Raw genomic sequence first — 288,358 nt, 5'->3', positions numbered from 1 at the left:
TGATTGGGTCAGCAAGTTTTAGTGTTTTGGCTTATTAAGATTTGGTCTGTATTTGAAACAGGGTTAGACCTTCTGATAATTTGCTGGCAGAAATAATATTTTTTAATCTAATAGGTAGGGATTTTTCTTATCTTATAAACTGTTCGGACTATACATCGGTGGATCGCCAATTGGTGAAGAAAGATGCAATGTTCCACACATTATGCAAGAGGTTTTGACACAGAATTTCGTCCTTATTAATTTCTACGATAGTACTAAATTTACATTTGGCAGAGGTTGGAAGTGGTCACCCAAAACCATTAAAATGATTCCGTGCAATTTCGCACTGTGGAGTTTCACACATACCGATAAACAGACCGTGTGAAATTGCACCGTGAGAAACTGCACGTCACCATTAAAATGTAGGTCATGTAATTACGACTCCCATTTATTTACGACTGTACCTGTGGGCAACGTGAACGCCTTTGGACGGGGGCATCGTCCCGGTTGCCCCAGCCTTGATACGCTCCTGGACCGAGGATGCATATGCAAGACCAAAACCAAGACTAAATGTGTAAGAATACCAAGACTGCGAAGACTCCAGAAAAAAATTGACCCACCTGACCCACCTGCGATATAAATAGGTGAAAAATATAGAAAAGCTTTATATTTCAAATTCATAATGTTGTATTTCGTTTTCAGCAAGGTGGAGCAGAAGGATTCAAGTACTTCCCTAGAAACATGAAGTGCTCATCGTAATCTTTTAAAATGAACGAAGTAAGAAAAAGAAGATTGCTTTCTTACTGCTTTCCCCATATACAATATAATGTGGATGAATATTAAAAATTACAAAGAATTGTTAATAATAATAATAATAATAATAATAATAATAATAATAATAATAATAATAATAATAATAATAATAATAATAATAATATAAAGGAGACTAGTTAGAGTACTGTATGCTCCTTGAGACTCCATTGAGAATCAAACTTGGAGCTTCATGCACCAAGCACACATATATATTATCCACGTATTCGCAAAAGGCTTACGTAAAAAAGGAAAGAATGAATAGATATAAAAATTATTTGGACATAATTCTTCAAGGTTTGACGCAATTCAATTATGTATGTAGTATATATAATTTTCACCAGTATCTTATTCATAGGTTAGTTTACCGTATATAACCATCGCAATTGTAAAGTTATTGCTTTTACAGTTTATTAAGACAGTAATTGTTTTACACTAAAATAAATTTAGGGGATTAAAGCCGATAACTACTTACACAAAATTAGCGCTGTCAAAAATTGAGATTCACAAAATCCGGATTTAGAATTAAAACAAACCAATTTTACGGTCATAAAAGAAATAAATACATATCAGGCAAATCCTGGATTGGATCGTCAATTATAACAACACCACTTTAGGGCATTGAAAAAAAAAATCAATTCAAACATGCGCAACAAATTTATCAAAAGATTTCAGATTCTTGTTTAGTGGCTAATCGAAATGAAAGAAGACTCAATGTCGTTAACTTAAATTGAATGAAAAGAAAAAAAAATAAGATCAGACTTGCATATGCTTAACTCTATGAGCAGTATTCGAAATTATAAAATCAAATTTATCGTGATTGTTTATTTGTGCCAATCAGTCAACAGTTACATTGTAACAAGTATCAGGAGAAACAGAATAACGTTTGTTAAATATTTGCCTACATCGCAGTATGTTCAAACCACTTACGATATTACATTGACTCAATATAATCATTGTATCAATTCTCAAATTTCAATATCTTTCATGATACATATTCAGTTTGTGATCACTCAAGAACTAACGGTCCATACGCTCTAGTTACTCATTTAACAAAATGACATTATTATTACTAAGATTATTACTAAGTAGACGTTCATTATTTATAACCCTGTCATTAATTTAAATGAGGCGACAACATAAGCCCTACATGACTGCTACTACATTCTCATTATACTTTAAGACAAGTAAGTAGCATATATCAACAGTACATAATACATCTACAAAAAAAAATCTACTATTAATGAGATGAGATATTTACAAATGAAAAAAAATGTTCTACTTCTACTTCTCTATGACAGGGTTTACATATCTTATGAGAGATTAGAACGTCATTATCAACATCATTATCAATTTTAACTTCACAATATAATGTCATTAATTCTTAAGAGCAATGGACACATGATAAATTTCAAATTGTGTTTAAGAACGACAAATTGAATAACCGTAATTAAGTATATGTTTATAAATAAAGTCGAACATCAGTCAGCTATATTAACTTCCGATGAGGCAAATATGTACTAAATTTCATAACGCGTTAATGGCACCTTTAAACTAAATATGTGCCCAAAACAGAGTCTTGCACGAAAGCATATTCGAATAATAAAAAAAAACTACAACTTGAGGTTAGCTGAAATCTGCACAGACCGAGTATGCACTCGCATATCATGAGACAACATCAATGGAAAGCGGCACATTTACTAAAATTTCCTAACTTACCAAAAACCCTTTGACATTTAAAATACAAGTTACATAGACGAAATCACGTTCAGAATGTAATTCCCTAACCTACGCAATTGAAATACATATTTTCCAAAATATATCACGGGACAACACAAAAGGACATTATTTAACAGTAAGCGCACGAGTTCAATTTACCTAACCTAAGCAAGCAATTGAAATATGTATTTCCAACATATATCGCGAGACAACACAAAAGTACATTATTTAACAGTAAGCACACAAGTTCAATTTACCTAACCGAAGCAAGCAATTGAAATATATATTTTCCAAAATATATCATGAGACAAAACAAAAGGGCATTATTTAACAGTAAGCACACAATCAGATTTCCTAACCTAACAATCAAGGTAGATGTATATTATGGGACACGTTCAATTTAAATCTTACCTAACCTAAGCAACCTAAACACATTATTTAATGGAGCACACGTTCAAAATGACATTTTAGAGTGAAAATCTTACTTAATCTAACAATTAAAAGAAATATCTCACAGGGAAAATATTAGAGACACATTAATATCAAGCGGTGCGCTCAAAGTAAAGTTCACCAACAATTTTTCAATTATACGTATCAAACATATCAAATTTAGCGAGTTGATCACATATGCTTATAACATCTTGTTATGAGTGGAAAAACGTGATGAGCTGTCTAAACGCGTAACACCCTTCGTTTTGATTACACATATTTATTTCGAAGCACTCCATTTGGTAAATTCGTGATTCTGTTTATAATCGAAACAAGAAGAAAACAAAATAAAATGGATGGATATTACCAAGTTAGTGGAGGCTCCTACAAAATAGTCCTCTCGGTCCTTGTCACTTGGATCTCTGGCTTCACAGGATAGACTAGATTGTCAAACCTGTTTATTTACACGTCGAAACTGATCTCCTCGGGTATTAGTCCCACGTCCTATTAAATATGGGACATTGGTTCTATTAGCCGACGAAATGAACTTCAACCACTATACTTCCTGCCCATTACTTTATATCACTCGTAATGGCGGAAGTAATACTCGATGGCTTTTAGCCAAAACTTGTTTTGATGAATTTTTACTTCGGTCAGACTCCTCAGTGTTTCCTTTCTTCCAAAATAAGTCAGGTTATTCCAATTAACAATTTATACTAGGTTAACTTCCAAAATTCTACACTTTTGATTACGAAATTTCTAAGTTTTGAGGAGCCGACCTAAGCCATCGTCTTTATACAATGTAAAAACGGCGTTTCACTGCGTCATCATACTCGCGTCACCAGACCTTAATAATAGCGGCTTTAATATTGCATAGTCGACTACGAACAAAAACAAATTTATATTCCTTCTGTTACTATACAAAACTCTAGATAAATAAGCAGTCGTTTTACCTATTAAATAACATCTCCTGAGTATTGGAAGTAATCATGTAATGAAGTTTTTAAAACTCACCTAGTTAGTTCTTGCAATCGTTGACGTTGCCATCGCAACGATTTTCTCCAATTTGGTTGCGGCATCGCCATTTTGACGATGTTAGGTTCACGTATAGCGATTCAAATGCCCTCTTTCGGTCGTAACCGAAATGATCGCTATGTTCTTAACAAGAGAACGACGTAAAGCAACAGAGCAAAATAGCATGAGAAGTTAAATTTTCTTACAATCGTAGTTCTGAATTGATATTTCTATGAGGTAAAGTAAATTGAGGTAGAGTAAAAGTGTAAATTAAATTTCACTATATTAAGCTATAACATGAGTGGAATTATTACAGTAACGCGAAACAATTATAGAAAGAAACAGTTCGAAATTTTCAGGGTAAATTATTGGTGTGTTTGCGTATCTCATATAAAATTAATCACATTTGTGCCATTTATTTTATTGGCAACGGAAATAAATTAACATTAGAACAAATCTTTAAAAGCACTAGGGTGCAGTATTACAATACAAGAACCAACTTTAACGCAACATAACAACCGGTAAACATTACAATACGGGAGCCAATCTAAACATAATGTAAACAGCCTTTAAACGGTCGGTTACAGAATTTCAACTGAAACCGAAATCCGGATTTCCGATAATGAAATGTCAGAAACCGAAATTAGAATTTCGGATAGTGAAATGTCAAGAACCGAAAACGGACTTCAGATAATGAAATGTCAAGAACCGAAAACGGACTTCGGATAATGAAATGACGAAAGCCGAAATCAGGATTTCGTATAATGAAATACTAAAATCTGGATATCTGCATATTGGGTGCCATTAGACAAAATCTTATGAAAAAAGAATTCCAAATTGAATTACATGAAGACGAAGAAAACATCGTCTATTTGAGTTTAAAGTAACTGGTATCTTAATCTATCTCAAATTAATTGGCACAAGTATCATCTCCATTATAAATAACATTCAAAGAACTAAAAAAAAAAAAAGAGAGAGAGAGAGAGAGAGAAATTGTACTAATTAGTAAAAGTATTTGTCAGAAATATCACATTAGTGAAGATGACCCCGACAAAAGAAGCAGGAAAATCACTTTTCAAAGAGTTTAATAGCCCATATTTCGGAAACTATAATAGCCCAAACGCTAAAAGTTGCTGACCCAAACAGCCCAAATGAAGTACTATCCAGCCCAATAAAAATCTCATCTGGCCCAATCACTTGGGGGCTAATGTGAAGTTGGCCCCCCAAACATTGTGAAGCTCTAATTCTGTTTCAAATACAGCTCAAATCTTGAAACTTCCTAAACTGCTAGTCTACACAAAGTACTGTCAATTCCAATAAACATGTTTGTCAGAAATATTATATTAATGAAGTTGGTCCCTACAAAAAAGCAAGAAAATCACTTTTCAAAAAGTTTAATAGGCCATATTTCGGAAACTATAATAGCCCAAACGCTAAAAGTTACTGACCCAATCAGCCCAAACGAAGTACTACCGAGCCCAATAAAAATCTCGTCTGGCCCAAATACTTGAGGGGCTAACGTGAAGTGGGCCCCTCCAACTTTGTGAGGCTGTAGCTTTGTTTCCAAAGTAGCCCAAACGCGAAAAGTTGCTAGCCCAAACAGCCCAAATGAAGTACTTTCTGGCCCAATAAAAATCTTGTGTAGCCCAAACTTTTGGGGGGCCAACTTCACACAGGCCTAGCGTATGGGGTCAGTCTTGCTAATATAATATTTGAAAGGATTTTATAGGATGTTGACAGAAGAGAAATGCCTCGATAATTAATACAGTCAGTTTTGTCGCCTTTCTTGTGAATTGTTGGACAAACACCGTGTGCGTGGGTTTTCTCGAGGTTCTCCCGTTTCCTCCCACTTTCTTCATTTCATTCATTAATCATCATCACCGTCTCCTTTAGCCTAACCGGCATAATCGTGGGACGTAAAACTGAAAGATTTCATTTCATTTCATTTCTTGTGAATTGGAACAATGATTGATTCTTTGCATTCTTGTGCAATTCTTCCTTGTTCCAGATAAGGAGAATGAGTTTGTGTATCTTGTTCCACAATATTTCGCCTCCAGCTAAAATTAACTCAGCCGGAATTTCATCTACACCCGGAGATTTGTTTTTCTTTAATTTCTTTATAGCGGTTTCTACTTCTATTCGGTTGGGTTCTGGAATATACCGTTCTGCGGTATGTATCTCCTTTTCTCCACGCACACTAGTTTTTGGTTGCGTGTTAAGCAAATCGTCAAAGAAATCTTTCCATCTATTTAAGATGCTATCCGTGTCAGTGAGAACTGTACTGTCAGATTTCTTTAATATATAAGCACGAGGTTGATAGCCTTTCTTAAATTCGTTGATTCCCTTATACATGTCCCGGATGTTTTTATTTTTACTATTATCTTCAAGTTCCTTAATTTTAGCTTTCAGAAAATCGCGTTTCTTTGTTCTAAAAGTTTTGGAAGTTTCCCGCCTGATATCTGCGAAATTTTGTGTAGTTATTTCATTCGGATTTTGTAGCCAGCATAATTTTGCCTGTTTTCTCTTCTCTGCTAGTTTTATGCATTCCTTGTATAGCAACCTAGTATCGCTTCGCTAAACAAATTTTCTAGGAGATTTGTAATTATTGATCAGTTACTTCTGTTCATTAAAAGCTGAGGGGAGTTAACGGAATAATTCCAAAAATAAGACTTGACGTGCAGATGTAACTAAGTAATATTTCTTACGTATAGAAATCACATTTCTTTGTGTTATGTATATGAGTACACATGAAGGAAACTAAACGAGGATGATAACAAGCAATAGCGTACGAAGGGATTTATTTCGGGGGGAGGTCCAAACTCAATATGAGGGTATTTTATATTAAAATTGCTAAAATTGCCACTAAAATTATGCTAAATTTACACAAAAATTGAAATTTCGGGGCGTACGGACCCCCTCCCTGCGTACGTCCCTGATAACAAGTTGTTGATACAAATTTCATCCTCCTTTGTTTGATTTAGTACAATAACTGAATAGTTGGAATCGTTTTATATGAGATCTCGGTACATTTATAAACCACAACATGTAGGTTTACTACCTATCATACAACATATTTCCATATTCTGATTTATTAGAAAGAAATACATAAGATTCCACATATACATACATGCATACACACACACTCTCTCTCTCATTTAAAAAATCGTGTTTCACTGTTGGTCTCTGTTCGTTTTTCAACTGTTACATTTCTTTCTTTATAGCCATGATGTCATATTCTCTCCGCTTCCGCTTCTCAACAAAACTGGGGTAGAATATGTAATATCGCCACACCAGTATAACATCCGCTCCTGTATTAAGATATCGGGATTTTTTTGACCAAATATGATTGAACCATAGTTTATTATATTACAGTAGTTTCTTTTTCTTCTGGGTGTTGAATTCCCTTCTCAAGTTTCAGCCCAAAGTTAAAAATTCGAGAATTTTTTAAGTTCGATTTTTTGTTTGTTTGTAGCTTCCTTCGTTGTAGAGAGATCTTAAGATTTCTCAGGTAGGTACACTCATGTCCTGTGGCTTCAAGTGTTCACTGTACCTTACCAATACACCAAATATTTTTAGGTGACTTGGACCTATGTGGCAACAGTGGTGCTAGCTACAAAAAATGTTGAAATTCTGTTAGGGAATTCTTACCCTTACGTTTTTCTCAATAGTTTCTCTCCCGTTGGCAACACTGCAATGTAACTTACACCGAATAATAGCCACTTCCCTCTTCTTAAAAAAAAAAAAAAAAAAAAAGACCTTAACTATATCAATCAGGAAAAGAGTTCTTGAACAATAAGTCACTTTAACTGAAAATGTAGGAAAACGCCAAAAATGGCCAGGGTCAGAAAGAGTTAAAAAGCCCGCTCCAGTTGAAATGCTTATACAGACACAGATAATCACAGGAACCAATTGTATAAGCAAGTGCTGCAATAAATTTTCAATTATAGACTTACTCAGCTTCACTGCATGTCTGCTCACTACGGATGCATCCCCAGCGTGTACGTTAACATATTGCCACGAGAGAATATATAACTCAGATTCTGAGCACAGTTTCAAAAGTTCGCTTCCCTAAATTGTAAAAGGCAGTGATGTCCAGCAATAATAGTCCATTTATGTTCTATTTTGTGCACTTGTTCTATTTATTAGATGTTATACAAACAGATAGTTAATCATAAATGGTGTAATTCTTTCCCTGACGAACTTTTTTCTCAATATGAATCTAAATCAGGGTGACCAGATTCTGACAAGCGAAAAGTAGGACACAAATATAATAGTATATGATAAGTTACTGTGCCGGCAATAGGCATGTCCTTATTTCATTTAACGTTAACCTGAAGTTAATCATTCATTTCTGTTAAAAAGAAAAGTACTGAACAAATGGTATTGAGGGAATTCAATGCAACTCCAAATGAATTGATGAATGACAAAGTGGTTTATTTTTATGAATGTACAGTGAAACTTATTGTTGGACTAATTTTTTTAAATGATTTTCTGATATTGGTATTATTTTAAGGAATGAGAGAAAATTTAGACCGGCACGAGAGAACTTATAACTTGGTTAACATCACAAGTTGAAAAAGAAACCTTTCCTACTTTACTATCTCAACAAGCCGTTCTTAATAAAAACAATGTATTGCAAAACAATGGTTTGTTGGTTCTTCCCTAATCTTTTGAGGGGTGTTACAAATGCAGCGGTTCATCATTCAGGAAAACAGTGCCTGTGATTCAAAATGCTGTGAATAAGAAATGAAACATTAAGATATTGCACATAAATTAACTCAGGGCATTTTTTTTAAAAAAAGGACATTTCTTGATTTTCTAGGCGTCTTTGCAACACGCAGGACAGCTCTTTGAAAAACCGTACTATACTGCGAAAATCAGTACGTCTTGTCACCCTAATCCAGTGGCGTAGCACACTTTTGCGCCCCCCCCCCCCGCAAAGTATAGAGAAGGGGCCCCACTTGTAAAGCCGACACAAGTAAGGTGGAAGTTCTACTTCTTTAAAACTTTATTCATTGCAAGACATCGGGGCCCCCCCGCACTGCGGGGGTTGCGGGGGCAGCTGCTACGCCACTGCCCTAATCTAAATATTGGTCACACCCAGTGGCGTATTTAAGGGGGGCTTCCGGGCTTAAGCCCCCCCCCCGAAATCTTACTTACTATAGTAAATAAATGGAATATCTTGCAGAATTTTCACATTTCTAGGCAAAGCCCCCCTCCCCGAAAGCTAGCAAAGCCCTTTCCGAAATTTAATCGTAAATACGCCACTGGTCACACCACTAACGGTTGTAAGTTTTTATTATAAAAAAAACTGCATTTAGTACGGGTCGGGTCTAGTTTCGTACATGGCAAATAACAAAAACAAGTGAAATTTGGCGTTATACTAAGCATAGTTTGATTGGGAAAGCGAGCATCCTCAGTGGGGATAGTTCAGTTGATTTCTTTGGGGGGAACAAAGTTTGATCGGTGGAAAATCCCCCTCATCCCCCTGGTAACTCGTATCCTGACAGTACGAAAATATCAAATTACCGTATTTGTACGGTCAAGTCTGTTGTCTTTCTCTACTCTCTTGCTACTCGTTCATTTCTTTCACAAATAAGTGCGAACATACTGTACTACATTCCGCTAAACGCGTTTAGTTTCCGATTGCTCACATAGCAACACTATAAAAGAAGTCCAAGGGAAGACCAATTGCAACAATTGGCTGTATTACAGCGAAATTTATTTTTAGTGACTTCTCGTGTCCTAACATTTTCATTTAAGTCCATAACTGTTGCTTTTATGAGCGCCTCTATTACAGTTTTTCTCATTTCTATATTCTATTTTTTTTTTAAAAAAAAAACACTTTTTGTATTATTGGGATATTTTTTGCAGTAGCGTAGCGTAGTATTCTGAAATGGGGATGCCAAAGTTAGTCACTTGTGCGATACAATACTACTAAAATCAGCAATACATAGCTATACCGATGGGAAATATAGGTTGTAAAAAATTTAGGGGGGAGGCTCCCTAATTGGTGGCCTAGTGCGGCATACAGAAGCAAATGCGTGGATTACGTCATGTACGGAGCTATGAATTGTCTGCTGGAGGAGTAGTGGGGGGCACACCTTTTGGTCAGACTCGGAGGTCTTAGTATGTGGCCATTTTATAGGTGGTATTTTTATTTTTTTGTCAAAAAGTTGGGGAGAGGGGAAATGCCACCCATAACTCTGCCCATGGCCGAAGGCTAGGTTAATTCAACATAAAGTAAAATCGTCGCAAACAAGATGAAAATGCATTGGGCTGCGATTGTCAAATTACAAAGAAGCAATATTTAATCTTGTCCCTAGGATTAAGTGAATCCCTTTGTCAACTCATTATAACGGAATAAATGGAATAAAAATTAGGGAAGAAACGAGTAGACATCGAGAAAAATCATATACATCATGTAGTTCACAGTGAGAACGCCCTGAGGATTTTTTCTAAGGGGAAAAGACCGACAAAAGAGCCGCAGTCGCGAATACACACATACTTTGATGCACACATGCGCATAATACATAATACAAATTAACAAATACTTACGCTCATATATCTTTAATGATAACACTAAATAAACTGTAGTAAAATAATATAAATATATTGATTATTATATAGCATTTGAAAACAAATTGGGGGTTTAGACGCATCAAAGTTTGCAAAATTTACAGGTAATACTCAACATTCTGCACAGAAATGATGTGTTTTAAGGAACAAATCTGAAGCTGGAAGAATTAAATACTGAGAAATAGATCATTATTATATGTTTAAAAGTGTATGGTTGATCATTAGAAGTGTTTTACACAAGGGTGTAGCCAGCAGGTTTGTGTAGGGGGCCCGTCGTTTTTGAGGGGGGCCAGCTACAATGTACAAAGAAAAAAATGTGTTGCTGCTAGTGTTTTTGAGGCCTGAAAGAAAGGAAAATTTTGATTTCCTTCTGGAAAACTAAAAACACTATTTTAGCTTCTTCTTCTTCTTCATCTTATTATTATTATTATTATTATTATTATTATTATTATTATTATTATTATTATTATTATTATTATTATTATTATTATTATTATTATCCATAAATTATATTCAAGATAGTTTTTATTATGCTTAATCAAGAACTACTGTCCGGGACCAAACGCTATACTTTTGTGCATAACTATAAAGGTAACCAAGAAAGTTCTGTCCCTTTCCGTGGAGGTCTGTCTTCAATTGGACCTCACACCGTGAGTTGAATGCGAGTGGAGATAAGGCGAACGTCAGTTGTTGCTGTAGGTATTTTCAACACACTACCTGGTTGTGGCAATTCAGACACACCGTGAACTTGCGTAAAGACAGAGGGAACATGGGACATCCACAGAGCGTCATAAGAGCATGTATGCTGAACGAGTTCAAATGGAGATCAAACGCCGCTGTAGCGGGACAGAACATATACCAGGCCTTTGGTGAGGGTGTCGTGACGACGCGGACATTGCAGCGATGGTTTAACAAGTTTAAGGACGATGACGAAACACCCGAAAACACCACGTGCCAGAATACCAACACATGTACAAAGAGGAACTGGGACTACAATTCAGTGTGTGGAGAAACCATTCGGCAGCACATCCATCAACTTTTGAAGCACTACAAGTTGGGTCGATGGGTCTCACATATTTTGACTCCGGGCCAGAAAGCAACGCGGCAGTCGCCTGTGTTTATTTACTGTTTCGGAGCCATTTCTGGACAGGGCGTTGACATGTGATAAAAAGTGTGTCCTATATAGTGTTGTAAATAGAAAAAAAACGGTTCGTATTTTTTCAGAAATGTACGTTTTTTTTTTAGAAAAAAAACATTGCCTCTCGTTTTTTTTCTAAATTTCGTTTTTTTTTTTCAAATAGTCATTTGTAATGCATCTTACGTCTATTTAAGTATAAAATATTTTTATGTAGGTGTAATCACCGTAAAATGCAACATAAATTAAACGCTAGATACTGATACGCTACAAATATTTTACAATTTACATGAATACCATACCTTTTAACAATTCGGGTTTCAGCAGTTTTCATCAATATCAACTAAGAAATAAAAGTAGAAATGAAATTATGTTTTTTCGTAAAAGCAGGCCTTTAATAAGTACGAAAATAATGTTACGAACAGTATAAAATTCCAATAACTTGTCTAAAGGTAAAAACTAATACTAATTTGCCTAATAGTATTTTTCTAAATGTCATATATAAATAATTTGTCGATTAGATATATATGATATGCAGAGCCGGCTCTACCATATATGCAGTGGCGTATTTACGATTTTGTTTCGGGGGGGCTTTGCTAACTTTCGGGGGGGGCTTTGCCTGAAAATGTGAAAATTCTGCAAGATATTTCATATTCATTACTATAGTAAGTAAGATTTCGGGGGGCTTAAGTCCGGAAGCTCCCCCTAAATACGCCACTGTATATATGCAAAGCGTGCATTTGCGTGGAACGGTAAGCTTGGATGGTCCGACAAAATCTGTCATAAGTATATTATTTAACTTAATATATTTCATGTTGAAAACAGACTTCATGATAATGGTAGTTACATTTACTAAGCTCACCTTCAATTTGAATACTACATTCATAAATTATGTTTAGGTTGCATTAGTTTAAGGCCACATGGACAATGCTAAAGCAAATGGTCGAATAAATCCAAGCACAAATTGCTTGGTTGTTGTCAAATGCAAGAATTCAATTCTCGAATAGTAGTGAATATCTGTTCCATTTAGTAAGTTATCACAGTTTTGATATGAAAGTAGTCTTGTTTTTGTCAGAAGCAAGTTCCTTATCATTGAAGATAGAAACAAGTTTTTTTTTAAAAAAAAAAATGTTAGAAGATATAGAAGAAAAATCAAGAAATAAAGATAAAAGAGCTAGTTGCACTGGAATTGCAAACTGATACATTGAGATTGAAGCTCGATAGTGAATTCTATAAAAAGGGTTACCATCTTTCCTTTGCAGGTGTGTTTGCTTTATCTTTCACTATCATAATAGATTAACATTTAAAGAAAAAAACAGACACAACGGAATTGCGTTTTTAGTAAGTATTTAAGCCTTTCTGAGTGCGACTGCACTTACCCTCACTTTTGTTGTTCATGCTGGAGTAGCATACTTAAAATCATGACTTCTAAGATTTGTTCTTTCTGGAGAAAGGGGGATGCGGCAAATTATGCCATTGCACGAGGCGACAAATTGACTAGGACCTGAATATAGGATGACTCAATTTGAAATAATGCAGGGTGTTTCAAAATTAATATTAGGGTTTTGAAACTTTGTAGTATCTATTACAATTAACTTACAATTATAAATATTATATCAAATGAAAGAGCAACTCAAACAGTTTTGTACGCACGCATATACATGCATTGTTTATTCTGTCTGAGCAAGTAGCAAAGATGGAGACTAAGAGCAGAAAGCTTTTTGTGTTTTAATAAAGACTGAACCTGTACAGTGCAACCGTCTGTGTGAAGAATATTAAGGAGACACTTGCAACTACGTCTTTATTGTTTGCAGTTGCTACAGGTCTAAAGCCTACAGACTACGGTTTACGTGCCAATTTCGCAAGTGAAATATTGCTGCATAACAATGAAGATTTTCTGGATCGTGTCGTCTTCAGTGATAAATCGACTTTTCACCTAAGAGCTAATGTGAACACTCATAATGTTTGCATCTGGCCGTCAGCAAATCCTCAGGAGAAGGTACAATTGAAACGAAACTCCCCTAAATTGAGTGTGTTTTGTGCCATATGGCGGAAAGTTTATGGGCCTTTCTCGCCTATCGACTAGACGTGTGCCGTGTGACGAATGAATCTCACATTGAACACTTGTAGCAAAGACTGTTTGAGGTGCTCTTTTACTTGATGCATTGCTTATAATTGTACGTAAAATGTAATAAGTACTACGAAGACTTAAATCCCCAAAATTTATTTTGAAACACCCTACATTTCTCACCAACAGTGTTGGAACTAAGATATAAAAAGGAGAGAAAATTTTCCTTATAAAGTTATTGTTTACAACGATATTATTATTAGTCGAGACTATAACTACAACAACAACACGAGTTAGTAGTCAAAAAATGTAATCAAATGTATACTCCGTGGCCCAGGTGGCCAAAGTGGCACACACAGGTGTGTCACTTGTTTAATCCGCAGCAGTGTGGACACTAATTAAGATATCGGGATATTATTCTTGCAAAATGTGGTTGGACTATAGTTTATCATATTAATTTCTTTTTCTTCTGGTGTCGAATTTCCTTCTCAAATTTCACCCCAGTCAAAAATTCGAGAATTTTTTAATTTCGAATTTCCTTTAATTTTTTTCCCTGTAGCTTCCTTCGTTGTAGAAAGACATCCTTAAGAATTGCCAGGTAAATACCTCGGATGGATACCTAACTGTTGACCTCAATTGGACGGGCCTGCGCGCAATGTTGCCAATTAGGAAAATTAAAATTCTCCTATATTTGGGAAAAACACTACAAAATTTTGTTTATAAATCCGTACCTATACGTCCGAGTGCAAGTCAACTTACGCCAATCGAACATTTGTCCTTACTTAACAAACGAAAGTACAAATAGTTACAATGGGGTAATTAGGGGGCGCACGTAAAATTCGTATTTAGGTTCTAGCCGTTGATTTTTCTAGTTTTTCCCTACTTTTCTGTTTACCGTAATATATTTTTGGTAATTAGAAGCTTTGTTCCTTAAATATCGCCATGATACTTGTAGGATATATTAGTGGTGTACCAATGTTTAATTTAAGATAGTTTGCGTCTGTCTGGTAGCAGTGTTGCCAGCTACAGAATATTTTAATTCCAGATCTTAGGGGGAAATTTTGGAAAAATTATATGTTTTGTCTCTATTATTTCCCTCTTGTTAGCTATATCGGAACAAACGTACCAGTATCTGGAAGTCTTGTCTTTGCTCTACACAACGCACTATAGAAAGTTTCAATAGGATAATTAGGAGAAGTACAATTGAGGTTTACAGTGGACCTTGTTCTCTAATTGGAAAGATACTTGTGATTTTTTTAAAGGTAGAATGAGATATTTTTAATTGGCATGCTTACTTTATTAGATATTGTCACAATACTTGTAGGATATATTAGAGGGATACCAAAGCTTATTTTAAGATAGTTTGTGTGTGTCTGATAGTAGTGTTGCTAGTTACAAAAAAACTTTAATTCTAGATTTTAGGGGCAAATTTTGAAAAAAAATCCCTTTTTTATTTCTATTATTTCCTTCTTGTTGGCTACATTCGAACAAGTGTACCAGTGTCTAACAGCCTCATCCTTATCCTACACAGCACACCATAAAAAGTTTCACTAGAATAATTAGGGGAAGTACAGTTGAGGTTTATAATAAACCATGTTCTGGAAATGGTAAGAAAATGGTGAATTTCTGGGGTAGAATGAGATTTTTTTTTAAATTTCATGCTTACTTTGTTATATATCGCCATGATACTTGTAGGATATATTCTTGGAGTACTACGGTTTATTTTCAGATAGTTTTCGTCTGTCTGATGGCAGCGTTTCCAGCCAAAACAATTAATTCCCGCTATTAGGTGAAAAATTCGGAAAATTTCCCTCTTCCCCTCTAATATATTAACCTCTTACTGCCTACATTGAAACAAAAGTACCACTACCTGAAAGCATCATCTTTGCCCTACAGAACGCACCATAAAAAGTTTCAATAGGATAATTAGAGAAGCTGTACCCCAGCATATTTGATTTTTGCTTCTGAGGCGTAAAAAGTGTCAAATTTTCATGTGTATGACATAATTTTTTCTTCCCCTCTTTGAATAGAAGCAAGCGACCTCAAGATTTCACTGTACCTTGTCAACACACCAAAAAGAATTTGTTTGGGTGACTTGAATCCATATAGCAGCAGTGGTGCTAGATACAAAAAAAAATTGAAATTCGTTTAGGGAATTTTTTGTAAATTTTCACCCCTACATTTCCTTCAATAATTTCCCACCCGTTGGCAACACTGCAATGCAACTTACACCAAAAAATAGCCACATGCATTTTCTTAAAAACAAGGCCTTAACCATATCAATTGAGTGAATAGTTTTTGAGCAATAAGTCACTAACTGGAAATGCAGGAAAACGCCAGAAATGATCTGGGTCCAAAAGGAATCATCACACAATTTTGCTCGTATAGGTTCAAAGAAACAAACGATTTGTAAGTTACGAAGGCTTCGACTCAAGTTCTGTTGATTATTTCAATAATCTGCAACATAAATCAATAAATAATAGTTGCCAGAAAAAAAACAGACTTTTGAAAAAAAACATGAAAAAGAACGATGTTTTTTATTGAAAAAAATTCACAGAAAAAAAACCGTTTTTTACAACACTAGTCCTATATGAAGCTCCACGGCGCCGACATCATTGGTTAGCATTCCATGAACCGATTTCAAAACAGCCGAAACCAGCACTGTACCGGAAGAAGGTCCTTCTGTGTGTTTGGTGCATCGTGCATCGGGAACTTCTACCAGCTGGTCAGAGTATCAATGCATCTGTGTAGAGTCAGCACTTGAGCTGTGCTCAACAAAAACTCAAAACTCTGGAGCCATCACTTCTATTGCAAATGGGTCCTCTTTTACGGGACAACGCTAAGTCCCACGTGGCTAGGATGACTCAGGACACCATTTTCCGCCTTGGATGGGAAACAATATTGCAACCACTATATTCCCCGAATATTGCACCGTCCGATTATCACCTGTTCCATTCTTTGGAAAATCACCTTAGAGGACACCAGTTCAAATCCCTAGTAAAAGTCCAAAAAGCACCTGATACTTTCTTAGTTTCACAGCCCACCAAGTTCTACCGCGATGGATTCCATTGCCTTCCAGAACATTTTCAGAAGGTCGTCGATGCTGATGGGGATTATTTTTTATCTTCCAGGTTAGGTGACATATCGATGTTCGAAGGTGGTGGGTGAAAAAGCAACAAAACTTTTCTTGATTAAAATTTAATTATATTAAAATTTAAGACCTTTTATACAGAACCTATCTACACAACAGGGGTGCCCACAAGGGGGGGGGCTATGACGCAAACTGCGTCATTCAAATATATGGGGGGGTTAAAATCTATATAAATATGTTTGATGAGGGGGGTAAAATTAATCGAAAAGAAGATTTTCTTCATGGAAGAACACCTACGGATAGACAATTGGGGGGAGGGGGGTGCGTCATAGGATTCCATGTCAGAAGGGCCCGGACAAAAGGGCGAGGACAGAAAGGCCCAAGTCAAAACGGCCCCGCGTTAAAAAGGCCCCGGTCAAAAGGGCCCTGCGTCAAAAGGGCCCCGGTCAAAACGGCCCCGCGTCAAAAGGGCCCGGGTCAAAAGGGCCCCGCGTCAAAATGGCCCCGCGTCAAAAGGGCCCTGCGACAAAAGGGCCCGGGTCAAAAGGGCACCACAACAAAAAGGTCTGAGTCTAAAGGGCCCCGCCTCAAAACGGCCCCGCGAGAAAAGGGCCCGAGTCAAAAGTGCCTCATGTCAAAAGGGTCCCGCGAAAAAGGGCTTGAGTGGAAAGAGCCTGGGTAGAAATAGTCCCACGGCCAGAAAGCCTGAAATCAAAACAGAAGTGGAAATCAAAGATGCACGAGTGCCACCTTAGTAAGTAGAAGTGATTGTCTAATAGAAGGAAGAATATCAGTGGTTATTAGAGACAAAAAGGAAACTTGAATTGTGATCTTAATTTTGTTTGGTTGCTGTTTGTCCTGCAACAATCCCTATCGCTTAAGTCATTTCTCGATAAAAGTTTGCTTTCAACCGCGTCTCTCTGAGTTTGTAGACGTGGAAGACCCGGGTTCGATTCCTGGCTGAATCTCATGTGGTTCGAATTCCACCTTAATCACTAGGTCTACATCTCATACAGCCTCGCTGCTGAAAGGGATGCTAAAGTGAAAATCATATCATATCATATCTCTAAGTTTGTATTCTCGAGACTTAGCCCAATCAGACTATCTATTAATGACTGTTCCCTTAGTTCTAAAATTCAATTTCTGCCCCTGAATCAAAGTAGAAAAATACGTATTATATGAATAATATTATCTTGAAAACGTTTCTTTAATTTTGGTGTAAGAACATACATGTGGATCTCCATATATGGTTAGTCAAAAGTATTGGGACAGAACAATAATAACGACACGCGTGGACGGGGGGAAATCAAATGTTGCAATTGGTGTTATTGCAAAAACTGCATTGGCTTGGAGTGTGGTCACCGTGGAAGCCATTTTGAATTACACTATATTGCGGATCGTACATTTTTTAATGGAAAAGGCTATGATCTTACACTTCAGTTTAGGCTTTATATTTCCACAAATGTGAAGGTGAACTCATTTTTGACACATTACCATTTGTTTATGAGACAGGGTGTTGGACATATGTATCTAACAGAAAAAGGTATCATGACAGGGCAGTAACAAAGAGACAAATGGACAAAGGAAAAGTAAATGTTACAGGTTGGTATTGGTGTTAAAACTGCGTTAAATGATCATGGCACCCAACTTGAATTCCGCATATTATATACCATAAAATATTTTCAAATAGACAGGGGTACTTGTGTCACATAAATTTAGGCTAGAATCTTGCTACAAACGATAATCTGAATTAGGGATGCGCACGAGACAAGATTTGAGGCTGTCTCGTTTCAAAAATGTATTGTAAATGTGATGTCTCGACTAGAAAAATGTGCATTTTTCTATTGGAAGAGCTGTCTCGACTCGGATATTCTAAGGAAAATTCTGTCTCGACTTGTCTCGTGCGCATCCCTTACTGAGTCGACTTTTGACCGATCTCTATTCATTTACGCGATAGTGTGTGCTAAGTTTGACATTTGTTTCTAGTAGAAGAAAGTATTTAGACAGGTAACTAATAAATAGTACTTCATTGTGTTCTTAACGTTTCTGTTCTTTTGCTTACGTTTGTAAAATATTGAGAAGTTACCACATATTTTAATAGTAAGTATATTTGTGATTAATTGTTACTTTACGACTATAAAGCAATAGAATGCTTTTAATGTGCAGTTTCGAATATTTGGTAGAGCTCAACAACGTCGTTCAAATAGTAGTGGGCAGGGTGGAAAAAAATCATGATTTTTTTAATAAAAATCATTTTTGTTGATTTTTTTGATTTAAATCGATTTTTTTGATTTAAATCAAATCTTTCTCCTGGTATAATACAAGTCGCGAATTGAAGATAAAGCATTAGGAATTAGTATTAAATGCTAATTATGCCATTTAAGTGAAAGTATTGGGGTTGAATTTTGAATTATCCCCAATCGTAACCTATATCAATCCCAAACAATGTTTCTTAACCCTTTTAAATTATGGCTCTTTTTAAAGGTAAATTATAGACTTTCAGTCAAGCAGCTACATCACCATCCCTATTTATCCTAGGATCATGGTACATGCATCACTCTTTTTAGAATAGAACAGCTTTTGAAACGGTAACATTCACATTTCCTTATCATGTCCCCCGATTTTGAGAGTAATCGGCATTTTTTAAACTTTTTTTTTTAATTTGGTCCCCTCTGGATACCCCTGTGTTACAGCACGGATCTCAAAATCAACTGGGAAATGCTAAGGGGTGTACTAAATGTGTGTACAAAATTTCAAGCTTCTCTTTTGAGTAGTAAAAGTGAGGAAACTATTTAACAATGAGCTAAGAACATTTCCACAATGCCCCAGATGACCCGGATTTAATATAAAAATTTCCTCAGACATCCCTATTTATTCTAAGATCATGATTTGTACATTATTCTCTTCAGAATAAAACAAATTTTTAAACAGTACCCTTCAAATGTCTCCATCATGTTTTTGGGGCGGGTAAGTCACGAAAAAAGAAATTTTCTGTTATTTTTTTTAAATTTTTACCTCTGTGGATCCCTTTCCCTGTTTTAAGGCAGAGATCTGAAACAAATCTGAAAAATACTGAGGGGTGCACTGAGTAAATGTGCAAAATTTCAATCTTGTAGGTGCAAAAGTAAGCCCGTGAAAAATAATATTCCCCAAATACCCCAGATTCCCGTATAAAACAGGATCTCAGGTTACAGTTTCCTGAGACATCCCTATTTATCCTAGGAGCATAGTACGTACATCATTTTCTTCAGAATAGAACAGCCTTTCAAACGGTACCATTCATATGCCTTCATCTGAGACGGGAAAATCACGAAAAAAGCTATTTTTTGTTAAAAATATCCTTTTTAAACATTTTTGCCCCTCTGGATCCCGCTGTTTCCACGCAGAGATCTGAAAACATCTGAAAATTATTAAGGGGTGCACTGAACGAGTGTGCAAAATTTCAGTCTTCTGAATGCAAAATGTAACCCGCCAAATAATAATAATAATAATAATACCCATAACAAAAGATATCTTTTTAAATTTATGGCCCACACTATGCCTCAACGCAGAAAGGCTTGGCAGGGGTGGCAAAAACCATGTTTTTTATTTTTAAAAAAATCAGTTTTTTTTGTTTAAACCTGGTTTTTTGGCTTATACCAGTTTTTTTTTTATTAAATAATTTACTCGTATTTATATCACATATGAACAGAAATAAGTTTGTTTCACTTTGGTGTTATTATGCAACAACCGGGTTGTGCTGGAACGGATCACATAAGCTTAAAGCGGAGTCCAAACCGTTTCTCGTCTCTTACATCCGAAACAAATTGTCCTCCATTTGAATTTGAAAACTGGACTAATTGGCCACAAATGCGATACGTCTGCCGACTCACTCACGAAGAACTCCTGATACGTTGTACTGATCTTTACATACTTTTAATATAATTGTCTAACTGTGAAGAGTCATTTGAGAAGGACAAAAAGATAAACAGTTGCACAAGTGGAACCATTATACAGAATTACATATGGACAGTTTCAAAATACTGCAGAGTACAGAACTAATTAAGTCCAAATTAGTTCACTACGACTTTGATTAGTCCAAGTTAAAGAAATACGACGACTTCACTTGCATATCAGTAAGAACAGTGAATAAAGATATGAATTATTTGAGTCCAGTTTGGCTCTGACCAATTTATACATAAATAGATACCAAAGATATTTCTGATTTCAGTAAATGCCTCTCGGGGGGTTTGTATGAACCCCCTTCCCCAAAGTACGATATTTTGATGTATATTATCAATAGTAAACATTACTAAAACGATACAATATTTAGAATTTTCCTTTGATTGCAATTGCATAACAATAATAACAAACTATTAAAAAAATCACAAAAGAAACATTCATAACCTTACAAAAAAGTTGCTTTTGTAGTATAGAGCTAATTTCTTTGAGTAATGAATGGGGAATTTAAAATTGAATATAATAGGAATAATATGCGGGAGTGACACTCGATAACCCACTAATGTGTGTGTTGAAGATTTTACGAAAACTTACACTTTTACAAACATTTTTCGTTTTTTGCATGGTTTAAACTAGCCAACCCTGCGTGAAAGCATATGTAACGTGTTCTAAAATGCCTCCAGCCTTACAGAAAACGAAGTAAAATGCCTTATTGGTACTTTTAAAATTGAATAATGAAGATTCTACCATATCACCTAAAAATAGGTTATATAATTTAAAAGGTCAAGCATTAAGGAAAAAGTACAGCAACGTTTATCAAAAAGACACTTTTTTTTCCACAAAAGTTACTGATATTTGGCAGGGGCCTATTTTTAAAAACTTAGAACCAGCTTGCGGCATGAAATACATAAATTTCGCCTAAAGTTATAAAATTAACAAAAGAAAGGGGGGATAGGACCCCTCTAAATACGCCCTATTATCTGAGGACAAACAGACACGCACAGAAAAGAATTTTCGTCTTAAATGTCAATGGTGATTTCCCCGTTGGAATAGTTAACGATTTTAAAACCCAAACCCAATGTTACGAAAAGAAGAAAGAAGGATTGCTCCGTTACCTGTTCAAAACGGGATTTTCCCTAATCACCCTCTGCATGACACTTGTTTTCATACTATACTGTACATTTGAGTCTCATTGTATTATGATTATTAACTTCCATAATCAAAATAACAGAACAGAAACGGGATTTTACTTATTTTCATTTTAAATTAATTTATTTAGGAATTCGATTTAAATCAACGATTTTTATTTAAAAAATCAAGTGATTTAAATCTTGATTTAAATCGTGATTTAAATCAGACTGATTTAAATCAATCCACCCTGGTAGTGGGTGATAACAATGTTTCTTCTGGTCAGTGTATTGTACCATGTAGAGTAAATACGGGAAGGATATAATGGTAGAATTGCTAGAAAGAAACCATGTATTACCCAAATTAAGAAATATAAGATACTTAAATTTTCTAGAGCTTTTGAAAATAAACCCAAAAACTGGTGGGAATGTTTTTATCGACGAATTTAAGTTAAACCTGCATGAATATGATGGTAGAATAATAGCGTTTCAAGAACTTCCAGCCTGCTTTAAAATACAGAAGAAATATATCTTAACGTTCTTAGAAGGACTTCTAATTTTATCAAGATATTGATCCCAAACAAAGTATATGTTGTAAAGAAAAGATTGCTTTAAAACTGCCCAAAAGTTCGCTAAACCCCACCACACAGTACCGGCTTTAATCCCATTGAGAATCTTTGGAACGAATTGCAACGTAAGGTCAATATATACGAGTTACGGTGAAAGAATGTTTGAGAAAAGCATTACGTACAGATTGGAACAATATTTCCCCACACTACACCAGGAAAATTGTAACAACGATGCCGAAATGCTTAAAGAAAGTTATAGATCATTGTGTGTTTGCTATTAAATACTAACTGTATTAACTTGGAGGGATAAAATAATTTTAGAGGACATTTTATAGTAGTTTTTTAATAATATCTGAATATTTATGTGATCAACAGTGTCCACATCCCCATTCAATGTAGTTTTTGCAACAACACACACTTGCAACATTTGCTTTTCCTCCGCCACATTATTATTTTATTGTCCTGATACTTTTGTCTACTACACACTAATGTCAAACAGCACACTTTCCTCGTAAAAGAATGAGAATTGGTAAAAAATGAATCATATTCTCGTTTGTAGGAAAATTCAATCCTAAATTGAAGTGCTAAACATACTCCTTTCCATTCAAAAATATTGTGATATCCAATATGGCGAATCTAGGATGGCTGTCATTATGTTCACGCCCTCACTCAGTGTAGTTTTTGCATCAACCTGCAACCTTTTACTTTTCTACGTCTACGTGTCTCTTTGCCTGTCCAGATACTTTGGTCTACTAGATACAAATGTCAAACGTAGCACCCTATCTCGCAAACGAATGAAGATATATTTTAGAAAATGAGTTCTTCTTCTCATCTGTGGGAACATTCTGGCCTAAATTTATGTGTCAAACCCACCTCTTTCCATTCAAAAGATATTGTGTGATATCAAATATCGCAGAATCCACCATCTGCAATATTTACTTTACCTCCGTCCACGCGTATCGTTATTACTGGTCTGTCGTAACATTTTTACTAACTCTATATTTTTCCACATGTATGTTCTTTCAACACAAATAAACAGGTATGTCCACGTAATATTTTTCATCTAATAAGTATTTTTATACTTCTGAAGTTTTGCAGGCTATATCTCACAAGTAAACCTTACGTTTGGGTGAATCGAGTTGCTGACTGAGACACATATGAGAAAGTAGTACTAAATGTGGTCAGTATTTCAGTGAAGTTGTAGGTGCGAAGCTCCAGGGGTTTAGGAGATACAGCTACCAGAACATCACATGGAAGTACAGAATAGTCTTCATACAGTTGGAGGTAAAAGCTCTGTAAGACCTCTTGTAATGACAAAAGGTGAATAACAAATATATGGGTACATATTAGGACTAGGGGGAAGTCATATAGTAAGGGTATACTTGACGGCGGCCATCTTGAAATCCGCCATTTTGAATTAAGGTTAAGTTTTCAAAATAGAAATAGGGTCATGTGATACATGATTTAAGGCTCAAATTTAATCAGAAGAACAATGGTGACGTTAATTTTGATTTACGCGCAATTGGTAAAAAGTTACAGGGAAATTAAATATTGTTGCAGCATATGTATTAGTCCTTTACCCCACCTTGTAAATTTTTTGTTAATGTTAATAATTAAATAAAAAGCAGGTGGATAAATATTAGGTCTATTGTAAGAGTTGCCTTGATGGCGGCCATGTTCAAATCCGCCATTTTGAATCAGACAAAAGTTTTAAACAAAACGCATAACAGTGACACCTTATTAATAGCAAATTTTACCAACGGTACAACCATTTTTGCTTTATCATTAACCAGCACAAAATTAAATGGGAATAGAGTAATGCAATAGATGACTTCGGGCTAGAATGCTGGTTATATTTCTAATGATAAAGCAAAAATGGTTGTACCGTTGGTAAAATTTGCTATTAATAAGGTGTCACTGTTATGCGTTTTGTTTAAAACTTTTGTCTGATTCAAAATGGCGGATTTGAACATGGCCGCCATCAAGGCAACTCTTACAATAGACCTAATATTTATCCATCTGCTTTTTATTTAATTATTATCATTAACACAAAATTTACAAGGTGGGGTAAAGGACTAATACATATGCTGCAACAATATTTAATTTCCCTGTAACTTTTTACCAATTGCGCGTAAATCAAAATTAACGTCACCATTGTTCTTCTGATTAAATTTGAGCCTTAAATCATGTATCACATGACCCTATTTCTATTTTGAAAACTTAACCTTAATTCAAAATGGCGGATTTCAAGATGGCCGCAGTCAAGTGTACCCTTACTATATGACTTCCCCCTAGTCCTAATATGTTCCCATATATTTGTTATTCACCTTTTGTCTTTACAAGAGGTCTTACAGGGCTTTTACCTCCAATTGTATGAAGACTATTCTGTACTTCCATGTGATGTTCTGGTAGCTGTATCTCCTAAACCCCTGGAGCTTCGCACCTACAACTTCACTGAAATACTGACCACATTTAGTACTACTTTCTCATATGTATCTCAGTCAGCAACTCGATTCACCCAAACGTAAGGTTTACTTGTCAGATTTCTTGACGTGGGGCCTTTTTGTTAGGGGGCCCTTTTGACCGGTTCCCTTCTGACCAGGGTCCTTTTGCCCTTTTGACTAAGGCCTTTCTGTCCTCTCCCTTTTGTTCGGGCCCTTCTGACGTGACACCGGTTATAGGATAGGAAGAGATCATATACAGAGGCACAACAGTTATTTAATGCTACATTTTCCGACCATAACCCAATTTCGAAGTTAACTGCCTAAGAGACCATTGAATGTTTTGCAGAAAGGTACCGCATGCGATCAGGAAGGCCGAAACAATGTAGCAATTTGGCAGTTTCTTTTAATTTACAATCTTCTGTGGAAATTCCGCATTCATTGATAACCAGAGTTGCTAACAGTAGTAGGGGTCGACGTATATTGCGCCGAGTCAGCAAAAATTTTTGTGACGTCATAGGTCAAAGGTCAATGACCTTAGCCCGGGGTCAATGACCGAGGGGTACCTAGGACCACCCCCTCTAAATTTTGGTAGGGGTACCATGGCCCACCCCTAAATTTTGGCAGGGGTACATAGGACCACCCCCCTTAAATTTTGGAAATTGCAAAATCTAAAAATTTGGTGTGGTAGCCTAGGACCATAGTATGTACCTCTATCCGTATTGGGGGTCTATGTCGTTCCCTTTCATGGGTAAAAAATTGCCAAAAATTGAATTTTCGGAGGTTTTTGACCTAATTTATTCCCTTTGATGAGGTATTATTACCCTATATAGTTATATGGGCGTATACAGGGGTCCATTACCTTTCATAAGACATGGGTATATTAATGCACCCCTTCAAAAATTTGGGAGGGGTACCATGGCCCACCCCTTAAATTTTGGAAATTGACCAATTTCAACATTGGGTATTATAGTACAGGACCCTAATATGTATTAGGTTAAATTTGGGTGGTCCACCTCGTTCCCTTTTAGGGGTACAAAATTGCCAAAAATATAAACGTAAGCAATACGTAGTACCACGTGCTTGGTTTTTGGTCGATTTTATCCCCTTTGATGACGTGTTATTATCCTATATAGTTATATGGTCATGTATAGGGGTCCATTACCTTTCACAAGATATGGGTATATTTGTGCACTCCTTTAAAAATTTGGGAGGGGTACTTTGGCCCACCCCTTAAATTTTGGAAATTGCCCAATTTAAACATTTGGTATTATAGTACCGGACCCTAACATGTATTATGATAAATTTGGGTGGTCCACCTCGTTCCCTTTTAGGGGTACAAAATTGTCAAAATATAAACGTAAGCAATACGTTGTACCACGTGTTTCGTCTTTTGGCCCAATTTATCCTCTTGGATGAGGTGTTATTACCTTATATGGTTATATGGTTATGTATAGGAGTCTATTCCCTATCATAAGACATAGGTACATTTGTGCACTCCTTTAAAAATTAGGGAGGGGTACTTTGGCCCACCCCTTAAATTTTAGAAATTGCTCATTTTATATATTTGGTATTATAGTACTGGACCCTAACATGTATTATGATAAATTTGGGTGGTCCACCTCGTTCCCTTTTAGGGGTACAAAATTGCCAAAAATATAAATGTAAGCAATACGTTATACCACGTGTTTGGTTTTTGGTCGATTTTATTCCATTTGATGAGGTGTTATTACCTTATATGTTTACATGAGCGTATACAGGAGTCTATTACCTTTCATAGGACATGGGTATATTGATGCACCCCAGGAGGGGTACCTTGGCCCAACCCTTTAATTTTGGAAATTGCTTAATTTCAACATGTGGTGTCATAGTACTGGATCCTAATATGTATCATGATAAATTTGGGTGGTCCACCTCGTTCCCTTTTAGGGGTACAAAATTGCCAAAATATAAACGTAAGCAATACGTTATACCACGTGTTTGATTTTGACCTAATTTATCTCCTTGATCAGGTCCTATTACATCATATAGTTATATGGTCACGTATGGGGATTCATTTCCTATCATAAGACATAGGTACATTTGTGCACCCCTTTAATTTTGGAAATTGCTCAATTAAACATTTGGTATTATAGTATAGGACCCTAATATAAATTACTATAAATTTTGGTGGTTCACCTCGTTCCCTTTTAGGTGTACGAAATTGCCAAATTTTAGTACAACCACGTGTTTGGTTTTGGCTCAATTTATCCCCTTGGATGAGGTCCTATTACCTTATATGGTTATATGGTCATGTATATATTGGTCCATTTCCTATTATAAGACATGGGTACATTGATGCACCCTTTAAATTTTTGGAAGGGGTACCATGGCCAACCCCCTTAAATTTTGGAAATTTTCCAATTTGAGCATTTGGTATCATAGTACATGCCTCAACATGTATCATGATAAATTTGGGTGGTCCATCTTGTTCCCTTTCATGGGTAAAAATTGCCAAAATATAAACATAAGCAATATGTTGTACCATGTGTTTGGTTTTTGGCCCGATTTCTTCCCTTTGATGAGGTTCTATTACCTTATATGGTTATATGGTAATGTATATGGGTTCATTTCCTATCATAAGACATGGGTACATTGACGCACCCTTTAAAAATTTGGGAGGGGTATCTTGGCTCATCCACTCGGTTTTAGAAATTGTTTAATATAAACATTTGGTATTATAGTACAGGACTCCAATATGTACCACTATAAAATTGGATGGTCCACATCGTTACCTTTTCATAGGTAAAGAACTACCAAAAAATCAAATTTTGGAGGTTATTGACCCCTATTTAGCATGTTATATGGGTATGTACAGAGGTTTATTACCTTTATATGTTTATGTTCCCTTTTAAATTTGGGAATTATCAAATAACAAAATTCGGTAAACGTTTTCTAGGACCCATTGGTGTTCCTCTTATGGCCAAATATTCAAAATTTAAAGGTTATTGACCGGCTTTATTATTGAATAAGTACAGGATTTATTACTTTTTCATAAGACACATGCGTATTTGTGTACCAATCTTAAATTTTGGGAGGGGTACATTTCTTATTGTCATATCAATAATTGGTAATTGGATAGTATCTCATTCATTGGGTAAATCATTATGATCACGTGATCAGTTATTAACCTATGATGGGATTAGGAGTCCAGGACATTGGTACATTGAAACTTTGTAGGATAATTTGAGAATGTGTCATTGGTTTTGATTATTCCCGCCAAATATAAACGTAAGCAAGACGTTGTACCACGTGATTGTCCTTGATGAGGTAGTGTACAGGGATTCATTTCCTTTGTTGTGGTACTTCTTAAGTTTGAGTACACACTTAAACAGTTGGTTCTACTCAGGTAAACAATTGACGGACATTATTGACCTTATTGAACATATAATGATATGATTAACTCTAAGACTTAGGTATATCAAGAGAAGTATTCTTTCAATTTGGGAATGGTGATAAACAGAATTTTAACATAAGGTGCGAAATTTGAAACAATACATTGAACTTTAGTCACAGCTCATAGTCTAAGATCATTGGTGGTGATTGATTTGAAATCTGATAGCTAACCTTATTGAATCTTATGAATCATAGACGAAAGGCAATACATGCTACAACAGTTTGAAATTTAATCATAAGGTGATGTAATCTGACACTAGCAAAGTTATTGTTAATGCAATTTGATTTGATGATCACTATCTTTCCTGCAATCTGATTGGTTGATCACTATCTTTCGTGCAATCTGATTGGTTGATGATTTTCAAATCTTTGCTCTATTCAGTTTTAAGTTTTGTTTAACATTTAAAAATCTTGGTTTCGTTCAACATTTTGCACTCACTGAAACCGTTTATTTGTTAATCGAATAGTTAAAAACCGGATAAAGTTTGACGGTTAACCGTGAAACGTAAAATTTTTTTAGTTTGAAATTTTTTTGTTTGAAACTTTTTGTTTCGAAATTTTGTTTGAATTTTTTTTGACAACTTTTGTTTCAAAATTTTTTTGTTTAAAAATTTTTCGTTTCAAAATTTTGTTTAAAATTTTTGTTTGAAATTTTTCGTTTCCAAATTTTTTTTGTTTGAAATTTTGTTTGAAATTTTTTTTCGTTTCAAAATTTTGTATGAATTTTTTCGTTTGAAATTTTTTTCGTTTCAAAATTTTGTTTCAAAGATTTTTGTTTGAAATGTTTGTTTCAAAATTTTGGTTTGACATTTTTAAAAGTTTGTGCACTCATTGGTAAAGAACCGAAACTGTTTAGAACTAAAACCTCTGGCAACATTGTGGTGCAATAGTACACGTCAGAGCATGATAACGCAACGTCATCAGTTTTGCATCATCGTTCGAGTTAGTATTCATGATAACATCATCATGGCTACTTGTCTGCAGTTTCTAAACACACGTGATGTGGTGAAATCATTTACCAAGATTACTGATTTACAACAGAATGTACCTTATAGAATCTTAGCTAGCGAAAAAATCCCTACAAAGTTTGGATTAAGAATCGTAGTGAAGCTTGAAAATGATAAGAATATAATTTTACCAGCAAGATATTTACCCATGGAAGCATCAAAACAAGAAGAACTGCTGCGTTTCTTAAATACTGGATCTGTATCTTTATGTTACAAAGGATTCTTGGGCCGAAGTCATCAACTTGAATTTAGTACATAGCCGGATTCGTCAGCAAAATCATGAATTCAAACGTCAGCACATCAGGCATAGTTGTATGAATGTGGTTGGTCGGCAACTGTGTTGAAACCATGAATTCAAACGTCAGCACATTCCTTTCCAATGACGTCAGTAATAACTATAAACCAGCAAATACAGTGTCATCCCACGAAATCATTTGAGCAAGTGCGTTTCAGGAGGAAAGATGTGTACTTCTAACGATAAAGAGTTCATCTTCGCAAGCTATTATCCAATAAATATATTTCAAACAAAGCATGTGATGATTGGTATCAGTGCTAGAACATTTGAACCTGTGATTCGATTGGGCAAAGCAGAACAATTTGGTGTACAACTGACCTGTGAAGAATGGCACGAATCGACCAAATGAATGATTATTTTCATGATGAGCTAAATGTGACCATAGTCAAATCATTAGGCTCAAATCATGAAGTGGTGCTCGAAGAGAAGATGGTGTTGTTACGTAAAAAGGGTACATTTCATGCCCCTCGCAACATGGTGTATCTAACGGAAACAGAATGGAACAAATTTATCAGCGTACTCCAGTGTGTGAAACATGCAGTGGAAGTGTGCAACAAAACAAGTATATTCCTGAAAAAGTACTATTTTGAAAAATGTGTTATGCATATTGTACAACATGTATCTAGATATTGTGATGGTTGTCAACATCGTTCGTGGGTGCATACCTGTATTGATAAACAGTTTATTTGTGATCAAATGGACATTGAGTTTCCACCAATTGATATTGCATTAGACCTTAAAAGACTTCAACTGGAATTAAAATTATATGCTAAAGACAAACTAGTACAAGAAGTTCAAAATACATTGTATCGACAATATCCAGAACCACTATCTGGTATGGATGTATGTGGAGTGTAATAAAATGATCCATTTCAATGATTTGTGTTTTTTCATTTCAAGTACAACCCCATGCTCTGACGTGTACTATTGCACCACAATGTTGCCAGAGGTTTTAGTTCTAAACAGTTTCGGTTCTTTACCAATGAGTGCACAAACTTTTAAAAATGTCAAACCAAAATTTTGAAACAAACATTTCAAACAAAAATCTTTGAAACAAAATTTTGAAACGAAAAAAATTTCAAACGAAAAAATTCAAACAAAATTTTGAAACGAAAAAAAATTTCAAACAAAATTTCAAACAAAAAAATTTGGAAACGAAAAATTTCAAACAAAAATTTTAAACAAAATATTGAAACGAAAAATTTTTAAACAAAAAAATTTTGAAACAAAAGTTGTCAAAAAAAATTCAAACAAAATTTCGAAACAAAAAGTTTCAAACAAAAAAATTTCAAACTAAAAAAATTTTACGTTTCACGGTTAACCGTCAATACTTCTCTTGATATACCTAAGTCTTAGAGTTAATCATATCATTATATGTTCAATAAGGTCAATAATGTCCGTCAATTGTTTACCTGAGTAGAACCAACTGTTTAAGTGTGTACTCAAACTTAAGAAGTACCACAACAAAGGAAATGAATCCCTGTACACTACCTCATCAAGGACAATCACGTGGTACAACGTCTTGCTTACGTTTATATTTGGCGGGAATAATCAAAACCAATGACACATTCTCAAATTATCCTACAAAGTTTCAATGTACCAATGTCCTGGACTCCTAATCCCATCATAGGTTAATAACTGATCACGTGATCATAATGATTTACCCAATGAATGAGATACTATCCAATTACCAATTATTGATATGACAATAAGAAATGTACCCCTCCCAAAATTTAAGATTGGTACACAAATACGCATGTGTCTTATGAAAAAGTAATAAATCCTGTACTTATTCAATAATAAAGCCGGTCAATAACCTTTAAATTTTGAATATTTGGCCATAAGAGGAACACCAATGGGTCCTAGAAAACGTTTACCGAATTTTGTTATTTGATAATTCCCAAATTTAAAAGGGAACATAAACATATAAAGGTAATAAACCTCTGTACATACCCATATAACATGCTAAATAGGGGTCAATAACCTCCAAAATTTGATTTTTTGGTAGTTCTTTACCTATGAAAAGGTAACGATGTGGACCATCCAATTTTATAGTGGTACATATTGGAGTCCTGTACTATAATACCAAATGTTTATATTAAACAATTTCTAAAACCGAGTGGATGAGCCAAGATACCCCTCCCAAATTTTTAAAGGGTGCGTCAATGTACCCATGTCTTATGATAGGAAATGAACCCATATACATTACCATATAAACATATAAGGTAATAGAACCTCATCAAAGGGAAGAAATCGGGCCAAAAACCAAACACATGGTACAACATATTGCTTATGTTTATATTTTGGCAATTTTTACCCATGAAAGGGAACAAGATGGACCACCCAAATTTATCATGATACATGTTGAGGCATGTACTATGATACCAAATGCTCAAATTGGAAAATTTCCAAAATTTAAGGGGGTTGGCCATGGTACCCCTTCCAAAAATTTAAAGGGTGCATCAATGTACCCATGTCTTATAATAGGAAATGGACCAATATATACATGACCATATAACCATATAAGGTAATAGGACCTCATCCAAGGGGATAAATTGAGCCAAAACCAAACACGTGGTTGTACTAAAATTTGGCAATTTCGTACACCTAAAAGGGAACGAGGTGAACCACCAAAATTTATAGTAATTTATATTAGGGTCCTATACTATAATACCAAATGTTTAATTGAGCAATTTCCAAAATTAAAGGGGTGCACAAATGTACCTATGTCTTATGATAGGAAATGAATCCCCATACGTGACCATATAACTATATGATGTAATAGGACCTGATCAAGGAGATAAATTAGGTCAAAATCAAACACGTGGTATAACGTATTGCTTACGTTTATATTTTGGCAATTTTGTACCCCTAAAAGGGAACGAGGTGGACCACCCAAATTTATCATGATACATATTAGGATCCAGTACTATGACACCACATGTTGAAATTAAGCAATTTCCAAAATTAAAGGGTTGGGCCAAGGTACCCCTCCTGGGGTGCATCAATATACCCATGTCCTATGAAAGGTAATAGACTCCTGTATACGCTCATGTAAACATATAAGGTAATAACACCTCATCAAATGGAATAAAATCGACCAAAAACCAAACACGTGGTATAACGTATTGCTTACATTTATATTTTTGGCAATTTTGTACCCCTAAAAGGGAACGAGGTGGACCACCCAAATTTATCATAATACATGTTAGGGTCCAGTACTATAATACCAAATATATAAAATGAGCAATTTCTAAAATTTAAGGGGTGGGCCAAAGTACCCCTCCCTAATTTTTAAAGGAGTGCACAAATGTACCTATGTCTTATGATAGGGAATAGACTCCTATACATAACCATATAACCATATAAGGTAATAACACCTCATCCAAGAGGATAAATTGGGCCAAAAGACGAAACACGTGGTACAACGTATTGCTTACGTTTATATTTTGACAATTTTGTACCCCTAAAAGGGAACGAGGTGGACCACCCAAATTTATCATAATACATGTTAGGGTCCGGTACTATAATACCAAATGTTTAAATTGGGCAATTTCCAAAATTTAAGGGGTGGGCCAAAGTACCCCTCCCAAATTTTTAAAGGAGTGCACAAATATACCCATATCTTGTGAAAGGTAATGGACCCCTATACATGACCATATAACTATATAGGATAATAACACGTCATCAAAGGGGATAAAATCGACCAAAAACCAAGCACGTGGTACTACGTATTGCTTACGTTTATATTTTTGGCAATTTTGTACCCCTAAAAGGGAACGAGGTGGACCACCCAAATTTAACCTAATACATATTAGGGTCCTGTACTATAATACCCAATGTTGAAATTGGTCAATTTCCAAAATTTAAGGGGTGGGCCATGGTACCCCTCCCAAATTTTTGAAGGGGTGCATTAATATACCCATGTCTTATGAAAGGTAATGGACCCCTGTATACGCCCATATAACTATATAGGGTAATAATACCTCATCAAAGGGAATAAATTAGGTCAAAAACCTCCGAAAATTCAATTTTTGGCAATTTTTTACCCATGAAAGGGAACGACATAGACCCCCAATACGGATAGAGGTACATACTATGGTCCTAGGCTACCACACCAAATTTTTAGATTTTGCAATTTCCAAAATTTAAGGGGGGTGGTCCTATGTACCCCTGCCAAAATTTAGGGGTGGGCCATGGTACCCCTACCAAAATTTAGAGGGGGTGGTCCTAGGTACCCCTCGGTCATTGACCCCGGGCTAAGGTCATTGACCTTTGACCTATGACGTCACAAAAATTTTTGCTGACTCGGCGCAATATACGTCGACCCCTACTACTCTAACAAGCTAGGTGTTTCCCAGAGTTCAGCGCAATGAATTTTTGTACAATATGCTCTTTATGTAAAGTCATTCTGAAGTATGATTAGTACCATACTAAAGAGTTCGATTAATATATGTTAATTGCAGTAGTCAAACCTTTAGTATGACGCTAATCATACGTCAAAACGACTCTGCATAAGGCGGTATAAGTTGAAACCCTAGGAGAATGCGTTTAGTGCATGAAATAACGGAAGACGACTTTGATCACCGCATTGAGTTTTGCGAAGTAATGATATGAAATACCGATGACAGCAATATTGTCGTAAATGACATGGTATTCTCTGGTAACTTTCAGACTGTCAGTTTAACGTCCCACATTATGCCCTTTAGGATGACGATGATTAAAGCAAGTGAATGATGATTAAAGAACGGGTGAAATCAAAAGGAAACGAGGGTACCCCGGGAAAACTCACGTATACAATATTGTCCACCACAACCTTACTTGGCCGGGAATCGAACCAGTAGTCCTACACACCAGAGCTAAGCGTTCTACTACTGAACCACCGTGCCCCTCCCTCCGGTATTCTTTGATGAAGTGATATTTACCTTATATGGTCTGGTGAACCGAAAAAAATATCACTATTGGAGCGATCAAAACCCACATTAATGGGATGTTATTTCCAAAAACAGAAGTGCAGAAGCCACTGACAGAAATAAACTACATTCTTAATTAGAAATATTACGAATGATATAAGAGATATGTTAAATTAAAAGTAGGAATGCAAAATATTTTTTGAATACGAACTGTGGTTTAATTAGGAATACAGCTGGTAAATAATAATATTGGACTACAAAGGTATTCAGTAGTCTTGCTAGAGGAAATATAAATATATTGATATTATTATTATTATTATCGAATTGAAAATTCAGTGGTGTATCTGAAATCAGGTAAAAGATCAGAAAAAGTACGTGTAGCCAACAAGCGGTAAGAAATGTGTGAAGTATTAAGGGCTTGCATTGAGGGTGCCAGGTAAACATGATTGGGAGCCACTGATATACGATATTGCATTGAGGACGACCCCTTCTGTACACGTCGTTCTTTGTGTAGGCCTTACTGACATGGAATCAAATAAAAAATAATGAAACAAGAAGTATATTATAAACAAAAAATCCTTACTAAAAACTATTATATATATTTTCTCCACTAAATCTCATCAAATTATATATATATAGATATATATAATATTAACAACTTGACTTCGGTGAACATTACATTATTCTTATTATATATTAACAGTGCTAACCTAACACGAAGCCTTATAATAAGGATTTAAAAACAGCTGAAAGACAAATGACAAACATTACAAACAAATAGCATTTGTTTGTATTTTCTGTTGCATCTGATCAGATTTTATACGTATATAATTATTTTACATTACAGTATATTTTTTGAACAACTTGACTTTGATTAACATTACACTATGATCATTATATTTTAGAAGTACCAATCTTGCATAAAGCCTTATAATAAGATAAAAAGAGTGAAAAACAAAAGGCAAACATTACTAACAAAAAGTATTTTTGAGATAAACATATTACATTTTTTATTATATTTGAAAAGTACTTACTTAACATGAATCCTTAGAAAGAAAAATCTTCATATCTTGTCGATTAAATTGGGTCTAAAAGGGCCAGTGTCACTTTTTGGCAAACAAAATTAGATGTTCGTCAAATTTTAACGCCTATAAATGGATATTTTCTTTTGCAAGAAAAGCAAATGTTAATATAAATAGTATATATACTCCAAACTACTTCGTGTTGACATTAGCCCTTTTAGTCCCAAGTCGCATATATATAAAGTATGTGTACTTACATTGAAAAATTCTGGCTACTTTAATCTGTTTTGAAATTCTTACAACTTATATTGGACATAAGTTTATTATCATTTCTGCTTAACTTTCCAAATGCCAAATACGATTGACATTTGTCTCAAACTGCTTGCGTGGATTGCAAATTAAAATTGTGAACCAAGCCACGAAGATAGTTCTCTAAAGGTCTTTGAGCATACTCCTGTACAATAGTACGTACTCGACTTGTAGTTACTCTGTATTTTTTTCTGCCGGTGGTCAATACTTGTCTAGCAACTTCTATTAATTTGATCAACAGAGTGCTTCATTAACCGTGTATATTCGACGATAACCGTTTACGATAAGATAAAATTCGTTGCGCCATATAATTTTATGATAAAATTACGCGCATCTCTTTACTTTATTTCATAGTTCTACCATATTCACTTTTTAATATTCGGCGACAGTTGCCATCGAAATTCATACAGTTATACGCAATAATAATAATAATAATAATAATAATAATAATAATAATAATAATAATAATAATAATAATAACAGAATTACAATATCAATTACATAAACAATACCTTCGAATAAAGAAAAATAACTGTCACGCTGGGATTCGAACCCGAGTCACTGAAATGGCAGTTCTCTGCTTTCACACTTGATACAAAGATAAGAAAATAAACTAGTAACTATGTTACATAAACATAGCACACACTATTTTTACACGTGTTGATGCAATTCAAAGAATGCGAAAATAATGTCTGCCGGCTTTTCTTCTTTAGAAATTAGAAGTCACGGTGAGGAAGAATTGCAGTAATATAAATCGGGACCAGTTAAAAACAATGAGGTAGCCTCATCCTGAAGAACGCTTCGCGATATTTTCCTCATTGACGAAGGTCTATATCACTTGTTTTTGAGTTAAAGAAGGAAACCTCGAGTAAGTCATTGTGACACTCATAAGGAATATCTCCTTATACGAGTATTAGTACGAGTATTTTGTGTATAGTCTTACATGCAATGCTTTTAACTAGCTAATAGTTTAGGCGGAAGATGAAGTGACGAGATGGGTAAGTTTTTAGCGCATTGAACTTATATTCGGCGGACCCGCGTTCAAATCCTGGTCAGGTTCTAACTTTTTCAAATGTTTCAATTTCAATTTCAATACATACTAAGTGTGACAACCAAGATTTTCTCTCCTCCAGAAAGAAAAGAATGTTGAAATGAGGAGAATTGGAGAAGGTCTCTCAATGAAGACAATCATTTACTAACTTATTTCCAGCAGTTGTTCTAGATTTGATATTTTCGTCTACTTTCAAGCATTTTCTGATTTCTGTGTGATCAGTGTTTTTATTTCTTTGAATATACAGTATATAGTGAAATAATACATTACAAACACAACAATATTGAGATTAACATATGATGTTCATTGGACAACACGCTCTAAACCAGAGAGGTTCATCTCAGAATGGAGAAATGTTTCGTGCGTCATCTACTCACAATTTTACTTGCATAAAGACTGGATTCAGTGCTACCAACTGTTGTCAGTGCCGAGAAAAGTTACTTGTAAATTGGGTTGCATCTGCCCAGGCGTTCTCACAACTGCAAATTACTTGGACCCCAAGTTATGGAATTAGAGCACTTAGGGTGGAGAGACTTTTGTTGTTGGGTGTACATAGATTTTCCTAACACGAGTAACACTATCTGCTATTGATCTAAATATTCCAAGTAATTTTTCCTCTTTCTCTTTCTTTCCTTCTTTCCTTTTATTTCTTACTCCCGAATTTTGCGCCACCTTACTTCGGCAGCCAGGGTCGTTGCCCCGCTCACCCGTACCATGACACGGCACTAATCAATACCTACCTGCAACACTTTTCTCTTCACATGAATCGTAACTGGGCTGCCGTAATAACTTTGACTAACACTGTATACAGATCCACATGTACGTTCTTTCAACACAAAGCAGGTGGTGTCCACTGAATACTTTTAATCTAATAAGCATTTTCATATTTCTCATGCCTTTCACGCTATATCTCAGGATTTTTTGACGTGAGGCCCTTTGATCGCGGGGTCCTTTTGACTCGGGGCCCCTTTTGGCTCTGGTCCTCTTTGCTTCGCACCCTTTTGCCGGGGACCCTTTTGACCCGGCATCTTTGGACGCAGGGACCTTTTGACTCGGGCCCTTATGACCGGGGCCCTTTTGACGTGGGGCTCTTTTGACTCGGGCCCTTTTGACGCGGGGCCCTTTTGACGTGGAGCCCTTTTGACTCGGGCTCTTATGACCGGGGCCCTTTTGACGCGGGGCCCTTTTGACCCGGGCCCTTTTGACACGGGGCCCTTTTGACGTGGGGCCCTTTTGACTCGGGCCCTTATGACCGGGCCCTTTTGACGCGGGGCCGTTTTGACTCGGGCCTTTTTGTCCTCGCCCTTTTGTCCGGGCCCTTCTGACGTGACACCGCGTCATAGACATAAGGGGGAGCACCACTGCTACACAAGATTGATTTTCTTTGAAATTTCACCTAATTTCTTTACGGTTTCCTGACAAAAATATTTATTTATTATTCGTGACTTAAAGAAATCAATTATTTTATTACACTGAGGAGAAATAAAAGAGAGAGCGAATGAAATCCAAATTGAATAAGGCATTGTTTCTCACCAAATTGTCGATCCTCTATGTCTTTTAAAACACTTGTTTAAGCATATAAAAATATACTGTACTTACAAATCAGTTTAGTATCTTTGTTTTATGGCTGTATTTGTAGTACCTTGTTAAAACTTTTGTTTTCAAACTGCCAAATATAAATCACAGTAAATTGTGTAATCTGCTGTCACAAAAAAGTATTCTATTTTTCGATCGTTATAAGGAAGATATACTATACTATTTTTCGATCGGTATGGAAAAACAATATTTCTCCATACTATTTTATCATAAATTATTAATTGTCAATAAACTTTGTTACTTTTAAATGAACGAAGTGAGATAATTTTTCTATGATGTTATAAAAGCTGATCGTTTGGAGGGCCAGGAAACCATTTGGGGGCCTGACCCCAATGGGCCCTCCCTTGGGTTTTACAACAGTTGCAGTTAATGACTGCATATGAAAGATGACTCTTTTAGATACTACAGTAGAACCCTCTAATCTGTCACCTTTGGGACTGGGGGTATGGTCGGAAAGCAAAAAAGTCCGTATTATCAGAAAATACATTAAAATACGGAATTACAGTAAAATAAACAATCTCTGAACTCAAAAACGATTGTGTTGTTCTCTACAGTAAAAGAAACGAACTATAAGCGCTAAAAATTGCACAACACAGTACCGAAAACACACGCAACGAAAGAAATGATACATGAGATGACAAAACACTAAAGCAGATATGCAGTAATAGCAAGTAAACAAGAATGCAGCGACGACAGTAAATTACAATTAGCATCGTGAGTCACCGACGAGTCGGGACAAGTTCGACTCGAGCACAGACGGATAAAGAGAAGTGACGGACCAGTCGAGGGCGGACGAGAGGGGTCCTACTGTATTTTCCGACGGCGGAGTAATCCCTGCAGAGTACGCAAAGGCTGCATTTAGTGTTTACAAATGTAAAGATACTAGTGCGAAACTATAGGAACACGTATCACTGTCAAAACGCAGGTGTTTCATTATCTTTGCTTACGCCCATACTAGGGTGACCAAATCGTAAACTACAAAAAACGGGACACCTTTTATTTTTGGATAGGTTGCTCCCCTAAATATATTTTTTTAGCCTCTTCGTTCTCTCTCTCTCTCTCTCTTTGTATCTCTCGCAAAAAAGGGCAAATTTGTACTTTTTCATTTTAAACCCTATTGAAAAGTTGGGAGATTAATTAGATAATAAGTAACTATCAGCAGCTAAAAAAAAAAAGAAAAAAAAGAAAGAAAGAAATATTTGAAAACATTACTAAAAATATATATGAGCGCTCAAATCTATTACCGACAGGATTTATAATTACTCTCAGCATCGCATTCCAACTCCTTTTATTTGTTTTGTCTTACTTTTAGACATTATTTCATTTACAACTAGTTTTCTTTTTACTTTCACTTTTATAGTTCTCAATTTCTGTTCACCTTTCTTACATGGAAGAATGTTACATCTTAGTCAAATCACGGAAACACTGTACTGTACTCAGTGGCGGCGGTTGGACGTTAAAAGTGGGGGGGCAAGACATGATCTGAACAATTGTATATCAATATTAGATTTCCTGGTTGTTTCTAACACTGTTTGATGAAAGGTTGTATAACTAATAGGATAGGGTTATGGCACTATATATCGAACACTTAAGGACATTCCTACGAATATTTAATCATTATTTTCTATCAGTGAGGAACAGGGCCCTGTTTCAGCGATAAAACTGTAAAGGTGTTATTTATTGGTTGAAAACAGCCCATTATGACAATTATAATTAGCAGTTTTGAAATTTGAAGAACATTTAAGTAGCAAAGTTGTATTACTTCTTGTATCAAACGGATTGTGCTATATATCGATCAATGAGGTTTTAATTATCGAACAGGGTGTTTTATGTATTGAACAGCGGGGTTTAAATCTCGAACAGAATAGTTTATTTTTAAACAAGTTCACTTTAAGGATAATATAGATATGGTTTCATTGTAAACACATTGCAATAATTCTAAAATATAAACTAAGATAGCAGACGCAAAGAGAAATGCATATTAAAATGTTCTAAGCTACAAAATGTGTTTTCATATCGTCACTCTTCGGGACAGAGAGAGAATCTTACATTAATCTATTTGTTGCCTTTCTTCTTGTTCTTCTTCAGTTTTTCCCTGTGTTCCTCGGAAGATATTGCATACATTTTCTTCAGTCTAAATTGATGGGGTTTCTCCGTGGCTTCAGAAGTTTGAGAAACCCTTTGAAAAATCATCACTACTACTTGAGGAAGGCAAGCATAATAATTCCGAAGCAATCTCATCTTGATGCAATAATTTTGACTGGTGAATTTTTACTTCAGTTTTCGAAATTACGGCACTAGAAGATTCTTCTTGGGTGAAGGCGCGTACACATTTAAACGTTCATTATTCCATGTGAATTCATGATCATCACATTCTTGCTCTTCATTTTCTTCTTCTGAGCTTGATTTATTTGTTGTTTAGTTTTTATCAGCCAATTTAGTTTCATGTGTCACACTGAACCTGGTTTTAACACTTTTCTAATAAGCATCCAAATCTGAATCACCATCACTCTGTTCCTCTTCGTCTCGTCTTAGTTTGACACGGAACATATTAAGAACATAAGAAGGCATTAATTCTTCCAGATCATCAAGCACGAACTTCAGTTTCTGATGAGAAGATGAAGGGTTGATCTAGGGAACAGTTGTTGAGAAGATGAAGGGTATTCTAGTCAATCTCTTGCTGTGGTTTTTCCACTGGGGTCTTCAGAATATCGGCAACACACTTGCTATAGTTCACAGCAGCAGGACTCAATGGATAAAGACCACACTTACGAAATGCGATTTTCACAATTTCTGGTTTGACGGCATCATCCCAAACTTTCTTCAATTGGGGTGCAAAATTTACCTTATTTATCGATACTCCGAGAGTCTTGATTTTCTCGTCCTGAAGAGCGTTCTTCAATGCTCGTTTCAAAGGTAAAAATACGCCTACGTCTGCTGGTTGCAGAAGATGAGTGGCATTCGGGAAAAGACAATACAGTATTCGATGATCGTGACAATATCCATTGACTTGAAGTGATAGATGATTCCTGTACCCATCAAGAAACAGAATAACAGGAAGTGTGATTTTCTCAATCTCTAGCCACGGACTAAACCGTTGGAGGTAAGTCAAAATTGTCGTAACCTTCATTCAGCCAGTTTCTGTTTTCTCGTAGATCCATAGCTCAGAGTAGTAGGCCCCGACGTATATCTAGTCGAGTCAGCAAAAATTTTTGTGACGTCATAGGTCAAAGGTCAATGACCTTGGCCCGGGGTCAATGACCTAGGGGTACCTAGGACAACCCCCTCTAAATTTTGGCAGGGGTACCATGGCCCACCCCCTAAATTTTGGCAGGGGTACATAGGACCACCCCCCTTAAATTTAGGAAATTGCCAAATCTAAAAATTTGGTATGGTAGTCTAGGACCACAGTATGTACCCCTATCAGTATTGGGTGTCTATGTCGTTCCCTTTTATGAGTAAAAAATTGCCAAAAATTCAAATTTCGGGGTTTTTGGCCTAATTTATCCCCTTTGATGAGGTGTTATTACCTTATATAGTTATATGGGCGTATACAGGGGTCCATTACCTTTCATAAGACATGGGTATATTAATGCACCCCTTGAAAAATTTGGGAGGGGTACCTTGGCCCACCCCTTAAATTTTAGAAATTGCCCAATTTAAACATTTGGTATTATAGTATAGGACCCTAATATGTATTATGATAAATTTGGATGGTCCACCTCGTTCCCTTTTAGGGGTATCAAATTGCCAAAATATAAACGTAAGAAATACGTAGTACCACGTGTTTGGTTTTGACCTAAGTTATCCCCTTGGATGAGGTCCTATTACCTTATATGTTTATATGAGCGTATACAGGAGTCTATTACCTTTCATAAGACATGGGTATATTGGTGCACCCTTTTAAAAATTTGGAAGGGGTACCTTGGCCCACCCCTTTATTTTTAGAAATTGCCCAATTTAAACATTTGGTATAATAGTATAGAACCCTAGTATGTATCACTATAAATTTGGGTGGTCCACCTTGTTCCCTTTCATGGGTACAAAATTACCAAATTTTAGTACAACCACGTGTTTGGTCTTTTCACCTAATTTATTGCGTTTGATGAGGTGTTATTATCCTATATGATTATATGGGCGTATACAGGGGTTCATTCCCTTTCATAACATATGGGTATATTGATGCACCCCTTTAAAAATTTGGGAGGGGTACCTTGGCCCACCCCTTAAATTTTAGAAATTGCCCAATTTAAACATTTGGTATTATAGTATAGGCCCCTAATATGTATTATGATAAATTTGGATGGTCCACCTCGTTCCCTTTTAGGGGTATCAAATTGCCAAAATATAAACGTAAGAAATACGTAGTACCACGTGTTTGGTTTTGACCTAAGTTATCCCCTTGGATGAGGTCCTATTACCTTATATGTTTATATGAGCGTATACAGGAGTCTATTACCTTTCATAAGACATGGGTATATTGGTGCACCCCTTTAAAAATTTGGAAGGGGTACCTTGGCCCACCCCTTTATTTTTAGAAATTGCCCAATTTAAACATTTGGTATAATAGTATAGAACCCTAGTATGTATCACTATAAATTTGGGTGGTCCACCTTGTTCCCTTTCATGGGTACTAAAATTACCAAATTTTAGTACAACCACGTGTTTGGTCTTTTCACCTAATTTATCGCGTTTGATGAGGTGTTATTATCCTATATGATTATATGGGCGTATACAGGGGTTCATTCCCTTTCATAACATATGGGTATATTGATGCACCCCTTTAAAAATTTGGGAGGGGTACCTTGGCCCACCCCTTAAATTTTGGAAATTGCCCAATTTAAACATTTGGTATAATAGTATATGACCCTAATATATATTACTATAACCTCGTTCCCTTTTAGGGATACAAAATTGCCAAATTTTAGTACAACCACGTGTTTGGTCATTTGGACCAATTTATGCTCTTGGATGAGGTCCTACTACCTTATATGGTTATATGGTTATGTTTGGGTGTCTATTCCCTATCATAAGAAATAGGTACATTTGTGCACCCCTTTAAATTTTTGGGAAGGGTACCTTGGCCCACCCCTTAAATTTTGGAAATTTTCCAATTTGAGCATTCGGTATCATAGTACATGCCTCAACATGTATCATGATAAATTTGGGTGGTCCACCTCGTTCCCTTTTAGGGGTACAAAATTGCCAAAAATATAAACGTAAGCAATACGTTGTACCACGTGTTTGGTTTTTGGCCCAATTTCTCCCCTTTGATGAGGCTCTATTACCTTATATGGTTATATGGTCATGTATATGGGTTCATTTCCTATCATAAGACATGGGTACATTGACGCACCCTTTAAAAATTTGGGAGTATCATAGTACAGGACTTCAATATGCACCACTATAAATTTGGATGGTCCACATCGTTCCCTTTCATGGGTAAAGAACTACCAAAAAATCAAATTTCGGAGGTTATTGACACCTATTTAGCACGTTATATGGGTATGTACAGAGGTTTATTACCTTTATATGTTTATGTTCCCTTTTAAATTTGGGAATTATCAAATAACAAAATTCGGTAAACGTTTTCTAGGACCCATTGGTGTTCCTCTTATGACCAAATATTCAAAATTTAAAGGTTATTGACCGGCTTTATTATTGAATAAGTACAGGATTTATTACTTTTTCATAAGACACAGGTGTATTTGTGTACCAATCTTAAATTTTGGGAGGAGGTACATTTCTTATTGTCATATCAATAATTGGTAATTGGATAGTATCTCATTCATTGGGTAAATCATTGTCAAATATGAGTATGATCACGTGATCAGTTATTAACCTATGATGGGATTAGGAGTCCAGAACATTGGTACATTGAAACTTTGTAGGATAATTTGAGAATGCGTCATTGGTTTTGATTATTCCCGCCAAATATAAACGTAAGCAAGACGTTGTACCACGTGATTGTCCTTGATGAGGTAGTGTACAGGGATTCATTTCCTTTGTTGTGGTACTTCTTAAGTTTGAGTACACACACACTTCTAGAAAACAGTTGGTTCTACTCAGGTAAACAATTGACGGACATTATTGACCTTATTGAACATATAATGATATGATTAACTCTAAGACTTAGGTATATCAAGAGAAGTATTCTTTAAATTTGGGAATGGTGATAAACAGAATTTTTAACATAGGTGCGAAATTTGAAACAATACATTGAACTTTAGTCACAGCTCATAGTCTAAGATCATTGGTGGTGATTGATTTGAAATCTGATAGCTAACCTTATTGAATCTTATGACTCATAGACGAAAGGCAATACATGCTACAACAGTTTGAAATTTAATCATAAGGTGATGTAATCTGACACTAGCAAAGTTATTGTTAATGCAATTTGATTGGATGATCACTATCTTTCCTGCAATCTGATTGGTTGATCACTATCTTTCGTGCAATCTGATAGGTTGATGAGTTTTAAATCTTTTTCTGCATTCAGTTTTGTTTTAACATTTAAAAAGTTTTTGAATTTTTTTTGTTTGAAACTTTGGTTTGAAATTTTTCGTTTTAAAAATTTTTTGTTTGAAAATTTTCAAAATTTTGTTTGGGATTTTTTCGTTTGAAATTTTTGTTTGAAAATTTTTTTCGTTTGAAATTTTTTGTTTGAAAATTTTTGTTCGAAAATTTTGTTTAAAATTTTTTTGTTTGACATTTTTCGTTTCCAAATTTTTTGTTTGAAATTTTTTGTTTCAAAATTTTGTTTGAAAATTTTTTCGCTTCAAAATTTTTTCGTTTGAAATTTTTAAAAATTTTTTCGTTTCAAAATTTTGTTTCAAAGATTTTTTGTTCTAAATTTTTGTTTCAAAGTTTGGTTTGACATTTTTAAAAGTTTGTGCACTCATTAGTAAAGAACCGGAACTGTTTAGAACTAAAACCTCTGGCAACATTGTGGTGCAATAGTACACGTCAGAACATGATAATGCAACGTCATCAGTTTTTCATCATATATAAGTATCGTTCGAGTTAGTATTCATGATAACGTCATCATGGCTACTTGTCTGCAGTTTCTAAACACACGTGATGTGATGAAATCATTTACCAAGATTACTGATTTACAACAGAATGTACCTTATAGAATCTTAGCTAGCCAAATGATCCCTACAAAGTTTGGATTAAGAATCGTAGTGAAACTTGAAAATGATAAGAATATAATTTTACCAGCAAGATATTTACCCATGGAAGCATCAAAACAAGAAGAACTGCTGCGTTTCTTAAATACTGGATCTGTATCTTTATGTTACAAAGGATTCTTGGGTCGAAGTCATCAACTTGAATTTAGTACACAGCCGGTTTCGTCAGCAATTGTGATGAAATCATGAATTCAAACGTCAGCACATTAGACATAGTTGTATGAATTTGGTTGGTCAGCATGACGTCAGCAACTGTGATGAAACTATAAATTCAAACGTCAGCACATTCCTTTCCAATGACGTCAGCAATAACTATAAATCAACCAATACACTGTCATCCCATGAAATCATTTGAGCAAGTGCTTTTCAGGAGGAAAGATGTGTACTTCTAACGATAAAGAGTTCATCTTCGCAAGCTATTATCCAATAAATATATTTCAAACAAAACATGTGATGATTGGTATCAGTGCTAGAACATTTGAACCAGTAATTCGATTGGGCAAAGCAGAACAATTTGGTGTACAACTGACCTGTGAAGAATGGCAAATATTATGTTCACGAATCGACCAAATGAACGATTATTTTCATGATGAGCTAAATGTGACCATAGTCAAATCATTAGGCTCAAATCATGAAGTGGTGCTGCGTACAGTCCTTGAAGAAAAGATGGTGCTGTTACGTAAAAAGAGTACATTTCATGTCCCTCGCAATATGGTGTATCTAACACAAACGGAATGGAACAAATTTATCAGCGTATTTCAGTGTGTTAAACATGCAGTGGAAGTGTGCAACAAAACAAGTATATTCCTGAAAAAGTACTATTTTGAAAAATGTGTTATGCATATTGTACAACATGTATCTAGATATTGTGATGGTTGTCAACATCGTTCGTGGGTGCATACCTGTATTGATAAACAGTTTATTTGTGATCAAATGGACATTGAGTTTCCACCAATTGATATCTCAATAGACCTTAAAAGACTTCAATTGGAATTAAAATTATATGCTAAAGACAAACTAGTGCAAGAAGTTCAAAATACATTGTATCGACAATATCCAGAACCACTATCTGGTATGGATGTATGTGGAGTGTAATAAAATGATCCATTTCAATGAATTGTGTTTTTTCATTTCAAGTACAACCCCAGGTTCTGACGTGTACTATTGAACCACAATGTTGCCAGAGGTTTTAGCTCTAAACAGTTCCGGTTCTTTACTAATGAGTGCACAAACTTTTAAAAATGTCAAACCAAACTTTGTAACAAAAATTTAGAACAAAAAATCTTTGAAACAAAATTTTGAAACGAAAAAATTTTTAAAAATTTCAAACGAAAAAATTTTGAAGCAAAAAAATTTTCAAACAAAATTTTGAAACAAAAAATTTCAAACAAAAAATTTGGAAACGAAAAATGTCAAACAAAAAATTTTTAAACAAAATTTTCGAACAAAAATTTTCAAACAAAAAATTTCAAACGAAAAAATTTTCAAACAAAAATTTCAAACGAAAAAATCCCAAACAAAATTTTGAAAATTTTCAAACAAAAAATTTTTAAAACGAAAAATTTCAAACCAAAGTTTCAAACAAAAAAAATTCAAAAACTTTTTAAATGTTAAAACAAAACTGAATGCAGAAAAAGATTTAAAACTCATCAACCTATCAGATTGCACGAAAGATAGTGATCAACCAATCAGATTGCAGGAAAGATAGTGATCATCCAATCAAATTGCATTAACAATAACTTTGCTAGTGTCAGATTACATCACCTTATGATTAAATTTCAAACTGTTGTAGCATGTATTGCCTTTCGTCTATGAGTCATAAGATTCAATAAGGTTAGCTATCAGATTTCAAATCAATCACCACCAATGATCTTAGACTATGAGCTGTGACTAAAGTTCAATGTATTGTTTCAAATTTCGCACCTTATGTTAAAAATTCTGTTTATCACCATTCCCAAATTTAAAGAATACTTCTCTTGATATACCTAAGTCTTAGAGTTAATCATATCATTATATGTTCAATAAGGTCAATAATGTCCGTCAATTGTTTACCTGAGTAGAACCAACTGTTTTCTAGAAGTGTGTGTGTACTCAAACTTAAGAAGTACCACAACAAAGGAAATGAATCCCTGTACACTACCTCATCAAGGACAATCACGTGGTACAACGTCTTGCTTACGTTTATATTTGGCGGGAATAATCAAAACCAATGACGCATTCTCAAATTATCCTACAAAGTTTCAATGTACCAATGTTCTGGACTCCTAATCCCATCATAGGTTAATAACTGATCACGTGATCATACTCATATTTGACAATGATTTACCCAATGAATGAGATACTATCCAATTACCAATTATTGATATGACAATAAGAAATGTACCTCCTCCCAAAATTTAAGATTGGTACACAAATACACCTGTGTCTTATGAAAAAGTAATAAATCCTGTACTTATTCAATAATAAAGCCGGTCAATAACCTTTAAATTTTGAATATTTGGTCATAAGAGGAACACCAATGGGTCCTAGAAAACGTTTACCGAATTTTGTTATTTGATAATTCCCAAATTTAAAAGGGAACATAAACATATAAAGGTAATAAACCTCTGTACATACCCATATAACGTGCTAAATAGGTGTCAATAACCTCCGAAATTTGATTTTTTGGTAGTTCTTTACCCATGAAAGGGAACGATGTGGACCATCCAAATTTATAGTGGTACATATTGAAGTCCTGTACTATGATACTCCCAAATTTTTAAAGGGTGCGTCAATGTACCCATGTCTTATGATAGGAAATGAACCCATATACATGACCATATAACCATATAAGGTAATAGAGCCTCATCAAAGGGGAGAAATTGGGCCAAAAACCAAACACGTGGTACAACGTATTGCTTACGTTTATATTTTTGGCAATTTTGTACCCCTAAAAGGGAACGAGGTGGACCACCCAAATTTATCATGATACATGTTGAGGCATGTACTATGATACCGAATGCTCAAATTGGAAAATTTCCAAAATTTAAGGGGTGGGCCAAGGTACCCTTCCCAAAAATTTAAAGGGGTGCACAAATGTACCTATTTCTTATGATAGGGAATAGACACCCAAACATAACCATATAACCATATAAGGTAGTAGGACCTCATCCAAGAGCATAAATTGGTCCAAATGACCAAACACGTGGTTGTACTAAAATTTGGCAATTTTGTATCCCTAAAAGGGAACGAGGTTATAGTAATATATATTAGGGTCATATACTATTATACCAAATGTTTAAATTGGGCAATTTCCAAAATTTAAGGGGTGGGCCAAGGTACCCCTCCCAAATTTTTAAAGGGGTGCATCAATATACCCATATGTTATGAAAGGGAATGAACCCCTGTATACGCCCATATAATCATATAGGATAATAACATCTCATCAAACGCGATAAATTAGGTGAAAAGACCAAACACGTGGTTGTACTAAAATTTGGTAATTTTAGTACCCATGAAAGGGAACAAGGTGGACCACCCAAATTTATAGTGATACATACTAGGGTTCTATACTATTATACCAAATGTTTAAATTGGGCAATTTCTAAAAATAAAGGGGTGGGCCAAGGTACCCCTTCCAAATTTTTAAAGGGTTGCACCAATATACCCATGTCTTATGAAAGGTAATAGACTCCTGTATACGCTCATATAAACATATAAGGTAATAGGACCTCATCCAAGGGGATAACTTAGGTCAAAACCAAACACGTGGTACTACGTATTTCTTACGTTTATATTTTGGCAATTTGATACCCCTAAAAGGGAACGAGGTGGACCATCCAAATTTATCATAATACATATTAGGGGCCTATACTATAATACCAAATGTTTAAATTGGGCAATTTCTAAAATTTAAGGGGTGGGCCAAGGTACCCCTCCCAAATTTTTAAAGGGGTGCATCAATATACCCATATGTTATGAAAGGGAATGAACCCCTGTATACGCCCATATAATCATATAGGATAATAACACCTCATCAAACGCGATAAATTAGGTGAAAAGACCAAACACGTGGTTGTACTAAAATTTGGTAATTTTGTACCCATGAAAGGGAACAAGGTGGACCACCCAAATTTATAGTGATACATACTAGGGTTCTATACTATTATACCAAATGTTTAAATTGGGCAATTTCTAAAAATAAAGGGGTGGGCCAAGGTACCCCTTCCAAATTTTTAAAAGGGTGCACCAATATACCCATGTCTTATGAAAGGTAATAGACTCCTGTATACGCTCATATAAACATATAAGGTAATAGGACCTCATCCAAGGGGATAACTTAGGTCAAAACCAAACACGTGGTACTACGTATTTCTTACGTTTATATTTTGGCAATTTGATACCCCTAAAAGGGAACGAGGTGGACCATCCAAATTTATCATAATACATATTAGGGTCCTATACTATAATACCAAATGTTTAAATTGGGCAATTTCTAAAATTTAAGGGGTGGGCCAAGGTACCCCTCCCAAATTTTTCAAGGGGTGCATTAATATACCCATGTCTTATGAAAGGTAATGGACCCCTGTATACGCCCATATAACTATATAAGGTAATAACACCTCATCAAAGGGGATAAATTAGGCCAAAAACCCCGAAATTTGAATTTTTGGCAATTTTTTACTCATAAAAGGGAACGACATAGACACCCAATACTGATAGGGGTACATACTGTGGTCCTAGGCTACCATACCAAATTTTTAGATTTGGCAATTTCCAAAATTTAAGGGGGTGGTCCTATGTACCCCTGCCAAAATTTAGGGGGTGGGCCATGGTACCCCTGCCAAAATTTAGAGGGGGTTGTCCTAGGTACCCCTAGGTCATTGACCCCGGGCCAAGGTCATTGACCTTTGACCTATGACGTCACAAAAATTTTTGCTGACTCGACTAGATATACGTCGGGGCCTACTACTCTCAGGTACATTATTCTTCATAATTTGCTTTAGTCGTATATTGCTGTAGATGATCATGGTCAGCACAGAAATTTCCAAGTACTGTTATGCCCTCTTTTTCTTTAGATGTTGCTGCAGTTCTCCTCTCACACTGAGATACTTTCCTGAAGCCATGTGGAACAGAAAGTTTGTTTCGTCTGCGTTGAGGATCCTTCTTGGGTCTTCCATAATTGCACTTAATCTCTCAGATTCAAGGTAGCTCGAAAGTTCAGCAAAACAGCCGCGTATTCTCTCTTCCGAAACCGCAGCCATGTCCTTGCTAATAGTTTCAGCCTTCTTCTGAGACAGGCAAGGATGTCCCATTGGACCTGAACCAAAATTTCTCTGGTCTTCCATGCTTCAATGATGTGCTTCTTCCTAAAGACTGTACAATTTCCTGAACAGTATCCAGTAAATTACTTTTCTTAAACGAAAATCCTCTCTTTGCCATGTTCATTACCCATTCAGAAATTCCCTCTTCTTGTGGGCTCAGGATCGGCTACCAGCCAAGAGCAATCTCAGTCTTCTGACGCCCAGATAATGTATGATTTAAAGTTGTTAATAGGAACCTGGAAGGTTCTCGATGCCTGCCTTTGGGACATCATACCGGACCTTACCTGATGAACAGCTTGTCAAGGCAGATAACGAATACTGGAATGGTTTCATTTTATGACAGGTTTGATTCTCATTTTGGGGACACCTTCCTTGTTGGGTTTCTTAATTTTGCCCATTGTCAAATCCTGAGCAGTAGTTAAGGATACTCAACAAAAATGTAAACAATTATTTATGATTAACTTCAACTGTGTTTACTAGTCTATACATTGAGAAGAAGAACCTGGGTCAAAAGTGTGAAATAAATGTGATCAGCACGACGTAAGACCTCGATTAGATAGTCTCTCTATGACGAAACATTACTATAAATGGTAAATCTAAATATTTTTTATAACGGTTTGAACCCAAGATCTATCAGATACAAGATGGGTGGCTTACAATTCAGTGTAAAACTCGGTATTCAGTACAAAAGAAATCAACAACTTGATTAAATTAATATTTAAATCACCAATAGCCTTTCCAATTACAATAATGTTCGATACAAAAGAACACTTTTCCTTAATGGAACCTCTTTTATCGAACGGCATTTCGATATTACGAAATGGGTCTCGAATATCGAATACTATTTTCTTTTCCCTTCATATAAGATGATAGCTGAAAAGTAACATTATAACAAGTAAATATACATATATTGATATTAACACATCGTATTATTAAAAGGATACCTTATAATGACACAATCACACATGGGAAAAAGGATTACTACTGCGGTGCTGCATCTTACAAAAAATATAGTGATTTCTTCAATCTCATACCAAAACCACAGACTAGGAAACTTTCCCGCGTTCGCTAATATAAAAACGTATCGACCTATTGATTTTAATAAGGCGAGGTTTGGAAGGGTGTGTTTACAAATTTCAGATAGTACGCAACGTTTTTGGTATTCTTATTTCGTAACGAAATGACCAAGGTGTTCGATATTTAGGGGGTGTTCGATATTTACTGCCATTACCCTACTATCGTTTTCACTTAAAATACCGTATATCGTATTTCTATTTTATTAAGTAAATTCATAAGTGCGATACAGGTAGGTACTAGTCATTTATACTTTTAAACAACGAAAGTGTAAGAAGAGATTTGAGTTCTTGTTCATGAACATCTTAAAATTCTGTCTGGAAAATTGTGTGATTAGATTATTTAATAAATTTGCAAAACAAATAAATAGAAGGGACAATATTAATCATAGTAATGAATAATGACGCTTGTTTTGCAGAAGTTACATTGAAACTGGTAATTAATGAACAACTTATACTTTTAATTCCACAAATGCCATTAAATGAATGTTTTTTCTCTTAGAAAATGAAATACAGTAAGTACTGCAAGCATATGCTATGACATTTAAAGAAATATGCAATTCCAATGTTAATTGCTTTGAACTGCAATTAAAACGCAATTCCTGTAGCGTTCTTAACTCCAGGAAAGACAAATAACGAATACGTACTCACGCAACGGTAAATATCATACGGCACCATTTTTTTTCTATGAAACAGTAATACATACAAAACCTTTACCAGGGTGTCCACATTCTGGAAAATAAGTGAAAGTCAGGGAAAGGTCAGGGAAGTAAAAATGTATCAGGTGAAGTCAGGGAAATGGCAGATTGGTCAGGGAAAGTCAGGGAAAAATCGATTTAGGTCCATTGTTCAATTACTGAATTTATGAAATAGGGTTGATTTCTTTACTGTTACTGGATGCAAAATGTAGTGTTCTCAATGATGTTATTGAGGGAGACAGAGTTCTCTGATATAGTTGTTGAAACTAATTTTTTGCGAGAAACACATCTAACTGCATCCTGACATATTTGCTCAAAAGGGTAGACGCTGTTCTAGAAGAATTGTATGGTGCCAAGAGGATATCTGGACAAGTGGCTGAGCACGCGAAGAATTTAATGAACACTCGATTGAATTCATAGCCAATGACAGAGATGGTATTGGACTTGATGAGTTTTTTACTTAGTCTTAGGAAATGGGAAGAACTTCGTTGACTTATGGTAAGTTATGAAATTGTGTTTTATCTTCTTTCACGGAAACGCATTTTTTGAAAGTGGTTTCACAATAAAAAAAATTCTCATTGTTGACAACTTACAAGAAGAATCTCTAGTGGCTCAACGGATCATATCTGATTCTGTGATGAGAATGGGTGGACCATCAGGATTAATAATTACAAGAGGTATGATAAATTCTGAAAGAAGTTCAATGAGACAATATCAGGTGTATTTGGAAAAGAAAAGAGAAATAAATGCTGGAGACGAGAAGAGGAGAGAGAAACGGAAGATTCAGCAACAACTAAAGGAGCTGGAGGAAGAAGAAAAGAAAATTAAACTGCGGAGACAACAAGAAAGATATTCAGATCAATGAGAAAAAAAAAACTATGCGAGAAAGGATGAAAACAAATTTCTAAATAGGTTGCATTTAACAACTGCACCAGCAAAAGTAATGTGTGTGTGTTACATAATGTGTGTGTGTGTGTTTTTTTTAAAAAAATAATCAGTAAAATCATGTATGAACTGTTTATTACTATAGGCAATATTATAATGCTGTGTAATTAATATTATAATGTGTAATTTTTTTCATATCTTAAGTACTCTGTATACTGGACACTCTCGTTTGTAACTTTACATTTTGTGTAATATGTAGGTCTAATCAATATTGGCCTAATACACACGTTTGTAAATTTACATTTCTTTGGAAAGAAAATTGAAAAAAGAAAGAAACAGAAGCGGAAGAGAACAAGGCCAACTGTGGGGAGTGTGGAGACTGGAGTTTCTTTCTTTTTTCTATATTTTTTCGTCATGGAAAGTCAGGGAAAAGTCAGAGATCTTTTCTCCAAATTGTGTGGACACCCTGTTTACATTTCCAAATGAAACAATATAAATTAGGTCGTCACTTCAAAAAAGTGGGGGGGCAACTGCCCCCTCTTGCCCCCCCTAATCGCCGCCCATGACTGTACTGATGACAGCAGTGGGCAATCTCCCACCGCCCGAAACAGAGAGTAAAAACATGTTACATTTGTTCTCCATAAGATTTTCAGCCCCTTGCACTGCCGTCTGCGGAGTGGGGAGGCCTAGGAGGGAAAACAGTGCAGCCACCACATCCAATATTGCAAACGTCGTAATGACCTTGCTCAGTAATTAGACATATTCCAATATAATCACATAGCTTAGAAAATAATATAAATTAGGAAAATTTAAAGGTTTTTTGTTCCCAATGTACGTAAATACGGGACATTTTGGCGTCCCGGGAGAAGTTTTCGGGACACTGGGAATGGTAGTGAAAAAACGGGACAATCCCGTTTTTACGGGACGGTTGGTCACCCTAGCCCATACTCATCTTTGCTCGGACTCACAAGTTTCGCCATGCCATAACTCCGTTAGATAGCATTGTTTTAGTGCCAACCTGGCAGAAGTGTGGTTTGTGTTTATTACACTGCAGTTTTATACCATATGTCCAGACACTGTATTCATACTCAAATCATGAAAGAATTTTAATTTTTAAAAAAATATTTATGATTGCCCCATTGAACTTGATCTATGTTAAATGGGGTATTTTAATATTGCCCAGCGTAAGTCTTTTGGAAGACAATAAGAAGAAAATTAATAAAAGAATTATAATTTTCCAAATATTATTTTGATTAGTGTGTCTAAACTTAAACTGCAAATTAGTATGTATTGACGTGTATATGCAAGAACTAAACAACTTTGAAAATCCAGGGCAAATGCTTATTTTCCTCTCACTGCCAGCGGCCATGCTCAGTATAGATTGAGCAACTTCAGATTGACCAATGTCTCTTGCACAAGTAATCAGAGCTATTTCTATATTATTGTCGAGCTCATTCTGCAAGAGTCTTTGCTAAATTAGTAGAGCGCTGTGCAATGTAAAACATGTAAAATGCAATTATTGCAAAATTTGCAATACATTCGAACTAACTGCTACGGAATGACGTTAAATATCTCTATACGTGTTAAAGACAACGCCATCATAGAAAAAAAATCTGAAACCTGGCAGACTTGAGTGGAGGCAAAAAGAACACGTGAGCAGCGATTTGCGGGCAAATGCAATGGCTGAAACTACAGTAGTTTTCACAATACTTTATATTTTGATATCAATATGTTGTATCTTTCCTCCCAGTGAATTTGTATCTTCTGGGTTCACTGTACAATGTATATTTGCGAACTGGCTAGGAAGTGAGGATCTGTTTTTCATTGAACATCACCTTCGGAGGACTGTTATTGCTTTATTATCTCATTCTCTGTTGCCATTTGGTAAGTGACGTTTCTAAATGTAGGAAACGAAATATCCTCAGGCTATAATACGATTGACATTGGTACTACATTATCTTAGTTTTTAGGTTTATAATTTCGTGGCACCATTTAATGAGAATGACATTGTTCCAAAGAAACGATTTTGTTTGATATGTTATCAATATTTACTTTGAAATATACTGTATTTGTAAAATAGGATATAATGAAAATACAGTTGTGATGTATTTAAATAAGGTAATTAATATTGTGTGTGTTTAGGATAAGGTTTGTATATGACTCTCATTAAACGTAAATCGCGTTCCATTGAATTACTGTGTGGTTTCAAGGTACTGTCATTAAATATTAAGATGAACATCCTTGTTGCAGAGAAATATATTGGGAAGGTTCTTGAACACGGGTCCCCCTTCCCATTTAGCTGTAATAGAGAACGAAAACAGCGTGCCCTGCGGGGCTGTAACCCGCCTTCACTCGCTAACGCTCGCTCGGCAATACTATTTGAATTAAATATTAAACTTGGCCACGGGAAGGAACCAACCTAGGTACTAACCTATATGGGGGACCTGTGATCTAGAACCTTTCCAATTATATTTAAGTGCCAGTGATTCCTTTTCCTCCCTTTCTTAGCAGCATACGTGATATCCTATTTTAGGTGACAAAACATGAATTCACTAATTACATAGTTCTTTTATCCAGATCTGCAGTTTTGTGTATGTGTGTGAGAGAGACAAGCTTTATTATTGGGTGAAGATTCACTTTAGGAGGGCTTAACAATTATAGATCTAAATGCAGCATGCAGACACATACGGTACGACTTAGTGGTAAAAACACAGGCCAACTTGTACTAGGTTGACATTAAAGAGGGCATTTATTCCAAAGTTGGTCGTCCGCCTGGTTGTCGAGAAAAAGCATGGTAACAGCTGCGGAAATTTATAGATCATTAATTTTTATGACCATTTTAGAAGGATAATATATAGTATGATAGAGTAGAGTAGTTTAAGGTTGGGATAAGCAGGATAGGGTAGGATCAGGTTAGCATAGGGTTAGGAAAGAAATAATGCTAAATAGAAGTTTCTGTACACTACAGCCATGTTCAGAATATAAATGCCCGTTACTTTCCCGGAATCCAACCATGCGGTAACTTTGCGCGAAGAAGTCCGCTTACCAAATAGTTCTATGTTTATATATATATATATACCACAACTTCCCTCTCCTTGCATATTATTAACGAACGAGCAAAATGTCCATTTCTTCCCGGTGCACTTCCAAAATTTTGCTAGAAACGGATGACTAAAGTTAGAATTTAACCCGTAAAAAGCGCGAATTGTATCTAACCGAATCATCGCAGGTAGAAAGCTGCGTCCTTAAGGAGTAGGCGCGTTAGCAACGGTGAGTATGCGTACAAACGAGATAGTGAAAACGTACTGTGTTCTTCATGTTACTAAACGGCTTACGTTAGGTTAGGAGTTTAGGTTCGATACCCCTGGACGTACTCTGCGGCTCGTAGCCCGATAATTTTATTGTTACGGGTAATGACTTAAGACTTCGTTGATATAGGAGTGGAAAGCGCACACTTTGGATCCCGATTCTTCACATTATTTGGGATGTTTGAGCTAAGATCCACATATATGTATTTCGATTACTTATATATTTTGATTTTTATATAATGATTACTTATACTTCTAAAATTGGATAGCATCTGAGATTATTTCAATAATGCGTATAAGTTTTGTTTTTGAAAAATAGATGTCACCTTACAGTTACAGGCGTTTTTACAGGATAATTTTAGTGTTTGTTTATTTATTCATTGTCTTTATGTGATCGACCGCATGATCCTCTGTGTAGACTGACAAAGATGGATAATTTTGCAGTTTAAATTTGTTACTTCAAATTATACCAACGAATTCCCTTCTCATTAAGCTGTACGCTCACACAAACCACACACACACACACACACATACATACATCAGATATTCACAAAAGTTCTTCCCGTTTTTACGGTTATAACACACCATTTTCTTTGGTTATGTCTTAACATCAAAATAAATAAATATATCCTGGTTGAACGAAGCCAATTATAACAAACCATTTTATTTTACAATTATTTAAACTTAATGTTAGGTTATGTTAGCTCTTGCCAATTATAACAGCCCAAATATTATGGTATTTGGAGAAAGGAAAAAAAAATTCAATTCAAACATGCGCAACAAATTTTATCAAAAGATTTCAGATTCTTGTTGAGTGGCTAATCGGAATGAAAGACGACTCGACGTCATTAAACTTAAATTAAATGAAAAAAAAAATATATATATATATATATCAAACTCACATATTCTTAACTCTATGAGCAGTATTCGAAATTATAGAATTGAAATTTTGTCGTGATTGTTTATTTGTGCCATCAGTTACAGTTACATTGTAACAATTATCAGGAGTAACAGAATAATGTTTGTCAAATATTTGCCTTCATCGCAGTATGTTCAAATCACTTACGAGGTTATGTTATTACATTAACTTAATATAAACATTGTATCAATTCTCAAGTTTTAATATCTTTACGATACATATTCAGTTCGTGATCACTCAAGAACTAATGGTCCATACGCTCTAGTTACTCATTTAACAAAAATGACATTATTATTACTAAGATTATTATTAAGTAGACGTTCATTGTTTATAACCCTGTCATTAATTTAAATGAGGCGACAACATAAGCCCTACATGACTGCTACTACATTCTCATTGTACTTTAGGACAAGTAAGTAGCATATATCAACCGTACATAATGCAACTACAAGATAAAAAAAAAAAAAATCTACTATTAATGAGATGATATATTTACAAATGAAAAAAAAATGCTCTACTTCTACTTCTCTACGCCAGGGTTTACATATCTTATGAGAGATTAGAACGTCATTATCAACATTATTATCACTTTTAACTTCACAATATAATGTCATTAATTTTCAAGAGCAATGGACACATGATAAATTTCAGATTGTGTTTAAGAAGGACAAATTGAATAAATGTAAGTAAGTATATGTGTATTAATAAAGTTGAACATCAGCCAGCTATGTTGACTTCCGATGAGGCAAATATGTAAGAAATTCCATAATGCGTTAATGGCACCCTTAAACTAAATATGTGCCCAAGACAGAGTCTTGCACGGAAGCATATTCGAACAAGATTTTTTTTTTAAATAAAAAAAAAAACTACAACTGGAGGTTAGCTGAAATCTGCGCAGATCAAGTATGCACTTGCATATCATGAGACAACAGCAATGAACACGGTACATTTACTATCCTAATTTACCGAAACCCTTTCACATTTAAGATCCAAGTTATATATATGCGAAATCACGTTCAGAATATAATTTCTCTACCTACATAAAGCCCTATCCTACGCAATTGAAATACATGTTTTAAAAAAAAAAATCGCGAAACAAAATAACATGACACTATTTAACCGTAAACGCACAAGTTCAATTTACCTAACCTAAACAAGCAATCAAAGTATACATTTCCCAAAATATATCACGAGACAAAATAACATGACATTATTTAATAGTAAGCACACAATCTGATTTCCTAACCTAACAATCAAGATAGCTGTATATTGTGGGACACGTTCAATTTAAATCTTACCTAACCTAAGCAACCTAAACACATGATTTAATGAGGCACACGTTCAAAGAGACATTTCAGAGTGAAAATATTACTTAATCTAGCACTAAGAAAGAAATGTATCAATTCTGACATGGCACAATATTAGAGGCACATTAATATCAAGCGGTGCGCTCAAAGTAAAATTCACCAACAATTTTCAATGTTGATCACACATGCTTATAATATCTTTTTATTGAGTGGAAACGAGATGAGCTGTCTAAACGCGTAACGCCTTTTTCTTTAACTACACATATTTATTTCGAAGCACTCCATTTGGTGAATTAGTGAGTCTGTTTATGATCGGAACAAGAAGAAAATAAAATAAAATGGATAGAGATTACCAAATTAGCGGAGGTTCCTACAAATAGTCCTCTCGGTCCTTGTTCCCTGGATCCCTGGCTTCACAGGACAGGATAGGTTAGCAAACCTATTTATTTACACGTTGCAATCAATCTCCTAGGGTATTAGTTCCACGTCCTATTAAATATGGGACGTGGTCCCATTAGCCGACGAAATGAACTCCAACAACTATACTTCCTGCCCCATTACTTCATATCACTCGTAATGGCGGAAGTAATACTCGATGGCTTTTGGCCAAAACTTGTTTCAATGAATTTTTACTTCGGTCAGACTCCTCAGTGTTTCTTTTCTTCCAAAATAACTTAGGTTAAGACCAATTAGCAATTTATACTAGGTTAACTTCCAAAATTCTACACTTTTGGTTACGAAATTTCTAAATTTTGAGGAGCCGACTTAAGCCATCGTTCTTCTTACACTGTAAAACGGCGTTTCACTGCGTCATCATCCTCGCGTCACCAGACCTTAATAATAGCGGTTTTAATATTGCATAGTCGACTACGAACAAAAACAAATTTATATTCCTTCTGTTATTATACAAAACCCTAGATAAATAAGCAATCGTTTTACCTATTAAATAACATCTCCCAAGTATTGGAAGTAATCATGTAATGAAGTTTTAAATCTCACCTAGTTAGTTCTTGCAATCGTTCCCGTTGCTGTAGCAACGATTTCCTACAATTTGGTTGCAACATCGCCATTTTGACGATGTTAGGTTCACGTATAGCGATTCAAACGCCCTCTCGCGATCGTAACCGAAATGATCGCTATGTTCTTAACAAAAGAACGACGAAAAACAACAAAATAGCATGAGAAGTTAAATTTTCTTCAGCCAAAACTCATTTTGGATTGATATTTCTATAGATAAGGTAAATTAAAATAGAGTAAAAGTGTAAATTAAATTTTCACTATATTAAGCTATAACATGAGTGGAATTATTACAGTAACGCGAAACAATTGTAGAAAGAAACATTCGAAATTTTCGTGGTAAATTATTGGTGTGTTTGCGTATCTCATATGTGTTTTGCATATCGCATATAAAACTAATAATATTTTGTACCATTTATTTCATTGGCAACGAAACAAATTAACATCAAAACGAATCTTTTGAAGCACTAGGGTGCAGTATTACAATACACGAACCAACTTTAACGCTGCCTAAACAACCGGTAAACATTACAATCCGGGAGCCAACTCAAATAGAATGTAAACAACCGTTAATCGGGCTGTTACACGGTTAATGAAAAAGAACAAATCAGTAATTTCGTGCAAGTGAATTTTATTCAGAAAAGGCATTCTGCAAGTTTAATTACATGTTCCTAACTTTCAGGCTTGTGAAAACCCAGAACTTTTATTAAAAAAGGCCCATTTAGTTTTATTTCGTAAAATGATTTTATTAAATTTTCTAGAAATATTTAAAGCCATATTCCTACTTAAAATACCATTTATGCATTCATGTATTGTTCGATTTCCTTGTGGCGCAGCAGTCGCTCACCTCTGGCGCGGGTTCCTGGTTCGATACTAGCTGCGCTAAGTGGGCTTTGTAGTAGACAAACACTGTGTGCTTGGGTTTTCTTATGGTTCTTCCATTCACCCGGCAGGAGCTTCGGATTCCACGTTAATCACTAGATCTACGTCTCATATAGCCTCGCTGCTGAAAGGGATGTTAAGCTCATAATCAACTAAACCCCCTTTTTTCACATTCGTCATATCACCGTTATCATCCGTCTCATCGTCACCGTCTCCTTTAGCCTCGGTGCATATTTATCAGACATTTCACTTAATAATAATAATAATAAGTCATGCAAGGAAATCCGTAAAGCTCGAACTTCATACGTTTAGTGGGATACATTTTGCATCATTGACACTTGTTTATGTACCAGTTTCTAGGAAGAACGAAGTAGACAATTTTGTAGAGTAATAAAGCAGTGGGTACTTTTATAAAATATAGAATAGGAATAAAATCACTTATTATACTCTCAGGATTCAAATCCCTGAGCCAGCCGTCCTATCTGAACGTTCTTTTGGTTTCTCTCAAAACGCCAGTCAAATACTGGGATAGTACCTCAAGTTCAGAAGCCAGAAATAAAAAGCTTTATTAAATGGATTTTTTAAAATTATTTTTGGAAGAACAAATGTTTGATATGTATTTTTAAAAATTCTGATTTAGAGTTCTCAGTTTGCTTTCTTCTTCCAATAGATTTTACGATTAAAGATCTTCCTAGGTACGATAACTTTACTATACATCATATGAATACTCTTAAGATACGCGAGAAGGATTGCAGAGTTTCACGATTTGATTACCGTTAGTGTTGAATCAATAAAGGTAGTATAGGGCGACACACACTTAAAAAAGGAAATTACAGTATATTTTGTAATTTCCTTTTTTAAGTGCAGCGTTTTCGATTTGCAATTAACTGACACGTGGAGAAACACATTTTATCCTTTGTACTAACACTAGAGTATGTACTTCGAAAACAAAGGGACTGTAGTCCTACTGTTTTTATTTATTTATTTATTTATTTTTTAAATTAAAGACTAGGTGAAGTGCCCGCACTTTGCACGGGGGGAATTAGGTTCATGTAAAATATTTCCTCTCTTCCTTAGGATACGCATATCGATGAAAGTATAATAATGAAAATTCCATAAGATATTCTGTTTTTGGCATAAATTTTGAACTCTTTCTCCCTTAAAATCACAGTTTGAGGTAGGTACAAACTATATAGAAAATCCCATTTCAAACTGCTTAAGCGTTTCCCCGTAATGCGATCACAAACCAATGGCTGTGTCATTTTAAATGTGAAGGAGGAAACTATAGAGAAAACTGTCCTTCTTTCCTTAAAACAGAAATTTTCAAAAAACGGAGAGAGGTGTTTTCGCTTTAGATTTAATGAGAAATTTATGTAACGAGTTCCATCTTCTTATCTTGATGGGCTCCTGATATATTGTATTTTTGGCTCAAATTTTGAACCCCCTTCTACTTCTATTAGGATGAATCCTTTAACTAAAGTAACAGTAAAAACTCAGTTCAATGTAGATAATTTTGTTTCAAAATTCATTTCAAAGTTTTCAAACACATGATGTGATCACAAACAACAATCAGCATCGCTTTCAATGTGAAGAAAAGAATTATAGGAAAAAAAGCTTCTCCTTAGAACCAAAATTTCTGAAAGCGTTGAAACACTAGTCCTTTTGTTTTTAATTAGGAATTTATATACGTTTTAACCCCCTCCACCCCCCCACCCCCCCAGAGTGCAAATTCATTTCAAATTATTCAACCGTTTACTCGTGATGCGATCACAAACAACAAGTAACATCGCTTTCAATGTGGAGAATGAAATTATAGAAAGTGTTCTCTTGCCCCCCTTAAAACGGTAATTTTCAAGAATCTTGGGACACGGATCCTCTTATTTTTAATGAGAAGTTTATATACCAACTAGACTGGATCTTCGTCTTTCTAACTTGACAGGATCGTGAGATACTAATTTTTTTTTCTTAGATTTATTGCACACCATCTACACGAAAGAAGAAAATGAAACTATCAAAGTTATTCACAATTAAACAGTGTAGAGGCTTACATTTTTATTTTCCACTCTGTATATTACTAGAGGGTACGGTGGCACAGTGATAGAGCGTTCACCTCTGGTGCGTAAGGTCCCGGTTCGATCCCAGCTCGCGGCAAGTGTGCTTTGTGGTAGACAAACACGGGTTCTCCCGTTTCCTCCCACTTGATTCATTCCTCATCACCGTCTCCGTTAATCTAGCCAGCATAACCGTGGAACGTAAAACTCCCAAGATTTGATTTCTGTATATTACTACTGCTTCCACCTAGCGAGCCAGCAAGATGAACTCAAAGTACTATTACAGAAAATATTTTTCTCTTGGTAGAAGTAGTCTTATTTTTTCCCGCCAGATGAGAGCAGCAATTTAATTTTTGTCACTTTAGTTTAGTTGAGCAGCTAACATACTTTTGTAATTTTCATAACTGCCTCGGACGAAGCATTTGTGAATCATTCGCGGAGCTCCAAGGACTCCGCAGAGCACACTTTGGAAAAAGGCTAGTTTAGAGCATAAAGCAGTGAATATTTTCTGAAAATTCCTCTGTTAAATGATATCAGGGTCGATAGATCCCGGGTTCTAGATCGCCACTGGATATACGAATCTTGCGTCTTGTTTAGCCTTGTTTTTAGATATTAGTATTGGCAAATTTTGGTTGCCAGTAGTTTTGAATCTATGTGCTTGGGTGGATTAAAAACAAATCATAGTAAATTTGATATGAAGTTCAAACGAATAACGAATGTTTGAACTTAAAGCTCAAATATATATATATTTAAATTCTAGTAACACATTTAATTACTTTGACTGTAAAGCCAAAACATGTAGGCTTGTGTATCAAATTTGTATTTTTATTATTATTGCTGCTGGTATTCTGAACTGGCTTCTAGATCAGAAGAAACATTTGGGAGCACTAAATGTTGTTATTATACTGTATTAAAGGAACTTCTTTCTTTAAAGAAAAAAAAAAGGTAGAAACCTGTGAAAGTATACAGTATTTAGTCTTTTACTTGTCTTATCTAGATATTTCGATGTGATTAAATATCTTAGAGAAATACGAGAGTCAAATAACGTTGGCAGTACTAAATTGTTTTAAAATACTACACAGTGAATACATACAATAACATTTAAAGTTGGTTTCCTTAAGGAGTCATTTCTTCAACTTGCTGCTAATAATTTTGATAATTTTACTGTCTTTATAATTGGAGCATTTGGAAGGGTAGATTGGGTGATTTATTTTAAATGTGGATTAAAATAAATAAGGGAATAGTCTGAAATGAGAAAATGAGACAATGAATCTTTATATTTTTTCTAAAATGCTCACTTTATAATAATCTTTATTTTACGTTTGATGTTAAATGTTGCTTTTATTTCCGAGTGGAATTGTTGGGACATATTGCTGTGTAATGAGAAGCTTATTCAATTCATTGTTCACGATTGTTGCTTTAAGCCATGATGACGTTTTGATAACGAGTTTCTCACACAGCTGAGCTGAGAGGGGCTACTAGAAACTCATTTGTATACGACGCGAGTGAAAAATTAAAACATTTGAGGGTTTCGAGAATGCGTTTATACTAAAAATTGCCCTGAGTTTGAGACAATTTGGTCTACGCAGAATTAGAGCGGAAAAGAACTGGCACGCATTCAGCAGCCAACTACCAAATGAAAATGGAAATGAAATCTTTGAGTTTTACGTCCCACGATTATGCCGGTTAGGCTAAAGGAGACGGTGATGATGAGTAATGAATGAAATGGTTTAATGAAGAAAGTGGAAGGAAACGGGAGAGCCCCGAGGAAACCCACGCACACGGTGTTTGTCCACCACAAAGTCAGCCAACTACCAAGTGTGCCTTACTTTAAAATCAATTACACTAGTTAACAAAGGTTTTGTTACATAAAAGGAAATACCTGTTCTTAAAGGAACTTTTTGCGCTGAATTCGAATATGCACTCGGTTTTTCTCCATCACGTACGATTTTCCCGTAACAGAGGGATTTTCGGGAAAATCCCTCAAAAATTTCCCTTTTCGTTTATTTTACACCCCAAGATCTTGTCCCCTTGCATATACTGACATAGAAATTATACCTAAGTATACTTTGATTCATATTTAACAAACCGTCCAAGTTTCGTAATAATCGCTTTGTTCTTTCTAGAGAAATAAATATGTTTGTATGTATACTGTGTGTACTGTTTATTGCACCTTATAGTAATGCTTTCAGATCTCTTAAGTTGAGGCAAAACGTTTTGCTTTATTACCACAAACACATATATAAAATATAATTTACAAGTGTGACAATTTACAATAAACAATAATACAAATATACCAAAAGGCCTTGAAAAGACAATCAAAACTATCACAATATATGAAACTTCCATTGGGTTACAAAAACATACACTACTTCCTTCTTTTGTAAGAAATGTTGCATTCTCTAACAAGACCCCAACAATAGTCCCCCATCATTGAAGGATCCCATCGTCCCTGGTACCTTTTCTCCATTGCCATTATATCTTGGTGGTATTTTTGTATCATGTCCTGTACGATTTCTGTGTAACTCTCAGCTTTGTTATTGCCCAGAAAGTTGCGCACAACACACTTAAATGCTGTCCAGGCAGCTAGCTCAGCACTGTTTAACTTGCTGTCAAAGCTATCATCAAGCATTAATTTCCTAATTTGGGGACCAATAAACACTCCCGCTGAAATCTTAGCGTCACTCAGGTTAGGGAACTTATCTCGCAAATACTTGAAACCTTCACCAGATGTGTCCATGGCTTTGACAAAGTTTTTCATAAGTCCTAACTTGATATGAAGTGGCGGTAGTAATATCTTATTAGGATCTACCAAAGGAGCGTATTTGACGTTGCATTCTCCAGGTACGTAATTCACTCTAGGTTCCCATTCCTTCACTTCATAATGTTTGTCATCAGCTCGGCTATCCCATAAACATAAAAAACATTGGTACTTCGTGTAACCGCACTGCAGTCCTAATAAAATACCAACTACCTTGAGATCACAACATATTTGCCAACAATGGTCCTTGTAATTTATAAGATTTAGCAAAGTTGACATGGTGTCATAGGATTCCTTAATCTTCACTGAGTGCGCAAGTGGTATAGAAGGTTTTTTATTTCCATTATGTAAAAGGACAGCTTTAAGGCTGACCTTTGACGCGTCGATAAATAACCTCCATTCTTCTGGAACGTAAGGAATTCCTAGCTCCGCTATCAACCCATTTATATCCGTACATACGCACACATTATCTTGCATTAAGAAATAGCTTGAAAATTGAACATGCCTTTTCCTGTACACTGATATGTTCGTTTCTGTATCCAATAAGTTCCACTGCTGGAGCCTTGATCCCAGAAGTTCCGCCTCTTGTTTTGTCAGGTGCAAATCACGGACTGGGTCATTAAGTTCACATTGCCGGATGAAATGTGCCTCGCGAACACAGTCAGGGATGAACGTTGGATCCTTGGATGTACATGTTGATGTCGTTGGTTCATCAAGGTCATGATCATCATCAGAGTCTTTTGGCCATATCTCTTCTCAGTTGGTAGGGGGCTCGGGAAGTGGAAGTTCATCCCCGTGCGAAATAGGTCTAATTGCGGATTTAACGTTGGGATAACTTATTGTGTATTTGCTTTTTTTAGAATGTCCCTTAACTACTGTGAGACAAAAATAACAATCATCCAGATGGTTGGTGGGTTCTCTCCACACCATTGGTACAGCAAATTTCATGAACCTCCGTTTCCCTTTGGCCCATGCAAGTAAAGTGACGTAGCACGACGCACAAATTATGTTGGGTGCCCAAGTTATGTCCTGATCTCCCACACGACATCCGAAATATATATAATATGCTAGTTTCACCGATGGCGTAATGGATCTACACTGTCCTTTAACTACAAACTGGCCACACACATAACAAAAACTATTTGGTGAGTTAACACACGAACGCCGTCCTCTTGACGCCATTGTACTGGTCACAAACTAAACTTCTGGTCTTAGTTGGGTATAATGCCGCTAAGATCAAACATGAAAGCACTCTTAGCAGCAAAGACAACTTTGAAAGTGAAGTAGTGTTAAACCACACGTCAATATAAAAATGTACAAAACTCCCTCACCAGGTGTCAAGAACACAAGAAAGAAAGAAATGCGCGGGGGGAGGGGGGAAACAATACTGTAGTGGAAAATTCAGACTGCATTAGTTCATTGTTGTCAACAATGAGTCTGTATTCCATTCTTTCTTTCTTTTGCATTCTGTTACATTTGATAACAAATATTAATAACCATTTCATGAACAAAACGAAAAAACTTGGAGAATTGTATATTTATGTATTAAGATATACATATATTGTACGATTAAAAAAAAATATACGTTGGAAGTACATTCTATTTTTATACACGTTTCTAATTTACAGAGAGCAATACAAGTGTGTTGTTGACTATTGTAAATATTAATTTTTATGTCTGTGTTTGTAGTAATAAAGCAAATCGTTTTTACCCCAACTCAGGAGATCTGAAAGCATTACTATCAGGTGCAATAAACAGTGCACACAGTATACATACAAATATATTTATTTCTCTAGAAAGAACAAAGCGATTTTTACGAAACTTTTAGGGTTTATTAAATATAAATCAAGGTATACTTAGGTATAATTTCTATGTTATTATATGTAAGGGGACAGGAGCTAGGGGAATAAAATATCTGAAAAAGGGAAATTTTTGAGGGAATTTCCCGAAAATCCCTCTGTTACGGGAAAACTGTACGTAATGGAGAGAAACCGAGTGCATATTCGAATTCAGCGCAAAAAGTTCCTTTTAGATCAGGTGATCTTTCTCATGTAACAAACAAAAAGTTTAAATTTGTTAGCTAGTGTTATTTTTGTTTTCTTATTTTTTAAAATACTGTTCTGATCTTTTAGTAATGTAAGTATTAACTTAGTGTATAGTAAATATATTTATGTTAATGACAAGTCGTTTAAATCGTGATTTATACACACAACTTTCCCATGTATACGATACATGCATGTATAGAGTTTCCATGTTTTCGTAATTCATAGCATTTCTATGTTCTGTGTACTCTTTCGCTGAAATATTGGTGGTATATTCTCGATTAGCGTTGTAGCTGTATTCTTTGTGACGAGATAGAAGGAAAATTACGATATTTCTTTAATCATTTCGCATAGAAAGTTAAAACACTCTCTTTGTGGTGGTAGCTTGTATAAATGCATATGAGCTTACGAAACAGGTCTATCATGACAAATGTGTTGAAAGATTCCAAGGTCGATTCCCGGACTTGGAAATAATAATCGGCCATCAAGAAATCTATATAATTTTACCTGACAGCAAAAGATAAGAATATCCCATTGAAATTATTCTTTAAGCGTACGCATCTATTGCATTCTAGCATTTCTAAAATAGTTTAGCTTAGTTTCAATATTTCCTTTTTATTGTTTATTTGCTGCACTTTTATTGTAGGATATCTCGTTGGATTGTCCTATTTCGGGAACATAGACTTCCAGAATGTAGTTCTCAGTGGTTCCTTAGTATGGAAGATGTACTGCCTTGTAGCTGTGGTAGTTCCTGTAGCAGTAGCCTTTACTGTTTGGTCGTGGTCAAGAGACAGATGGAAGAACCATCCACTTGCCAAAACCCTCTCTATCTATGCTTCTGGCAATACAACATGGAGAAATGTGGCATCGGATATTGATACAGAATTTAGAAGGTAATTCACTTTTTGTTTTATTTTTTTTTATTTATATAATGTGTTGGTAGGTTATTAAATATATTACATAAATACAATATATTAAATTAACGCATAATTTGTTTACATGGTAATACTTACTTTAGGACAAAGGAAATTTAATAAATAAGAAACAAGAAGCTTCTAAAATAGTAGACAATTCATCACGAGATATGTGCAGTGTTGAAAACATTAAACAAGTTTTGTGTAGATTTCTTTAAGTACAACAATATCTAGTTTTATATTATATTAATGCCAAAAATATATTAGTATCGTTTCTCGTAAACCAAGTACGTTGAAATTCGACTCTCCTTTTATGAACTCCATCTCGTTGACTACAATAGAAATTATTCTGAATAATTATGAAACACCTTATAGAAGAAAAATCTTCTTTAATTCTTTACCGGTGGGTAACGTAGGCAAAATGGCTGAAACGTTCCCATGTTAAACGGTGATACTGATACGTTGAATAAGGAATGATTTAGAGTTTATCTCCCGATATAAGTGGTATACGATGACCTATTTCATTGATAATAGCTCCTTCTTGACCCCAAGTACCACTTGACTCTATGACAATTGAAACAAACCAATATTTATCAAGGAGATCAATATATTTATTATTTTTGTCGGTCTCCTTACGAGCAGTTACGAGACCTGCGCGTGATGATGAGTGTGGAAGATTGAAGGGAGCATATGTAGTGAAACGTACTTTTAAAATCCCAGTTTTCTTTGTCGTGTGATTATCCTTAAGATTAGCGTGCCTGAATTTATTCACAGACTAAAAGACAAAATTATTGTTTAGTCTTCTTTTGATAAAGAAAATCTCACATTTACAAATAAGAACTAACAAAATCTTTTACAGATATGTTTTATAGTAATGGTAACTTGTATCAGTTAAGAGAGAGAGAGAGTAGGAAGACGTGAGGCAATTCTAATACCAGTCAGGGATTATACATTTTATGTATTTCAGTTTTATAGTTCAACTCGGTATGATATTTAGCATAACACATATACAAGGCAAGCATAGTTGCTTTTGAAAAAAAAAAAAAAAAAAAACTAGTTTCAGTAGCTGTTATAAGTAGAGCCCGAAATTAATGACAAAAAGCCGAAAATGGCTAGCAAAACTGCGAAATAAAAACACAAAGATAGCAGGTAAAATGACAAAATAAAACAAATAAACAAGGGCTTTTGGGAAAAGATAGGTACTAAAATATTTAAAAACTATAAGAGCCTATAATTAGTGTATTAGTCGAATAAAACATGTGAGTCCTATGAAATAAGATGTTTTATTTTGCAGTTAATATTTAAAATTTTAAAGTTTCTCTTAAGGAAGATAACGTTCCTTCTCTCTAGATTTTTAAATTGAGCGTAAATGGACTCTACAATATTTTGTGCAGTCGGTGAATTGATTTTGTTCTGCAGAAGGTGGGCAGCTAAAATCTGTTATTTTCAAAATGATCTCTGGCGATGGTTTCATTATCATAAGTAGCAGTAATACGGTTACTAGCGCGCTTAAATTTCACAAGTTTGTTAATCATCTTGATGCAGACACAAGAATCTGTTAGTAGCCTCATAGATCGTGAGCAAAGTTATGAACTGATCATAAATGGGTCTTAAAATTTTAAATATGAAAGTTTACACTTATTGATTGTATTCTTAATGATACAAGTTGGTGTGCGAAATGTTAAGTAGTACCTTGCGAATAAAAATTGAAAGTTGGATTTAGTGAATCAGCTCTATACCTCCATTACCCGTGGGAACAGTTAAAAATATAGTCCCTTTTCTAAAAGTAATATTCATCCATATTTGTAGACTAGTCAGAAGTTCCCTACGTGGCAACAAATCCCTCACATTTTCCAGACTGGCAAAATTCCTAAGTCAAGTGAGTGGATTGCGTAGACAAGAATCGATTCAGAGCTGTTTCAGGTAATAGCTACATTTCCACTGTTTATGATTAGATATCACCTCACAGAAGCATCCGAAAAGGAGACCAGGCAAGAGGCCAAGGAAAAATCAGTTCCCTTTCTTACAAGTAAAGGGTCCAAATGGATGAATCGAGTTGCGGCATGAGACATAGTGCACCTGATAGAGGATGTGAAAATATGTGTATGTGCAAAGTTATAGCGGCTGAGCGCCATAAGAAACGGAGGGGTCAAATTTGGTGGGAGAAGGGTTATGCTATGTTACGGAACTGTATATCAAATAAACTGTTGAATCGTAAAAATAGTGAAAGATAGACAAAGCAAACAGTGATAGTTTCACATATTGACAAAAGAAGAATAGGCAGAGTAGATCATGAATCTCCGCCGCCATCTTGAAATCTGCCATTTTGAAATTTGTGATCTTTTTGAAATGGAAAGATTGTCATGTGATATATAAATTAAGGTCAGCATGTTCTCAAAAATTCAATTATGAACTTTAGTGATCGTTATATGCACTTATTTGGAAGATTTAGGATCATGTGTATAGTTATTTACGAAAATCTAGGAGACTAATGTAACTAGACTGTTAGTCTAAGAGACTAAGACTGTTAGTCTTCTTGCCCTGTAGATATGTTCAACTGACATGTGTTTTCGTGATAATCCAAACTTTCAACATACGAGTATTAGTCTCCTAGATTTTCGTAAATTATTATACACATGATCGTAAAGCTTCCAAATAAGTGCATATAACGATCACTAAAGTTCATAATTGACTTTTTGAAAACATGCTGGCTCTAATTGATGTATAACATGACTCTTTCTATTTCAAAAAATATCACAATTTCAAAATGGCGGCGGAGGTTTGTGATTTGTTCTGCCCATTCTTCTTTTGCCAATATGTGAAACTATCACCGTTTGCTTTGTCTATCTTTCACTATTTTCACGATTGAACTGTATATTTGATGTATTTCAATAACATAGCATAGCCCTTCACCCACCAACTTTGGCCCCCCTCCCCTCCGTTTCTTATGGCGCTCAGCCGCTATAACTTTACACATACACATATTTTCACATCCTCTATCAGGTGCACTATGTCTCATGCCGCAACTCGATTCATCCATTTAGACCCTTTACTTGTCAGTGCTCACTAGGTTTTATGGAATTTGTTTCCTGCCACGCCTGGATGGCATGTCTTGCGTTGATCAAGATAGGGTTCGTGTTAATTAGAATGCTGTCTAATTTCCTGCCTTAATGATTATGCTTACCCTGCCTTAGTTGTTCTGTTTTCAGCCAGTTACCTGTTATTATTCTTTGAGCAATTGATGCTTACATTGAGTCCACAAAGATAGTCTGAAGTCATCTCTATAACGTTTTTAAGGTCACTTTTAATTCACATCGTTATGTAAAAGACTATAGATTAACTTATTAAAACTTATAGATGGTGTGTGTACTCAGAAGTTGCGTATGAGTCCATTCATCCATTTTCTTTTAATACGACTTTATAATTCAAATGCACAAGTAAATCCAAAATTATTTTCACTACTTACATATTACAAATGAATATTCTATTGTTAACGTCTACCGTTTTTTCGTTTCAGAATTGATAAAATTAGCATCCAGACCAGTTCTGTGGTTAAAGTGATTGCAACCGATAATTGGATTATTAAAGTGATGCCATACAAAATGCATGTAATACATCAAAGTGATGTATCATTAATTCTGATCAGTAGTGATCATCACAATATTTCTTCGCAAAGTCCAGGTGGAGCACAATTCCTTAATATAGAAGTAAAAAGTGTTAGACCGAATATTAGCTCTTTTTATATAAGGTTAGTATGTTTTTCTTTTGTTTATATATATATATAATCAAATCTGGATAAGTGGAATCACAAGGGAATGCCTATTTAATCCTACTTACAAAGGTATCGAATTTCTTACTTAGCAGGTCGAAAAAACCGATGTCTCGCTTGTAGAGGTAATGTTGAAGGACAAATAAGTGCATATATAACATACAGTACTTTATAATTTTTATTTCGTAAAATTTGACATTGGAAAAAAAAAAAAACAGTACAACAATGTAACAAACATTTTTATTCTAAAAGTTTCTCATCGTCTGCATTTTTATCAACATTTATCATATTTTCAGTGTCATATACTTGATTGAATATACTTCCATTACCACTGGTGATCTCTCAAAACATTTATATTGCTTCTGTAATCTTCTCTGCTTGACAGTTGGTCACTATTTCTTCAGTACTTTCAGTTCCTTGGTTTTGCTCAAATTTTTCCAATAAATTTGTTTGGTAGCTATCAGTAATGTCATGTTCGTTTTGTTCTTGTGAAACCAGTAAGACGTTACCAATACCTACGTTATCTTTGAATTTAGGCAATGGGACGTTATTGTTGCCCATGACTCGCCTAAGTCTAGCTTGTGTTTTCACATCCATGGGTTTCTTCTTCTTGTAGGGCATTAATTTCTTCATTTGAAACACATTTAAAGCCAGATTTTTTAAACAGTAAGAAGCACTCTCTCTCTCTCTCTCTCTCTCTCTCTCTCTCTCTCTCTCTCTCTCTCTTCATCTGCGTTAGAAATATTTTCTGAAGAATAATCATTTAATATGGTCGGAAGATCTTCCATCCACTAATTACATATGATATTGTCAACTGTATTGCTTTTGCCACAAATCTTTTTGAGAGCTAAATCATTTCGCTTCGTAAAACCGTCGAACTAGCAATTATTCCCAGCAAATCCTTGAATGTTTAGTATTTCTGCAAATCCACCGCTTTGTATTTAATCCAACACTTGGCGCGTTATTAGTCAAACCACGAGACATTATTCAAGTTCAAAAAATTAAATCTTAGTTATTAAGCTACAACTATTCCATTTACAAAAGTTGTTGGATGCAAAAATGACGGGAGCGCGAAATTTTTTACAGTAACAGAGCTTTCTCACTTATGCAGGTCTCACTTACCCAGGTTTGACTGTTGTCGAAATAAACACTAACGTCACTTCGATTACATCTCAAGACTATTACCATTTATTTGGGCAAATAATTTCTGGAAACATTAGTTCTGTTCAGTGGCGTAGCACACTTTTGCGGCCCCCCCCCGCAAAGTATAGAGAAGGGGCCCCACTTGTAAAGCCGACACAAGTAAGGTGGAAGTTCTACTTCTTTAAAACTTTATTCCTCGCAAGACTTCGGGGCCCCTATGCATCGGGGCCCCCCCGCACTGCGGGGGTTGCGGGGGCAGCTGCTACGCCACTGGTTCTGTTAGTGCAAAGACAAATAATTGATTCTGTTAGCAGCAAGAAAAATAATAACAGTGCATCTTTACAAATTGAAGGAATATTTTAAAATAGGAGGCTTTAATTAATAATAAGAAGCAATTCTTGTCTCCCAAGATCCGACGGAAGAAGGTGAGTTCTCACAGTTTATATGGAGAAACAGAATTGTATTTTGAAGTAGAGAAATGAGTAAAATTCACGTAATCTTATAATGTTCTGTATATCAAATTCATTATGTCATACATAACTTCATATCTAATTGGTAAGGAATTATAAACATGGAAATTTTTCTCTCTCTCAGCAAATTTTAGTGTTTAAAACATTATTATTTTAATCTTGGTAACTATACGCTTCAAATATTGTTTCAGTGCTTATCAAAGTTAGTATTATAAGTTAGTGTGTGGTGACAGTACAATGCGAGAAGCAACGAAAACTGTGACAGTATTTTGCCTACTTTGCTGCAAACAGAAAATATATCAGGGCAAAATAGTCCAGAGATAAAAATTTTCCCATATTCGAATCTCCGGAAAGAGTATTATGAAGAACTATTGGACGAGAGCATAACATGGCTGGGTCTGGTGGCATAGTCCCGTAATTCATCTTCGGAAGCGAAATAGTATTGTAGGGAACTGCATATACTGTGAGGTTTCCTGTTGCATAATCGTCCGTTCTTCCATTAGCTGCACTTTGTGGTGGACAAACACCGTGTGCGTGGGTTTTCTCGGGGTTCTCCCGTTTCCTCCCACTTTATTCATTCCACCATTTCATTCATTACTCATCATCACCGTCTCCTTTAGCCTAACCGGCATAACCGTGGGACGTAAAACTCAAAGATTTCATTTCATTTCATTTCCATTAGCTGCACTAGATACAATCGCGGCCATGAATCTGTGTCCACGTTGCTAGTACGTCCTATCTTTCATAACTTAATATTGCACAAAAGAGAAAAGAAAAACATAACATAGAACGCTAATAAATACATGAAAACCACAACAGTTCGGTCAAAATTGAGACAAGTTTGTAAAAGGCGACTGCACCCAGAAATACGTGATTTACCTTCGTACATGATATTTTTGTTTTTTCACAACTAAATATATCCAATATTTTAATCCTTACGAGATCTTTTTTTTGGGATCAATTCACTCCGCTTTATTGGAAACTGAGCAACGCATATTTTTGGTTGAGTTCGTATTGTCCTGGCAAGAAGAAGCCGAGTTGAACAGAACTCAGAAGCTCACGGCGTGCAAAGTTGTGGGACACAGCCGTCTGTTGTCGAACCGGACTTACTTCTGACCAAGTCTGGCTAGAAATATAGCAATCTGCTGTTCCTAGGCGATGGGGTACTTGCTTACCGAGTTTCATTCAGATCCTGCTAGTAGTTAGTGGAAAAATGAAATACCACATACAAGCCAAGCCGAACAATGCGTGTCCCTGGCCGAACTCGGACACAAAATATAGCAACTTTTATTTCCATGACCGTGGGATATTTGTCCCATCAAATTTGGTTAGATCTGGCCAGCAGTTACAGAAAAATAAAGTACTATATTCAGGCCGAGCCTTCTCTGTCCGAGCTTGGCTGTCAAATACAGCAAACTTTAATTTTTAGAGGATGGACTTTTGTCCTCGAATATTGATCAGATTCCTCTAGTAGTTACTGAGAAATAAAGTATGACACACAAAGCGAACCGAGCCGAGGCCAACCACTAAATACAGCAAATTTTATTCCCTTGGTTATGGGCAATTTGCCCACCAAATTTGTTTCAGATCCGACCGTTGTTACCGAGAAGTACTGCTACATATCAGGCGAGCCGAGCCGAGCCGAACCAAGCCTGTCCCTGTCGGAGTCCTCCACCAAATATAGTCATCTTTATTCCTTAGACGATGGGCTACTCGCTCACCGAATTTTGTTCAGATTCAGCCAGTAGTTATCGAGAAATAAAGTACCACATATAAAGCAAGTTGATCTGAGTTGATCCTTCCCCTAACGGAGCCTGGCCACCAAATACAGCATTTTTTTTTATTCATTTAGCCACAGTCTATTTGTCCATCAAATTTGGTTCAGATCTGGCCAGTAGTTACCGAGAAACGAGGTACCAATATAAGGGAAGCCGAACCTGTTCCTGGCCGAGTCCGTTCACCAAAAATATAGATCTCTATTCCTTGGACGATGGGCTATTTCCGCATCGAATTTCGTTTAGATCCAGGTACTAGTTACCGAGAAATAAAGTACACATACAAAGCGTGTCGAACCCAAACTGTCCTTGGCCAAAACCAGCGACCAAATAAAGCATGTTTTATTCATTTGGTCATGGGTTACTTGTCCACCAAATTTGTTTGAGATCCGGCCAGCAGTTGCCAAGAAATAAAGCACCACATACATACACTTGGAGTGAAACTATAAGCTTCCGTATGCTTACGCAGGAAATTAAACATTAGAGTCCCACAGTATTCTGAAATAACATTAAGTCCTTATATCACGCTTTTACTAATCAATCCTTAGCTTGAATTATTTTATCACTTATAAGTGTTCTTCTAAAGGACATTTTGAGTTACATTTTCCAGTTTCAAAATATAGAAATCAATACAGTTTTGCATATTAGTATCATGAATTAAGAAAACAAATGTATCATTTTTGTTGTTGACAGATCTAGAAACTACCTAGAGAATAAACGAATATAAAATGGTGTTACAGTAAATTCTTGCTAAGCACCAGATAAAACCGGACAAATAAACAAAAATCACCAATAATCGAAAATATTTATTGATTTACCCCAAAAATGGTTTAGTATAAGAAAGTTATTAACATCTACATTATTTATACTATAACAATGTTTCGATTGTTGCTGTTTATGGTTCAACAATTATTATTGTATCATTTGAACATACTATGATTTCTTCTTGAATAATCCGTAACCTAGTTACATACCAAACTCATTAAAAGGATGTTCTACATGGTGGACTATCCAGGAAGAATTAATGAGACGTAAATCATCGGAAACAAATTTACACAAAAATCCCAAGTATCGATTCGTTTCCGATGATTTACATTTCATTAATTCCTGTAGAATTCTAACATACAGAAGATCCTTGTAATGAATCTAGTCCGTAATTAAATTATGGGTTATTGATGAAGACATCAGAGTATGTTAAAATGATTTAATAATAATTCGTTAAACCGTATCTAAAGGTAAGAAATTATGTTTATTTATTTATTTAATACTAGCTGAAATAGCGCACGAGAAGAATTGAAAATAAAGAAATGGGTAGAATACATAACGACGATCAATTCCTTCGACATTTCTCCTATCGATTCTTGGGCCAGCTGGAATCCTCGTACATCGCATGGGAAGAATAAGGGTAATGAAAATAATTCAAAGATTTAAAAAGTATGCAACCTGAAACAAAAGAAAAAAAGCTGATTTATCATCAAGTAGAATAGTTTACTGTACATATACGTACTTTATTTATAAATTTTGATCCCCAATCCCGTCTGAAGACGAAAATTAAAAAAAAAAAAAAAAAAAAAGAAAGGCTTCGTATGCGATTAGCTCTGGTGAAAATCTCTTTGTGTGGAACTTTTGATGACTCTAGGTGGCTGATTTCTGTGTGAAAATCTAATAACAGACATACCTATATTCTTTCCTATATTAGTATAGCTGTATCGTGTGGCACCCGTAAGTAAACACATTGCATTGTTTATGTGCACAAAGTAAAGCCACATTGCCACGTTAAATGAATCTTGTAGCTGTCATATATATATATATATATATATATATATATATATATATATAAACCTTTCAACCCGATCTTTCTATTTACTCTTTACATGTTACAACTTCTTGAAGGCAAGAAAGGTTTCTCCACACATGCAGCACTGGACTCTAGTGGACAAACAGTGAACCTCCTCATTAAAAACGTGTATTTTGACGCACTTCCCCTCCCTGTCCAAAAGATTCCGTTGTTTCGGAAGCGGCGAAACTGGTTTTTCTTTTATGTCAGCGGGAGGGCGATAGCAGGGAGCAAGCAAGATGTCCCAGAAAGTGGCGCATCGGTTCACTCCTTGCAAGATGGAAAAAATGTTTTATGACCCTTTCAAGACTATGCGTACACGGTGAAATATGGTAGGGTTTCAAGATTTTTTTTATGACAGCTACAAGTTCTAACGTGACAATGCGGCTTAAGTGATACTAATATGATACAGGGGCCGCGGTGGCTTAGTGGTAGAGCGTTCGCGTCTTGTGCATGAGTGTCCCGAGTTCAAACCCTGTTCCCGTCAAGTGAACTTTGCTCCCGTTAAGTGAACTTTGTGGTGGACAAATACCGTGTGTGTGGGTTTTCTCGGGTTCTCCCGTTTCCTCCCACTTTCTTTATTCCACCATTTCATTCATTTCTCATCATCACTGTTGTCTTTAGCCTAGCCGGCATAACTGTGGGGTGTAAAACTCAAAGATTTCATTTCATTTCACTAATATGACAGAGTTACTATAATGTTAGTGTCTTCGTAATTAGTGTTATCTAGTAATTAATATGTATTCCTTATCCACAGGTTAAATTCTCTGGACTTCAAAGACCTACAAGAGAAAGTCCATAGGCCTATTGTTAATTTACAAAACATCCCTATTCACAGAAGCCTTAGTGATAGATTCTTAGAAGCATTCAGAGCACAAGTCCAAGAAAATCCTCGATACGAAATAAATGAGGTAAGAAATTGTATTCTTTATGTCTTTTGTGGCATAGAACACTCCTAACATTCATGTTAATTATTTAGATTGATGATACGATAGAATTTTAACTACCTACACCTACAGAGGATTGGAATTAAAACAGTCGGTTGTTTCCTTTATTGTTTCTGAAAACAGCCCTCTTAGAACAAGTGTTATTGCAGTGAAATGAATAGAAAGTACTAACCTTCGATCGTGTTGAAAATTTGAGTGTTAGATTATTCTCATCCTGTCTGGAATCTTTTTCAATAACACATCGGTTAGTTACGTTGATTTCTTTGAAAAATGATCTTAGACTGAAATAATCGTAGATATGAAGGAACTGAACCACCAGAAAAAAAAAAAAAAATGAGTATATATCAAGTTCTTTCCCCAAAGGATTTAATAATCACTTATTGCTTCCTGCATTTACCATTATTTTTCACTTAAGAATTTTGTTCATGAAAACTGAAATTTAATTATGAGTGTCACTCTATTATGTTTAAAAATACTTCATTATGTTTGAAGAAACGTGATCATTTTTCTCAATGCAGAAAGTAATAAATGATTATTAAATCATTTGAAGAAAAATATTAATATATATTGGCAGTGTAGTAGCGGTAGAAGGTACATTAATAAAGGGACCGGAGAAGTCCTGAAACCGTTCGTTGTAATTCTCATGCAAAGTAGGATTATACGAAGGCCGTTCAGAAAGTAAAACGATTGCGCATCGCCGACCACCTACCATTGCGATCGCATGCGCAGCAGTTAGCTCCTTCCTTCACCTCAGCGGTCACGCTACTTGTTTTTGCAGCGATTCAAAATGGCGGCGCCAATCGAAAATCCCGCCAAATGTGACGTACGGAGTATCATTCATTTTCTGAACGCGCAAAAAGTTGAGCCTATTGAAATTTATAAGTAAATAAAGAATGTTTATGGCGATAGTTCAATGAATAAGTCATTAGTGAGGAAGTGCTGCATTGTGTTTAATCAAGGAAGGACCATCATGCATGATGAAGATCAGAGTGAGAGAGAGAGGCCATCACTTTTTACGCAAGAACTGAAGGAAAAACTCGAAGAAAAATATCAGGAAAACCGACGTTTCACTTTGAGCACGTTAGACTGAATCTTTTTCACAAATGTCCATGATGAGGAACTCAAGCAAGCAGTGACAGCCTGGACGGCAAATGAGTATAACATCGGTTCTGAAAAACTGGTCCCACGTTATAACAAGTGCCTTGACAACTATGGTGATTACATAGAAAAGTAGAGTAAGATCATGTGGCTTTGTAAATCAAGTTTTGTGCTGATATCTTTTGTTTTTGTTTTATCATGCCAAAACGTTCTTTATTTTCTAGACAACCCTCATACATTAATATAATATATGCATCCAATAGCTTCCATAAGGCACCGATTCTCAAACTTTCTTCCATCGGGAAACTGTTTTCATAAGAGAAATAAATGAAACGATTTACTTGTTTTTATTCCAGTTCTCTGTAAAGATACAATAAAAGTCAGAGTAAAAACTGCAACTGGGCTTGGGATCTAACTTATAAAGAATGCATCCCAATTGTAAAATGGGTTTTCCATATTCTGAAAACCGATTGAGATAGCCTCTCCGAAGGTGTCATTTATTCCAAAGTTGTAGGTGCTGATTGGTATAAATAATGAAGTTACGGCCCGGTAAAGATTTGGGAAAAGTGAACGCAGACAGCGATAAAATTTTAAGATAAATTCAAATATCTTTAAATGTATTTAAACAATCTTTAAGAAATTTTAGTAACATTATACACACTATAGAGGCTATCGAAAGACAGTACCACTAGTTGTCAAATTGGTATCCACCTTTTTATTTTCAAACGACACTACCTCATGTTTATTATGCATATATGATGATTAAATAATGGTGAATAAAAATATATGTCCAATACGTAGCAGTGTTGCAACAAGAGTTATTTGATGATGATACGGATTTTTTTTTAATATTGTATTCTTTTATTGGTTGACCGTATTGCTCGGGTGTCTGGTAATTGCCTCAAAAGTCATTATTTTGTTAACACTCTTAACAGGCACATTAACAATTCGGTTCCGCCATGATTATTACATTAGTATTGACTAGAGTGTACTTAGTAGATTTTTATTTGTTATTGCATTTGTTTATGTTATATTTATTCATAACATGTTACGCCCTGCCGGGGCCTTTGTGGTTCAGAATTGGGGTCCCTTCTCCGATCCCAACTTCCACCAAGTGGCCTTCGTAGTAAATATACAGATGGTGATCAGAAAAATGGAAACACCTGAACGAAATTGTAACTTACCAGATTAATATGGTGTCGGGCCACCTTTCGCCTTCAGAGCAGCCTTGATGCGACGTGGGATGGAGGCATAGAGGTCGTGAATGGTAGCAAGTGGAATTTTACACCATTCCTCGTGCAGGGCATCGGCCAGTTCTGTGAGAGAGGATGGAGGTGGAAATCGTCGCCGGAGTTGTGTTTCCAAGACGGACCACAGATGTTCAATTATGTTGAGATCTGGGGATTGGGCGGGCCAGGGGAGGTGTTGAACTTCATCCCGATGTTCCTCAAACCACGCTGCAACAACGCCAGCTGTGTGAATGGGTGCATTATCATCCTGGAAGATGGCGTGATTGTCCGGGAACAACATCCGGACCATAGGATGCAAGTGGTCTCCTAAAATTGCGACATAATCGTTGGCAGTGATTCGTCCGCTAAATGTGACCACAGGACCCAATGAAAACCATGATATGGCGTCCCACAGCATCACCGAGCCGCCGCCATGTTTCACAGTTGGGCGGAGACACTGCAGATCATAAGCTTCTTTGGGCGTTCTCCACACATAAACACGATCCGTGGTTGGGAATAGGGTGAAGGATGACTCATCCGACCATATCACACGTTTCCAGTCCTCAACGGTCCAATTTGCATGGTCGCGGCACCATTTGCGGCGTGCGAAAGCGTTATGGTCCCTGATGAGCGGTTTGGCCCGTGCAACATGACCCCGTAAGTTCATGTCATGTAATTCGCGGCGGACTGTGATTGTCGAAACAGGGTGGGGGAGGTGCTGATTGAGTTCCTCCGTCACTTGCTCCGCAGTGGCACGACAGTACTCCGCGTCCAGTGTCTGCGTGACAATGCGCTTTAATACCCGGCGTGACCTGTCACTCATGATTTTCTTCCGCCCACTGTTCCGCTTCCCCGATGTCGTTTTCCCGTGTGTTGTGTAGGCCGTCATCACCTTCGACACTGTCCCACGCGTCACACCTAATACAGTAGCCACTGCCGTCACACTCACTCCACATAACCGCGCACTAACAATTTGCCCTCTTTGAAAATCTGAGAGGTCTTCCATTTTACACTACCTCCGTCTGCTTCAGTCACTGGACACTGCTATTCCACTGCGCCTGACGTAGTATGGAGACCGATCTTATACACCACCACCAGCGGTCCGGTGCTACGGGCGCCACGACACCACTGCCAACCCATACATCTGACGTGTTGCCAACTACAGGTGTTTCCATTTTTCTGATCACCATCTGTACTTTGCGCGTTGGTTTTTCTCGCGAGTCGTCCTCTTTCACCTTTTCACCATTTCATTCATTATCATTATCACAGTCTCCTTTAGCCTCGTAGCAAAAATGTGGAACGTTAAACTAAAAGAAAAAAGTTATTCCGTGTCCCCTCGCAACTCCGAAAGATGTAAATGCCCATGTTATGAGATAAAATATATAAAACTTCGCAGGTAATTTGAAAGACATTGGGATTTTTCCCCGGTAAATTTTGTTCTTTCCTAATTGTATGCATTCATAATTGTCAGTGAAACGTTTTAAACATACTGTTCTTTTTCTAGGACACGGAGCCGTGCATAGGATGCATGCAAGCTACATCAAATGTAAAATTACAAAAATTATGTGAAGATAATACACTTGAAGAGACATGTGTAATGTGTTATTGTAGACCAATGTGGTGCATCGATTGCATGGGAAAATGGTAATAACATTTCAAATATTTAACATTTTTTTTTTTTTTTTTTTTTTTTTTTGTAATAATAATTTTCTACAAAGCTTACTTTTGATACATTTGACAAAAAGGCAGTTGGACGGAAGAAAGGGAACTGATTTGATTTTTTTAAATGATGAAAGCCTTTGCGTCAATTAGTTTATGAGGAATTTTCAACAAAATACGCAACTTTTAAAATAAAAGTTAAAGATATTATTTTCTTTGGTTAAGATGAACAACTATACCTATAAATTACCATAATCATAATTATTCTGTCATCACTTGGTGTAAGGCAGAGTGTCTTTGCTTTAACACAAGACTACCGCAGATAATATTTATTTATTTATTTATTTATTGAACAAATTCACAGATACAGCGTAACTTTGCCATTTTACACAGGGAAATGTTAACAAAGGAAGAAGAAAAAACAAGACAATGACAACAACAACATAAAACAGTGCCAAAAAAGAGTGTGAAAGTAATATTGTTCCGTCAAAACTCGTTTAACTGCTCTTTCAAACACCGGGTAGCTTGAATAAATGTCCACATCAGTTGTTACTTGATTATAACAGTTTGGTATTCTGTAAAAAAGAGACCTCTGTATAATTGCCAACCTAGGACGGGCAAGATGGAATAGGTGGGTATTCCGGGTGATGCGGGAAGGGACACGTAAGGATAGTTCCTAAAGTAATATTTCCGATCTTAAGTTTCCATTAAGTATTTTATGAAGATATTTCAGGTCAGAGATAATTCTGCGTACTTCAGGAGTCTGAATATTAAGATGTCGCAGGAGTTCCTTCTTAGATAATATTCAAAGTGCAGGAACACGAAAACGGACTATACCAATAAAGAAATTGAGAATAGAGTCAAGTCTGGAGAGATGTATAGGTGCTGCCATGGCCCATGTGGGAGAGCAATATTCGACGCTATTCAAGTTTTATAAAAAGTTGGTAATGACGAAACAGTGCGTAGTTAAGTGAATCGATAAAGAAGTCCCAACTTGCGCATTGAATTCTTAAGTATTAAGGAGATGTGGTCAGAGAATGTGAGTTTTGAATTAAAGATGACACCAAGGTCATTATGACTAGAAGAATGTCTGATAGGGGAATCATTGACATGATATGTGGAGGGAACAGGAGACTTTTTCAAAGTAATAGTAATACTGTCACATTTCGCACTGTTGAGTTTCAAGTGCCACATTTCATACCAGCATATAAGGTAATTTATGTTTTCCTGTAGAGCAATTGCGTTATGGAGACACGATATTTCTCTGTATAACTTACAATCGTCAGGAAAAAGCAGAAGGCCACTAGGTTGAGCTAGTAAGTGCGTGTAGAGATCATCCATATACAGGACAGACAGCAGGGGCCCAAGTACACTCCCCTGTGATCACGGGTTGGGGGTTAGAAGTCGCCGCTGAAAGAACAACTCTCTGTTTACATTCCTTCAAGTAGCTGATGATTAAAGAGAGAAATTTGCCCTGTACATTAAATCTATTGGAGAGCTTATGAAGAAGATGAATGTGACTGGCAGAATCAAAGGCCTTCGAGAGACCAAAGTAGATAACATCTAACTGAGTATTGTTATTCATACATTTGACTGCACAGGAAAGAAGAGTACTTAAGTTTGTGAGACTTGAGCTTTTCGGTAGAAAGCCGTGCTGAGAACTGTGGATGTAAGATGGGGTGAATTTAAGTAGCCTGCCTTTGGTTATTTTTTCGCAGATAATTGATATTACAGAAAGAAGAGATATTGGTCTATAGGAGGATACATGATATGTAAGTCCTGATTTATATATTGGGGTTACGTGAGATAGTTTCCAACTGTTTTGATAATACCCTTCCTTGAAGCATCTATTGAGTAAGATAGATAGAGGAACCGTAATAACTAAAGCAGTTTCGTTGGGAAAGAGAGGACCAATGTTATCGGGTCCAAGTGATCTATGTGGAGATAACGATTGCAAGAGAGCCAAAACTTCGCCCGAGGTGGTAGAGAGGTTGGATAAGGTATACGAACAGATGGGGCGGAGAGGGGGAAGATGGGTTGTAGAGGGAAGGGAAGTAAATGTTTTGCAGAAGTAATTATTAAAGAGGTCGGGTCTTTGATCATCACTCGCTTCATTATTTTCATCTTGAACTATTGCCGGTATGCCCGAAGATTTTGATCTAGATTTAATTACAGACCAGAAGAGTTTAAGGTTGCTAAGAGTAAAATCACCAATTGAGTCCATGTACGTATTCAAAATACTTACGCCGCTGTACCTTCTCAGCAAGGCTTCTAATTTTAGCAAAGTTTTTGTATGTTGAGTCACTCGAATATGATTTCCATAGTGTCCAGGCAAGCTTTTTGTTTTTAAGAAGACCACGTATTCATTGTCGTACCAGACCGGAAACCTGCTCGATTTTGTTGCTTTCACCGGCACAAAATCCTTTATGGCTGAGTAAGAAGACTATGTAGTTCATTGTCGTACTAAACCGGAAACTGTTCGATTTTGATGCTTTCATCGGCACAAAGTCCTTTATGGCTGAGTGGACAACAGATGTATATGAGTCTACAGCGTCGTCAACTGTTCCTACCTCTAACAAACACCAAGGAAACAATTCAGTAGCCCGGCAGGTGTCACCCCAGGGACTTTCTTCCAAAGAAGTTGTGATCTACTTTTGAGGGGCTGGTTTGTAGTAGTGGAGGGGAGGAAATCGAAAGAAACATCCAAGGAATCGTGTTCTGAGGGGAAAATAATTCTGCATGGGACAACACAATGAGGTTCTAAGTTAGAGAGAATATAGTCAAGATTGCTTTTTTGCGGGTATTATGCATATTATGTTGACCTAGACCAAGCCCATGAATAAAATTTTCCAGGAAATAATTGTCGTTTCCATATTATAAGCGATGCCATGCTTGCTGTCCTGCCACGTGATGGAAAGGTTGAAATCACCCAATAGGATGACGTCACCGTGTGACAGCGCATGTAACAGTGAATCATGGCAAGCTTCTAAGATGTTTAGGGGGTTGTTCTTGTGCGTCCTATAGAAGCACCCAATAAACATAGAGCGACGCTGTGGAATAAAAACTTCCACCCAAATAAGTTCACATTCCCGTTCAAGATCCAGTCTTCTCTTGCTCTTCCACTTATTATTTATACAAATCATCACTCCACCTCCACGAGTTATGCGGTCTTTACGATAAATGGTGAAATTATTAGAAAGGTTAATTCACTGTCATTCAGTGATTCATTCAGCCACGATTCGGTCACTGCGAAACAATCCAGATCCCTTATCTCACCTAGGTTCAATGAGCACTCAGGTAATTTGTTTTTAATACTACGAACATTTTGGTAATATATGTCAAAAGCACTGGTATAATCTGGACGGGGTAAGCCAGGGTTTACGTCCATATCGCCACAAAGGAGGAGAAAACAAAAGAGAATAGGTACTGTTTTTTCTTGCTTTTGACTCATACCTTGGCACAAAATCACTGGTAGTTCCTCTGCCACTATTAGCAGTACATAAAAGAGCACATGGTGGTCCTCTTGGTATGAAGGCAGCAGTAATAAAATGGAAGGATCTTCCACTACACTTCAGGCATTCCATGTTTCATTGGCATTGACAATATTGTCTATCAACCATGTTCTTACCATATCACAATATTGCGAGCGGTGATGATATTTAGTGAGAAACAAGCATAAAGGCTAATTCTCACCGCAAAAAATAGCAGAGGTTTCTTCTACATGTAAGAACGTTTTCGGAAGAACCTTCTTTCATCATCAGCTTCCTTAAAATTCAAAAAATATTTAAAAAAACATGAAGGAGAATGTAGAAAGCCCCCCCGCCCCCCAATGATTAAAAGGATTAAGAAATGTAAAAAAAAAAAATCTAAAAAATTAAACACATGGAAATAGGCACTCACTGCTGTTCACTGTTTTCTTTTCTTGCTTTCCAGATGGCGAAAGTATGTAGTAAAAGTATCACTCTAAATCATATTTATTTTTTCCCTATCTAAATTACTTATGGGTTTCTCTTTATGGGTGTAATGTGATTCTTGGATTTTTCATTCCTTATTGTGTTCTTACCATTCCCTTCAAATTTTCTATCACGTACTTGATACAATTTGTTCTCAAACGGCGTCCTTAAACAATTTGAAATCGTACGCAGAAGAAATCAAAGAAAACTTTGGAGTTTGCTTATTATAACCTTAAATATAAGTGATGTTATTGCATCAATGTGTTTATGCAAGCGACATAGTGATTTCAAGGGTCCTTCTGCTTCATTCATCGGTCTCTTTATGAATACAAAGTCCACGAAACGTATGAACTCATCTAATTGTCCATATGAAAAACTACATTATAACACAAGTCAGGACAATGCCTTCGGAGTGGGAGACTAGAGGTTCATTGATTCGGATCCCACGTTAAGTTTTAGGCCAACGTCTCATATAGCCTCGGTGCTAATGGGACGCTAAATAAACATTACGATAAATGAAGTACACCAACTGTTAAGAAAGCACCTAACAGAATACAACCAATTCCAATCTTATCACTACTTACACTCCTATGACCACTTGCCCAATATCACACCTTCGAGCGTGCGCATGAAGAGAATTAAAAGGTACGTTTAACGTTAAAACAAATTAAATTTTTGAAAAACTATTAATAACTCATTTCCATTACTTATCAAGGTTGTATCGTTCAAATGTAACGTAGGCTTCTATTTCTCATACAATAACATTCAAACATGTTCCTTTCAATTTGTGATGTGGGTTTTCCTTAATACAATGTTTGAAGATCCCTATTTCAGTCCTGTGTCTTGTCATCCGTCCGCAAACTTTACTGTACAGGAGTTTACGAATTTGAAACAAAACTGTCAAGAAGACAGTCCTTGGCCCTCCAGAGTAGGTTGAGATCTGTTAGCCATTCGTGAAAAATGGCAAAGTCTGTCTCATTTTTAGAGCTAACATTAACAAACGTACCACCAAACTTTATGATCATAATAATAATTTAAATTACTTGTAAACTACAAAAGGCAAGAGCAGGAGCCACGCCTTACCTATAAAATAACCAAATCCAAAGGGAACTTCAGAAGTAAAAAGCACGCACTGATACGAGGCAGTATTTAACTCTTATTCATTTATATATATATATATATATATATATATATATATATATATATATATATATATATACACAGATGATGGTCAGAAAAATGGATACACCTGAACGAAATTGCAACTTACCAGATTAGTATGGTGTCGGGCCACCTTTCGCCTTCAGAACAGCCTTGATGCGACGTGGGATGGAGGCATAGAGGTCGTGAATGGTAGCAAGTGGAATTTTACACCATTTCTCGTGCAGGGCATCGGCCAGTTCTGTGAGAGAGGATGGAGGTGGAAATCGTCGCCGGAGTCGTGTTTCCAAGACGGACCACAGATGTTCAATTTTTTGAGATCTGGGGATTGGGCGGGCCAAGGGAGGTGTTGAACTTCATCCCGATGTTCCTTAAACCATGCCAGCTGTGTGAATGGGTGCATTATCATCCTGGAAGATGGCGTCATTGTCCGGGAACAACATCCGGACCATAGGATGCAAGTGGTCTCCTAAAATTGCGACATAATCGTTGGCAGTGATTCGTCCGCTAAGTGTGACCACAGGACCCAATGAAAACCATGATATGGCGTCCCACAGCATCACCGAGCCGCCGCCATGTTTCACAGTTGGGCGGAGACACTGCAGATCATAAGCTTCTTTGGGCGTTCTCCACACACAAACACGGCCCGTGGTTGGGAATAGGGTGAAGGATGACTCATCCGACCATATCACACGTTTCCAGTCCTCAACGATCCAAGTTGCATGGTCGCGGCACCATTTGCGGCGTGCGAAAGCGTTATGGTCCCTGATGAGCGGTTTGGCTCGTGCAACACGACCCCGTAAGTTCATGCCATGTAATTCGCGGCGGACTGTAATTGTCGAAACAGGGTGGGGGAGGTGCTGATTGAGTTCCTCCGTCACTTGCTCCGCAGTGGCACGACGGTTCTGCGTGACAATGCGCTTTAATACCCGGCGTGACCTGTCACTCATGATTTTCTTCTGCCCACTGTTCCGCTTCCCCGATGTGGTTTTCCCGTGTGTTGTGTAGGCCGTCATCACCTTCGACACTGTTCCACGCGACACACCTAACACAGTAGCCACTGCCGTCACACTCACTCCACATAACCGCGCACCAACAATTTGCCCTCTTTAAAAATCTGAGAGGTCTCCCATTTTACACTACCTCCGTCTGCTGCAGCCACTGGACACTGCTGTTCCACTGCGCCTGACGTAGTATGGGGACCGACCTAACACACCACCAGCAGCGGTCCGGCGCTGCGGGCGCCACGACACCAGTGCCAACCCATACATCTGACGTGTTGCCAGCTACAGGTGTTTCCATTTTTCTGATCACCATCTGTATATATATTAAAGATAACAAAAAAAAAGTGGGGAAGAGAGAGATACTAAGTTTCACCTCGCGAATTGTCAGTAAAACTGAGAATCATATATGTACAAATAAGGATCCTCTATGATACAAACCAATATGTACATTTATGATTTTTTTATTAGTTTTGGAGTGTAGCAAATGTTTTAGGTTGGTACAAATGAAATGTCCGTCCCATCTACGTCATTTTCAAAGGCCAAAAAATTAAAAAAAAAAAACGATTAAACAAAACAGTGTTGTCTACAGCCACATACTTTTCCACACGTTGCACTACGTGGTCGTCAGTAAAGGTTTTACCTCCCAAGAAGTTATCGAGATGCCGTAAGATGTAGTAGTCAGTGGGCGAATACAGTGGTTGAGGAAGGGTTTTATACTGCAATTCATGGAGAGCCTACACCGTTCTTTGTACGACATGTAGCCAAGCATTGTTGTCCAACATGAGGACATCATATGTGTTTTGACCATTCTGGATACTTATGAATTTCGTGGAGTTCAGGCTGTAACGATCTGCATTGATGCTTTCTCCTTGGCTGAGAAAAATGTGGTGGATCATTCCCATCATAAACCACTATACCAGCAACAATACCTTCTGTGGATGGAGAGATGGTTTAGGGAATTGCCCTGGACGTTAATCACGATCCAGCCATTATCCTGACTGTGTACGATTGTCATAGCAAATCCATTTTTCATCAGAAATGACAATTCAGCAAAATGACATTGCAGTAAAATTTTCCGGTTACTCCATACATCCAGAAAACGGCACACCTCCAGACAGCGATTTTTGTCTGGCGGTACCAACTCATGTAGCACTCATGAGTGTAACTTCCGTACTTTACCAGTTGCACGGAGCCACCGAACAACAGTTATGGTGTATGATTTTCGAGAATCTGTTTCCATAGTGTTCCGGAGGAGCTCATTGGAACATGATATTGGTCGGTGCCCACGTGGCTCATTTTGCAATGCTGTTGTTACCGAAACAAGATTTGACAAACCAACGGCGAGTGATGAGTTCGTGCGCCATTCCTAACCCAAACGGACTGTCTTTTTGCTTGCTGTGTATGGTCCAAAATTATTGTCGCATGTCTATAAATCTGTTGTTGTAGGAATATAATTTGATGACCAATTCCTCCGGTATTTCTTATAATGTTAGTATGTGTATAATCGGCAAAGACATGTATGTGGCAAATTTTATGTCAAAAGAGCAGTAAATAAGAACAATAAAATGAAAATAAAACTTTCTTGTCCATTTAGCAACATTTTGTTTTACTCATTCTAATTTTCGTATTTATAATTCTTTCCCTTATGAAATTTACCACAAATATACATTTCCCGACTATAGACATAGTATCAGTATTAAAAGTATCCTGCAAAATCATTATCAAATTATATTCTTACAAGAAGACAGTTATAGATATGCGACAATCATTTTGGACATGAGTGTACATAGAATGTCCCAGTTTGATTTCGTAAAGAAAATTCCCTCGCAGTTACGTGTTATCTACGATCCTTTTCCACTACCTACTACTTTCTGTGTGTCTATTCTAACCTGTCTGGTGGATGTATACAGTTTGAGACGTTAAACGAATGATCGTAGTCCACCCATGTGCGTGTGGCTGGGATGAGTTTTCCAGCTAATGTCACAAAGGACATGTTATTTACACCAACCTAATAAATAACTAAACATACGTTCGAACAGTTACTTTTTTTAATCACTATTTATTTTAGTACTCTTAGTTCATAACACACTGATACGAACTTATTTTCTTTCTTTATGTAGGTTTGCATCAAGACAAAACCAGAATCATCCAGAAACATGGCTTGGCTCGAAATGTCCGTGTCCAACATGTCGTAGTCGCTTCTGTATGTTAGATGTATGTTTGATTGAACGAAGATGAAAAATAGTGGCAATCAATAGGGAAAACGAGACTAAACAACGCATGATCATTTTGACTTTCGGTTTAAGTAGAGTGGTGCATAATAGTTACTCAAATGCAAAAGCAAACAACTTAACAAGCAAAAGAACATGTTTGTTTAACGAAGGCAGTGACCATATTTAGAAATTATAGTATCATTTTTTTTTTTTTTTTTTTTAATTTTTATATGTGTAAGTTCAAGAATAGATATAGATGTGAGTTCTTTTATATAGTTAGTTAAAGCTACCGATTTAATATATGTGTACGGTTATTTTTTTTTTATTTTATTTTTTTGTATCATTCACCTTCGCTGTTTATATTGAATCTAAGTAGTAATATTTGGTTTGAGTTGTCTTTATAAAAAGGAAATGAATTTTGCTTCTCTTTCTGAAGTGTTTTTGGTAATATGACTGTACATTCGTGGTCCGAAGCTGTTCTCTGCTTATGTTTGTGTATACGTGGCGAACACGTATCTTTGTAGTTCTGAAGCTATGAGACATGAAGCTACAGCTAACGTGGTCTATGTTCAATCATTAGTAAATATTATATGCACGTCCTGTATGTTGTTTGGTCAGTAGCTTACGAATGGATTGGAATACAGTTTTCAGTACGTAGAGAGAGTACGTTCTTTCTACATCAAAGAAAATCGAATTAACATTTTTTTTAATGAACGTTCTTTTGAGTTTAATTTACTATGATTATGCACCGATGCTAAGGGGACAGTGCCGATGATGATAAATGAAATGGTAGGAATGAACAGAGAAAACTTTCCTATACACAGAGGGAGGGGGGGGGGGGCGGTGACTCAGTGGTAGAGCGCTCATTTCTGGCATGTCGGGTTCCTGGTTCGATCTCGGGCCAAGTAAACAACATCGTGTGCGTGGGTTTCCTCGGGATATTCCCATTTCCTCCCACTCCACATTCCATTATCATTCACTTACTTGAATCATCCGTCTTCTTTAGCATAAGGAACGTAATTCGTGGGGCGTTAAACTGAAAGATTATCCTTTTTCTCCTCTCACACAATGTTTGTCCACACAATATCAATTTGGCGCAAACTAGGATCGAATCAGGGACCCTACGTGCCAGATGAGCAATCTACGATTGAGACAACACGCACTCCACAAATGGTATATATATATATATATAATATATCCATTTTTGATGAGGGTGTATATTCACCCGGTATAAAAGTTATGTCTCTCGCAGTAGTTTATACATAAATGTACAGAAAAAGATTAGATTAACTACAGGATAGATTCTATAAGCAAAAATTGGTGCAAAACTTTTCTTTGAGTGTGAACATTTGTCAGATAAAATCCCATAATCCTTGTTGGTAGTTGCTCATTTTTATTTGTTTAAATTTTAACCTCTCTGTCCAGTGCCAAAGTTGCATGAGACGTGGACCTATAGGTGAATTAGAACTGCATTTTTCCATGGAACAAATCCGAGTTTAGCTACGAAGGAGTTCTAGCCAGTTTCGTATGTCACCAGAAACTACATAAACCGATCAACACTTGCGGTCATAGAGATTTGACCATTAACATGTTTGTAATTTTGTAAAGAAGAAGGAGAATGGTAGTTGACTACGAAATAATGACAATATAATAACGTTACAGTTTTTACTTTACAATGAACCTGGGTTATGTCGGAGTACGAAACTTTTAAGATCAATCTTTTGTATTCTCTGTTTATAGAAATTATTTCGGCTGAATTTGAGTCTGTATCTCGAAACCATGGTCTGACAAAGCTACCGCTCAGTAAAATTTTAAGTCTTTTAACAGTGGTAAATTGGAAACGTACTTTGCATTTCAGTTCCTGCACTCTTTAAAAATAAAAACTATTTAATACTTGGTGAACAAACCTGTAGAGTTGAGCCTAAATATTGAGAAATATTTTCTATAAATAGTAATTACTTGTAGAATTGACTTTATTATTTGGTACCTTCAGTGTGCTCAGTCAAGATATGTATAAAGGTATTCTGTGTTTAGACTTTTGTTAAAATGGAAATAAAATATTTCCCTTTATTCCTCGTGGGAATATTATTCTTCAGTCATCATGAGTAATTTATGTTCCGTCAATTACGATGATAAAACAGTAATTTCTCCGTGGTACTTATTATCTCCAAATTACTAAATTCGTTTGTTAGAAGTCATTTGTTTTCAACGTTAATAGAGCTACGACTCTTGCTTATTTGTAGACAAAATTTTACTTATAAAGGTAACAAGTGCTGCAATGTGTTGAAAATAAATTAATGTATGATAATTTGATGAACAAAATAATTTTCAATAACGGAAATAACGTAAAACAGTGACTATACTGGTACAGTTAAAATTGTGACCTGATAATCTAATATTTGGTATTCCATCCGAATTCAGGAAGTCTACTAAAATTCCAAAATGAAATTTCGTGGCCTTTTCTTTACCAAACCATAACATTTCGTATTATTCTCAAGAGCGAATTAGGCCGAATTTTCATGCATGCGATAGAAGTATGCTTTGCTAGCGTCTAAAGCCGACCATAGACATTTTTAGTACTGAATTTTGACGTTTTATAGAACAAAATTTTCCAGTCTGTACTTCTATATGTACAGATTAAAAAAAAAAAAAAAAAAAAAAATGGTGACCCAGAAGTTAAATTTCGTGACCTTTTCTTGACTTTCATGACTATTTTCTGATCTCGTGACTTTTTCTGGATAGTGACCGATAGACACCCTGAAATTATAATTTTGACTGTGAATGTACACAAAGTACAATTATAATTATTTTACAATTAAATCTCGTTCCTGACTACATGGTCAGCGTCTTTGGTGAAGAAAGGTTGTGTTTTGTTCCTAGTGCAAGCGTCATTGTAATTTAGATTTCACATAAGGTGTGGGTCCATGTTCAGGTAGCTTTGGTGCAGAAAAGGAACGCGGAACTTCAAAACATTTTTATTATTATGCTATTTTCTGTCCATAAGGAAGTACAGAATTAAAAATAATGATGGAGACGGGAAAATATACTAGTAATTATGTTAGGTCTGTTTTGCAAAGCGTAAGAATAACTCATAACTTCCAAAAAAAGAACTAAATCATATCCATGAATGCAAAATATTTATCTGCATAATAATGTGTTCTCATTTGAATCTTGACGAAAGTATTTATGTCTTATGTAAAACGAAATATGAATTTGAAGGTATTTTATTGAGTAACAATTACCGTGTTTGTCCATTATGCATCCCATTTTGTGTATTCAATGTACAGTGTGTCCCAATAAAATGTATACACTCTTTTAATGATTGTAATACTGGTAATTATTATGATACGGGAAAGTTTCAAAATTCAGATGTAATGTGAACAAATGTAGACACCAGCTATTTATCAAAAGTGTTCAAATTGTTAGCCATTGTGGTCCAGACACAGCTAATAACGCTGACGGATGGAATCCAAAACGTTCCTAATCATTGCAGTTAGTATTTGGGCACATTCGTTTTCAATGGTTGCTTTCATCTCATTGATTGTAGCTGGTTCTATACTATAAACGTTGTACTTGACATTTCCCCACAAGAAAGAAAAAAAAAAAGTCCATAGGGGTCAAATCCGGTGAGCGTGGAAGGTACTTAATACTGCCTTATCGTCCAATCCATCTCTGTTCAGTATATGTTCGTCAAGGTAGGCTCTTATGTCGCGATGATAGTGGGAAGGTGCTAGAAATGCTATTTTTAACAGTTCTGAGCTGTTAAAAAGTGTAACATTTAAATGTAAAATAAAAAATATTAAACAGTGTACACATTTTATACGGACACACTGTATTTTCAGTATATTATAAAGTTATTATTATTATTATTATTATTATATTATTATTATTATTATTATTATTATTATTATTATTATTATTATTATTATTATTATTATTATTATTCGAGCTAGAAAAATAAGCGAAGCTTACAATGTTTAACTACATGTAGAATCGAACGCGTGTGAGAATGGTTAAAGCACATGTGCATTCAGAGAAAAGCATTCATACTATGAAACGGTAAATAAAGCAATGTATCCAAAGCACATTTAAACTGTGTACGAAGCCGTAGTGCTGTTATCTATCTATCTAAGTCTGGATTACTTATTGATATTGGAATATTTACAATCTCTATTTTGGCGTATAAGGTGGATTCTCTCCTATTTCTGGAATTATTCTCAAAGAAAGAAAGAAAAAAATCTTACACGCCGGCAAACACGGTACATACTTCTAGAAGGTAAATCTCATTAGTATTAAATAGCTTTTATAAACTTGACAGTTATAATAAATGCTTCAAATCATGCATAAACAATTGTAACAAATAAATATAAATGGTTATTGTTCAGATAATTTACTTTAATACTATTGTTCCTGAAGAATAATAGTGTGTCAACATTATATTTTTAAAAGCTTGAATGTTAATCTACGATACTTGTTATTAATTATGTAATTAAGACATAAGTTTATGAGATATGTACTTGTATTTTTTATTGGATTATAAATGTTAGTTTAAGAGTAAATAATATGGAATCTTATCAGATCAGTATAAAAGGTAGCCAGTTTCGCGTACTAATTTGTCTAACTGGATACATCAAACACGTACGCTGTTCTTAATTAATATAAAATAAAATACTCAACGTTGCCGCTAATAATTGTATTATGTTAAAGTTCACTACAGTATCCTGAATGCATAAAATTTTCAAAGAGCACCTGGGACATTAACATTTTTATATGTTGTACTTGCATGAATATTAATTTATAATTCTATTTTATGAAAAATTCAGTCTTATCGAATTAATACTAGGATTTATTTTATCGTTGATAAAGATGATTAAAGTTATACATCGAATAATTTTGCATACAGTGGCGACGATTTGCAGACCTTGCGGTGTGAAGTGGCGCCGCGGAACCATTTTTTTTGATTTTAGAAAAGTAGTTTTGAAGCCTCTAGTGTGCTTTGCTCGGGAACATTTTGTATATCATGGATGCTGTTATTTCCCTGTTTTTTAGTCACATTATATAGAAATGTAAACAAAACCATAACGTTAATTGTAAATAGTAATAGAGTCATTCCATATGAAATCACCAAATTTGAAACTGAAATGTGGCTCATATGTTTTAAATTTTCTTCAGATTTTGTACATGTATTGTGCTATCCTTTCATAGCACACTTGTAAAATTTTACAACTCTATCTCAAAGGGGACTGCTGTAAGGGCCATTCGAAATTTGGGGGCTTTGCGCAAAAATCACCTAAGTCCGCCTTCGACTTAAAGTACTGAAACCGCAAGATCTCTGGAGATTTTGAAGCTATTTAAAAATGGTTTTCACTAAAACAATCTTAGAATTTGTAGTATTTAAAACATTTTGTAATGAACTTCTGAAGTCGGGTTAAGCATATGAATTTCATCATCAAAGAGAAACAAAGAAGAAAAAAATAATCTCAAAATTTGGCAGTTATTTCTGAAAAAAGGCCCACCTAACATCAACCACAAATTTTCAAAATAAGTAGTTCTGGTGTTTCTTTGTTCAAGAAAAAGAAATATGACACAACGTGAGTTGGCGGATTTATGCACTTTTTGCACAAACCCCCCAAATTTTCAATGACTGTTTCCATTTTCCATGTTAAAAATGTTTATAATTGTCAAGACTGAGGTGACTAAATAAATGAATTGTGCCAAAAATCTGAAACTCCAAGTACCATTGCTGAAAGGACTCGGATTCTGTCATTAGTTCCAAAATCATGGACGACTATGAAAACTGTTGAAACATTTCAAACAACCGAGTATCTCGTTCGTAAAGCCCAGAAGATCAGAAAGGAGCATGGTATTTTAGTCAAACCTGGTTCTAAAAACGGACATATTCCTGCAATTTAGTCACAGAATGTTCTAAATGCTACAAATTCTAAGATTCTTTTAGTGAAAACGATTTTCAAATAGCTTTAATATCTCCAGAGTTCCAGCGGTTTTAGTATTTTAAGTTGAAGGCAGACTTACGTTTTTTTTTTTTTTTTTTCCACAAAACCCCTAAATTACGAATGGCTGCTACAGCAGCCCCCTTTGAGGTAGAGCTGTAAACTTTGAAAGTTGTGGTATGTTTGGATACAATAACATTTGTACAAAATTTGAAAAAAAATCAAATACACATGAGCCACCTTGATTTGTTGATTTCAGATGGAATGGTCCAATAGTATATTTGAGAAACGTGGCAATATGCCAGATACCGCATTATGTCAAATTAATAACTAAATACAACTACAAGAACATCAAGGATACAGATTTAAAAAAAAAAAAATACTTTTCTACAATTTCATACCAGACATTGAGATTTCTTATTACATTACTTACACTATCATGTCGTATTTTCCCCGTAATTTCTTAATAACCTATTTCAAGACTTATTACTATTGTTGACGTATATCATTCTTTGTCTTGTTCTGAATCTGAGAACCATTCTAGATATATGCTGGACAATTTATAGATTTTTATGTTTGGCCATTTAACAGACGGCTATTTTACTGGTGTGTCTATGGAGGTAGTAAGTCAAGGTTTAAAATTATTGCCCATTATTCATACGTGAAAGCAGTAACATCATATCTAGTTTAATGAATTTTCTTTGAGTCTGCTTTATCTTACGTAAGTATACTTCGGCTATAGAATTCCAAACTACAGATGTGTACTCTAATTTAGTGTCCTAACTAAAACCTTGTACAACAAATTACATGCGTCAGTATTCTTAAAATTCCTGTATTGTGTTAAAAGGAAACCTAAAAGCTTCGTAGCATCTTTAAATGTTAATTTTACATTTTCGTCAAATACTAATTCTAAATCTCATATATTAACTTTTTCTAGGTTTACACCATTGATATTATATCTAGTCACCATATAATTAGTTTTCCTCGTGTATGACATTGTTTCTGTTTTATATATGTTATCAGCTCTTGACTACTGCATCTAAGGAGCTTTGAAGATCATCTACGTCATAATTCTAACATCTTTGTACAATTTTAAATCGTCAACATACATGAAAATACCGAAATTATCTGTTAATTCAGGCAAATCGTTCATAAATATTGAGAATAATAAAGGTTTCATGGAAGATTGTTGTGGTATTCCTCTTTGAGTTATACCAATATTAGAAAACGTCATATCTGTTTTTACTTCAAATGTTCTCCTGTTAAAAAATTCTCAAACTATTTATGCAGCCTTCTAGTAGGTAGCTTCTATCTCGTAGAATAGAATGTTGGCACAGTCAGAAAGTTTTTTGTTAAATCTATAACATAACTGTGATCCTGATGACAGCCTTTGATATTTCTTGAGCTGGTTGGTGACTAGATTTATTTTTAAGAAAAGCATGTTTGGACTCATGTAAGTGACACTTTATGTTAAATTGGAAATAATCTTGAATAATACTTTCGAATATTTTACTAAATACATTAATAAATTAAGGTAATAGGTCTGCCTGTTGCAATGAAATCTTACGTAATATGACAAGTATTGGTACTAAACCATCTTTATAGCTTTTTATTATATAACTTGCGATATTTTCAGGTTCCATAGCACTATGTGGAACTAATGCTTTCATTACATCTCGCTCTGTTATTTGCAATGTATCTATTAACTTGTGTCCTCGCGTAGCGTAGTCAGTAACATACAAGAGAATTTTCTTCGGACCTTCCAAAAGTACCTTCATACAAGAAAATTTATTTGTCGTAAACTGGAATAGCCAGAATCATAAGTAAAACAACTCTAAAATCTACTTTATTATTAATTTATGATAAATAATGAAAATATTTCTGCTTCTCTTATGTCCGATGCTGTGCGAATTCTCGTGTTTGATTCCCGAGGGAGGTACACAAAATATTTGCAGCGATCTGTTATGAGCGGCGTGGAAATGGCGACATGTTGTCCAGGAAGTTAGGAATAATAGTGTTGAGAGGTGATGCACGGTCTGAGTAATTCATAGTACTATGTTCTCTTTCACTTGAATTTTTAACTTGGTTTACTTAATATAATTTATTTGGACCATGAAAAGTTGCTTCTTTTGATGAATATGCATTCTGGGAACTGAAACTATACTGTACACACAATCAAAACCATTTTTTTTTTCCATTGCATGTAAAGACCAACAATGAAAGAATAGGTTAATTCTCTTATTCCTTCATCATAACGGTCGACATTTCATTGTCGTCATCTGATCTAATACCCGTTCAGTTTTAGTGCTAGTAAAAAAGTTCGTGCACGCGCCTTTGGCGTGGGGGACCCGGGTTTGATTCCCGGCAGAAGCTCATGGGGTTCGGATTCCACGTTAATCAGTAGATTCACGTCTCATATAGCCTTGCTGCTGAACGGAACGTTAAACTCAAAATCAACTTTTAAAAAAAAAGTTTAGTTTGTAATTATGATGTACCTAGGTTTCTGTGAAACATAAATTTTAATCTGACTTGCTGAAACCTCAGTTATTATTGAAACTAGATACTTGATCCTGTCAGACTCGCAAATACATGGTTTTCTTCATGTTTTAAACGGTTATACTGTACTATATATATCTTTAACTTCTTTCTAAGGTAAAGGTAGAAAAAAAAATCCCAACGTTCTATTATTTCTTGCATATCTGTAATAATACAGTTTTGTAATTAATCAATATTAACTGAAGGAATACTTACATAAAATACCATGAAATATTTACGTTAACGCTTCCATTTCTTATGTAGTACAACAAATTAATATAATGGCCCATAATTAAGAGCTTACTTTTTTTAAGTATTCGTATCTATGTCAAATATTAAATGTATAACATAGTCTATTCCAAGACTGTGTGTTCTGTTTTGTGATAACAATAATAATTCTTTCTGAAGTGTAACAAAAACCCATACACTTAAATGCAGTTTTGTGTGTATCAGCTATTTCCCTACATTAGAAATTTACTTGTTACTTGACGTTACCCTGACTGTCTTTCGCATGTGTATAAACTATAGTTTTTTTTTTTTTTTTTTTTTTTTCGTGACTTGCATGTATGCTTTCTGTGCGCGTGATCATGTATTTTATACCCGGTGGGGGTTTTTGCTTCGAATACAACGTGAGTGAAGTGATTCGATTCCCACTTTAAGCAGTTGGTACTAAATACTATCCCACTTTAAGCAGTTGGTACTAAATACTATCTTATCGCTCCGTTGCTGAAAAGGGACGTTGAATTATTAGTTAATCTATGAACTAGAAACAGTTGTAAGAATTAAATAACTACGTATAGAAATAAGTCTTTCCGTTTAAATATAGAGAAAGTTGTATTCTAATTGCGCAATCTACTTAGCAATGAACCCGTATTAGAAAAGCGACTATGTGTACACAAACTCAATGCACTAGATTTATTGCTTCACCTTAGTATTCTTCAAAGGTAGGCCAGGGTTTATCTGTTTATACATAAAGTTTATGGAATTATCTAATTATTAACGTGTTTTTCTTCTTAAATCTTTTCTATTTAAGCAAGTGCAGCGTTATAAGTTTCTTGATTCTGCATTTAACTTTCGTATGAAAAGCCATCAATTACTAATGATGTAGATTAGGAAGTAGTTCTTGTTTCTTGATTTAAATTTCGTTTCCGTGGTTGCGAGATGTAATAATTCTAGATCTTAAACTGGAAGTTTCATTTGACATGATGGAAAGTCTGACAGTGGCGTAACTAAAGGCTTGGTGGCCTCCCTGCAGACAGCGTGGAGCGGGGCCCCTTCTCTACGTCCTACTTTACGAATCGGGGTCCCCCTGATGGCTTGATGTCCTCACGCAATGTGGGGTCTGCGAGGCCCTTATTTACTCCCTCTGAAGTCTGAAGTTTAACTGAGTTTCAAGTTGGAAATGCTACTTTGCGAGTCATATTCACTAGATACACAATCCATTATTTCGTGCAAATTAAAAATGTTTTTCGAGAAAATGAAGCAGAACAACATATTTTGTCTTCGACCGATATAGTGAGAATAATGTGATTTAAAAAATTTCGTCTTTTCTCCACATGTTGCTCTGTAACTGTATGTAAACACGAAAATCGCAAATAGGAATATTGAGAAAAAAATCATGAAAACTGTTATCTTACAATGTGGATGCTATAAGTATATACCAAATCTGTAGTTGTTACACATAAGTAAAAATTTCGTCGAATAAAATAATTTATGTCCATTGTTGATTGGAAAAAGAAAATTATTTTGAATATATATTGGGCTATATTGCTGATTATTAGCTTAGCTAATGATAAAACTAAACTTATTACGATATTTGTTTCTTACATATCCTTTCACAACAATCAGTATCAAATAGCTAAACATGTTGGTAATCTGCTATGTAGTAAACTAAAGTTACAGTATTAATGCTAATAAATTATCAGTGACAAGGAATGCTTTCGCATGTACTTGTATTATATGTACTATGCATTTTCTTTTGCATTTTATAACATTTTGTTATAATATTCTGACAATTCAGGAAATGTATTCGTACTTTGGTGCACCAATGAGTATGAAGAGTGTATATGTAATTCGACAAAGAAATTGTTTTTAGAATTGTTATTGAAAATATTAAAAAATTTTAATCAGGATAATTCGTTTTCTGAAATTTATTTAATTTGATTCCCTTAAAGTTCAAATTTAACATAACAAATGTGTTGTAAAACAAAACAAATTCTGGAACGACAGTTTGAGTACGATTATTTGTATCATACACAGATTTTCATTCTCTCCACTGGAAACAGCTATCCAAATTGATCTTGGAAGTTATTAATGCTATTTGAAATATTGACAGGTGGTCACAGAATGACCATAAAGTTTACACGGCTGAAGACACGTTTAAGAATGCCCATTAAGAATTCACGTACCAGATCCAAAGTTTACACAAGAAGAATACAGTAGTAATTATCCCAACATGGTGCAGTTTTAGTCACTCATGTAACATCCCACAAAAATCTTAAACAACCATTTTATTCTTCGAAATAATTACCATTGGCTTCAATGATATGTTCCCAATGAAGATACAGGCTTATAAATGCTGAAGTCCAAAAATTGTGATACAGGCTTTGTGGCATCGTTGCGTTTTCGGAACTGCTGTTCCCGCAGGTGGTTATCTATGGCCAAATACAGGTAATAGTCCAATGGGGCGACGGCCGGGTAATAGGAAGAGTGAGGCAGAACTTCCCAGCCCAGTGTTTTGATCGCCTCTTCGGTCACCTTTGCTGTATGAGGTTTGGCAAGATCGTGGAGGAGAATTCTTCTGTTGACCAGTGCTGACTACTTCAGGAGCAGTGCAGCTGAAACTCTTTGCAATTGTGACGAGTAGATCTCGGCTGTTAAGATTCTTGCGCTTTCTAGATATTCATAGTGGACTATGCCACCGCTGGTCCACTAATCACACAGCATTACCTTCGTTTTGGTGAATGTCCGGTTTAGCGGCCAATGAGACAGAACTAGAAATAGATTAATGATGCTTTCTCTTCCAGTTATCATACGAGGGGCATACCGAAAGTCGTGTCCATTTTTTTCCACAACTGTAATCTTTATTTGTAAGGGAAACCAAATATATAATCTCAATCTACAGACCTTTCTTTCACTTTTCCACATTGCCTCCGGTTTTTTGCACACATTTTTCCTATCGTTCTGAAAGTTTGAAAATACCCTCGCGATAGAATTCCGTTCCAGCTGCTCGTAGACACTGACACACTGCCGAATATCCTCCAGTGTCTCGCAGCGATGGCCTCGCATCTGCTCCTTCACAAAACCGAAAAGATGTCAGGGCTGCAGGGAGAATGTGGAAGTGTTTCCCACCCGAATCTCCTGATCTGCTCCTTAGTGGCACGTGCAGTATGCGAACGCGCATTATCCTGTTGAAGGATGATCTTTCCAGGACGTTTATCACGAGAGCTTCAAAAGTGTATGAATGTAGCGGGCAGAATTTATGGTTTGACCAGGCTCAAGAAAGAAAATCAACCAGAATGCAACCCTGTGCATTCCAGAAGACGCTCTCCATAACGTTCCTTACGGATTGCACTGTTTTCGCTTTCTTCTTCGGTGGCGAATTTAAGTGGTGCCACTCTATACTCTGTCGTTTTGTTCCAGGTTCATAACGAGAGGCTTTCCAATGCTCCTTTATTTCCTATTTTTCCTATATATTTACATCTCTTCCTATAAACTCCTGCGAAACCTATTGTTACTTCCACTTATGAAAATAACAAGGAAATAAGGTGTGGACGGTTGAAGGGCCTTTTGTCTCCACTGTAGGGTGGTTGAATGGAGACTTTTCTCTGTTTCTTTCTTTCCTATGTATTGTCTAAAGATAATCACACAAGATAATACACAGTTAGCGCAAAAAGTATTTATACACCTACAAAATGGAACAGGAAATAAATTTAAAAAAAAAAAATACAGAAAATGCAAGACAAGCAGTATAAAGAGAAACGGAAGATGGCAAATAAGCATATTCAGGCACTGAAGAAAATTAAGGTGTAACTGTTGGATATATGTCCTTAGATGCACTAAGTTCTGTGTGCAATTGTGTATTTAGATACTTAACAAACCAACTCATTGTATCACGTGTTTTGTAATTTTTTAAAAATGAATTTTGTATTGAGTTTTACTTTTGACTTTTACAACTCCTTTATACACTTTCACTATGGTCGTTGCTTAGTACTAGTGAGCTACGTACAAAAATTCTAATAAACTCGTATAAAATTTTGCAACGAGATAATTACCCATTTAGTTATATTTAAAGTAGAACGTATGTTCATATAACAATTGGTGTAATTTCCATGTGATTTTTTTTTCTTTTTCGTTTCTAGTTATTGGATAATTGAAATGTTCCTTTTTCACAACTTCACAAAACCTCCTATATTTTTTCGTCGTGATTTCTTATACTTTTTTTCCATTAGCATTGGAAAGGCTGTAATGATGGAACCAGTTTTCATCTCCAATCACAATACTCGTCAAAAAGTCATCTGTGAAGAAGGGTTTGGGCAATGGTTCGTCTTTGACGTTTGTGGTCCTCAGTTAATAAATGTGGGACCCAACGGGCACACAAACCTTACGATGACCTAAGCTGTACATTTGTTGCACCGCACTATGTTCAACACCAAGTTTTGCAGCGATTTCATTCACAGTGATATGTCTATGTCCCCTAATCAGCTCATCAACCCTTACCTTGTTGCGTTCCGTGGGGTCAGTTCAAGGGCGCCCCCTGCGAGGCTCATCTTCGATTCTCGTGTTTCATTCTTAAAATGTTTCACCCGTCCCCTAGCACTGCAGGTACACATCTCCATAGGCACCTTGCAGTCTGCGGTGAATTTCAGAAGCAGATTGATCCTCTTTAACAAGTAATTCAATCACAGCACACTGTCGAAACGAAACATCGCTGGCCGCCATTTTGGAAATCCTGCCTGTGGTCACGTGCTAGCAACAAACAGCGTCAACGTCTGGGAAGAAAGGTCTGTAGATTTGAGATGATATACTTGGTTTCACTTGCAACTAAAGATTACGGTTTCAAAACATGTTGCTCACAACTTTCGTATACTCCTTGTATATAATCCATTTTTCGTCACATGTCAAGATTTGGTCCAGAAAAGAGGCTTTATTATGGCGCGACAGCAACGACAAGCAATTGTCAACCGTTGGAGTTTGTTCCCTTAGAGAAGACATGAGAAACCACTTGCTTAGCTTCCATTTCGTCTCAAGGTCATAAAAATGTGACCGAAATGGTTTCGTCTCATACTCCAAGCCTGTGTGCAAGCTCCTAGAAGGTTTGATGAGGATTCTGCTTGATTTCCTACTCCAGCTGGACTTTGTCGAGGGTAGATGGACTACCAACACGAGGCTCTCGTCTTCGGAAGAAAAACGCCTGTACCAGTCCGCTCCCTCATTGACACTTCTCCAAATGCAAAGCATATTTTTCTAGCAGCCCAGAGAGGTTTGTTTCCTAATCTGTACTCATAAAAGAAAATAGGCCTCAAAACCTCCCTTTCCAACATATTCTTTCGAATACTGCGCTTCCTACAAAACCGATAGCGAAACAACTCTCTACTGAATAAGGTTTGAAAAGAATATTAATTCAGCCGGTTAGGCTAAAGGAAATGGTGGTGATGAAAAATGAATGTACGGGTACATTGGATAAAGTGGAAGGAAACGGGAAAAACCCACGAACACGGTGTTTGTCCACCACAAATCCTACTTGGAGCGAGCTGGGATCGAACCAGGGATCCCAATCAAATGAACGCTTTACAACAGAGGCACTGACTCCCCATATGATGTAATCGGAATCAATTTGAATACACTAACGCAACGAAAGTAACTGTATTCAAAAGCCCCACGAACTTTCTTGGTTACCTGATAGATCCTGTTTTCCACCGGCGGCGTATATCTGCACAGTACAGAAGCTGTATTTCTATAAGTGAAGTGTTAGTAATATGAAACCATGACAAGTGCTATTGAAACTCGTACCACTAGTTTTTACTACCCTCCCTTACCACCATTACTGCAGCAACACCTTTGTCCTGCCTGATTCGGTTAGATGGCATTCGTGGTGGTTGGTAACCACCTAGCACAAGTTGATTTGTGTTTTTGCACCAGTTTTTATGCCATACATCTGGACACCGTATGTATATGCAAATCCTAAAGAATCGGGGTTAACTCCTGCAGATGGTAGCCCTAAAATACAAAATTTTGGGAGAAATAACGAGGATCACACGAAATGTCATCATGAAAGTGAGAGGAAAGGTAATGGTAATCAATGTAGGTTGAGTAATCAGCGAGAAAACCGAAGTTAAAATCTGCACTGTATGAGTTCGCGGAATAAAGCGATATGAGAACAAGCAGTAGAAAATAATATGACAGTGTTTCAAACCCATTGCCATTAACTAAGGTAAAATATGCATGCTGTTGTACTGGAGGAAAAACACAAATGTAGAACGGAAACTAGTAAGAGGTGATTTGCATCTGAGATAAATGTAGTGAAATGGGGCAAAATGTTGGTTGATATCCCATGGTATGGGATCATAAATGTTGAAAGTACACATAAGAGGTTTTCAATTTGATTTTGCAATAGGATTGTAGAAGTAATAAAACACACCCTGCAAAATCATTATCAAATTATATCCTTACAAGAAGACAGTTATAGATATGCGACAATCATTTTGGACATGAGTGTACAATAAGGCAGAAGTAGGAAATGAAAAGTACGCTCTGTATCATAAAATATTTAATAAGAAAGTCACGATGAAAGGAAGTGCTATGTAAAGGTAGTGTGCAAACTGATATGGAAATGTCGCAAAGCTTTGCAATACAAAATCCATTTGTTTTATGCCGTATGAAGTGTTTTCCCACAATCCTCATTTATGCATAAACCCACCTAAAAAGCACGAATCCTATCTAACTGTGTCAAGGCAGGAGCGCAGCAGGGGACCCGAACGGCAGCGAGGAAGTGCGTCCGTAAGGAGCAGGCGCGTCAGCGATGATGGGTATAGCGTAAGCGAAAATTGTGGAAAACCATTGCTTTCACGATACAAAGATGTGTGATTGGTCCTTTCATTTACACTTTCACTTACAAACATGCAAAGAAAATTTACCTGTTACTAATCTCCACATTAGTATATCATTACTAATTTATTCTGTAAATTTTCGAAATTGTCTATCCGTCACTATTTTCCTCATGGGCAAATACATCACAGCAGGTACGACTTTCATTTTCACGTACATACGCATCTCACAAGTAAGAACATACCATATTTTGTTATTTACATGCTATTCTATTAAAATACTACTACAAATGTCGTCTGTAAATTTTAAAATCTGTGGATCCGTATAATCAAACAGCACCGCGGACTGCACTCCCAAATGCCCCATAAGTTTACTTACATAATACTTGGTAATTTGGGTAGTGTATAGTTTACAACAGTTAACATTCCGATGGTACTAATTTTGCGCAGAGTACTACGTGGATGCATATGGATGTAGGAAAGAGCAATGGATGAAAATAATATTTGTAATAAACAGTGAATAGGGAAGGCCTGAAGTGAAACAGGGGTAATTCTGGTAACGTATAATAAAGTAAATACAGAGAAATAGTATTAAAACGTTGAAAACAGGTTTATATGGGTATTACCCGGGGCCACCATCTGCGGCAGTTTAGACAAAAATTACTTCTGGTGGTACTTTTTTTTTTTTTTTTTTTTTTTGCTAAACGGGGTAATGTCATGTTACCAAGCCCAAACCTTAGAAGAACAATAAGAAGAAAATCAGTGAAAAATTTATAATTTTTAAATCATTATTTCGAGTGCTGTGTTAAAAGCACACCTGCACGGAAATAATTTTAGTGGGGAAAGGATATTACCATATCACATTTACTTACATTTGAATAACACAAATGTTATTTGTTTAAAAAACAACCGCTATATTTCTAGTATTTTACAATTAATCCATAAATTCTTCAACAGAGAGATCTAGTTTAGACTTTTTAGCCTTATGTTCACTGTCAGGTACCATCCATTCATCATGTTCCTCGATGTCATTCTTATGCGTAGCAAACAGAACACACTTCCCACACTTACGCCCTTCAGCCCTAATTAGTAAAGATCTACAGACACTTGTAATTGCGTGTTTCGACTGTTCTGAATTTAATCCTAATAATAAACCTAAGTTCATAATATCGTAAGGGCTTCTAATATGATCTGGATTATCAGCGCCGCTACTAATGAAAACATTCTTCGATTTCCCAATAGCATGGTATACATGAGAAAGTGTAATTACATTTTTTCGCATTGACGAATCCTTAATTGCTGGGGCATACATTACTTCAAAATATATACCTCTTTCGACTGCCAAATTGTACATTTTCCTATTGAATCTAATAGGATCCCTATTTTCTGGTTGAAAAGATATAATATCGATATTCTGGGATGTACAAATGTGATTAAACATTGCTTGAGTTGTTGGTACCATTGCCAAAATGTCATATTTCTTCAAATTCTCTGACTGACTGAGCTTATGTGCTTGAGCTGGGTCTGAGATAATCACTGTTAGCCTGTTGAACACACGAAAGTTTTTGTCAAATATTAAATCACTCGGTTTTTCTATAGGAGGAGGAATTATGTCTGTTATTTCACGTACTTCACCCTTCTTTTTCTTCTTTCTTGGTTCAAAAACTACCTCATCCAAAATCGTATTTACTGCAGCTGCCTTGTAGCCAAATTCACACAACTTGTTCAACGTCTGTTTAAGTTCTTGTAGCTTTTGACGTCCATTCACTACAATGTTTAAATCACAATATCCATGAACTGATAATGTCTTCATACTTTCAAGAAAACAATGCTAACTAGTTCAAAAACAAAAACTAACACTCCAGCGTTAGTCAACGAAATTAACATAACGCACGATACCACACTTCAGGTACACATCGCATCGCTGACTCATTTGTTTTTCGTTTGTAAATATTTATTAAGCTATCACAGAGAAAACAACAATAGCTTATTTTCTCTGTGCTTCTATTTAAAATGTTCGTTTTGGGAAAAATACTGTTAATATAAATTTTAGATGCATAGAAAATGAAAATAGTAGTTAAATATGAAATTACAAATAATGTTGTACTTTTTAAATGCATAGAAAAAACTGATGTCGACAATAACAAATAACAAATGAAAATCTCATCGTTTCGTGCGTGCTGTGCATGTGTTTAAGTGATGAGAAGTAAATACAGTTTTTTGAATAATAAGGTAGTATATATTAGTTCATTGACAATTTCACGTAATATTAAGTTAATCGTAATTTTGCTGCTATCCTATTTTTGATGGCACAATTTTGTTAAAAAAAAAAAGGAAGAAATGTGAATTTTGATTTCGAAAGAGGAACAGGGTGTACGGTGGCTTAATGGTAGTGCTTCTGGTATGTGGGGTCCTGGTTCAATCACCGGATCTGTAAACGTACATGTCCAGTATAGACACTACCCGAAATAATTGCTGAAAAATCTTTCACTGTTATTTCTATTTTGGGTGCAGTTTTACTATACGGATCCTTAGATTGTACACAGGTCCAAAAAAATTTAAGGAAGTATTTAATTTGCCCATTTTCTGTCTAGGACAGAACCCCTGCGGGGCTTCTAAGCCGTTTCTGCTCCTACTGCTACCCCTACTTCTATCCCTATTTCTACTACTACTTTTACTATGGAACAACTGCACGCTATTTTGTCCTCCAAAACACTTGCACGTTGCCACAATAGAGCATACCTCACTAGATGAAATAGAAGTGGGCCATCAGAAATAATTGATGAAAAATCACAGTTTTTCACAATTTGCGTATAAATACAGCGTCCGAACATATGCCATAAAATTAGAACGCAGAAAATACAAACCAACCTGTGCTATGTGGTCACTAAAAAGGACCTAACCGGTAAAGTTCTAAGACTCTGCCTCACACATGTAGGTATAGGTGGGTTAGCAGCCAGATTGGTTCGTTTGATTATTGAATCTTAATACTTAATTCACATAGTAATGCCGAGCGAGCCATAGTGAGAGAGGCCAGGTTGATTACTTTCTTTATTACGAGAGTGGCACCGTGGCTTAGTGGTAGAATGCTTACCTCTGGTGCGTAGGTTTCCTGGTTCTATCTCCAGCCAAGTAAGTTTGTGGTGGACAACATCGTACCACACCAGAAGTGAGTACTGTACTCATGCCTCCTCCGCAGTAGGTCAGTGGTAGAGCGTTCACCTCTGGTGCATGGGCTCCTTGGTTCGATCCCAGCTCGTACCAAATGAGCTTTGTGATATTCAAACACCGTGTGTTTGGGTTCTCTCGGGGTTCTCCCGTTTCCTCCAACTTTATTCATTCCACGATTTCATTCATTTCTCAACATTACCGTCTCCTTTAACCTAGCCGGCATAATTGTGGGACGTAAAACTTAAATATTTCATTTTATTTTTTTTTTTTTTGACTGAAAAAGAAGGGATGTTCCTCCGTGTTTTCCCACTTTCTTCGACCATTTTCTTGTATTATCATCACTACCGTCTCCCTTAGCCTCGGAGCACAATCGTTGAACGTTAAACTTAAAAAAAAATAGTGAGTACAATATCTCAAGATAGGTATATACACACACACACACATATATATATGTATATTTGGCGCGAGCTGAAATTGAACCAGGCACCTTATGCAGACGCATCAAAAGTAACAGCTGTAGCAGCAATCCACCGCGGCTCTATGTAGAAATATATTTCTTCTTTAACTTCAACTACACATCTAATAGAAGGATGTCCTGTCCGTTCAGCGTTCGAAATAGTAGGTGGTTAGTATGGAATAATTGTAGTAACACTTGGAGCAGTAAGCAGTTTAAGTTTATGAAAATAACTAATTCTTGACTGATAGAACATATGCAAATAGATGAATACTATAGTTATATTGATAATTAATTACCATAATTGCTCACGTAATTTGCGGAGTTTTAAAATCTGTTTTGGTCCCTGAAAGAATTGGGTGCGTAAATATGCAGGTTCTCATATATATATATATATATATATATATATATATATATATATATATATATATATATTGTAACCGACCAGTTATAAACCTTTTATTTGTGTTATACTTTGGTTTCAGATTTAATTCTTAAAGATGAACAAAACAAGGAAAAGATTCCTTTACATAAATTCAGATCAAAAATATATGTAATTTGTGTGCGAATTCGTTTTATGTGCTGAAGACAGTAGTTTGACTTACATAATGAACTTCCTCATTATATAAATCTTGCGTTGACAGATTTCTTCGTCTGAACCAAATTCCGATTTGTACATGAACCCGAATTTCTGGGTCATGGCGTGGTTCTTCGTCACTTTGGGTAACAACCTCAGCAAAAGAAATAGTATAATCTCACGATATTTCCGGGATAGGGAAGTGTGACCCGACATTATATCGTTGACAGTCTCGATGTAACTTGGATATTGGAAACACATTTTGTCTTCAGACTCCAAACATCATAGTCTTCATCAGATAAGGTTTGGAAGAGTTACTGTTTTGTCAATCAAAAAAAAAAAAAAAAAATTAAGAACTTGTGCTGAGATTGGACCTCGAGTGACAGTCGTGGGACGATATCTTTAACAAGAAACTCAGGTATGTGCTTAAGAACTCTGTCAACTGCCAAGAATGTCTCAACGCATAAACCGATTCACAACACCACATAACTAATCTGAAATATTAAATCAATCTTTTATTCACGCCTAGAATTTCCTAGTTTAATTAATATGTATATCTTTTCTATCAGGAGTATAGGAGTGAGTTGGTTATGTTTAAGATACTAAACCTCTCGCAATGTACCCCAATTAGGATAAACCTTAAGCATAACCAAAATATATATATAATATCTCTTAATCAATAATTCTATGATGCTTTCTGTTATCACAATAAAATGTATCCCATTTGTATACTTGTTTCCGCGCGTGAATTACTAAAGTACATTTTGCAATTCAATCAGTGCATACTCCCAGTACCCTTTCTGTCATCCTAATTTACTGCTGATATGCTACACCGGTCAAATTTGAAAATTGCCCATAGATAAACCAATAGACAGGTGCCATATTTAAGGAAGGAAATTTCATACTATACTGAAAAAACTGCGTGGAATACAGGGAGAGAAAATAAAGTTCCAAATTATCCTTTAGAAAATAGAATCCCCAAAATACATGAGTAAATATGGTAAGTGAAATAGCTTTATACTATACCCAAAATGTACTAGAAGAAGAAAGTTCTGCGGTATTCTGTCTCTTCTAGGAACAAGAATGTTAATATTGTTAAATATATATCTCTATTTATCTTTATTTGCAGGTCACAAAATGGCTAAAATAAAGAATAGAAATAAGAAAGGATTATCAGATGCTGTAAATAAGAAGACTCCTGGCGGGAAAAAATTAAACCCTTTCGAAGTCCATTTTAATCGCCAAAAACATGATATTTTAGGAAGAAAATCGAAGCATGATAAAGGTTTGCCAGGCACAGCAAGAGCGAAAGCAATTAAGAAGGTTAGATTAATGAATTTCTTATTTGATCAATTATATAAATTATATCATTTAATAATCAGAATAATTAGCTGCGTTCAGCCATAAATTTCAATTTCGAGCAGGGTTCGAGTCAACGGGAAGAGCCTCGTCAAGAAATTTCTCCGGCTTATCGAAAAAGAATTTCTTCCTTGGCAGGGAATATTTCCCTCATTTTATATAACTCTCTTACATATGTTACCTCACTGTGAAAAAGAAAGGTAGAAAGCTCTGTAAAAGTCCCCCTAAGAGAGCCCTCCTCTCGTTTAAAAAAAAAAAAAAAAAAAAAAAAAAAAGATTCGAGCCCTGGTTTTGAGTAATTATAAAATCACAATATTTGTAGACGGGATTCTTCACACTATGAGACGGATAACATAAAAGTAGACTTAGTGCTCATCTATCCCTGTTGTTTCCAGTCATTCACTTGTTTTTGCTGGCATTAAGCTCTAGTATTCTTATAACTTTAAAGTGTATTTCTTTTTCTTTATTTGATTATAGTAATATTTCCAACTACTGCACTTTTCTATTTGACCTCGCATGACGTTAAATTGCAATTGCTTCTACTGGATCAGATCGCACTAATTTGCGTCAGTTTATTTTTACAGAGAAAGGCAACACTTCTACAAGAGTACCGGATTCTCAACAAGTCAAATAAGTTTCTAGACAGGAGAATTGGTGAGAAGGACACCGCAATGACAGCAGAAGACAAAGTTATGGCTAGGTTTACTGCTGAACGGATGAAAGCTCATGCTAAGGTAAAGTTGTGTGGTGTTGTATTTTATTAATGCATGTGGTTTCTTTGTTATTCTAATATATATGTAATTTCCTTAAAATAATGAAAAAAATAAATAATTGTTGGTAACCACAGTATTTCTGACTCTCACAGTATAATCGATATTAATTAAAGACTCAGTAATTTATCTTGGGAGAAAAGGGGAAATCCAGACTATAACGAGTGTACAGTCCAAAAAAAAAAAAAAAAAAAAAGAGCATGTAAGATTATTGTAAAACTACGCCTAACAGCGCAGGGAATCAACATAACGTCTAAGTGGCACGAATCACGCCAGCAGAAACCTCGGCGTCCTGCTCTACACATTTATTTTGGAGCAAAAGACTTGGTCGTTTCACGATAAACTTACCTGCTCATGTTCCAGGTTTTTTTGCTGCAGACTGTACAACGACTCGTTTACTCCGAGAGGCACGGTGACTCAGTGGTAGAGCGCTTACTTCTGGTGCATGGGGTTCCCGTACAAGTGAGTTTGTGTTGGACAACGTATCCGTGGGTTTTCTTGGGGTACTCCCGTTTCCTCCCACTTCCTTATTCCACCAATTTTTTCATCACCATTCATTTGCTTTAATCATCGTCTCCCATAGCATAAAGGGGATAATCGTAGGACGTTAAACTTAAAGATTTAATTTCGTTTCGTTTACTCCGATTTTGCTAATCACGGAATATCGAGAAAGTCAGCTCATTGTCACTCTATTTTTGTGAGTGCTACTTTTTTTTTTTTTTAATCTTATGGCAGATATGCATGAAATAAACTCCTTCGTGGCTGTGCAGTTAGTATACGCGCCTTCGACGCGGGAGGCCTGAGTTCGATTCCAGACGGAAGCTAATGTTCGGATCCAATGTTAAGCTATAGGTCCATGTCTTATATAACCTTACTGCTGAAAGGGACGTTCAACCCAATTTAAATTATGCACGAGATATATGTGTTAATACGAAATCTCTTACAAACTGTTAACCTTTTATTTTCCCAATAAGAATGAATTCTTTTCAGATTATCTGATAATCATTAACTTTTTTCACATTCATATCCCAAAAGAGGTTTGAAAAACGCTAATATATATGAAAAGGAAACATTCGCAGTAACGTAGTTGGTAAGGCATCTGGCTGCCAACTAGATTTGATCCCCGGTGAGAGAGGGATTTTTGTCTGTTCTACCGTCGTTCTAATGCTGCTCTAAAGATCATTCAGCCTTTAAATTGGATACCTGGGTCAATCGGCAGAAATAAATGAGCAAAACGTTATTATAGTGACTACGTCACCTCCGTAAGTGCCGAAGTAAAAAAAATGTAGAGCCTCTGCCTTCAGACAGCCCGTGGGCCTTCATATAGCCTGTCCTGAAAGAGAGATGACATTTGTATTATGTTTTGTCAAAAGGGAAATTTACCAAATTAACTTACGGTATAACTTTTTGGAAGGCGTCAGATGCATTTTAGGTTATTATTATTATTATTATTATTATTATTATTATTATTATTATTATTATTATTATTATTATTATTATAAAAATGAGATTTATATTTGAAACGTTAACAACACTGTGAATTTTTGGAAAAGTTCCGCGAAGACCTACATTTAAGTATACATCCCAGCATTTACTTGCTTGCACTGATGGCCTACGTGAATTCAAACCTGAGGTCGAGCTTCGTCGCAGCTAAGCGTTTAGCGTGGATTTTATCAAAAGGCTTTATATAAAAATAAATCTTGAGGTGTTTAGCTCCTTGAGTTAACATCTCTTGACACAATTTGCATGTGTGACGTTGAGTTTTTAGAATTTGGTGTTACACAATTTCGTTTATGGAGACTAGAAATCATTACACTTCTGTATAAAGAAGGAATATTTGTTACACAAATGTGTGATTTTAACGTTTAACGAACTATTTACTCACATGATACATAAAAATAATATATTAAAAATTTTAGGACAAATTTTCAAACTAACACATGATTTTTTTAAAAAAATAATAATAAAATTATGAATTGCTTTATGACAGTACTAAATTCTATAGAAATATAGTTATAATAAAGATAATAATAATTTTTCTTTCCAGAAATCAATCTTTAATTTAGCTGATGATGAAATTTTAACCCACCGTGGTCAGACCCTAAGCGAAATTGAGAAATTTGATGATCCTCGAAGCGATGATGATGATGATGATAGGGATAAGCTCGATGGTAAGTTTCTTTTGATCGTATTGTGTTATGTTTAAGACATAAGCATCCAAATTCAAAACAAGTGAGAATATATCATTATTGTTTAAAAGATTTTCCAGGTATACGCTTAGTATACACGTTAACCGACAGGATCTATTTCCTTATCCATTTGTATTTAGTTGTGTTTGTTCTTTTATAAGTAATTTCTTTAAGCGCATGCTTTTAAAAATTAATGTAAACACTTCATTTCTCTAATAGGCATTTTACATGTAAAAAAAATGAACTGATAGACAGGAACTCGTGTCTTGTTTGCCGAGGGTTACTTAACCATTACCAACTACCAGCGATACTTTAAGAAATTTTACTTTGGCGTTTTCTTTTTTTTTCCTTAAATCTCTACTGACCAGCTGTTTGTTGGCAGTTTATAGAAGTAACTCGGTATAGTGTGTACATTAAGTGATTGAAGCGAAGCTCCTATTTTTTCAATTTATGTTCCGTTCAGCGTTTACAACTGGAGAAACAAACGTTGATGATGTTCAAATTTTATACAGTATTAGTGGACTAATATTCCAGTTCTCGTTTATATGTGTTTTTCAAATGAACGTAAGTACCAATAGAAAACGTTTCATTTCGCCTTCCGTCTTCCTCTCCATATCCGATGAAGCTTTTTAGCAAAGGAGTTTTTAGTGTACATTTCTTTAAATGTGTGTGTGACCATGTTCATACTATTTTGTGAAAGTAATTCATTTTCTGTTGGGGTTTCTTTGTTCCAATCAGGGATACGGGATACGAGCGATACGATACGCTCCAAATCTCGAACATCCCCAGAATTTTTGAGGGGTAAGCACACACACAACAAGAAAGAGGAAAAACAAGATTTCATTTTGCTCGGTTTTTATATGTAAATTTTCTAATTGTTCCGATATGATGCAGCACTGAGTAAAAGGATTACGTAAAAACTTACTTCAGGGTTCCCACCATCCTGGAAAACCTGAGGAACATCGAAAAGTCAGGGAGTTCAGCTTATTCCTAAAAAGTCCGAGGAAAGTCACATAATTTTATTAAAAACTGAAAATTTTAAGTAAGGACTCTATATGTTTTCAGTATATTTCCTATTATTCAGTAGATCCAGTTGCTTCAAGTGGATAACCTATATGTAAGGAACTCAAGGTTTCCGCCATTTTATCAGTATATAGCTTTCACTATTAATGAATTTGAAGCAACTCCATAATATAATGTGTTCTTCAGCTTAAGTTTTTACTCTTTTACGGATGAAGACGGAGGTTGTCCGTTCCAGCAGTTTAGTCTACTGAAAAATAAGACACTAGATAACATTTTAACATTTCAGTTGAGCATCTAATAATCTCTTTAGTATGTTCTCTTCAGTTGTAATAATCTTTTGAATTATTCTTCAGTATGTTCTTTGTGTCCTTACTGTATTTGCTGTTGACCGTTTTTCTTTCCTTTGTTTCAGCGGGATTTGTGGAAGATGCTCATTTCGGTGGTTTTATGAGGAAGAAAGAGGACGGCGACGGTCCATCAAAAAGTAGAAAAGATATGATAGCAGAGCTGATCGCAGAATCTAAGAAAAGAAAAGCAGAGAAGCAACGGGATCAAGAAAAGACTTTGGAATTGACTGAAAAACTCGATACAGAGTGGAAAGACTTATTGCCTATCGTGGCTGCGTCGAAGAAAACGCCTCAGGAAGAAACTGTCAAAGAAAAAGCTGACTCGTATGATATTGTAATGAGACAGCTAAAATTTGAAGCCAGAGGGAAGGTAAATAAATTTTGCTACAATTTTTAATGGGCGTACTCCTAGTAGCCTTTATGCTTAAAACTATTGTCCGTACTGTATACAAGAATTTACATACGCAAATAATAAGTAAATGAATAAGATTAGAGCATGTAATTTGAAAGTATCTAGCTGGCGATCTAATGAAAACAACAGAATTTCAGTTAGTACAGACATTTCAGCACGATTCACGTATAGATAAATCTTATGTTCAATGACAAACTATTTCATAATGGTGTCTACATGATATTTTTGTTTATATTTAAATTATTTGTTTATATTATAACGTATACATTTCTGATTATTTACTTAGTTTTGTAATATCTTAATTGACATTAATAGGTGTAATAATTTTATTCTGTCAATGACAATCGAGTAAAATACAAATTTTTAACATGTTCAATTTGCGTTTGTAAATACAATACTGCTTTTATTATTTTCCATTCTAATTTTCTGTTGTTTTCAGCCGACCGACAGGCTGAAGACGGAAGAAGAACTAGCCAAAGAAGAAAAAGAACGATTAGAACAGTTGGAAGAAGAAAGACGAAAGAGAATGAAAGGTTTCATTGACGATGCTCCAAGCGAAATGAAACACAGAAGTGCTGATGATCTTGATGATGGGTAAGCAGCAATAAACACCTCACTGCGATTTTGTTTTAATTCGCGGAAAATTGTTAACACTCACTAGTGCTTTCTTCAGAGAGTTATAAAAAATAAGGAAAAATGCTTCTTATATAAAGAATTTTTAGGGCTCATATTGGGATACACTTATTTGTGGAATGGGTGGAAAGGAAGGGTAAAGAGACGCAAGAAGTGCTTTACCTGAACTTATGTCTTTAATCTATTTTTATAAAAATGAAAGTAACTATTTTGTAACTTAATAACTCTTGAACCACCCGACCAATATCGGATCAAATTTTCAACATGGATGAGGTTCGGACCTAAGATGGTTTTTATAATTTCAATTTTACGATGCAATTTAAGGAAGAGGGAGGGGGCAATATATAAAAATGATCGAAAGTCGCCAATACTAGTGTCTCATCCATAGTTTTCGAGGTCGCTGAGATGAACAGTGACACTTCAGATGCCGTTAAAACCCAATCCCCATTAATACTCCTAAAGAAGGAGGAGACTTGTAAAAAAAAAAATTGAAAATGACTAGAGATGCAAGGGCTCGGAAAAAAACCGGCTTTTTTGGAAAAAAACTCGGTTTTTTCTGCTTTGCTTTTTTGCTTCGGAAATTTTGGGCTTTTTTCAAAATACTGCTTTAAATTGATAAAACAGACTTTGTATCGCTTCTCTATAACACAAAAAATCATTTAATTAGTGGTTGATGCTGATAATAATATAAAACATCGAAAATAAACTATGAATTTTGAAAAAATATTTCAAACAATTTTTCTTCAACATATTTACATTATGAATTCCACAGGATTAACCAATGTATATAATAAGAATTTTTTAACCTCCTATATACAAAAGTAAGCAGAGTTGGCAAGAACCGTGGTTGTTTTTGAAAATGCCAAAAACCCGTTTTTTTGGGGGATGTTTAAACCAGGCTTTTTTGGTTTAAACCAGGCTTTTTTGACTTAGATTTTTTGCTTTATGTATTTATATTACATATTCACAGAAATAGCCTAAGTTTTTTCGCCTTTATATTATGCAACAGCGGGGTTATGCCGGAGGAACTCCCATAAGCTTAAAGAAGTGCGGTCAGTAAATTTCTTAAGTTGAGAATCTCCCGCCCTAGCCATTGGGAAAATCCCGTCATTACTTGAAATGTAAGACAATAACGGGAAAATCCTGTTATTGCTTTGCATGTAAAATTTAAAGGTCAACGTACCATGATCAGTACGCTAAAACTGAGGTATTAAATTACAAATTTAGTACCGGTACGTAGATATCATTGAAAGTCCAATCCAAGCTAATGTTGGAAGCTACGTAGGCAATCGGTAAATTTTGCCAATTTCTATCAATATATTTAAGCAATATTGGCTTCTTTATAAAACAACACGCATTTAGGCATGTAGAAATATACAATTTGGTTTGTTTCGTATATTTAGGCTTAACATTCTTACGAAATACCGAGGTTATCAAGGAGAAGACTTTCGCTTAAACTGACATCCGAACCGCTACTTGGGTTACGCATGAAAGAAGGATTGTGGTTCGACCGAGAATTGAACATGGGACACCTTGATTAAAAGGTGAAAGGGAAATAAAACTATTGCAGGTAGTTTGATATCTGCAAACGTCACCATGAAGTTCACACGATTCGCATTTTTCATTCTTTTTATTTTTGTGGTTTAAACCAGTTATTAAAAAAAAAAGTTGGTGTAAACCAGCCAACCCTAAAAGTAAACACTTCTTTTTAAAGAATACACAAATAACTAGCAAAATAGTATGTAGTATTTTTACTTCAAAATATTCCATATAATTCTTTTTGAAACAAAATAAAATTAAAATGAAACATAAGAGAAATACTTAGATTTATATGATACACTTAAAGGCTGCACATCTAGAGCTTTTGGTTCTGTATATTCTTGAAATTCTACAGTTAAGTTTTATAGAACCACCATCACAGTTTACCCAATCCTCAAGTTTTCTGAATTTTTAACAAGAGGGATTCAACATATCATTACGGAATCCCCCCCCCCCCAAAAAAAAAGACTACGGAATATATTTAAGTTAAGCTAAATACAACTGCACAACAAACATGACTGAGTGATTAGCTTTTGCGCTTCTATCGGGAAGTCCGGGATTCAACCAGCATTCGACCATTCTGACAAAGCTTTTCTTCATTCCATCTGTGAATGTAGAAATAGTGCGTGTACTGTGAGTTGGGCGACTTCCTTTTTTATTGTTTTTAAATCGTTATTATTACTAATTACCAGCAGTGACGGTTTTGCGAAGGTTAGGGGGGCGGTCTTTCGGACTGAAGCCCGTTCCCCAAAGTTACGGAATGTCTGCAACAAACGAAATATCTATTATTTATGCCTTTACTCATAAACTTTAAGCTCCCGTCAAATAAAAATTACGAATGTTTAAAAAAACTAAACATTAGTAAGAAATCCTTCCCAAAATACTTTTCTAAATCCGCCACTGATTCTCAATATAAAATGATTTTTAAAGTTGTATCCGGAAGATTATTGCTAAACATAAACGAAACGAAATATTAGTTATGCCTGTACTCATAAACTTCAAGCACTTCCCAAATAAAATTAGGACTTTTTAGGAAACGAAACAATCAGAAAAAACCCTCCTAAAGTACTTTTCTAAATCCGCTACTGATTATTTGTATAAATTGGTATTCAAGGTTGTGTCCGGAAAATTATTGCTAAATCACTTCACAGCTACAGTATAAGAGAAATGTGGAAGTACGGTTTGACGGATATATTGAAAAACGTACGCTTTGACGGATAAATAGAAAAACGGGCAAGTTTAACTTTTGCGCTAGAAGCTAGAGTACTAAAAGCTCTTAGAAATGAAACACGGATGACAAACTAGAGAAGAAAAAAGATGTCGATAACTCAAAAGTTAAAATAAAGTTAAATAGCCTCTAAAATTACCCTCAAATACTACATTCTTCATGTTAGCTTTAATTCGTAAAACATGTGCTCCATCCATCTTGATGGTGAATTTCAGAGCGAAATATCACATTCAGGTCATGGAATTTTTATCTAACTATAGAATATACTATAAGAAAGCTATTTAGATAGAAAAATCATGAAGTTGAAAAAAGCCAAAATTTCCAAAATTCTCGTTTTTTTCCCAAAAAAGCCGGCTTTTTATGTGAAAAAAACCATCGATTCAAAAAAGCCGGCTTTTTTGCATCTCTAAAAATGACTGATATTAGTGTCGAATTCATAGTTTTTGGGATTCTTAAGTTGATTGATGTCAGTTTTGGTGTCTTTTATGTCCAAATGAAACTATTCTCCCCGTGCGAAGAACGGGCATTCTACTAGTAATAATAAATTAATAATTGTGTCTGTCTTCTGTTATCGGCTTTCCAGATAGAAAATAGCCACCTAAAGCCACCAAATTTGGCACATAAATAGATCTACATCAACTCTAATCGCCTACGAAGTCGTTTTCGAAAAATGAAATGAAATCTTTGAGTTTTATGTCCCACGGTTAGGCTAAACGAGACGGTGAAGATGAGAAATGAATGAAATGGTGGAATGAAGAAAGTGGGAGGAAATAAGAGAACCCCGAGAAAACTCACGAGCACGGTGTTTATCGACCACAAAGTCCATACGGCGCGAGCTAGAATCGAACCAGGGACCCCAAGCACCGGAGGTGAACGCTCTACCATTGAGCCACCGAAGCCGTTTTCGAATTTTTAGATCTGAAGGAATCTGAAAAGCCGAACGTTGTTATTTCTATGAACGCCTCCTCTATCTGCAACCCACATTGCATCTGCATTATGCGTGATTGCATAACACCGAGAATAAATACCTGCCCAATGAAATAGTTGTGGAGAAATTCTTTAAGTAGAAATTGAATATTTATTAAATATGAATTATTTGTGGAGAAATTAAGAAATTATTTATTTTTCCTCTCTCATTATCCAGATTTTGTATTAAGACTGGGAGAAATGGATGCTTACAGCTGGTTTAAAAATAAAATCAATTAATTAGATATCTTAAAAAGTCCCCTAAGTAAGCACGACTTCTTCGTCTATTTCACACCCGACTGTAGAAATATCTCTTTGGTGTGTGGGTGTTCGACGAATTCAAATTAAACAATAGGAAAGTAATAATATTAATAATTTGAAGAACTTATAAAAATCCTTTCCACGCTAGGGACATTACATTAGTAGTAATGCATTTTTCCTTTTCCTTAAATTGTATGTGTGCATGTGGGAGTTCTCTTCGTGTACACGAACATCATAAGTCTTTCATTATTTCCACAACCCAACAGCAGGCGTATGTATACGTATAATCGGATGTAAGTGCAAGTTTAGACTAGCCCAAGAGGCAGGGTGATAAGTGGGTTATTTAATATGGAAGTCGTCATTCCGTCAGTGCTCAGCAACGTCAGAAACTAGAATGGTTACTCTATGAGTTCGAACTCGGGCAAAGCGCTGGGGCAGCAACCCAAAACATTTGTCATGCGAAAGGGGAAGGTGCAGTGAATCACAGTACAGCAACTCGTTGATTCCAGAAATTTTCTGCAGATTGTAAAAGTATTGGAGAGCAACCAAGGTCCGGCCGCCCCAGTGTAACAGATTCTGAGATCATACGACACGCTATTGAGAAAAAACCATCCACCAGCACATGACGATTATCATACCAGCTCAGCGTGTTCCAGTACACTATAGTGCGTCACCTTCACGAACTGGGGAAAACAACCAGGAGCTGCTGCATTATCCAACATGAGTTGACCCCAGCTCAGGCCCAGAGGAGCCGACAACCGCTGCAAAATGCGCGTGAACTGCGTTTCCTAAAATGAATTCTTACGTGCGACGAAAAGTAATGTTTCTCCAAAATTCGAATGTGCAAAAACAGTGGTTGAGCAAGGACCACTTTCTGAACCGGTCGTCAAACAGGACCGTTTTGAGCATGCTCTGTGTGTGATGGAAGTACGAGTGGGTAAGTCTCTTCGAGTTCGCGAGACTACACTTGGCACAAAAACAGAAAAAAAAGCAGAACGTGATGAATTCTAACTGATGCCACACTTGGTGTATAGTTCTGATCTTGTTCCTTCGGATTACTACCTGTTTCTGTCCGTAGCATACTTCCTGAAATCACGATGCTTCACCAACCAGCAGCAGTAGAAACAGCAGCGTCTGTTTTTTGTCTCTCAAGAGCAATGCGTTGGTGGTATCGAGTTGGAATCGAGGAAAGTGACTATAGACAGTCGAATATGAGCAGGCTATACTTGAATGTTAACCTGCTTTCGTTATACTATAATAAATACAGATATGTTGTAAATGAAATATTTGAGTTTTACGTCCCACGGTTATGCCGGTTAGGCTAAAGAAGAAGGTGATGATGAATAATGAATGAAATGGTGGAATGAAGAAAGTGGGAAAAAACGGGAGAACCCCGAGAAAACCCACGCACAGCGGTGTTTGTCCACCACATAGTTCACTTTGCGGGGGCTGGGATTGAACCCGGAACCTAAGCACCAGAGGTGAACGCTCTACCACTGAGCCACCGCGGCCCCCTACAGATATGTTGTGTACCAGAATATTTCCAGATTTATGATTCACGTAACTATGGAGTAATATATACTCGTGTATTCCAGTTGAATGTTGGGAATTACATCTATTTTTTAACCGACTTCCATTTGAAACTATAATTTTGTATTAGGCATTAATTTGTTTGACTAGGTAGAGACTTTAAAAGGTTTATAAGTAATAGGGATAACACTTAGTCAATCTTATGTATGTAGATATAATATGAAGTAAGTGTTTGAGTTGAGTTGAGTTGATTTTATTGTTTAACGTCCCGTTCAGCAGCGAGGCTATATGAGACGTGGACCTACTGATTAACGTGGCATCCGAACCACATGAGCTCCCGCCGGGAATCGAAGATGTAAGTGTTTGAGTAAGAAGAGTTATTCAGTCTTTGTCTTATAACAAAGTAAATTATCTTATTGTACTCGGAGCAAAATGCGAATTGACATTTAAAGGGCTACCCTGCTCCAACATTGCTACTATTACCCTAAGGCATCCGCTATAGCTATCCTCTCTAAGATAGAGTAGTAATAGAGGACCCCTAATCGATATACTAACGATGTGACAAGATGTTAATTTCGTTGGTTGGATTGGAATTTAGGGTCCCTTTTAGCAGCAAGGTTGTATGAAACGTTGGACTACAGTTTAACGTGGAATCCGAACCACGACCCCGAATCTTCCTCGCTGAAAGCGCATATGCTAACCACGAAGTCACGAAAGAACTCCGATGTTGCAAGAGGGTAACACGTACACCTCTGGATGTTAAATCGTTTCTTATTTGCTCCGAGTATAGAATAGGTGAATTATTGTTCGCTTTTAGCGCTTCTTTTATTATTTTTGTTCCTTTTGCTCTTTTTTCTTATTATTTTTTGTTTTTAGCGCTTTTTTGATGCTGGTTATTATATTTCTTTTTTTTTTTTTTTTTAAAAAACTTTTATATTTAAAATAATTGTGCTACCGAGGTTGTTTCCGATCTATGATGAAATTACATACCTTGTGCCACACCACCAAACGGAAAGAGAAGGAAGCTGCTAGTAGTGTGGGCATCTTGGACAACTGTGCGTGACAGGTGTGGTAAGTGCATATCGGGACAAATGCTACCGAAAATAAGTGCTTATTGGGAGGACTACACAACTGCCCTTTCCGACGTGAACTACAGTTATAATGCCATTATCGAAAAAATGAAATCTTTGAGTTTTACGTCCCACGGTTATGCCGGTTAGGCTAAAGGAGACGGTGATGATGAGTAATGAATAAAATGGTGGAATGAAGAAAGTGGGAGGAAACGGGAGAACCCCGAGAAAACCCACGCACACGATGTTTGTCCACCACAAAGTTCACTTGGCGGGGGCTGGGATCGAACCCGGGACCCCAAGCACCAAAGGTAAACGCTCTACCACTGAGCCACCGCGGCCCCTAATGCCATTATCGAACCGTGCAAGGAGCGTGAATTCATTGTGTTCAAAAATGGCATATCACGGATGTTGAAAGGGGCAGGTAAGTCGAGGCGTGGATGATTCCTGTGGGGCAGAAACAAGCCAACCCCCGACCTGTCACTAGCCGCGCACGAGCTAGAATTCGGGAGGTCGAGGCTCTGGTCATCACTTGGAAGAATCCACCCACACAGAGGAGTATCGTGAACCGGCTACAGACATTACTGAAGACAGAGCATACCATCATTTACCGCGATTTGAGGTTGATAAAGCGACGGAAGGAACGTGTTCATAAGCTCTTGCCAAAACACATCCAGGAACGTTGCACCAACTGTCGAAGGCTGTGAGCGGTACCTGGCCGGTGAAAAGTAGAAGTTTGTTGTAATACTGGACGAGGCATATTATGTTTATCTGGATGACTGTCACTAGCCAGGTTTTTTGTAATTGATCGATCGACAGGTACGAGGGACTTTCAAAGATAGTTCACTGGAAACAAGGAAAGTTTTGTCACAGGTTTCATGATCATTGCTGGATACTCGTACCAGTCCAAGATGACCATACATCGTGTAGCCAAAAATACGAAGGTGAATTGGGAATATTATCAAGCTAACGTCCTAACATCCGTTTACCGCCATTCATTTCCCGTCTCTACGGGAGAGACAAGAATCGTGTTTGGGTGCATCAAGTCAAGGTGTCAAGTCAAGGTGTCAAGTCACACATTTCATTCAACCCGCCTCTCCCCCAACAAATGACAGCAGAAACTGTAATTCGTGCCATTCCATTCATAGACACTCTAGTGAAGTCCCCTGATGCGTCACCGATGGACTTTTGTGCCTTCGGCCTCCTGAAACAAACCTTGTCTCACGGGAGACCCCGCACCGTTGAAGGGCTGTCAGGAGGAGCGATTGCAACTTGGCATGACTGCACCATGTGCTAGTTTCCTACAGTGGAAACTTTGCTGCCGGGCAAGTACCCAGATCGAAGGGTACCAAATAGAATACTCTCGATGGTGGTGACATGGTTTCTCTTAAGGTAAATACAGTTTGACATCGCAACCATATATCGGAAACAATCTCTGTATTTCTTAGAGAAATACAGGCAAGACCCAATTCAGTTCTATTTCTTTGTTACGAACTGTGCTACGAAAATATTTTTCGATTATTGGTGCCAAAAATTCCGAAGAAAGCGTAAGAAACAAATTACTTGCAAGAAAACGGGGAAAAAAAGAGATAACAGAATAAAGGACACGTCTTAAGTAGACTTTACGCTTTCTCCTAACTCTTCATCAGATAGGAAAGGAGAAAAAAGTAAGAAGCTATAACAATCTTAATAATAAATTGCAAACATTTTAATCTGTCACGTTGATCCTAATAAAATTGCAGTAATATATGTCGGCACCTGTGCTATCGGATGTTTAACTGTGTATGTAATTTACTGATTTGAAACTACCAATATTATAGAAAAGAGTGAGATTTGTAAAACACGCGCAACGTTACCATGATTATTTCATTTTTCACTTTTTTAGTTTATCATTCTACGATTATGCTTCGAAGCTAAGGGAGAGGAAGACGATGATAATGAACGAAACGTGGAGTAAAGAAAGTGCAAGGAAACAGGAGACTCCGAGAAAACCCACACATACAGTGTTTGTCCACAACAAAACTCACTTCGTTAGAACTGGAATCAAACCAGAGACCTCATGCACTACTTAGCCACAACGGTCCCTGTCACGTGATTGTGCAGTTAAGTAGGAAGTGGAGAGAATTTTAGTTAAAGAGTATAAAACTCTCACTCTTGTTTTTTGATAAAGGCGTAGGGCGTCAAATGCAAGGTGAATTGAAAATTTTATATCTACAAAAAGTTATCAAAGTGGTGTAGTGCAACATATAGTCTTTCTGAGTTAGTAACACTAAAAAATCGTGCATTGCGACTGCCTTGTGATAGTGAGTAGTATGCGAGGCAGTGTAGCCGGTTCCACGTGGGCAATAAGCCAAACATTGGTGGTGCAAAATTGGAGACCTCTTCGATTTTCGAATATTGCTAATTGTGCGTACGCGGTTAGTTGGAACAAGTTCTGTAAGGTCCAGTGAAGGATAATTATTAACAAAAGAAATCTTTAACGTGGATGTTTTTCATGTTCTGAGTCAGATCAAGAGTGGTGAAAGCTCGGAAACTCTGTAGTTACAATTTTCACTTCTAGTACCAAATCTCCTGGGTTTGATTCTGTAGATTTTCATTTTCATATCGGTAGTAGTATGTAGTATTAAAAATAAATGAATAAATTAATTTTTCTTTGATAATATGTACAGTGTATATATATATATATATATATATATATATATATATATATATATATATATATATATATATATATATATATATATATATATATATATATATATGTGTGTGTGTGTGTGTGTGTGTGTGTGTGTGTGTGTGTGTGTGTGTGTTATGAAACACATTCTCTGTAAACTATGAACTTATATATTTGCAGGCTTGACATTGATAGCGAATTTGAGGCAGAAGAAAAAGAAGGTGATGAAAGTCTGAAGAAAGATGACGTGGAAGGTTCGTTTATTTTCAATTATTTTCCAATTTCTTTACGTCATTAAGTGCAATATATAAAGAAAAGGAAAAATTACCTGAAATGTAAAGTATCGATCATCATACTGACAACAAAATTAATGTAATTGGCCCATTAATTTAGTGAGTTAAGTATCTATCTTGGGATGCTACTTTAGAAAGCTGAAAGGTTACTCTCTTCAGTTAAATATAGTAAATAGGATATTAGGTAAATAGGATTACCCTTGAATTATTTTGATTGTGTATCTTGCTTTCGATTTGTAAGGATATCGCGAATATTCAGATATATTATTGTCCCGGGTTTCGGCACTAAAAATATCACGAATTAACAGAGGCCATAAATACAGTCAAGCCTAGATAAGTGGGACCTGCGTAACTAAGATCTTCTATTACTGGGAATCTTGTACTTCAACATTACTTCTATAAGCAAGATATCGACTATTTCAAACTTGATAAGTAAGATACCTCAGTAAGTGGGATTAAGCTGTCGCTCCCTTGCAACTCCGCTTACCCAGGTTTGACATATAACAAATTAACATGTGCTAAAATTTTCTTGGTTGAGGTACTGTAATTCTGTTAGAAAGTAACAACATAAATATGATATAACCTAGAGAATAGAGAATAATAACATAATAATAGAGAATAATAACATAATTACGAAATACTTCTATTGTAGGTGATATCACTATCGGTGTTGTGGTGCCTTAGAATATGTTTTATCAATAATACAAAAATTTACCAACCACGAAAACACACTATATAAGATATGCATAAGTAGATAAGGTATGCGATCCCCGGCCAAGTGCACAACATCGTGTTCATGGGTTTTTTCGGGGTAGTCCCGTTACCTTCCACTTTCTCATTCCACCAATTCTTCCATCGTCATTCACGTGGCTTAATCATCGTCTCCCTTAGCCTAAAAGGGCATAAATGTGGAACGTTAAACTGAAATACTTAATTTTCATTTGTAAAGTTTTTTTTTTTCTTTCTTTCTTCAGAATACAGTAATTGAGTGTTTGTTTGTGTTACGTATAATATGAAAAGAAAGATAGAACGTACTGTGATCTCTCCCCCCTTTCCCCAAGAAACGTTTTTCTTCCAAGTTCTTGTATCTCTATTTATATATTGTATTATACGTCAGCATATAGATTATGCTCTAATAACGAAATAGAAATTTTTGTTTTAGTTAAATGCTAATAATGGCTACAAACAAACCATGTTGTTACAAGAGGTGAAGAAATTCCTAACCAAAACACGAATACTAAGCTGGAAGTACTTCAATGTTCTTTAAATTGCGATTAAAATCAACGTATTATTTACCAAACTTACTTTACATGTCAGGACGATAAGAATTTAAGAGAAAATAGGAGTAATAGGGAAAGAATAGAAAAAATATCTTCACAATATTGCTTCTGCGCCAAAATATCAAGCTTTTTGACGGTAGTAGTTATCTAAAGAAAGAAGAAGAAGAAAGAATGAAAGAACGTACCTTTGTTGTTTTTTCGTGATTTCTCAGCTATCTCTACTTCATTACTCAGTTCTTTGTCGTCATGATAATGTTCTTAAGATAATGAACATTCGGTGAAATAACACGTTATGTTAAAATTATATGGCCACATGAAAGGATGATTCAAATTAACAAAAGATTGGGTACTTACCAATGAATCCTCCCTTGGGAAACCTAAAATATTTTCCATACGTTTCGAAACAAGCTGGTTCCGTCTTCAGTGGAAGGTAATAAGGATAAAAACAGATAGGAGATAAAAGATGTAAAACAAGGGATACATACCACTAAATAAATGTAATTTAAAAAATGGGTTCTGAAATATCACGAGCAGAACACAGTGCAGTGGAAAAGATTTAGGCTTCTCAAGGGAGAATTCATTGATAAGTACCCAATCTTTTGTTAACACGTTATGTTATTCACAAATATTGCAGTTTCCCAGGTTTTAGTTTATTATTATTACAACCTTATAAATCACATATATATTTTGCTTATTATTTGAATGGTTTCGGTTTCTATCTTTATATTTCATAGTTTTTTTTTTCTTTTTAACGTTTTCTATTATATTTTCAGGTAATTCGTCTGAAAGTGAAGTGGAGGATGAAGCTGCGGAAACAGCTGAAGAGGAGGAGGATGAAAATGAGGATCAAGATGAAGAGGTTGAAGATGAAGATGAGGGTGACAGTGAATCAGAAGATGATTTTTCTGATCTTGAAAGCGATGAAGAAAGTGATGTCGACACAGGTAACATAATGTAGAAGCTTAGCATAGAGACTTATTTATAATTGCGTATAATTTTGAAAAATCATCCAGATATAAGCAAGAAATCTTGTATTTATTATCTACCATCTCAGTTGTCATCTGATAGTCCAGGAACAGAAGACTGTTGAAAATCAGTTATTTGCATATGGTAATAACGCTTGAGAAGTTACATTTTAGATTTTGATTAGATATTCATTGTGCTACATCACAAACGCATAAGGTATTTTAAAATTTAGATAAAGAAAAAATTAACAGTGAGATTCTCTTTAATTGCAACAGGGCTGTAAAGATCTGCTTGGTCGATTCTGAATGTTGTCTTCACGGATTTAAAGTAAGTTGCCTCATGGAAAGAGTTTATCACAAACAAACAGTTCGAGTGAAATAGATCAAATTTAACAGAGATATGAGAGGGTTTAAGGAGCTATAAGAGGGTATAAGTTTTATTCTACTGAAGCGTAGTAAACATGCAAATATCTAATGAAGTTCAAAGACTGAAAGCATGGAAGACCGGATCAAGAATTCAACTGAACCAAGTTTCCAGCTTACCATTCTGTTCCTTTAACCAATATGCTACCCAGCTCACTCTCTGATCAGCCATAGTATTTCACATGCTTCCAGCTTACCATACTGTTCCTTTAACCAATATGCTACCCAGCTCACTCTCTGATCAGCCATAGTATTTCACATGCTTGAATTCGGTGCTTTGACACCACATTGATTATATCACACCTTCGTGTTGTGCTTGGGTAACTCATCCATTTATCATAAAATATGTTAATTTGGTGTGAGCGAAATGTCCGCTTTGATACTGAACACAAGGGAAAAAAAAAGGATACTGAACACATTTTTCGCCGATGGTTTAACTTATTTTGTTCCAGTGACATAGCATTGCAAAATGAGACATGCAGACACTGACCAGCATCATGTCCGGATGAGCTTCTCAAGAAGACCGTGAAAGCAGACCCTCGGGAAGTGTTAATTCCATACCAGACGAGTTAGACGTACACCATACCACTGTCAATTCAGCGGCCAACGTCTCCGTGAAATCAGTATGGTCAGAAAGTGGGACTCATGGATGCCATATGAGTAGACATGCTAAGGTGTACAGTTCTCTGAAAGGAATAACCGGGCAGTGAGGGAAATTATTGGATTCTGATCAACGTTCAAGACGATTATCTGAAAACCATCTCTACCGAGAGAAGATGTTTTGTTGCTAATATGGTAGTCTTTGAATGGAATGATGAAAGGTAAAAGGTGAAATCATCAATGCAGATCATTTTAATGCTGAACTCAAAGTTGTCCGCAAGCATCCAGCAGTGGTCGTCATGTTGCACGACAACATTCGCCCACATGTTGCGGAAAGAACGATACAGGCTCTCAACGAATTGCAGTATGAAACCCTTCCCCATTCAGAGGGACCGCGGTGGCTCAGTGGTAGAGCGCTCATCTCTGGTGCATGGGGTCCTTGGTTCGACCACAGCCAAGTGAGCTTTGTGGTGGACAAACCATGTGGGTGGGTTTTCTCTGGGTTCTCCCACTTTCTTCGTTCCACTATTTCATTCATTTCTTATCATCACTGTCTCCTTTAGCCTAGCCGGCACAAACGTGGGACGTAAAACTGGAAGATTTCACTTCATTTCCTTCCTCACCCAATGTGTTCCTCCGATCTCTCTTCCACTTACTACTATCTCTTCTTGCATCTCAATTAGTTCTATATAATAATAATAATAATAATAATAATAATAATAATAATAATAATAATAATAATAATAATAATAATAATAATAATAATAATAATAAATTTTATTGTTGAATCAGCTAGTAAGACTATTCATGGCTTTGGATTGATTATTTTAACAAAAGAGACACTGACCAAAGCTTAAAACCCACTTTATTTTAAATTATAATTTGTAACTGTTTCGGATATCTAGCATATCCTTCTTCAGACACTATTGAAAATCTTCCATACTGTCTGAAGAAGGATATGCCAGATATCCGAAACAGTTACAAATTATAATTTAAAATAAAGTGGATTTTAAGCTTTGGTCAGTGTCTCTTTTGTTAAAATGAATCAGCTACATAGCCATAGACAACGTTTAATTATAAGTTACTACAATAATGTACAGCAATAGTGATTGTTCATTATCTACAATAAGTGCTAAAGTACTAAAGTTCACCACAATAACATAACTTAAATATTATTACCTTACAAAAATTAAATAAAATAGTGTTTTAACTAACCAAGAATATAATCTATTTTTGGAGCTACCCATAGGTAGTTCTTGGGAGGAAAGACCTTCCTTGATGATTGAGTGGAGCAACATGCGGCTCAGGACTTCGCATCGCAGACTCCAGACTTCTTTCGCCACGGAATCCAATCATTGGTTTAGCGATGACAAGAATGTGTGGCTTCAGATGGTAACTGTTTTGATAAATGATGCATCTAGGATGGACATTTCATTCACGTCCATGTAATATTGAATATAAGCACTTGGGGAATTCTGTAATATATGAACACTGGACTGTAAGCAAAATAGGAATTTGTTTGTTACTCATGTGGTCTGTGTTGTTGAGCACCGAAGCCAAGGGAGTGAAATTGTGTGGCTGATTTGTGAGCAGACTGGGTAGCGTAATAATTAACGCTTCGGCACGGTAAGCTGAAAACCTGGGTTTCTGTTCTGATACCAGTTGTGCATATTCACGCTCTTTAATTGTTATCGTAATTGCGTTGAATTTCTAATAATGATAATAATAACGTGAATTGAGAGATGTTAATGTGAAAAAAAAAGTTTCCTTTAGATCATTTTATATATGCAAATAACCAATCTATACCTTCTATATCAAATCACTCAAAATCAAAATGTTTCGTTCTGAAAGTTTCATGTTCAAAGCGGATTACCTGCTGAAATTGTAACATTTTGACGGTATATAGCATACAATTACTTTTAGCTTCAAATTTTACTTTCGTAGTAAGATTTATTTATATTTATTTATTTATTTATTTTTTTCGCTTGCAGTTGATGAAGATCACACAACAAAAGATACGAAGAAATCAAACAACGTGCAAACAAAGGAAGAACCGTCATCAACGAAGTCAGAGAAGGAAGTAATTGTGCAGAATTTGTTAGAAAGAAAGCGAATAATGGAAGAAGCAAGAAAGGAATTACCCTATACGTTTAACAGTAAGTATGACATTTATCTGTGAATACCATAAACTATTTACTTTCTACTGGGCGTGTAGTAACCAAATATTTTCCGTATACTTTCTAATTGATAAACTTTACGAGGATATGACGAAACTTGATATGTACATTTTTATAGTACAAATTACAACCTTTTGAATGAAATTTAAAAAACGTTCAGTGCACTGGTGAAAACGATATATATATATATATATATATATATATATATATATATATATATATATATATATATATATATATATATATATTTATATTCCTCCAAAAATAGAACTTTTAATTAACCCATGATCAAGTGTTTCCAGCATATAGTTCTCAGTGTTACCAACTACCGAAGCTAAAAAGATTCAGAAAACGGCCTAAAAATGGCATATCATGTTTTGTCATTCTCATATAGATATACCGTAATTCACAAGGTTGTAATTTGTTAATCTGTAAAAGTGTACATATCTTGCCTGTAAAAATGTGCATATAGGAATAGCATGTTAGAAAATAATAAAATGTAATGCTCATAAGATTTCTTAGTTTTAAGCATGTTCAAAACTCAATTTTTGCTTTTATTTTTATTTTTATTTATTCTTTTTAATTTTATTTATTTATTTTTTTTATTTGCAAATTATTTCCGAATGAATGTGACAAAATAAACTAAACTCCCAGGCGTTTCATCTCACAAACGGCTTATGCAAGTCTGATAACGCACGACTAACTGGGTTATGCGTGATCTACGTACCGCCTCTCAATACTATTATTTCTGGCTTTCTAGACCAGTGATTTTCAACTTTTTTTCCCTTGGGGCACACCTAATTACGTTTCAAACTTTCGCAATATTCCTCCATATGATTTTTAACTAGATGCGAAAAAAATAGAACGGAAAACACGCAAAAGTACATACAATACTTTTTTTTTTTTTTTTTTTTAAGTTTATGGAACGACTATAAGATACAAATCTCACAAGCAAATTACGTAAGACTCTTGAATAGAAACATATTAACATACAAGAAACTTATGACTCTTAAGCAGGAATATGAGAAAGTAATATTACCTTAGAAAACATTAGAAGACATTAAAAATCTCACCACACACCTGACATGTATTCACACCAATGTGAGCGACACGGCTGTTGAGAAACGCTGCTCTAGACCAATATTTACTACTTTTTAATTAAAATAAGTCCAATTGCCTCACGAGGCTATTCTAACACCGATTTTTCTTTTGTACTAACTGGGAATCGAATCTGGGACACCACATGCGTGAGGCGTGCGCGTTAACCAACTGGGGTCACAAGTCAAGAATGAAATGAAATAAAATGTCTAGCTTTACATCCCACGGTAAAGGAGACAATCATCCTTGTAGGCTAAAGGAGAGGGATGATCAATGATAGTGAATGATGTAAAAGAGTTGGAATGATGAAGTAAGAGGAAATGAGAGAACTCATGGGCACCAGGTTATCCACCACAGATTCACATGACCTGAGTTCGAACCCAGGACTCTACGCATCAGAGATAAACCTCCTCATCACAAATCAGCCTTAATACCTGTACAGTGTATAAAATAAATAAGGTAGTATGTCCTTAAAATTCTGGTAAAAGGTAAATACAGTTAAAATACTACTTTTTCTTTTGATACAGTTATATATATATCTTGTAAACATCCTTATAGTGATCTTTATTATGAACCAATTTTTAGAACATTCATTTTATTTTGTGCAATGGACTTAAAGAAGTGCATTTAGTTTTCATTTGTGCGTTTTCTTTCATTTTACGTTTATTCACGTTTAATCCTCATCCGTGGGAACTGGAGCGATAATATACTCTCATAGACTTTGCGTATACGTCATGATAATGCTCCAGCCAACTAGAGCGCATGTGCAGATACAATAAATAAAAATTTGTATGAAATGAGGATTTCCAAATGCGTGGGCGAGGCTTCGTGGTAGAAGCGGAAAGACCGACACACTATTGTGAAAGATAGCTGCTTCCTAATAACACCTGCATAGAAGAACTTCTACTCAATAAATTAGTGATTTCTTTTCTGTTATTTTTTTAAACCATCATACCATGTCAGTATATAAACTGTAGTGTTGCAAAAATACATAAACTTATACTATATGTGTATTTGATTCAGGATTTTTCTCGATGCTTGTTATGTGGATAATCTGCCTATTATACGTTTCTTTATACTGTGTTCTTTATTGTGAACTTACATTGCTGAAGTCATTGCTTTTAATATTATTCCTAATATTGTGGTTTATTGCGGTTGTTTATGGTGAGGTTGTAACAAAGACTTCGTTTTGTTTGAATCACACCACAATTTGCAAGGAAACAGCATTTGTATGCGTATAGCTTTGTGCATTCAGGTTGCCATTAGTGAAGCTGTTAATGCACAGCTGCTAAACGGATTCCAAGTTCGATTCCCGAGCTTGGTTATCACATTAGTTTCTTTCCACCCGCAGTAATCATAATATATTTTCTTTATTTCCAGTTCCAGAAACTTACGAAGAACTGCAGTCTCTTCTTGAACGCCATAGTCCCGATTATCAGAGCGTAATATTAGAGCGAATGATTAAATGCAATCACCCTAGCCTTAGTGTTCAGAATAAGATGAAACTGCAGAATCTGTTTGCATATTTACTTCAATATCTCCATGACCTGGCTTCTTCTGATGTCTACAGAAAAGGAGCACCCAATTGTTTTGTTGTATTAGATAGAATAGCTCCATATTTATATGATCTAGCACATGTGTCAGCAGAAAATGCCAAGAAATGTTTTGTAGAAGTCTTGAAAGAGAAGCAAGATGATTTTAAGAAGAGGGCAAAGAAGATATACCCAGGATTAGATACGGTAAGTCATTTTTTCACTTAGATTTCTTTATTCAGTGTGGTCACTCCTCTTAAACGTAGGGTAAAATTACCTTTCATCACAGTAACTAATAAATAAAGAAATTTAAGAGATTTATATTATATTAAAATGACAAAGTGAATTTGAATATATATATATGAAGGATTACTTAACTCAATGATGAACTAAAAGATGCATATCGAATATTAATGAAGTTTATACCCACTGAGGCACCCGAATGCAAAAACTGTAATCTTGACGTCTTATATGTTTCAGCGATGGCTTGTCGCCTTCATCTGTAGATATTCTTTAAGAAATTTTACGTTTCTTGGAAAATCACATTATCGGTGTCAAGAAGTAATTACCCGGTTACTCTGTTTTTAGTCCATTAAGATATTTAAAGGAAACAAAATGCAATGTAGGGAGTGAATATAATTCTGTATAATTAGGATTAAGACTCAGAGAATAACCTTTTAACTTTTTGTTTGTTTGTTTATTTTTAACTAAACACATTCATTAAATCTAGGTAAGGGTTTGATGGAATGAACTTATATCTGGCAATCATTTCACACAAATTGAAGATTTAATATACACATGACACTGCTAATAGTTGTAGGTTCCAGTCATTTGTTTTTCCTGTTTTAACATTACCTTGATTTTTTTCCTTTTACATGCTGCCCATGAAGTGAACAGTGCAATACACAGAAGTTAGTTTTAAAGTGAGAATCTAAATTAAAGGAAATCCTAATCAAACAAATATGCGTCTTTCAAGTGTATTAAAGTTCGACTGAGTCTGGAATCGAGCCCTGGTCTCCTTCTTACCGTCCAAGTGCGCCAATCACTACGGTATCCAGTCCATGCCCTGAACACTGACACTATTTACTCTTGAGATCTGATCATTGGATCACATGAACTCATGTTATGCTTGGATATCCCAGTCTCTATAGCAGTGGTTCTCAACCGTTTTTGGTCAGTACCCAACCTCCTTTGTTAAGCATACTCGCTGCACACTAACGTACAATTTGGCATCACTTCCGCAGATTGCCTCGCATGCGATCTTAATTTTTTTGTTTTTACTACTCTCCTTCTTGTGAATATTTCTGAAAAAGTATTTTTAGATCTTTGGAATTTTTATATATATATATATATTACATTGAATTCTATTATTATTTATTTTTCACCTTCATTGCCTAACTGCCTCAAAAACTCCACGACAAACACACCAAATCTCGTGGCACACCGGTTGAGAACCACTGCTCTATAGTAATCAATATCTATAGCGGTTAAACTCGTTAATATAAGAAAACAGAGAAGACAACTGATTTTGAACTGATCATTAATTTTGCCTCAACAGGAAGGATTTAAATAATTTGAAAATAAGAGTCCTACTTGTATTCTTTATAAAAGAAAAGTATTAAGACTCACTTTCGTTTGGTTCCAATCCTTCTATTCCAAACAAAATTCGAAACTAAAGAAAAAGCATTGTATCCCCACTTTTAAAGGGTGTGATGTAACAAAAATAACTGAAAAAGCTTTCAATCCAGAGAGCTCCTCGGCGATTATTAGCGCTGTTAAACGAAGTAGTAGCTGAGAAGCTTATGTTAAGGTTACAGATAACCTCTATAAGCAAGCGTGCGATTTCACAGAGATATTAAAAGTAGAGAAAGAGGTATGACAGGGTGGTCCTTTCCCTTAAGGTTTTTACGAACGTACTGAATATATATATTTCAGCTCTCCTGGCTGGTCTAGTGGCTAGCGCTGCGCCTTTGGTGCTGGGATTTCGGGTTCGATTCCCAGTGAGAGAGCATTGAAACTTGAACGCATTACGGTGGTCTGAGTTCCGCCTTAAATTGCAATTCCACGTCTTATATAGCCTCGGTGCTGAAAAGTGGCTGTAAACTCCAACCAACAACCAATTGAATATGTGTTTCAGTCTTTCAACCGGAAAAACAAAGGGATAAAATGTAAACATCTGATCAATCTACCTTCGCTGATGACATCAATCTCTTTGGAAAAGCATCACGGAACTTCAACATATTTTAACTGGTTATAAAGCAGGGAAGGTTAATTTGAAGAATAAGAAAGTCGCGTTGAAAATAAATATGGAAAAGACAAAGCGACGTTCAATAACTTCGTAAGAAAATCAAGGATTGGAAGTGAAAATACGGAATCAAACCAAGTTAATACTTACGTCTGTCTGAGACAGATAACGTCGATAAATGACAACATTAAAAAAAGGAATAAGCTAGGCTGAGTGTATTAGAAAGAAACAGCTTCAAAAGCTGTGTCTAAAGCTTGAAGTTTCCAATGAGTGCATTGTGCCTGTTTTTGACACATGAATCGGAAATATGGACACCAATGAGACATTCACAGATTACTCAATGAAGCATGAAGAAATATATGCAAGGAGTCACTCTTGAAGATTGTAAACAAATCACATGGATCAGAAATATGATAGAAGCGACGGAGATAATAAACTGGATACCAAGAGACAAGAAGCGGCTTAGGAACGTCCTTAATATATGTAAATGTGACAAAATCGAGAAACACTGCAGACAAACGTGGAAAAGAAGATGCGTGCCTAAGGTAGGTGATTGTAAAGAAGATTGGAAGAGACCTTTATCTATCAAAGGACTAACAGTGATTGTGTATTCGAGCCAGATATAGAGACAGAGAGTCATTTGAAAAAGAAGAAAAAAGAAAGTGGATCATGAGGTTGACCTCCATAGGTGTTGTGGACATATATGCCACTACCGCGTGAGTTAACCTGTAAAGAGGTATGATGGAAGTTGAGTGGTGTGTTGTTTTTCAAGATAACAGAAGTTACTATGTGTAAACAGCAAAACCGACACGCTACTATGAAAAGTACGGTTTAGACATGGATCTGCGGTCTAAAATAGCCTGCACAAATACGATTTCTAACATCTTTGTCGTTTGTCCCAGAAACAAAGAAAATCACTTATCAGCTGCAAGAACTACTTCAGTGAATCTTACTCCTTTTCGGGCGATTATAAATTGCGTGCCATGAAATTTATGGGCATGGCAAAATGGAATATTGAAACTAGGATCAAAGAACATAACTTGCAGAAATCAATGTTAGTCTTATATTGTACTTTACAAGTCAAAAATAACATAGACGTTAAAGAATAATTCTTTATTTTATTGAAATATACGAATCTAAATTAAATAAATATAGAGGGTGGTTTGGACTAAAATAGTATTCTTTTTAATTAATTATTTTATTGGAACACAAATATATAAATAATGGCACGAACCAAGTATCTTGAACTGATTAGCTATACAGCTCTCCTGTGCTTCACTTGTATCCGTAGAGTAGGTTGGTGACCTCCACGGAGCTTAATCTTCATTAGCACAAAGAGACGCCACATCTTTTGTACCTCCTCTTCTTGCCTTCGTTTGGATTACGAGACAAAATATCAGGTTCTGTTATTGACTTTTTTTGGATATCGATATAAGTTGGAATAAGTTTGATTTGAACATGACTTCCATACATACTTATCTATTTGGTAAAGGGGAATTTTAACACTGGATAATAACAGTCCAGAATAGATTGTCTGGACACATGATAGAAGACAGTAGAGATTTTCTGCGACAGAACTTCCGGATTCGTTAAACCATAGAGGGAGTTATTGATATAGGATGTTCTTTCAGAAATTAATACAGAATTCCATTTTTTAAATGTATTTTTTCTTTTATCTTTTTTTTCAGTTAATATATTTGAAGTTAATTCCGCTTCTTTTCCCAACTTCTGATTTTCGACATCCTGTGAGTACATCTGCTTTGGTTTTCATGACCCAAATGCTCAGCCGTTGCAAAGTAAGGTCCGCGTCGGATGTTGCCTGTGGATTGTTTGTATGCTCGTTAATGTTAGAGGTACGTATCAGGTCGTTATAAAAAAAAAAAAATTCACGCGTAATAGTGGTGTCATGCAGTAATAATGATAGTGATAGATTTCTTTAAAATTGGCGTCTCAACGTCACGTATACAGCTACTCTTACGTAGTATATCTCTCCTACTTTCTTTTACATGGTACACTCACTACAAGCAGCTAATCGAGACTTGACTGCACTTTAGTGTTGACAATCCAGTGCTATATATTTTATTGTATATTTAATGTCTCTAAATAACTAACCTTTGTTTTCCAATAATATGATGATTGGAATACGAAGGTTAATACAGTGTTAAGTTAATTACTTTATAAAAGAAGATATATATATACAATATACCATTACATCGTAAACATCAAAATAGGTATCTTCACTACTCTCGCACAAGTTTTATTTATTTATTTATTTTTGTAATTGACTTAATGACAAACAATGTGAGAATTTTTAAAAGTAGGTCAGTAGGTATTTGCAAAATTAAATTAAATAATATTTATCTTCAAGAGTTTCTATATGGCGCAGAAATTCAAATGAAATTTATTAGTCTTACATCTACGGTTATGCTGTGTAGGTTAAAAGAGACGGTGATGATGAAGATTACTAGTAAAGTAGCCTGAACCTCCACGCCTAAATGATTACGTTGAAAACAAAACGAAAAAGGAAAATGGATACCTTGATGTATAGTAATTCCGTCTATTATTGAGTCCTCAAGATACATTCTAAAATGCAATTATAAAATATGTTTTGGTAAATGTAACTGCTTTAATGCAAATTTTCCCTGCATAGCTTTTTGTAGGTGTGAAGGATATAAACATTAAAAGTAGTTTTTTCGAAGAAGATTGTAACTTCCATAAATTCCATGTTTTCTTGTGAATTATTTAATATCGATATGATCGGAATTTGTAACTTTCAAACACGAGAATGTTGTAAAAGAAGCATGGAAGCTATTTTTTAAAATAGATAACAAAGGTGTAATACTATTTTTAATAATGTATTTGAGATCAGCAACTTCAAGAATTTATATTTTGACACCCACCTGTGTGAAATTGTAACGCTTTTTAAAACAGTTCTTATTGCCAGCCATATTGGAAATAAATGGCTAACACATACCAGAAACGGTGTGAATATTCACAGATTCCCTTCTCTCATGCATTTATTATTCCCGATTTAGATTAAACGATAGAATACAACTGCATGAGGAGCGAAAGGTGCATCCTTTTCAATGGAAATCTTAATTTTTAAGAACCATTTTTCAAAACCGCCCTCAAACTTTCAAGAACACCAATTTTGATTGGCTCCATCCCGAAAACTGTTTGTTACATATAAGTTAGTATTTAGGTAGAGTTTCGAACTTGTATCAAAAAATACATATTTTGTCGGATCCAACAGACTAATAATTCTTTATTGTAATAGGTGGATTGAATAAACTCTGACGACAGCATAGGGTAATGCAGAAAATGATGCGATAATTTTATTAGTGTTAGCAACCTTGTTTACAACCTTAGTTTCGGCAAGAAAACCACAATGTGATTAGTGATGTGTCACCTGAATCTGAAGAGTAGGGTAGGTAAGGAGAGAGAAATGTTTAATACAGATGATGATGTTGAGACGCAGTTTTAAAATAAATGAGTAAATGTAAAGGCGTAATCACTTATCGTGAAATTTATATTACTTTGGGTATATTTTTTATCATGTTATCGCTGTACTTAATCAAACAAGAAAAAAGTTAATGGTTCAAAATTATCAGTTTTGTTTTCAAAGTTTATATGAAAAAATACTAGCTATTTATCGCCATTATTAATCAGTTTTGGAGAAGAAATAGTGGTCTCTATCGTTTAACTACTAATCAGTCCTGGATTAGCAATAGATTCATTTGAAAGATATTAATCATTTCTATTAATGGTCTCCGGCACAGCACAGTTTTACAGTCTTAATTACATGATTGTTATTTATACTAAATGATCAAATATCGGTTTTAGTATGACCTTCAGAATTACCTGTTCAACCAAGCTGACTTATCACCTTATCTTCTCAGCAGATTTATCGTAGGATCGATTGTTAACGACGCGTATTATACGGGATATTTGCATGCATTGTTAAGCTAGAAAAAACACAAAACCGATCAAACTCTAGCAGTATATCAAGTTCTCAGCTTCGAGGCTATATGAAACATGACATGGGACTCAAAGAATATTAGAGGCCGCGATGGCTCAGTGGTAGAGCGTTTACCTCTGGTGCATGGAGTCCTTGGTTCGATCCCAGCTCGCGCCAAGTGAGCTTTGTGGTGAATAGACACGTGTGCGTGGGTTTTCTCGGGGCTCTCCCGTTTCCTTCCACTTTCTTTATTCCACCATTTCATTCATTTCTCATCAACACCGTCTCCTTTAACCTAACCGACATAACTGGGACGTAAAACTTTAAAGATTTCAAAGTATATTAAGAATTATCAAATTTGTCTTGTGTTAATTTGTGATGGAATGTGATGGTATTGATGTCAACTATTACTATTTCTGCAAGTGATACTGCTTCTCGTGGATTTGCTGGAACGAAGATAAAACGTTAGAATCTCAGTAGAAAACATTGTTCAGAAGTGCCGAATAATCTTCTGCCGTGTTAGCAAATCTATAGCCGTTCCTTTCTGCGGTGTAGTTGTTACACTTACTAGAATAGAACCAAAAAGTGGAACATTTGAAGATTTCCAAATGAGTGTATTTTTGTTTTAAAGTAATTCTTCTTGTACTGTAATGAATTAGTACTATTCGCTTATATTACTGTCTTCTATCTTTTTCTTGTAGTACACAACACTGTCTAAAAGATTTTCGCCTGAAGCTATTAATTTCCTTCGAGGTATAATATATTTATCAGTTCCGAAGAATGTAATGAAAATTATTCCTGTTATACCTCCTTTTCGATCTATAGGCGAAGAAACGGAATTACTAGTTGTCAAAAATAGTAAACACCGGAGGTAAGTTGCTTTAAGATTAAATTCGTATTAATAGCTAACTAACTAATTCTATGGCCAATGAAAACCGGAGGTTCAATGCCGCTTTCTCAAAAGCTCTCCATTGACTTCTATCCTTAGCCAACTGGATCCAGTGTCTACTTTGTATTCCTATTTCTGTGAGATCCATCTTAATATTGTCCTTCCATCTGCGTCTAAGTCTTCCTAATGGTCGTTTTCCGATTGGATATCTAGTTAAAACTTTGAAAGTGTTTCTGCTTTTTTTTTCATTCTGGTTACATGACCTGCCCATCTGTGCCTCCTGGATTTGATGACCCTAACAATGTTTGGTAAACCATATAAATTATGTAGTAACTCGTTAAAGTTTCCACCATTGCCCATTCCCGTTTCTCTTAGGTCCGAATACCAGTATTCGACTCAGGATATTGTTCTCAAATACTTTCAATCTACGTTCTTCCCTCAGAGTAAGCACCATGTTTCGCAACCATACAGCATAACGGGCATGATTATTGTTTTATATATTTTAAGCTTCAAATTCCTCTACAAAATTCGCAACGACAAAAGATTGTGAACTGAATAATAACACGAATTCCCTGATTTTAGTGCACATTTAATTTCTTCTTGAATATGGTTTTCGTCTGTTAATATTGATCCTAGATATTTGAAAGTATCCACTTTATCAAAAGAATTATTTAATATTTTAACACATCCATAATTTGCAGTATTTTGATCGATCGTATTAATAATACTCGTCTTATTTTAAACTCCGTGGATCTCTGGGAAGAGGAATGGCACAAGCAGGATACTTGTTACTCGGGAAAAACTTGAAAAGAGATTGGAATGTAACCATAATGACTGAATTTTTTAAAGTTACTTTAAAAGGAAAATAACATTACTTTCATTGCTTACTGTATAAATATTAAAAGAAAGAAAAAATTAAGTACTAAACAATGTTCGTTTTCTTAAAAGAAAATAAAAGCCATAAAACATTCGATAAGCAATGGAGACCTTTTGTGAACGCGGCATTGAACTTCCAGATTCCATAGACCACAGAGTTAAACACTCAATGCATGTAATAGACATAGAATGCACGGGATATATTTTAAAAATACCTTGCTAGCAAGAGTAATTACCAGAACATCATGAAAACGTAGTTCTAATTTTGTTTGTATTGAAGTCCCTTAACACACAAACACTATGAATTGAAAACACTTTCATAAAAAAAAACTAAATCCCTATGGCTGATATTTACACTGAATGAGTACTAAACATAAACGGTATAAAATTGGAATTATTGTCTCCATAAATACGAAATGAAGAAATCACATGAATATGTATCAATTATGATCAAATTGTATTGAAGGGTATATCATATATTAAAATATAATGCGTACCTTTTTTGCGAGCACTTTTAAAGAAGAGCAACGGGAGCTGAGCAATATACATGGGTAGTACTAATTCCGTCCTATTCTTATATTTGGCTCTGCAGTGGCGGATTTACGATTTTGTTTCGGGGGGAGGGGGGGGCTTAAGCGCCCTCCTAAATATGCCACTGTGGGTGTGTATGATTAAAAGTGTTATTCCTGAAACAATAACGATATCCTTGTACAAATTAAGAATAGTACCATGCAGTACGACAATCGAATTTGCAAAGCATACTATTGTAACGAAAGCAATCGGTTAAATATAAACAAACGAATACCGACGTGTTTGTTACTGTGTCTTGTAAGTGTAGCCTATTGTGCCGTGATTTGGTATTTCGGTATTTCGTTACACCAAATGTATTGTGCCGTGATTTGGTAAAAGAAATATTAAATTTCATTTTGCAGTACGAATAAAAGACGAAACCAGAAAAATAATAATTCAAATAGCTAAATAAATTAATGCAGTATTATTTTTTTCCTCAAAATTAAGCCCGAAAACACTGGTGCACGGTAAAATATCATACTTCAATTATCTGTGTACACAAGTCATTCAGATCATGAATTAAATGATTTAACATACGTGCATAAAAACTTGGGTTCCTTGAAAAGCTGAGTTTCACTAATGCATTTTTATTTAATCTACATGATCGCAGAAGATTTGATCCATAATTTAGTCCACTTCGAGTTGTGCTTAAGTCGATCATCTTGATTGAAGTTATCCCGGAAAAAAATAGTCTTGCTGCTCACGAAACACTTGTTTATTTAATTCTTACGTCTAAGGTTTGTTGCTAATGTACTAATCACTCAACCTTCGAGTCGGATCATGGATCTCTAGATTGAGAAGAGAAGAGAGTTTATTGAAAGAATAAATAAATCATGTAAATCAGGATTTATGGGGAGTAAACACTATATCCAAAAGTAATTCTGGTATTATCCTTATTTTGGCGAATTTAACCTACCTTAAAACATCGTAATGATTTATTATCATTATTAATATTTTTTTAAAAATTGTAACTTCTTTTCCTACCCCGTTCCAGACCCACGAATAGATTCAAAAGCTTGATAGTAACTGAATTTAAAAACACTGCTATTATTTACGATGAATGGTAAATAAGGCTCTGACTGATACCTTAAAGTTATTGCTGTGGTGTATTATCCGCAATGTGAGATGAGACATGCCTTATAAATGCAAATAAAGTTTATATGTTATTATTTTAAAGAATTTTAACTGAATTACTTATTTATTTATTTATTTTAGCAGAAAGCAAGCTGAATTGAAGTTTATGAAATTGAGTGACTTATTAATCAAGGATATAACTGATGATTTTAAAGTTCGTGCGTTAAGAACTGCTGTTAAGCTTAGTAGTGAATATGTGTCACATCTGAAAGAACTAGACTCTGCGTACGTAATATTGAAACCAATTCAGGACATGCTTGTGCAAGTGCCAAAGGAAAGGTACCAAGAAGACTTTGTGCTAGAAATAGACGACGTAGTGAAAAGTATTGCAGCTGTCAAGGAAAGGAAACTGGAGTACTTGATGGCAGAGCGGAAAAGGCCAAAGGCATTGAGATTGTATGAACCAAAAATTGAGGAAGTGTAAGTATTGTGTAAAGTAATTAGAGTCGTCTATTTTCTAAGCTCTCTACTATTGGTAGTTTTTCTTTCTTGTTAACATTCGCTGTAATTTTATGAAATTTAAAATACCATTGAATATTTTGGACTACTATTTTTATAAGAAATTGAAAGAGACCGTGTCCTTATCTAGTTCTTTTCATCTTTCATTTTTTTTAATCAGCATATTTCTCTTCACAGCATTAAGTAGATTTTCGAGGTGTGATTCTAAAGCGTAGTCAGGCCTGTATACCTATAATGACTATTGATTTGTTCGTTAATTTATTGTTTAGATACAGTCTGAATCATATTTACACTGAAATATGTAACAATAATTGAGGAATAAAGTCAAGGAGAGAAATTCAGTTCAAAAGGCATGTTAAGGTGGTGTAAATATGTCAACAAGAACGAATTGGTTGCATAGCTCTGGGAGTCTATAGTTTATAAATCTTAGTTTACACGAGAACAATTAAAACAGCTTATTACAGTCTGTTTTTAAACAGAGCGGACAAAGTAGTGAAACTCTTGACTCTGCTGTGGTAACTACTGATTTTCGTAGTTACGCAAATCAAAAGCATTGGACATTGCACTTAGCAATTCTTTAAAAGTATGAACCAGTGACATCACATTGTTTTTTTTTCGAGAAACAATTTTCGTTTTTAGTCATAAGAATATAGTAAGTTGCATATGAAGGGTAAGGGGAAAAAAACAAGGGATGTCCATGTATGTGTTTTCTCGGATGCTTTGCCCTATCTGTTGGTTACTCTTGGTACTATTTGATTGTATATGCCACGCTTGCGTAGATGTAGAAATATCCATGTAAAATGGGCAAAAGGTTTAACTAACCCTATTCTTCTTACACGCTTTTCAATATTAAAACGCCGTTTTCTCGAAAATGCAGTTTTGTGACATTCCTTCTTTTTTTCCCTTACTCTTCATATGTAAAATGCGTCGAAAATAATGAATAACGTTTATTGTGGAAATCGACAGAAAAATTTTCCGCGAGAAAAGGTCTTTTTAATTTATTTATTATTTTTAATTATAGAAATTAGAATATTCAGTGCCAGTCCTCGTATGATACAGTGGACAATATATATATATATATATATATATATATATATATATATATATATATATAAAAGTCTGTGGCTTGGGTCTAAAAGGGCCAATGTCACTTTTTGGCAGAAATGAGATGTTCGTCAAATTTTAACGCCTATAAATTCATATTTTCTTGTGCAAGAAAACCAAATGTTAATATGAATGGTATGTATTTCAAACTATTTCGTGTTGACATTTGATCTTCTTGCAGAAGAAAACATCCATTTATAGACGTTAAAATTGAAGAGTATCTAATTTTTGCCAAAAAGGCCCTTTTAGACCCAAGCCACAGATACGTGTATATATATATAAATGTTTAATCGTACTTACATTCGACTGTTGAAGTTTGTTACTTTATTGATGATAGAGGAGAGTCATTTAAGATATGCATTCTTGATCATAACTTTATCCTTATCATTTAACGTATAATTCATGTGCTTCAGCGTACTTTCTTGTAGCCAGTAAGCTCTGAATAACTGTTATCAATAGCTTATGTTTATATAATTTTCTGCTACTTGAAAATATTTTTAACTTAAGACAAGTAAAAAATTACTAACAAAGATCTGTATCAGAGGAAATCAGCATTTCAGTATGAATTTACATAATTATTATCACTTGCCACGATGTTTCTATTCACTTGGTGTTATAACTTATGAACTTACATAATATTTAGCACTTACTACTATACATTATGTAGTATAACTTGCAAGAGGGAATACACTTTTGAATAAGTACTATATTTTTTTTCAGGATTGATGGCAAGAAATACCGTGTGGTGTCGAAGAAGCGCCAAGAGAAAGAGAAGCTTCTTCATAAGTATAAACGAGAAATGAAAGGTGCAATTAGAGAGATCAGACGAGACAGTGCTTTCTTAGCTAAACACCAGATCAAGGAACAAATCCAGAAGTACGTTTCGTATATTTTATTATTACTAATTGATATATTGCCAAGCTATGCTATCTCATATTCATGTGTAATCTCTATCTTCTCTCTGTCAATTTATTAACAATTAAACAGGCGTAAATTAGTATTTACAATTTTGACACGAAGTACCTATGGTATTATGATATTTAGTGTAATTTAGTGATATTTAGTATGAATAATAAGCTTCACAGTGTACAGATATGTTCAAGAAGCTTTGCCTCCTTGATGTTACTTAAAAAAATGTAGCATCTTACTTCACTTGTTCGTTTAAAATGTTATTTTTACTGAAATCGCTATATTGTTTCAGTTTATGAGGTTTCTCATAAAACTTTTAATCTCGATTGAGTCTAGTTCCAGGCAGGTCCAAAGGTACAAGGTAATTCGCATGAAATGTCGGAAATGAAATCTTTTAGCTTAACGTCCCACGATTATTCCCTTTAGGCTAAGGGAGACGGATGATTAAGGCAAGTGAATGATGATGGGAGAATCGGTGGAATGAGAGTGTGGTAGAAAAAGGAGTACCCCGAAAAATCCCACCGACATGATATTACACATCACAAACTTACTTTGCCGGGGATCTAACCAGGGACCCAACACAAGGGCGCCGATCCTGGGGGGACGAGCCCCCCCCCCCCAAAGCTCATGTGGGTCCCCTCATTGTATTTGTAAATGTATAATATTTGGCATAATTTGAATGCAGTTTGTCTTAAAAATCGTCATATGTGCTTTCTGCATCTGAATGGGCCCCCCAAATTTGCATAGAAATCGGTGCCCTTGACCCCACGCACTAAAGGTAAGCCACCGTGCCCCCGCACGAATTGTCGGATTTCGCGATGACGTAAATATGATATTTCCAAACGCTGCCTGTTTGTGCCATTGTATCGGAAAGTGACGGATCGGTTTATACTTTGGACGTGAGCAAGATATCCTACCGTGTGATTATATAGGCATGATATGTATATACATCACCCTTGTAATTTTTTCTTTACGAATTTAAACTTAGCGCAGCAGAGATAGCCAGAAACGTCAACAGAACATTTCAACCTGCTACAATTAATGAACGAACCATACGTCGATGGTTCCCTGCGGTTTATCTTATTTCATACAGAGAAGTTCAAGCGGTCCGACGATACGAAAATTGAAAAGTGAACCGTGTAGGCACGTATCAGCAGCTATGAACACCGATGAGTTGCAGACATTCGTGAAGTCTAACGTTCGTCATGGTAAAGAACAGAGCAATGACATTGGGTGCATATTATTCTAGTTTCCCAGCACTTGAAGTAAATTAAGAAAAATGAAATGAAATGAAATCTTTTGAGTTTTACGTCCAACGGTTATGCCGGTTAGGCTAAAGGAGACAATGATGATGCGTAATGAATGAAATGGTGGAATTAAGAAAGTGGGAGGAAATGGGAGAACCCCGAGGAAACCCACGCACACAGTGTTTATCCATCACAAAGTTCACTTGGCGGGGGCTGGGATCGAACCCGGGACCCCAAGCACCATGGAGTAAATTAAGAAATAAAGATACTAGATAATTGGGTTCCCTATGAAATCACGTGGAAGTGTATTTTCTTCTCCTCCGCCGGAACTGAAACGTCGTGGTTTTACACAAAGTAGTGTCGTGTGAGGAAAAAGGGTTAACCGTCGGTATTGTACACATTGAGCAGATGTTGATGCGGTACCAAAATATATGCGGAAACCGACTCTTCATTGAAGAAAGATGATGATGTGCTACTATTATCTATTATTGTTCTTGAAAACTGGTGAAACACTAATTGCTGGAAAGTACTGCATCTCCAGCTGGATGAAATATATCAAAAATTAGCATTGCTTCATGATAACACGATTATCTACGTAATAAGAAAAAGAGTGCACAAACTATGAGACTCATACATGTCCACGTACTCATCACTTACTACTGACCAACGGCCTGTTTTTGACACTTCTTTGTAGTAGGAACGAAATATCTTCTTCTTTTAGGTTAGAATGTCTCTATTTAGGAGCTTGTTCAGTTTAGAATGTCGAACTTCCTTGAATATGGCATTAAAGCACTAGTATCTCATTAGGATAAGGTAATAACATCTAGTGGTGCCTACATTTGATTAATAAAAGCACCCTTCTACCAAATTACTGTTTCACATTTCATTGCCAAATCCGACATTTCGTGTGCAATAGTCTGTAATATAGTTGAACAAAATATTTCCGAAATGAAGAATAGAAAATAAATCACCCACCAGAAAATAGTAACACTAATACACAGAATTAAAGAAATAAGAAAAAACTAGAAGCGTTTTGCATTGACTGCTTTATCAGATTGGAGGCTATCTGGCGAAAGTGCTTACAGTTTATTTTCTTTTGTGCTCTGTTATTGAGTTATTATTTTCTGGTTTAATGTGTATATATAGACAGTAATGCTAGTAGAAGTTATATTTCGAGTAGCTTTCGTTCGGTCGAAAATGCATTTCATTCTGTTTTGTAAAAGTAAACGTGATGTTAAATTTATACGGTTCTTTATGTTGGATTGTAATCCAGTTATTTCTAAGAAAATACTATTGAAAAAGAAGAGTTGGCCTGCCAGGACCCTGACATTATCCTAATCTTCTGTGAAATTCAGGATTTCCTGTAGTAACTTTACCATGTGCAATATGAGAAGGATTAGATTAACTGATTTTAAAAACTGGTGTTAGGAATTTTCGACACAGACAGAATGTTTCCATGTTATTTTAATTTAAGGAAATTGGTATGAAGTAATGAAATATTTTTAGCTGTTCATTGTTTATATACTGATTGGAATCTGTGTGCAGTTTAGGTAGCTCTCGAAGTTAATTACTAGAGTCTTGCGTTATCTCATCTGTGCGTGAAGTGTCTTGTCTGAAAATTTCTGTTAATAAATTATTTAATACATAACGAAGTACTTTTTGAATGCCCTGGTTATTATTATTTTGTTTTCGCGTGAAATAATAAAATGTTTATTATTTTTAGGGATATGGAGAGAAAGAAGAAGGTGAAAGATCTGTTAGGATCATTGGCTTCACAAGAAGGAGAGTTTAAGAAAATTAAGAGGAAAAAGAAGTAACTACGTGTAAAATATTAAGTGGATATTTTGTAAATATGATGATATTAAAGGATGCCTTTTTTTTACGTAAAAGTACTAGGTTGTTTATTTCCAATTCCCCCAGCACGTCTGAATTCACTTGAGAAATATGATGTGTGGCATAAAGACTGTAATATGATTTTGTGGTAAAGCATAAGGACAAGAAAATTTAAATATATATTCTTTCTATTGAATTAAGTGTAGGAAAACTCGTTGCTAGTACGATAAGCTACAAACCAGACTCGTAGGCAGCCCAAAAATGTAGGGGGAGGGGGGATTCAACGATATTATAGTTCATTTGCAAGCCTACCATGAAAATTTTTAGGGGGGGCAGTGAAAATTCCCTCCCTATCGTGGATACGAGCCTGCTACAGACTCGTTGAAAAGCGCGTTTTAATTATAACGTAAACCGATTGAAGAATCTCAGACTCAAAATAGTCTCCTCCGAACTGTTATAGGTGTTTTAAAAATCATTAAACGCCAAACTCTCGCTGTTAGCATTGTGAAAACGTAGGTAACGATGGTAGTAGGTAACGTTTGTTTTTATTTACTTTTATAAACATATACTTCCCATACGTTGTAACAATTTATACTACTAACTTCAATTATTTAGCACAGTGGGTTACATATTTGCTCTAAGTTCGTCAGAATACCTGATTATTGAACTGCTTTAGGTGTAATTCACTCAATGAATGTTCAATGATAACACACAAAATAATAGATCTAGATTTACACTTATGTATTTTCCGAAGATTTTTCCACATTTACCTTTAATATATATATTACATTCTTATTTCTTCCTTTTGAATTGAATATACATTCGTTCACAATGGCGTTCTTGCATATTTTATCTTAACTGTTTAGAAATTTGTCTGGCCACAAAACCTAACAACATAAATGTACAGGTCTGGTCATAAAAGAAAATGATATCTTCTGTACCGGACAATTGTCCCATAACAATATTTACATACTTATAAAGATTATCGTTATTATCGTTACAATGTCTTATTCCTACAAAATATCTTGAGTTACCTAAGTCTTGATATTTGAAGTTTAGTGTGATTTTGTAAAACATCTATAATAATTTGGAAGAGCAACGTGAGTACATTTTAAGTTTATTGGTATAATCTAATCTTTATAAAGTTAATGTTTTACACTAAGCTAAAGCTACCACTAGAAGAAACTTTTCTTTTTTAAATAATCCGAAAGAAAATAGTCTCAAAATAATTTAGTCATTTGACATTGATGGATAAATTTATTATTAAATATCAAACATTCAAATAATGTATGCACATGACGAATTGTAGATGGGTCAAGCCAGCTGCACAGGAAAAGATTATACATGCTATCGAGTAACTTTATTTATTTTTAAATTATTTATTCACCATTTTTGTTAATCGTTGGTGCTTGGAAAAAGCCTAGCCTACTGTTGTGTCAGAAAGTTAATAGTTAAGAAGCTAATATTTTAGAGCTAAGATTGCTCATTGGAAATTGGATTGTCCATATCTTACGGAGAAAGATAACTTGAGAGAAGTTAGCCAAGAAAAACATTATAAAAACTAGGTAAATCAGAGAAGGTGATCAAAAAATAATTCTAGCTACCGTAGAACTATGAAGTCGTAAACTTCCACTTCTAAGCGAAGCAAATTATATATATATCCTACGAGTTTTGTCAGTATGTTGCCAAAGCTAGGTTTGGATGCACGTAAATCTCTATGAATTCAGTTTCTCTACAAAATACAATATTTTGAAGCTCAGCTCAGCTTATTGTGAATTGGAAATCTTCAGGAGGCTGAAGGTGAGTTTTACTTTCAGTTGTTAATGATTTATACATTTGTATATCATCTGAATATGTGTTCCGAATATAACTTCTTTCGAAATATGAAGGAGGAAGAAGTTGTAGATTCGAATGTGAACAGACATTTTGGTCACTTTCTGTAGAACTTTCGTTATTCTTTAGGTCAGTCCACAAAGTTTCTGACTGTTTTCTTTCTTTTCCACCTACTGCATTTACTGAACAATCTGATTTTTGAGTATCGGTAATATTGTTAACAGCATAATGAATATCACTACAACAGTCCCAAGAACTCTTACTTCTATTTGTACTAGATTCTATTGTTCCTTCAGAATCTATTGGATTTAAGTTGCTTATAGTTTTGGTGCTTTTTGTTGTTCGACAAATTGGTTCATGCTGTAGATATTGCTGATAAATTTCAAGAGATTCTGATGGTGAGTAGAAATTACCATTGTAACCGGTAGAAGTTGCTGTCGGTACTGATATGTTTGTTTTTGTTTTCGTAACACTAACATTCTCATGCACTTTCTTTCCAGTAAAAGCACTGCTACTTGCTCGGTTATATAGAGGAGTTTCTGGATTATCTACATTATTCATGTTTTTCGTTCTGGTAGACTCTGTGTGAGCAGTATCAAAATCATAGTTATTCTTACAATTTTGTGAACCATTTTTCGTAAGTAATTGGAACTCTCGGTCCCTGAGAAGAAACTCAGGTATTCGTGGAGCTTTCTTTAACGTAGTCTTCATACCTGATAAACCATCACCATCATCTAATTTTATCGAATGTTGAGTAGTTACATTAGTGTATTGCCTACTTGTTGATTGTACTGCGATTGGAATGTTAAGTTGTGCTGTTTCTCTGTACGTCTTAAGTAATTTGTGGTTAATATCTGGCACTTTAAAATGATTTGGTAATCTTGCATTAATAGGAGTAAAGCGTCTTCTTTCATGCACCTTCATTTTCCATTTTTTCCAATATTTCTGGGCCAAACGAAATTGTCGTATTGCCGCCTGTAAAGAAAAGGCAGTTTTCAAATATGTTCATGAACAATATTGAAAATAAAACTGACTTAAATGTAATACAGAATAGTACACATTAGCATTTAATCATTTATTAAATGAATGTTTAATTTTAATATTGATGTTATTGTAAAAGCACTAAGTCCTGTTTTTCAATACTAAAACTAGTTATTAAAGCGAAAATTAATATTCTTTGTGAGACAGATTCAAAAATTCTTCACCAGGAGCGTTAGATCGAGTTGTCAATGGAAATGCTTGGCAAGGACTACTCTTGATTTCATTTGCTAATAACATAATTTACTTGATTAAGAGAAAAATTGTATCTTTAGTTGCAATAAGATAAGAGTGATCGAACTTTCGGAATAAGATTTTCCTATGAGAGAGAAATTTCATTCATTAGAACTTCTTAAATGAAAAATTATAACGGCTGTTGGATAGTTGTACCTTATCCTCAGTGTTAAACATAAATACAGTAGGTTGTTTGAAACTTATCATCCTATGACTTTTCTTCCTTTTTTCAATTTTGTTTCATAATGATAAATATTCAACCACATGGAATCCATTTCAAATAATTAAAAGTAAAAATTTTATCTTTATTGGTTCCAAAGTTAAAATAGTCAACATCAAAAAACTTAATCGTGGTGTATTTCATCGTGTGACGAATATAATCATAGGTAGAAAATACAAGGAGTCGACTTACGATATGAACGATGTGATGATTGGTTGGCTCTTTTATACGGTGGAGCAATCAGACAAAGTAGCTTGATTGCTTCATCACATTAGAGAATCCATTTCTCATATTAGAAATTGTCTCCTTGTCTTTTTCTGCTTGTAATTATGTTACGTCAGCACGATGAAATATTAGGTTTGTAATGTTGACTATTTGAGCAGCAATATTCTGCTTTATTTTCATTTTTCGTAATAGTTTGGCAGTTTTAAGTCTAATATAAAAGCTATGATGATTGTATTGTATTTTGAAATGAAATGATACTTGTAGTTTACATTCCACAATTATGCCTTGTAGACTAAAGGAAACGTATGATTATTGAAAGCGAATGATTATGAAATAAATGATGGGATGGGAGTGCGGGAGGAACAACGAAAAACCCGAGAAAATCCACGAACACAGTGTTGTCCAGCAAAATTCACATGGCTTGGAATCAAATACGGATCTAACCTCTCCAGAGGTGAGCGTTCTTTCACAACCACCGTAATCCGGGAGTTAACACGCTATGACTTTTTTTTTGGGGGGGGGGGAGTTTCTGAAGTATATTGTCTGTATGCCCCCCCCCGTTCCCCCTTATCTCCAGGATTTTCGCAACCGTATCAACTGCTGTAGCTCTGGTAGATTGTGACATGCTGACACACTTGTGGGGAAAAACGAATTATTGCGTAGATATATGCAGAGGACATATTGAGCATCAGAAGTGGATACATTGAGTACCTATGAAATATAGAAAATTGTGATACGGAATACCTAAACTTCGTGAGTATATCTCTACTTCAGTAAATAAACATTTTGTGTCTGTTGCCTAGTTTATTTATTGTGATTTTTAAAAATATTATGAATAACCCGATATTGGATATTGCACTTCATGTTGCTAATCGCAACTACGTTTACTACATATTATAACTTATAAAGAATAAATATAACTATTTTGAGGTTTCAGATGTTGTATTTTAAGCCGTTATTCTTTCTCTTTTGTAGCTGGTCACAACAGCGAAGGTGTCGATGACGTTATTCCAACATCGGGCTTCATGTCGAACTTTAAGTTGATTCCTTCAACTGAATGAAAAAAAAAAAAAAAAATGTTATATGCACGATGCAATCTTTTAAAGATAATGAAAGCTTTGTTGGTAATTTATATTTTTCAGTGCTCTGTGAGAGTACATAGTTGTGACTGCCTATGCAATTAATTTCCCTGTATTAAATCTCTACCTAGCTGTGTTTTACATATTTGACAATGCTCCTAGTACAGGCAGCGAAAATTCGATGATTGGTTATTGTTTCATAAATCCGTAACACGTCGAGAAAATACAACCGGAATACTTTTCGAGTTTATTTATCTTATATGTTTCAAAGAATTTGCTCTATTCCCAGTTCAACTACTATTTCACTTCCCTGTAGGTACTTGGTTGTATTAACAGGTTTAACGTATGTAGGTACTTGGTTGTATTAACAGGTTTAACGTACATAAGGTTAATTTTTTTTAATGCCTGAAGATGTAATTATAGATAAATAAAAAGGTGTAAAACAGGGTGCAAATTACTGGCAGGGATGAGGGGATTTTCGCTCCTAATCACATTTTGTTTCCCCCCAAATAAATCAACTGAAGTATCCCCACCGGGGATGCTCGTCCCCCCCCCCCAAACTATGCTTAGTATAAAGCCAAATTTCAGTGATTTTTGTCTTTTTTTGTAAATTTAATCTTTTAGCTGTATTTTAAAATGAGCGAAGTAAACTATTCGGTTTTAGTTATTTTTGATTTCCCCACTATTGTCACCGTTGTTTAGTTAAATATATTTTTATGACTACAGTTGTTACTTGCACCCGTATCCTTATACCCTTCAGTTCGTCTTCGTTCGTCAATTTGAATGTATTAATTGCGCATATTTCATATTTATTTATTTGCCTGTTCATAGCTTACAATATGAGGACAATCCCCAATTAAGCATTACAGTTGTCAGATATGGTTTACATTCTCTATATGTTGTCAGTAAGATAAGTTTCCACAGAGTAATAGCTTTTTTCTAGCAATAATTCTAACAGAGGTTTTCTGAATATCCGTTAATGTCCTTATACTTTGTTGGTAATTTGTTATATAATTTTATACAATTCATATAGACAGTTCTGCTAAAATTTGCATAGCTCTGCTGGATAATATACATATTACAATTCTGCCTAGTATTGTATGAGTGAATTGTATTAGTTAATGTAAATAGATCCTTGTGTTCGATTACATACATAACAGTCACATAGGGATTTATAAATGCTCGTAGTGATTGACGAAGAAGTAAACAAATAGCTTCTTCCACCATACTTGGCGAAGGTCGGATATTTTACGAAAACGAACTTTTGAAACTGTATTCAAAATCTGATTTATGTATTCTCTCGTGATTATATGTTAACGTACACACTGGGGATGCGTCCTAGTGAGCAGACACATTAGTGAAGGTGAGTAAGCGCATAATTGAAGATCTTTTTCAGGATTTGCTAATACGACTGATTCTCCATGTCATTGTCCGTGTCTGTATAAGCACTTCAACTGGAGTGGGCTTTTTAAAAGATAACCCTTCATTTTTCTATCTTTCTTTTCGCTGTTCAGTTTGCTGTCCACGCCAATAATGTTGTCTGGAAAACTTCAATGTAATGCTTATAGCTACTACATCTGATAACGTAGTACATCAAATCAACTCAGCTGTTGTCTAACAGTAAAGAAATTGTAAGTGTTGACTTTCTGAGCTCCATCACGGAATCGATATTTAAAAAAAAAAAAAAAAAAAAAAAAAAGCGTGAAGAGTGCAGCATTAGCGGGGAGTAGAAGCACAAGCTCGAAATTTGAATTAAAAGTTTTTAAATATTTGGCCTTCGATTTGACCTTGATGCAAGAAATCGGGACCAGCAACAATCCATTTCTCGTAAGATAGGCTAATATGTAATTTTTTTTTTTTTTTTTTTTTAAGTGTCTAGTTTAACTGATAATTTTAGGGTTTTTAGGATATTTTTTTCAAGGCTGTGTGTAATAACCAAAGTGGAGGATTTCGATATGAGCGGGAAAATTAACATAAATTTATGATCATGGATATCGCTTGGGCCGAATTATTAAGTAAATAAACCTTAGAGAGCTACGGGTACTACAGTGAGCATTTAAACACGTTCTGAAAGGTTAGGTGTGGTATGTGCATGTCAGACAATATATACATAGTTATTGTCGGTAGATTTATTGAATTAATTAATCTCTTATTTATTACAGATATCATATCATATTTATGTGTGTGTGTGGGGGGTGTAAGGCATTATTGTCTCATTTTGAATTATTGCACCTTCAGACTCTACATCCTGTTGGCCTGATTTTATCCCCCAATATGAATTATCTAATTTGCACACTGGTGTAAAATGTCATTGAATAGAAATCAGCAGTTAACAATTCATTAATTAGTTAGTAAAGCTATTAAATTCCCTGTTCATACCTGAAGAGCAATTGTAGTGGCTTGTGTCTCACGGATTTTGGAAATCGCTGCAGCATGTGAAAGCCATTGGCCAAGACCAATTTTCAGAAGTAGCTGTTGATGAAATTGAGTTGCCTCTGAATACCTTTGCTTCTTACTTAACTGCGATGCAATGTATGAACGCCAGCATTTGAAAACCTATAATATAAATGATAATAATAATAATAATAAATTATTTAATTGTCGTTAAACTATACATAGCAATAGACAACGTCAAAATGTGATACAATATTGATACGTAAGTATAAATAAATTATGATCTATAACTAAATTATTGATGAAATGACATTACAAAATAAATGACAATAACAATATCATTTTAAATACTAGCTCAACACGAGATTAGAAAATGCGTTACACTTCTATTGAATAATAAAAATACACCTGTAAAGAATAAAAGGACGTTGCAACTAACCAATTGTATAACTTACTTTTAAATCTATCTATATGTTCATCTTTTAGTGTTGCAGGCAACTTGTTAAACAGTTTTATTCCAAGTGTCGTAACTTTAATCATTTGGACAGTCGTTGATATGGACGATTTATGAATTTACTGCTTCTAGTATTATACGAATGGATGTCTTGCCTGAGTTGTAAATTTTGGTGATTACTTTTTATATAGAGGAGTGCTGCGTAAATGTATAGATTGATTATTGTCATAATTTTAAGATTGATAAACAAAGGTCTGCAATGAGCTAATTTGTCTGCGTTTAAAATAATTCTGATGGCCTTTTTCTGTATTAAAAGAATGCTATTTACATAATAATTGTTACCCTAAAATAATATACCATACAAAATTATACTCTGAAAAAAAGCAAAGTAAGCTGATCTGACATAGTTATCAGAACATGACTTTTTAGATGTTTTAGCAGATATATTACTCTTGAGAGTCTCCCAGAAATATAATTAATATGCTGTTCCCACGATAACTTGTCAATATATATACCTAGAAACTTCATACATTTTGAGTTATTCTCAACAGGCGCTTCTTTTAGACTAAAAGTCATATGTTGAGTTTTATTCTCGTTAAGCAAAAAACCATTAGCCTGAAACCAAATCACAATCTGATCCCATGTATTTTCAGTTATAGCATTAAGTGTACTAAGATCAGGACTAGTATTTAGGAAGGTCGTATTGTCAGCATATAATATAGAGTAAGGAGATAAAAAGTAAGATAGATCATTTATCATTAGTAAAAATAAAAGTGACCCAAGTACTGAACCTTAGGGTACTGCGTACTTAACTGATTCAATACCAGATTTATTGTTATTTACAAAAACAATTTGTTTACGGTTTTCTAAGTAAGACTTGAATAATCTAAAACTTAAACCCTTGATACCGTAGTACGCTAATTTTTTAAGGAGAATTGTGCGTTCAACACAATCAAAAGCTTTGCTTAAATCACAAAATGTTGCCTGATCAAAATCCTTGTTTTCAAAGCCTCTAATAACCTTCTTTACTAACGAATCGATCGCTCCAACAGTAGATCTACCCTTTACAAAACCAAACTGTGAATCACTAATTACATTATGCTTATCAAGATAATCACATAACTGCATATGTATCATAGTTTCAAAAATTTTTGAGAAGACTGGTACCAGAGAAATTGGTCGATAACTAGATGGATAATTTTCGGGTACTTTTTATAGACAGGCACAAATCGTGATAATTTTAAAAATTCGGGAAAGATTCCATGTGTTAGACATTGGTTAATTCCTTATGGCAGAACAATACAATCAATAACTTTTTAAATTAGATTACTCGACAATCCATAAACATCAACACAATGGTGAGAAATACTCAGACAATTTTGGAATTAGATTTAGTTATAATTGTAAGGAATAATATTAATTATAAAATCAATAAAAATGAAACATAATTGAAACAAAAAGGAAGTGTTATTGATAATGAAATGCAAGTGCAAGGGGTAACATATTGCCAGGATGGAAAAACAAACCACTGTGATGGCCGTGCAGGCACTGATACCTTTTTACAGGTAATAAACGTATTACAGGAGGATATGAAGTCCCTGAAATCAGAAAATGAAATGTTGCAGCAAAGAATAAAGACAGTTGAAGCCGATGCTGAAACTCAAAGGATATCCTACCAGGGGATGTGGAAGAAAGTAAGTAACAGTAGACCAGAAAGTACTCTGATGCGGTTTCAAGTAGTTTAATTGTAAGTGAAAACAGATATAGTGTGTTGGAAAACGTTGAAAGGGAAGCAGACATGAATTCAAATAAAAAACAAGTAGGAAAATCACAAAAGGAATCAACTGCAAGGAGACTCATGCATATGAGACAAACAATAATGCAATTTCAGATGTGGAAACATACAAACAATAACATTAGTGAATGTAGAAAGCTTCAGTCGGAGTCGCAGGTATACATATATGGTGATAGTCACGGTCGAGGTCTGTCTATAAAAGTGAGTGGTAATTCTAATCACAAGTTGGCAGTACAAAGAAACATCAAGCCTGGAGCGAAAAGTGTTGATGTGTTATCTGGTATCAATCGAAACACTGTAAACAAGGAAGGTAACTATGTAGTAATATTAAGTGGAACAAATGATTGTGGTCACGACTGAAGGTAGTGAGGTTGTGAGTAGGATTAGAAATAAACTCTCTGTTTTGAATAAGTGTAAAGTAATAGTGGTAAATATCCCTTACCGTTATGGTCTCATTAAAGAATCATGTTAATAAAGCTATTCAAACTACTAATTTAAAACTAAAAGCAATGTGCAAACATTTCACGAATGTTGATTTGGTGGATGTCAGCAAGTTAGGTAGAGAAATGTACACTCAACACGGTATGCATCTCAATCAAGCTGGGAAGGATGTATTAAGTATAAAGATCTGCGCAAGAATTGACAATATCGTAGCCATTAAATTTGAAAGTAACAAGACAATAGCGATGACGTGGTCTGTACAGGAAAACTCAATACACACATCTCCATGAATTAATATAAAATTTCATGGAGCCAGGGGAAAACTCTTGTAAAATTAATGGTATAAATAAAAATTAAAGTGTTAGTAAACATCCAAATGTACAAGGTAATGTGGGTCAGGAAGTAGAATTGATTTCAGCCAAAGTTGTCAACTTAGCACAACAATCTAATAAAATTATGCTTTCTTAATGTTCAAGGGTTAAAGGACAAATTCCTCATTATTTCAGATTTGCCTATGAGAATGAGAAATATTTACTGTGTGAGTGGACATTGGAATACAGATACTGAACTCCAATACAATAATATAGATGGTTTTATGAAGGCAAGCTGTTAGAGTAGGAGTAAATATAGACATGATTGTGTTGCTATCTATGTTAATTATTACATGGAATATCGTCAATTAGATATAACTTTCTCAATACTGAATGTGAATTTGAGTCAACTGCAATTTTTGTAGAGCAATACAAATTAATAATTGTTTATAGAACACCTGATAGTAATCCAAATATTTTTTTTTTTTTTTAGAAAAATCGGAGCAGTTATAGACATTTCTGAACAAATGGCATAATCATGAAATAGTAAAAGGGGGACGATGTAAGCGCACATTTTTATGTGACGACAGAGAAACGAACTGTTTATGAGTTACTAAATCTACACAGACAACATACTCTTCAAGTGGTTAACCGTAGACCGACTAGAAGCACAGCGTGCTTAGATAATGTATTTACTAATGTAAAACCGGAATATTTAACATGCAATATAACTAAATTTCTCTTTTTACATCATGATGCCGTGCTAGTCAATCAATACAAAAGTAATACAAAAGTAGAATCCTGCAATTTTAGTTTTCCCATTACCAAACTTACCGCAAGTAGGCCCATCACCGAAACTTACTTACAAAATTTCATTCTGTTATTATCGTGTATAAATTAGGAAGTAAACATTAAGTATGATAATTTGAATGCCAGTGATACATTTGATCTTTTTTAAACTAAGTTTCTAAATATCTTTGAAATGCGTGTTCCTAAAATGGTGGGCCAGTATAATTCATCAAAGAAAACCAAGTCAAGTAATAGGTCGTGGTGTAAACCAGAACACTCTGCTATGAAAGTTAAAGTAATGCATTATTATAATATATATATAAGGACAAAATGACTAGTGAAACTAGGATGTGTCAATACGTCGCAAAGAAGTAAATATAAATTTGCAATAAAGGTAGCAAAAGCAAAATACAATGAAAATTGCATTGACACATTATTGAATAAATGTAAACCTACATGGAAGATAATTTACAAGGTAAGCAATAATAATAACAATAACAATAATGTTACTCTGTCGCCTGATACCCTTAATACGTATTTTGTTAATTCGATAGAGGAAATCAAGAAAAGCAATGCGGATATTAATGTTAATATCTATCACTATTTAAGTCAACATAGTCCATTTAATTCTTTCGTGATTAACCACGTTAGCCCTGATGATGTCATAGAAGTAGTAAAAAAAACTTCTGACAATAAGGATTTATTTGAAATATCGAGCAATTTTATAAAAGCTCTCATTAATCAGATTGAGAAACCCCTTACAATGTGCTTCAATAAATGTTTCTCACAAAGTATATTTCCTAAAGCACTTAAAATAGCTAAAGTTATTCCTATATACAAGTCGGGAGATCCTGTTCGTCCAATATCTCTTATCCCAGCTTTTTCTAAAATTTATGGAAATTATTGTTGAAGATCAGTTATGTAAATATATGACTGAGCAAAATATAATCAAGAAGCTCGATTTGGATTCAGGGCGAGGAAATCCACAATTTATGCAGTAGAATGGCTAACGAAAAAAATCTATATGAAGTTTTTGAAAATAAGGGTTTTGCTTCAGTGACATTCTGTGATTTAAGTAAAGCATTTGATTGTGTAGATCATAAAATCTTATGTAGTAAATTAGCGTATTACGGATTCCATAACAGCAGTTTGAATTTTGTAAAATCCTATTCAAGTGAACGTAAACAGGTAGTTAGTGTTAACAATATGCATTCAAACATATTAAAAGTTAAATACGGAATACCACAGGGTTCTGTTCTGGGTCCGGTACTATTTTTAATAATGATAAATGATTTACCTTTAAATACTAGTACCACATAAATTCTATATACGGATGATACTACCCTACTTAATATAAATAAAAGGTTTGAAGAAGTGTATATAGAAGCTCAAGACGCATTATCAGAAGCAGCGACATGGATTAAAAGTAATGGTTTTGTCCTTAATCGAGCCAAAATTAAAAAAGTAATCTCTAGTTTCAATCACTGCAGTGATAAAGAAAACTATGATGAAAATGAAGTTAAATTTCGTGGTATATGTACAGACAGCCAACTAACCTGGGAAAACATATCAAATATGTATGCACACAGCTCTCTCGAGTGCTCTTTGTGTTAAGAAAACTAAAAGATACAGTTCCTTACGAGTATATAAAAAATTCATAGCCATTTTTCATAGCATAATGAAATATGGGATTTTGCTTTGGGGTAACAGTAGTCAAGCACATGATGTTCTAGTTTTGCAAAAGAAAGCTATCAGGATTATTGTTGAAACACGTGATACACTGTAAACCACTATTTTATCAAGCTTAAGATAATGACATAGTAAATCTATATTTTTATCAAGTGCTACTTTACACTAAGCAAAACCTTGCAAATATGACACTTAGAGACGAAGTACATACATATAATACTAGATGGTGTAAGAAAATTGATGTACCCTTTACTAGATTATCAAAGATCAGAAATAGCTATTTAGTTTTAGGACCGAAGCTGTTCAATAAACTAACAACATCCATACAACAGCTGCCGTTAAAGGTTTATAAAAGAAAGTTATATAATTGGTTAATAGCAAATCTATTTTATTCGATTTCAGAGTTCAGTGAATTTGAAAAAACTGTGTCGTAATTTCTAGAGCCATTCTATTTCAAATATTATAAGGCTATTTATCATACTGTTAACCAGCAACTGATTGTTTGTATATTATGAATACTTTTTCTTCTCTTTTGTTTATACAGACCTATATATCTAGATGTATATCTCATTTGGACGTTGTCTATTGCTTGTAAGGCTCAATGACAATAAAATATATATATAGATATTTGGTAACATTGTAATTCATTGTATATTATATTATATTCTAAATGGTATTTGAGTATTTGATAGAATTTTATTATTTAATTTTAACAACGAATGAATTAAGGGTATATATGCAAATCTGATAAATTAAATTAACATGTACATTTTTAAATTACAGTTTTTGCCAGATTATGATAAACATTTGAAAGTCAATAGCGTAACGTAATTTAAAAGAGAGTTATTATTTTTTATTTACCGTAGATAGGGGAAAAATTTAAATTTCTCTCTGCATTAAAGTGGCGACTGGACCAAGCTTAATAGATCAGATTGTTGCAATTATTATTATTATTATTAGTTTTATTTTATTTTTTTACTACAAGTGTACTATGCTGCTGAAAATAGAACAATTCAAACTTAAACAGGAAACTTACTTTATTTTGAAGAAAAGAACTCCAATGTACTAAAGCAGTTCCAACTTTCTGATTTTCTAGAAGTTTATGATGGTATCGATGTTTCCAAATGTTAACATACCTTTAAAAAAGTATTATACTAAATCATTACATGCAGAAAGAGGTAAGGGGGTATAATACACGTATAACATAGCTGTTCATATAAAAATACAGTAATTATTGATTCAATAATTAATACAGGATATATCTATACCTAGAGATGATATATATATTTTTACTAGACTAAAAATTTAATGTTACAATGAAACTGATTCTGAAGGTTAATTCCATTCATTTATATATATATATTGCATTCGTTTATCATCATACAATAAAATTAGGTATGTTAGTTTGAAATATATACATAGACATATAGATAACTATTACATTTAGATTACTCTAAATTCACTAATATTCCTTATTATACATTGTGTACATTTTATTTTTTACGTATACGAATTATTTTAAATATATTCTTCAACAGAGTAAAAGCAGTGTTCTTTCAAATTCTTGTTAACTTTAATTCTAAAACTATTTATAGAAAGCACATGGTAGAAGGAGATTGCATAATAATAGAGCATCGTTATGAATGACTGTCTTATTATATATGTTTGTTCTTCTTTATGACATTAGCGAAAGGACAATATGGTAAATGAGGTAAAGTCTAGAGTCATCATTAATCCTTAAACTTTACTTTCCTAATTGAAAATAAGAAATAATTGAAATAAAATACTGTTCAAAGATGGGATATAGGCTATACATCAGTCGATAAATCGAAAGGAGCTGAATAAAATTATGTGCTTCAAGATAAACTCTCATGCATAGGTTTCTACAGGGTGGTCCGGAACTGGGCGTACTCCTAAATAGTGTTTTCTGACGGTTTTAGGTTTTATCCACATTTGTTTGGTAACATTGTAATTCATGTACTGTACCAGCGCACTTCACGATTCACGTGCGCAGTTACCTGAGTCAGATGTTTCCTGGCCGCTGGATTGGAAGAGGTTGTGCATCTTCACCAGCTCCCGTTGCTTGACCTCTAAGAAGTCCCGATCTGATGACACCAGGCAATGCTCTCTGGGGTTTCATAAAGCAACAAGTAAGAAACACTCGATATCACACAACGCAAGAATTACGAGCAGCTGTGGAACACACCTTCACTCTCGTGTCTCCGGAGTATCTCCGCAAAAAATCTGCGAGAACTTGGCACAGAATTCAGCTGTGTTACGACATGGATCCTGATCATACCGATGTTTATGACTCTTAAGATTTCAAGGTAACTGTGTACAGACATTTTACCATAACTAACACTATACTATTGAAACTAAAGAAGGGTACGTCCACTTCCGGACCACCTTGTAGAAAGTCAGGAAAAAAGGGTTTTAATGCTCTAGAAAGTAGAGATGCAAGGGCTCGGAAAAAAACCGGCTTTTTTGGAAAAAAACTCGGTTTTTTCTGCTTTGCTTTTTTGCCTAGGAAATTTTGGGCTTTTTTCAAAATTCTGCTTTAAATCGATAAAGCAGACTTTGTTTCGCTTCTGTATAACACAGAAAGTCATTTAATTAGTGGTTGATGCCGATAATAATATAAAACCTCGAAAGTAAACCATGAATTTCGAAAAGATATTTTAAACAATTTTACTTCAACATTTTTACATTATGAATTCCAAAGGATTAACCAATGTATATAATAAACACATTTTAACCTCCTATATACAAAAGTAAGCAGAGTTGGCAAGAACCATGGTTGTTTCTGAAAATGCCAAAAACCCGTTTTGGAGGGGCAGTTTAAACCAGGCTTTTTTGGGGTTTAAACCAGGTTTTTTGATTTAGATATTTTGCTTTATGTATTTGTATTACATATTCACAGAAATAAGTTTGTTTCGCCTTGGTGTTATTATTCAACAACGGGGTTATGCTGGAAGAGGTCCCATAAGCTTAAAGAAGTCCGGTCAGTAAATTTCTTAAATTGAGAAACTCCCGCCCTAGCCATCGGGAAAATCCCGTCATTCTTTTAAATGTAAAACAATAACGGGAAAATCCTGTAAAATTTAATTTGCATGTAAAATTTAAAGGTCAACGTATTATAATCAGTACGGTAAAACTGAGTGACACACAATCATAGTCAACGTCTTGCGAATAAAATCAGAAAAATAAACACACTGCTGAACAAGACTGCACTTATTTAATATGAAAACACATTTACACGTGACGTTTCGATCTTCTATCCAAGATCCTCATCAGACGTACACTCACGTCTGATGAGGATCTTGGATAGAAGATCGAAACGTCACGTGTAAATGTGTTTTTATATTAAATAAGTGCAGTCTTGTTCAGCAGTGTGTTTATTTTTCTAAAACTGAGGTATTAAATTACAAATTTAGTATGTAGGTATCATTGAAAGTCTAATCCAAGCTAATGTTGGAAGCTAAGTAGGCAATCGATAAATTTTACCAATTTTAATCAATATATTTAAGCAACCTTCGCTTCTTTATAAAACAAGAGCCATGCAGAAATATATAATTTGGTTTCGTTTTGTATGTTTAGGCTTAACATCCTTACGTAATACCGAGGTTATCAAGGAGAAGACTTTCGCTTAAAGTGACATCCGAAAGAGTACTTGGTTTACTCATGAAAGAAGGGTTGTGGTTCGACCGACAATTGAACATGGGACACCTTGATTAAAAGGTGAAAAGGAAATAAGACTAATGCAGATGGTTTGACATGTGAAACGTCACTATGAAGTTCACACGATTCGCATTTTTGTTCTTTTAATTTTTTTAGTTTAAACCAGTTATTTAAGAAAAAAAAAAAAAGCTGGTGTAAACGAGCCAACCCTAAGAGTAAAAACTTCTTTCAAAAAATACACAAATAACTAGCAAAATTGTATATAGTATTTTTACTTCAAAATATTCCATACCCTCTTTTTGAAACAAAATAAAATTAAAATAAAACATAAGAGAAATACTTAGATTTGTATGATACAATTAAAGGCTGCACATGGTTCTGTATATTCTTGAAATTCTACAGTCAAGTTTTTTATAACCACCATCAAGGGCGCCCATCAGGGGGGTTAAGGGGGCGCTTGCCCCCCCTAGAGGAAAATGTACTTCAGAATATTGAAAATCTAATAGGATTTTTACATTAGTTACAGCAAAATTTGAAACTATTTTTGAAACGTCGCTTATACTTCCCCTCCTTGGAAACCACAACATGGGCGCCCTTGACCACCATCACGGTTTACCCAGTTCTCAAGTTTTCTGAATTTTTAACAAGAGGGATTCAACATATCATTACGGAACAAAAAAAAAAAAAAAAAAAAAAAGACTACGGAATATATTTAAGTTAAGCTAAATACAACTGCACAACAAACGTGACTGAGTGGTTGGCTTTTGCGCTTCTATCGGGAAGTCCGGGGTTCAACCCAGCATTCGACCATTCTGACAAAGCCTTCCTTCATTCCATCTGAGAATGTAGACATAGTGCGTGTACTGGCCGACTAGGAGTGTAGGAGTTGGCCGACTTCCTTTCTTATTGTTTTTAAATCGTTATTATTACTAATTACCAGCAGTGACGGTTTTGCGAAGGTTAGAGAATCGGTCTTTCGGACTGAATCCTGTTCTCCAAAGTTGTGGAATGTCTAAAACGAACGAAATATCTATTAGTTATGCCTTTACTCATAAACTTTAAGCTCCCGTCAAATAAAAATTACGAATGTTTAGAAAAACTAAACATTAGTAGTAAGAAAACCCCTCCCAAAACACTTTTTTAAATTCGCCACTGATTCTCAGTATAAAATGATCTTCAAGGTTGTATCCGGAAGATTATTGCTAAACATATAAACGAAACGAAATATTAGTTATGCTTGTACTCATAAACTTCAAGCACCTCCCAAATAAAATTAGGACTTTTTAGAAAACGAAACAATCAGAGAAACCCCTCCCAAAGTACTTTTCTAAATCCGCTATTGATTATTTGTATAAATTGGTATTCAAGGTTGTATCTGCTAAATCATTGCACAACTACAGTATAACAGAAATGTGCAAATACGGTTTGACGGACATATTGAAAAACGTATGCTTTGACGGATATATAGAAAAACGTAAGTTTAACTTTCGTGCTAGAAGCTGGAGTACTAAGCTCTTAGAAATGAAACACGGATGACAAACTAAAATGATCTAGAGAAGGAAAAAAATGTCGATAACTCAAAAGTTAAAATAAAGTTAAATAACCTGTAAAATTGCCCTCAAATACTACATTCTTCATGTTAGCTTTAATTCGTAAAATATGTGCTCTATCCATCTTGATGGTGAATTACAGAGCTAAATATGGCATTCAGGTCGTGGAAATCTTATCTAACTATAGAATATACTATAAGAAAGCTATTTGGATAGAAAAATCATGAAAATGAAAAAAGCCAAAATTTCCAAAATTCTCGGTTTTTTCCAAAAAAGCCGGCTTTTTATGTGAAAAAAACCATCGATTCAAAAAAGCCGGCTTTTTTGCATCTCTACTAGAAAGTATGTCATTCGTTAGCAATCTGATGTAACTGATAGTTTTTATTCTGGTGGAATAGATGCTTTATTTGTGTAGGTACTTGAGCAGATTGTATCTATTGTTATATGATTTCTCCTAACAGTGACACACTACTTGTATTCTTTGATATTTCATTTAACAAAGTAGTTCATACCCACTTGTAATTAAAAGTTAATGACTAATTAATGTCGCTCTTTGCATAAGATTTACAAAGTTCAACTTCCAAATGAACTAACTAAGATCGATACATGAGTTTCAAAGTGGTCTTACGTTAGTAGTCCTCAAATTCCTATCATTGCCTAGTTCGTTCGTCGTTAGCATGGAGGCATTTGTAAGAGATTTAATTATTTGAAAGACATCTCTACATATTAGTATACTTTTGACTATGGTTCTATCCCCTTCATGACACATTTCCTTGATATATATTACACGTTTCCCTCAATTTGAATGTACTCATGAATTCGTTCATTTGTTATTTTTAACAAACTGTGAATAGTAGAAATACCATTTGAACATTTTAAATTTCTGGTTGAACATGATAGTAAAGTTATAACAATCTAGAATCATCTTAACCCTGCCACTACACACTGGGATTTAATGCCGTAAGTTATGGGGATTAGGGAGAATTGCCCCCAGTTACGCTCCCTACCGTTCGAGGGGGCCCCTCCAAGCTAAAATTTTCTTATTCCACGTGATACGATACGAACATGAATGCATAAATGAACCACGGAATTCATTCTCCATATTGAAGAAAAAAGAAAAGAAAAGAAAGGAAAAAATTAAATAAATGAAGTGAAAATGGAATCTGGGCCCATTTTAATAAAATGTGTACTATTAGGGCCCCAGATATTTTTAAGGCTCTAAGTTGGGTCAAATAGTGACTCATCAATTTAACTAGCGAAGGATGGAATGAGCCTAACCGTATCATTTCGAAATGAACTTGAAATAACTTATGGTGCTGCTGCTGCTCCATCATCATCTGAACAAAATACAGGGTGATCCAAAAGTAGGTATACAGTACGGTACTGATCACCTCATTGTATTTTATATCATTTCTTATTGTTATCCGTCAGGAAGACTTAGTTTCTCTATTTGTTCTTAATGTGTTTTTACTTACAACTTAAGCTCGGAAGAGCCGAAACAAATAAACCCATACACTAGAATGCTATACTTGATCAATGTAGGGGTGTATACCTACTTTTGGACCACCCTGTATATTTTCCTAAGTTGAAGCACAATAGTGATGTGGATCCTACTCCAGAGAAACACCGAATTGTGGCCCTAGTTGTAAAAAGTGTTTATGAAGGTTCTAATTCTAGGGAGACTCGAATACCATTTTTCGTATCTTTCTAGGGCGCCCAACTTCATATTTTACTAGGTGTCTAAATATTAAAGCTTGTCCTCCAGACGCTGCTGGTTTTGTAGGATCCTAACCACACTTCAAATGTATACTGTGAAGTAATTTTATCAGATTAGTGAATTAGATTTACGTAAATTTAGTTCCTAATCAGCTTCTGGAATGATAATTCATAATTTCAGTACATGCTAAATCTTTTCTAAATCTATGCTTTTCTGTATCTATGTAACGCAAACGCTGTGTCGTTTACAGTTGAGTTTATTTTGAATCAAGAATAAATGATAGGCCTATCTTTGGATCCTCTATGCTAGAAATCCACATGCTGCCTACTTTTAAGACACATTCCAATTACATTATTTAATTAATTATCAATACTTTCAGAATCTTATGCAAAATCGTCAAAGTCCTCTAGGGTCTGTCAGAGCATAAAAAAAGTGTGCATTTTTAGGGTTATTTTATTCTCTGTTTGGTCTCTATTAATTGAGGAATGAATTTAAAAGTATGTTTTTTTTTTTTTTTTTTAATTTCGTACCTCGCTGTAATATGTCTCGATGAATACAATGAAACCATTTCTTGTAACGTTCTTTTTTTGATTTGAAACTCGTGATATCTGTACCATGAAGCAAATACGCGCCTTGTTATCACATGGTTGTTATACTTCATTGCTTGCAATGCGACTTCTTGGATTGCTTTTAATTCATTGTACCTTTGGCGCCACATATTAAATGCTGTATTTATTTTAACTGAAAGAAATAACAGGTATAAATTGAATACGAATACTATGGAACTTGACTAATCTATACTATTTTATCATAGATAACCTCTTCTTACCATTGCCAATAATGACTTTTAAAAAATCTGTCATGGATTTGTGAAAAATTAGACTTACTCAAACAAGAAAATCATTTAAACTTCCATCCCTCATATTTTAAATTAAGATGTAGACTCGAAACCAAATTTAAACTTCGGCGAACTAACGATTAATTAAGCTACACTGGAAAGCTTAATGAACTAGGAATATTTAGCTCAGTAACTTAAGAACTGATACAATGATTCAGCTTCTTCAATAGTTTCGAATCGATACAACTAATAATAATTCAAACAAATGCAAAAAAATCTAATTATAAAAACTTTAACAGTAATTTATGAATAAGTTCCATTAAAGTAGCTTCTTATCCTTTAATGTAATAAAATCGGCCTTATGCTTCGTAAGAGATCGATATTTTGTAAGGTATACTATTGTAAGGAAACCTATTTGCAATAATTGATTTCATTGTAATGGTTTTTGCTTTGTATTCCGCAGAGATTAGTCGTGAGCACAAATATCAGTGTTTCGGTTTTGGAAAACTCAAAAATTAGGGTTTCCAAATCCTGTTCGATTTTCTATCAATCTAGTTTCGGTTTTAATCCTGGTTTGGTTTTCTAATAAATTTTTCGCTTCTTCATTAACTCATTTGGAAATGGGTCCCAAAAGAACAAGAAATGTTATTAGCTTCTGCGAAAATCACTCAAGTTTAAGCAAAGTCCCAAAACTGTTGACCAAAAAGTGAAAATGGTTTCGAAGAGAGAGAGAGAGAGAGAGAGAGAGAGAGAGAGAGAAAGAAGAAAAAAGAACAGAACAGAACCGGTTTCGGTGCAGGAACATTTTTTTTTTTTTTTTTTTTTTACTTTTGGTTTTCCTAAAAACCGGTTTTCCAGACTTTTAGTTGAAATTGTTAATATATTAACTTAATTGTTTAAATTCTTCAAATATATATTATTTTACCTTTGAAAATGGCTACCAGGTGAACAGTTAAATATACTGGAAAACGCGTTTTTCTACGAGTATTTCACGGAATTGTAAATGTTTTATTTTTCAATTTTAATAATAGTCTTTTATTCACATCTTCTCACATACAATAACGGTTTTCCAATTTTGTATTCTAAGAAGTACTTTGTGCAGAACTGAAATAGAAGTCGGGATGTTTTCTTTATAATATCCATTTACGGTTACCTTACAAAACTGCATAGATACAGGGAGAAAATATATTAAGAAAGTCTAAAGATTGCACAATTGTTAGGTAGCATAAAATAAATGGTTTTAAACTTTCACACTTTCTCGTGAAGATGTTTTTCACATTATATATATATATAAAAAAACATTTTCCATTTTAAAAATATAAAAATGTACAACTGTGAATACTTGTTATCCTAAGATCGACATCTCGTTGATTTGTGTATACATCTGTTCTAGTATCTGTTCAATGCAGTAGTGTGCTGCATGTCAATATCGTGAGATTTTTTCTTTTTTTCTACTTCCTGATTAACCTTACGGAATCTTGTTAATCGACAAAATGTGCTCTAAAATATCGAGTAGCAATTCTGATTATGAACTTCCTTCGTGAGAGTATTGACTGTTACTCACAAGATTTTTTTTCTTAATTGCAGTATAGTCAGATAGATTTGTAAGCATTTTAATGAGTAAGTTTAATATAGACTCCTAACTTAAAGTATAGACAGTAATTCGTGTCCTTACCTTTTTCCAACTTTTTACTTCCAACAACTGATAATTCATGTACTTGCTTTAACTTCTCTCTTCTTCTTTCAACGTAACTTTTCCAAATTCCAAAATAGTTCCGCCAAATCTTTCGTTCCATGTATTGCTCGGCGACTCTAAACTTGAGTGCCATTCTCTTAGAATTCTTAATGGCGTCTTTCCACTTATTCATTGCCTTCTGGAGACAGAGGAGGTCTTGTTTGTATTTCATAGCTTCCAACTTCAGTTTCGTGGTCTTGCACGAATGATGATATTGAAACCATACTTTAAATGTTCTTCGTTGAAGAGATACATTGAATCTTTCCTTCAATTCTAGATAGAGAAATTCTTCTCGCCTTCCTTCTGAAATATACTGAAGAAAAAATAGGCTAGTCATTTATTATATTTATTTATTTATTTGTCAGAGGAACAGTGCACTTCTAGTTTCGTCAACCATCCAAAATTGATTCAAAAGATTTATACACACAAATACAAAACTGACAATTCGTGGTACATGATCCCCTTTTTAAATTAAATATCTTCGAATATACTATAGTAAAATCAGCCTTATGTTTCTTAAGAGGGAGTTTTCTTTTGAAATAGATAACCTATTAGTTTAATCCAAAAATTGCACTGAAGTCATGATGTGACATAAATAGTTAATACTGTAATTCTTTTAAATCTGAAATTATATAAACCTATTTGCAATAAATAATTTTTATTGTAGCTTGTTTTAGTCCTGTGTTTCAATGATAATTGAACTTTCAAGAACACTGAAAATGAATATGCACAGAAATAGGGTGCAACCATTTAAGTGCTGAGATGCCTTTCATAAATTTATGTAAACAAAATCATCAAAAAGATCTACATATGTGTCAGTAATTAACCATTCTGCAGGGATTCAAACTAAAACTTCCTTTTTTCACTAATGATATCACTGACTATAGTTGGCTGTGTATGTTTCATGTTTATTTATGATCAAAAGAAACGGAAACTTCATTTTCCTTTTTTTTAAAAAAAAACATATTTTGACGTATTTCCCTACTTTGATCTATTTTACTGATTTTATACAAAATTAACCTATTTTGTACAGATATGCTGAGAAGCAACATGATTCCATAGATGAGAACGATAGAGGAACAAAAGAAACTCAATCTAATAAATAAACCGTAATAGCAAATGTGCTTCCGGAAGCCTTCTTAAATAAAAGAATAGATACACGCCACTACTAACTTTATCGCTCCAATTTCCTGAATTCTTATCCAGAAGTTTCTAGATTGAATAATAATTGTTATAGATAAAAGGAGAGCAATTTCTATGTGTGTAAAAAAAAAAAAAAAAAAAAAAAAAAAAAAGATACCATATGCTTCTGCTATTACTGAAACTTTTATTTATGAAATATGAATAAATTTATAATAGTCATGTCAGGAAAGCTTTGAAATCTACTCATTTCGAAGCCCTTTTGGGACTTTTTCAAGGTATATCTATAAGATATATATATAACCTATGCCATATTAAAGGGTTGTTAATGAAATGTTTGAATCGTTTTTCTCTTCTTTTCTCTTTTTTTCTTTTTTTTTTCAAAATGACGTGTCAGAAAAAACAAATTTTGAGAAAAATTAGAAAAACTATACTACACACTATAGTTTCTCCAAAAATGTCTATTTCTTTGTAACATACCAAGTTTAGGAAATAATTTGATAGATACAGATATCTCACAAAATGTGTATCTACGTGTAGCAAACACGATTGTCGTTAATTTCATGTCTGACTAAACTTGGCATGTGTCGTTAAAAACAAAAAGATTCATATATGAAATATGAGCATAATTGCCTGAGTCGTTTTCGAGAATATTGTCCGAGAAATTCTTTGTACGATGAGTAAACGATCATAACGGGTTTTGAAGAAAGAAATAACTTGTCACGTTATAGCGTTGTTAGTAAAGTGTTCAATGATTATATATATAAAGTGAACTGAGTCATTTATGAAAAAGAAATAAAAGCCCTAAAAGACTCATTTGTAAAAGTACAATATCTTTTGTAGATTTTTTTTTTCAGAAGTTGTAGGACTGATAATTAATCTCTATATATAAAATTGAAAATCACTATGTTTGCGATTCTAAATCTCCTGAACCGCCCGACCGATCTCGATCAAATTTGTAACATGGATTAGGTTCGAGGCTGGGCTGGTTTTAAGCTATTCACTTTGCTGGTAGAACTGAGGGGTATAAAAATAAATAAAACAATAACTCCTGAACCACTCACTCGACCGATCCTGACCAAATTTTCAACATTGATGAGGTTTAGGCCTGGGATCGTTTTTATGATTTAAATTTTACGGAGCAACGTAGGGGAGGAGAAGGAGGGGGAGATATATAAAAATCAATTTATATAAGACTGAAAGTGCCTATTTTTGTAACTTAATAACTCTTGAACTATCCGACCGATCTCAATCAAATTTTCAAGATACATGAAGTTCGGATGTGGAAACATTTTTGTAATTTCACTTTAACGGTAGATCCTAGGGGAGGGGGAGGGGAAGGGGACATATAAATAAAAATTAGTAAAACCTAATAACTTTTGAACCACCCAACCAATCTCGATCAAATTTTCAACATACGTGAGTCGGGAATTGGGTATTTTTTATCGTTTCACTTTGATGAGCCAACCTAGGGGAGGGGAGGGGAAGATATGTGTAAAAAATAAAAATAAAAATGACTGCTTTTGTGACTTCATCACTTTTGAACCACCCGACAGATCTCAATCAAATTTTCAACAAACATGAATTTAGTGGCAGGGATTACTTTATTCACTTTGCCGATGCAACGTTGGGGAAGGGGAGGAAGAGAGAAATTTTAAAATGATCAAAAATGACAGATAGTATTTTCCATAGTTTCCGGGGTCGAAGAGAGAAATAGTGACAATTCTGATGCTGTTTCAATCCAAATTCAGCCCTAATAGTTGGGGAGGGGAGGGTACAACGTAGGGGAGAGGGATAAACATTTAAAAATGATCGAAAATAACCGAAATAATGATCGAAAGTGACTAATATTAGTGTCGAATCCATAGTCTGAGGAGTAGCTGAGATTAACAGTGGCAATTCTGATGCCGTGTGCCGCAGCACGGAGGGGAAGGGAGCTATATATAACAATGATCGAAAATAACCAATATTAGTGTCTAATCAATAGTTTTAAGGATCATTCAGATGAACAGTGACATTTCCGATCGGTTTAAATCCAAAATCAGCCCCGCCCCTTGGGGGAGGGGGAGAAAGAGATATATAAAAGTGATCGAAAATGACCACTATCAGTGTCGAATCTATAGTTTTCTGGGTTGCTTAGATGAACAGTGATACTGTCGATATCCCGTTCAAATTCAAATTCAACCCTGCAACTTGGGGGAGGGAGAGGAAGAGATATTTAAAATGATCGAAAATGGCCGACATTAGTGTAAATCAACATTTTTTGGGTCGCTGAGATGAACGATGACACTTCCAATGTCATGGACCGCAACATAGGGAGGGATATATATATCTATATATATATATATATATATATATATATATATATATATATATATATATATATATATATATACCGGGTGCACCATTTATAATGTCCCACGTTTATAACAGAGGAACCAACAGAGGGAGAGAAGCGAAACTTTCCACAAAGCAACTATTGGAAGGGGGACACCTATTCATATATTGAGTAACATTACCAGATGAACAGTGTTGCCAACCCAATATAAAGTTATGTTTTTTAAATGGAATGACCTAAATTTGATTTCATAATTCCAATCAGCAATAAAAACAAAGAAGAAAGAGATGACACTCGCAGATCAGTGTTGCATACTTTTGGAGAAATAACGTTAAACATGTGTCAAATTTAAACACCTTTAACACACACAAGGAAAGACGTAGCAAATATTTTTGCACATTAAATTAAATACTGGTAAGAACTCTTTAAGATGACTTCAAATTTAGAAGAGTCAGTTAAACAGTGTTGCCACAACAGAAGAGAGAAAAGTTGAGTTTGGAAATAGTGCAATAATTTGGAAAAGGCCCCTAGTACAGTATAGTTTAAAATTCATAGAGCAAATCAGTATGCCATAAGGAGCATTGTCACATTTATTTGAGATTGATACGTCAAATACTTACCGAAATATTTGGTACTTTGTAAAAGCTGAGAATTTTGTGCTCTACAAGATGGCAACGCTGTCTAAAAATTCCCTGTTTTCCCTCAGCGTGGGAGAAATCTTAAGATAGTAATCTGTGACAGAAGTTTTATTCTGTGACATGTCGAACTAAAGTAAACCATTTAAAATAAAGAAAGGATTTTTCTGTTTCACGAATTTTGTAATGTATGCTATGAACAATTGTGTCATTATAATCATAAACACATATTTCTTCAATTCAATTTCTTTCTCCTGAATATAATTTAGAAAAGGCAATCTAAACATATTAATAGTTTTCAATTTTAATGGGAAATACATAGGCTAAGTTCTGTTAACTGGTAGCAAAATTTTTCAGATCCTCCAATATTTATACTTCCTCCTATTTTAGGGATGCACACACAACTTTCTTTTGCATTTTATTCACCACGAAATTAACTCCAACTCACTTATAAATTGGATTTTAAGAAGCGAGTTGCATTCATGGATCCATAGTTGCAGATTCTTTTATGAGGACTCAAACGTTATGGGTGTAAATATTATAAAAGCTACAATGGAACAAACACCAAACAACCTGTGTTAGGTGGTCACTGAAAGCAAGAAATGCGTCTGATCGGTCAAGAAACGGGAACCAGGTTGGTCCATGAAGGAGTGCATCCGTAGTAAGCTTTCGCGCAAACGAGTATAGTGTAGAAAACAATCAAACCTTTATTAGATGGTCACAAAAAGCAAAAAGGTATTTAACCAAGTCAGATCAAGGCGAAACTAGTGGAACCTCGCGATGTGTCTGTATGGATCAGGCATGTTAGCAAATGTGGGCATGCTTGTAACCAAATATAGTGTAAACATACTGTGTGAAGGAATATTCTGTAATTTATATGCGGTCAATGTTCCGTTAAGGGGGTCCAGTGTCTTTGACACCACTCCTTTCTATTGATTTTCGTTTGATTACATAATATAACGTTATATTAGGGTAGGTTAGTTTACGTTAGGTTAGGTAAGGTTAGCTTAGCTTAGCTTAAGAGGTCCAGTGTAGTTTTGGACCCCCTTAACGGAACATGGACGTTATATGCGACATCATATCCCTTAGTGCAGCTTAACTTTCAGTATAATGTCCGACGACTATGCCATTTAGGCTAAGGGGGACAATGATTAAGGCAAGTGACTGATGATAGAGGAAGCGAAAGTAACCGAAATCCCACGTACACAATGTTATCCCCCACAAACTTACTTAGCCGGGGATCGTACCAGGGACCCCACGCACCAGAGGTAAGTGGTCTACCACTGAGCCACCCTGACCTATCAGCTTAACTTTAGGAAGGCACCACTATACGATTTTCCTATTATAATTCAATGAAAACCACCAAAAACCATATTCTTGTAATTCAGGTTAAGCTAACGTAGGAAACAGACGCGTCAGCGAGTGTGAGTATGGTAGGCACGTGAAAGTAATTGCGAGAAACACCCTCCATCACTACTGGTTACCATTTTACTGTATACAGATTCAGGGTACGGTGAAGGTGGCGACCTTTTTCGTCTGCAAGAAGCACGCACATTAGGGACGGTGTATATGCCTGTAAATGAAGAGAAGTGAGAAAAATCACAAGTTGCCGGAGGTGAACATTAAAATCTAGATTTGTAGTAGAAATGCCCTTTATAACAGTATTTTTATATTTACATATGATGCATATTCTACTACATTATACATAATCTCCGGTAACATTACTCTTCTTTTAATTGTCATGCTCCTTGTGTCATGCTGCACCTTGGTATAATAGGGACAAGAATAGTCTTAATGCTATTAGTCTTAATGGCATTTTTGGTCGTTTATTTACGTCCCGTATATTTGTATGTTTAAAACAAATGATGTAAAATAATCTACAATGCTTTCTTATGGAAGATTGTATTGTACACTCCTTCATTTATATTATTTCTTGAGTATTAATTACCATGTAGGTATGTGGCTACATTAAGTTACGTGCTTATGGAACGTTGTTCGTCGCGATACAACACTTATCTCCAGCAATTATAGTAAATACATGGGACCGTTCTCTTCATCGTTGCGAGCTCCTCCGTGGCTAAACGGTTAGCGTACGCGCCTTTGGCGCGGGAGACCCGGGTTCGATTCCCGGCGGGAGCTCATGTGGTTCGGATTCCACGTTAATCAGTAGGTCCACGTCTCATATAGCCTCGCTGCTGAACGGGACGTAAAACTCTCAATCAATCTTCATCGTTGCCTAGTTGCTCACTGCAATAATTACTGTAACAATCGAAAATTTGAATGGATTTTTAAAAAGAGAGAGAGAGATTATGTTTTGAGGGTATCATTGAAATTCAGCGAGACGGTTAAACCGTAGGACAGTTTGCAGAGGGATTAAAACGTGTTAAGTTAGGAAGCTTGCGGGACTTCCCTATTGTTAGGTAGATCGCATAATTATTCTGAAAAATGAAACAGAGCTCTTCAAGTAGTATTTACTGATCCGCTACCTATATAGCGAGTATTTTAAATAAAATGTCAGTGCTCATGAAAGAGGAAACAAAAGCGAGATAGCAATATGCCAATTATGTCAAATGGAACGTTCTTCTTACCCCACAGGACACAGGACGTCGCCCGGAACTTTAAAATGAAAAAGTATTCCATCTGATTTATCATTGAAAATTGCTTTTGGAGTGATAGTTATTTCGTGTTTGGCACCATCAAAATAACATTTTCTGGGCAACCACCCAGAGCCCAATGAGGTACATTGCAGGCTCCATTCCATTACGCGCAATTATATTTCCTATCTCAGTTTCTTCCTTTTATATCCAAGTTTGTTTTGCGATTTATAATCACTTGACGTTTTATCTAAAATACTTGACACATTAAACTACGATATGATATACATGCTTCAACTCTAATTAGGATAGCTCTCCAAACAAAAATTCATTTGTAACTAAAACTGTTTTGCCTACATAGTAGCCAATTTCCTGCAACGATAGAAAAATAAGACATACAGGGTTTGTCCGGAAAGTAATAGGACTGAGTCGATTTTAAAAAGATATTGAGCCAATCATTACAATTCTTTAAAAACTTTCAAAATAGGCTCCTTCTGCGTCGATGCAGCGCTGCCAGCGCGATTTCCAAGCATTGAAGGCGTCACGGAAGTCATTCTCCGGAATAGCCTTGAGAGCCGCGGTGCAAGCTGCTTGGATCCCCTCTGTCGTCTCAAAATACTTGCCTTTCATCGGGCGTTTCAGGCGGGGAAACAAAAAGAAGTCCCGGGGGCACATCTGGGCTGTAGGGCGGCTGGGGAAGCGTTGGGATGCCGGCCTTGGTCAGATAGCTGTTCACAAGAAAGGCGGTGTGAGCCGGGGCGTTGTCGTGGTGCAGCTTCCAGTCGGCTCCGATGTCTGGTCGGACCCAATTGATCCTTCGTTTGAGTCTCTTGAGCACTTCCACGTAAAACTTGGCGTTGACGGTTTGTCCAGGAGGAACAAATTCATGGTGGACGATGCCTTTGATGTCAAAAAAAGACAATGAGCATCGTTTTCACTTTGGATTTGCTCATTCTTCCCTTTTTTGGGCGAGGAGACGCCGACGTGTGCCACTCGGAAGATTGCCTCTTTGTCTCGGGATCATACTCAAAGATCCATGATTCGTCACCTGTGATTACGTTATTCAAAAATTGGGGGGTCACTTTCACACATGTTCAAATTTTCTTGGCACAATTCCACTCGCCGCAATTTCTGGTCGTCAGTGAGCACTTTTGGGACAATCTTCGCGCACACCTTGCGCATGTTCAAATGCTCCGTCACAATTTCATGAACCACAGTTTTTGGTAAATTTAACATCTGGGCAATTAAACGAATACTTAGTCGACGGTCTGAGTTCAAAACTTCGCGCACACGAGTCACATTGTCGGTGTTTGTCGAAGTCGAAGGTCTTCCAGCACGGTCTTCATCGGCGACCTCTTCCCGGCCCTCCGAAAAGGCCTTGTGCCACCGAAACACACCACTTCTTGCTAAAGCATCATCTGGGTAAGCCTGCTTGATCATATCAAACGTCTCTGTCGCAGATTTACCGAGTTTAACACAGAATTTAATCGCGTACCTCTGCTCCAACGAACGCTGCATTTTCGGCTTGCACCACTCACAGAAAAACGTCGCGCGAAAAAGCCTGTCCTGACTCTCCGTGTGCTCGGAGACAACTGACAGCCGCTCGTTCGTTAGCTAGGAACGCCCTCTACCGGATCCAGTCGGTGCGCGCACGCTCCGAAGTACAGTCATGGCGGAATAAAATCAGTCCTATTACTTCCCGGACAAACCCTGTATCACACAGATGAAAATTATATAGATCAAAACTAAATATAAGCTGGTGTTTACTGTGAAAATTCAGTGAGTGAGACAGCCGGAATTAAAGTCGGTTTTCTAGCTTCCACGCTATTATCTTCAGTTTTCCACTGAATTCGCACTTATAGAGAATACAATGGAAAGCCTGTTGATTCCTTCCATCAGTGGCGTATTTACGATTTTGTTTCGGGAGGGGCTTTGTTTAACTTCCGGAGGGGGGCTTTGCCTGAAAATGTGAAAATTCTGCAAGATATTTCATATACTTTACTATAGTAAGTAAGATTTCGGGGGGGCTTAAGCCCGGAAGCCCCCCCCCAAATACGCCACTGCCTTCCATCATCTTATGATTCGTTTCACATCTACTTTTTGTTACACCACTTCATCCGTCCTGTTTCAGTTGCGCTTATTATCTCATAAACTATCCCAAGTCTAAAGCAGTCATCTGAGAATTTTCACATTAATATTCTTCAGTGGATAAAGAATAACGATAAATTCCCCACATAGCATCTCATTCCTTTCCAAATTTAAACTCTAAGGTTTACCTCTTAACAAAGCCATTTGATTATGTCGTATACTCAAATTCATCTATTTTTTTTTTTTATTTTATTCATTTCGCCGTTTTTCTTTTCTCTTGCTGGACCAAGTGGCGGCTAACGACAGAAGGCACATCAGTAAATATTTGTTTTATCGTTTTAAACTAATTAAAGAGAACTTACTTAATGTAGTAATATAGTGATTCTTTTATTTATTTAAGTAACTTTAATTTTTACCAGTGTAACTTTCGTCGTGAGCCGCCAGAGATACTATAATTGGTTTATACTTATTGTATATTCCCTTCAATCTACAAGGCATAAGTGAGAACGTTGAAAAGCTCATTACAGCTGTATCCCGTTCAATCGTGATACTATAACATATCGCCACCAATTGTATTTTTCAGAAGTGAAGTTGATAAAATAAATACATCCTACTTTACTTCCTTCCCTCTTTATTCAATCTGTCCCTTCTAAAATTTAGTGCAGGGCAAATAGTACTTCTAACAAAGAACATTTTGATTTATGTACATACTGTTTTAACAAAACTCACTTTCATATTAAGATTACAACTACAATAAAATTGAGACTTACGGTACATATTCATCTAATTTTGATGTATTTACATTGTTAATGATATTAAACTTTTAAGCAAAATAATGCACGAAGTACGAGAACAAAAATTTTATTAAATTACTGCAGTTTATAAGAAGTTACTTCAATGTTTTTAAAGCTACGCGAGGAACAAAAAGCTTTAATTCTGCATTTATTTCAAGGTTTTCGAGATGTTTATGTAATGTATATTAAATAACTTTCGATGTCAATTTCCGAATGAGGAGCGATCATTTAAATGGTGGCATAGCTTAGATATTCGTATCTGTAAACCTTCATATACAAGATTTTCTATTTTTAGAATGGGTGGTTTTCATTTGGTCATCTCTTCTTGTTCATCTCAACCATAGGTTGGTTGACAACATGGAAATTTTAATTTTTTTCCCTTTCGAGAGCTGTTTTATACTTTGATAAGGTCTCTTTTTCGTAACTGCATCTAGATATTCCATCCTTGCTCTTCCTCTTCCTGGTTTTTCTTCTGCCTTTCCCTCTATCAGCACGGTGATCCGAATAAGATGCTGTTTCTTCTTTTTCCTATTATCTTCATGATCTGTCGTCCTTGATTAGCTTCTTTTATTACGTCTTCATTCCTTTTCCTTTCGGTCTACGATATGAGCTGCGTTCTGCCCCAACACCACATTTCAAATGCTTCCAGCTTGGATATTTCAGCTTTTCTCAATGTCCACGTCTCTGATCCGTAAAGCTCCACGCTCCATACCAGGGTCTTAATAAATCGTTTACGAACGTCCAACGACACATTTCTTGATGAAAACTGTCCTCTTTTCCTATTGAATACTTGTTTAGCCTGCGCTATTCTGGGACTTGCGTCTTTTCCACATCTTTCGTCCAAGGATATTAGACTTCCTAAACAGGGGAACGTCTTAACGTCTTCGATTTTCTCTAATTCTAGTCATACGTTTGCCTCTTCCTGTCCTGCTATTGTGCATTTTATCACTTTGGTTTTCTTCTTATTTATCTTCATTTTGCATTATTTTTCCAGTTGATCGTTCGAGTTTGAAACTGCTTCCTCAAGTCCTTTTCCTTCTCCGCTATCAATGCTATGTCTTCAGCAAACCTTGTGCTGAAAACTTAACCATTTACTTTTACGCCTTTCTCGTTTTTATCAAAGAATTCTTTCATAGCCTCTTCTATATAGACGTTGAACAGAGGAGGTGAAAGTCCACATCCTTGCCTCTTGCTTCCATTCTGATCTCTTCCTATAACAGCTATCTGGTACATTTAAAGTGGTATATTATTAAAGCTCTGAACATGATATTCCAATCTATGTTGTCAAAAGCTTTTTCTATGTCTACAAATGCTATCACAATGCTATGCATTTGGTCATAACATCTGCAAAAATTGTCCAATTTTAATGTGTTCTTCTGCTTACACAGGAGGGATGAAAAGTTTATGCACCATTAGTAGTAGCAGTGTCTGTGTATGAAAGAAATTTAGTAATCAGAAAACCACTAAAATGGCGTTAGCACATCATGACATTCAGTGGAGCAAATATTCAAACTGGTGGCCGTTCACTTCAATGCACTTTGCAATACGGGCCCTAAGGCTCAACTGAGTGTCGCCCAATGTTCGTGAAGGAATATCGGCGCAAGCACGACGAATTCGCTCTCTCATATTTGCCGGTGTTGTTGGTGGCTCTCGATAACATGCATCTTTGAGTACACCCCAAAGAAAAAAATCTAAAGGTGCCGAATCTGGCGAACGAGCAGGCCAAGCAACAGGGCCGGCACGCCCAATCCAGCGATTGGGGAAATTCCTGTTTAGAATAGTCCTTGCTTGATGAAAATTATGAGCCGGACAGCCATCTTGTTGATACCACATAATTAGCCGTATGTGCAATGGTATCGCTTCTAACAACTCTGGCAACACTCCATTCAGGAAATCCCTGTATTTTGCTCCGTTTAGAGTACCTTCAATGAAATAAGATCCTATTAATTGGTCACCGATAATGCCACACCAGACATTCACACTCCATGGGCGCTGATGTTCCAACATCCGTAGCCAGTGGGGATTTTCTACGGCCCAGTAGTGCATGTTATGTCTATTAACGTGTCCATGATTTGCAAATGTGGCTTCGTCAGAAAATAGTACTCGTGAGAAGAATGTAGGATCGTTTTGTATTTTCTGTAAGGCCCACTCACAAAAATTTATACGATTTTGAAAATCATCTCCATGCAATTCCTGATGTAAGGACATATGGAATGGATGGAATTTAAATCGATGTAGTATGCGTAAAACACTAGTTGGTGACATTGCTGCATCTTGTGCAATTTGACGTGAGCTAATGTGGGGATTTTGAGCAACTACTGCTAACACATCAATTTCTGCATTTTCATTTGTTGCAGATGTGCGTCGCTGTTTCGGTCTTGGACGTACACTCCCCGTTACCGAAAAGGTTTTTACTATTCGGTAAAATGCCTTTAAACTAGGTAGTTGTCTGTCAGGGTATCGATTGTGATACAACGTTCTAGCGTTGGGAACATTTTTCTGCGCCTCTCCGTAAATAAATATAATATCAATTCTTTCTGCTACTGTAAAACGGACCATTTTACACCTCAAGAGTACTATTAGAACAACCTAACTCCACTTCACCACAACGCTACATGCAATACATGCACAATCACAGCACGAAAATACCTTTCAATTGAATGACATATCGTTCGTTCGTTTCTTCCTATTGTGAGGTATCTTCATTTAAGGCACTAACATTCTACCTAAGTTGCCTATATCCTGAAATTGAAAGAGAACTTAAGATTTGTTAATAATTACTGTTGCACTATTATTTTGCGAATACTGGAATCCTGTCTCACATTAAAAAAAAAAAAAGAAGAAGTTTCTATCGTTGAATGACGTATTGGAACACACACTACTCTGTATAACTTATGTCTCAAGCCTAGAAATTCTGATTGATTGACATCAGTAAAAAGTAATGGTCCCGCCACACTGGCGTTTACAATCTGCAAATTTGCGAATTATCCACAATTTTACTGTCCTATTCACGAGATTAGCAAGGTAAATTAATTGTAGAAAGGCCCGTATCCAAAGAGGGTCTAGGGGGGCCGGCCTCCTTTAAATTTTTACAGCCACCCTAAAATTTTCACGGCAGGCTTGTGAATGAACTGTAATATGGTGATGAAATATATGGTTGGATCAACCCCCTCCCCCCTACATTTTTGGGCTGGCTACCGGCCTGCTTGTAGATACAAATAGTTACACCCTACATTCCCCTTCGTGATACAAATGCAAGAAAACAACACACTAGGGTGCAGCACGTAAACCCAACAAACAAATAACGTCCATGCCGCAAAGTACAGATGTGTTAATCGAGTTTGGTATTCGTAAATTGACCAACTGTTGCTGACATAAAGGCTCACGATATAATTTCATATCTTTTGTTTCTCTACCTCACACTGTGAAAAGTAAATTTCTTTTGTTTATCTAAAAGTGGACGCAGCTGAGCTGCATTTACAACATAGGCGAACGTCGGTATATCCACATTTTGGATGTAAATAGTTTAGTATTTTACAGGATAAAAGTTTGTTTGATCGGTTGTACATTTAACTCTCCTGTGTGATTAAGATTCATCTGGTTGCTTAAACTTTTAACTCTCCTACGGGACGAAGGTTCGTCTGATGATTCAATGTTTGTCTTCGTGAAATATCGGAAAATAAGTTGAACTTTTAGTTGTTCTCAACTGGCACTAAGCTAAGCAACAAAGATGAAGGTTCATATTAATCACACACTAGACGTGTAGATCGCTTCTCTTTACTTTTTTCTATATTACTTTTCACAATGTTGTACAGCTGTGTGTGTAGGCTATGCGTATTATCGCAAACCAAACCGCAGATTTTCGCTTTGCGTTGACGCAAACCGTTACGAAACAAGAGGCTCTAGGTATTAGTACATACAATAAATTAAAAAAAAAATCCAAACAGTTGCAAGAACACAACCTTGCACATAAGGATACATTTAAACACTAAATGCAAACATCAGAAGCTATTGGTACCATAACAAATAACAGTCTATGAGCCACGCTAAATAACAGTATATGAGCTTAATTTCGTAAAAGTCTTTGCAAAATTTGCGGATCGCAAAGGAACGCAAATAAGGCAATAAATAATTTTAATTGTAAGTAGTGTCATTGATACCAGTTCTAGCACACTTCCCCCATCCAACCCCAAACCCGCCATTGACCATAGTACTTAAACAAAGTTACAGAGCGCAAAGTAGATTGAGTATTGTACCTTGTGCACTTGCTTTTATCACATTTCAAATGATAAAAGCTTACATCTAAAATTACTTACATCTAACTTAACTCTTCTATTCGTTGTATTTCTCTTTCTTGTCTACTCTTAGCATATTGATCATATAACTCTTTTAACTTGGGACTCAAATCTTTCCTTAATTCTATATTATAATGACCCCAAGCTAGAGTATGTATACCATCATTCAATATATATCTCTTATCATCATAAGCACTTAAAGCTAACTTGTTTTCTTCTACCGAGTATACATTATGCTTTTTACTACCAATATGATTTTGTATTCTATATAACTCTTTCTTTTCTAAAACACAGGTCTCATAATCTTCAAATGATATATCTTTTATAACTACACTTTTCTTTATGCCCTTTGCTTTTCTAATCGGTTCATCCTGATCTCCTTTCTTTTTGATAGCATACATTTTTGATTTCAGACCGACAAACTTTTCTATTACAACACCTTTCAATTCATCTTTAAATTTTCCTAATACCTTTTTATTAACTAATTTCAATCCATATTCATTGTTTTCTTTATAATCAGAAGTATCTAAATATTCATACATATCTTTCATATCTTCGTAAAGGTCTTCTGTTTCTATATGTGCTATAACAGAATCAGTATCAGTCATTAACAATTTTACATTGTCTTCATATCTCTTTTTCAAAACATTGTAGTAAAAATCATACAAACATATTTTAGAGATATCTAGCACTGCCATTCCTACATAGATAGGCTTGTTAAATACAATTTTAGTTTTATACATATGAATAGCAGCTAAATTCTCAGAGAATATCGTTCTATCTTTAAAGTTAGGTTTAGCTACTAAATCCTCTAACAAATTTTCATTATGTACTAATCTTACATTTATTCTTTTTCTTATATTTTCCATAGTTTTACCAAAAACGGCATTATTAGCCAATTTATAAAAATCCTTCTCAAATTCATTCTTTGCTTGTGATCGTATATTAGTATTTAGATCTATATATTTCTTTAACCAGGCTGATTGTTTAAAAGTTATTACCTTATGTATTTTCTTAAGCTTCATTCCTTGTGACAAGTAGAATTTAAGGTTTTGATAGTGTAGTATATAATGCTCTTTATCATATAGAGTTGTCAATAGCTTTGGAAGTTTTTTGTTATTAATATAGTTTTCTGGAGCTAAGGGAAAATCTGAATGTTTATTATGAAGCTCCTTTGGATATTCTAAGTCAACTTCTAAAATATAACCATCTTCAGAATCATCTTTTGTTTCTAGTATTGTTTTCGCTAAGAGTTTCTCATTATACTTATTAACATATATCCATTGAAAACCACCATACGGCATGTGATGATTCATCGCCCAACCATACTCGTTATTTGCATCCATGTAAGTTATATAAGAGCTTTTTTTCTTCTTGTCAAAGTTATCTAGGTATTTATTATTAGCAACTGCATATCGATTTGAGCATTGAGAGATTCCACCTCTTATACCCTTCTCTATAAATAGTAATTTGTCATAGTCAATTAATAATTCTAGTTTTTGTTTTGTCATCTTTAACATTGCATCCCAGAAAAACCCAGGACCGGTAAGATACCACGCAGGATCCAATTTATATGTTTTAAGAGCTGTATCTCTGAAATTTTCAATAATATCTGTTAGTTGAAGAACATCTGTTTTGTTGTAATGAGCAGTAAAGTCATCTAATAACTTCAGATCGAATTCTTTACAAACTCGTACATGAAGGTTATGACGCTCAGGACTCATTTTTTCTCCTGTTAATCTGTTTGTAAATTTGTCTGGAGATAATGGAACAGGCTCCTTTAACTTTTCCTTAGAATCAACATAATCATATGGATAATCACCTTTTGTAGTAACTAGATCAAGCTTATCAATTGGAAAAAACTTTAATGTTTCTCGAAATTGTTCTGGCTTTAAATTCTTTGCTAACTCTGCTAAGCTTTTTAGTAAAAATCTGAATGAATCAATGAATCTTAACTTGATAGATTTATCCTTTCCTTTTGCATCCTTATATCGAATGGTTTTTGAAAATGTAATGTAGTTTTCTTCAGTGTTAGCTATTACATCTATTTTTTCTTTCTCATCTCCACCTCCTAAGCTTTTTATAAACAAATGTGCATCATACCTAGAGAGATTGTGGAAATATACAGGAATAAATCTTGGATTTGTATATTTTAGATTGCAATAAGAATGAGCGGCACCTCTAAATTTACCTGTTAAATGATCATGATCATGCACTTTTGTTTTACATGACTTTCTACTATTTTTAAGCTTTTTATATTCATTCTCACAATCTACTAGGACTTCTTTTATCTCTTTTCTCTGCTCTTTTATCTCTGTTATGCTATCATCCTCCTCATCTTCTATTTTGAGATGATGTTCTTCTTCCAAGTGTTTAGCTCCTTCTTTTATTTTCTTCTTTAAATACTCAATTTTAATCCTTAAGCTTTCTATTTTCTTCACTAATAAACGTGGTAGATCTTCAAGACTTCCTTCACAAATATGACATATTGTGGCTGATTTATATATTTCTTCTTCCTCCTTAGATAATGGAATCATAGGTGTATAAGTATCATATATTTTTGCTATTTTGATTGCTTCTTCTGTTAACCTTTTTATAAGCTCTTCTGCTACATTATCCCCTATGTATTCTACTGGCTCGCTTTTATAGGATTCCAAAGTGCTTTTTACATAGTAAATAAAACTATTAGGTTCATGTAGTTGATAAGCATTTGAGTAGGATCTTTCAGGATCAGGTTGGCATGTGCTTATTCCTCTTAGTAATGATTCTAAGTCTGCTATTATTGTGAAAGGTATTCTTAAAGAACGCTTATCGTTTACAAATTCTAATATCTTATTCCATTCTCTAGGCAAAATGATTTTAGCAGCAGAATGTAAACCACAGTATTCTTCATGTTGTTTTAATAATTCTTCTGATTCAAAATGTTTAGCTAGACATCCCTCACATAAAAATCTCTTATGTCCATCTTTTGTTATTTGACTTCCAACAAGCTTCCATAAATCTTTAATCAAGCAGTAATGTGTTTTATCTCTTTTCTTTAGATATAAAAGACGAAAATGATTTTGTTTTCTTTCTTTAGGTATTCTAAGTGGGTATATCTCTTCCTTATCATCTAGGGCAGCGTTTCCCAACCTTTTTCAACTTGCGGCACACTACGGGTGTTACTTGGATTCTCGCGGCACACTTATAGATATTATTACTTGTAAATATAAAACTGGTATTTTTTCTGTGATTATTGGTCTCCTACTCACAGAAAAGAAAGCTCGATCATTGTTTTTTTTTCGTGATAAATCATTATGCTTATTTTTCATTCTAATTTAAAAATAGAAAAGAATTGCAATGAAATATTAGACTCAAGTTTTTAAAAATACGCTTTCTTTTTAAAAACTGTATCCAACCTTTTACTAAGAAGGAAGATCACTAAATAACGAACGAACAAACAAATCTCATTTACTTTTAAAACACAAATGTAGGTACTTTGTCGAAAGGATTGAATGATATTTTAAATTTTTAAGTTAGGAAATAGTCTGCAACAATAAAGAAGCAATAATGGTCATAACAATGATAACCATTTTTTTCAACATTAGAAATGTACAGAACAGTAACCCGGTATGAAACTTAAAATTGTAGATTCACAGTAGAGTTTCATAGTAATGTGAAATACAAATATACATTTTTCCCTACCTTTTGCAATTTGATTGCTATAAAATTAATAATTGTTTCGATTACTCGCGGCACACCAGCGGCCCATTCACGGCACACCAGTGTGCCGCGGCACACCGGTTGGGAAACGCTGATCTAGGGTAAAGACATTGATAGATATATTAGCTCTATTTTCAAATTTTGGTATATCAGTAATTTGTACAGGAAAGGGAATATCTTTAAAATATTTATCCAGTTCTTGTTCATATTGTCTAGGTACCCTTTGTGGATTTCTATCAGCAGGATGTAATGCTCTTAGAACAGACCATAAGAAACATTTTTGATCTTTGTTTTTAATATTAATGCATGCTTTTCTTCTTTTAATTGTTTCAGGAAGTTCTATATATGATGATCCATTCATTGCTACGTATTTGTTAATTCTTAACTCAAGATAGTTAACAGAATGCAAGACCCAACCTGAACCCTTTCCTTGAAACTCTTCCATCTCTGCTCTAATTTTTCTAGTTGCATTTTTATAATACTCATTTAGATCGGTGAATTGAAGTATAATTTCATTTGATGTTTTAAAATTATGTTCTCGAATCTGCTTATCTTTTATGAAGTTACATGTAAATGACATATTTACCTTAAGTGCATTAAAATATTTAAATCCATTTTTAATCATACTTTTAACTGGGTTGCTAATTGAATGTAGGAATTTAGAAGGATCTTTATATTCACCTGTGTTTTTTATTTTGAAAGTGTGTAATCTATGTTTAAATGCTGTTTCTTCTAATTCAACTTTGATGGGTATACGTGCTGGCTTCGGTTCTTCAAATACTTCTTGTTTAAATGGGAATACATTTTTAATCTGCCTCCTGCTTTGTTCATTGTCATGTTGTTTAAGAAGGTCTATCAGTTCTGCTTTTCGTAGTCGGGAATATCTTCTGATTCCCCTCTCTTTACATTGTCGTCTTAACTCTATTACAGTAAACTTGTTATAATTACTCATCTTATTTATACTATAGAAAATCTTTATACTCTTTAATTTTTACCTACACCAAAATTTTTTACTTCATTTTCGTCCATTTTTTTAACACGTCGTTCAAACATCTGCATGCGCCTACATATGTTTAAACTGCGTGTTAGTCTAGAACTTTCATGGGATTAACCCATCAAAGTCACATATGCACATTTAAAACTGAATCATTTTTGTAAGCTTACTCATCATCATCATCATCATAATCATCACTACCATATTTATATTCATCATCACTACTCAAATCAGATGTTTTTGCTGCATTACTAATAACTCTTTTTCCTTTAACAGTATTTGCTTCTCTAGTAGTGCTCTAAGAGTTTAAGATCTTCATGAATAAGGTTAAGTCTATCATGTAATAAATCAAATTCTTTCTCCATATTTATTATATACAAAACCAACAAAAATTCCCCTCCTTTTACTAAATATGTGGAAGAGCGACCGCCGGAATTCCAGCAGTCGGTTTTCTCATCGTAATACCTTATTAGTTCTTTAGATTGTTTATTTTCTAGCCAGTGTCTAAACCTCTTACCTCCATCTTGACACAGTTTAGTAGCGTTGAAATATCCAGTGTTCTTATCTATAATCAATTTGAAGTCGCCAAAAACCCCATACCAATAGTTGTCCTTGATCTGTTCGTAACATTAAGACTAAGCATTGGATCCATTCGTATTTGGAATCTTGGTGTTTGCCGTACTCATTTTTTAAACGGTGTGATGCGATTGACCAAACTTCCATGTAAGTAAGGCTAACTGTTTAGTTCCCTTGTTTAGTTAGGTTTGATGGACGAAACCATAAAACCTTTTCAATAACGACAAATACGTGATACACTTATAACCTTATACTCAAAAACAAACTCGTCGTCTTCTTCTTCAATATCCACATGACAACCATATGAAACAACACAGCTGTATTTTTCTTTGACTTTGTTTAGGAGGTTGACCGAATTTGGATCTTTGGTTTCTGATAACATTGACATGCTTGGATACTTTTCTTTGAGACACTGAAGTCTTGCTTTGATGTTTCGCTGCTGAACCCTTCCAACCCAATATTTGTATGACTCATAACGCCTAACCTGATCGTGTTTGTCTGTGTCGTACTTGTCTACTATGTCTTGAAGCTGACCAGCCGTGAGGTTCTTTTTAATAATAACTAGTTTGTGTACTTTCCCTGGATCTTCTGTATGTTCTGCAGCTATTGACTTGAGTTTTGATATTTTTTGTGCTTGTTCTTTGTTTTCTATTTTTAATCTTTCCATTACTTGTTCTATCTCTTCTACTCTTGATTGCAATTCTTCTTGGTTTTCTCTATATTGTCTAAAGTCTTTCGTGTAATAGTCGATAATGATGTGATTGCATTTAAGGTAAAACTCAGGAGAAACCCATCGAGGTATATCCAAAATCAACTCTTTACATACATATGTTCCTCTTATTTCGCTCCATGTTTCACCTTTACCTCCTGTTATTGTTTTGATAATTTCATCTCCTATTATGAGAGTAGATGAAATATACTCTATTAGTTCTTTAGAATCTTTATTTTTCAGCCAGTTGTCAAACCTCTTACCACCACTCTGACACAGCTTGGTAGCATTGAAGTATCCTGTACTCTTATCTATAATCAATTTAAAATCACCGAAGATACCATACCAATAGTTATCTTTGATCTGTTCATAGCAAATATCGTTTAAACTAAGAGAACTATCCATAGTACTCATATTTATTATATAGAAAATCTTTATTTTTAACTTCATTTTCGTTACCAGCTAGCCGGCGCCAGATATCCCGCGTCGGCTTTGGGGGTTTGTTTGTTCTAATACAACGCTCGTACTTTGATGGGCTAACCCATAAAAGCAATGGTATATTTAGTTTCTCGTATTTTTATACTTAAATGTCTCTTAACTGAATAAACCTGTCAACAAGATCTATATCACTTAAATCTGTGTTCATATGCGAACCGTGCCAAGTTATCTTAACATCATAGCGTTCTTTAGCTCTGTTGTATAAGTTGATAGAGTTTGGATCGTCGACGTTAAGCAGAATACTCATACTTGGATACTTAAGTTTGAGTTGTTTAATCCTACTTTCGTAATTGCATGTTTGTACTCTTCCAACCCAATGCTTATATCGTTCTATTCTTTCTTTTTGATCTCGTTCTTCTTCGTCATAGTAAAGGAGTATATTTTCAAGTTGTTCTTTAGTAAGGTTTTTCTTGATAATGAATAGCCTATGTATCTTTCCTGGATCTTCTGTATATGGTGCTGCAACTGTTTTAAGATAATCAACTTTGCTTTCTAGTTCTTGATTGTGCAAACGTAATTCATCCATTTGTTGTTCTATCTCTTCTACTCTTGATTGCAGCTCTTCTTGGTCTTCTTGAATTTGTTTAAAATTAGAAATGAAATAGTCTTCGATAATATCATAGCATTTGTCATAGAAGTCTTGTGATACCCATAAAGCAATAGCGAGAAATATCTTTTTATACATATATGTTCCTGAGATTAGATTGTTTATTTCGTTACCAGCTAGTTTTACTGTGTAAGATGAGTTTCTGAAGTGGTCTGAATCCCGACCACTTCGAACTTTGTTGTAGTAATCTAATAACTTTTTTGATCCTTTATTTTCTAACCAATGTTTAAACTCTTTACCACCGTCTTGACACAACTTGGTAGCATTGAAGTATCCTGTACTCTTATCTATAATCAATTTAAAATCACCGAAGATACCATACCAATAGTTATCTTTGATCTGTTCATAGCAAATATCGTTTAAACTAAGAGAACTATCCATAGTACTCATATTTATTATATAGAAAATGTTGATTTTTAACTTCATTTTTGTGGGGTCCACCAGTACTGGACCCCTTTCAAACATGCATACGTTGCTTCTTTGAAGTGGTCTATATCTAGACCGCTTATCTCGTTAATGAAGATTGTATGTTGTTGTGGATTAACGCGGGTCCCCGTTTCCGGGACCTTGATTTGTTTGTATGTAACTTTGTTTTGGAGCGACTCAAGCTGGTTTTCTTTGATAATTTTATTGGCCCGAATTCGGTCCACTTATTTTGTTATTGTAAATCTTTGATCACTGTTTGTACCTTTTTTTGGCTCTATATAATACGTTGAGTTTTGCTGGCCGGGATGTAGGCCAGCTAATTTTTATCAAAATATTCAAGTACTTTCTTACTTCTTACTAATCTTAAAGTCATCCCTACGAATACCGACCCTGGAAATATATGTTATGGGGGTATCGTTTCGTTACCCCCTTATCTCATTTAAACCAGCCTTTTATGGCATAATAACCATAAAAGACAACATTTATATTTACACTACAACATTACTCTTATCTATCCAACTATTATGCGAATCATCAAACCCTAACCATTTGACATATACTTTGTCACCTTTCTTTCTCAACACTTTCTCCACCAAGTATTCATCTTTATGTTTCGTCTTTAATAGTTCTGGTTCGTAAAATCTACCTTGCACATCATCTTCTTCTAAATCTTTAATTCTATAGGTAGGCGGATTGGATGGAATAACTTCACTAATAACAAATACTTCTGTTGACCAATTAGGTGTATATCCTTTCTCAAATAACCCTTTCGACTTACTTATACGAACATGATCACCTAACTTGTATTTAGGCTTAACACGCTTATATTCTTTTTGATACACTTTCTCCAATATTGCTCGCTCATTTTTCTTATTAACTTCTATAGGTTTTAAACCAATTGTTCTATGAATTTGATGATTATACTCTTTAACTAGTGTTGGTAATATCTCTATCCATTTGTAGTTCCCTTGTGTCGTGAACCTTTTCCACATGTTCTGCTTAAGTGTTCGATTAAATCTCTCAACAACAGAAGCTTTCTTACCACTATAGGTTGAGTAGTGATTAATCTTATTTTCATCCATTAACTTCTTAAACTCTTTATTGTAAAACTCTTTACCTTGATCTGTTTGTAAGTTGCTAGGTTTTCTCGTTCTTAATATGAATTCGAATGCTTCTGTAACATTCTTCCCACTCTTATCTTTAACAGGAACAGCAAACGCATATTTCGAGAACACATCTATAATCGTTAGCAAATACTTATACCCTTTATTGATTTTAGAAACGCCTTTTAATACTCCGCTATCCATTTCTACAAGATCAGCCTGCCAAAGATCATCGATACCTTTTATAACTACACTTAATCTGTCAAAGTTTTTTCTAGATGGTTTGTGAATTTCTTCTATAATGTCTTCTCTAACACCTTTACCTTCTTCTAGTCAATCGGGCTTTTTAACGAATTGAGTTTTAGTAACACCGCATACAGAACAAATACCTTTCTTTAGATATCTTCCATTCTTTGTTTGTTCAATTCTAATAGTATCTTTCTTCGTATCTGTCGATTTCTTACACTTAACACAATACATCCTGTTTATTATATAGAAAATCAATAACTATCGCTGTTTAATATTATGCTATCAACATTCTCACCATCATCATCACTATCTTCGTCTTCTCTTTCTACATGCATAAGAAGCAATACTAATTTACCATGTTTCAGATCAGAACCTTTAGATGGTCTAACTGCTAATTTATCATTTGTATTAAAGTACAATGGAAAAGTTTCAACTAGAGAATCATTTAAATATATATATCTATATAATACGTATTGTAAGATGATTCTATATGCATTAACCTACCTTTATAAAGAAATTTGTATGTGATAGATAGATTATGTATTAAAAAGAACGGAGTTTCAACATTTTCTGATATCAATCGACTATGAAGCTCTATAACATAACTCCGTTTGATGAAGTTAAGCTCTTCTTTTAACATAGCAATATCTTTTCTCACAACTGTATTATCTAACTCTGATGTCATTTTAACATTACCAAAGATATCCATATTTATTATATAGCAAACGTCTTTAAGAAAGCTCTCTTTCTATGTACATTACAACAAACAATAATTGTCCTTCTTCCATAGCAGAATTTTTATTTGGTTTAATCGTAATTATATCGTTCTTCTTAAAGTCAAAAGGTATCTCTTTAATCAAAGTATCACCCAAATATATATCTAGAAAGTATTTATCCAAACTTGTCCATGTGCATTATTTTCCCATTATAGAGAAATTTGTAACGGTTAGAAAGATTAAATATTCTAAAGATTGGCTCCTTAACGTATTTAACTTTTAATCGATATAGTAGAGGCATGGTTTCTTTTTGCATAACCAGTTTAGTAGTATCCATTCTAATCTTTTGAAAATCTTCTTTCTTTATGTATGTGTCTTGTAACGTTTCTAATGCATCTTCAAATCGTTTTCTATCGTTCTCTAATTGAGCTTCTATCGATCTAAGCTGACTTACGCTAACAACATCATTTAAATTCTCCAACAATTTTAATTTTTCTTCACTAATATCAACATCACCTTTTCTATCTTTAACATTACCAAATATATCCATACTCATTTATTATACAGACAATGCCCATCCTAGTTTTTCAAAACATTCCTTTAACATCTCTATTTGTCTAGGTGAGCGTTTAAAATCAATATTGTAAAGATTTCTCGGGTAGAGCAAATAATGTACTCGGGATTTGGACTTTTCCCTTCACCTTTTTATTACAAAAGTTTTATGTACACAAATTATAGTAGAAAATTCCTCTAATATTTAGGTGAGATTAGATAGGAGCCCGGTGACCAAGCGTCGTGGGCTTTGGGGTTAGGTACTCTCGGTGACCGTGCGTCGTGAGAGGGGTGTAGATTAGGTTTCTCTTTCTCGGTGACCGTGCGTCGTGAGAAAGAGGATAGGAACCCGTTGACCGTGCGTCGTGGGTATAAGGATAGGTACCTCTCGGTGACCAAGCGTCGTGAGAGGGGTTTTAGGTGTTGTGATCAATCCGTGAAGATTGATGTTGGTCGAGGTGTGCAAGTCCTTTTTATTCTGTCTTGTCGGCTTCCATCGTGGGTATTCGTCCTTCCGACTGATGGCGATGGTGATCGACTCCTCTTCGGGAACGTCGTCTGTTTGTTTGTGTTTATTATCAACACATGTAGTTCACACGTGGTTATTGCCTGGTACGGCAACGTGAGGATCCTTACACCCCCGGGGCGTGGAAAAAAAATAAGCCACTGGATTATTTTTTTGTGTTTGTGCCAGCAGGTGGAGTCCGCATATTGGGCACAGTAGACACTGGAAAACACTATAACACTGAAACACAAAATCAAAGTTAAAAAGCACTGGTCACTGATATCACTGTTTGAGATATTATCACATAAGTTTTAAAGTTGAAGTTGAGCACTGACAGTTTGTCCTCTTAATCTAAGCAGGATCCGTAGATTACGTCATTTCCCTCAAAGGAGAGGCTGTCGAAGCTCTGGTGATTACAGTTAATAGTTATAACTACGTCACTGATGGTAATGTCCGTAGTATATGTTATGAAGTTCGCACGTCATATGGTGCTATTATATAAAAAGTTTCTAATATTGGTCTAGTTCTAGCTAGTACTAGTTAATAGATGACAAAATATACTTAGAGAGCGGTTAAAGTCATTACATTGATAATTGTAGTCACGGCGGAAAAAAGGTTGCCAATCAAAAGTCCTGATTTTCTGAACGCTCTGTATATGTAGGTTAATGTGTTAGTGACAGTTATATGATACGCAGCAGGGAAGCGAAGATAAAAAATGTTAGAGCTGGCCTTGTGAAGTTCGTTCGCTCGAAGTCGAAAGAAAATGCTGGCTTGCAATTTTGTTCACTGAAGGAAATTGTATGTATGTATGCTTATTCATATGACAGAATGCAGGTTGGTTAGGAATTATAAGAGTGAAAAAAAAGACAAGGGATCGCTTGCGATTTGAATACTAAGGTGGGTACTAGATTTGGTCACTTCAAATAGTTAGCTGTATCATATGCTGTATCTTGTTTTCTTCTATTCCATGTTTTATTTCTTTGTTGTTTTTTTTTTCTTTGATGCTGAAACATGAAAAGTGCGCTTCGAATGTCGCTTGTTTATGTCTGCTGAGAGGATGACGATCTTGGGTTTCTCTCTTCTTATCTTCTTTTTTTTTCTTCTTCCTAGCTGGTGCGTAAGTCATCATTATCGTTGTATATGTATTCTTCGGCGGCATGAAATTGCTTAATCCTGTCAATGGAAATATTCTGTTCTCTCTCCCTGAAATTATGGGGCATGCGAACTCGATAGAGATTATTGTTTAGTTTTGAGATTATTGTAGCCGGTCCGCAGTATCTATCGGTCCATTGTGATGACTCTCCAATTCTTCGAAAGGGAAAATAAATGAGTACTTTATCTCCATTGTGAAAAGTTTGTTGTTTATGTCTTCTATCAAAGTACTTCTTTTGTTGTTCGTGAGCCTTCAGTAAGTTATGCCGTGTCTTTTCTCGAAGTTTTACGAGTTGGTCCCGTTCAAGCTGTAGCTGAGGGGTAATCTGAAGTTTGCAATCGCTGATGGTCCTGGGTTCGTATCCAAACATGAGGAAGAAGCTGGATTTCTTCGTTCCTAATTGAGCGAAACTATTTAAACCAAAAGTAATATGAGGTAATAACTTTGGCCATGTTTCGTGATTTTGTTGGACGAAAAATTTTAAGGAATTCTGCAGTGTTTTGTTCATAACTTCGACTAATCCTATGTCTTGATGGTTGAAAGCAGGGCAAAACTTAAATTCAAAGTTATATATCTCTGCTAGTTTTTGAAGTTTCTTCGCTCTGTGCACAGGATGTCTGTCCAGATGAAGGAAACGAAAGGCGCCGAATTTCAGAATTATTTCTTCCAATAAGAATTGTTCAATTGTATCTGCTGTAATCCCATTAACAGCCTTTGTCACTATATAACGTGTACTTGTTTCGATGGCGACTAAAACATATTTTGGTTTTCCTTCTTCGTGCGGATAGGGACCTAAGCCGTCAAACATCCATCGTTCTCCTATATGGCCTATCGGGTGGTGCAGAAGTTCACCTTGTTGTTTTCTGGGTAGTTTTTTCAGGAGTTGGCACTCTCTACAGTTCTTGATTCTGAATGCCAAGTATGATTTCATGTTTGGCATGTAGTATTTGTTAAGGACAGTCTTATATGTCTTAGAAAACCCAAAATGAGGAGCTGACGGGTCTTTATGAATAGACTCGAACCATTGTCCTGCCAAGCTTTTCGGGATGCACAAAAGATGAAGTAGCCCAAGTTCTGGATGTTTTTGTGTACGATACAATATGTTGTCTTTTAATCGAAAATATTTGGCTGCTCTCGTGGTGGAACTTTTAGCCGGTTCTCCCCCTTCTAAAACTGTTATAATATCAGCGTATGCGTCATCTTTACGCTGTTCTTCTCGTAAGTTCTTCAAAGATCCTGAGTATTCTATTTGGAGAATGGGTTCTTCTAATGAATTAGATCTGTATGCATGTAGATCTTCGATTGCCTGATGTGGGTCCATGGGTTCTGAAATATCACTGCTATTCTGCTCTAAGCGGCTAATGATATCAGCCGGATGTTTCTTTCCTTCGATGTGACAGATATCAAAATTATAGTCAGCTAAGAAAAGTCTATAGCGAGTGTATTTCCCTACCCTGTCCGGGTGACTACGTAAAGAGGTTAGACATTTTGCGTCTGTAAACAATTTAAATTTACGATTGAGTAAGAAATATCTAAATTTGCGTAAAGCATATATAATAGCATACAGTTCTTTTTGCCATACTGAGCTCTTGATCTCAGTTTTTGTGAGACGTCTGCTACAATAGGAAACGATTCTTTCTTCGTTAGTTTTGGGATCAAAACAAGCTAATAGCCCTCCAATCTGGTGAGAGGATGCATCTGTGTATAGCCTTATCTCTAGCTTTTCGTCGAAATGATAGAGAGAAGGGGCATTCAAAATGTCTTCTTTCAATTTTTCAAATAATTCGTCATGTTTTTCTGTCCATTTAAATTTGGCATTTTTGGTAAGAAGTTGCTGGAAAGGTTCTACCTTGGTCGTGAAGTCCTTGATATGACTTCGTAAATAAGAGCATAGGCCAATAAAGCTCTTAAGTATGCGTTTGGTCGTTGGCTTTTTAAAATTCTTGATCTTCTTTGCGATTTTTGGTGAGATGCTTATCTTCTCTCCGGATACAAGGAATCCTAGTACTGGTAGTTCTGTATATAACAGGTGCGTCTTCTTGGGGTTGGCTCGGAAGTCGTGTTTCCTTAATTTTTGAAATAAAAGCTCCAAATCTGAAAGTTGTTGTTCCCATGTATAAGAACCGATGACGATGTCATCTGCGAAATTGGTTATGCGTTTAGGTAAGCCGTCTAGTAGCATTTTTATTACTATAGTCAAAGATTGAGAAGAGGAACAATGACCCATTACGCATCTAAGGAATTTATAACTTTTGCGTGTATGATTTACCTCGAAAGTCATATATTTAGTGCTTTTTGGATGCAATTTTATTTGAAAATACGACTGGGAAATGTCCAAACTTGAAATCAGGTTTTTCCCTTTTAAAACCTGTAAAACGTCCTCTGTATTTTGAAATGGTATGCTTAGGTATTTCGTATAAACATTGCATGCCTGGAGGTTCAACACAAGCCTGAAATCTGAACTGTTTGGCTTTTTAATTGCAATTAAAGGTGAGGAGAAATTACTAGTCTGCGTCTCCGTTATGATTTTTGCATCTAACAGCTGTTGTATCTGCTTATCAATTTGATCTCTTATCCCTAATGGAATTGGTGGGGAACGGTGATGGAATGACGCACTTTTATCTATACGAATTTTGTGTTCATATCCTCTAAAATAGCCTATATCCTCTGGGCTGTATGAAAACACATCCCTGTATTTATACAATAAATTGGTTACAGCTATTCGCTGGTATTCTGGTAAATCTGGATTTATGTCAAAAAGGTTAATGTTAAAAGATTTAGCAGTTTGCCTTAATCTTTCCTTTATCTCTTCTTGAGTACGAAATTGATGCGCTTTCTTTTCGTCTTCTTCTATTGTAAATGAAAATTCTTTCACGCCCTCCTCTGTATACGCCACTGGTGTACCTTTATTTAATGTTATTATTCGTGACGTGGGATTGGAAATGAGTAATGTGAGGTCGTTACTCGGTACTCTCATGGTCATTGCCTGTAAGCCGTATCGGTCTAATAATGATTGCAAAGGAGTAATGTAAAATGCAGCGTCATGAATTGTTTCTCTTTGAATCGATACAGGAAAGAAGAAATGTGATTTCGCTGGTATCGTAACTTTACTTGCTGTGATGACGTTTGCATTCCTTTGCAAGTGCAATGAGTGCATAGTGTCTCGTGACATTTCTTCCGATTCTTGCTTTTCTATTGGAAACGTAGGTTTCCTAGGTTTTCTGTATAATGATATAGATTTATTCTCCAAGTCTATTTGAGAGAAAAGTCTTGTGAGAATGTCATTCCCAAAAATCGGATTAAAGTCAGCATCTATGATGCGGAAGTAATGTGAGAAAGTAGTGTTGCCAATTTTAAATTTAATTAAAGCTATTTCTTTTAAAGTTAGAACTTTGTTGGCAATGCCCTTGATACGAGTTTGAAATGGTATTAGCGTACACTTTGGGGGTACGTCCCGTCTTGACCATAGACTAAGACTAGAACCAGTGTCTATTATAGCTGGTAGACTGTTTGTACTTATATTAATATTGAGTAACAGTTTATTATTTTCTATTCCCAATCTAACATGTTCACGATGTTCATTATTGGTCGTCTGGGTGAAAAATTTGGCGTTCGTGTCCTTAAGAGTTTTCGCTGTTGCCTGCTCTTCTTGAATGCCAACAAATCTTAATTGTGGTGGTGTCTGTGTGGCCCGCGCCGACTTTTCGGAAATGGCCCGCGAGGCTTGACTTTGGCCTGCGAGCCCATCTAGGCGTTTCCCTGGTTGGAATTTTTTGGATTATTCCAACACGTGGATGCTCCGTGGTTCTTCTTGTAACAAATTGAGCAGACTGATATTTTGTCGCCCTTTACAAAATTGTTCCTTTTTCTACCACCGTTATTTCCTTTATTGCTATTCTTCGCATCCGCTTTTTGTCCGTTTCCTTTACGAACTTTTCCTCCGTTGTTACGCCTATAATTAGACTTCATGGCGTTCTGTGCTACCATTAACGATAACTCGGCCATTTGATTTGCTAATTTGGTAAGGTCCGTGTGAGGAGGTTGTGAGGGCGGGTTTTGACTATGGTGGGGGTGCGGATTCGAAACTTCAGGTGCAGAGGAAGTTGACTGAGGAGGGAAGATATTCTGCGATGGAGGTGCAGAAGGTAACGATTGCGAATAACTAGGAGCAGGTTGGGTGTGATGCACAGTAGAAGTTGGCTGTTGTGCATAGGTTGGCATGCATGAATTGGAATTCGTTTGGCTATACTGGTCGTACAAAGGGAGTGGTGAGGGGCGGTTAGGTTGGCCGATCAAAGAATGAATTGCCTGTGACAATTCTACATAATTCCTCTTTTGCATGAGATCTTGAGCTTTTTCCAGTTCGTGGAGTCGTTCCTGCAGCCGCTGGATTGTTGGAAAGGATTCCAACGCTATCTTTTGCAGCAAATTTCGTTGTAGTCCTAACGAAAGAAAATGAATTTTCTGTTCCTCTGAAGCCTCTGGCATCAGCTGTCTAATAGCCCTCAATTTCCTTAAGAAATATGAATCGACTGATTCATTCTCGCTTTGTTGAATTTGAAAAATTTCTAATTCCGCCTTATACGCTGGTATATTTGGGCGGGACAGAGAAATTAATTTGGTTTTCAGCTGTTCGTAATTTAGTGTGTTGAATTGATTCAGATTTTGCAATTGTAAGACAAAGTCAAGAGCTACGTCCTGTAGATACATAGGAAGAATTTCTTTCTTCTTTTCGGGGGTCCAAGCCTGAAGTAAAGCCAAATGATCAAACAGCATGAAAAATCGATCGGGATCGTCAGTACTGTGACCAGAATATCTAGTTAAGTGAGGAATATTAAGAGGTATACGGGAGCCTGATTCTGCCATATTGTTATCGCCTTCTTTATATGTATTTTTCCCAGATCTAGTTGTCGGCATAAATACCTGCCAGCCTATAACGAATCAATCTACCGTTAAGAGTAATGAGAGTATTTATGAGAATAAGGATACTATCTTTTATATGATCCTGCTTTTAGTAACACTTACACTGTATGTTAAAAGTTTTTAAGTCCGTGATAAAAAGAGCGCCCCGTAGGAAAGTCCTTTTAGTGTCTGCAAATAGACGCCGACGCATCTACCATGTAAAGATTTCTCGGGTAGAGCAAATAATGTACTCGGGATTTGGACTTTTCCCTTCACCTTTTTATTACAAAAGTTTTATGTACACAAATTATAGTAGAAAATTCCTCTAATATTTAGGTGAGATTAGATAGGAGCCCGGTGACCAAGCGTCGTGGGCTTTGGGGTTAGGTACTCTCGGTGACCGTGCGTCGTGAGAGGGGTGTAGATTAGGTTTCTCTTTCTCGGTGACCGTGCGTCGTGAGAAAGAGGATAGGAACCCGTTGACCGTGCGTCGTGGGTATAAGGATAGGTACCTCTCGGTGACCAAGCGTCGTGAGAGGGGTTTTAGGTGTTGTGATCAATCCGTGAAGATTGATGTTGGTCGAGGTGTGCAAGTCCTTTTTATTCTGTCTTGTCGGCTTCCATCGTGGGTATTCGTCCTTCCGACTGATGGCGATGGTGATCGACTCCTCTTCGGGAACGTCGTCTGTTTGTTTGTGTTTATTATCAACACATGTAGTTCACACGTGGTTATTGCCTGGTACGGCAACGTGAGGATCCTTACAATATCAACATGAACATCATGCTTTTTCAACAGATGGTACAATACACATTTCAAGTTAATAAACAATACTCTTTTCGGATACAGCTCCCTAAAGACCTCGTGTAAGTTTTCGAACTCACTTATAAGTGTCTCCTCCATATGTTGTAATTTTAATGGTTTTTGATCGGTAAGGTGATAGTGTATTAAATAGACATCATCATAATATTTTGTGTATTTGTTTTTCTTTAGTACTTCTAGAACATCTTTTGTTGATATTAAATCTCTTGGTATACCTCTAAGTTTATCATTTAACACCTTGAGCACCTCTTCGGGAATAATTCTATCCTGTAAAGCTTGCAAACGAGATAACTGTAACTTAAATCTTTTTGTAGTATCGTACCATGGTTTTCTTACGCAAGCAGCTTTCGTTTCTTCACAAGTACTGTAAACCCAACCACTCTCTACAGAACAATCATCACAAATGTAACTACTCATACCTTTTGTTAATGACTTACTACCACAATTACTGCATTCTAATGGTCTAGAGCTATAATTTGACAACAAGTCCTTTAAGGTAATTATTGGACGTAACTTTTCCAACTCTTCTTCCGTGTACAAAAATTTCGGTATTAACCTTTTCCATAGATCAATAACATTATATACGTTGTTTTTATCTTGTAAGTCTATCTCGCTAACATCCTGAAAATACTGATAAAAATTATAACTAACTAGTGGATCTAGGTCATCCTCATGCTTCTCAAAATAATCTAAAAATCTATTGTGTATAGCTTCCATATTTATCTTAAACAAAACTTTTATGGATGTAAACCATAAAAGCACTTAATCATTTTTAATCATATACATAACATCACTAAAAGAATACCCTTGATTTAGAAGATTTAAAACCTTAACACAAAGATGACCACATATAACTGAATTAAAGTCTTGTATTCGTTCGTCATTGTAAAGTAAGTTTTCGGTACCAAGATATTGTACCAGTTGTTTAGGAGGAACACCACCATAAGAATCGAACACGTACTTTATGTTGTTATTTTTCCAATAGCATATCCAATGAGTACCAATGTTTTCTGATTTATCGAGGTTAACTACACCACACTCATGTACATGGGGTTTTTGTGGAAGTTCATCACTCATAAATACACCTCTAAATCGTTTTATCTTTAGTTCTTTAGCCAACCTCTCTATATCGAAGTTGGTCAATGGTTTTAGTTTTTTGACTTCTTTGGTTTACCAGCTCCCTGCTTTTCTTCCATAGCCATATTGTGTCTTTTTTGTTCTTCAAGTTCTTGTTTATTCTTCTTAGCATCAAGTACAGTTTTAGTAATCGCTGCTGCACCACCTGCTAATGAGCCAACTGCTCCTAAAGCTGCTAGAATGGCTGGAATTGTAAAGATAAAACCGCCAATATGCTCTTTCTTAATCTTTTTCATTTGTGCAGTAGTTAAAGTTAAATCCATTCCTTTACCTTCTTTAATTTTCTTAGATTTATCGTTAAGTTGTTTCTTTGTTAATACATAATCAATATTTAGATCCTTTAGTTCGTTATAAGGAACACTAAACATACAACCTTTAATAGAACACATCTTCCTGTTTATTTAAGAGAAAATCTTGGTTTGTAAAAGTACAGTTGTTGTAGCTTCACCAAAATCAATTAAGGAATCATTCTCATCTGTTATCCTTATCTCAAAATTGTCAACCTTGTCTTTGGATATAGGGAAAAATAATGGATAAGTAGGCTCGTAAATAATACTATGTTTGAACTCAGCATCCGTTTTGAATGATGCTATAATTCCTGTTTGTCTATGTGTGTATTCTGTATCTTTAACAAACATGCCATCTGCTATATTACAGTGAACATTTATAGTATCAAACGGATGAAACTTTGGCAACTTACTTCCAATATGTGTTTTGTTCTTTTCTAAAACTTCAAAAACATTAAACCCGAGGACAGTGCCTATACTCCCAATTGTAACATCATTACTATCAGTTTCAATTTTAACTCTATTTCTTAAATGATCTTCTGATAATGTTATGTTGATGGATTGAGATTTTAAATATTCATTAAGACTGTTTAAGCTGTATTGCCCTTCTGGTATAAAAACTTGTCTATCACCATATGAGAAACTGTTTTTTTGTGTTGTTATGTTCGGAGTTAGATATGTAGTGTAAAACCCAACTAGTCCTATACTTAAATAGTTGCTCCTGTTGTCTAATTCGTAATGGAGTTTCTTCTTTAAAACCGAAGTATCACTCGTTAGCTTAAATACCTTAGCCATTTATTATATAATAAATGAATGAGTTCGATTTACCTAGAGATATTCCAAGAGAGAAAGTAATCAAGTTAATAGAAGATGTCATTCGAAAGTTAGAATACAGTTTAAAGAAGAAAAAGAGAAAACTACGAATTGTTAAATATGCATACTACTCTTTGATCACGTTATCAGTTATTCTTTCTGCAACAACTGGGTTTATTAATATTTTTATACCTGTAACAATTTACTCGATATTAACAACGTTTCTTGCAACTGGAAGTGCTATAATAACAGGTTTGTCTTCTAAGTTAAACATAAGCAAAAGAAAAGACGAATATAAAACCATTGTCACTTGTATTAACTCATTTAAAGAACAGTTAGAGATGATAATAACATTGAATGGTGAAATGGATAGCGAATATATAAAAGATACGTTGCTTAAGATCAGAGAACAACTTAAAGATATAAGATCATAAAATTTGCCCCGCTGTATTCGGAGGTCCAAAATGTTCTTAAAGGTGAGCAAAACGCTCACCTTACAGTTCATCCTCAAACTGTTTGAAAGGGGTCCAGTGCTGGTGGACCCCTGATTTTCTCTATAATAAATGAGTAAGAAAACTATTAATTGGGATGTAAAAGAGATGATAAAAGAAACAACAGCTAAGAAAAGAAATGGAGAGCTTATACCTGATGATGTTCGTTGTCTTATCGTGGGTCTCTCGGCGTGTGGTAAAACGTTTTTGCTATTTAACTTCTTATTACAGCCAGGTTGGTTAAACAATAATTACTTCTACATATATTCTAAAAGCATGAATCAGCCAAAGTATGAGCAGTTAAAAGATCGATTTGAAAAGGCAGAACTAAAGTTTAAGAAGCAAATAGCAACGTTCTTAAGCGAAACAGCTTATAAGAGATAACGTCAACTTCCTATGTATATTCAGACAAGATGATACTAATCTTAAACATGTGTATAATGAGTTTGTTGGGGGAGATATGTCTTATGATAAATTTAAAGAGATATGTTCAAAATGTTGGCAAGAAGATCATGGTTTCATAGTAATTGATATGACAAGGAAGGTAAACAATGGTAAGTATAGGAACAAGATAAAACACTTTATAGACGTTTGATGTTTATTGACGTTTTACGTTTTAACGTTTGACGTCCTTTGACGTTTATTGACGTTTTTTCACGTTTATTGACGTTCTTTGACGTTCATTGACGTTTGTTCGTTTGCTATACAATAAATGGATGAGAAAGAAATTGATAAGAATATTAAGTTGAAGGAGTTCTTGATAAAGGGCTTCAAATCTTGGAAGAAAGAAAGAACAGGTATATACGATAAATTTAAGACACAAGAGCAACCTGTAATTGATGCTATTCAAAACTTGGGAAGTGAGATCAAAGAAGTAGCAGAACAAAATAAAAATCTAATTACTGAACTTGTTCCAGTTGCACATAAGACGGCTTCAATAGATCCCAGTCTACTAGAAACACCTAAAAAGATAACTTATGATAGTTCTCCAAGTAGTAGTGATACGCCTATAACGGGAGAAATAAAACAAATGAGAAAACAAATTAAAGACAAAGTGGAAGGAGTAGAACCTTTAACAACAGCATAGTCATTTGGTAAGATTGCAACGAAATATTATAGTAAAAGAAATGATACTGTGTTTGGAATAAGAACTGTAGAAGAAGATGGAAAAATAATAAACAAGATAGGAAATTTGGAAGTTAAAGTGAATGGCGATGATTTGATAATTAATGGTAAAACTTATAAAGGAACAGAAGGTCTATGGGAATTGTTAACGACGAATACTAATAAAACCATTGAAGATTATGATGATGATGATTTTGAACAGTACAAGGAAATAATAATAGACTCAGATGCTGCCTTCCAAAAATATAATCGAGATAAAAAGGTAGCATCTAGTAGAGGTTCAAAGTACATTAATATTATCAAGCCTATTTGGGATAATTATATTAAACCAACTTTACCCCCAACTCCTAAAAAGAACACGACACCTAAAAGGACTGGTGAAGGAATTAAACAATATACCGAGATACCTAAAGAATATGTATGGATGGATGACGTGAGAAAGCTTATAGATAGGCTAATTGTCATAGATGGAGAAGAAAAAGCTGGAAATGATAACTTTTACAATGAGAAAGTAGGTATAGTGAGTATGATTAATAATAAGCTTTCACAGTTTATTCCTAATGATCCAAAAGGTATAGGGTATTTGATTAAGATCTTAAATACGTTACCACCACGATTCTGGAATGATGAGAAGCTTGGAAAAGGGTTAGTAAATGATTTGATTAATAAACTCCCATTTGAATTACATATTCCAGGTTTTAGATTTTGCGGGCCTGGGACTAAGCTTCAAGAAAGGTTAGAGAGAGGTGATGAAGGTACTAACCCATTAGATGAGGCTTGTAAAGAACACGATATATATTACAGAGACAATAAAGATACAGAGTCGAGACATATTGCAGATAAGGAACTAGAAACTAAAGCATGGAAAAGAGCATTTAGTAGTGATGCGCCAATTGGTGAACGATTAGCTGCTTTTGGGGTTGGTACTGCTATGAATGCTAAGGTTAAGTTGGGATGGGGATTATAAGTTTTTGGTTGTTATTATGTATGAGTCTTTTATGGGTATATCCCATAAAAGCGTTGTTTCAAGATTTTCTTTATAATAAATGGATAGTGTTGAGAGTTATGAGTTACAGAGTTTTAAAGCTAACGCAAGAACATTTAATAATTTGAATGAAGCTAACAAAGATATTGAGTTCGATTTCAACGTGGGTGATGGTTCGTACATCCACACAAAGCAGATTGTCATATGACTTTTGAAGTTGTTGGTGCATCAGTTGGAGGAACATTTGGTGCAAACGATACTATAAAACTTGTAGATAACTTCTTCCCATTCTTCTTTTCTCAAATTGAGGTTAGAAAGCATGGAGTTGTTATAGATAAGATTGAGCTACCTGGAATAACATCTACAGCTGTCGGAACATTAAAGATTTCCAAACCAGAAGTTGAATATCTAAAACAAGCAGGATTTGAAACAGATGATAAACTTGGTCTAAGAAAGGACTTTAGTGTTTTGTATCCATTAAGATTAATTCCAGGCTTTTTAAGTGATTATAAAGAGGTTATGTGGAAAGGCGGATTGAGAATAACATTTACAAAAGCTAACAACAATAACGATGTCTTGTACAAATGGACTGGATCAGGGGCAGCTCCTCATGATGGAAAAATAACAATAAAAAGTATGGAGATAAGAATGCCTATTGTTGAATACGAATCTAATTATGAAAACAAGTTAAAGTTGAACATTCTTAAAGAACCAAAAATCATGTTTTCATTCCATACTTATCAATGTGTTCAAAAGACTGTTACAGGTTCTTTCTTGGAGTTTGATGTTACTACTCAATTTAATTCTAGACAATTTGATATGCCTGATTTCGTAGTTGTAATGTTCCAAACTGATAGAAGTGGTAAACAAATAGCAGATGCAAGTAAGTTTGATCATTGTAAGGTAAAGAATATCTATCTTAAGAATGGGAGGAATGAGGTATTTCCAAAAGAATCAAGAAACTTAGATATTGCTAACAAGGATTACTTTAAGATGTACGAAGATTATACTGCGTTTAAGAGAATAACATGTGGCAACACCGAAATGTACTATGACCCTAAAGAGTTTATAGATAACAGGCCAATGTATGTGATTAATTGTAGTAACAGGAAGAATGTATCGATAAATGAGAGAACGAACATAAAGATTGTTGTAGACTTTGCAGAAGCTGTGGCTGCTAATACTATATGTTATGCGATTTTAATTAGGCGAAAGAATTTTACATATGATCCCAAGAATGAGAAAGTGGTAGAAGAGTTTTAGATAGTTAACAAAATATCAAAAACAGTATTCGACTTTAATGGGTATCGAAAAGATACCCTTGCATCCTCAAACCGTTTTCATTAACGATTGTTTTATGGAAATTTTTCCATCAAACGAAATTGACGAAAATGATTAATTTTTTTTTGGGTGAAGATAAAAATTGAAAAGTGTTCATTGATTTTCTATATAATAAATACGATGGCAAAACACGTTGATTTTTTAAACAACCTTGGAAGTCTTAAGCAGAAACAAGTTGTTGGATTAAGAGAATTAGAATTAAATACGGAATATAAGATTGTGAAAATGGAAAAGATTAAAACTAAGTTTGGAAAGAGCATTTTGGTCGAGTGTGAGGAGTCCAAGTTTTTTCTTCCACCTAGATTTACAAAACACTTAACAGATAAAATGATTGATGAAATCGTTAAAGATGGGATAAAAATCAAATACACTGGTCTAAAAGAAAACTATCCAACTGTCGAGTTCTGTATGTAAATCCAAAAATGAACGAAAATGAACAAAAATATGTTGTCATAAGTAAAAAATGAAGTGTTTAGAATGGATCCCCAAAAGAAGTTTATACTTACTAACAATTTCAATGTAATTGTGAAAAATGTGCAAACCGAAGTTCAAGTAGGCTTTGATATTAACGGCTGTCTATTCAGTTTGAATTACGATCAGTGGACAGAGTTTAAGAAATCATTGTTTCCTATAGAGAACGAGATTAACAGAAGATTCCATTATCAATATCCGAACTTGTAATTTTAAGTATGTTTTAAGTGTTTTTATGGTAATGCCATAAAAGCTAAGACCTTTGAATATACAAATACAACTCAGTTATTGAATGCTTTCAACTCTAGAAATGTGGGGAGAAAAAGAGATGATGTGAGAAATACATTTTGTATATGGAACACTAGCGCGCGCATGTGGCACGTTTTGGAACTAAATAGTGACTCTGTCGACAAGGATGTTCACAGCCAAAGTCCGCCGTGTAACAGCGCAACATTCTTCGCTTGAATTCTGATCGTTACGAATCGTTACGAGAGAAAAGTTTAGCGAAGGATACAGCGCCCGAGCTATATATAGCCGTTAAATTCAATATAAACTATATGGGAAGCGAGACATACTGCGGCGTTAATCATTCTCTCTCTGTTTCTATTGCATAAACCTCTCTGTCATTCAGAGCTGATGGGAAGGAAAGAGAGAGAGAAAAAAATTGGCAAGCGTACAAGTTTTACTTCCTCCTTCTTCTTTGCTATATATGCTCATGCTCTCTTCAACTGAATATATGTATATGTGTGTGGTGAAAGTGTATATACATGTAACAACCATATGCGACATACTAAACTTTAAGTTCGTATTACTCAGCTATTAATAAACCGATTTCGATCAAACAAAAACTATTTTTTCAATCAAAGACAGCGCTATAAGTTATAAGTTTTAGATGTAAGCGTTTTTATGGTTTTAAATGCCATAAAAACATATGCGATCTCACTTTAACATTGTAGTTATGGGGATATTTTGCATTAGTTTCTTGGGCTCTTATGTGCTAGTCAACTAATGTTAGAACAAAAAAATATTCAAAGAAAGTGCTTAGTAATTACGTTAGTCATCTAGTGGCGATTTATAGTTAGTGATATTATAGCCCTTTTCTTTAAATTCTGGCAATCTTTTTTGTATCCAATCATGAAGTTTTATATGGGATATGGAACAAAAGTTCTCATTATAATATGCAGGAATTCCACATACAACACACTTATTATTAATATTTCCTTCATTAGTTAAGTCATAACAAGATGTAGTTTCGTTCCTTCTAGAAAGATGTGGTGGGAAACCAACACGTATTATATCTTTAAATAAAATAACTTGTGGTGCTGGTAATGTAAAACCTACGGGGTTATATGTTGGATCTACAAACTTACATTCTGATAATGTAGCAGGTCTTAGAATCATAAATGGTGTATCTGCATCCTTAAAGAATTGATACATTATTTTTATAAAGTCATGCTCTAACATTTTATTCTGTATTTCCATCACTCGTTCTATTGATGAGAGTGAATAATCTATCAACGGTCCAGAATATTTTAAACCCTGTTCAACTTCTTTATTGAGATTCTCTGCTCTATAACATCTTTTACAATTATCAGACCTCTTGTTTCCATTTCGAGCAAATTCTTGGTATTGCTTTAATTCTCCACAAATTATGCACTTTTTCATGATTTATTAAATATAAAATACCCAAAAATAATTAATTCATTTTTTATTATAATTACATTGATTTCCGCAATTTGATTCTAAATGTGATAAAAGCAAGTGCACAAGGTACAATACTCAATCTACTTTGCGCTCCGTAACTTTGTTTAAGTACTATGGTCAATGGCGGGTTTGGGGTTGGATGGGGGAAGTGTGCTAGAACTGGTATCAATGACACTACTATTGTTTGTGTATTGTGTTGTACACAAACTAAAATGCAAAAATGTACATTTCATTTAGGCAGCTCAATGCAGAATGAAGCCCTATAAAATATTTTAAGACATCCATTAATTACGACCTAGCTACTGCGTATGTAAAAGAAAACTTTTACCTATGATGTTTGTGTTATTAATGCACAGTACACACATGTTATTTACGTTTGGTGACGTACTGTATCATAGAAGGAATCTACGAAATTTATACTTTGCTAAACTAACCAAACCCAACCTACCTATCCTAACTTACATATATTTTATGTCCAACAATAAAAAGAAAGGAACAAACACCCAGCAAATTTTTACTTAATCCATTCATCACTATATTACATAAGTTAAACGTACCACGCATTGTTGTGCGGGAGCCTATGTGAAATACATTAGCTACGTAAGTCTTACGATTACCCATTCCTACTTTCATTTTGGTCAATTTATTTACCTTTGAACTCACAAGAAATATTACTAAATATGTATTTAAAACATAATTGAGAGCTGGACATTTCAAGCTTATTCGATGAATTGTAACTACACATTCAATAAAATGAGCTGAAAAATGCACAAAAAATAACGTGCAGTTTGACAAGTCGCCGGCAAAGTAGATATTAAAAAAAAGAAATTTAAAAAATACACGAATTTTATGGTAAACATAATTATGTATTTCCAGAATAATGCCTATTTCGCTGGTGCATATAAAGTGGTACACTTAAACTTTACAGAAATTTATAATATTTTATCAAAATGATGATAAATTTTAAAAAACTCAGTTACGGCCAATTACTTTAAAATTCTTAAGTTTCTAAGTAAAGGCGGATTTTCATGCCCGCGTTAGAACGGAAGCATCACATGTAGCATATTCACCGTAAATTATTTTCGTTTTCATACATCCGTGCGCGTATTGCGCCAAATTACTACTCCCTAGCTAATGCGCATGCGTAAAATAGAAAGTTTACGACTTCCGCCATCTTAGTCAGTGAATACAATAGTGTACGCGCGCTACTTCCGTCAGAATTGAACAAATTTCTACTCTGACGCGAGTGTAGCGCGCCATCTCCGATGCGTGATTTCATTGGCTGTTTAGCACAATCGCTCGCAACTCACGGAGGTAAAGGACACATGAAAATCCGCCTTAAGAGTTAACTTGTACTAATACCAGACACAGAAACTTATTTCGTGACCTACCGGCTAATGCACGTTCCGTAATAGATTGCGTCAACGGACTGCAATTTTAACTATTTAGCGATAATCGGCATTGAAAGTATAATGACTTCTTGCATTCTTGAGTTGTTTTCTTGTATGTATAATTTCTTGAACATTACTTCCGAATGACTCGTTAGACGTGTATTAGCAAGCGAAGGAAGTGAGTAATTTTCTTGGTTACACCCGCTTAGTAACACACACCAGCTATCACTCAGCAGGCACGTAGCCAGGATTTCGTAATAGGGGGGGTCCAAGACATGAAATACTGTGGTTATCACATCAGAGTTCGATTATTCTAAACTATTTTACTGGTAACATATGGTTCCTTTAATCAGGATTTCATAATGAAGGGGGGGGGGGGAGTTTGACATGAAATATTGTTGTTATCACAGCAGGGGCTTGATCAATTTAAACTATTTTAATAGCAACATATATTAGTTTGTTAAGACTTTAAAATTAGGACATGTTAGCAAGTATTTTAGTAACAAACTATGAAGAAATCTCGAATAAAAGAATATTAAAAAAAAGATTTGACATGAAAATGAAATCTTTAAGTTTTACGCCCCACGTCTATGCCGGTTAGGCTAAAGGAGACGGAGATGATGAGAGATGAGTGAAAGAGTGGAATGAAGAAAGTGGGAGGTAAGGGGACAACCCCGGGAAAACCAACTAGCACGGTGTTTGTCCACCACGAAGTCCACACGGCGCGTACTGCTACCGAACTAGGGACCCTAAGCACCGGAGGTGAACGCTCTACCACTGAGCCACCGCGCCAAAAAAAAAAAAAAAAAAAAAAGAGATTGAAAAAAAGATTTTACAATATCTACGTTCCTTCTTCTGTTCATCCAAATATAAAATAACAATTTTCCTTTCATTATGACCTCAACTATTAAAAAAAGAAAATTACGTATCCAATAATGTCTTGTAAAATATTTGATTATATTTGGGTTCCTTTCTCTGTTGAATCAAATGTTACTAGAACTTTCTTTCCACATAACTTATTTTTTATTATTTCGTCAACTGCTGTCTGTTGTAAATGACAAGTTAAAGGAGCAGAAAACTGTTTCTCAAATAACATGTTTGATACTGCAGAGAAGTGCTGACGAAAAATTATTTTTATTTTTAGCCTTTTTTTAAAATTTTTAACGCTTATTCTTCCTATTACTTGTTTCTTTTTGTTTCATCCTTGCTTATTTTTTTTATTTCTGGTCTCGAAGGGGGGGGGTCCGGACCCCCCGGACCCACCCCTTGGCTACGTGCCTGCACTCAGCCAAATAAATTATGCTTGTAAACAACCCTTTTGTATTGCTTTGTTGCAAAACTGTTACTTATTTCATTTAATCGTGTTTTAAACAAGAATTCATAGCAAATTGATGATATTTATAGATAGATTTTAATTGTTTCGATATTGTTCTAAAGTTGCACGAGAATAAGTATATTCACCGCATAAAAGTAGCTATTAGAAACTTTCGTAAATCCTTTTATCATCTTGTAATTCGTATTAATAACTCAAGAACCATTATATCCACAAAATTAAGTTTAATTAATACTTTCAAGAACTCAACAGGGTTTCATTTCATTGTATGTCTATTCATCACTGTTTAATTTCGTTTTAACCGTTCCTTTACGATTTCTCACATGCTGAGGGAAAACAGGGAATTTTTAGACGGCGTTGCCATCTTGTAGAGCACAAAATTCTCAGCTTTTACAAAGTACCAAATATTTCGGTAAATATTTGACGTATCAATCTTAAATAAACGTGACAATGCTCCTTATGGCATACTGATTTGCTCTATGAATTTTAAACCATACTGTACTAGGGGCCTTTTCCAAGTTATTGCACTATTTCCAAACTCAACTTTTCTCTCTTCTGTTGTGGCAACACTGTTTAACTGACTCTTCTAAATTTGAAGTCATCTTAAAGAGTTCTTACCAGTATTTAATTTAATGTGCAAAAATATTTGCTACGCCTTTCCTTGTGTGTGTTAAAGGTGTTTAAATTTGACACATGTTTAACGTTATTTCTCCAAAAGTATGCAACACTGATCTGCGAGTGTCATCTCTTTCTTCTTTGTTTTTATTGCTGATTCGAATTATGAAATCAAATTTAGGTCATTCCATTCAAAAAACATAACTTTATATTGGGTTGGCAACACTGTTCATCTGGTAATGTTACTCAATATATGAATAGGTGTCCCCCTTCCAATAGTTGCTTTGTGGAAAGTTTCGCTTCTCTCCCTCTGTTGGTTCCTCTGTTATAAACGTGGGACATTATAAATGGTTAACCCGGTATATATATATATATATATATATATATATATATATATATATATATATATATATATATGTGTGTGTGTGTGTGTGTGTGTGTGTGTGTGTGTGTGATGTGTGTGTGTATGTATATATGAGGGGTGTAAATGGTCGACAATGACCGATATTAGTGTTGAATCTATAGTTCTTGGGGTCGCCGAGATGAACAGTGACACTTCTGATGCTGTTTAAATCCAAATTCAGACCCGCATCTTGGGGGACGGGGAAATTGAAATACATAAAACTGATCAAAAATAACCCATATTAGTGTCGAATCCATAGTTTCCGGGGTCGCTGAGATTACCGGTAACAATTCCGATGCAGTGCCGCGCAACATGGAAGAGTGGAAGAGGAGGAGGGGGAGATATATATATATATATAAATGATTTGAAAAATGGCCGATATTTATGTCTCATCCGTAGTTTTCAGGGTCGCTGAGATGAAGAGTGACACTTCCGATCACGTTTAAAACCAAATTCAGCCCCACAACTTGGAAGCGGGGAAGATAATAAAATGATCGAAAATTACCAATATTAGTGTCTAATCCATAGTTTTCGAGATCATTCAGATGAACAGTGAATTGCCAATCCGGTTTAAATCCAAAATCAGCCCTGCCCCTTGGGGGTGGAGGAAAAAGGGATAAATAAAAATGATCGAAAATTGCCACTGTCAGTGTGTATTTAAATTATTTACTTCAACGCAGCGTAGCGGGTAACACTGTATATGCTAGTATATATATGAAATATGACGAAGATCTAAAGTATCAAGTCAAAATAATTTTGAAATGCTTGAGTACTTCATTGTGTATAGAGTTCTTTAAAAAATATAATTTAGTAAATGCCAAATTTAAACGTTTTTTGAACTTATAGTTAGTAATGTGTAACAGTTTTAACAATGTATATTACCTTTTGCCACGACAAGAACGAAATGTGTAGCAACTTCCATCTTCTGTAATCATTGCAAAGGATTTTTCGTTCTCTCATCTCCCGCTTTTCCTTGGCCCATTTCTTCCAGAGTGATAGGATGTTGCTCAGCAGTTTTTCTTTGTAATACATTTCACTGTCTGCTTCCTTTTCTAAGCATACAATTTTTTCATTGTACTTGTCTTTCCATTTCATAAATGATTGTTTCAGAACTACAATTTTGTGAAGTTCTTCAGCCTGGAACATAATATTGGTTTTAATACTTTTTTTTAGTTCAAATTATTAGGCTGTGGATCTTATAATGATTCTTTCTGGTTTTTAGGGCAATATTTCGTGTAAATTCTGTTCTATAATACACAATTTATACCGGTATAATACTATTTTTCTCACACACGTAATATCAGAGAAAAAAATCATGAGAATACAAATAAGAGAAATATAAAAGCTATTTTGTGTTGTTTTGTGTGTAAAAGCATAACAGGAAACTAATTTTATTATAATACTTTTCTTATATCATATGATTGAGAAACAGTGCCGTATGCAAAAGGGAAGCTTTTAACCCCTTTTCCAATATATTATGAGACGATAAAAATGTAATGAAATCTTTCAGTTTAACATCCCATGATTATGCCTTTTAAGCTAAGGGAGACGGGTGGTAAAGGCAAATGAATGATAATGGAAGAATCTGTGGTTGATAATGTGTGAAGAAATTATAGTACCCCGAGGAAACTCACGGACACGATGTTGTCCACCACAAACTTATTTGGCTGGGATCGAACCAAGGACCTCACGTACCAAATATAAGCGCTCTGCCACTGAGCCACTGTGCACCCCATGAGACAATAAAAAAAAACTATATTAAGATATGAATACAAATATCCCACGTATCCTGAAGTGGTATGAACTTGTGTGCTTGAACTCCTTCCTAATCTTGATGAAATTCTTTGTATGCCACTGACAAAAGGACACCGCTCGGGGTGGTTACACGTGCTATTGAAAACAGTTATGTGAGTTTGAGCACCAAGTATTACATCTTCGGGATATTCTACGAAGACTACCATTACCTTGTTCTTGTTTATTAACTTTGGTCCAGGTCCTTAAATTACTAATGTATGTTCTTAAATATTACTCCACTTGAATATATATTTAATAAATATTAGTGGTAACACTGCTATAAGGTGAGAGGCTTGAGTCAGACAAATGTATTCAGCAGATGATAACGGAAATTTAAACGACTAAGTAAGGCGAGTAGGAACGATTCTGTCTTAATGAGTCAAATACTGTAGTGTCGTGCGGTTGAGGTAGAGATTGGAAGCGCCTAAGCGGGGGTTCAAAACTCCCAACGAGATATTTACGAAAGTCAGGAAAGTGACCACGTAACGTGCGTGGATCAAAATTGAACTGACATGTAATCGGGTTGTTCAAATCTGTTTTCAGGGACTGTCTGATGCATATGATGACGAAGCGTTGTTCTATTTAACAATGTCGCGTTGATTGGATTGTTTCGGGAAGACAGGGATGCTATTCAGGAGGATAGCCCCTGTTCAGGATACCATCACATAGATAAGCTCTATCTTTCCTGCTGAAGGTGGATCGCCGATCGACTGCGCGTGACTTAGCCGCGAAAGTAGGCATGATCCACATGCTACATAACATTCATGGATTTCAAAATTTGCACCTCGATTGGTACCCCATTACATTACCAAGATGCATAAGTTTTTATTCCTATTGTTTTCAACTGCACAGGACTTGCCGTACTGCCATGAGAAGAAAGAGGACGACTTTCTTGGACGGATCAGCATTATGGGCAAAACATGGGCTCGCTCTCATGACTCATGATTGAAATTGCAATCTGGATCTCCTTGCATTATGAAACGGATGGTAGTAAATGTGATTTTCTTTGTGGTATACGACATCCACGTAATCCTCCACCATTCTGTATGTAACAAGCAGACAGTTGATGTAGCACAACTACGAGTTTCTTGCAACATCCGTGTTCTGGAGAAAACGACGGCACTTGCTGAGAATAATGACGTCATTTTGTACGACAGTTCCAGGTATTACACAGTTAATGGCATGCAAGATTTGTTGAACTGGTTATATGGAACTACTCAAAACATGTGCCGTATCTCTTAAATATGAGTCCTTTTGACTACAATCTCTTGACCAAGATGAAATAATCAATCCGCGGACAAAATTACGACTGAAGTGAAGCCATCATCAGTGTCATAGAGAAATTTCTTCGAAACGTCCAACGATTATGCCCTCGAGGAAAGGGAGATGATGATAATGAACACACTGGTTGAATGATAAAAGTGGGAGAACCCCAAGAAAAAAAGCCACGAACACGGTGTTAGTTAACTGCAAATCCCACTTGGTGAGAACTGGGATCGAACAAGGGACCCACACAGTAGAGGGATCACTCTACCACTGAAAGACAGCGGCCCTCGTTCTACGCTACCTTGACAAAGATGATCGTAGCGACAAGTGTGATAGAGATGTTTACATTAAAGCAATGTGTTATTTTATTTTCCAATAAAGCCAGGTACTAATTACGTACAGCAGTGTTGCTACTACTTTTTACGGACTCCTCGTATATATAAAGTGACGTATTTCTGTATTTATATAGATGTGCATCTCAGTGTATCTATAATTCGATTTACCTATGATTCTAATATTTTAAAATTAATTTAATTTATAATTACAAAAATTCCCTCATATCAACATACCTTTTCAAGTAATTCTTTTTCATATTGAACTAATTGCCACTTCTCGCACCACATTTGAAAATATTTATAACACATGTTATTGCGTAGAAAGCCTTTACACATTCTGTCAAGCATTCGCTTTTTCTGTTGCCTGTTGACATAATCTTTTAGAGCTTCAAAGCACATCCTCACTAACCACTTTCTATAGTTTTGGGTAAGAAAATTACAGAATATTAATGAAATTTTAGGAGTGATAAATGTAAATAACAAACAATATTCATTGAGATATTTCCGACCATTGTCTTTTTATCAAAATAATGGGAACATCTGCTCAATACAGGTGGGACCACAATTAGCCTGCAAAACTGCTCTGATTTGTCGTTAAGTGAAAACATATAAGCCATGGAAGGTTTCTGGATTAATACTATACAATTCTTCATGCAATATAGAACTCAGTACCGTTGGTTAAGTTGAAAGAGGAAATCCGCTCCAGAGTCTGAGCTCCAGAACTGAACAAAGACGTTAAATGATGTTGAGATTTGAAATTCGACGGGACAGGGGAAGCAATGTGGTCCATCCCGCTATTCATGAACAGATCTCAACAGCTCCACCAGTAGGTTACTTTGAGAAATTGAAACACTAACTGAAAATTTGGATCATAGAATGCACTTGATCACTTGAAATGCTCACATAATCCCAGGTAGTAATGGTTCATGTGAGATAAATCACAGAACCAATGGAATACCACACAGAACCACTGCCATGTTTCACGGTCGATTGGTTGGCTGGTCGGGATTTAATGGTGACATCAGCAACGATGCCATTTTCCCCGTTACGAAATGTTTCACGATACACAAGAGACAATTGGGGGTCCGCCGTACATAGATAAGTCCTGTTGTCAGGAATAAGTGAAAGAGTATTCACCGGATAATTTTACGCGCTTATCGGCGAGCCATTTCGCATGTTGTCAGCTACATTTTCTTCGCGCTAAAACATTGTTGGAGGTGATCGGCGATTTGGAAGATTCAGCTCGACTGTGGATATTCAGGTTATACAACTCGCATTGGATTGTAATTGTCGCAATGAGTTGTTCCAGGTGCTAATTGAATTCTGAAGCAACTTTCACTTCATTTGCTCTACGGTTGTTGGTGTTAATTCGCTTCAATGCTAGATAATCACTTTCCCTGAGACTTCTCTTCCGTCCACTAGTTTTCTTCTCCGATTTTTCCCATGAATTCTGTAAGCTGTATTCTTCTTAAACACTGTTCCTAGTGGGCAGAGATGGAATGGGTCGTGAGTCAAGATTTGTGAGTGGTCAACAGGGGTGACCCACTGCGACCCACTACCCACCATGACCTACCGACCCATTCTGCTCAGTGCATTATAGACAGTATCTTCTGAGCACTGCTCAGTGGTAGAGCGTTCACCTCTGGTGTTTGGGGTCCCGGATTCAAACCCTGCTCCCGCCAAGTGAACTTTGTGGTGGACAAATAGCGTGTGCGTGGGTTTTCTCGGGGTTCTCCCGTTTCCTCCCACTTTCTTCATTCCACCATTTCATTAATCTCTCATCATCATCGTCTCCTTTAGCCTAACCAGCATAACCGTGGGACGTAAAACTCAAAAATTTCATTTCATTTTTTTCTTCTGAGCACTGGTGAATTTGTCTACGTATTTCTTACAAGATCACCATTTTTATTCCTTTTTCATTTGTTCCTATTTACTTACTTAAGATATCTAGTAAAAAGAACTTCAGGGACTTTTGGGTATTATTATTATTTGTAATTGTAATAATAGGAATAGGATTACTACTTTGCTTTCGATACTATACTATTTCCCTTTACGTTGGCCTTGATTTGAGACTTCCAAATTTCATGGGTCAATGTGAGTGATGAATCAGTAGGTTATAGGTCAAGTTTTCATTGGCCCACGCCATCTCTGCTAGCGAGATATCTAACATACGAGTACTGACCACTATAGAAACACTTACGCCGACAACTCGGCATCTACGATTCTGCCTCTTTGAAATTCAAGAGAGGTCTCCTATGTTGCATCACCATCGTCTGCCCGCTTGGACACAATGTATCCGTTCTGCGCCCCCTGACGTATTACAGACGATTACCTAGCACATTACTTAAAAATCCTGTGCACGAATCCTGAAAAATGTAATGAAATCTTTCAGTTTTACGTCCCATGATCATCCCGGCTAGGCTAAAGGAGACGGTGTTGATGAGAAATGAATGGAATGATGGGATGAATAAAGCGGGAGGAAATAGGAGAACCCCGAGAAAACCTACCCACACGGTGTTTGTCCACCATAAAGTTCACTGGTGCGAGCTGAGATTGATCCAGGGACCCCACGCCTAGAAGTGAACGCTCTACTACTGAACCTCCGCGACCCATCTGCACGAATCCTAAGTGTTACAACTTAACGGATCTTATATTGTGGGAACAGCAGGTATTTCCATGTATTTGTATGGGTGTGTGTTCGAATAAAACTTGAAGTAAAACATCTAGCTTATAATAACATCTACACTTAACTCACCGATTAAATTGTATAGCTTTTTCGTATAGTTGAATATTTTTCATTTCTTCCTGTCTGACTAGAGCGGTCATCCAGTTTTTCCAGCAACGTTTTACCAATGAGTGTTGAAGATACTTATCTGCTAAAGCCGTGAGCTCCTCTTTTCTACGTTTGTAACCAACATACAACTTCAATTTTGTAAATGACATTTTCTGTGAAAGGAGAAATGAATATAGACAATTAATTATTAGTAATTGCTTTGGTTATTAGTTGATTAATTGTAGTTTAATGTTTCTTTGCAGCATCAAAGGTAAGGCCAACGTCCACAGTAAGTCCCTTAGGATGGCTATCTTAAATCAGCATTTCTTTAGATACAAAAAGGAAAGAAAAGGAAAAGAATTTCCAAATTGATTTTTTTTATTATATATCTACATTCTTTTATTATATTTGCAGAGGCGGTTCTAGAAAGTAAAAAGTAGAGGCAGGGCCGTGCTGGGACACTAACGAGGGCGGTGGGCAAGTCTACCAAAAGGGCGCCCATACAAACGTGAATATATATATATATGTGTGTGTGTGTGTGTGTTAAACATCCGAGGTGTTTCCTGTCCCCGAGATAAATCGGAAAGTACAGACCAACTTGGGTGTAGAGATGCATCGGAGCTATGAACACCGATGATTTCGAAAAAATGCAAAAACAGCCATACTCGGGAACAAAATGTCGAATTGAAACTGGGCAAAAGAGAATGCCCATTATATTTAATTGTTGATTCCATTAGTGTACAATCGGGTGTAGTGCAATGGCGATACAAGGTGGACTCCCAAAGAAACTGGAGTATGCTTCGAGTATTTTAGCAAACGTTGAATGAGGAAATGTACAACAATCAAGTACAAGATTTCAACAATCAAAAGTAACAGTACACAGTTCAAATTAGAACACTTAGAGTTCGAAAGAGAAATACGAAAGAGAAAAGGTTTCCTCTTTGTAATACGTAATTCGGTGAAATATAATAACTCCAAACACAGAAGCAATGAAACTCGACGAAACACAAGCTGTTGCGTGTGTTGCACAATGATACAAAGAAATAAATTTTCAAATTACCGATTTATTTTGTTTCGCACAATGTGTACACGAGACAGATGTGGATAATAAGAGTTCACGGTCTGATATTGTGGACCATTGACCGTATTGCAAAGATGATATCGGCGAAGAAATTTTTTCTGCATGTGGTGAAACACGCTTGAAATTTCGGAGATGACTGCCGCAGCTATATTAATTCAAGCAACAAGTTCTTCGGGTCTCGTAGCTGGTGTTGCATACAAAACGCGTTTCAATCACCCCCTTAAAAAGGAATCAAAGGGGTGTGAGGTGGGGTGAACAAGGTCGTCATAACACAGGCCCCCATGCCATAAAAGTTACCAACACCTACTGGCCCAATTGCCAGTAAATGTCGAACATCGATATAGGGAGGCGTAGAAGGACTCCCACTAGTGTGCTCTGGCGGCAGGGTTTCGTCGATTCAAAAGAGATATCTAGAGTCGGGTGTTGGAGTTACCACCGCGTAGCAGCGAGGACTTCATTTTGGTCCGCGCTCCTTCTATTCGTCGCGGAGAATCGCGAAGGGACCAACACGAACAATCGCCAGTCATCTGCATGCGGTTATTATTATATGTTATTTTTTCCTGACGAATTGTTCCTAAAGTGAGCTCTAGGGGCAAGAGTAACCCCTGCCTCTACATCATGAAGTGAAAACTCTTGAGATAAGTGCATATAATTGTATGCATTTATATAACAACTGTCACCGATTATTTGAAAGTTGGTATGGAAGAACCATGAAACAAATTAAATAGACAAGTATCATTTTATTATAAAATTACATGGCGAACGCTTTTAATCTGATCCCAAACGGTTATCATAACATATACACTGTTAAAGGGGCACTCTGATTAGTCGAATTAAAAAGACCTCTAACATTTATCCCTCTACAAGCTACGTAATCTTCATCGCCTCCGTGGCCAAATCGGAAGCATGCGAACCGAGTAATCCAAAGATTGATGGCTCGCGCCTCTACCACTCCCAAGGTACTTTTTAAGTGTTTTTTTAGAATCACCTAAAATAAACAAATTATTCATATAGACGATTTAACATATCTTGTGGAGAAATTGTGTGGTTCATTGCCGTTTCGTCGCGTTTCTACCGCTGATGGTCCGCTGGTGGTATAATTTTCAAAACGAAAGTGGGGCCACCGCGGATCGGCGAGATGTCGCTAGGTGCCCATCGGTGGTCCACCGACGCTTACGGCATGGGATCCTTCTCCCCAGTCCAAAGATTTGAAATGTTTTATTTAGATAGGTCTCCATATTTTTGTTAAAATGTGCAGGTGCTCTGTTATGCTGGAATCACATCTGCTGTCTTATGTTCTAACAGTTTCGGGAAAACATTACGTAAAAATAAAAAATACGTCCTCCCACAAAGGCGAGTCCGTAATAAATAATGTCCTACCACAAAATTATCCACCATACTGCACAGCACGCTCGTATTAAATCTCTGCTACTGATCCTTCACTAAAGTTGCATGTGGAGTTTTACGCCCTACACTTGGCTACTGCTAGTTTCAGGACGGTCTCTGATCATGCCAAGTTCGCTGTCTTCAAATTCAACTGCCCACATGGTGCGATCCGATTTCACGTAGGGGAAATTGAAGAGACCTTATCTCTCGAATGCTAATATGGACGTGTCGAAAAAATACAAGAAAAATTAGTCTCCTTTGAGGGCGACGGTCACGATATAAACGAATCGCCTCTAGGCTATTTTTTTGCCTCTCCATAAATGAGATGCATATCTGCCAGCTCATGAATAGCGTAATCTGCCATTGCGCAGGCACGTACAGATTAACACAATCAATTTTACTTAAACACCAACGTCTACACTTTTATTCAACCGTTAATACCTAGACACAATCCTCTACCGTTGAACGCATCACTTCCTATTCTGTTATACAGCAATTCCATCGGACTATGTATATCCCGATTGTGCTCCTTACCTGTTCTCCCTCAATAGCAACTGTATGAATGCATAACACAAAACTAGTACACAGAAGAATTTTAAAAAATATTTGTAATATGATATTTCGTAGGTCGTCTTTTATAAGGGCGAAGTATACTCTTCTCAGGTTCTTTACCAAGTCAGTATATGAATTTACTATACTGAAATGGTATGCTACAGAACAACTAAAGCCACTAATATATAAAGTGATATTTCGCAGGGCGCTCTGTGCGCAGGGTACACTGTACCCTTCAAATGAGTCTTAATCAACAGTAAAAGTATGTATTCATTGTACAGAACTGTGCCATACAGAAGAATAAATAAAACCGTTTATATTTGATGTGGTTTCGTAAGGACGCCTTACATAAAGAGCTCAGTGTACCCTTCACAGGTTCTTTACCAACAGTAAAAGTATGTATTCATTATACAGAACTGTGCCATACAGAAGAATAAATAAAACCGTTTATGCTTGATCTGGTTTTGCAAGGGCGCCTTATATAAAGGGCACAGTGTCCCTTCACGGGTTCTTTACCAACAGTAAAAGTATATATTCATTGTATAGAACTGTGCCATACAGAAGAATAAATAAAACCGTTTATCTTTGACGTGGCTTCGCAAGGGCGCCTTATATAAAGGGCGCAGTGTACTTATCACAGGTTCTTTACCAATAATAACTGTAAGAATTTATAAATACAAAAAAAAAACCGTACCTTTATTTATAATGTGATGTTTCGGAGGGCGCACCGGGACATGTCCCGGTGTCCCGGTGGGTCAGCACGGGCCTGAGTAGAGGGTAACCAGAACTCAGACTATGATAAGTATACCGTGAGTTTACTATAAACTTTCAAATATACTGTATATATAAGTAGTAGCTTCAATTATTTTTGTCACTCAAAAAACTAGGGAAGCTAGGCTCCCCGGCCCCGTCTCTGTATATTTGACAAAATTAAACGCAAATGAGGTTTATAAAACACATTCGTCTTCTCCGTGCAGATTTTGTATTCATATACTACACTTGTCCTCAACAGAATATTCGTGTGTTTATATGCTACGTCCGTATTGAAAGAAATCCACAGTTTAAAGGCCCACGATTATGCCTGTTAGGTTATGAGAGACCCTACGATTAAGGCAAGTGAATGATGATGAAAAAGTTAGTGGAATGAGAATGTGGGATTAAACGTGATTATCCCGAGAAATCCATGAACACAATGTTTTCCACCACAAACACTTGGCGGGGATCGAACCAGGGACCCCACGAATCAGAGGTGAGCGCTCTACCACTGAGCCAGCGCACCCCCGTATTGAAAGAGTCCCTTTAGGAACGGCTATCAGCCTTTCTTCAGAGACCCCCGAAAATATAAGCTCTAAAAGTCACCCAAGCCTATGATTGGGTTTTGAATGAAAAACGCAAATGAGGCATTTAAACCTCTTCGTTCAGATGTTGAGTTTAAATACCACAACATCCGTCTTCAGCGAAACGATTGGTTATGTGTTTATATGCCACATCTGTCTTTAAAGCATTAAAGTGTGATCCGAGCCACTCTCGAGTTTGTATTCAATGCAAGCATTTCTTTCACAAACCGAAGCCTGGATTATGAGCGTTAGCAGCTTAATCATCAAGAAACGCTATTAGAAATATAACGGCCAAAACAAAATCACTTCCCATAGAACTAATACTGTTTCGAATCTATCGTTACAGATAAGATTTCACTTTAACAAGTAACTAAATGATCACTCATCACCACTGACGCATAGCCATAGCAGTTAACTGGAGTGAGTGTGTCATTCGGCTATATGGAAACAGCTGATCCAACAAATACGTGACAGAATATGGAAAAGAGATCATTTCGTTCGACCACACAGTAAATGAAGTCCGATTTGTTGGTCTGTCAAAGCAGACTGTTCAGTGTATCTGTGAAAAATAGTATAATGCGTGTATAAACGCAAATTGATCAATCAGAATCATACTTGTGATCGCAAAGGAATTGTAACCCAGAGGGACGAGTTTTACTCCTGGTCAAGCAAAATCAGTTTCAAATCTGCAATGAATAATGCAGTTTATGAGTGCAAGTCCATTCCAAACAATTTCTGAAAAAAAAAACATTATGAAAGAAACTTGAAGTAATGGACATTTGAAGTTGAGCACCTCGATGGGTCACTTCTCATTGCGGCGCGGCGTATGAAGTTACACTCCTCCATTGGACTCAAGGACGGAGGTACTCTGCAGTGAACTGGAGACGTGTTGTGTGATCTGATATGCGCAAAATTAATGGTGGATTTTAATTATGCAAGGAGCCGAGGTCAACCTTTTTTTCCTTCGGTGTTGGGTTGTTTTGGAACTCTACACTTCCCATCTGCCCTCTTAGCTTGCTCGGAGCTCTGTTGTTCATCCTAACTTCAGTCACCTAATTTGCTCCGAGTTCTGTGACTCTTAACCCCCTCATTGCTTGCGTGGAGCACTGGAAATCCTAAAATCTACTCCACCTAGCTTGCTTCGGAGCTCTGTGGTATCCTGCCCTAGGCTGTTCGTGCCTTGGGAGACCTCTCTATTAATCCAATATTAGAGAATATACATTATACTAACATTTTTATAATATACTGTTTATAGCGTATTTTGTACTGGAAAAACGATTCCGGACTGTAATTTGCTCTACCCATGCTCTATCAACACCTGCATATACAGAACTTTACAATATGCTGAGTTTCAGCACTACTTTAGGCAAAACTTTTACTCCTCCTTTATCTCCTTAGAATACTATTTTCATAAATCCACCCCAATTCCTTGCTTTAGTGAGAAAGAGAGCATCATGTCCAAACTTGGTTTCTATCTATAGTAGTATACTCTGGATGATGATGCGTGTGTCACTTTTACTCTTTTATCTAATACTATAAGATACAAAGGTGTTAACGACAAACTGAAAGAGGTGATTCTTCATATAAAATAAGAGAATTTCACGTGGACCTTGGGGAAAAGTGTATAGTTTCAAAGCTAGGGCTGTCCAAAATCGTAGAAAATTTGCATTTCAACACGCGTTATTTCGTATTTGAGAAAAAGTGCGTGGTAGTCCTTATCAGAGTAAAGGGACCTGCACATTAGGGTGCATCGAATTTCCATTTTTTTTAAATCAGCTTACCCTTAGTGATATTTTTTTGCGAAATGGGCTCCATATAACGTGTAAAAAATTGCAAGTCGATTGGTCAATATCTTTAGGTGCCACCAACGGCTGAAAATTTTTAAATTTTGTTAAAAAATAAATGTTATTTAAAAAAATGTAAAATATGTACTTTGATAAAATATGGTTATCCTATGTGGTTTTGTTTCTGTAAAAAGTATATACTTTACGTGCGAAAAATTTCAGCTTGATGAGTCAAGTCATTCAGGTGCCACTAGTGGCTTAAAAATATGGTCAAATGTGGTATAATATGGTCATTTCTGAAAATTAAGTTGCATTGTTTGTGATTCATCTGGATCGTTAATTACATAAGAACTATTTTGTTTTACATCTGCAGCTCTTTGCTTATTTCCAAAGGATGTGGCTGCAGTTTGAGGTCCGCCCAACTGTATATACTAATGTTGCATATGGTAATGCAAGTTCATATCGTTACTCTTTTACCTCAAATTGTTTTTGTATTAAATTCTGGTATGTTTTCTCTTGATTGAAGTGTTGCTAGGACAAATCTATGTCGTACTTCTTGCCCACATACCGCTGATATCACTTCTGTCACCAACTTCACCATTCTTTCTACAGCGCGAGTGAGGCAGGGTAAGGATGTAATAGATTCATCAGCCATTGGAGCCGTTTTTACATTTTCTCTTAGCTTCTGCAGGCTCAAGTGTTTTGTCAGTGGCGGTTCTTTCAGCGTGCATGTTGACCAATTAATCTTATCAACATAGTTTGTCGCTTCTAAGTTGATTTCAGGGACGACGAATTCTTGTACCGGTACGCGATCACCACATTGGGTCTTTTGTCTTGCTTTTAGGACTCTCCTCCAGCCAAGTTCTCGTACTTTAGCATCTTGGTCAGTCAACATTGATAGAAGTAGGTTCTCAGGATTGCCGTACCACGCATTTGTACGAATCACTGGATGAATTTTCCTGTATTTCGCTTCCATGTGGCGAGAAGTCGTGATAAGATGACACAAATGACGAGCTCCTTCTGCACACGATGGATTACGGATCACAGCAAACCAGAGTGGCGCGTAGACCATCATGATGTACTGGACGATGGTTTTAAGTTCATTAGTGGGTTCTTTTGTTCCTACGTACAAACGTAAGACTCTATTTAGCCATCTGGCTTGATGAGTTTTACCAGGCTTCATGTGAGCTAACCCAACGGGGCATTCTCCTGAAGAAACTGCTTGGCAGATATTCAGCAAATATTTTTGGTTCGTGCTTAACATCCTCAGTGAAGTTGAGGTCCCAGTCGACTGGAACGGGCTGAAAATTCTGGAGTGGCAACTCTTCGCAGGTTGGAAGTGCTGATCCTATTGGTTCTCTAAATGTATTTGGTTTAGTAGACTTGCCGTCTATGAATTCAATCAAATGTCAAAATGGGAGCTCATTCGTGTGTATCATACAGACGATTCTCTGAAGGGGTTCGTTCAGGAAGACTTCAATATATGCCATCGCACCATTCTTCCGACCAGTGTTGGTAGCTGTACCGTCGCAACCCAAAAAACCAGATCGGACAGCGGGATATTTTGATGAACAAAGAACTTTGTGATGGCAGCCCGTATGCTCTCTTCTCTTCCAGATGAAGGAGAGACGTGGCCAAGATAGTTCGATCCTGGCTCCTGTAGCAGAACGTAGTGATCTTTTTTCATTATTCGGTGGTTGATGCCGTCTTTAGTCTCAAGGATGAGAGTCTGATTCTTTCTTCCGTCGAAGTATAACGTTTTTACTTTGGTCGGTTCAAGCGATGCGCTCACCTCTTTAACGAAGGTGTTTCCTAAAGATTTCTTCTCTTTCCGAATCTTGCTTTTGTCGATCACCTTCTGCTTATGAACTGGGGTAACCAGTCCGATATCTGCCAAAAGTGACGAAGTGATAATTGCGGTCTGATATATTACATCTATATACTGCATTGGAGAATGTCAGCAATCTAACTATCATTTGTTTAGAAGGGCTAGTATTCTTTCTTTTAAGCGCAGGAAGAAACTCGACAGTGGAAACTGACTCTTCTCAGGATTCATTTTGTAAAGGTACACTATCGTTTTGTCTTCTGAAACTACTAATTTCATTGGGCTTTGGTTGAGTTTTCTGACCTCAATTTTTTCGCAATAAATGTTTGACACGTTTCTGTGTCTCCTGTCTATAAAATCCTGCCATACACATCTGTCGGGTGGTTCTCTGGTCAATTAAAAATTAAACCTTCAATTCAGGCACTTTCTTCTCTCTCGCAGAAGTGTAAGCAACCGTATCGATGCATTTGCAAGAAGCGATATCAAACAAAGTTTTGCTGGCGAACTCCTGGAATTCTGCAACTTTGGAAGAAACAAAGAAAAAAACGGGTTGTCCTTGAACTTTTGCAGCTGACGGATCTTTTTTTTTTTGATAATGCAAAATCAACACTATAACCCGTTGCTCGCTCAAAATAGTTGCACCGCTGATTGATGCATTTTCCCAAACTTGAATTACTTTCCTTACCATTGAATGAGCTAGCACCTTAGCAGAGTGATCCTTCTGAGATGCTGCTTCCCATTTCGTGTTCTCTCTTTCCGACAAGAATTGCTTAAGAACACCAGCGATTGTTGGAAGCTGATTAAAAGTGAATTCCACAGGGGATCCAATGACATTATGGACAAAGTTCCTTACATTCAAACGTGACTTCTTTTAGGCGACATCTTTACGGTCACTTGATAGTATATTCACCGAAAACAATTTTGAACAATTAGACACTTTTGTCAACGCAAGACCTCAACAAACTTGTCGCACCATTGGAATGACGAACTGACACATTCAATGACTGCCGACAAGCACAAGTAGGACGCAATCCTTCAAAAACGCACACAAATGCACACGTATTTTCACTTAAACACAATCAACAACGTAAACAGTTTCCACATCAAACACCATTTTTTCTGTCTAGAAAGTAACGGAAAATTACTCCTAATCTCATCTCCAGACACACTAACAAGGAGTCATTTTCTTTTATTTTCTCTCTCGATGCTACTCCACTTTTAATTTTACGACAAACTAGCTTTTAGGCGACTTCATTCTATGCAGTGCAGGTGTATTATCGAAATGAGTCTTTCTACAAAAATAATTACTTGTTATTTTTTTCGCGCTACGAAAATAAGCTGGACAACTACCGGTATGTGCCTTATTTGATAACATTCAATCTACTGTAAAGTCTTTTTTTTTTTTTTACCTTGATCGCCCCATTTTTTACCTAATTAGCTGTTTATAAGAGATGAAAACTCGATTTTTTTTTTACAAAACACTGAATAAAATATATTTTGGGGGGATTTGTCCAAATTTTAAGAAGCTGGTAGCACCTGAAGGACTTGACCGATCAAGCTGAAATTTTTTCACGTAAAATATGTACATTTCTACTAAATAACTAGTAAGGGTAAAATGTTTTCGTAAAAGTAAATATGTATAACATGTTTTTTTAAAAAATGTATTTCTTAACAGATTTTTGAAACTTTAGGCCGTTAGTGGCACCTAAAGAAATTAACTAATCGGCCTGCGATTTTCTATATGACATATAGAGACCATTTCGCAAAAAAATTTCGCTAAGGGTAAGCTGATTAAAAAAAAAGTGGAAATTCGATGCACCCTACTGCACATAGGCCATCCAAAAATACATGTTTCAGTAACGTGCAGTGGGTGCATAAGGGATTTCCCATAGGGCATAATGCTCCATGCTCCAAACAGAATGCTCTTACTTTAAGATGGTTTCAAAGTAGGGAAAAGGTAAGCCTTGGCAACAGTGAACGTAGAATGCTTTGGTGGGAAGTCGGAAATATTAGGAACTACCAGCACCATGGTCCCTCACGTTCGGAATAGCAAGTGCTGCGATGCTTTGTTTCACGCTTAGATGTGAAAAAAAAACGTGAAATATACAGTGACAAAATACATCGCAGCACGTGTTATTTCGAACACGAGGACCATGGAACAGACTGTTCCTAATACTTCCCCCCGAAGCATTCCATTTCCATTGCTGTCAAGGCTTATCTATTGCTTTTTTTGAACCCACCCTGAAATCAGAGCATGTATGAGAATTTCTGTTCGGAGCATATCTGAGAATTACGCCCTGTAGCAAATCCCTTGCGCTCCCATTGGACATGGCTGAAGCATTTTTGGTGTCGTATGTGTGACTTCTTTTACGTTAATATGCATAGCTGCTCCATGATTTAACAAATTTGAAGAGAAGAAATACAGTTTTTTCACAATTTGAACGGTTCTTAACTCTGAAACCATGAATTTTCCCCCATATGTTCATACAAACTTTTTTTTTTCTTATTTTGATGTGAGAAATCACTTCCTACAATTGAGTTGAGTTTAGTTTTAAGTTTTACGTTCCTTTCAGTTCACTTCTTACATTTTGTCGGTATAGTTCATTAACACCCTGTATATTCTAATTCCCATCCCTTTTCTTTCCTTCTAGGTCAAATATAAAACACGTTGAAACATGTGTCTAATTATTTTATATAATAATAAGTCCAAATATCAAATTTCACGTCTCGAGCCTTCAGAGATTCGGAGATATGAACATTTTAATGTAATAATTTTCACTTTATTTACCCCCTTTTTTGTCGAATTTCCCAAAATCCTTTCTTAGTACAGGGTGTCCAATATACAATGCAACACGGAGTCTGGGATAGTAGTAGAACTTTTGAACCTGAAGCGATATACAAATAATGGAATAAAGCTTTGTTCATGCATATATTTTTAAACTAGGAAGCAAAGATTGAAGTACACTGGGAACCACACAGTGTTGCCAGATGTAGCCTAGCCGAAGGTGTCAATATTTTTTTGCAAAACATGTAAATTGACTTATAACTCATAGTATGAATGTTCTGTCGTTAATTTTCAGTTTGTTTAGTTGGAGTAGCTTGGATTCTATGGAGCAGAGAAAAGAATTTTTCATTCCCACCAATAACTAACCGGGTGAGGACTCTATAAGGAGGAACTAGGGAAATCGTAGTTTTCATAAAGTAACACTCTGAATTGGCAACATTGCTGATGTTTCAGTGCATCAAAAGGTGTGTTAAGGATCTGTCTACATTATGCAATTCCTCAAAACAATGAAAAAGAAACTTTGAAATTATCATGAAAAAACTTTTACTTACATGCAGTGTTGGGCAAAATCAATTGAAATCAATTGCAATTGATCAATCAATTGAAAGTAATTGCTCTGAAAATCAATTGCAATTGATTTCAATTGCAATTGATTTCAATTTGTAATTGACAATTAATTTCAATTGCAATTGAATTCAATCATAAAATTCGCAATTAAATTTTCGTCAATTGTTAATTGTTAATTGGTCACTAGGCAATTGAAACTTTTAATTGTTAACTGTCAATTGCAAAGGGTGCAATTGAAACATTCAATTGTTAATTGCAATTGACAATTGAAACTTGTAATTGTTAATTGCAATTGAAATCAGCAATTAAAACTGAAGATAAGAAGATATGTGTATATTGTATTGTCCACTTGTTACTGTTTTACATATTTCAAATAAGGTACTTATAAGAAATGCTGGATAACTACCATCCCTTCGCCCCCTAGGAAGAAAGCCGTGAAACTAAGTATTTTTTAAATATATTATGTTTATGGTTGTATCCCCCTCGAAAGAACTCTATATGCCCGTCATGCACACAATAGGAATGAGCACGAGCGAGTTCGAGCGAGTTTTCTTTAAGTTCGACTCGAGATCTCGGCTCGAAAAATTTCCCCCAACTCGACTCGAATTCGGATCGAGTTTCCAGTCGAGTCGAGCCAATTCGAGCTAAATCCTTTGTGTAGTTGCAAGTACTACTATCTTCAAGTATCCTACATAGACAATATAATTATCAATGATACTACTACTACTATTATAACTAATTATTATTATAACACCGTGTACCTGTATAAACATGGAATATAGGCGGTTTGTATCGGAATACTAAAAATTAGTTAACTGTCGATCTCGGTAGTCAAGAAATCTTCAGGAGGCAAGGACATCGGGCACGAGGTTCTTGGTTTGAGTTCAGGAGGAGCAAGTATTCGGGCTCGAGCCAAAAATTGTTAGAAGTTATGGGACTCCAGCCAAACATGTTTAAAACTGCTCGACCCGGGTTTAGGGTTGTCAACAACTCAAGCGGCTCGCTCACAGCTCATTCACTTATCGAGCCGAACCGAGAAGTGAGCCGAGCCAACAGCTTATCCAACCGAGCCAGCTCGAGCCGAAGGCTCACACGAGCCGAACCGAACCGATCTGATTGCTTACCCCAACCGAGCCGGTTCAAGCCATTGGCTCAATTGAGCCCAGTCGATGGGTAATCCCAACCAAGCCAGCTCAAGCTGTACGCTCAGTTGAACCGAGCCGAGCCGGTTGACATCACTATTCCGGTTGGGCTTCTACTTTGGCTAAAAAATTGGACCGTGCAGTTCTTAGCCTTGATGGTAAGAACTACAAAAATGATATGAAATCTTTAGTTTTACGTCGCATGCTTATGCCGCTTAGGCTAAAGGAGACGGTGATGATGGGAAATGAATGACATGAAGAAAGTGGGAGGAAACGGGAGAACCCCGAGAAAATTCACGAGCACGGTGTTTGTCCACCACAAAGTCCAAACTGCGCGAGCTGGGATCGAACCAGGGACCTCAAGCACCGGAGGTGAACGCTCTACCACTGACCCACCGCACCCCCTGGTAAGAACTACAGTATATACTTATATTGGTGCTCACGGCGTCATTAACTTGTTCCACCACCAACGAATTTCGAGGTACTTTGTTTTGCATCCTTTGTGCGTGTTTTGTGTCGCTTTGTGCGCCTATTCCCACATTTTGTGCATCACCGGAAGTGGGTCAAAATAGGCCTACAAATATGGCGGAACAAATTATTGCTCTTCCGCCACCAATGAATTTCGAGATCGTTTCCTTCACATCGTTTTGTGCCGTTTTGTGCGTCATGGGAAGTGGGTCAAAATGGGCTTCCAAGATGGGACGAAAATGACCAAGAATTCCGCTACTATCGAATTTCGAGGTCGTTAATTTCACACCGCGTACCCTTTTGTGCCTATTTCGACGTTTTGTGCGTCACTGGAAGATGGTCAAAATGGGCCTCGAAGGTGGGACGAAAATGACCCACTTCTCCGCCACTAAAGAATTTCGAGGTCCTTCATTTTACATCGACTACTGAATTTTCGTGCTGTTTCGTGCCCCCATTTCCACGTTTCGTGCGTCACCAGAAGTGGGTCAAAATAGGCTTCCAAGATGGGACGAAAATGACCCACTGTTCCGCCACTATCGAATTTCGAGGTCGTTAATTTCACATCACGCACCCTTTTGTGCGCGTATTTCGACGTTTTGTACGTCACTGGAAGATGGTCAAAATGGGCTCGAAGGTGGGATGAAAATGACCAAGAGTTTCGCCACTATTGAATTTCGATATCCTTCCTTTTGCATCGACTAGTGGATTTTCGTGCCGTTTCGTGCCCTTATTTCCACTTTTAGTGCGTCACCGAAAGTGGGTCAAAATGGGCTTCCAAGATGGGACGAAAATGACCGAGAGTTCCGCCACTATTAAATCTCGAGGTTGTTAATTTCACATCGCGTACCCTTTTGTACGTCTATTTCGACGTTTTGTGCGTCACTGGAAGACGGTCAAAATGAGCCTCGAAGGTGGGACGAAAATGACCCACTGCTCCGCCACTACCGAATTTCGATATCCTTCCTTTCGCATCGACTACTGAATTTTCGTGCTGTTTCGTACCCCCATTTCCACGTTTCGTGCGTCACCAGAAATGGGTCAAAATGGGCTTCCAAGGTAGGACGAAAATGACACACTGTTCCGCCACTATCGAATTTCGAGGTTGTTAATTTTACATCGCGTACCCTTTAGTGCGCCTATTTCGACGTTTTGTACGTCACTGGAAGATGGTCAAAATGGGCCTCGAAGGTGGGATGAAAATGACCAAGAGTTTCACCACTATTGAATTTCGATATCCTTCCTTTTGCATCGACTAGTGGATTTTCGTGCCGTTTCGTGCCCTTATTTCCACGTTTTGTGCGTCACCGTAAGTGGGTCAAAATGGGCTTCCAAGATGGGACGAAAATGACCAAGAGTTCCGCTACTATGGAATTTCGAGGTCGTTAATTTCACATTGCATACCCTTTTGTGCGCGTATTTCGACGTTTTGTGCGTCACTGAAAGACGGTCAAAATGGGCCTCGAATGCGGGACGAAAATGACCCACTGCTCCGCCACTACCAAATTTTGTGGTCTTTCCTTTCGCATCGACTAGTGAATGTTTCGTGCCGTTTAGTGCCCTTATTTCCACGTTTTGCGCGTCACCAGAAGTGTGTCAAAATGGGCCTCTAAAGTGTGACCAAAATGACCCATTGTTCCGACACTATCGAATTTCTAGGTCGTTTCTTTTGCATCGTTTTGTGCCTATTTTTTAAAAAAGTTTCATGTACCTATTTCTTCGTCTTGTGCGTCAGTGAGTTAAACAGGCCTTTAAAGTGGGAGTTAAATGGCTCACTGTTTCGCCACTATCGAATTTCGGGGTCCGTTCTTTCGCATCGTTTAGTGTCTGTTTTGTACGTTTTGTACGTCACCAGAAGTGTGTCAAAATGGGCTTCCAAAGTGTGACGAAAATGACCCACTTCTCCGTCACTACCGAATTTCGTGGTCCTTCCTTTCGCATCGACTAGTGAATTTTTCGTGCAGTTTCGTGCCCTTATTTCCACGTTTTGTGCGTCACCAGAAGTGTGTCAAAATGGGCCTCCAAAGTGTGACGAAAATGACTCACTCCTCCGCCACTACCGAATTTCGAGGTCCTTCCTTTCGCATTGACTAGTGCCTGTTTTGTTACGTTTTGTGCCCCTATTTCCACGTTTTGTTCGTCACCAGAAGTGTGTCAAGATGAGCCTCCAAGGTGTGACGAAAATGACCCACTGTTCCGACACTATTGAATTTCTAGATCGTTACTTTCGCATCGTTTAGTGCCCCCCTTTTTTTTAAAAAAAAAAAGTTTTCTGCGCCTGTTTCTTGTCTTGTGCATCACCCGAGGTGAATTAAACGGGGCTTTAAAGTGGGAGTTAAATGGCTCACTGTTCCGCCACTATCGAATTTCGGGGTTGGTTCTTTCGCATCGCTTAGTGTGTATTTTGTACCGTTCTGTTCGCCTACTTCCACGTTTTGAGCATCACCAGAAATGCGTCAAAATGGTCCATCAATGTGTGAGAAAATAGAGCCATTGTTCCGCCACTATCGAATTTGGAGATCGTTTCTTTCGCATCGTATAATGCCTGCTTTGTACTGTTTTGTGCTCCTATTTCCACTTTAGTGCGACAACGAAAATGGGTCAAAATGGCCTACAAGTATAGCGGAATAACTTAATACTGTTCCGTCACCATCGAATGTCGAGGTCGTTTTCTTCACATTTTTTATGCATGATTTGTGTCGCTTTGTGCATCAGTGGGAGAGGGTCAAAATGGACCTTGAAAGTGGAATGGATATGTATTTTTCTGCCATATTTGTAGGTCGTCTTTGACCCACTTTCGTTGGCCTACAAAACGTGAAAATATGCGCAGAAACGGTAAAAACATGCACCAAACAATGCGAAAAAGCGACCTTGAAATTCGATACTGGTGGGAGAGTGGATCATTTTTCTTCCCACATTGAATGCCCATTTCGACCACTACCATTGATTCACAAAACGTGGAAATAGGCTTACAAAACGGCAAGATGATGTGAAGGAAACGACCTCGAAATCGTTCCTGACGGAACAGCATTAACTTATTCCGCCATATTTGTAGGATAACATTGACCCATTTCCGGTGACGCAGAAAACGAGGAAATAGGCGCACAAAACGACACAAAAAAATTCCATGTAATTAAGCTAAATTTCCATTTAAGTTTGTAAGCTTAATTATATGGAAAATTTTATACATTTTTCCTTTACGTTGGTCTACTTTACGTTGATTTGGGACTTTTAAATTTTATTCAGTTTTCCACTGAAAAGTATCTATAATTCAACAAGGAAATAATTATTAATTATAATTATTATCTATATAATTGAATTCATTGTAATTTGTTCCATAACAAACACTTTACCATTTCGTACTAGCTGTTACGCCCGTTCTTCGCATGGATCAGATAAAATATCAATGTAAACGAACTGAACAACGGGAGAACAATTAAGAAACATTTCTAAAATTGGATATATTTTGTGTGAATATATATCCAACAACGTGAATGTGTTTTCATTGGGAAGGCCGATGGGGGCTGAATTTGAACGTATACACTATCGGGGGTGTCACTATACGTCTGAGCAACCCCAATAAATATGGATTCGACACAAATTCTACTACTTTTACATGTCCCGGTGAAAAACCCCTCAGACCCCCTAGGTTCGTATTGTGAAAAAATTTCCTCTGGCCCCCACTAACCCCCAACCAATACCGCGAAAACTATGAATGTGACACTAACATCTGCCATTTTCTACTACTTTTTACATTTGCCGGTAAAAGTTCCTATAATCCTCTGGTTCCAATTTTGAAAAAAAAAACAATGCCTCTGGCCTACAGCCGATGGAGGCTGTATTTGGAAGTCAACGCCTGTGGAAGTATCACCATTCATCTCAGCGACAGCGAAAACTATGGATTTGACACTAATATCGGTCACTTTCCATTATTTTTACATGTCTCGCAATTCCCCATCCCCGGTGACTCCCGGCCCGCATTCAATGGTGGCTAAATTTGAAAATCATCGCTAATGAAAGTATCAGCATTGATCTCAGCCACCGCCAAAACTACGGATTTGACATCGGTCAATGTGGATTATTTTTACATGTCTCGTGATCCACTTTATAATGCCCCCCTTTCTTAGCTGATGGGGGCTAAATATGAAAGTAAACGCGGTCTTGAGTTTCACCATTGAGCTCAGCTATCCCGAAAACTATGGATTTGACATTAATATCGGTCATTTTCGATTATTTTTACATGTCTCGGAATTCCCCCCTCTGGTGACCCAAGGCCCGCATACAACGGTGGATGAATTTAAAAGTCATCGCTAATGGTAGTGTCGTCATTGATATCAGCAACCGCGAAAACTATGGATTTGACACTAATATAGGTCATTTTGGATTACTTTTACGTTTCGGTATCCCCCCCCCCCCGTTGACCCACGGCCCGCAGCCGAATACGGTGAATTTGGAAGTTAATGCGATCGGAGTTCCACCATTGATCTCAGCGACCGCGAAAACTATGAAATCGACACTGATATCGTTCTACTTTTACATGTCCCGTTAAACGCCCCCCTGAGACACCCTGGTTCGAATTTTGTTGAAAACGCTTTGCCTTGGTGTGGGACCTAGACCTAGATATCTTTGACCAAAATTTGGTAACTCTCGGTCGACTTTTCTGGTCCCCAGGCCGGTCCCGGTAAACGTCCCCTGGAGACCCTCTAGTAAGGAATTAAAAAAAAGTCTTCGTCTTGGTCTGGGGCCTAGACCAAGCTACCCGTGACCAAATTTTGAAAAGTTTCGGTCCACTCGTCTCGTCCCCAGGCCGCACAAAGATAGACAGACAGACACACGAACAAACTATTTTATTTATATTAGAAAGGTCAGATCCGCCGTTATTGTATTAGTGCGGTGCTTGAGCGATTGATCGTAGAAATTCAAACTCCGATGAGTGATAATTTCATAGGCTTGTTTTATTACAAGTTTAAACTCTTTAGTCAGTAGAGAGGAGGGCGTGAATCATGGGTCAGAGTTGATGACAATGGGTTTTGGTGGGTCTGTGGGTCACAGTGGGTAAGAGTGGTTTATGGTGGGTGGTGGGTCAGAGTGGGTCATGGTAGGTCGTGGGTCACGATGGGTGGTGAGTCAATTGGTCGTGGCTTAAGTTTTCATTGCCCCACGCCCTCTCTGAACTACAGTGTTGAAAATTAATCAGTGAAAATCAATTGCAATTGATCAATCAATTGAAAGTAATTGCTGTGGAAATCAATTGCCAATTAATTTCAATTGCAATTGAATTACAGAATTCAATTGCAATTACTTTCTACTGCAATTACTTTCAATCAATTGATCAATTGCAATTGATTCTCCTTTTTCAATGGTCAACTGCAATTAACAATTAACCATTACTTATTTCAATTGTTAATTGCAATTAACAATTAAATTTACAGATTAATTGTTAATTGTTAATTCAATTGAAATTTGCCCAACACTGCTTACATGCACCCTGCAAGACTGCTATTCTGTGGGACTACTTAAAGCAAAAGATATACAAGAACAATTTTCGAACTATACAAGACCTAGAAACGAACATTCGCAGTGCCATTGAGAATATTAACACTTCTACTCTTCGTAAAGTTGCTGCCAACATGGTGGATCGTGTGACCCAGTGTTTGAATCAAAACAGGGGACACTTCCAGCATCTGCTGTAGAGCTGATAACTCATTGGGTGGTAGTAGCAGTGTTGCCGAGTGCATGCAATTAAAAGTTTTATCTGCAGTATACACTTTTCGTGTTATCGTTCTCAGAAAGAAACACTACACCATTTGTTAAACAAAGTTTGACTACAGCAATCGATGGTGTAATGGTAGCGTGCTAAACTTCCAAATGGAAAATCTTGGTTCTATTCCCCATCAGGTAGTATCATCTTTTCGCATAAAGTAATGGCTACAAACAGAGATTCATCTTCTCATGGAGAACTTACAAGACATCACTGCCGATAATTAGAATAAACAGTGTATGTGCGTTCTACATCATACACTGCAATGATAAGTATATTTCAAATTTATATTCGTCCCCCTCTCTCTCTTTCTTGACGTTTCCCTATCCTGTCTTTGCATCTTTTCCCCTCTCTCTCTTTCACACACACATACACGCACTTCATGTTCCAAAGTTAAAACGGAGCAAGAGCTCGATATACCTGGTCAGAAGAATCTAATTAACTGGGAACTTCGGCGTCGTATTTTTCGTGCTCTGGGGATAACATCTCCAGTTCTGGTCACATCTGACAGAAATACTGTTTAAACGCAAGGGAATAAGTAAAATTTCTTTTTAATCCTCTGGGTAACCGAGTCTCAGTCGAATTACCGGGTCACTACGGATTTGAATCCTCGACTCAGTGGTGGTCTATAATCTAACAACATCATCCGACTGACACGATGATCCGCTTGAGCTCTTAGCGTGTTCATTCCATTTGTACAAATTACGTTATATCCGGAAGAGATAAAATCAATGCTGGATGTTCGGAACAGATACATATTCGGAAAAGACTAGAAAATGGTAACCTTTTTGGTTATTTGAAAACAAAATTTTATTTATACTAGTTCGACACAAAATTTGTTTCCATCCTATAACTCAATGTGTTTTATTCACGTTGACATTTAAAACATGCTCCATCTATGAGGAACATAAACTTTTCCTTTCGAACATTTGTAACTTTTCATTATGATACAATTTGGGCTTTTAATATAGGGTATTTCTGATAGAAATTTAGCAGTAAAATAGCACTCTTCAGTTTTCTCTTTCTTTCTTTCTTTTTCTTTTCGTTTTTTTTTCAGTTTGCATTAGTAGTCTAAAATGGAAGATATGACCAATGCTATCTACTGGGTATATTAGAATGTATTTTGGATCAGTACGTCCAATGAACACTACCGAATTTGCAATCGAACCTCGCGGAAACAAAGCATGGTTAAACTTTTGACATTATCCTAGATGTATCTGGAGATATACAGTTCTACTGGAAATTGAGTATGCTTTCCTTTATGAAAGTGACATAATGAATGTTTAAAGCATCCTCTATATATTCGAATAGTTGTGAAAAAATATGTAAAAACAGACGTTATTTCTATAGTACTGTTGAATTTCTGGAAACGGAACTTTAATGTTCTTTTCTTACTACGTTTGAATTCCACAGTTTTATCTGTTCTCCCTTTTCTTCTTCTCCTCTTCTCTCCTCCCCTCTCCTCTTCTCTCACTGCCTCATTTTTGAATCTCTGTGTAATAGACATTCATTGGTTTCAATTTTTCATTGTGTGTGTTTCAGTTTCTCCTTACATCAACTTATGAATCTTGTTTCGTCTCGGTTTTGTTATTTCATTTTATCGAAACTAATACATGTGTAGTTTGAAATCAGAATTGCGCTCATGTTGTTAGCTAATTTTATTATGGGAGAGAAGAAAGGAAGAGAGAGAGGGGATCTATTTATCTGATACGATTATGGGATAAGAAGGTATATGTTGGGTGGCCTAACAGCACGGCGTTAACTGTCGCAATTTTTTAATGCAGAGTGTACCTTTTCATTCCCTTCTAGGTCAAATATCGAAAAACGCTGACAGGCATGTCTAATTATTTTAAGTCCATATACCAAGGTTCTACCTGGTTTGCCATAAGCTCAAGCCTGTGTCACGTGATTAGGTCAAAAGTCACGCTGTGTACTAAATCGAGTCATGAGATTCGAAATCAAAATGTGAGATATTTCAAGCACGTAACCTCCGCATGGGGCGCCCTGGGTAATTCGAAGAAGATACATATACTTTATCATTATTATTGATTTTACTCAAACAACTTGACTTTTGACAATGTTCTATCCATATTTACTTTACTTATTATATATCATTTCTAAACTCTTAACTATGTGTTCGCAATAAACTTTCAATTAGCCATCTCCTTATTACAGTTTTTGAGATATGTAGACGACTTCATTTTTTCATTGATTTTCTATTGACTTGACTTTTCCATATTTCGTGCTTTTTTAAACTATGTTCTATTCATTTTAGGACAATTTCTTTTGTAAATGTAGAATCCACATAGTCTGTTCTATATTTATTCTAATTTTCAGTCATCTCCCTCTTTAGATTTTTGAGATAAGTGGTGGAATTATTTGTTTTCCATTGATTTTTCGTTGATATTAATGTTAATGTTTCGTGCTTTTTGACTATGTCCCATCCATTTTGGGACAATTTACTTTTAAAATATAGAATCTACATAGTCTCTTCTATATTTAAACTGAATTTCAGCCATCTCCTCCAAAATCTGTTTACATCTTTGAAATCGGATAGGCCCTTTCATGTCTCTAAAGTTCAGATGTTCCGAGATATGCACATTTCAATATAATAATTGCAACCTTTCTTCCCCTTCCTAAATCCTAGAATAGTTTAAGCTGTTTAGCCTTGGTGTTGATCAATCAATCAGTTAGGCAGCCAGGACTTCTTTTGTATATACAGATTATGGTAAATGTATTAACTATGTTTTTAGTAATTTGCCTTGAAATGTCAATGGGAGCTTAGCGAGGGAAAAACCTTTTCTAAATAATGCATATTAATTCACAAACGAAAAGTGCAATCGAGTGGCTCATCGTTATTTCTGTTAATTTTTCTTGCTTGTTGTCTGCATCATCTTTTATCCAGTGTAAGCTAAGAAAATCTTTTATTTTATCTATTGTAAACGTAACTTATATTTTATCTAGTGTAAACATGAATCTCAAGGAGTTCATCTATCCCCCCTCGCCCATCTGATCCACTGCTAGTCACTACGTATACCTCGCTATAAAACATGTGATTTCGACAGTAAATGAAGTTTTGCAATTCTATTCCTTTCTGGTACCCTTGACCTTTGCCAATTCGCTTCAGAATAATGTCCTCTTCCTAAATGATTAGATATGTATTTCAGTTCTACGGTAAAGTATTTGCTTGATAATCTAGTGATACACCTAGCGTGTGTTCGAATCTTGTTCCAACCAAACTGACTTTTTATCTTCATAACTATAAATTCTTCCTCAATACAAACTAAGAAGTGAAAATGATTTGCTTATTTTTACAATACATATACGTAGCTTTCAAGCTCAAGATACAAATGTACGGAAACTTAAACATAAAGTTAATCAGATTCAAGCGCCTATACTCTTAAACAATGCTACGACGTGATTCAGCGAGCAAATTTAAATACCACTTCATTCTTATAGCAGTTACATGTGGTTCAAACTGCCGTGATGATTAAACTAAACACTCTTGGGGTATTATAGACATGCAGTTAATTTAACTATCATTCAAAACGTCACCTTTTTTTCTTATGTAACTTACCTTTCTCAAAACTACGTCAGAAACGTTATTGTCTCAGTATTTCAAACTTTCGATGATATATCGTGGGGAAGAGAGTAACTTGCACTCTTAGACAGTCAGTTGATCTTTCTCGGTACTCCGAGAATAGTTCAATATATAAGGTAAAGAAAAGTAATAAAATAATCTTCCTACCGCAATTTTTTAAATAATTGTTACACTTACTTTCGATCTCTTCATACTTGGTTCAGTAGCGTTCCACTTTCTTTATCCTCTCGCAGAACTTGGAATACTCAAGACTTTGACAGTACGCATTTAGAACGGTGATCACTTGATAGGAAAATGTTATTCCCACGAGCCAGATTTTGAAATTCGGGAATAAACATAAATCAGAAGGCGGCAAATCAGTAGCCTACGTTGGATGAGGTAGCAATTCAAATCTTAATTCGTACATTTCTGTTATGGTGACAGCACGTGTGCGTCACTTAACTGAAAAAGAGCTTTTGTGTGCTAATATGGGTCAATTTTTCTTGCAGCTCTTTGCCCAAGCGTGTCGTGTTTGGTTTCGTTTGGTTTGTTTGGATTTTGTAGACAGGATCCCACTTTACGCTGTAGATCTCGTCCATCATTATTGTACTGTTACATAAGGACAATAAGCGCAAACAAGCAAACAAACAAACTTAATTGCGTGCAAATGAAAGGTGAAACCACAATTTGGACACTATATTACAGTGGGAATTTTGTTATTTATTATTTTTATTTAGTACTCTTCGTGTTCACACATTCTTTAGAGTTCTCCTTCCTACGGACTCAATTTCAGTACACACAAATGTCTACAAAAGGTTCCCTTAAAGCTGTGTTGTGGATTTTGGCATAGTAATTTTCTTTAACGCAAGTGCCTTTCTTTTTCAATGTGATTTTCGCTTTCAAAATAAATAAATATTATCCTTGTATTATATTCTAGTTTATCGTAAATGTAGTATTAAAAATGAATAAACTTACGATTGAAATGAGGGTTTGAACCGGACTTCCTGTTTGATAATCGCACATCCTATCGCTATGCTAGTTTAATTCAAGACTTAAAACCAAGTGTAACAATGTAACTAGTATACAGAAACCTTGTTTGCCTTCACGAAAATAAACCACATAGCTCAAATCTACATAACAGAAGTAATACTTACAATGTAACCTGATTCTCTAGATATTACAACTCATCATAACTGTAATAGAAACAGTTAAAGACAATATGTAAATCAATGTGAAAATGGGAACACGATTGGTCTCGCACGTTGTTTATCTCTTACTCTTTAGTATCTACTGAACCGAAAGTTCACTTTGTTGCTAAATCACTTGACCTCATGTTCAACCCTCTTCACCTGAACGTCGAGGATCTCAAGTTGAAATCACTATCACACCACTTCCACTTTTCTCCACAACGTTGCAAATTTACTAAAACGAAATATTTAGCTATCATATAAATTATCACTAATGGATGCTGTGAGGTCTTCCGTTTAAAGGGAAAGATCTGCAAAGATGGTTGCAATGCTAAGCGAGTCACAGTGTAATTTATTTCAGTTTTAATTGGTCCTATCAACATGTTTACATCTCAATTTCTGGTCTTTTTTTTTATATATATATATATAATACTGAATATCTGTGAGTATTTCCTTAACTACTATTAATATTTCCTCAATATGCGTGCATGCATGGAAGAGTGTTTGACGGAAGATGAACGTTATGCAGTTTTAGATTACAAGCGGAGAGGATAAAATATAAGAACCAATGCTAGAATTTCATTGCTTTTCTCGTAGAAAATTAAAGACACATGACTCTGGTAGAAGAGAGAACGGAGGGAAAGAGAGGGAGAGAGAGAGAGAGAAGAGGGGGTGTTATGACGTCAGGGCCTAAAATTCAACGAAATCACAGCTCCACACTGGTAAAAATTTTATATAGTATAGAAAAACTACTTTAGTCAGCATTTGTTTTGACATATAATCAGTGTTCTGTCCAGTACAACATGTTACCAGCGACCAAAAAATATTATTATTATTATTATTATTATTATTATTATTATTATTATTATTATTATTATTATTATGTAGGAAAATTTTGGCATCTAGAGCAAACAAAAGGCACATTAGGATACATATTTAATTGTATTGTTTTAAACGATAAAATACAGGAAACAAACCGGTAAGAAAAATAGTCACACTGGAAGAAAAAAGTAACTTTTTCTTATATAAGAATTTCACCGTCATTTTTCCGTGATCATCACGCTGTCTCATTCTGTTTTCTGCCGAGGCAAATACACCGTTATACCAGGGCTGTTCCTTTGACTTCCTACCAACTTCAAAACGCCAGCCATTTCATAACAGCAGGGATTGGGCTAAAATCTTCCAACGGACCCTTATTTATATTAACGTGAAGGTAATTTTCACAGTAGTGGGAGCCAAAGAGAGTCTGTTATCTGTTTTCAATATGTTGTCACTTATAAGCCTTTCAACATCGAAAGAAGATGGTTTCGAAGCAACAACTCGGGCTAGACTTGTTGACAGAGCATTGCAATGAGCACTTTCAGGCCCATTGCTAGTTGCTTATATATATATATATATATATATATATATATATATATATATATATATATATATATATATATATATATATATATATATATATATATATATATTGAAGGTATATAATATTCATATTTTTCTTTAATTATTAATGCATATATAATTAGGTTAAGAACCAGCGCTGGTAAAATTATTGTAGATTTGGTATATGTCTATTAATCTTTATATAAATTTATATATTTCATGTGTGCATTTATGTATGTTAATCTTGAAAGTTATTCTTTTCAGTTTCAGAAAAATAATTCCAAGTAAGGCTAAAGTTTAGTAGCTAGCTAGTTCAGATGGAAACACTGTTAAGCTCAGCGACAATATCTTCTCGCCGTTGCGGAGAGGGGGAAGCTGTTAAATTCGTATATAAGTAAGAAGGGAAATAGCAGCGGAGAGGCAGATTTTGGATTCTTTTGGTAGAGTGGAGACGGAATTTCTTGCGGGAGGAGCTTTCGTGCTCCTTGGACCTCTTTTTGCTTCGTGAGTTTTCTTTTTCAGTCAGAGCAGGGGTACAGCCGAAAGTGATGGCTGTGTTTAGGGTCAACCTTTAGACTTGTTTAGCGGAATACGAATCGGAATATTTAAGTTCTGGTTGTATGTCCATGGGTTTATAGTCTAAAGATAGGTTCGATTCCCGATTAGGTAATTTTATTGAAATGAATTTTAGCAGGGATCTTTAGATCTATTGTGGCAACGTTCCTTCCGAACGCTGTCCGTTTGCAGAAATTTTCTTTCTTTTGATTTTTAGGGAAGGCTGTTGCTATGGCAACCGAGCCGGATAAGTAATATATTTTTTTTCCTCGGTTAGTTGTATTTGATTAGCCGATTAAATTTTTTCACAGCTGATTCCTCACATAAGGGGATGGTAGGCTGTTGTTTGTTTTGATTTTTATTCCTACTACCGAGCCTGAGTGGAGGTGCTTTATTCCTAAATGAAGGAAATTTCCCTTTCCCTTTTTTTCCTTATTAAAGATTGTTAGCTAGTTATTTCCTTAAGGGTTGTCCAATAAAGAGCAATTCCTGAATTAGGGATTTAGGCCAAACAGTACTCAGAATGTTGGGTCTGTCTTTAGAGTATGCGAGGTTCATGATGGCTTGTACGAGAACGCATGTTCAGAACCTCTCTTAAAAAATTTTTAGTTAATCTTTAAATGAAGCTTCATGTCCGAAGCGTACTGTAATTTAAGGTTTTAAAAAGGCGGGGGCCCCTGGGTCTAGAGGTGTACCTAAGAAATATTTTTTTTTTAAAGAAATCAGTTTTCGTTAAGAATCATTAATTTCCCAGAGGTTTTTTTTTTTTAATTTTAAATAAACTATAGTCTACTTTAAAAAGTCTGATTGATATAAAATTCCCTGAACCTTGGGTATTAATATTAAGTTTATTGTTTGCTAGTTACCTAAACAATTAGTAAACAAATTTATTTATATTATGTGAGTGTCTCATGAATTAAGTTTCAGGTTTAGAAGCGAAATATAAGATAGTAAAAGAAACATACTATATCATATAAGAGTTAAATAGAGACTACCACAGCATGAAATGACTGATTTCCACAGATTTTCATGAGAAGACTTTTAGCGTCCAAACCTTTCAACATACTGCACGATGATGCCTCTCTATATTGCATTGCGAACTGCAATCTGTATCAGGACAAATAACTTTGTGGCATTCTCTTAGGGCAATCATCAGTTACATCCTCTTGCAAAACACGCAAAGGCTCCAAAGCAACAATACTGTCTTCATACAGCAAACGCTGACTAATAAAGTTAATTATGGAATCCAGGACTTCGTAGCGTACTACAGTAAAATCTCTTTTCTCCCTGACATATTTGTTATGGGATTTATTGCAACGTGTGTTACGATGAAGTTGAATACCATGTAATGAGTATTGTATTTCTCCGTTGACGTTCTCTTGCATACGTTCGTTTAAAAACGTTTCTTCCCACCCGCCTAACAGAGGTTTCTTTTTCATACTCTCCAATTGTGCTACAGTTCTATTTTTATTTGTTATTATGTCCAAAAGAAACATTTCATCACTCTCAAACTTGTGCTGGCAGTTCTTGAAAACATATAGAGCGTATGTCTCAAGACACAGAAGATGAAGGCGATCTACTTCTATCCTTTTACGCAGATGACCATTGGCTTCATTACATCCATGGCTTTCCGTTTGCAATTAAAGGCAGCTTGGATACCATTCTTTTTTAGAAGAGTAGTGAGCATACTGAATGAAAATTCTGTCCACCTGACGTCAAAATATTCTGAGTAGTGCAAAACTTCTAAGTTATTTTCTGAAGCTACCATCGTTAAACTTTTCGTTCGCTGCCCTGAAGAGTGATAGAAAGCACACAGTTCAGATGCTGCTTGTATGACAGATGAAACTTCTTGGACATTCTTGGTGACATCTTTTCATGCTAAATTAATGCTATGGGCAGCACATCAAATTGCGGATGCGATGCGGATACGCATCAAATTGCGTTAATACGTGAAACGAATAAAAATACTCCGAGTTGGTGAAGTACTTCTCCACTGACAAGACCATGTACTCTTTTACCCAACATGCGTAACTCGGCCCAAATTTACTGCGTTATAGGCTACTGCCTACTGTACCTGTTCATACTGCTGACTGTGAGCGCGATTTCTCAAAACCGGGTAATATTTAGTCAGTAATGGGTGCCCACACTAAGAAATTCCTGGAGGGATCCCTGTATAATTTTACTGAGGCTTTGAATTCCAATGTTCCATATAAAAATAAATAGACCTAATGTCCAACGCCCAGCAACATGGAAAATTGAATACCCTATGCTGCTTGTAGGCACAAAGTACCGGTAAATCAACTAGACGAGAACCATGTGTTAGGTGTAGTGTCTGCAGGCATAAAGACGAACTAAAGGAACATTGGCTTACCTTTTGTTTCTTTATTTCCTTCCTCTGTTCCATTTTCGTTATCGTTTCTAAAGCAATCAAAATACCTTACCAAAGACAACACAGCAGCATCGTCACCAAACAGCGAACGCTAATCTATAGAAAAAGAATTAACCCGGGCCGAGATTTTTTCCCCATGAAACTTACGAACGGATAATATTTTCTGGGTTATGATTGGTTGTTGAGAGTCTACCTTGCTTCGGCTAAATTTTTGGCGGTTATTGATGTATGTTATCTCTGGTAGTACATATTTCTATAACGGATTCAAAGGATCACGTAATTTTTATCTACAAAACAACACATTTCATTATATCGGAAAAGTGTAATGTCCTATTGAAACAACAGATAAACGTGTAGTTAGTTGCATATTTTAATACTATATGAATGCAACCGAAAACGTTTCAAAACTAAATATAGTTAAAAAGTTCCTTCACCTCAAAATTGGCAATGGTTTTCCCTGCCATCTAGGAGACACGTATACGTATTAACTCTGGCTTAATATCATATACTGGCAGTTATATGGAATTGAGTAACCCATTGCATAATGAATGTATTGAATCAGTAATACTTAGTTTGACACACTAAACGCGTTTAAATGCATAATCCGAGAAAAGTAAGGTACTCACATTAATACCACTCCACACTTTAAGAATTACAGTTCCACACTCCTTTCCTACAGTTCCACAAAGTGTGGAGTACTCCACTCAATTTTAGGCCCTGTATGACGTTGCGTAACACACGTCTCAACTTTTACCTTTCTATCTTCTTTCCTCTTCTATGTGACTATTCTTCCTATATTATTTTCTAATTATTATCTACTATGATATAATTTCATGTAACGTTTTCAACAATAGATATGTATTAGTACTAGAACATGACGAATTATCTTCAAGGATTATTAGGTTTTCGAGAATGCTCAACTTATTTCTCCCAGAATTTACAACTAAACAATTTCTTCCTAAACAATTTAGAAATAACTACTGTACATATTTGTTTCACACCTATATGCTATGCAACCAACCACACTTATAGCTTGGGCGGACTGTATAACCCATAGGATAAGGCGAAGTCCATTTATATACATAACATTTGTTTAACTACTCGAGGATTTTTGTTCGCCACCATTCATTGGCTTACCCCTTAAATTTTGGAAACTGTCAAAATTTAAATTAATAATTGTTTTGTATGACTTACGTATATACTGTATATCTCTGTAAATTTGCTTGGTTCAATATGTTCATTTAAGCGAGTAATAATTGCCAAAGATACGTTATGGTTCATTCATAAATTTGGGTTTGTATTATATTTTATAGCACATTGAATGTTACGTCGTGGTTAGCATGACCAAACATCCCCTTTTTAAAGGGATTATCCAACTTCTCAAAAAGGTGTCCAATGTTCTGAAAAAAAAAATACAAATGCAGCGTAAAACATCAATTTTTCTAAATATAAGCGTCCCATTTTTGTTCGGCGTTACGTAGCATAATCTCAAACAGGACCGTAACTTGTGGGGGAAGAGGGTGCCCCCACAGAAACTCTCCGCTGTTCGAGGGGTCCATTTAAAAATAAATTTTTCTTACTCCATATAGGATACGAATATGAAATTATAAATGAAGCATCAAACATGTTCACTACATTACATAAACAAAGCAGCACACAAAAGGTAAATAAAACGAAAATAGTTCGTGGACCAGCCCATTTCATTAAAAAAATGTCTACTATTTGGGGCCCTAGAAATAATATTTACACGTATGGCTTTGAGATTTGTCAAATATTGTCCCCTTAATTAATTTGTCCGGCATGGAACGGGCTCAGGGGCGTAACTAACGGCCCCGCAGACCTTGCAGTGCGGAGGGCTCCATAAAGAGTAAGGGAAAGATGTAAAGAGAAGGCCCAAGAATTAGAAAAGCAATATCACCGATCATCAAGCCCATTTATCGCATCTAAGGAAAATGAAAACCACAATGCTAATTTTGAACTTAATTGACCAACCCTCGTACATAAGGGAAACGTCTCGAAACCTTTTCTCATCAGTTTGGTATGTTATGCGTCTGTGTTAGTGAACTTGATTCCAATCCTGTGGCCATATATGGTTAAACGGCAGAGGAACTGATCACGTGATTGCTGCATTTCTGGTAACTGTCACCTTATATTTGATTTTTGGGACTCTCACCTGTCGCTCACGCACTGTTATAGTTAAGAGTTGATTGGACAATGATTCTGGTACCAATGTTATGTGTGAAAATCGGGATTTTCCCGGCTGACCATATACAAGCCATAGTTAGCTATATATATATAGTGTTGGGTAAGTTACTTGTAAAAATGTAACGCGTTACAAGTTACTTTACTTTGTCTTAAAATGAAACGGGTTAGTAACGCGTTACTTGCCCCTAAAAAGTAACTGTTACTTTACTTCGAAAGTAACGCGTTACTTTTTAAGTCCGAAACTTTAAAAATGTAAAAAAAAAATTATGACTTCAATTTTCCATACTACTATTACTACCGCTATTATTATTATTATTGTTATTATTATTATTATTATTATTATTATTATTATTATTATTATTATTATTATTATTATTATTATTATTATTATTATTATTATTATTATTATTATTATTATTATTGCGCGTTCTGAATCGCTTTATGTAAATGCAAGGACAGATTTTTACTTGATATATGAACATTTTCATATAATGTAACATTGATAAAATGCCATACTGCGTTACTCGTAGGGATGGCCACGAGTGAGTTCGAGCGAGTTTTCTTTGAAATTCGATTCGACTAGAAACAGACATCTTTGAGCTCGACTCGAAAAATTTCCTCCAACTCGACTCGAATTGGGGTCGAGTTCCGAGTCGACTCAAGCGAAATCCGATGTGTAGTTTCGAGTACATTCTTCAAGTATATTACATAGACAGTATAACTATTATCAATGACACTACTACTACTACAACTATTATTATTATTATTATTATTATTATTATTATTATTATTATTATTATTATTATTATTATTATTATTATTATTATTATTATTATTATTATTATTATTATTTATAACAACACTGTATATAAAAAGAAAGATAGGCGGTTTGTATTTGAATACTAAAAAAAACTAGTTGATTGCTAACCTCGGTAGTCGTAAATTCTAGGAGTCAAGGACATTGTTCAAGAGCTTCTGAATTTGGGTTGAGGGTCTAGGTTGAGTATTCGGGCTCGAGCCAAACACTGTTAAAAGTTATAAGGCACTGGCCAAATATCTTCAAAACTGCTCGGCCCGGGTTTAGAATTGTCAACGACTCGGGCAGCTCGACTCAGTTTATTCACTATCGACCCGAACCGAGAAGTGAGCCGAGCCAACAGGTCACCCAACCGACTCGGCTAGAGCCCTCGGCTCAGTTGAGCCGAACCGAGCAAATGGCTCATCCCTATCAAGCCAGCTCGAGCCGATGGGTCACCCCAAGTGAGCCGGCTCGAGCCATCTTCTCAGTTGAGTCGAGTCGAGCTGAGCTTGTTATAAAAAATCTCTTGTGGTCTCGTTATCGAGACGAGACGAGATGCGAGCAGTGTCCCCTCTCGTGAGCAACACTAAAAGTATTCCATGGTTTTCGTTTTCCAGTGTAATCAAGCCATGATTTCAAGACGACTTAAAACGAACGAGCCATTTATCAAACTCGACTGGACTTGAAACTCGACGCGCAAAACTGAATCAGCTCGGAACTCGACTCGAGAATATTACCCTTGACTTGACTTGAAATTCGACTTGAATTCGAGTCGAGTCGAGTTTTAGCTTGACTCGTGTTCATCCCTATGCGTTAGAAAAGATAGTTGCTTATTATTATTCTGCTAAACTAATTATATAATAATAACAATCTTGTTATATAAAATTAAAAATAAAGAATATAGAGAAACATTACACTACTCTATAATCAACGGGACTCTAGAATAAGGAAACTGATCTGAAAGAACTCCAATATTACATACCATCAGCAAACTAATAAAGTAGGCCTACTCATCAAAACACAGTTTATTCATATTAACCCCTTACTGTAAATCGTTAATTATGGCACCCCAGTTGTTGATAAATATTTTCCGCCGGGGCACTTCAGACACTTTATTTTTAAATTCTGTCCACCATCATCCTCAGCTCTTAAGAAAAAAGTATTCTTTCAAATGTTCGAACGGTAAAATGTTTTCGTTCTCCATCTTTATAAAAGCAACACCAATCAAAGTAAAATAGACTACCGGTATCATTGCACTCCTAGTTCACTCACTGAATGTATTGATTTGGAGCTGTCAAAATCTACGACAAAATCTTCCAGGTGCTTGCAATCAGTACACGTGATTTCCTTAAGCCTGTCCTCATCTAAAAAAAAAAAAAAAAAAAAAACAGCAAGTGGCACTACGAACTTATCTGTTTCTCTGTGTGTCTGTAACTGTCGGTCATTGACGTACGTAGTTCATGCTCGATTGTTTCATTCTGAGAAATTCACTAACAGGAAATAAACATTTTTTCCGAAAAAGAAAAAAAATGCATATATTGTAGTTATTCATCCGAAATGTAACGCGAAAAAGTAACGTAAACTAGGTACGTTACTTAAAAATTTGTAACGCGTTACCGTTACAGTTACTTTGGAAAAAATGTAACGCGTTACTAGGAAACGTTACTTGAGTTCCGTTACTTCCCAACACTGTATATATATAAAACAGTGCTGTGCACGATCTCTCTTGGGCGCGAGACTCGTTGCGGTCGTTGTTCTGAAAAGCACCCACGAAAGTACGTGGGGTGCGTTGTTCTAAAGTTGACATACGTTGTTCGTCTATATACGGTCCCCTGTACGGGTTGAGCTTCGCAAGTTAAATTACTATTTTGTATATGTGAGAGCGAGCTTTTCAGTTTAGCATCAGTAATTTGTGATACTTGTAAATGTTTTAGTGTTATTTTGTATCGTCATATTTTGAGCAACAATGTGCACACGAAATCCCTTCAAACCAGATTTGAATTGCTGAATGGGAAAGTAGCAACACTTCAGTACGGAGAAATCTGAATTATCATTTACTGAATCTAACAACATACTTTTGGAACTGTCCAAGCTACGGCACAGGAACCTTTCTGTGGACCACCTGCATCTAATTAAAACTCAACACCAGGACCACAACTCCTTCGAATTAATTAACCGGTCAAAAATTACAGTCAGTATGATAATGTGTTTCAAAATTGCCACCAAAGGTTGGAAACAAATAGTCGTTAACGTCATAATTAGAAATCTGTTTAATTGTATGTTTCATATTATTTTGTATGTATCATAATCCATATTAAGTGCCATTACATGTAATATATCTCATAAATTAAATTTTTCTTTAATTGCACATAAAATTAATTTTAAACTTATTATTTACGTTTAATTTAAGCTCACGTATATATTTAAATATTCAGTCGTTTCACATTTTTACGGTACTTATCTTTTATCCCCCCGCTTCCCAGCTCAGGGTGCGATAAAATATAAGTATTAAATAAAACAAGTTTCATCGTGGTATAGCTGGAAAAACAAACAAAACGAGTAATAATTTGTTTGTATCCGTGGGAAATTTTAACCACGCAAAAACATTAATTACAACAACATTTGTCTAGGGGGCCCAAATACGCGTATTAATGCTTGCTTTCCCCTCCCCTATCCCAGAAAAAATCTAAGTTACGGCGCCGATCTCTATAAGTGCCATTTTATACATTTTTCTTGTATGCACTTCTACAGTTTTTTGAAGGAAAGATTAATCTTTTCTGCAAGAAATTCAATCAGAAAAAATATGACCTTCAAGTATAACAATACGAGTTTCCAGGAATAAGAACATCTCGGAAATAAATCAAAGATCCTGGATGGTATCGCCAATTATAACAATACGTTTTCAGGGTATTGAAAAAAATTCAAGGTTATATTAGATTTAATTTTTAGGTTGCATTAGCTTGAGCAAAAGAAAAGAGCAACACAACGATAAAGCTATTATTTATCATCAGAAGTTTCCAGATTCTTGTTTTGTGGCCAACCAAGAATAAGAGTCAACATTGTTCAGCTTAATGAGTACTTTTAAGAAGAAAAAAAAAACTTCATAAATTCTAATTGTATAAATTATATTTGAAATTACAGAGTTAAATTTTTTTATGACTATTTATTCGTGCCAATTTATTAACAATTTACATCATAACAGATTGAAAGAGAAAAAAAAATTAAAAAACATTTGCCTCCATTGTGGTATCTCTAAGATACTTTATCAACATTTTATGAAATGATATTGTTATATTGTTTTAACATATCTAGTCTCCAACATGATTCTCAAACATATCTCATTAATACATATAAAACTCATTATCAATCAAAGAATTGGCGATCCATCCCCTCTACTTATGTAGTTACAGAAGATTCTTTTACTTGGGCGTTCATTGCTTGTAATGTCCCTGTCATTCATCAAACAATATGCAAGTTATGCAGACATAGGCAGTATCATCGCTACTACAATTCCATTTTTCAATTAAATAAAAAAAAATAAATACGAGTAGCATCATGTATTACTTTACGTTAGCCTATGCATCATTCGCATAATACATTTAATATGAAAGCACTACTAATAATGAAAGCGATATATTTACAAATGTCTAGCGAGAACGAAAAAAAAAAAATCTACATATGCTCGACAGGGTCCAATTACTGAAACGCCTCTTTAAAGAATTATTATTATTTTTAACTTATTATCTCTGTTTACAACTAATTAAACTTATAGAGGGATGGATACGCTCTACTGGAGAATAGCAAGTTGAAAAACATTCCAACGTTATTGGTTTCCAACGAGGCAAATATCAATGTAGGCACGAACATTTAATTCTGCACTGTAATTATGGCACGTTCAAAGTAAATATCTACCTAACTGAAAATAAACAAACATAGCACGAAATAGTATTTTGTAAATAGTAATGTCGAATGTCGAACTCCGGAGGTATGTCCAGAGTAAGGTTCTCCCACATCGGCACAGATCTATTACTCGCACTCATCAAGATACGATATTAACATCGGAGGATATGTTATATTCAAATTTTTCCTAACCTACAAAACTAAATATATGGTGCAACGAAATAAGATCATACATACGAAAGAAGATTTTAAACCACTAATGTATTAAGAGATACTATAAAAGGGCACACGACAAAATAATAATAATAGACACGTTTGAAATGCAATTTTATCGACATTACACGTCTTGAATATGCACATGACAAAATATGGCAAGCACGGATACAAAAATACATTACAAATTAATATCAAAGGGACACACGACAAAATATAGGAAAGTACGCTCACATCACAATTGTTACCGGTTCTACACGTAAGAAATGGAAATTTTATCTAACCTACATGCATGTATTACAAATACGATTAAAAGACACGTTAATATATATATATCAGAGCACTCTCAAAGAAATTTCATCTTAGTGTTTACGACTGACATACATCATAAAGCAATATTGAAGCGAATGAAATGAATTACGAAATACTTAAATTCTCAGACGCGGAATATTCGCATGTGCGTTCATGATAAAGATTTCCCAACAAAATAGCATATATCACATTGCAATATATAAAAGACACGTATTAAATTTGGAAAACACGGGTAAAAGCGAATCTAACCTAACCTACATAGATATTATGGATCACACATTTGCAAAATTAGACCTAACCTAACCTACAGCAAATATTTCACAAAATAAGGCATCATCACGGGACATAATTTGAGACATAATTCAGTAATGTATTTAACATAACCGATCTAATCTAAATATTCAAAATTTTCAAGGTACATTGCCATCGAAAGGTACGTACAAAGTAAAATATTACTCTAATATCAACATACATATTTTTCAAATTTACGTAGAGGCACACATAAGATTTAATAATTCAATTATACATGCTTGTAGCATAAGTGGATACTGACGATTGACAAGCTCAGAGACGCGTAACGCCCTTTAACTTTAGTTACACATCCTGATTCTTAAAGACGCCATTTGCTGAACTGCTATACTGTTTATAAGAAAAATAAGAAAAGATGTTACCCGATTATCCGCAGGTTTCACAGAATAATAGTCCTCTCGCAGAGTAGGTTTCATCTACTTGCTTATTTAAAATCGAGAGATGACTCCTTCGGTACACCGGCTACACACTCCACGAACGTAGAATATCTTTCCGGTCCGCCGCAGCAATCAGCTTCGATGAATTACATCTCCCATTCCATTACTGCATATGTCTAGTAATGGCGGAGATGACATTTGATGGCTTGTGGCCGAAAAAGGTTTTCACTAAATTTTGACTTTTGTTAGACTCCTCCGTATCTATTTCTTCCAAATAACGTCTTAGGTTAGTCTAAACCATGATTTTGATTAGGTTACAGGCCGAATTACACTTTTAGTTACAAAATTTCTAAAATTTTTTAGAGGAGCTAACAAGCCATCATTTTTCCACACTGAAATCTACTAATCCACTGCGTCATCTTACACTCGTAGCCAGGCCTCTATAAACGCGGTTTCTACTATTATATCTTTGATTATAATTCGCATTATTTTACCATAAATACATATCAATACAAGAATCTAACTGTAAAAGTCATGAATTTCTATATCTATTTTAATATCTAACTTACCGAAAACTCTATTCAATAAATAAATAATTAAAAGATTATTCTCTCCCGGTGATTATTTAGAAATTGCCATAGTAACGGAGAACTTCCTTTCACCGCCGAGCCGCCATCTTTTACAATGTTATTTCCACGTATGGCGATTCGAACGCCCTCTTGCGGCAATAACCAAAGAAATCGCCATGTTAGCAGTAATATAATGTAACAAAAGAAAGCCGAAGTAGGTAACAAATGAATAAAATATAACTACATCGTATTCGATGAAATTTTAAGGTAAAATTTTCAATAGTATTTAATTTTACTTATATTAATTGTTCGTATGTGTGAGCTAAGAATACGATATGGACGTTAAAGAAACGGTTACAGTTTGAAGTGAATCAGTAAGGACTAGTTTTAAAAGATTTCCGGATGTGTAATTGAGTGCATGTATTCTTTTGTGCCATTCCTTGTACTAACAATATAAAACAAATTAACATTAAATTAGTGTAAACTTACACGTAACGAAACTGAAAAACAAATTAACATTAAATTAGTGTAGACTTACACGTAACAAAACTGGGCACAGTAATATTATGCGGGAACCAACTTCGATTTCAACCGGTACACATAACGATACGGATCCAATGTAAACAAACCGGTAATTGGTTTGTTACACAAGTGACAATCGACACCTCTGATCCAGGTGCTCTTAAATGTTTAAAGCAATGTAAAAATTAAAATTGGAATAATCTCAATTAAATAAAAGAAATGTGGTTATTCTGAAAAGCTAGACTTTTTCCTCACTAATATCAATCACTACGTAGAATGACTATATTTGTGGATTGTTAAATTATTTCAGTTTGCCAAGTGTCATGTTTCTTAGACTTCCAAACTATGCCATGCAAAAGTGTCGGAAGACTTATACAAAGTTCTGTCTCTGTTTCACCTACCACCTTCGAACATTGATATGTCACCTACCTGGAAGATAAAAAATAGTTCCCATCAGCATCAACGACTTTCTGTCAACGTTTGGAAGGCCATGAATTCCATCGCGTTGGGCCGTGAAACGAAGAAGGTATCAAGTGCGTTTTCAACCTCTACTAGGGATTTGAACTGGCGTCCTCTAGCAGGATTATTCAAGGAATGGAACAGGTGATAATCAGACGGTGCAATGTCTGAAGAGTGTGGTGAATGCAACAGTGTTTCCCATCCAAAGCGCAGAATGGTGTCACGGGTCATCCTAATCACGTTGGGTTTAGCGTTGTCTTGTAACAGACGACATCTTTGCGATACAGAAGTGCTGGCTCCAGAGGTTTGAGTTTTCCTTAAACACAGTTCAACTGCTAACAGTACATAATTGCATTGATGCTCTGACCAGCTGGTAGCAGTTCCCGATCACGATGCCGCGAAAAGTCCACCAAACACACAGGAGGACTGTTTCGGAACCAGTTCATGGGATGCTAACCAATGAGGACGGCGTCGTGGACCTTCGTACAGGACCCACTTCTCATCACATGTTAACACCCTGTCCATAAATGGCTCCTTCATCAGACAAGACAGCAAAGAAACACAGGTATCTGCTCGCGTTTACTTCTGGCCCAGAGTCAAATCATGTGGGACCCATCGGTCCAACTTACAGTGCTTTCCAAGTTAATGGAGGTGCAGCCGAATGGTTTTTCTACTCACACTGAATTGTAGTCTCAGTTCCTCAGATGTCTGGCCACTGTTCGCCTCAATTGCTGCCTGAAGATCTTCATTTTGTATTGTGTTGTCTTCCGGCACGTGGTGTGTCTTCGAGTGTTTCGTCACCATCCTTAAACTTGTTAAACCACTGCTGCACTGTCTGCGTAGTCACGACACCCTCACCAAAGGCCTGGCATACCTTCCACCCCACTACAGCAGCGTTTGACACCAGTTTAAACTCGTACAGAATACACGTCCTTACGACGCTCTGTGGAGGTCCCTCTGTCCTTACGCAAGTTCACGGTGTAACTGAACTGCCACAACCAGGTAGTATGTTGGATATACCCACACCTACAACTGACCTTCGCCTTATCCCCATTCGCATTCAACTCACGATGCAAGGGCCAATGGAGTAGAGACTTCCACAAAAAGCGACAGAACTTTGTTGGTTACCTTTAAGGAACTTCTTTGTCCTGCCGTCCGTCCGTCTGTCGACAGGTATCAGAGTGAAAACAAATATTGAGATGCGGTTTCTTGCAGTCGTTTCAGCGTCCAAAGAACAGGTTTAATTTCCTGTGTTAACTCTCTACTCAAACTACAAGTGGTTAAAACTAGCCATTTCCGGTTTCAACGTTTATCGTCATATAACGAAAACGTAAGAGGTTGGCAAGAAGCAGTTTGTTGCAAACGATTCAGCGTCTCAAAACAACGTGTCATGACTATCCACAACATTCTTCAAAAACTGGAAGTGCTTCAAATAAGGTGTGATTCAGGTTTATTGTCCCAAACTTTGAGTTTGGACCACTGCGAACAGGAGCAAGGAGTGAAGGTGCCTTGCACCCAAATTGTGTAGTGACCTATGAGTGCTTGATAGCGACAGTACGGTTCACATGGGCAGAATGCCTAAATCAAAAGAGACGGAAAAGCAAAACATTACAATTGCCAGGTTTTTCCAGGAGCAGAATTGTGATCGTCAGGTGACAGTGTCTTACTTCAAAAAACAAGGTGTGTGAGTGAGGAGGATCAACAGAGCTATTAAACAATTTCTTGACACTGGTGAAGTTCGAAACAACACAAATTCAGGGTCCCAACCAGAAGATGGTGGAAAAAACAAAGAAGGTGTTCGTGAAACAACCAAATCTGTCAATGCGACAAGCTGCTCTAAAACTAAACATTTTGCAAGCATCAGTGATGAGAAGTCGGAAAACAGCCGGAATTCACTCACGAAAAAGACAGACAGAGGCAAAAATACGAAAAGATGAATTGGAGAAAGCAAAGAAAAATTGTACAAAAATGTATACGAAAGCCATACTTTCGGGAGGTAACTTTTTCTTCATCATCGATGATGAAACAAAAGTCTAATGGGACGCTTCAGAGATGAATGCTAATGAATATGTCTCTGTTGTACCAGGCTGACAACGCCCTCTGGAAGCCACGATTAAACCGAAATCCAAATTTCCAAAGAAAATGATGGTGTGCCAGGCACTGACACATGATGGAAGGCTTTCTCCAGCGTTTGTGACCGACCGACAAAACATTAAACAGAGAAATGTATGTATTCAATTCTTTACGAAACATTTTGTTGCCATGGATACATAATCTGAACAATACTCAGCCTATTTTATTTTGACCGGAAAAAGCATCATCGCATTATGCTCAGATCACCGTGCAGTTTTTGGAGAACAATCACATCTCGTATGTGTCATGAGTTGACAACCCAATGTCTGTACCACAGTGTAGATAAATTGAGCGGTTCTGGGCTATGGTGAAGAGAGAAATGATTGCTAAAAAGCTTCTTTGCGAGAACATAACGCGATTTAAGCGAAATTGGACCGTATTTCGAAGCAGGTGGCTGCAAAGCACGGAAAACGCCTTTTTTGCCAACTTCAAGAAGAAGTTGCGCGTGGCAGGAAGAGAAGGCCCATATGCTGTCTGCTTGAAGAAATTTTAATTCATGTGTGTATCCTGTAGTCAATGAAATAAACAGTTTTGGTTTGGGAATCATGCTTCATTTTTTTTCTTATTTTTCGTTTTGGGACAATAAACCTGATTCACGCCTTATACTATTATTTCTGGTTTTAATACTGATTTTCATAGAGCAGAAACGGTAAAAGATATTAAGAAGCGGCTTTTGGCAACGGGTTCTATCTTATTCCGTAGTCCTTTATTCAAACCAGAAGTGATTGAAATAAAGATTTTTTATTTAACTCATATTGCTATAGGAAAACATTACGGGGTAGTGAATAATGTTTTTAGATATGGACTCAGCGTCAGAGGAACAGGTTGTGTCTTTGACCTTATTATTCTATGGCAATCAATACTTAAACATGTATTACTTCAAGTTTTAGTCACACTTTAGAAAGATATTTACTTGTTTGTTCTCTAAATCCGGTCACTTAAATCCTGATAAATGTATAGATCTTTAAATATTTTGCAAATTAAGTGTTCACAACTTGAACCTAGTCCATGGTTCCTCTCTCAAAAAGAATAGCACCCAAAATTGGTGGAACATGTAAGTATGTCTTATGAGGTACTCTTGGATATTTGAAAATTACACAATTTTGGACGGCTTCCATCTTCAAATATTTGGCAGATAATTTTGATCCATCCCAGAACTTTTATTTTATAGAAGAATGATTAAGTTCAAATTTAGTGCATTAAACACACACCATTTAAAACGATTGGTAGAGTACCACTTATAATAATGTAATGATAAAGGAAATGATGAATAATATCGTGTCAGGAAAATTGTTCTGACGTCAGTTTCACATATTTATATTTTGTGTATTCAACTGGAATGTACGTTTAAAGAGATATTGCATTATTGTTTATAACAGGAAATACTTTGACATCACACCCGCATGTTTCTAGTCTTCAAAAGCAAAACTTATGACAGTGTTATGAATTGAAATATGATTCACAGGTCTATTGTTTTTGTAATCTGTTAGTACACGTGACAGTATCGTCCACTTATGGAATTTTGGACTCGAGATCTGATAGGTAATTACTAAAACCAATAGATATATAGCACCAATCTCACACTTTGAACCTTAGGGGTTGTAATCATGATTTATAGTCTAAAGTAATTCGTGGAAAGTTATTTTTGGTGCAGTTTGATTGGTTCATCACTGCCTCTGACTAACTCCTAATTTAGGATATGAAGTTTATTAAGCAATTATTGAAACTGGTTGATATACAATAACATTTTGAACTTCAAGGTTTTGTAGCCATCATTCATATTCTGAGGTCATTGATGGTCAAAGGCCAGGGGCGTCATTTAGGGAGGGCAGGAGGGGGCAATTGCCCCCCCCAAGAGTTTGTGGAATACATGTACTTTAATCGATTGTCTACTAATATACTAGTACAAAACGTGAAAGTCTTATGTCGGTGGTACCCTTGCCCCCCCCAAGCGATGTCTGAAATGACGCCCCTGTCAAAGGCTCTCTATTATCTTCTGTCCTTAGCCAACTAGATTCAGTTTTTACTTTGTATTTCTATTTCCTGTATATATGTACATCAGTGGCGGATCCAGGGGGTGATCGGGGCAAACGCCCCTCCCCCAGAAGAGGAAACTTTCTTATTTTATATATATAAATAAAACCCATCCCAGAGTTTAGAGCTCTTAAAAGTAGCTCTAAGTAGCAGTATTACAACCCACCGCCTCCCCAGAAGTCCGTCTTTGATCCGCCCCTGATGTACATGTTTTGTGTGTGTACATATTTACATATAATTCGTATATTTTATATAATATTAATTATTATAAATAATTGAGTTTTAACTAAATCTAATTTTATGCAAGAATATTATTTGGTTTTGTGGCATAGACAATTTTGTAACTAGAAAATTAAGTACCGGTACACTGTTTTAAGATTATACAGGATCCTATAGTTTTCTAATTAAAACCTACCTTCAATCTCATAGAGCAAAATTCTCTTGATCTGTAAATGATCATTCTTTCCAGTTTCCGTTTCGCAGTATATATTCTCCATTTTGCTACGCTGTTTTTTAAAATTCTCCTTTCCTGAAGACCACACACAATTTGACAAAGGGCATTCTCCTTTTGTAGTACATCATATCTACAATAAATTAAATCTGTAATATTAGCTTACACATTTTTCTGTATGTGCCCTAAAGAGAGATAGGCAAATGAAGAAAAGTTTGGAAGCAACATAAAATAATACTTTGGGAAATGAATCCTGAAACGAAAAAGATATAGGCTAATATGGATGCACAAATGCGTCGCTTCGGAGACCTACACCTCGCTGACAAGTGGTCAGGTGACAATAAAATAAAAGGTCATAGGTCAAGAACGAAATGTCGAGTCAAGTGAGTAAAATATCGTAATGCTAGATCATTTTGAGGTTAGGTTGCATTAATAGATCAGTGGATGTGGGTCAGGGTTAGCATAAAAAGAAACATGCGAAATCTTTTAGATACGAAATATGGAACAGAAATCTGGCACATTATTCCATATCCATCGGTACATTAACGGAATCTAGACACAAAATAATCACCATATTCTTTTACTCGACTCTGATCCAACATTTTGCTCTCGAATATGACCCTTTTTATTATCCTTCTGGACAATTTTCGGTGGACTATGCTCCGAAATTATGCACTTATGCGCCGTTGGTAAAAAAACAATACATTGAACATGAAAATAGTAACAACAATAGACTGACAGCTCTAGAAGTTTTGTGATATGATTACCTTATGTGTGATTAAACTATTAAAGATAGGTATGATTAAAATGTTAATGATTTGTGCATCAAAGCTATTCTGTAATAAATTTCATGAATACTTCAACAAATTCCCTGAGAGTGACTTTCAGACAACTTTGAGAATATATACTGGAATAAATGGTCCAAAATTCCAAATTGAAGTAGAATTATTGTATAAATGCAAAGTTATGCCTCTACTGTAACTTATCTTCTAGGTTTAGTTGTGATAACAATATGTTGTGAATATTCTTAGAATGTGTGATGGTGTTAATAATATTTGTCCAATGAGAACTAAAGAAGTTATCCTTCTCTACGCTCAATAGAATAAAGAATACTATTGCTTAATTTCATAAGGAACGCAAGCTAAATGATCTGGTAATGCTGTCGTTATAGTAAAGCATTCCTTCATCAAGGAGATAGTTGAGGAATTTGTTACTCCCAAAAGTAGAAGACTAGTAAAGATATACAAAATACCTTTGCTAAAATGATTTCTACCATTATCCTAAAATGTAGATATTTTGAATGTGCCCTATCCGTTTTAATATTCAGAAGCCGCCACTGATATTGAAGCATATTGATACTGATATTGATCAATCGTATGCATATTGATACTGAACGTATATTGATACTGAGCGTACTTTTATAAAATTACAATAAGTAACCAAGTGTGCTTTATATAATCTAAACTTATCAATTTAAAGACTTGTCACAATATTTTTTAACTTGTAAAGTATTAAGGAATTTTCTTGCAAATGCGTACTTAAAATCAAATTAATTAAATAATTAAGAAGCAATAACGATCAGAAAAAATCAAATTAAGATGCACATACTTTGCTCTCCACAGGAAGAAATACTGTTTGATAATTGTCTTAGTAAATATATGATAAGATATGTTAAATAATTCCTTTTTTGTTCTGCTACGCTGCACATATGCTCTCCATGTAGCAAAATACTTCCTTTCAGCCACTAGATTATAATGATTATCTGCAACACTTTCTTTGGTTTTCTTGTTCCTCTGAAGAAAGGAAATAGAAACTATATAGAAATTAAAATGTACATTACATGAACTCTACGGAATACATTTCACTACTAAACACTAAAAATATAGAATAGTAGGTATACCAGTAAAGACATATTTGGTTAATATTTTTCTTGGATACTAGTAGGGGACATTGTGACTCAGTTGTAAAGTGCTTAAATCTGGATAAGTCTCATTTGCATTTAAGTTGTGAAATAAGCCATCAATACTCTATCATGGGCATAAGTGGCTTTTAGGGCGTTCACTTTTTGTGTCTCCGAAAAAAGACTGATAGCTGTCCTTAAGCATAGACAAGATAAACCATTTATCTTGAAATGTCCATGTAACTATGAAACAAATAGAATTTTTAAAAATAATAATAGTAATAAAGTTCCGTATAATGCAAGTATTGACAGACCGAAATCGTTGGACATACTCTGCTATGCCAAAAGATTAAGAGCATTGCAAACCCAACATAAAGTTACATTTTTCAAATTGCAAACGTCATACTATTATTGCACATTTCTAATCAACATGTTAAATGATAACACAATATCCATTAATTACTCACTGTTACGAATTTAAGGCTCTACAGTATAACAAATGTTTAAATTTTCGAGGTATACTAACAGTAATAACACAAGTGAGGTAGACAATGAAATGCACATCCGCTAGCCTTACTGTTGGATGTTATGATAATGATATGACGTATTTACGATAAATAAGAACAAGGATACAAGGGACAAAAAGTTCGACATTTTCGACATTTCGAAAATGGCATAGGTAAGTATCACAGCCAATTATGTAGCTAGTTTTCAGTAAACTTGATCATAATGCTGCTTACAGTAATTTGATATCTCAAACCATTTGTTATACGATCAACACTGGTAAAATTTGCAACGTTGCGTAACATTATGTAATTCTGAGAACTTATTGAAATTAAAACTATCAAAAACCATTGCTGGAATGTTATGTTTTGCAGGAGAAAAAGAAAGCAACTACAATTTAAAATAAAATTCTCACAAATACATATTTTAAACAATGTTGCTATTTCTACCCGCGTTCTATACAAAGTATATGTCCAGAATGGTTTGAAACATCAAATTGCTGTAAACGGTATTATGATCTTTATGACTATTGAAAACCATCTCAGAGGTAATTGGTTGTGATGCTCATCTAAGTACTTTTTCGAAATAAAGCTGTTTTTTTTTTAAAAAAAATCAAATTTTCAATCTCGTGTAACTTTGTTCCAGTAATTCGAAATATATTATATGATTATCGTATCCGGCACGAAGGTACTTTCGATGTGCAATGCCACGTCCGTATCATTTGCGTTAATACGGTTGTAGAATACCAAGAAGTTTGGATGATTGTGATACAGTAGCGTTCTTAGTTTGTGACCCTGAATAATTAATAAGGTATTGTAAGTTTATGTTTTAATATGTAGATTTGAAATGTGTAGTAATCTGATGAAGGGTCGTTGGAAAATATACAACTTTATGTGGGCTAGCAACATTGTTAATCTGGTGGCATTGCAGATTATGTCAAACGATTTTCGCCTGGTGATTTTTACATCGTACAAATTTTTAGTGACTTTTATCCATTAGTTTAAAAGTTACGAGAGTTAAAAGTTTACTGTTTGGAATTGGATAATATACAGTGCCTTCAAATAAACTAAATTAATGAATACAGGTATGAATTAAGATGACCAATCATATTACCTCTAATTACCAGTGGCGTATTTTGTAGGGTACCGAGCCTACCGGCGGTAGCCCTAGAATATTAGTTATTATAATATAAACTAATATTATACTTTATACTTTAATATGTTCTTTTAAGATACAAGTTTCTGAGAACTGTATGTATTTAGAAGCATCCACAAACTTCTTTCCCCGCAGTCTGTCTCTTTTCCTTAAGAGGTCTTCGATATGACAACGCAGCAGAAACCCCTAGTTACTTTGCTGCAGCAGGAATCGTGTAGTTATTAGCACATTCCCCTTTGCTCTACCTCCACCCAGTGTTGGGTAAGTTACTTGTAAAAATGTAACGCGTTACAAGTTACTTTACTTTCTCTTAAAATGTAACGCGTTAGTAACGCGTTACTTGCCTCAAAAAAGTAACTGTTACTTTACTTCGAAAGTAACGCGTTACTAACGCGTTACTTTTAGGTCCGAAACTTTGAATATGTGGAAAAAATCTTATTACTTCAGTTTTACCTACTGCTATTACTACCGCTATTATTATTATTATTATTATTATTATTATTATTATTATTATTATTATTATTGCACGTTCTGAATCGATTTATGTAAATGCAAGGACAAATTTTTACTTGACAACTATATGAACATTTTAATGTAATGTAACATTGACTAAAATGCCATACTGCGTTACTCGTAGGGATGGGCATGAGTGAATTCGTGCAAGTTTTCTTTGAAACTCGATTCGACTAGAAACAGACATCTTTGAGCTCGACCCGAGAACTCGGCTTGAAAAATTTTCTCCAACTCGACTCGAATTCGGGTCGAGTTTCGAGTCGAGTCGAGTCAAATCTGGTGTATAGTTTCGAGTACTCTCTTCAAATATCTTACATAAACAATATAATTATTATCAATGGTACTACTACTACTACTACTTCTTTTTCTTTTTCTTCTTCTTCTTCTATTATTATTATTATTATTATTATTATTATTATTATTATTATTATTATTATTATTATTATTATTATTATTATTATTATTATTATTATTATTATAAAACACTGTGTATAAACATGAAAGATAGGCCGTTTATATATGAATACTATAAAAGTAGTTGATTGCCAACCTCGGTAGTCGTGAAGTCTAGGAGTAAAGGACATTGTTCACGAGCTTCTGAATTTGGGTCGAGGGTCTAGGTTGAGTATTCAGGCTCGAGCCAAACGTTGTTAAAAGTTATAGGGCACTGGCCAAATATCTTCAAAACTGCTCGGCCTGGGTTTAGAAGTGTCAACGACTCGAGCAGATCGGCTCACAGCTCATTCACTATCGACTCAAACCGAGAAGTGAGCTGAGCCAACAACTCACCCAACCGAGTCGGCTAGAGCCCTTCGCTCAGTTGAGTCGAACCGAGCAGATGGCTTATCCCAACCAAGCCAGCTCGAGCCGATGGTTCACCCCAAGCGAGCCGGCTCGAGCCATCGGCTTAGTTAAGCCGAGCCGAGTTAAGCTTGTTATAAAAAATCTCTTGTAGTCTCGCTATCAAGACGAGACGAGATGCGAGCAGTGTCCCCTCTCGTAAGCAGCACTAAAAGTATTCCATATTACTGCTTAGCTTACATTTCTCATGGCTTTCGCTTTACAGTGTAATCAGCCCATGATTTCAAAACGAGTTAAAACGAGCGAGCCACTTATCAAACTCGACTCGACTCGAAACTCGACGCCAAAAACAGTGAATCGGTTCAGAACTCGACTCGAGAATATTACTTTTGACTCGACTCGAAACTCGACTTGGATTCGAGTCGAGTTTTAGCTTGATTCGTGCCCATTTCTATGCGTTAGAAAAAAATGTTGCTTATTATTATTCTGCTGAACTAATTATATAATAATAACAATGTTGCTATGTAAAATTAAAAATACAGAATATAGAGAAACATTACACTACAACTGATGAACTGGGGGTGAATCAAAATTGCCAATAACTCTAAAATCAATACATGCTTTTTAAAGCTAGTTGTTTCAAACTCTATAATCAACGGGACTTTAGGATATGCAAACTGATCTAAAAGAACCCTAATAATACATACCATCAACATTACATCAATAAAGTAGGCCTGCTCATCAGAACACCGTTTATTCATATTAAACCCTTACTGAATGTCGTTCATTATGGTACCCTAATTGTTGATAAATATTTCCCGCCAAGGCACCACTTTACTTTTAAATTCTTTTCAGCAGTGGCGTACTTACGATTTTGTTTTTGTGGGGCTTTGCCTGAAAATGTGAAAATTCTGCAAGATATTTTATATACTTTACTATAGTAAGTAAGATTTCGGGGGGGGGGGCTTAAGCCCGGAAGTCCCACCCCTAAATACGCCACTGCTGTTCACCATCATCTTCAGCTTTTAAGAAAAAGTATTCTTTCAAATGTTCGAACGATAAAATATTTCCGTTCTCCATCTTTATAAAAACAACACCATTCAAAGTAAAATAGACTACCAGTACCATTGCACTCGTAGTTCACTCACTGAATGTATTGATTTGGAGCTGTCAAAATCTAAGACAAAATCTTCCAGGTGCTTGCAATCAGTACACGTGATTTCCGTGAGGCTGTCCTCATCTTTCACAAGCAGCAAGTGGCACTATATTTTGTTACGTAAATAAAGAAATCAAATTGTATCTATGAATGTATTTGCAAGCCTACTAACTTAAAGTTAGTAAGGCGAAACGGGAAAATGCACATCGAGATTTCCCGTTCCGCCTTGCATTAAGATGAAAAGTGATAACAGGTTTTACATGCTAATTTCATTGCTAGTGGTCATAAGGCGAAACGGGAAAAGGCGGACAGTGCAGGAATTGTCGGTCACTGACATCGTTCATGCTCCATTGTTCCATTCTGAGAAATTCACTTACGGGAAAGAAACATTTGTTTCCGAAAAAAAAAAATACATATATTGTAGTTACTCATCCGAAATGTAACGCGAAAAAGTAACGCAAACTAGGTACGTTACTTAAAAATTTGTAACGCGTTACCGTTACAGTTACTTTGGAAAAAATGTAACGCGTTACTAGGAAACGTTACTTAAAAAGTAACGCGTTACAAGTAACGCGTTACTTGCGTTACGTTACTTCCCAAGACTGCCTCCACCCACAGCGTTCGAACGGGCTGCCAGGTAACACCAGTTCCCACTAAAGAAATCGGTTTCTTGGGCGTGAGCGAAGAGTAAAGAGAAGTTATACGAGTAATGACAGTCCATTTTGGGGTTTCTGGGATTGTCTTGGATATCTTGAGCTTTGTTCCATAGCTGTTTGCGTCAACGCAACGAAAATTTTGTGTTTTACAGTATTTTAAAAATATGGTACTTAGCATAGCTGTTATAAACACTTGTTTCATTATTTGCGTTTCATTGCAAACGCTCTTACATATTGAGGATTCTTCGTTGGTAATCGCCTATTTCAGGGTTTTTTATTACTCGGACAGCTTCCCTTTACTCTGGTGAGTAGAGTTACTATCTATCCAATGCAAAATGTAGGGATACTTCATGCAACAAATGAAGGTAGAAATGTACGATCGTTTTTCCGTAATACTAATAGATAACAAGTCTTGCTAGTGAAAAGAAAATCATATTTATCTACCTGATAAAAGGAAAGTGTGTTTTAAGATCTTTCTTATTTTGAAGACTGTATAATAAAGTGGGAAGTAAACTATAATAATAATAATAATAATAATAATAATAATAATAATAATAATAATAATAATAATAATAATAATAATAATAATAATAATAATAATAATAATAATGTACAGGTGTTGTAAAGGTTAGTGGTAGCCCAAGGCAACAAACCAGTATACGCCACTGTAAATTATGGGCTCAAATAGCCATGATATTGAAGTCCCCAGTATTCCTCAATCAATCATATTAACCTATGGCTGCTTAGAGAGCTACTTAAGAAAACTATAGCAATGTTAATGTGCAAATATATGTTTCACTTCCTTCTTTATAGTTTGCTTAAATACGTATAGGTATCAATGAATAGGAAATTGTAGACGATATTTTATGTCCGTAATAAAATAAATCATAAATACCTTAGTATATATATAACATTTCCAGTTTCTCATGCATTTTCGCAGAGCGAAACGTTCCCATCCCGAGTAAGAAAGCACGTTTTCAGCATTGTCCAGGAGATGGTCAATTGCAAATAACATCCATCTTAGATACGCCCTCTTCAACAGCAGTATTACAAATATTTGTTGAGTTAATACACAGATTTTCTTTCTGTTTATTTGCAGTACAGTGAAGAGTTTTAGTTTTGCCAACACTTTCGCTTTCAATTTCATGCTTAAATGTGCCTCTGATTTAAGTTTTTTAGTTTCATTTTCTTGACATATGATCCGATATTGTTTTAAAACTGAAAATGCTTTTTTCATTAGGCAGTTTCTGTAATGAAGATTCGCTCGCAGCATGAGTCTCCATTCTACTTTACCTTCGAACCATATTTCTTTCAGTTTATTAAACACTTTTCTCTTAAGCCTTTGTTGATAATACTTTCGGGCAACTGAAGGCAACAGACTTCCGAATACTTTACATAGAAACAAATAAGCATATTTTCTTACAATTATTCTCTCACGTAAACTTCTTAATGCTTTCACTTTTGAAGTTCTCGATGAAGCAAATATTATTTTTTGATCTTTCCGTTGGGGTTTAGTTGTCTTTGCATTTTCCTCCGTTGCATTTGAAATTCTTTGTTTATGATTAACGTGGTGAGTACAGCCTTTCTTTGCATTGATACGGAGCATTATACACGTATTTGCACTGTTTCTTGAACGAAAATTATCCTTTACGTCAGCTGCGTCAATTGATTTGTTTCCGAAGCGTGGATTTTTGGGAATAGGTATTTTAGATGGCACGTCCAGAAATCGCCGAGGAGTATCATCATTGTCATCCATTTTCACCTGCAAGAAACAACTATGTTATAAAATTAATAGTCTTTTTATATACAGTGTGTCTCAAAAGTGCCCTGACATTGGATAACTCTGTTATTATTAGAGTTACAACAAAATGTAAGAGGGAAAACCGTCTCCAAATATGATGTTTACAATCTAAAGTGGAGGAATTTTTCAAATCGGACGAGCCGTTTGAGCTGTATACTCTTTATGCGCCCAATGTTAAATGAAAATGCAACGTTGCTATTTACCTGGACTCACAACAAAAGTGAATGAAGTTACTGTTTGAAATGGCGGCTGGCCATCGACACGTTAGCGCAAAAGACAGTAAGACAGCCGGGGGATTTTTGAGACACCCTGTATATTAGAAAAGAGGAGTATGTCACTCTAAACTTGTGACTTTCTACCTGTGGCAAGGGAAGGGGATGCGCAAGCTACAGAAATAAATTATGAAATCATGAATAAAGTATAATTTGTAATGACCATTTACAATTTAACTTCATCAAACTTCACATACGCTACATGTTTGACACTTTGACTTCCCTATTTCTATACAAAATTTCTACTTTATTGTAAACTAAATAGTGATGAAAATCAAAATTCTTTACAAAACTATCAAAAATGAGTACATACAAAGTGGTTTTAGTGTATAACAAACTTCAAAAACTTATCAAGAAGAAGAAGATTATTATTATTATTATTATTATTATTATTATTATTATTATTATTATTATTATTATTATTATTTATTATTATTATTATTATTATTATTATTATTATTATTATTATTATTATTATTATTATTATTATTATTATTATTATTATTATTATTATTATTATAGTGGATAACAAATATAGCAGCGACTACTGCTTGAAAAATATATTGATAAGAGTGCCGATTTATAGTGTAGGAAATCAACGGACATTGGTAGCACTAAATTCTAAACGCGAAATATTGAGAAGAGTGGCAAAATCTTAAAAACTTTAAAATTAACATTATGTTAATAGAAATAATAGATCAATTTTTACAAAAAAAAAATTAAACTGTTTTAACTTTATGACAAGAGACCTGATTTTATTGTTATTATATGTATCTTCAGAATATCTTTAATTATAATCTTTTACTCGGAGAACCATTTTTTTTTATATTGAAATATGACAATAAGTAACCAGGATCTTTTGCATACCAGATATGAAATTTGAATAAGCAAGATTGACTCATTCTTTAAATGATAGTTTAATGAAGCTTTAATTTCCATTGTTCTGTAAATGGTATATTATGACATTGACTGTTCTTATTTTAATCTTGTTTTATAATTTGAATCTTGTAATTTGAATATATTAACCTTCTGACAAGGGTCTTAACCTACTAATATTCATTCTACGAGTATAATACAAATTTTCTGTTCCGTTTTAAATGATTTTATAATGGATTTAACATAGTGTTGTAGTACCAATGAGCTATTCACAGCACTGAAAATAGTTATATTATTATTATTATTATTATTATTATTATTATTATTATTATTATTATTATTATTATTAGTAGTAGTAGTAGTAGTAGTAGTAGTAGTAGTAGTAGTAGTAGTAGTAGTAGTAGTAGTAATAGTAATAGTAGTAGTAGTAGTAGTAGTAGTAGTAATAGTAGTAGTAGTAGTAGTAGTAGTAGTAGTAGTAGTAGTAGTAGTAGTAGTAGTAGTAGTAGTAGTAGTAATGAAGATTTGAGACTTCAATGCTGCATCTGAAATCGCAGGAAGGTCAGACATGAAGCATGTATGACCAAAGAGTGGAAAGAAGAGGGGTGTGAAAATACAGGGCTTACGAAGGAGGGCGCCAAGTAAACAAGGTTGGGAACCACTGCTCTAAACAAAAGATAAATTAACATACCGTAACATACAATGAACCTTGTTGTGTTTTTTATCTCTGAAGAAGAATAAAACAAAAAAGGAATTAATAAGGCCTTCACTTAATTGAATATGGAATGAGCTTCGTTAGTTAAACCTCCCACGACCTTCACTTAATGAATATATTAGTATCCTAATTATTAAGCTACATAAAATATAGGTCTATTATAAAATATCATTGAATAGGCAGTGTAGAACACTTATCAATTGATTAATGCGATCATGAGATTACAAGGTTAATTGTGTTTTTAATCACCATTGAATAACCATAAGATTCATTCTTTCTGAAACAAATCAATATTTATCCGCTATTCATAATTTCTCCAAATCACCTAATGGTGGTCATTGTTGGTATGGTACCTTTACTAAATAATGTTATTGAACTCAATAATTTTATATTCATTAGGGCAGTGACTTTCTAAATAGTTGATTGCATTAGTGCACCTTATATCTTAGTTACCGTACACTGTAAGTGTTGGAAGATAATTAAAACTATAGTTTAGATAGAAAAAATAAATGGAGTGCTATTACTTTGGATTTGAAAAAGAATTGAAAATTAACAACCAATTGTTTTCTGTCTCATATTTTCAATTATATTCTATATTTCTTAAGGCAAATTTGGGGGGGGGGCGGGGGCAGCCAGAATCCAGACTATGATAGATATATCATGAATATAATATAAGCTTTCAAAAATATATAAATAATAGCTTAAATTATTTTTGTCACTCAAAAAACTGGGACCTAAGCCCCCCCGACTCCGGGTTAGATCCACCACTGTTTATAATATTCCATAAATTAACTATGTTCATCATGTACGTTTACAGAATCGCAATGGCGTTATGTAAATTATCGCATCTGTAGTCACATACGTTTACAAAATTACAATATTTAACTAGCTAGCATAATCACAAGTAGTTAAACAAAATTTTATTCTGTTTTTACAAATGATACAACAGCCCACTTGTCCCTCGGTGAGTAATGTACTCACCTCCATTGTCAATGATCATCTCCTACACAGCGGGAGAAACTATACGAGGGTCACTACGAAAGTTTTGAGATACGCATTGTTGTGGCACAATATTTGAATTCCAACAATTGCGTTCGGTAGTGGTATCCAGAGCGAAGAAGCGAAGCAAGTATTCAACTCGCCTCGCTTATCGGCGTGACCGTATCGCCTTCACTTGTTTGTTGATGTGAGCAGTATTCGGCTGTCTAGAATGGAGCTCGAAAGGGAACATTTTCGGGTAATGATCCTTTACGATTTCAAAAGTAGTTTGAACCAGACACAAAGCCTTGACCGTTTGCAGGGGCCATTTGGCTACCTTGCTCTTTCCCGTGCTACAATTTTTCGGTGGTTTGGTGAATTCAGAAGAGGCTGGACATCGCTTAAAGATGAAGAGAGAGCTGGACGTCCGGCAACAGCTGTGTCAGATGAAAACATTGCCGCTGTGGAACAAATGATTCGAGAAAATCCTCAAACAACTTTCAAGAACATTGAATCTACAGTGAACATTGGATCGCCAGCAGTAACAAAAATTCTTCGTGATCATCTTCGGCTCAGGAAGGTTTCATCTCGTTGGGTGCCTTACACTTTGACTGAACAGCAGAAGTGCATGCGTGTGGAATGGTATGAAGAAATGCTTGCAACATTTGATGGAGGCAATTCTCGACGCGTCTGTGACATTGTTACTGGTGATGAGACTTGGATCTATCAATTTGTCCCTGAAAATAAACGCCAGTCTACAGTTTGGATCTTTCCAGACAAAAATCCACCCACGAAAGTGAAACGACCGCGAAGTGTGGGGAAGAAGATGGTCACAACTTTCTTCTCCAAATCTGGCCATGTCGTAACTGACCCACTTGAAGAACAAAGGACTGTTACTGCTCAGTGGTACACCACTGTATGCCTAACAAAAGTGTTCCAGAAGCTTCGGGAACGGCGTCCAAGAACTGGATTGCGTGGGTTCCTGCTTCATCATGACGACGCGTCCGCACACACGGCCAACATCACAATTCAGTTTTTTGAATCTACGGAGGTCAAACTTATGACTCATCCGCCGTATAGCCCTGACCTGGCTACGTGTGATTTTTTCTGTTCCCCAGGATCAAAGATCGTATGCATGGGAAGAGATTTTGCAGCTCTGAAGAAGCTGTAGTGGCTTACGAGAATGAACTTTTAACACTTGAAGAAAAAGACTGGCAACACTGCTTCCAAAAGTGGTTTTCGAGGATGCAAAAGTGTGTACAGTGTAATGGTGAATACTTTGAGAAAATGTAAGTTATTTCACATCTCAAAACTTTCGTAGTGACCCTCGTACTATAGAATCCCTGTAGTGTAGTAAAAATGAAATGAAATCACTGAGTTTACGTCCCATGATTATAACTGCTAGCAGGGACGTGCGCAGAGGGTGGGTCCGGACCCATCCTCGAAATTTCGACTTTTGTGTAAATTTAGCCTAATTTTAGGGGCAATTTTAGGAATTTTAATATAAAATACTCTTATATTGATTGGACCCCCCGTTGTTTTTTTTTTTTTTTTTTTTAAATATGGAAATTACTGGTTTAGGTAAGATTTTAGTATATATTCTCCCTGTTTGTAATACTTCCTCACTTAAGTAATTTGTATTTCAGTATGAATGCAATGTACCGGTTATGAGTCATTGGTGAATATATCAATATTCACGCCGGTAAAATAAAATGCATGATTTGGGATGAAGGAAGGCCAGTCTTGTTGCTTATAAATTATGTTTCAGGATTTGCCTCTCTTCTGGAGTCGAAGTAAACTTTTATCAGATGTCTACCTATCACTGTTATTCTATTTATACCTGCTATTTTCACTAACAAAAGTTTGCGAATAGTCGTCATGACATGCTATTTACCTAACTCGTCTTTGTTACCTTAAAAAAAAAAAAAAAAAAAAAAAAGAGCTGTGTGGTAGCGTAGTCAACGTGAGGATTGCTGATTCGTTTGTCTAGAATAAATACTAAATTCATTGTTATTCTCCATGTTAGTATTATTGTTTTCATTTTCTTTATTTCCCTGTTTTTGTAATTTCATTGCAGTCGATTATCTCATTCCCTACTTCTATATTCGATGATTGATTATATTGTTGTTTTTCATTATGCCATTTACATTTGTTAATTGAGTATTGGAATCTTCTTCCATTATTTAATTGCTGTGTGATTTATTTTACTATACACTACGTTAACTTTTACCATTAATAAATTTAAATAAAATTAAAGAAACACATAATAGGCAGCAGTAGATTGTAGGAACAATCTCATCTATACGGTCCACCTCAGTGCACAGTCAAAATTATTCAACAAGTAAACCATCAAAAGTATCCCATCACTTGTTTAAGTCACAATATTTTTACGACATTAACTAATCAACATTATAAACCACAGTATTGAGAATTTATTCCAATGTAAATTGTCTCTTGAAAGCTGGCTTCGCTAATCACAATTTACAAACAGATATATTAACAAGAGAGCCGTTTCTCAGCGCCATATTTTACTAATCTTTTACATTACTCACATACTGGAACAAGCACTCTACTAAATTATTAAATTTCCTTACTGCGATATAGTTCTAAAATTGAACACTACTTTTCTAAATAATTTAGTCGGGTATTAATCATTAGAGTCGCGTCCATAAAGCCATGTCGACTTCATCACTAGAATAATTGTTCTGATATTAAAATTGATTCAAAAGTTACAGTATGAACAATATCCAAAATGACCCGGCCATGAGACTCAATAGCCAGTTCTAAGTGGAATAGCTAACACTAAAAAATGTAATAAATAATGAGCGGTAATGGCGCCAGATATGTATAAATTGTTCTAAGTAACTTACAGATTGTATTAAACTAAGAATGGTTTAAAAAATTGTGTAAAATAATTAAAGATTGAGAAAAGTAAGAACTTTAAACCCAAGGATGTTCTAATAGAGGATCTGCCCATATGTATCTTCATCCTATTAAATCGATGAAGCCAAAAAACAACCGAGCATAGACACGTCTGATTGGCTACTCTCGTTTCCGCCATCGTCTGATTGGCTACTTTCGTTTCCGCCATGATTGTTGACTCAAAACATTGCGATCCTATTGGGCGGAGTGGGCAGAGTAGGGGTGGTGAAACTGTGACGTATGGCTTCAAGATTTTGTTGTAAGGACAGATCTATTTTATAAGATCCTTGTTTAAACTAGGGATGGCCAGAACCGGTTCCTGGTGGAACCGGTTTTCGGGTCTGAACAGATCCGGTTCCAGAACCGGTTTTTCGAATCCAGGTCTGGAACCGGTTCTTCGGATCTAGGTCTGGAACCGGATCCAGAACCGGTTCTGCTGGAACCGAACTTTGTGACCATCCCTACGCTAAACCCGAGCTGCTGGCAGGCTGAGAACAGTATGCTAGATGAAATGGTGGGAGCGACAGGCAGGTGCCGAGGCAGCGGCAGCTTGTCTCATTTGGCTAAATAAACTGGGTAACTGGCAAACTCTTGCTAAACAGGCAAACTGGCCAACTCATTTGGCTAAACACCCACTGGTGGACCTCCTTTACGGGTCTCTGGGTGCTTTCGGATCCAGATCTGGAACCGGTTCCTAACATCCGGTTTTGGAACCGGGTTTTCAGATCCAGATCTGGAACCGGTTCTTAAGATCCGGTTCTGGAACCAGGTTTTCGGATCCAGGTCTGGAACCGGTTCCTAAGATCCGGTTCTGGAACCGGGTTTTCGGATCCAGGCACAGAACCGGTTCTTAAAACCGGATCTCCGAGAACCGGTTCCGCAGGAACCGGAACTTTGTGGCCATCCCTAGTTTAAACCCGTCTTCGGCCATAATCTTGATCCCCCCTCGTTTGTGCTTCTGGGGACTTTCTTTAAAGGAACAAATCTTGCAAAAAGTAGTGTATGCTTTCTAGACTTGGTTCTTACAAATACGAGTTTCTCAAAACTGGACTCAAACTCGTATTATTGATAGCCTTAATAACAATACTAGAGTACAATACATTGTATTATGAATTCTGATACCACGTCGATGTGTTTATTCGACAGTAAATACAATAATTATACATTATAACGTACCAGCCAAACAATCACGCGCCAATTAAAACGTAAATACTCCGAAACAACTGTACCATACGTTTGGTAATAAATATCAATATAATAACACAGATTAACTCTATATCCAAATAGCAAAATTGCTGGCACCAATAATACACTCTTTGTTGCCAAATGCTGGCACAATTAGTACAATCTGTCTTGCTAATATTCACAACACAAACTACAAATGACAAGTGAAAATCCCAATTTCGCAAGTGTTTTCTGATGTTTTAAATAGTATTTTGCATACAATAATGATGTTCTAAATTATTGTAAGACTGTTCAGAACTAATTGTTGTCCGTACGTGTTATCGTTACGATCAGTAGCGGATTTAAAGGGGAGAACTTTGGTGATGCTAACTGAAGAAGTTTTGTACTAATGTCTCGAAGTATCGGGTGATTCTGCGGATTTTCGTTCTGTACTAGGAATGGCCATATTATAGTAAGATCTTTAATAAGGTCGAAGAAGTTGCTATTTCCCATGATGTCGATAACACACATTTCATAAGACTGTAAAATGCCAAACTCACCGCTCAAATGTAGAAGCACGTACCCCACATGAATATTTCAACATAAATGTATATATTCCTTTTTTGGATTATCTCATAAGTGAACTGACCTCAAGATTTGCTTTAAACAAACTCAAAAGTGATGCCTTTGTTTAGTTTTATTCCAGCACTTACGACACAATTGCATGAAGAAAGCGTTGTAAAATCTTTACAAAAGTATATGTGGAAGTGAAATTGAACTAAAAAGTGAAGTGACTTTGTGGCAGGATCATTAGAGCTTATCAAGATCCATCTTGTGATTTTTTAAAACATAAAACAACTGCTACATCTTCTATCTGTTTTATCAGTAACAACATGTTCTGCAGAAAGTTTTTCTACTTTAAAATTGATAAAATCCTAACTGAGAACAACGATGGGTCGAGACAAACTTAGTAGGTTAGCCCTAATGAATATTGACAAAGATATTACAATTGGTGTCTGAAGTAGTGGATCTCTTCGACCAGAAACATTCCAGAAGATTGCAATTTCTGTATGACTGAAGTAAAGATATATAAATTTTATTTTTTAGTTCTGTTTTAATGTGAAGTTTGTGATATGTATTCTTTGTTACAAAGTATTTTATGTATCTCCCAAAGATTTCTTTTTAATCCTAGCTTATTAAGCATACAGAAAAAAATATTACAATGAGATAGAGACCTGCACGAGCCTGGCTTGGGCGGGCCGACACTGATTTCTCTTCAGGTCGGGCCGGGCTGGGGCCGATTAATTGCAATTCTTTAGTAATTATTGACTTTCATTTAACGATAATTGGAATAAAGCCAAACGTTGAAGAAGTGTGCCCGTGAAAAATGTTACAAAGAATACAATAGCTATTTACAGTTTGTGTTGCTTAGTGGCTCCACTTTCACTATAGAGGATTGCAGGCATTATGCGGTAAATTCAGCTCTGACCTTGGCCTTCACTGAACCCAAAATATGACAAGAAGGGGCGGGAAAGTTTTGCCTGTCGCTAAAAAATATTGCCATCTTCACTTTATGCTAAAAATCAATTAAGTTAGATTTTTGTTACAGGAAATGGAGTTTTTGTTCTCTCGATGACATGCAAAGTTCTAGGAGGCAATGGTACCTTCGGGAGGCAAGCATCAGGTAATGAACCAGAGTTTAGAAAATGTTTCTGACGGTTAGGTCAAGTTTAATACTAAATTTTGAGAAAGATTGGGGCTCGAGCTATTTAAAAAAAAATATCGGGTCGGGGTCGGGCCAAAAACTTTTAAAATTTATCAGGCCCGGGCTGGACTTGGGCCAAGAATTTTAAAAAGCTTATCGGGCCGGGCTCGGGCCGAAACATTCGGCCTGTGCAGGTCTCTACAATGAGATACATTGAACAATGTAACAATATTAATAAAATAAACTTTTTAAATAGATGAGGTAGAATATCAGGTAATGCCACTTAATTTTATTTCAAGAACTAGCCTGTTTTTAACTATATGGAAGTGTATTATACATTGCTATCAAATTTGAGCAGCAAAAATGAGTTCCGCTGTTTTTCTAAATTATTTTGTTTCATCTCCCCCTCCCCCCAAAAAAACAATTTCTAGATCCACCACTGGTTACAATAGAACGATGTTTATTATTTATAAGAATATAACATAATGAATTCGAAAATGGCAACCGGATAGGTACAAGAGTTTCTAACTCACATTTAATTCAATTTCTATAAGTTAAAAGATTATTATTTACTTTAGACAATGTTTAATTTGATACAACTTTTATAATAAATTGTGCAATTTAAACATAATTAGCGCAATTAACAATAATTAATTACAACAATAAGTGGGGTACGGTGCTCTTTCCAACCGGAGAATAGGTCATAAGTGGCAACACATCCTTCGCCTAGTGTTCGTTAAACTCTAATGCCCGGTTGCACCAACCGAGGATTAATCCGTGGATAGGGATTAAATTAAAGTTAATCATCGAAGTGAGGATAATGTGTTGCACCAACACTGATCTGAAGATTATATTGCCAAATCGTCGAATTAAGATTAGCCATCGAAAACGGGACTTTAATCCTTGATAACGTTGTGATCAGCCGTGAGTAGAGTGAATATGCTTGCAAAAGATTTGGATATTTTAGATGAATCTGAAGTGCTCGAACAGATAGAATATGCTATCCGACCTAGAAGAATAATGAGACAGGGAAAATCCTTTTGAGTACTTCAACGATGATGCATTTTGTAATCGTTTTCTCCTGTCGAAGTACTCTGTTTTGTTGCAGGATTGCTTGCAGAAGATTATATCAATAATTTGGCTGTTTATGTGGTTATAAATGGTGTTACTGTGCTTATTTCAATTGTTCCTAAAGCAAGAAAGTGATATTTGTATCAATAAATATCTGTCATTACTACAATGGACCGATTAAAGTAGCATACTTGCACTAATTCATTATATTCATTGACTTATTTATTATAGTTTGTGAATTGAAGAAGTGTAGTTTTTAGTGGCTACCTAGTAGAGTTGGACATAGTAGGTTAAATTTACCTCACATTTAAGGTAATTATAAGATTCGACCTTGCTGCAAGACACTCTCTTAGGGTGAATTATATTTTATGGTATACACTGCAACATTCGTTCATTTAGCAGGTCTATTGGCATTTTAAATCTTTACAAATTTGGTTTATTTGAGTTGAATATGTCCTTGTATATTAAATACTGCAGAAATGTGTGAAAGGAAAAGTAATAAACCGAAGCAGAAAATTGGAACATTAATTTTGTATGTCATAAACTAGAATTGCTCCCATTAAATCTGCTAGCATGTTCTGCAAATTTTACAATAAAAACTATTGATTGCTGCCATCGTGCTTCTACCAATAATCGTGCCCCTATACTTGATGTGTATATATTTTTTAAAAATGTAAGCAAATTTTCATTAGAATTTCCGGTGCACATTTACTACACGGATCCATAGATTTGTAAAATTTACAGAACAAATTTGTAATAATATTTTAAGAGACTAACGTGTGTTACTAATCGAAATATGTTTTCTTCTTACCTGAAGACATCCCAAATACATAGCTACGTAAAAATATATTAATGAAAGTCAAACCTGTTATTCGCGGACTTGACAAGGTTCTAGATTACTGGTCCCCCTTCCCATTGATCAGTAATAAAGCCAGAAATCAGCGTCCCGTGCGGGGCTCTAACCCGCCTTCACTCGCTAACGCTCGCTCGGCGGTACTGTGTAAATTAAATGTATAAACTTTCGTACAGAAAGAAATCAACCCAGCTACTAACCTACATGGGGAACCAGTAATCTAGAACCTTCCCCGTGGACTTTCCTATAAGGTAGCTAAGACAATGTGCTAATTCATGCTGCGCAACAACAAATGTCTCAGCTTAAGAGGTTCACGTAATTGTGAAATTTACGTTAGTAATGTGTTATGTTAATTTGAGCATTTGTTCTGTATCGCCGGACTACACGAAAATCGAAACAAAAAATGCATTTCGTTAGATTAGATTAGATAACATTATATTAGTTTAGTGTTAAGTTTAGAGTTAACCCTCCGGTTTTTTTTTTAATATAAAATTTAGGAAAAATTACAGGAGAAATGCGGTAAGAAATGATGACTTGGAGTTTTTATGCGTTGTTTAGGTATGTAACTTTGGCAGTAAAGTTGTTTAATACGAGAAAAGATATGTGGAAGTGGGTACTATTTGCAAGACGCGGAAGGTTCGATGATTTAGCAGCGTGCCCATTTTATGTCAAGAATAGAACCCTTCTAACCCGTTCCTACTCTTACTACTACTACTGTTTATACTATGGATCCGGATAGTATACTGCTTTTTTTTGTAGGTATGAAACTGGAGGAGCAACTCTAAACTTAAGCCTTACGTTACGTTAGGTTAGGTTGAGTTACAAGTCAATTATCATGAAAACAGATATGTATAAACTTTTACAGCTTGGAATAAAAAATCAATATATTCGTATAAATATCGAGTCCGGATATAGGTATGGCATAAAAACTACAGTGAAAAAACACAAAACAACTTGTGCTAGGTGGCCACTATAAAGCACAAATGCTACCTATCCAGTCGGGGCGTGCTAGTGGACCCACACGTTTGCGCAGAAGTGTATCCGAAAAAAGCGGGGGCGGAGCGGCGTGTACGCGCGCAAGCGACGGTAGTGAAAACATGTGAATTTTGCTAATGATACGAGTTTCAATAGCACTTGTCATGGGTTCGTACTAATAACTATCTGCACTGTTTGCAGAATATGTAGTGGCGCCTAGCAGGTTAGGTTGGTTAACTTACATTTAGTTAGGATATAATTCCATAAAACTCAAATATGAGTGTCTGAACTTTGACACATATGCGCCATTTCCACACTGCCTTATCTGCCACTAAATCATAGCAAGTGTACCTGACCGCCAAATAGTCCCTTCCGCCTACGTATGTAATGCCGCTTACATCGAAAACAACCAAAACAGACACTTTCTTAACTTCAACTTTTCCCAGCACATGACTTTCAATAATTCTTCATCAGAAATCAAAATAAATTAACAAATTTAAACTAGTCCGGCGATACAGCACTTAACCCTTACTTTGGAACACAAATATACAAGCAATAAAAAAATCGGGATATTACCTATAACGTTTTTAGTAACGAACAAATATATTATTCAATATGTAAGGTAATTTGATGCCATATATAGTGTTTGCACTATCCTGGTTTATATCTATACCCACCTTCGCTAACGCACACCCTCGTTACCGATCGGGTCACTCCTCTGCGCTCCTGCCGTAACTTGCTTCGATAGCATTCATGCTTTTAGTGACCATCTAGCAAGAGTTGGTTAGTGTTTTTGTCCTAAAATGAATCTATACAAGGGAATGCAAATCCTCACCCAAGAATGATTATTAAGATACAAAATGTCTATTTACTGAAAAAGAATTATATATATGCAAGAAATTTGTGCTGGATCCATACGTAAATCTGCACCGCATCGCCAATTGGTAACATTATGCAAACCCGACAGTCAGCTACTAAAAAAAACTTTACTTTATAAAGATGACCATATTTACGTACACCAGTGCTACTTTCTGGAATGAAGTATAACCAAGTGGCGACGCAAATGTAAACTTAAACCTTTTTTTTAGCGGAAGTGCCGAGGCGATGTAGATATAAATCTATATCAAAATTTGGATTTTAAAAAGGTGGTCCGAACAGAGTCGTGGGGGCGAGACGGGGACATAACCTCATTGTTGATGTTCCCATTATTCCCCCACTCATACTCATATAACTGTTAAATACAGTGTGATGGTGAGACACGGCAATATGATGAGTTAACCTAACCTAATCTTTGCTACTCTGCCCTACACTTCAAAATAATGGCCTAAATATTGATTGTAAGGTAACGTAACCTAACTTATTCTACCCTACATTTGGAGCGCTTACCTCTGGTGCGTGGGGTCCCTTGTTCGATTGCAGGCCAAGTAAATTTGTTTTAGACAAGATCGTGTCCGTGGGTTTTCTCAGGGTACTCCTGTTTCCTCAATTCTCATTCCACCAATTTTTCTATCATTCACTTGTCTTCCTTAGCCTAAATGGCATAATCGTGGGACGTTAAACTTAAAGATTTCATTTCATTTTCTGCCCTACATTTTAAAATAGTAGTTAAGCATTGAGCTAAGGTAACCTAACCTACTCTACCCTACCCTACATTTGAAAAAATTGGCAAAGCATTGAGCTAACGTAATCTAACTTACCCTACACTACTCTACCCTACGCTACCGTATTCTACCCTAATATTCTCTACTTCTCCCTTTCCTACCCTATTACTTCAGTGCAAATACCGAACGCTGGATTTTAAACAAGACGGTATTTGTGTGAAGCTTAGCGTTGTTTGTAGTCAAAAATTATTTAAGAAAAATGGACTACCCACCCTTACTTGAAAATGTTTCTTAACAGCCGGATAAAGGAGTTTGATCTGCTAGAACAAAGCTATTCTTCTATTTTTTTTTTTCAATTTAATATTTGGACCCTAGTTATCTATATTTGATTTTGTTTGGAGTTTAGCATCCCTTTCAGCAGCGAGGCTATATAAGATGCGGTCCTACAGCTTAATGTAAGATCCGAACTACATGAGCTCTCGCCGGCTGATCTTCCACGCCATTCCGCTTATCCAAAAAAAAAAAAAAAACGCTCGTATATATATATATATCAGAAACAGCTTCTTTTTAGTATTTGATATGAATTTATTATTATTATTTGTTATAGGATATGTTTGTCCGAAAGCATTAAAACATATTTGCCTTCCCGAGCAGTCAACTTCACCCGCTTTCTTCCCATATCTAGTACAAAAGTTACCACATGCTACGCTAATCAGTTTTCAGTTGTTACTGCACTGTTTTAGCCAATCAAGTGCATGATATCGCATGACGTCATGTCATAAACGTCATAGTTTTATACAGCTTCCGATTACTCGTGGATAAGTTAATCCTTTCTCACAAACTGTTGGTGCAACGATGTAAGATTCTTATCCAAAGATAAAAATAATCAATGGATTATCTTATCCGATCTTAATCTTCGGTTGGTGCAACCGGGCATAAGATAATTAGTAACATGGACGACATATATGCGTGGATTTTCTTAGGATTCTACCGTTTCTGCAAATTATAGGAATGTTTCTTCCACCTTGCTACCGTTGTCACGGAGTGAAATAGTATTCAAAATTACTACTTATTTGCTAGCTGTGTTACTTTGCCCGGTGGCATTAAATTACATTACAACAAAGGAAGAACTGAAAATTTCACCCCAATTTCGTCAAACATTACCTCTGCTAGGGTAATTTTCAGAAGCAGATTAAGGGCGGAACCAATGGACCCCAGGCTCCGGGGCCCCCCAAAATCCCTCTTTTAATATTAAAATATAGCAATCAATTTACTATATTATAGGCTTCAGACCCATGCTATTTTTTTTCCCACTCGCTGAGCTCGAGCTAGAGTTAAGTCTTCTTCCCAGCGTCTTCACGATATTTATTTTGTTAGGGAGTGAGTTATTTTGGGCCTCAATTACGAACTAAATTATTAGCTCGTGGTGACAATTCCATTGAAATATCTCTGTCATTACTCAGAGCAAATCTAGGAGATTTTACAAATTTCCTTAACAATAAAACATCCCTATTCAAATCAATTTCGGATCTCTGTGATACTAAAAGTCATTCCCTAACAACATGTCTTGGGAAGAATTACTTAACACCTAAAAGCGTGATGAAATGTTCTCCCATTAATTTTGAAACGCACAATTGCTATCTTGTTTATCAAAAGAGAATTCTGAGTAATTCTTTTTATTCGTCTGTCAATATTCAATATCTTAGCTTTAGATGAAACTAAATCCTCTCTAATTATTGATATCTGCGAAGCAGAATCTAATACAGCATCAGCATTCTTATTTTCAATCAATAATGGCATTAAGATCATATTTCGTGTAGTAATGGAGGATTTTACAACATGACCATTATTTCCTAATAAGAACATGTATGCACTGGAATTATTCGCAATATAGAGGCCCCTTGAAATAGTCGGCTCCAGGGCCCCAGAAACCTTAATCCGTCCCTGGAGGGTAGCTTCCAGCAAAGTTACTTGCATTTAGCTTGTTAAGTTTCTGATCATATTGTGTAGTCAAATTCAGCAGCTCAATGTAGTGGATTTTGTTCAATGACTTGCCACCCTCTAAATTTTAATTCCTGCCTTGGTAGGGAAAACCTGCGACATTAACCAGAGTTCTTTTCCATTTTCAGTAATGCCTTTAACCCTCTTAAATTTTGGGGTTTTTGAGGCATTTTGTAGACTTTCACTCAATCACCTATTGTGTTAAGACAATTTATGGGAGGATCGTGGTTCATACCTCGTCTTCTTCGAAATGAAGCAAGGTTTCCAACTGTATCAGTCAAATTTCGTATTATTTACATAAGGCAGTAAAATTCCCACTCAAAGTGGAAAAAAGGGATTTTTAAAAAGTTCCAGTTTTCCGCAAATTGCTCCCCTCAGGTACACGACACGGACATGCGAATGTTGCCAAAAAGCACTTTGCTTCATTCCAAGCAAAATGAGGTATGAACCCTGATCCTGGGGTAAATACTCTTGGTACTAAAATTCATTTACTATTCTTTTCCCGACCCATTTTTCCTAATAACTACTAATCTA

At 35.7% G+C, this 288,358-nt stretch overlaps 4 protein-coding genes across 6 annotated transcripts; 2 read left to right on the top strand and 2 right to left on the bottom strand.

The window, feature by feature from the left end:
• The first annotated feature begins 55,070 nt into the window (after window positions 1-55,070).
• On the top strand, window positions 55,071-101,757 carry LOC145667083 (E3 ubiquitin-protein ligase TM129). The gene is made up of 6 exons (XM_081734800.1): window positions 55,071-55,561; window positions 68,611-68,857; window positions 72,396-72,626; window positions 78,630-78,783; window positions 82,651-82,790; window positions 91,044-101,757. The coding sequence occupies exons 1-6, from the start codon at window positions 55,357-55,359 to the stop codon at window positions 91,159-91,161; spliced, it is 1,095 nt and encodes a 364-aa protein (XP_081590926.1). The 5' UTR covers window positions 55,071-55,356; the 3' UTR covers window positions 91,162-101,757.
• Window positions 101,758-107,565: 5,808 nt separating this feature from the next.
• Rpp30 (ribonuclease P protein subunit Rpp30) lies at window positions 107,566-108,481 on the bottom strand. The gene has a single exon (XM_081734799.1). It carries the CDS (start codon window positions 108,479-108,481, stop codon window positions 107,603-107,605), a length of 879 nt encoding a protein of 292 aa, XP_081590925.1. The 3' UTR covers window positions 107,566-107,602.
• LOC145667081 (nucleolar protein 14-like) lies at window positions 108,447-150,519 on the top strand. 3 transcript variants are annotated; one of them, XM_081734797.1, is made up of 15 exons: window positions 108,447-108,577; window positions 112,000-112,193; window positions 112,814-112,963; window positions 115,047-115,170; window positions 116,624-116,928; window positions 117,410-117,564; window positions 127,052-127,125; window positions 129,218-129,388; window positions 132,424-132,588; window positions 135,088-135,446; window positions 139,173-139,337; window positions 142,144-142,313; window positions 144,993-145,331; window positions 147,195-147,350; window positions 150,354-150,519. In XM_081734797.1, the coding sequence occupies exons 2-15, from the start codon at window positions 112,008-112,010 to the stop codon at window positions 150,445-150,447; spliced, it is 2,613 nt and encodes an 870-aa protein (XP_081590923.1). In that variant the 5' UTR covers window positions 108,447-108,577; window positions 112,000-112,007; the 3' UTR covers window positions 150,448-150,519. The 3 variants fall into 3 exon arrangements, with proteins under 3 accessions (XP_081590923.1, XP_081590924.1, XP_081590922.1); XM_081734798.1 differs by lacking the exon at window positions 108,447-108,577 and adding an exon at window positions 108,754-108,900 and having other exon boundaries at window positions 144,996-145,331; XM_081734796.1 differs by lacking the exon at window positions 108,447-108,577 and adding an exon at window positions 108,754-108,900.
• A 1,187-nt stretch (window positions 150,520-151,706) lies between these two features.
• On the bottom strand, window positions 151,707-275,541 carry LOC145666279 (uncharacterized). The gene is made up of 12 exons (XM_081733342.1): window positions 275,536-275,541; window positions 272,314-272,652; window positions 265,814-265,998; window positions 264,170-264,338; window positions 222,126-222,316; window positions 219,605-219,785; window positions 216,858-217,112; window positions 172,424-172,796; window positions 170,441-170,651; window positions 164,002-164,101; window positions 157,472-157,648; window positions 151,707-153,271 (listed from the first exon to the last, which is right to left on the bottom strand). Exons 1-12 carry the CDS (start codon window positions 275,539-275,541, stop codon window positions 152,225-152,227), a joined length of 3,234 nt encoding a protein of 1,077 aa, XP_081589468.1. The 3' UTR covers window positions 151,707-152,224.
• Between the last annotated feature and the right edge of the window lie 12,817 nt (window positions 275,542-288,358).

This window comes from Thermobia domestica, chromosome 12 (assembly GCF_964235325.1).
Source record: "Thermobia domestica chromosome 12, izTheDome1.hap1.1, whole genome shotgun sequence".
NCBI classification, from domain to species: Eukaryota; Metazoa; Arthropoda; class Insecta; order Zygentoma; family Lepismatidae; genus Thermobia; species Thermobia domestica.
The sequence above is the reverse complement of the archived record's forward strand: the minus strand, read 5'-3'. Positions and strand labels throughout refer to the sequence as shown.

Coding starts and splice junctions, on each gene's coding strand:
- LOC145667083 (XM_081734800.1), top strand. CDS start 55,357: ATGGCTGAAACTACAGTAGTTTTCACAATACTTTATATTTTGATATCA. Junction 72,627..78,629: donor ATTAGCTCTTTTTATATAAG/GTTAGTATGTTT, acceptor CCTTATCCACAG/GTTAAATTCTCTGGACTTCA. Junction 78,784..82,650: donor CTCGATACGAAATAAATGAG/GTAAGAAATTGT, acceptor TTCTTTTTCTAG/GACACGGAGCCGTGCATAGG.
- Rpp30 (XM_081734799.1), bottom strand. CDS start 108,481: ATGAAGACATTATCAGTTCATGGATATTGTGATTTAAACATTGTAGTG.
- LOC145667081 (XM_081734797.1), top strand. CDS start 112,008: ATGGCTAAAATAAAGAATAGAAATAAGAAAGGATTATCAGATGCTGTA. Junction 129,389..132,423: donor AGAAAGTGATGTCGACACAG/GTAACATAATGT, acceptor TTTCGCTTGCAG/TTGATGAAGATCACACAACA. Junction 147,351..150,353: donor ATCAAGGAACAAATCCAGAA/GTACGTTTCGTA, acceptor TATTATTTTTAG/GGATATGGAGAGAAAGAAGA.
- LOC145666279 (XM_081733342.1), bottom strand. Junction 265,999..272,313: donor GTTTACGTGAGAGAATAATT/GTAAGAAAATAT, acceptor TCCTTTCTTCAG/AGGAACAAGAAAACCAAAGA. Junction 170,652..172,423: donor AAGTAAAAAGTTGGAAAAAG/GTAAGGACACGA, acceptor TATTTCTTTCAG/TTAAAATAAATACAGCATTT.